The sequence below is a fragment of the Dipodomys spectabilis genome, unplaced genomic scaffold, assembly GCF_019054845.1.
Source record: "Dipodomys spectabilis isolate Male_0828 unplaced genomic scaffold, ASM1905484v1 ptg000162l, whole genome shotgun sequence".
Taxonomy (NCBI): Eukaryota; Metazoa; Chordata; class Mammalia; order Rodentia; family Heteromyidae; genus Dipodomys; species Dipodomys spectabilis.
Window position 1 is genome coordinate 2,175,523 of NW_024870839.1, and position 288,358 is coordinate 2,463,880.

Below are 288,358 nucleotides of genomic sequence, written 5' to 3' on the forward strand. Positions count from 1 at the left end.
TGTAACTGAGGGGGGGGGGCGTGCATGATTCACTCACCAGGCTCAGACAGCAGAGTGATCTGCTTCACTGATGCTATAGCTGACAGGGGACAATATTAAGTAGCAGAGAATAGGAAGAAACAGAAAAACACTTCTTTTCTTTTACTTTATTTATTCTCCTATTAGACTGTAGACTACAGAGATGGAAAGGACGGTCAGAAGCTCCTTAGCTGTGTGATTAACCAATACATATTTGTTGAATAATTGAACCACCTTTTCCTTGCTGTAAACACAGTGCTCATTTACCTTCAAAGTTTGGCCATTGGGCATCAGTGTCTCACATCTGTAATCCCAGATAATCAGGAGCTGAGATTCGAGAATCATAGTTTGAAACCAGCCAAGGAAGGAAAGTCCTATAAGACTCTTATTTCCAATTAACCAGCAAAAAGCCAGAAGTGGGGCACCAGACTTGAATGAAAGACTAAGGGACAGCATCTAGGCCCTGTGTTCAAGCCCCAGAACATGCACACACACACACACACACAGAGAGAGAGAGAGAGAGAGAGAGAGAGAGAGAGAGCTCTCAGTATATTGATTCTAAAACATCTACTCTATTTGAAGGTATGAAGAATGGCTGTCTGTGGCTGATAACTTTTGTAGATATTATCAAGCAAAACCTAGCTTAGTTCAGAAATCAATAATCATGACTTTTTAATTAAATTTGATTATCCTCATCTGAATGATTTCATTTCAGCTAAAAGGGGACTCTTGATGGTAAAACATAAAAACAATCACATTTCTTTGTTTTGATCTTCCTTTTCTTTCATCCTATTCATTTTGCTAGAAGCAAAGACTAAAATGACTGGGCAGCATTGTGGATGGTTTCTGGTAATAATACACCTATAGAAGGAGCTACAGGAAGACTGGAGTCCATACCTGGCGTCCTGGACAGCGTAGGACTTGATGAGTCATATAAGAATCTAAAACTGAGACAGGCACCCATGGCTAATGCCTATAGTCCTAGCTCCTCAGGAGGCTGAGATCTGAAGATCCCTGTTCCCAGTTCCTAGGCAGGAAAGTCCACAAGACTCTGATCTCCAATTAACCACCTAAAAAGCTGGAAGTGGAGCTGAGGTTCAAGTGGTAGAGTGGTAGCCTTGAGGAAAAAACAAACAAGCAAACAAAAACATCAAGGACAGCTCTCAGGCCTTGAGTTCAAGCCCAAGACTGGTACCAAAAAAAAAAAATCTAAGACTATATTACTGAATGTGGAAGATTCACATCCAAATACATTTCTTGCAGCAATAACATAAGATATGCAACCAAGGGACAACAAATCAAAGGCCCAGTTTTACAATCTAAACACATTTTATCTATATAGATAGATGTGCCCTTATCGAGAGGTAGTTATAAGCTGGGAACAGAAGGTGGATGTGGAGACTGGAGAGTGAGAGAAGAGGACTAACTGATGAACACCTCTAATGTAGTTACCAATTTATTCATCTTATCACTGAAATAACCCAAGGAGCACTCACCACTCATAGTCATTTACATAGGAAGAAAGTGACATTCCTACTCAGGAGGCTGAGTTCTGAGGATCACGATTTAAAGCCAAGCCAGGGAAGAAAGTTTGTAGAACTTTTATCTCCAATAAACTACCAAAAGCCAGAGATAGAGCTGTGGCTCAAGTGGTAGAACACTAGCCTGTGAGCAAAAGAAGCTCAGGGACAGCATCCAGGCCAGTTCCAGGACTGGCACACATTTTTAAAAAAGTGAAATTCAAGTAGTAAGTAGCAGAACCAAATGCAACCAAGTTAAGCCTGAACTCAAAGCTAAACGGACAGATCATGTTTCCAGTTAGCCTTAATCCACAGTGAGGACCTCAAACTGAATCCCAAACCTGTAACTGCCCTGACATTTCAAAATCAGAGCTGCTACAACCTGGAGCCTTCCACCTTCCCCAAACCTTAAAGTAATAAAGTTCTTCTTTCCGTTTCCATGCTTGCTTCACCTTTGCTGACCCCAACTGATGGACTGAGCCAGAGAAGCGTTTAACTTCCTCCTCCACTAAGTTGATAGAAAAGGAAAGAGATACCAGTGGCTCACACCTATAATCCTAGCTTCTCAGGAGGTTGAGATCTGAGATTAAGATTTGAAGCCAGCCCAGGCAGAAAAGTCTATGAGACTCTTATCTCCAATGAAGCAGCAAAAAGCTGGAAGAGGAGATGTGGGTCAAGTAGTAGATCACCAGCTTTGAGTGAGAAAAGCTAAGGGTCAGCACTGAGGCCTGATTTCAAGCCCTAGTACTTGCAGGAAGAAGGAAGGCAGGCAGGCAGGCAGGCAGGAAGGAAGGAAGGAAGGCAGGAAGGAAGGAAGGAAGGAAGGAAGAAAAAAAAGTACTAGTCACTCATGGCTCATTCTTAAAATCTTCTAGCTACTCAGAAAGCTGAGATTTGGAGGATCTCAATTCAAAGCCAGCCCTGGCCAAACAAGTCTGGCAGAATACACGTCCAATTAGCCAGCAGATAACTGGGCTGCAAGAATGGCTCAAATGGTAGAGTACTAGCCATGAACAAGGAAGCAAAGTAAGAGCAGAAGACCCTGAGTTCGCTGGTACACACACAAAAAGGTGATACATATTTTCTGTGTGTATGTTTTCAAAGGTCTGAAATCCTTTTTGATATAGCTCCTAGGAAATGGAAATGAAGGTATGGCCATCATCAGAAAAACAATTTGATACCTATGAATGTCCAAATGTTCATCTGTTTTCCTTTGAAGATTGCAACAACCTTAAGCCCAAGTCTTATGAATATTAAGTTATGCATATACATATTGCCTAGTGGTGTGATACAGCACCCCTCTCCACCAAAAGGCGGAAATTCTAGTGACTTCTTTTCATGACAAAGGTGATTTTTAAAAAATCTCATCGACGTCGCTAGTGTTTTTACAATTGTATTTGACTATGAAAAAAAACAAATGCTAAGAAAATCCAGACTTGGAGATTAAAGAATAAAGCTGCAAGGTAGAAGGAGCTAGAAAGCTGCTCAACTCCGCCATGTTGACTCCTCCATAGACACTTCCTTCACCTTGGGTAATGCGGGGAGCCTGCCTAGCACCGAGCTACCTGGACAGGGCCTGAGGGCCACGTATACATGTGGAATTGCTCACAAGTAAACTACTCATTTTAATTAGTAGATATTGTTCCAGTTGCCGCTGGGTAAGAGAGCCATCACATTACGATGAGAAAAAAACAAAAGGCACAGATTGATGACTGACTTGGAAAGAGGAGGGAGGCAGGGGTAGCAAAGGAAAAATGGCTTCATTATGACACACAGATGTAAAGTTCCCTAGTTCAGAAAAATACAGTATTTCTTTATAATACGTAAAGGGATTGTTTGGTATTTTACATTACATTTACAGAGGTTTTGACCTCCCAAAGAAAATTTTCTGACTAAAAGGGGTTTTCCTTCACCGTTCAGTTCTTTCTCTGCAGGATCCTACAGTGACTGAGTTTACCTGTACTTGCTTGGTCCCCCAGACAGTTACCATGGAAACAAGAACACCACTGGGCCCAGTGGCTTCCTTGTGCCATGCAGCAAGAGCATGACTGGGCTGTCCCAGAACCTAGCTAGGAAAAGTTTTACCTGGTAAGTAAGAGTTTCCAGGAAAATGGTGACACATTACAAAAATGAAAATAGATTGTTTAATTTGCTCCAAAAAAAAAACCCCTTGATTCACAGACTGTCTACATGACTGAAACCTGAGAAATCACCTCTCTCTAATACCTTTTTCTTGATTTATATACAAGTACCTCAGGGGGTACTTACAAGGCTGGGCATGCCTTATAAGCTACTCTTGGCTCACGCCTATAATCTTAGCTACTCAGGAGGCTGAGATATGAGAGATCATAGTTCAAAGCCAATCTCAGGCACCAAAAATATGGAAGTGGAGCTGTGGTTTAAGTGGTAGAATGCTAGCCTTGAGCAAAAAAGCTCAGGCACAGAGCTCAGGCCCTGAGTTCAAGCCCCAGGATATGCATGTGCATGTGCACATGCGCGCGCACACACACACACACACACACACACACACACACTTCAACATTAGCAGATTCTGAAGTCCTGAAGAAGTGAGAAAGCAGAATGCTAGCTGGGGAAGATGGGACAGAAGAGTAATGAGGGGCTTTTCATGAACAGAAACAATTAGATAGCAAGGAACTGGGTTGAAGAATAATACCATTTCTTCACGTTTATCCTCAATTGTTCTAATAAGATAGTGTTTGCTTTGATCTTTCCTTAAAACCTTCACTAGTGAAATGTCAAGCAATCAAAATAAGCATAAATCAAACTTTATATCTTCATTTACCCAACTTGAGACGAGCCCACAACGCCCCCTAGTGGGCTAGTATCCCTGCTCCAGCCTTCTGGGCCCAACCCAACTACTAAGCGAGAGGTAAAATGAGGCCTGTGAACTCTCCATGAAGATGAGATTTTAATTCAATACTGTTAGAATTATACTCTACAGTTCATTGAACAAATGACCTATTTTAAAATGAAAATGCATCAAAATAAGCCATCACCAAGAAAGCAGAGAAAAATGATTTCAGTGAAAAATAACATCTATGAAATAGCAAATGACAACTTTATCACTGTGAAGAATTACCCTCTGATTTTCGAAGTATCTATCCATACTACCTTTCCTTGCCCACATCACACTTACATATATCCCTTTATTTTAAAAAAAAAACTAGTTGTACAAAGATGTTTCAACATGCCAGTGTGTGAGTACAATGCATCTCCTTCCTTCCTTCCTTCTTCCCTTCCTTCCTTCCTTCCTTCCTTCCTTCTTCCATCCATCCTGCCCTTCGTTCTTTCGTGTTGGTCCTAGGGCTTTCACTCGAGGCCTGGGTGCTGTCCCTGAGCTTTTTTCCCTCAAGGCTAGTGCTCTACCACTTGAATCACAGCTCTACTTATGGATTTTTTTGCTGGTTACTTAGCGAAAAATCTCACAGACTTTCCTGCTGGAGTGGCTTCAGGAGCTGGTAGTCCTCAGATCTCAGCCTCCTGAGTAGCCAGGATTACAAGTATGAGTCACCAGTGACTGGCTTTAAATATATACTTTAAAAAAAGTTGTACGAGGGGCCAGGAAGGTGGCTCAGTGGTAGAGCGCTTGCCTTACATGCATGAGGCCCTGGGTTCGATTCCTCAGCACCACATAAGCAGAAAAAAAAAGCCGGAAGTGGCGCTGTGGCTCAAGGGGTAGAGTGCTAGCCTTGAGCTGAAGAGCTGAGGGACAGCGCCCAGGCCTAGAGTTCAGGCCCCCACGACCAGAACCCCCCCCCCCAAAAAAAGTTGTTCGAAGATGTTTCAACATAAAGTTAATGAGTATAATTCATCCTGATCAATGTTACTTCTTCCATCATTCTCCACTTCTCCATTATTTCAATTCTCTGGTTCCATTTTCAGATGTACACACTGAATGTAATGATCATATTCATCCACACTTCCTCTCTCCATTTGTCTGCCCCCTTTCTCCTTGAGGTCCCCCTGAAAACACATGTTCCAGCTTCCTGGTATACATTTTGTTAAACTGTGAGTTGTTCAAAGGAGTTATACCATGTTCACATAGGATCCTTCCATACCATAATGGTATATATATAGATAGAGAGAGAGTTTGTGTATTTATGCATATGACCTTGCATATGTTTACATATATAGACATAACTTCCACATAAGAAAGAAAACCTTTGTCTCTCTGAGCCTGACTTACTTCAATTAACATAAATTTTCCAGGTTCATCCATTTCTATGCAAATGTCATAATACAATTTTTCTTTATTAGTAACATTAGTAAAATTCCATTTTACACACACACACACACACACACACACACACACACACACATGCATATCCCATTTTCCTGACAGTTCCACTTCTGGTTTTTTTTTTTTGGGGGGGGGGGGTTCATTGGAGATAAGAGTCTCACAGACTTTCCTGCCTGGGCTGGCTTTGAACTAGGATCCTCAGATCTCAGCCTTTTGGGTAGTTAGGATTACAGGTGTGAGCCACTGGCGCTGGGCACTAGAGGCTCTTTTAAAAGGCATTAACCCTGGTAAGGAAGGAGCAGGCCTCTGGCCTAACCACCTCTTAAAGGCTCCACTGTTACCTTAGCCATGCCTGAATGTTAGAACACAAACAAACCGCATCAGTAACCATTGGAGGAGAAACAGCAAAGATTGTAGCCACCAGTCAGTTTTATTTAATACTTTACATATTAAAGCACTGTTTAAAAAGTAAATAATACTCATTTTCCTTAGGGTGACACAAAAGTAAATTAATGGAGCAAGTAATAGTTTGTTTGGCAAACCCCTTTGGATGTGAGTCAACATCATGTAGAAAATCTTAACTCTTGGGAATCTGTGCACTTAAAAACTACCAGTTGGAATTAATACTATTCTTGCATGCATGTCAAAGAAAGTTCTTTCTTCGTTTTCTGACATGACCTATTGGTAGAAACATAGCTTCTCCCATGGATTCCATACCAATGTGTGTGTGTGTGAAAACTAAAAACTCAAAATAAACACATTTGTATATTACATTATTGAACTGGATAGCAAATATAATTTGTCAAAAAATTTTCCAGAAGGCACCAAATCAGTATTAGTAAAGACTCGTTTTCTTCATCATTTTCAAAAATTCTTCCTCATTTATTTCTCCATCCCCATCACGATCGGCTTCATCAAGCATTTCCTGTAAAAAAAAAAAAAAAAAGTGCTAACATGACTTACAAAATCTATTTTTTTTTGGGGGGGGGGGGGTCTGGTCGTGGGGCCTGAACTGTGGGCCTGGGCACTGTCCCTCAGCTCTTTAGCTCAAGGCTAGCACTCTACCCCTTGAGCCACAGCGCCACTTCAGGCTTTTTCTTTTTGCTTATGTGGTGCTCAGGAATGGAACCCAGGGCCTCAGGCATGCAAGGCAAGCGCTCTACCACTGAGCCACCTTCACAGCCCCACAAAATCTATTTTTAAAATGAATAATGATACAAATAAATATGGAAATATACACTCACTCAAAATCACATTTTTAAACTCAAACTGGTTTGTGGTGGTACTGGAGCTTGAACTCAGGACCTAGGTGCAGTCTCTTGACTATTTTGCTCAAGGCTGGCACTCTAGCACTTAAGCCACAGCTCTACTCTGGCTTTTTTGTGGTTAGAGATAAGAGTTAGAGATAAGTGAACTTTCTTGCCAGGGCTGGCTTCAAACTGGGATTCTCACATCTCACCTCCTGAGTAGTTAGGATTATGGGTGTGAGCCACTGGCATCTGGCTTCAAATCTTATTTTAATATATGATATCTCAAAAATGGGCATCTAACATATAAATTATCATATAAAATGATGCATAAATTATAATTACAATCGCCAAAATTACATAAATTATAATTACAAAAATAAAGAACACTGACCTGAAGTTCGTCATCCGTTAAATTTTCCCCTAGCTCCTTGGCAACCCTCTTGATATTATTTAGAGATATGCTTCCAGTATCATCATCATCAAATAATTTGAAAGCCTTCAATATTTCTTCTTTTTCATCTTTTTCACTCTGAAAAAAACTGCAGTCTTAACACCAAAAGGGAAATGGTCACTTGTCGTTAGTCTATCAAACTGGGCATATTAAATTCTTGAATTCTACGGCTGTGATGTGCTAGGAAGTGAGTTCTGACTTCATTGTGTACTTCTTTCCTTTCGGTTCTTTGAGACAGTTTTGCTGTAGTCTAGAGTGGCCTCAAACTCCAGATCCTCCAGCCTAAGCCTCCTTAAGTGCTGGGAGTACAGGCATGCATCACTGTGCCCAGCTTAGTGCTCTAACTTCAACAGTTAGTCCATCTGCCCTCATGGTACTTAAATGTAGCATTTATAAAAAGGAGCATAGGATTGTAAAGAATGCGTGCCCTTATGTCAGGTCTGTTACCAAACATGTAGGCTCTATGACTCTTTAGAAGAGTGCCTGGCAAAAACTGGGTTTCAGTATGCTTGTCAAATGTAAAGCTTCCAGATTCTGACCTTGTTCTCTCTATCCTTCCATATGGCCTCATTACTTATCTATTCCAGTCTTTTTATTACTGTTGTGACACTAACACCCTCCTTCATCTTAATCTCTATTCCTATCTAAACCCACCCATCCCTAAATACCTACTTCCATTTATTCCATGAAACCTCCCATTGCTCCAGTCCCCAAGAGGAGAGGCTACTGATTGTTATTTCTTTGAGAAATAAAATCACCATACCATTTTTACACTCATAACGGCAAGAAAATCTTCAAAACTAATGGTGCCAGTTCCTTCGGTGTCAATTTCAGCTATCATATGTTTAATTTCTTCTTTCTTTGGCTCAAATCCCAAGGCCCGCATTGCAATCTGAAATCAGAAGGAAATGTATATGGCATGATCTCATCCTGAGCCTTTTACTTACTCATTTGCTTTTATATTTTTATTCTGGTCCTAGGGCTTGAACTCAAAACATGGGTGCTGATCCTGAGCTTCTTTTGCTTAAGGCCAGAGTTCTACCACTTGAGCCATAGCTGTCACTTCTGGGTTTTTTCTATAGTTTATTGGAGATAAGAGTGTCAGGGGACTTTCCAGTCTGGCTTTAAACTGCAATCCTCAGATCTCAGCCTCCTGAGTAATTAGAATTACAGGTGTGAGACACCAATACCTGGCTTACTTTACTTTTTAACAAAGATTGAGCTACAAACCCAGAAAATAAGGTTAGCAGGCCAAGGTTCCAGTCCTGCCATGCCATGGAGTATATCATGTTATACCCAGAGCTTTTGCCTACATATATATACATTCAAATGTTTAACGAGACGTTGTTTTCTTAATGCATGGCAAATGCATGTATTGAAGAGACTTTATATAATCTTTAGGAAGACTATTAGAGACTTTAAAAATCCCACAAACTCAGGTGGAGGGTATAGTTCAGTGGTAGAACTCAGGCCAAAGGCCATGAATTTGATTCCCCAAAACAATCCCACAGAATATAACATAGCTTTTTAGATGCCTTAGAATTAGAAATGATTTCAGAACCTTTAATTCTTTCACATCTATGGTTCCAGAGCCATCAACATCAAATAAATCAAAAGCCTCTTTAATTTCTTGCTTTTGAGTTTCATTCAATTCAACTTTTGCAGCTTTTTTCTTCCATTGGCCTGAACTTGTACAGCATGCCTGTAATGGACACAGGTGGGGGAAAGAGAACCATACAATGAAAATAGTGGACTCATGAAGTCTAATAAACACTGAAGTATCCTATTTCTTATTATAGAATGACCTCAACAGTTTCTCCCTATTCCTTTTGTTAATAGTTGTTCTTTTATTAATACCATGATGGAAAGCATGGTTCTTTTTTCCCCACTTATTCCTGGAAATGTGTGCCTTTTAGGCACAGTGTCTGGGAAGCAGAGTGAAGGAGGGCAGCAATTCAAGGAAAAGCTAAAACAGGCCAAAAAAAAAAAAAAACGACTCCATCTCAGAGAACAAGTTGGGTATGATGGTATGATGGCTCATACCTGTAAACCCAGCCTCAGCAAAGGCAGAGGTAGCAGGATCCAGGTTCAAGGTCACTTAGCAAGTGAATCACTCTTGGAGAAATAACTAAAGCAAAACAGGAACTAGGTGTGGCTAAAGGAGTAACATACAGCAAGTACCAGACTCTGAGTTCAAAAAGTACTGCCTTGTGATAGGGAGAAAAGCAAAGGGTGATGTCTTAGTATATGGATGGTGTTAAGTCAGGATGGAATTAGCCTTACTCAGAATACATTTACAAAGCACTCCTTTAAGGAACATTTGCTTTCATATATGCCTGTGTGTTTGGCAATATTTATTTAGTTGAGGGGGGTGCTTGATTGGAACACCGAAGCCTCTTCTAGCATGCTATTTCACTTTTAGGCGGAACTCCAGGGTAAGAGTATGGATTGAACCAATACTCAAAATCCACCGCATACATAGAGGATGGAAGCCCTTTTGTGGTTATCTATTTTTGGCCAGCAAGCCCATAGGGCTCTTCAGCTTCTTCTGCAGACTGCTCCTGGGTGTCTGGTCTCCAGCTTCATCGGGGACATGGCCTGAATCCTCGCCTCCCCATCGGGGAAGGGGCGTTTGCTTATCCTGTGCCCGGGCTTGAACTCAGAGCCTGGGCGATGGGGTCTGAACTCGGGGGCTGGGCGCTCCACCACTTGAGCCACAGCTCCTCTTCTGGATTTTTGCTAGTTAGAAATAAGAGTCTCGCAGATTTTCCTGCCTGGGCTGGCTCTTAACTGCGATCCTCAGCTCTCAGCCTCCTGAATAGCCAGGATGACGGGCGTGAGCACGGGCTCGGGGCATTTTATTCCAATTCCATTCCCTTCTGGTTGAAGAGCTGAACCACGGCAGTGGGGGAGCGGGGGAAATGGAAACCCACTCTTCTTCACCTGAAATAACGCTCCAGGAATCTTAAGACTGTTTGATAGACTAAATATGCCCCTCCCTGGTCTGGAGAACGCCTGGGGAACACCTGGGCCCCGCGCCCAGCGCCCACTCACCATGTCGCCCGCCGGCGCGCCGGGCCAAGGCTTCCCGCCCACCGTGCCCGCAACCGTGGCGTCCACCGCTCGCCGGCGTTGCTAAGGCCGCTTCGCCGCCGCCAGCGACGCAGCCCCGCCCACTCGAAGCTGCGTAAAGACTGACGGCCATATCGTCCAATAGGAACTAAGAAATGGCAATCTCCCCGCCCTCCCGTGTACTCTACCAATAACGTGGCTCCTCTGCCGTTCTCAGCCCACCGGTAAGTGGAAATTTCTTCCCAAGTTGGGTTTCTTGCTATCCGAGATGCCGGCGACGCGCCCACTTGCGCATGCGTGAAGTGGGTTTCGGGTGCAGAGACCCGCGCGAGCTGGGAGAGCTGCGAGCTCGAGCCCACCCGAGTGGGGGAGAGCGGCAAGGTTAGTAGCGAGGGGACCTGATGCTCTTCGGCCCCCGGCCTCTCCCCTGCTGGGGGCGGGGGTCCCGGCCGGGAGACCCGGGGGCGCGGGCCGAAGGCGGCGGGGCCGTGGTCTATGCGCCCCAGCCTCCAGTCGCGGCCGCCGCGTGTGCGCCAGCAGCCGGGATCGTGGGGCCGCGGCCGTGCAGGACGTGACCGGACGCCGCAGCCCGGGACGTCCCGGACACCCCACCCCCGGGACGCCCCCCGGACACACCAACCCCGGTACACCCCAACCTTAAGATGCTACAACCCCGGATGTCCCCACCCAGGATGCTCCAGACACCCTAACTCAGGATGCCCCAACTCGGTATGCCCAGCTCCAGAAACCCCAACTCTAGGACCCCCTCGGACGTCCCCCTGGCTCTGTCCCAGATTTGACCTTTCTTCAAACCATTTCAAGTGTCTAACCATTGGTACTCTTTAAATATATTTTTTTTCACACGTAGACTTAAGTTCTAACCGAACAATTTAATTTGATTCAACAGTGCTTACCAAATATCATCTTAATTTGGATACAGTAGCCTGATAACACATGACTCAGAAACAGCCAAAATTTTGATGGTTTTAAAACCTACATGGACTGAACAGTCTTCCCAACATCAGTAAGTGTTACATTACATATAATAATGAATTCTGATTCACTTCAGAACTTGCTGGAGGAGGTAACTTTGAAAAGCTAAAAAAAATTGGTTTTCCATTATCAGATGAACCAACATTTTAAATGTACAATCTTTAAAATATGCCAAGGAGAGGTTAGCTCCACTTGTTGAGCTCCTCTCTAAGGACAGCCAAATGCCAGTAAATGTTAGCATCTCTCATTTAGTTTACTTGTTAAAAGTCCTTAGGAAACAAATGTAAAAAGATTCAGAAGGGAGAACCAATGCAAAATAAGAACTGTTTGGCTACATTAGCTACAGATAAACAGGTTTTGTTATTATAAATACTACAACCTAATTAATATATCAACCGTACAGGTCCTGCTTGTTAAGCATTCTAAATGAACTTAAGTTCATAATGAACTTAAGAATATAGGGTTTGGGAAATGGAGGTGTGGCTTACATAGTAGAGTGCCAGCTTTGAGGCAAGCAAGAGATTAAGACCCTGAGTTCAAGCTTGCCAGTACAAGCACAGAAAACAACAAAAGAAGCTGGTGCTGGTGGTTCAGACCTGTAATCCTAATTACCCAGGAGGCTGAGATCTGAGGATCACCGTTGGAAGCCAGCCTGAGCAGGAAAATCCATAAGACACTCATTTCCAATTAACTACCCCCAAAAGCCAGAAGTGTAGCTGGGGCTCAAAAAGCAGAGTGCCAGCCTTGAGCACAAAAAGCTCAGGGAAAGCACCCAGACCCTGAGTTCAAGCCCCAGGACTAACACCCACACACACAAATGACATTTTCCTTGGTTCATGAAAATGTATATGGCATGAGAGGCTGTGAAAAAAAAGGATAGAATATTCAAATCAGAGTATGGACAAAGTACAAATAAAATGATACATTCTCCTGGGGAAGATTATGAAGTTTTAAGGAAAGAAAAGGAAATAGGTTAATCTTATAAATTAGGTGGAGGTTAGATTCTAAAACCACCTATATTAAGATAAATATATTCTAAAATAAATGTTTTTCAGCAGTGAGTATTTGTTTACATTTTTGCTTTTTCTTAGATAAATCTGGCAGCCCTGTGAAGGAGAAATCATCTTTAAGATGCAATGAAAGGACCTCAACTAAGGCAGTACCAAATTGGAACTAGGTCACACTAATGGTAATTGAAACAAATATTCATGTTGGAAGAGTATTGAGTGACATCTGTATTCACATTCATCCTCAAATTTGGAATAGGAAAAGCTGGTGCTAGAGGCTCATACCTGTCTGTAATCCTAGCTACTCAGGGGGCTGAGATCTGAGCATTGCAGTTTGAAGCCATCCCAGGCAGGAAAATTTGTGAGACTTTTATTTCCAATCAAACACTAGAAAGCTGGAAGTGGAGCTGTGGCTCAGATCACTAGCCTTGAGCACAGAAGCTCAGAGATAGTGTCCAGGCCTTGAGTTCAAGCCCCAGGACTGACACAAAAAGAGAAAAAGGGGGAAAATTGGAATAACAAGTGTAGAAAACATTTATTCCTTAACCAAACGTTTGTTTCCTGTGTCAGATAGTATTATAGGCACATGCATTCTCAATCCAGGAAAGTGCATTCGGCAGAAGATCATCCTTACTCTCTTAGTGACCTGTATGCTATTTTATAAGGTTGTAGGCACTATTGAACAAAGGAAAGTAGAGCACAGAGGTATCCGTACTATAGGAGGAAAAGGGGGAGATGGTGGTATTAGCAGGATGCTCAGGGTAGACTTCATCAAGAAAGAAGTCTGAGACAATAAAGGTGTGGAGGGGAGAGAGGAGAGCATTCCAGAAAGAGGGAAGAACTAGAATGGACATACTAAGGTGGTGAACTCATCTACATGTTCCATGAAGAGAAAGGAGACTGGTGGACTTGTGGGGGAAGGAGGAGGACAGAAGTGGGATAAGATGATGTCATTAACTCAGAGTGAAAAGGTGGGGAGCTGGCTTTGTGAGTTTTGAGCTTAGGAAAAGGACCAGTATTCAAAGGAATCCTGCTGAGTGCTGGATGCCTGTAATCCTAGCTACTCAGGAGGCTGAGATCTGAACATTAAAGTTCAAAGCCAGCTGGGGCAGGGAAGTCTGTTAGACTGTCTTCAATTATTTAGCACAAAGCCGGAAATAGCAGTATGGCACAAGTGGTAAAACACCAGCCTTGAGTGGAAAATGCTTAGGAACAGCACTCGGGCCCAGAGTTCAAACTCCAGGACCAGCACAAAACAAAATCAAGAAAAGAAAAGAGGGCTGGGAAGGTGGGTCAGTGGTAAAGTGCTTGCCTTGCATGTATGAGGCCCTGGGTTCCATTCCTTAGCACCACATAAGCCAGAAGTGGGGCTGTGTCTCAAGTGGTAGAGCACTAGCCTTGAGCTGAATTGCTGAGGGACAGTGCCCAGGCCCACAGTTCAGGCCCCACGATGGACCAAAAAATTAAAATTAAAAAAAAAAATTAAAAAGAAGAAAAAGGACTTCTGTGTTAGACAAAGGAGTAGAGATAGAGGTTTTTTTAGCAGTGGAATTATACGACTCGACTGCAGTCTTGTTCCATGCGGGCTAACTATTGGTATTGATGATGAAAATGCTAATCATAGCCATCAGAAAATTACTGATTTTTATTTTGATGCCACTCAGAAGGAACATGTCTTCCTGTTTCTCACCCAGGTCCTTAGACAAGACTAGATATGATCCTAGGAAAAGCAAACTTGGAATGTTGAGATGCCAGTCAAACAGTCTGACTCTGCTCTTCCGGCTGGCAAGAAGTGAAGACCACTGTGAATGCACAGGTGCTGGGGCAGAGCAGGCAGGGCCCCGTGTCAGCCGGGCAAAGAAGCTTCCCAACCTTGGTATCTTCAGAACCAGCCATTTTCCATCCTGTGCTAGACCCAGCCTCCTGGAAGGGAAAGAATTTGGTAATTTGTTGTTGTTTTTATTTCTGTGTATGTGTTAAGTATAGACAGACCATGGCAACTGTTCTTTTTGAATGGCTAAAATTATTTTGTTGTTTATAAATTACTACTGAAACTGGGACTCACTTCTTCAAATCCTCAAGTAGATCTCTTGAACATTTGAATATGCAACTTTTGGCTCATAGAGTAATTCTGTTTAAGTAATTTCATTCCTTCGTTGGAATGCCTTTTTTCCCATATAAACTCAATGTAGTCTATAAGAGATAGTTCTGGATGCTTTTCTTATGCTTTTTATTTTAATCTCACTTAGTGATATCTTGATGTTTAAACAGAGTGTTAGGAAGACCATAAACAGAGACTCTGTCACCTAAAAGAAAGCTGTGAGCATGTGCATGTTAAGACTCTGTTAAGGCTTAGCTTAGTGGTTCACACCTGTGATCCTGGCTACTCAGGAGGCTGAGATCTGAGAATTGAAATAAGTAAATTCACTAGATTCCATTACAAATAACCACCTAAAAGCCAAACTAGGGGCAGGGCTCAGCTTATTTATTAGGCATGGAGGTAGAGCACCACCTAACAAATAAGCTGAAAAACCATGAGGCCCTGAGTTCAAACCCCAGTACCAGCAAGGAGAAAGAGAGGGAGAGAGAGCGAGGGAGAGAGAGCAAGCACAAGAAGAAAAGAAGGCATATGGACATGGTTGGATGATGACAGAGGGTTTCAGAAATGAGAATGCAGTGAAAGGCTAAGCAGACAGGATAAAAATCGATCAGAAGGGGTGGAGGGATAGTAGTTAACAACTGTTTGTGAACCACAATGCTCAGATCTCAGCCTCCTGAGCAGCTAGGATGACAGGCGTGAGCCACCAGCACCCTGCTTATTGTCCTTTTTCAGTGTAACATGAGGAAAATGCAAGTCGGTAAGATTTCACTTCACCTTCACTATGATGTCTGTAATTTTACAAAAACAGAAAAACGTTAAATGAACTAAAGATTGACTGGTGTGGTGCAGACACGTGCACACAGGGATGGGACCTTATTTGAGCATAGTCTTTACAATTAGTTCAGATGAGGTCATAACCAGATCAGGCCGAGCCCCGCCTCAGATAACTGACATCATGATTAGGAAAGGGCCATTTGGACCAGAGATAGAGGTGATGCCAGCAAAGGGCAGGGACTGCTGGGAACAGCTAGAAACTAGAAGAAGAGGGGAAGGGTTGTTCCCTAAAGTCTTGAGGCAGCCCTGCCAACACCTGAATTTCAGGGTCATGACTCCAGAATCTTGAGCGAATAAATAAGTGTGGTTTTACCCCTCCCACCCTTTGTATTAGCCTGGTGTGGCAGCCCTGGGGAGAGAATGCCATGAAGATGAGGATAAATTCCACTCCCGAGGGCTCTGCTGCTTCACAAAAGAGTTTGGCATTTCCTTAAAATGGAATTGCCAGCCAGTGCCAGTGGCTCACATCTGTAATCTCAGTTACTCAGGAAGCTGAAACCTGAGGATCATGGTGCACAACCAGCCCTGGCAGAAAAGTCTGTGAGATTCTTTAACTACCAAAAAGCCAAAAAGGAGCTGTAGCTCAAAGTGGTATAGTGCTAGAGACAAAGTTTAAGCCCCAAGTTCAAGCCCCAGGAATGACACGACAGCCCAGCAGGTTCACCCCTTGGTGTGTCCAAAAGGATATAAACAAGCACTTATACATGTATTTGGACAGTACATGGCCTTTGATGCATTTCATGTAACACAATGTTTTTAAGTTCATCCACACTGTGGTATGAATCAGTAACTTTGTTTTTTAGTGTAACATGAAAAAGCACAGAAATGTTATAACAGCATGGAAATCCAAGCTTTCAAACACTATGTCAACCTGTTTCTTCATTTTTATTTCAAGTACACCAGTGTACCAGTGATTTCCATTCCACGGAAAAATTAAAGCTTGGCATAGCCCATAGAGCCATTCATGAACCAACTTGTTTGCTTGTTCTGGTGCCAGGATTGGGGCTTGAACTCAGGGCTTCTTGCTTGGCTTTGCTTGCTTTGCTTTTGCAGTCAAGGCTGCTGCTCTGCCACTTCAGCCACACCTCCGCCTCTGGCTTTGTGCTGGCTCATTGGAGGTCAGAATCTCTCATCATTCTGCTGAGCTGGATTTGATGCCTCCTGAATATTTGGGATTACAAGTGTGAGCCAGCAGCACCGAGCTCCAGCTCATATGACATACTTTATATTCCCATGTGTTTTCACATCTGTGTGCACTTACCACTATCTGCTCCAATTTCAGACTTTAAAGTTGTCCTTCAAGACACTTGGTGGTGGTGGTTATAGGGCTTGAGCTCAGGGCCTGGGTGCTGCCCCTGAGCTCTTTTTGCTCAAAGCTAGAATTCTACCAGTTGAACCACAACTCTACTTCTAGTTTTGAGGTGGCTAATTGGAGATAAGAGTCTTACAGAGCTTCCTGAGTGGGCCTTGAACCTCAATCCTCAGATCTCAGCCTCTTGAGTAGCTAGGCATGAGCCACTAGTGCCTGGCTCTTCAAGACTCATTCTAAGGATTGCCTTCTTCTGGAATCACAGCCTGTTGAGTGTGTGCTCCATGTCCTCCATTGTGTCCATGGTCCACACACCCACCCTTCTCACTAGCGTGCTGCATCACTGCACGGGCCATATTCAGTGGAAGCCAGATACCCCACAAAAGCAGGGGCTGTCACTTTATTCTCCATCCAAATAGCATTTGCAGCCACAAGGCCTGCCAAGTGAGATTCTAAGGAAGGACTGCTTCATTTGCAGGTACCTGTTGATGGCAGTGGCCTGCTGGGGTGTCAACAGAAGGCACAAAGGACTTCAACAGCTGTCATCATTTGCAGAAACAGGAAGAACTTTCCTAGGCCCCCTAAAAGCATCCAAATTTATCACAGACGCTGAATGTCAGGAGAGCGTGCTGGTCAGCTCTACTCTGCGGCTGCTGGAGAACCTGGATGTGAGCAATGCTGTGGGCCAGCTCCTGAACGAGGCCATCTTCGCCCAACATGGCACCCACGGAACTGGAACCACCACCCTGTTGTTTCTTGCAGGCGCCTGGAGCCGGGCCGCGGAAGAGTTTCTCCACCTGGGTATTCCCATTCCCATCATCGTGTCCGTGATGTCAGAAGGCTTGAACTTGTGCACTGAAGAGGTGGCTTTCCTTCAAGTGCCCGTCCACCTTGTGTTTGACCATCTGGACAGCCCACGGGCCCTGTCTGGACTTGACGCAGCCAGAGTGAGCCCACGTGCTGTTCCACCTCCAGGGTCGGCCCTGAGACAGGAAGATGGCCATCTCAAAGATGGAGCCACCCCTCCCTCGTTCACCACTTCTGGTCTCCCCAAAGGACGTGCGACACCACCGGAGCCCTGCATTGCCCAGGCTAAGGTTGGAGCAGTTGAAAGCACGCGGCCCTGCTGCAGAAGGTCGGTGCTGAGCCGCAGCCGGCACCTTGGTCGGATGGGTAGCAGCGCGGGCTCGAGCGAGCCGGGTGCATCACAGGGCCGGGGCGCAGACCCTCCTGGGGCGCGGGCGTGCACAGATCTGGCGGAGCTGGCGGCCGGCTTGAGTCACGGCAGTGACGGCTGCATGGTGCTCGTGGAAGCTGCCATGCGTCTGCAGCTGCAGGACGCACGCGGGCTGCCATTTGCCTTGGACATCTCCAGACTCTTCACCTGCTGTGTGCCCGGCCTGCCCGACGCATGCTCCAGCGTCTGCCCAGGCTTCGTCACGCTCGTGCCGGCATCCAGCGTCGCGGCGATCCAGGCCCTGGCGCGTCGGCCGGCCCGTGTGGTTGTGATGGACGGGGATGTCACGCACACGTACCGCCATCCCGGGTTTCACGCGCCGGGCCGGATGCAGACCCTGGGAGGCGTGGGCTGCCAGGAGGACGGCTCAGAGGCGGCGTGGGCTGACGGCACTGCGCAGGCGCTGGCGCAGCTGCGCGTGGACCTGGTTCTGGCCCGGGGCGAAGTGGCGGGCGCGCTGGCCGCACGGTGCCGACAGAGCGGGCGGCTGGCGCTGGGCTGCGTGCGCGACAGCGCCCTGCAGGCCGTGGCCGAGGCCTCTGGCGCCGTGCCCGTGCTCTACGTCTCCCAGCTGCACGAGGCCTGCGTGGGCGCCGGGGTCTCGGTGGCCCTGTGGCCAGGCCCCTCGGGCGCTGTGCTCGGCAGGGACCGGGCAGCCGTGGCGCTGACGGCCGAGGGCGCGGCGTTGGTGACCGCCGTGCTCACGGGCCCGGTTCCCGGACGGGTGCAGGCCAAGGAGGACGCGTTCTGGAGCTGCGCGCGCCGCGTGCAGGGCGCGCTGGCCGAGGGCAAGGTCTTCCCGGGCGCGGGCGCTGTGGAGCTGCTGTGTGTCCGCCGCCTGCTCGCGCTGGCCGATGGGGAGCTCGGGGAGCGCGGAGCCCGGCCGCCGGAGCCCTCCGCTCGCACGAGCGCCTCCCTGCAGGCGCACAGGCCGGCCGTGCTCCGGGGCCTGGCGGCTGGCTGGCTCCAGTACCTTTCAGCCCTCCTGCGCAACGCCGCAGGCTCCTCCGCCATGGAGGCCAACACAGTCATCCAGCGGCATGTGCAGCACGCGCCAGCCTCTGGCTCTCCCGTAGAGAGCGTCCTGCGTGAACACAGTCAAGGCTGCGGGTGGATGTTCAGCCCCCGGCTCCCAGACGAACGGGAGCCGGGCTCCAGGGTCTATGATGCGGTCACTCCCAAGGTGGAGGCCTGGCGCCGCGCGCTGGATCTGGTTCTCCTAGTCCTGCAGACCGACAGCGAAATCATCACTGGACACGGACACACTCAGATGCGTGCACAGCACGCAGACGGTGTTTCATTTCTGTAGTACTCCCCGCTAAGTCTTTGGGAAGTAAATGCATTTTCATGTATCATGCTAGTAATGAACTTAACAGTCTGGTCATAATACGTGCAGTGCTAGAAGAAAATAATCAGTCTGCCTCAGGGCATTTGCATGGCAGGACCTGGATTATTCATAACAGAGGCTGTATGGTGGGCTCTGCTTTAGTTTCATCTATTCCCCTTGTGTCCGAAGACCCACAGAAGCAACACAGTGGGCCAGGTATGGGAGTTAAATATAACTTATCTCCTAGAACAGCACAAATCTCAAGATAGTTCCTGCTTTTAAAATAAGCAGCAGCAGCCAGGTGCCAGCGGCTCTGCCTGTAACCCTAGCTGCTCAGGATGCTGAGACTGGAGGATCATGATTTAAGCCAGCTAGGCAGGAACGTCTGGGAGACTCTTCCCTCCAATGAGCCACCAAGAATGGAAGTGGAGCTGTGGCTCAAAGTGGTCGATAATGCCCAGGCTCTGAGTTCAAGCCCCAGGACCAGGACACACACACATACACAAAATCATTTTAATTGAAATTTTTGAACAGCACACAGGGTGGCAGAAATCACATGCAGTCACTAGTTATGAAATGAGAATTTATACAACTCGAGAACTGGGCAAGAAACATTTGGATTAAACTGTAACTAGGAGGAGGGATGGGAAGCCTTTTTTCTGCCAAGGGCCATTGGATATTTATAATTATTAATGGTAGTCCAGGCATCTGGTGAATAACATCCACACCTGGTCTAAATAAGTGAATGAAGCCTCGTGTGCAAGGGTCCCCTCCCACCCCCACCCTCCCCCACCCCCGCTGTGAGGGCAGACACAGTCCACAGAAAACACCACAAGAGACAAGTTTCATTACTGGAACTCAGTGAAGGAATTTTGCATTCAAGGATTCTGCTAAAACTATGGAACAGGTGAGAAGTATAGCTCTTTTTTTTTTTTTTTTGCTGGTCTGGGCCTGGGCGCCCTCCTTCAGTCTAGCTCAAGTTTAGCACTCTTACCACTTGAGCCACAATGCCATTTCTGGTTTTCTGGTGGTTTATTGGAGATAAGTGTCTCCCAGACTTGGCTGGCTTTGAACTGTGATCCTCATATCTCAGCCTCCTGAGTAGCTAGGATTACAGGCATGACACTGGGTCCAACAAACACTTTCCATTTAAAATGACTCAAAAGATGACTTTTCTCATCTTTATTAGTAAATATAAATACAAAAATATAGATATATCTAAAATATATGGAGATATAGAATATATACTGAAAACAAGCTGACTCAATGTATGTGTGCATATATATTTGAGACAGGATTCTTATTGTATAGCCTCGCTGGCCAGGAACTCACTGAATAGAGCCAAGGCTGGCCTCAAATTCGTCATCCTCCTGCCTTGGCCTCCCTAGTACTGGGATTACAGGCATACACACCACACCCAGCTAGGGTAGAAAATATACTAGCTGTCTTAGATTGACTCCTGGGATAGCCACATCCTTTCACAGACAGCAAGTTGCCAGATCACCCACGCTATTGGTGGCTTATCTGACTTCATACTTGACTAATATAATTGCCTGTTCGGGCACCTCCATTTCTTCTTGGCCCTTTTATTTAGGCCCTAGTCTTTTGTTTTGTGTTGTTTTTCCTTAACTATAGACTGTTGTGTTTTTTTTCTTTTTACCTATTCACACTTCCATCCTGGGATTTTGTGTGTGTGTGTGTGTGTGTGTGTGTGCGTGCTTGAACTTGGCCTGGGCACTTCCCTTAGGTTTTCCCTCAAGGCTGATGCCCTACCATTTGAGCCACGACCCCACTTTTGGCTTTTTACTGGTTACTAGGAGACTAAGAGTCTCAAAGACTTTTCTGCCTAGTCTGGCTTTGAACTGCAGTCCTCAGATGTCAGATGTCCTGAGTAGCTAGGATTACAGGCGTGAGCCACCAGTGCCTATTAAACACATCCATTCTTTAATTAGACTTCAAGACATCTCTAGAGGAATCTCTTGGTCTCTTTTTATTTTCCGTACACATTAATGATGTAACCATTATTTAGTGTTTGGGATATGGTTTTCTAAGGTTCCTCTGTGTATACATGTACGTATAAATACGTTTTGTTTTTACAATCTAAAAGGATAACCAAAAACACTCAACTTCTGTCAATAAATATATTAATTAGCTCAGGGTGCCAGGCACTGGTGACTCACCTATAATCCTGGCTACTCAGGAGACAGATCTGAGGGGAGCTGGTTTGAAGCCAGCTCAGGCAGGGAAGTTTGTGAGACTTTCACCTCCAATTAACCAGCAAAAACCTAGAAGTGGAGCTCAGGCTCAAGCAGTAGAGCATCAGTTTTGAGGAGAAAAGCTAAAGGACAGCACGCAGGCCCTGAGTTCAGAGCAGATGGTTAGGTCACTTTCATCCTGGAAGACATAAATAAGTCTATTACAAGTACCTTTGTAACTGAGTTTTCCCTATCATTCATAATTTTGGATACATTCTTAGAAATGGACTCAGAATAAACAGGAAGAGGGACAATTTAAAGCCTTTCTAACACAGTCTTACCAATAATCTACCCCCCTCAAAAAAAAGAGCTTTATTTCTCCAACTGTTTTTAGCACAAGACACTATTATTTAAATTTTGACCAATTTGGGTGAAAATGACATCTCAATTTAAAATGTTGTTGGTGTGGAAGAAAATTTTATTCTGGGCTGGGAAGGTGGCTCAGTGGTAGAGCGCTTGCCTTGCATGCATGAGGCCCTGGGTTCGATTCCTCAGCACCACATAAGCAAAAAGAAAAAAGCCAGAAGTGGCTCTGTGGCTCAAGTGGTAGAGCGCTAGCCTTGAGCTGAAGAGCTGAAGGACAGTGCCCAGGCCCAGAGTTCATGACTGGACCCAAAAAAAACAAAAAAACAACCAAAAACAAAAGCAAAACAAAAAAAGAAAAGTTTATTCTTTGTTTTTAAATACTTGTAAAATGTCTCTATTCCTGTAGTGTTTTAAAAAATCTTCACAGTGTAGGACTTTGACACAATCATCTATACAGATAACTACATTTTCTATGATCTGCGTATCTTTTATATTTAATATGTAACCCATCTGGAATTTATTTTATTAGACCCTATGAGGTAACACTAAACTTTTCCCAAATGGTGTCCAGTGTTCCTACATCATGAGATTCTCATTACTCACTCCGATGATTCCAGCAGTGAGGAGACATTGCCAGCAGAAACCAGGAGACACCAGAATACCAAACAGCAGAGACCATGGTGGTGGTTGCTAGGAAACATTCCTATGTCTAAGTTCTAGTTCATTCTCTTCAGCATTGTGACCCATTTGGCCACAATAGGGCCACATACTAATGAAGAAAAGAACATACTGGAAACTTGTGCTAAATGTGTTGAGAACAGGAGGAAGTATCTGTTACAGAAGTCTTCCTGTATTGGATTGACAGCTAATTCTCCAAAAGAATTTGTAAAAACTGCCTCATCAAACAGCCTTGCCCTGAAAAAGCCAGAGATGTCTTCTTTCCTTTGACCTGTAGGTGGCAGGCTTCTCCTCATGTGGTCTCAAAACGTTATCTGGGAGATTTTGAGTGTGTGTGTGTGTGTGTGTGTGTGTGTGTGTGTGTGTGTGTGTGTGTGTGTGTGTGTGTGTGTGTAAGAGAGAGAGAGGGAGGAAGGGAGGGAGAGAGGGAAGGAGGGGGAGGTGTTCCTTTCGTGGGTCTTGATTCAGGGCCTGAGCACTGTCCCTTACTTTTCCTCTTAAATCTGGTGCTCTACCACTTGAGCCACAGCTTGGCTTCTGGCTTTTTCCTGGTTAAGTGGAAATAGTCTCCTGGACTTCCTTGCCAGGGCTGGTTTTGAACTACAGTCCTCAGATCTCAGCCTCCTGAGTATCTAGGATTACAGGTGTGAACCACAGGCACCTTGGCGTTTTATATTACTAGTTCATTTTAAGTGAACTTGTGAAAGGTTTTCAAATTTAAATTCTTATTTTGTCACCCATCCTACTAATTACCATTGTCATCATGATAAAGTTCACATTTGGGAAAAGTGAAGCCTTTATGAAGGTGTGAGCACTGTGCGTGGGGTTTTCACTCAGGATAGTCACTTGGGGAGATGAATTTGGCTGTGACTCAACGAATCCATGGCTGACCCAATTGTGTACGATACAGTACGCACTTAAATGTGAGCACACCTAAGTTGCATGTAGAGTATAATGAGAGTTACTGAACCTAGGTGTTTACACCCAGGCCCGAAGTTCAGGAGGCCCACATTAGGTCCGGCCACTCTGCCCCATATGCCAAATAAAGAGACATGGTGAAGGGCAAAGAAAGGAGATGGATTCCATAGTGGCCATGGGAAGACAGCACTTGAGTTCATTTCCAGCCATGGTCAGGAGAGCAGACACTGGCTTCAGGCTACATAGGGAGAACTGGGAAAGGGGGTGGGAGGGAAGGGGGATGAGACAGGTTGCAGAGTTAAAACAGCCCCGGATCACTGTTTGACCCTGGAGGAATGCTGAAGCAGTCATCACTTTATTACTGGGCAGAACAAGAACGAGGTAATCTTGGCTGCTTGCTTTAAGAGTAAGGAAGAGACATTTCTTGTTTTGTTTTTCCCGGTCCTGGAGCTTGAACTCAGGGCCTAGGCACTGTCCCTGAGCTGCTTTTGCTCAAGGCTAGCACTCTACCACTTGAGCCACAGTGCCACTTCCAGCCTTTTCTGTTTATGTGGTGCTGAGGAATTGAATCCAGGGCTTCATGCATGCTACGCAAGCACTCTACGACTAAGACACCTTCCCAGCCTCATTTCTTGTTTGAAGGACAGCGTGCCTTCCACACAAGATGGTTCTCATTGAATCTTCTCTTTCTCCTGTGAAAGGATGATTGCAGCAGAGAATAGCTCAACTTCCAGGGCACAGAGGCCAAGCTGGGGCGCTTTTCCTAATTCACAGGCCCCAGCAAGAGCAGCGCAGTTCCCATGGCTGAGACCTCTCTGCAGCCTGTAAGCTCCCCATGGCTGAAGAGTTGGGCAGTGTGATAAGCTTCTCATAGCTTTGATGCTATGAGAAGAGTGAGGGGGACCCACACTTAACCACCATGGAAAAACTAAAGCATGCATCCAGTGAAAATGGAAGTTGCTGAAAGATAAAGATGAGATGTATGATACTGTCTATGCACACACACACACACACACACACACACCAACAGTAACCCTTGTCTGTTGCTACTTAAATGTATGGGAATTCGCAGAAGTCTGGAATGATACACACCAACCAGAAAAATGGTTTCACTTGAAGAGAAGAGAGGAATCACTGGAACTTGACGTGCAGCTGAAATGATATCCTTGCTCCTTCCCTCCCATTTTCTTTTCCTTCCTTCCTCCTTCCTTCTTTCCCACCATGTCACCTCCCTCCTCTACCCTCTTCCTTCAGCCTCCTTCCCACCTTCTCTGCACCCTCCTTCCCTTCTTACATCCTCCATCCTCAATCCTCCACCTCCATCCTTAACTGCCATCCTTTATCCTCTCTCCTTCCATCTTCCATCCTCCCCCTTGACCTTCCATCATCCCTCGAGCCTCAATTATCCACCCTCCAACCTCTAGACTCCATACTCCAGCAAGCTCTACCCTCCATCCTCCAACATCCATCCTCCAACACCCATCCTCCATCTCCCTTCTCCATCCTGTCTCCTACTCCAACCTCCATCTTATCTCTGTTCCTCTATCTTTCCATCCTCCCGTTTCCTCTCTCCTTCCACCCTCCCTCTGTCCTCCATCATCCATCCTCTTTCCATCCTCCACTGTTCATCCTCTATCCTCTTTCCTCATTATCTTCCTTCCTCATCTTTCCCTTTTTTCTCCATTTTTACATCCTTCCTATCCTTCATTCCTCCTTGTACCCTCTCCTTCTTTCCCTTTCTCTTTCCTTTCTTTCCTTCCTACTTCCTCTCTTTCTTACTTCCCTCCCTGTATTTCTTCCTTTTCCCCTTCTCTTGTTTGCCACCTCCCTCCCTCCTTTCATTCCTTCTGTTCAAATATCTTTTTAAGAGATACTATTGTGCCTGGTGCTGGTGGCTCATGCCTTTAATCCTATCTGCTGAGGAGTCTAAGACCCGAGAGTGCTGTTCAAAGCCAGCCTGGGCATGGAAAGTCCATGAGACTCTGATCTCTAGTTAACCACTAGAAAATGCAAAGTGGTGTTGTGGCTCAAAGTGGTAGAGCACTAGCCTTTAACAAAAAAGCTCAGGGACAGGGCCCAGGACCTGAGTTCAAAGCCCACGACCCAAAAAACAAAACAAAAAAACCCCACACTATTGTTTAAATAATAAAATCTAACAAAACAAACAAGTTGTCAACAAAACAGTAAAAGGAAACATAACTGGTATTTGAAAAAAAATCCCTTTGTGAATAAATATTTCATACCATATCCACATTTCGGGGAAGACTTTTGCTGATTATTATGAACAATGCTACAATGAACATTTGTATACATGTTTTTATAGGAACATAACATTTTCATCTCTCTTGGGTGGGCTCCTGGGAAGGGGTGGAATCGCTACCTCGTGCTGATGACTCTATGTTTACTTTTTTGAATTATTTTCTACAGAGGCTACGTCAATGTCTGACCTTCCCGATAACGTTAGAAGGTTTCAATTTTCCCACATTCTGGGAAACACTAGTTTGTTCATTTATTGTAGTTTTCTCAGTGTGTATGAGCTGGTATTATTTGTTTTGAGCTATACCTCTCTCCTGAAAAATGTCTAAGTACGTTTCCTGTATTTAATGATAATTCATGTTTCTTCTTTGTTTCTTCTTCCTCTTCTTCTTCCTCTTCCTCCTTATTTTCCTTCTCTTCCTCCTCCTTCTGATGGTGGTCGTGGGCTTGAACTCTGGGTCTGTCGCTGTCCCTGAGCTCTTTAATTCAAGGCAAGCTCTCTACCACTTGAGCCACAGTGCCACTTCCAGTTTTCTGGTGGTTAATTGGAGATAAGAGTCTCACAGACTTTCCTGCCTGAGCTGGCTCTGAACGGTGATCCTCAGATCTCAGCCTCCTCAGCAGCTAGGATTACAGGTGTGAGCCACCGGCAACTGGCTTCATGTTTCTTCTTTGCAGACTTATCTGTTTGAATCCTTCCTCTATTCCTAAAAAATGTGATCACTGTCTTTTTATTCTTGAATTATGAGTGTTCTGTACAGTGTGTATACTAGATTCTCATTGATAACTGATCCTCAAATAATTCTCTCATTTTGTGCTTGCCTTTTCACTTTTGTCTTATGCTTTGATTTTCATTGTTTGTTTGATTTTTCTTTCATTCTTTTTTCTGCCAGAGTTGGGGCTTGAACTCAGGGCTTTGGCTCTGTCCCTGAGCCTCTCTGTGTTCACAGCTAGCACTCTACCTCTTGAGTACCATTTTTGGCTTTTTCTGAATAGTTTATTGGAGATAAGAGTCTCGGAACTGGGCTGGGAAGGTGGCTCAGTGGTAGAGTGCTTGCCTTGCATGCATGGGGCCCTGGGTTCGATTCCTCAGCACCACATAAACAGAAAAAGCCGGAAGTGGCGCTGTGGCTCAAGCAGTAGAGCACTTGCCTTGAGCTGAAGAGCTGAGGGACAGTGCCTAGGCCCAGAGTTCAGGTCCACGACCAGCAAAAAAAAAAAAAAAAAAGAGTCTCGGAACTTTCCTGCCCCAGCTGGCTATGAACCATGATCCTCAGATCTCAGCTTCCTGAGTAGCTAGGATTATAGGTGTGAGCTGTTGGCATCTGGCTCTATGCATGTTTTTATCTTGACAAAATATGATCCATTACTTTTTCTTTTGTTCAGTGTGTCTTCAATGTCTTATCGAAGGAACAAATGCCTAATCCAAAGTCATAACAAGTTATATTTTCTTCTAAGAGTTATAATTTTAGCTTCTATATTTTGATGATCTACTTCCTATTTTGAATTAGTTTGTAAACGGTAAGGGGTAGGGACCCAGCACATTTTTTTATGTGTATATTTATCCCAACACCATTTGTGAAAATACTATTTTCTTCATTAAACAGGGTTAACACTCTTACTGAAAATCAGTGGACTTTAGTTGTCTAGAGTTACTTTTCGACTTCTAGTTTCATTCCATTAGTCTATGTATTTGTCATTAGGCTAGTAAGCTTTACAGTCATATTGTGAATCTCTAATTTTGTTCTTACTCGAGATTTTTTTTGTTTTTCTAGATTTCTAGTGTTTTCACATTTTAGATCACCTTGTCAGTTTCCTCAAAACAAGTCAGAATTTTGACAGAAATTGCATGAATCTGTAGGTCAACATGAAAGGAACAGGACGGGTACCGAAGGAGGGTTGCTGCTGGGTACCAGCTGTGCAGGAGTTTGTAAGTCAGTTCTAGTTGAAGACTGTGTGCCTTCTATAGTCATTGGCTAGTTTGTTTGCCTCATCAACCCTCAGGGGCCAGTTAGAGGCTCCACTCAAGTGAACACACCTGTGGCCAGCCACGTCAGGGCCACGGCCAGGCATTGTTCTGCCCATTTGGCTGGTCAGCAGGTCCAACGCACACCTCGTACCCATGCCACTGGTGGATCATATGCAGCACTCCTTGGGCAGCATAATGAGCCTGCAAACCAGCACTGTGGAGCTTCCACCAGGACCTCTGCCCTCATGCCTGCTTCTCTGTCATGCTTGCTCACTCCCCTCTGAAGGCCATCAGAGAACCAAGCCACCAAGGCATGCCAGCAAAACTCACACTGCTGTCAGATACTTGGGACTGGCACTAAAAGAGGGAACTAGAGTCATGGGGGAATAAAATCTGTCCTCAGCTGGGGTGCTGGTGGTTCATGCCTGTAATCCTAGCTTCTCAGCTAGATTCAAGCTCCAGGACCAGTACACACACACACACACACACACACACACACACACACACACGCACGCACGCATGCACACACGCACGCACACGCACACACACAATGTCCTTGCCTTTCCAACTCCAAAGACACTTAAACAATGAAAGGGGTTCCTGGGCCTGGGGACATGGTTGCCTTTACACCAGATGACCGAGGGCAGGTGACCAAAGACAGGCTGAAACTCACCTTCTAAGGTGTCAGTCTTCCATCAGCTCAGATCAGCTCCCCCTGCCAGCCTTGGTCCTAAGGACACAAGACCCCGCTAAGCATCTAAGCAAAGGACTGGACTTGTTTTTGAGGGGCAGCCACTGTCCTTGTAGATAGCACTGGCAGTGGCACCTCCAACATCTGAAGCCACTTACGGAGCTCACATATAGGACAAATGCCATGATAGCACTCTCATAGAACACTCACCGTTCAGCTGGGCACTAGTGGCTCACACTTGTTTTTTTTTTTTTTTTTTGTCTTTTCTTTTTTGGTACTGGGGATCGAACCCAGGACGTTGCACTTGCTAGGCAAGTGCTTTGCCACTGAGCTACATCCCAGCCCTAGTGGCTCACACTTGTAATCCCAGCTACTAGATCCTGGTTTGAAGCCAGCCTGAGCAGGAAAGTTCCTGAGACTCTTATCTCCAATTAATCACCAAAAAGATTGGAAATAGAGCAGTGGCTCAAGTGGTAGAGCATTATCCTTGAGCATAAAAGCTCAGGGACAGTTCCCAGGCGTACAAGTCCCAGGACTGATACAAAAAAATGCAGAGCTCATCCCTTACAAAGACACTGCCAACAAGCAAAGGAAGGGCTTCACTTACCTTGTCCTCCAGGCCCATGCAGCCCCTGGGAAAGGCACTTTGGGATTGAGAATAGGATGCCTGGTCATAAGGAGATTAAGCAGCAACTTTTCTAACTGAAGAGACAGTCGTGCACATAAAAGCCATCAGAGAAGAATGCATGAAACTTCAGGGGGCCACACGCTGACCAGTGGCTCAAACAAGAATACTTGAAGCCCCTTGAATCAGGGAAGACTCCACAAGGAAAAAGAGAAGCCAGACACCAATGGCTCACACCTGTAACCCTAGGAGGCTGAGATTCAGGGAACATAGTTTGAAACAGGAAAATCCATGAGATTCTTACCTCCAACTAAGCACCAAAAACAACAAAAGCCAGAAGTGGAGCTATGGCTCAAGTGGTAGAGCACTAGCCGTGACCAAAATAGCTCAGGAAGTGTCTGGGCTGTGAATTCAAGCCCTAGGACTGGGAGACAAACACACATCATCATTAATCCTTCCATCTGAGAAAGGAAAAGACTTCTCAAACAAGTACCTGGCTTTTCATAGTTATCATTTTTTAATTTTTGGAGATTGTCCAGCAGGAGGTAAGGAGCTGTGTCAGGAACCAAAAACAAACAAACAAATCAGTTCTCTCCTCAAGGAGAGAATTGCTCATCTGGGAATTCAGAGAACAAGAAGATGCCCTCGGACTTTACCCACATGGCCACATCAAGAGACAGCCAGTATCTGCTATTCTGGAGAACCTTGTGCCAGTGGGGTGCCCTTCCTTCACAGGATAGAGAAGGCCCCTGAGTGTCCAAACCCTGTTCACTGAGGTCATTACTCTGGATCACCCAGGAGTGTCCAGCCTGACCAGGGCCCTTCCTTGGGGCAGCCATTGCTTGCTCAAGGCACTGAGTTTGTCTGGAGAGCCTGGTCCTCTGCAAAGGCAGGCGGAGGACATCTCATTGTCACATACGTGCAGAACCTGGTGCTCAGGAAGCACTGTCTCTGGTCACAGTGCTCTCCAATTAATCTTCATTGTGATTTGTTTCTGATGACTTTGAATCTCTGGGAAGGTTAGCTTTCTTCAGAGTGCTTGGATTATTTCAAAGCATAAGCTTTTCAAAGGTAAAAATCATGACTTTGCTGAAGCAATAAATGAAGAACATTTATAGAGCAGCAATCTTGAATGAAAAAGCGAAAAGAAACCTCCCTGGCCTTGAGTTCAAGTCCCAGTGCTGGCACAAAAAAAAAACAAAAACCCAAGGTGAGGTGCGGTACATTTCAGCAAGCAAATGCCACCATCCCTGGGTTTCCTTGAGGGCTGGCTCCAGGGCTCCCGTGACACATCCCATGTAAATGCAGAAAATCAGTGTGCTGTGAACTCTAACGGATAAAGACAAAGACATGACATCTGCACACATCGTGTCACAGGGTGGTTTTTCTCCAAATAGTTTCAATCAGCAGATGGCTGACTCCATATATACCACCCCAGGTAAGAAGGAGACAATGCTGTTAGCATAAACTCTGGGCCAGTCTAGATTTCAATATATGGACAGTTTGCCATATACTTATTTCAGTTTTCTAAGCTAGGGTGGTGGTTCACACCTGTAATCCTCTAGCTACTCAGGAGGCTGAGATCTGAGGATCATGGTTCAAAGCCAGTCTGCACAGGAAAACCTGTGAGATTCTTATCTCCAATTAAACAAGAAAACCAGAAGTAGAGATGTGGCTCAACGAGGTAAAGTACTAGCCTTGAGCAGAAAAGCTCTGGGACAGCACCCAGGCACTGAGTTCAAGAGCCACGACCATTGAAAACAAAAATAACTTTGTGTGTATATGTACCAGTTCTGAGGCTTGAACTCAGGATTTGGGCCCTGTACCTGAGCATTACTGCTCAAGACTCAGATTATGTAATACATTAGTTGATTAATATATTATTAATATAATTTTGATTATAAATATATATAAATATGTAACATATAAATATAAATTATATTGATACAATGATATATTAATTTTGATGTATTTATTAAAATTAATGGATAGATTATGCAACTCATTAATGAGGGGACCAGTAAGACATTACACAGCTTGGACAAATTTTTCTTTTTTTTTTTTTTTGGGTCCGGTCGTGGGGCCTGAACTCTGGGCCTGGGCGCTGTCCCTCAGCTCTTCAGCTCAAGGCTAACGCTCTACCTCTTGAGCCACAGCGCCACTTCCAGCTTTTGTTTTTCTTTTTGCTTATGTGGTGCTGAGGAATCGAACCCAGGGCTTCATGCATGCAAGGCAAGTGCTCTACCACTGAGCCACTTTCCCAGCCCCCTGGACAAATTTTTCAAAGAACTATGAATATAAAAGCAGAAAGAAAACTTAAATGAATTTATAAGTCAATACAAAGCTGGCTAACAACATATGTGGGGTGGGAAAGAAATACCTTCGATTTTTTACATGACTCAGTTGCACAATGAATTATGAATTCATAATGAATTATTATGAGCTTACAGGAGTTATACAGTGATTCAAAGACACTAAAAAGCACAGAGAATCTGCACAATGCCATAATTGAAGGGGAGAAAAAAGATTTGCTATTCTCATGTTTTCTTTTGTCAAATATACTTTTCAATATTGTTTGTAGTTTTACAAACTAACTAGTGTTGTCCAACAGTTCTAAGCATACCTGTAGTAATTTTACATAGCTATTTTAGAATATGTTCCCATCTAGGAACATTTGAGGGCTTTAAGGGTTCTTTAAATTATCATATCTTTTAATAATTAGATTGACAATTTCTGTGATTTCTTCGGTAATGTGATAGCTATTTCCTCTTTTCCTTTATAATCTCTAGACCTTACAACCTAGTATCTTAAAAAACAGTGATTTTTTTTTTTTACCGTCTTACAAAATTATCTTGATCCTAATTATTCTTGTTGTTATTGCCAGTATTGGCGTTCACTTGTGCTCTCCCTGAGCTTTTTCACTCAAGGTTAGCCTTCGCACTGTACTACTTGAGCCACATCGCCGCTTCCTGCATGTTGCTAGTTTATTGACTATAAAGAGTCCAGTAATCTAGAATATTTGTGTGCCCCGGTGATTTCGAACCTGAGTCCTCAGCTCTCAGCCACCTCAGTAGCTAGGATTACAGGGCTGATCAGTATCCAGTTGATTTTTTTTTTTTTTTTTTTTGGTCAGTTGTGGGGCTTGAACTCTGGTCCTGGGCGCTGTCCCTGAGCTCTTCAGCTCAAGGCTAGCGCTCTACCACTTGAGCCACAGCACCACTTCCGTTTTTGGTTTTTGTTTTTGTTTAGGTTTTTTTTTTTTTTTTTTTTTTTTTGGTGGTTGGAGATAAGAGTCTCACAGGCTTTCCTGCCTTGGCTGGCTTTGAACCGTGATCTTCAGAAGTCAGCCTTCTGAGAAGCTAGGATTACAGGCGTGACCCACCAGGCTCACCTGTGTTTTAAATTGTCTCTTTATGGTTGCACAAATATTTGAGAATGTAAATAACTCGATGTTTAGTTGGTGCAGCTGAATCCTATGTACTTGTATCTAACCATGGGTACACACAGGAGTGTACAAGAATGTGTTGGGTTGGGGCTGGGAGGAATATGAGATACTATCTTAATGATCTCTTCTAGGGCTTAACGATGTTTTTATCTTGGATACCTAGATTTTTTTTTTTTTTTTTTGGTCAGTTGTGGGGCTTGAACTCAGGGCCTGGACACTTGGTCCCTGAACTTTTTAGCTCAAGGCTAGCTAGCATTCTACCACTTGAGCCCCAGCTCCACTTTGGGCCTTTGGGTGGTAATTGGAGATAACAATCTCAGGGACTTTCCTGCCCATCTGGCTTTGAACTACCATCCTCAGAACTCAGCCTCTCCAGTAGCTAGGATTGCAGGCACGAGCCTCCGGTGCCTGGTTTAACTTTAATTGTATAGTTTGGGCATTTGGGTTAATTTCTCTCTCTCCAAGAACAGCTGGGCTGCCCCGCGTGATGGTCCCCGGGAGGATCGGGGCTCAGCTCCGCTCAGCCCCAGCACGGGCGATCCGTGTAATTGGGCGCGGGCCGCACTCTGCGTGGTCAGAAGTTTTCGGCCCGGGAGTCCTGCTCCCCACGTCGCCCGGTCCTTTGGAGGTGAAGGTTTCTCTGCTCTCCGCGCTGGCGGGAGGGCGCGGGAGGCAGCTTCGGCTAAGCTTGTAGAAGTCGGGTTCCCGCACAGAGCCTCAGCAAGAAGGCGCAGTTTGGGGGGGGGGGGCGGCTCTGGGACGCAGGGGGGGTGGGGGGGTGGGAGGTGCGGGGGAGGGAGGCAGCCGAGGGGGGGGGGAAGGAGAGGGAGGAGAGGGAGGGCACGGGGCGGCGGGGCGCGGGGTGGAGCAGGGGGGCGGAGGCGCAGAGGGAGGGGGCGCAGAGGGAGGGGGCGCAGAGGGAGGGGGCGCAGAGGGAGGGGGCGCAGAGGGAGGGGGCGCAGAGGGAGGGGGCGCAGAGGGAGGGGCCGTGGGGCGCAGGAGGAGCAGACGGAGGGGGCGCAGAGGGAGTGGCCGTGGGCGCAGGGGGCGCAGAGGGAGGGGGTGCAGAGGGAGGGGGTGCAGGGGGAGTGGCCGTGGGCGCAGGGGGCGCAGAGGGAGTGGCCGTGGGGCGCAGGAGGAGCAGACGGAGGGGACGCCGGGGCAGCGGGACGCCGGGCAGCAGGGGGAGGAGGCGCGGGTGGAGCGGGGAACGCGGGGAGCTCCCTGGGCAGACGCCCCCCCTCCCCGCCGGGAGGCGTCTGCGCCTGCGCGCTGTGATCATATTTTCGGGGCAGACGCGGCCCCGAAACCCGGGCAGTGACCGGGGCGGCGCGGGGGACGCGGGGCGGCGATGGCGACGGCGACGTGAGGCGTCGAACCCGCTGCCGGGCACACGGAGCCGCTGCCGACCCCGGTCCTGCGTCGGGAGAGGCGAGGTCCCCGCTCTCCGTCCGGGCGGTGCGGGGTGTGGGGGCGCGGCTGCGCCCCGTGGGACGCGAGGCTGGGGGGCCGAGGCCGGGGCCGGGCCCCGGAGCGGGTGGGCGGCCGGGGCCGAGGCCGGGGCCGGGGAGCGGCGGCTGCGCGGCGGGGGCCCCGGGGACCCATGGCGGCCGGGGCCGTTACCTCGCTCTCCGCGCTGGCGGGGGACGCTGGCGACGCCTTCCCGCCCGGGAACTTCACGGACCCCAAGCAGCTGTATTGCAAGAACGGGGGCTTCTTCCTGCGCATCCACCCCGACGGCCGAGTGGACGGCGTCCGGGAGAAGAGCGACCCTCACGGTAAGTCCGGGCGCCCGGACGGCTTCGGGTCCCCCCACCCCGGCGGCGGACCACCTGGGCGCGCCCACCGTGGGAGGAGGAGGAGGGTGCCCGGGAGCGCAGCGGCCTTTCCGGGAAAAGGCGCGCGCTGAGCCCTGCCCCACCCCCCAGCCCTGCTCCCTGATTTTCCATCTTCTGCTCAATTGACAGCCAGAAGAAGCGCGAACAAAAGGGAGACAATTAGACAACTCCCCCCGGCCCTCGAGAATAAAACACAGACCTCGGGTCCCGCGTGAGCAGCGCGCAGTTCCCCGGAGGCCACCGGCTTTAGGAGGGGGTCACACCCACCTGGCTGCAGGCTAGACGATAAAATGAGAACTTCAGGGTTTACTTTTTGTAAAGAAGAAAGGAAAAAACCTAGAGACACTACCTGTGGTTATAGAAGTAACATTGGCTTAAATCCGTGGTGCTTAACTTTGGGGGGGGGGCATTCCACACCCCTCCCCCGAGTTTGTTGCAATGCAGATTGCAACTCCCCGGGAGTTTCTCAGTGTGTAGTTTTGTGGGGAGCGGTGATGGTTTGCATCGGTACCACGTTTCCGAGCTGGGGTCCGCCCCCGGAGCCTGCAGAAGTGAGGGGCGCGCTCCAGGCCTGCGCCTTTAGCACGCTAGGTGCGAGGTCAATGCCAGCGAGCCCGCTGCAAGGAGTTAAAACTGCTGTATCAAAAACTCTGCACGCTGCCTTTCCTATTTGAGTTCTAGAAGGGGAATCAGCCTGTATTTGTCTAAGAAAGATCCGAGGCAGGTAAACTGCCTGCCTACCTAGCCCCGGGCACAGGAAAAGTTGCTAGCTAAACAGGATTTCACCGAGGAATGCGAAATGCCCTTTCATATTTGTCTAGTTTTTTTTAAAAAAATGCATAACTTAATGTGTGTGTGTGTGTGTGTGTTCATTCAAAGCTGGTGCTCTACCGCTAGAGCCACAGCTCCATTTCTATTTGATGGTTAATTTAACATAAGAGGCTGGCCCTGGACTCTTTACTCAGCCGCCTGACTTAGCTAGGATTATAGGCTTGAGCTGCTGGTGCCCAGCTTTAAATTTGCTTTTAACTGGTTCACTTAGACATAAAATTTGGGCATTGAATGGGGCACATTGTTCCATACATGCATGTATAATAAAGTGTAGTGTTCAAATGAGTTGGAACATGTCTATCTTATTTCTCCTTCATGATAAAATCTTTCAAAATTCCTTTCTCCTAGTTCTTTGAGCCCCGTGCATTGTCTGTCATCCCAACTCTGTCACTCCTTAGGACTTCTTGCTCTTATTGAAACTATAGCTTAGTTTTTATTACTTTCAAGTTAGTCAGCAGCAAAAGAGCCAGGTCTTAATTTTTCTTCAGGCTTGCCATAATTAAAAAAATTACCAATGTGTAAATAGAAAAGATTTTTGTAACCAAATATCGGGGTTAATATGATTTCTCTATTCTGGCAATGAGTAGATTTCACAAACTTTGGCTTTGGAGTTAGCTCTGCAGTTGTCTGCTATGCTACCTCAGCATATTAGGACAAGTTACATAAAGGTCCCAATTAGTTTTATCCTTTTCTGGTATCACAAAAATATGTTTTATGGCTAAAGAACAGAATTATTATCTTCCTGAATAGTTCATGTTTGGAGCTTTACATAGTACTCTTTTTTTAATGCCCTGTTAGTTGCAGGATTTTTTTTAAAGCTACTTGTCTTATAATAAAACTATATGGAACCAAAAGCTGGTTGGTAGCTCATGCCTGTAATCCTAACTACTCAGAAGGCTGAGATCTCAGGATCATGGTTAGAAGCCAGCGGGGGCAGGAAAGTCCCTGAGATTCTCATCTCCAGTTAACCACCAAAAGCCAAAGTGGAGCTGTGATTCAAGTGGTAGAGTGCCAACCTTGAGCAGAAAAGCTAAGAAACAACACCTAGGCCCTGAGTTCAATCCGCAGTATGAGTGAACAAACAACAACAAAAACCATATGGAGGTGAGTGGGAGTGATTTTGAATGATGTCATTGCATACTATATTACCACCCTTGCAAAAGCAGCCATTAACTTTTTCCTTTTAACTCTGGATTGACTTCTCATTTCTGTGACCCTAGTTTGTTTTTGAGACAGAGTTTCGTTATAGCCCAGGCTGGCATCAAGGGGAGAGCATCCTGCCTGTCTCCAGAGGGCTGGATTAGTTGTCATCACCTGGGTGGGGGACAAGGATCCTTCTAATTGTCCTACAATGCACAGCATAGTCTTCCTACTCCAAAATGTTCTCACTTCAAATGCCATTAGTGCTAAAAATTGGCATCCGGGCAACTTTATCACTAACTAAAGGCAAGATATTAAAAATGAAGAGATGAAGCCAGGCACTGGTGACTCACATCTGTAATCCTAGCTACTCAGGAGGCTGAGATCTGAAGGTCGAGGTTCAAAGCCAGCCTGGGCAAGGAAAAGCCCATGAAACTCTTCTCTCCAAGGAACCACCAGAAAACGGGAAGTGGAGCTTTGGCTCAAAGTGGTAGAGCATTAGCCTTCAGAGGTTGCTCAGGTCCGAGTTCAAGCCCCACAACTGATAAAAATGAAGAGATGATTAATTACTCATCCAGAGTAGTTCAGCTAGAATTTTTCTTCTTGTAGTACTGGTGTTTGAACCCAGAGCCTCTCACTTTTGTGGCTTGCTTACTCATCTGGTGCTTTACCACTTGAGCCATGCCTCCAGCCCTGCTTCTTGATGTTTTTTTTTAGAGATGGAAATCTCTTGAATTTGTCTGCCTGGATTATCCCTGAATCTTAGTCCCATGGATCTTAGCCTAGTAACTACAGACTTAACTAAGTTTTTTTAAATTTTTTGGTCAGTCGTGGGGCTTGAACTGTGGGCCGGGGCACGGTCCCCGAGCTCTTCAGCTCAAGGCAAGCGCTTGAGCCATGGCACTATTTCTGGTTTTCTGGTGGTTCATTGGAGATAAGAGTCTGACGGACTTTTTCTGCCCTGGCTGTCTTTGAACTGTGATCCTTAGATCTCAGCCCTAAGCTTAGTTTTTGAAGGACACCTCTTATCACATCATAGACTGACAATAATACAAACCCAGAAGTGCCACAATTGGATCCTCTGTCCCCTGCAGTGAAGCATGAGTGGAGTTTGTCTTTCTCACATGTGGAAGATACACTAGGAGCTGACCAATCAGAGAAAGACTGATGAGAAAGAGATAAGGAGAATGGTGGCTGTGTACACTACGTAATTCTCCTTGACAGAACACATCCTAACACAAAACCAGTCAGCAAAGGGGAGGAATAAAGGCAGAATTAAATCAGCTTCCTCCACTAGTTTGGAAAGTTGTGAGAACCCCTGGCTTCTTCCATCAAACTCTTTTGTCCCATTGACTTGGCAACCTGCCTTTGGAACTGTATCCTTTAGCATAAGACTTTCTGCCCACTGTCTCCTAGGGGATAAAAGAAAATTCTGAAAGGCTGATTTTAGTCTCGATCAGATTGTACTATTCAGTCCGAGTAAAAGTGTCAGTGTGTTTTCTTCCCAAAAAACCAGCCAGAAACAATGGAATTTAGAGGAGTGCTTTGAAGACGTAGTCTAAATGGTGGGATTAAATGGTGGGTTAAATGGGATGTGGCTCAGGTACAGAAGAGGGAACCAGGATGTATACTATAGGTGGGAAGAGAACTTTCTGGAAGGGGATGTCAGAGAAGGGGGCTGAACACCAGCTTCTCAGGTGTTGCTACACACATGGGTATTCCCTTCAGCTATTTCGCTGAAAAGGGCCACACGTGGTGCTTCCTTATAGCCCTGTAAGATCAGTCTAAAAGCCAATACTAGAGGCTCACGCCTGTAATCCTAGCTACTCAGAAGGCTGAGAGCTGAGGATCATAGTTGGAAGCCAGCCAGAGCCGGAAAGTCCATCAGACTCTTTAATCAGCAAAACAAACAAACCAACAACCCAGAAGTAGAACTATGGTTGAAGGGGTAGAGGGCCAGTCATGAGCAGGAAAGCTAAAGGACAGCGTCCAGGTCCTGAGTTCAAGCCCCAGCACTGGCACAAAATACATAGAAGCAAGATGTTACGAGCCGCTGCAGGGTGTGCTGCTCAGCTTGTGGGCTAAGTGTGCACCGGCCAGCCTGCATTGATGTCCATGGGAATGGGAAAGCATCAAGAATGTCCTCCAACGAGTGAGCCATGTAAGACTTTCAAGGGAACGTTTTATCCCAGGCAGCACATTCGGCAGCATGGGATGGGGTAGGGGAAGGCAAATGTGAGCTGCATATGATCAGCCCAGATGTTGGTGTTAAATCTCTTCCAGATGCTCTTATTTAGGGAAAACCAAGGAAGAAGTGCTAAGACAACCCGTAGGTCATTGCTGGGGGGGGGGGGGGGGATGCTTTTCTGCTTGGTGAGGCTGAGCAACCCCTGATCTGGGGTGGGGTCCAGGTGTCTGGGGTCTTGTGCAGTGCTTCTGCCCGGGTTCCACCCCAAATACGGCCTTGTGGCTGAGTGCCATGGCTCACTCCTGTAATCTTAGCTACTCTGGAGGCCGATATCTGAGGATCATGGTTTAAAGACAGCCCGAGAAGACTCTTTATCCCAGCAAAAACTGGAAGTGGAGCTGTGGTTCAAGTGGTGGAGCTCCGGCCTTGAACAAAAATGCTCAGGGACAGTATCGAAGCCCTAAGTTCAAGCCCCAGGACTGGCACACACACACACACACAATTATATTATATATATAGGTATGTAGATAGATATGTATCTCTATAAAATATACAGATTTATATAATAAGTTGTGAAATTTGAAAAGAAGCTTCTCACCCTGTTTACAGGTCTCATGTTCTAGAATCTCAGAGATGTAATCAAGTGGCTGGGTTCATCTGTTGATTTGTTTTCCCGCTGAGCTCCTGGCTACTAGGCATCTTGCCTTCTGGTCTTACCCTCCCCTGGTCTCCCATTTGGTCATTGCACCCCAGGGCCCCTCTCCAGTATGGCCACCAAAGATCCAGCTCCTGGAAGACATTTTGTCAGTTCACCAGTGTCTTCCTGGCATTTGGGGAGAAAGCCATTTATCCCATGATACCAGATTCTCTTCCCTGGCTGCCTTTGGTACTATCTGGCAGGTGGGCTCCACTCCTGTGCCTCCAGCCATGTGATATTTACTGTAATGCTGTTTTCTGCAGTAAACAAATGAAGTCACCTCAGAGCTTATTTAATCCTGGCAATCATGTCCTGGGTCCCAGCAACAGAAGGACAATTCATGAGTCACAGATATTACCACACCTTAGGGCCCCCGGAGATCATTTAGCCGCCAAATGACCTCAGCACCCCCAAATGCCATGCCCCGTGGGCTTTGTTGTGTTGATGAAGTGGCACTTATGTAATTAGACCTGGACAGTGACACAACTGCCACACAGCAGTCGCCCTCTAAGGATGATGAGACACCGGTGGCCCTGATTTTCAAGCTTAATGGGCAAATAAAATATTGCAGATGTAATAAGAAAACAAGAGCCGCTTTTTATGTATTAAAAGTGAAAAAAAGGGCTTTATTCATCTATTTGTTGTTTCTGAGAAACTTCTTTAGGGATGTTGAGAAAGACAATTTGGGCCACGTGCTGGTGGCTCAAACCTGGAATCCTAGCTAGTCAGGAGACTGAGATCTGAGGCTCCCAGTTGGAAAGCAGCCTAGGCAGGGTAGTTCATGAGACTCAATAAACCACCAAAAGTCCCCAGATGTAGAGCTGTTGCTCAAGTAGCAGAGCACTGGCCTTGAGCAAATAAAGCTCAGGGATAGCACTCAAGTCCTGAGTTTAAGCCTCAGGACCTGCATACAGATACACAGACAACGTGGGCACATTATTGGACCACCGTGTTTAAACCACAAGAGGCCCTGAGGACAAGATGGAAAGCATACTGTGTCACAGACTGCATCTTTTTCCAATTTCAGTGTTTTGCTGATTTTCTGAACACCCTGCCTGGGCCCCTTTTCTCTGAAGTACACTTGTGAGAGAAGACTGGCCTGGGGTCAGAGCTTGTGATGGAGACATGGAACAAGGCTAGAGCAAACCCTGACCACCTCAGCATATTCTGTCCAAACAAGTGCAGTGTGTGTGTGACCTAGGCCTGGGCCTTGAACTTTGAGCTTTATTGCTCAGAGCTAGCACTCTACCATTGAAGATCCACTTCAAGCTTTTTGTTTTGTTTTGTTTTTTAGTTGATTGGAAATAAGAGTTTCATGGCCTTGTCTGCCTGGCTGGCTTCGAACTGTAATCCTCAGACCTCAGGCTTGTAAGTAGCTAGGATTACAGTTGTGAGCCACCGGTGCCTGGCTCTTGTTTTATGAGCTTGTCATTTTCTGGGTTCTGAAATCAAGGATCTTTGTATTATTATAATACTTTGTATTATTGTCTCTTCTCAGTAATTAATGAGTGGTGTGATTTGTTCCACAAAATCATTTGGAATGATGCTTATTAATGTTGGATTATTACAAAAATACCACTGTGGCACTATGGTTATTTTGTCATGTAATCTCTTAGGTTGGTTCTTACATTATCTTTTCCTACCAGACTTTATCTTTAATAACAATCCTGTAAGCTTGGTAATTTATAGCCTTTGGAACTTGGAACAGATTAAGAAAATGATCACTGCTAGAGCACCTCACCCATTGAGCCACAGTCTGTGGTTCTTAGAAACTAGTCTGGCCAGGTTCACCCCATCAACTGTGTTTAGTTTGAAGAAATTTGGAGGACATGGAGTCAACAGAGAGCCAACACTCAGTGCTTAGCTTATGTCTCATTCAAGTTCTGTCTCTCTTTCTGAATAAGTTGCCTTGCCCAGTGTTTAACCTTCATGTTCCGCACACTCATTTACAGGAAGGTAAAGCGGTAAAGGTGTGTGGGTATGTGTAAATGAATGTGAGAGAGAAAAAGCACTGTCAAAGGCTTATTGACTTCTACAAATTAACTTTACCTCAACATTGCATTCTATAATACAATTCTGAACTCTTAAGCCAGCCTAGGGCAGAAAAGTCTGAGTGACTTGTATCTCCATTTAACCAGCAAAATGACTGACTGGAAGCAGGCCTCAAGTGGTAAAGCAAAAGTCAAGCACGAGCACAAGGCCCTGAGTTGAAATGCTGATGAGAGGCCCATGGATTAAGTGCTCATTGGCCATGTGCTTAGTTCTCCTTCTCCTCTTCATGCCCTTCCCCCAGTGGTTATTTGGTTTCATGCTTGCTAAGCAGGTGCTCTACTCCTTAAGCCACATCTCCAGCCCTAAAGTTTAGGTCTTTCATAGAGTGGTTTTGTTTATGCTTTTGTCGGTTGTGGTGCTTAAATTCTCTGGGTCTGGGCTCTGTCTCTTAGCTCTTCAACTCAAGGTGACCACTCTAGCACTTGAGCCACAGTGCCACTTCCAGTTTTCTGGTAGTTAATTGGAGAGAAGAGTCTCACGGATTTTTCCTTGCCGGGGCTGGTTTTGAACCGTGATCCTCAGATCTTAGCCTTCTGAGTAGCTAGGATGACAGGCATGAGACACTGGTGCCCGGCACATGGAATGTTTTATACATAACTAAGTTTCATTTTGAAAGCACTGGTAACCTTAGAAGCTAGATTTTGGCTTTTTATAGGGTGATCCATAGAAAAGTGAATTATTTTGAAGGAAAGGTAGTTTCAAACTTTCATTAGCAATTCTGATTTCCTTTAAAACCATTGAAGGCTTATATTGTGTTGTTCTGCTTCTGTGATTGATACCCTTTCTTCTAATGGATCTGTGTTTTTTTTTTTATTTAACTTTTCCTAGCTGTGCTTCTGCCCCCCTGAATTCTATGTAAATTGTTTTGCATGAGAACACTAGCAGCCTTCCAATTCATCATGACAGCTTTTGCTTGGCCAACCTGCACTGACATGTGACATTATTGTTTGAGAATTGCTTGGGTTTCATTGCCCATATTGTTGGGATGCTACTATCATCCATCCATTCTCTTGCTCATCTGGGCTTTCACCTTGCTGTTCTCTAAGGGGGCCCTCTGCCCCTCTTTTCTGTGTACTCATATTTATCTAGGAGACAATGGGCAGTCTTTCTCTGTCCTGATTGTCAATCTCTAGATCTTCCTGTGCTCTTAGGACTGGCACACACCTACAGCCTCAGCTAATTGCAGAAAGCAGTACTTGGCACTAGTAGCTCACACCTGTAATCCTAGCTACTCAGGAGGCTGAGATCTGAGGATCACAGTTTGAACCTATCCCAGGCAGAAAAGTCTGAGACTCTTCTCTCCAATTAATGAGCAAAAAGCCAGTAGTAAAGGTATGGCTTAAGTGGTAGAGTACTAGACTTGAGTGAAAAAGGGACAGTGTCTAAGTCCTGAGTTCATACCCTCCTACAGGTCCTGAAAAAAAAAGTGCAAAATCAGAAAATCATTTTGTAAGTTAGGATTGAGAATTGTCGGGCACTGCTGTCAGTGTCCTCTTTGGCTGTGACAAGACGGCACCGGTTGTTTGATGTTGGAATTCATGAAGATGCATAAGCCAGTATTCACAACCCTGTCACACTCAGAGTCTGTGACACCATGAGTCACCAGCTTTGTGATGTGATGTCTGCAGGGGTGGGTGGGGAAGTGGCCGATGACCTCACTCATTCTATTCCTTCCTACACTGAATCATTTTGCAAATAGAAAACAATTCATAAGGCTTGGTTTTGTTTTTTTTAATTTGATGGTCATTACAAAAATAGGAAATGGAAAGGAGTAAGAGTTGAATAATACTTTTATTGAAAACATTACATTGGAAACATAATGTGATAAGCCTTTTATTTTAAATTAGAAGAAGTAAAATTAGCAGGATGCCAGTGGCTCAGATATCTTATCCTGGCTGCTCAGGAGTCTGAGATCCAAGGATTGCAGTTCAAAGCCAGCCAAGTCAGGAAAGTCCATGAGACCCTTTATCTCAAATTACCTGCAAGACTTCAGAAGTGGAAGTATGGCTCAAATGGTAGATTGCCAGTTGAGCGGACAAAGTTAGTTGAAATCATGTGGCCCTGAGTTCAAGCCTCCATATTGACAGAAGTAAAATTAATTCTCTGCTATCATATAAAAATTACATGTGGCATATTTAACACTTTTTAATGCTTTCTTTCTTAGCATTATTTTTCTATTCATAGCTAGATTTTTCTTATTCCACCAAGTATTATTTGACTTCTTTCTTTCTTTTTTTTTGGGGGGGGGCGGTTCCGGTCATGGGGCCTGAACTCTGGGCCTGGGCGCTGTCCCTCAGCTCTTCAGCTTAAAGCTAGCATGCTACCACTTGAGCCATATAGTACCACTTCTGCTTTATTTTTTTCCTGCTTATATGGTGCTGAGGAATCGAACCCAGGGCCTCATGCATGCAAGGCAAGCACTCTACCACTGAGCCATCTTCTCAGCCCCTTGACTTCTTTCATAGTTATTTCTAGCCTTGGCTACGTGTGTGTGTGTGTGTGTGTGTGTGTGTGTGTGTGTGTGTGTGTGTGTGTGTGTGTGTCTGTCTGTCTGTCTGTCTGTCTGTCTGTCTGTCTGTCTGGGTCTGTGTTATGGGGAGGTGTCATTTATTCACTAGCTGAATGGGAACTTGGGCGAAAAGATCCCTTAGATTTTGGAAGTCTAATTGGGGATGGCGTGTGTTTGCATTTTGTATTTGATTGAATACTTTTCATTTTATAGAAACAAGTGTGGAGAGGTTTGTTTTTTTTTTTTATCTGAGTTGTCTTTAATTTTTCTTTTATTATGTATGGATCCTGAAGCTTACACTCAGGGCCTGGGAGCTGTCCCTTAGCTTTTTGCTTAGTGCTAGTAATCTACCACTTGAGCCACAGTTTGATTTCTAGCTTTTTTTTTTTTTTCCTGATCAATTAGCCAGCCCAGGCTGGCTTTAAACTGTGGTCCTCATATCTCAGCCTCCTGAGTGGCTAGGATTACAGGTGTGAGCACTGACACCTGGCTACCTTAGTTGTTTCTTGTGTAAGATATCAATTTTCTTTCTCAGGCCAGCCTGGACTGTCATTCTCTTACTTTGTACCTTCACAGCTGGGATGGCAGCTGTGTGCCACTAGGCCCAGCTCTTTTCCTTGAGATAGAGATTTTGGTGTTTTTTTTCCCCTTGATTGACCTCTAACCAAGATTCTCCCAGTTTCTACCTCTTAAGAACTGGCATTACAGGAGTGAGCCACCACACCAAACTGTTAACTGTTTTAGATATTTACCAAACATGTTTTTCCTCATTTCACAGATATAAAAAAGTTTCTTCCTTTGCCTTTTAAAATCTGGTCTCTGTCCATGACAGAGTAGCAAATAGTTATGGCATCTAGACATCTTCGTATGTAGAATAGAGGCTCACAGCAAGAATTCCACATGGATCATGTAGCAAAAATCTGAACCCAAAGTGATTTTTAAGAAGTGATTTAAAGTATTCTCAATCAGAGGCTTAGGCCTCTGCTATCTAATTTTAACCTTTTTGCCATTGCATTCTATGTTGTTTATGAAATATCTCTGCTGAGATGTAGTACAAAATAATTATTCTGAAGAGTAGATTGGAGATTTTAACTAGCACATGCAAAGATATAACAACACAATAGAAATGGAATAAACCTGGGTCTCTAGAAGATGAAAATCCAGAATAAGTTAGGCATGAAAAAAATACAAAGAGAATAACTAAAATGAGTTTTTAAAAAAAAGTTTAATGTTTGCCAGTCTCATGGCCTGAACCCAGCGCCTCCTGCTGGCTGGTTGCTTCCTCAGCTGGTGTTCTACCCTTTTAACCATGCCTCCACCCTCCTTTTCACTCGGTTATTTTTGAGTTAGGGGTTTGCTTGATGGCTGGCTTCATTCCCTGACTTATGTAGCTATAACCCCTCTGTACATCACCTTTATAATGGCAATTAAAAATGTATCTTAAAAAATGAAAGTGCTAAGCCACATACACAAATACATCTCCATGTATCTCCACGTAGCCTTTTCTTTATGGACTCATTTGGCCCCTTTTGGACTCTTCTACTTCAGGTTCATCACTCTTCCCTGCTAACTAGCCACATCTCTCCCTTGTGTCCCTTTCCCCAGCCCTCATTTCTGGCCCAGGCCTGGTGGATTGATTTTCCCCGGAGGTCACTCATGCAGGGGGGCTGCTCTTCTTCCTTATTGTGTACTAGTGCCATTTCTTCTATGCAGTCTTATCCGTATTAGCATGCTGTGGCTGCCAAAACCAAATCCCACTGGCTAGATGGCTTTGGGCACCAGAAACTTATTTTCTTAAATCTTGGAGGTTGAAAGATGAGGGTATTACCAGGTTTCATTTCTCCTAAGGTCTCTCTCCTTGATGAGCAGGTGGCTACGTTCTTGTGGCCAGTTCACATGGCCTTTCCTTGGGGCCTATGTTCCTACTGTTCCTTTGTGTGTCTGAATTTCCTCTTAGAAGGACAGAAGTCAGACTGTATTAGGGCCTTCCCTTAAAGGCCTCAACCTTATCACCTTATAGGCACTGTCTCCTGGGTGATTAGCATGTTAACATTTGAGACTTACAGGTATACAGTTTAGCGCATAACATCACCTAAGTAACTGGGCATTATTCCTTGACAGAATAATTATTCAACTGGCCCAGTTGAATAATTCCATAATTAATGCTCCAGTCCCATAATTTGATATTCTTCTTTCTGAAGACCCGCTCTGTTAGTCCTCAGAACATCACACACATGACCAGTCCCAGTCCCTGGGGCATACATCATCCCAGGAGCCGACAGTGTCAAGCCATGAGAGTAAGAAAGCAGTGGGAAGCAGAAGTGCTAGTGGATTCTTGGTTTCTGTGAATATCAACACATGGGATAAAGGTGTTTTCTGGTAGTACATGAGTCTTTGAAAAAAAAAATCCCAGATGGCTGGGAAATACTGAGAATCAGAATAAGTAGTAAGGGGATACTATACAGGATCCATAGTAACCTACATGTGCTTTATATGTTGATTTCGATAGAATATTTGACAGAATTTCTCATGGCAGTCTTCTGTAGAAGAACATTTTCTTCAGAAGTCAGTTGTTCATAATTGAATTTCTTAGGCCGTGGCTGAAGGACTGGATTCTGCCCACAGCCTGCTGTGTGAGTCAGGTTTTATCGGAACACAACCCCCATGTTTCTTTTTCAAATTTATTTTATTGTAAAGATGCTGTACAGAGGGGTTACAGTTACATGGGTAAGGCAATGAGTACATTTCTTGGGAGCATTGTTACCCCTTTCCTTGTTCTCCCACTAACCCCCCACCCTTGTTTAGTTGCCTGTGGCTGATTTTGCATTACAGAGCAGATACCTCTCAAAGCCTAAAACTTAACTGCTTAACTGTCTTACTGACCCCTGGCTCAGACCATTAGTTTTCACAAGGAATGTACACTCTCAGACTTGACATTTATGCTGTACTCCATTTTTAAGTTTAATGCCAATTTTCTGATAACTTTTTCTTTTTCTTTTTTTTGCCAGTCCTGGGGCTTAAACTCAGGGCCAAGGCACTGTCCCTAAGCTTCTTTTGCTTAAGGCTAGCACTCTACCACTTGAGCCACAGCACCATTTCCAGCCTTTTCTGTGTATGTGGTCCTGAGGAATTGAACCCAGAGCTTCATGTATGTTAGGCAAGCACTCTACCACTAAGCCACATTCCCAGCTCTGATCATTTATTTTTAACAATAAAAAAATCCCCATCATAGTCTGCTTGTTACTGATATTCTTCAACCTCCAAGTCTATAGACTGGATGCATCTCTTCAGATCAATTTGTCACGTAGAAATTATTTATTAGTAATCAAACATCAACCAGGCACCTGTGGCTACCTTAGAGTCTGAGATCTGAGGATCCTGATTCAAAGCCAGCCTGGGCGGGAACATCTGTGAGACTCCTTTCTCCAATGAATCACCAAAAAAGCTGGAAATAGAGCTGTGGCTCAAGTGGTAAAGTGCCAGATTTGAGCAAAAACAAGAAAACAACAAAACTGAGGGACAGTGCTGTGACTCTTATGTTCAAGCCCCAGGATTGGCACACACGCACACGCGCACACATACACACACATACACACACACACCCCAGTTAATAAACTAGAAGCTTTCTCTTTGAAAGATTAACAAAAGGGAAGGAGTGGGGAACTGGTGGCCTACACCTGTAACCCTAGTTACTCAGGAGGCTGAGATCTAAGGATCATGGTTCAAAGCCATTCCAGGCAGGAAAGTTCTTGAGACCTATCTCCACTTTACTGGCAAAAAGCTAGAAATGAAGATGTGGATCAAGTGGTACAGTGCCAGCCTGAGTGGAAAATCCAAGCAAGGGTGCAAGGAACTGAGTGCAGACCCCATTGCTAGAGCAAAGAAATGGAGTAAAGATACACTTTATCATGATCTAAAGTAGAAATACGACTTAGTTTTGCAGTGTTGAGGATGAACTTAGGGCCTTTCGTGCTAGGCAAGCACTCTACCACTGAGCTTCATCTCAACCTTAAAAGTATTTTTAGTAAGCTGCTGACCCCTGTCTGTTACCATCAAAATGTCTTCATGCTTTAGGTTAATATGTAAATCAAAGTGATGATTTTTGCTAGACACTTTAAAAGCTAGCTTCTATCTCATATAGCAGAGAATTTAGTTATTTACATGTCTTCAATTCAGCTGGTTTATCTTGGAAGTTATCTTATTCAAGACCACGTACTCTTTCAGTGTTTTAATGAGACTTGGGGAAAAAAAAGCAATTGATATCTGTTTGGTTACACTTACATTAAATAGTTTCCAGAGTGAAATTATTTTTTGGCGATGCTTAATGGAATATAACTGTAGGCCGTTTAAGCTGCAGAATCAGGGAGAATCTTGGCCTAGATCCTGGCTGTTACCTACAAAAGTGGGTGGCGTGTGTGTGTGTGTGTGTTGATTCTGGGGCTTGAAATCAGGGTCTAGGCACTTTTCCTGAGCTTTTGTACTCAGAACTAGTACTTTACCACTTGAGCCACAGCTTCACTTCTGGCTTTTTTTGGTGGTTAATAGGAGATAAGAGTCTCATAGACTTTCCTGTGTGGGCTTGTTTTGAACTCAGACCCTCAGATCTCAGCCTCCTGAATAGCTAGGATTATAGGCATGAGCCACTGGTGCCAGGCAGGTAAGTGTTTTGTTAGAAGCTGAATACTTACATTGGCTGATGGTTGAAGTGGAAGTTCTCAGCTCTCTGGGGAGGGCAGAGAACAGAACTTGTGATAAGTCCTCCTGTGTATGCAAAATAATATCAGGGAAGTATGGGGAGCCATCTTTTCTCCCGATGGGGAGCTGTAACCTGGGAGCCCATGGATGCATTTTGATTTCCATGAGCCCTAAAATTATATGCCAATAGTCAGGTGTCAGGTTGCTTTTTTTTTTTTTTTTTGTCAGTTATGGGCTTGAACTCTAGGCCTGGGCGCTGTCCCTTAGCTCCTCAGCTCAAGGCTAGCACTCTACCGCTTGAGCTGCAGCACCACTTCTGGTTTTCTGGTGGTTTATCAGAGATGAGTCTCATAGGTTTTTCCTGCCTGAGCTGGCTTTGAACCATGATCTCAGCCTCTAGGATTACAGGCATGAGCCACTGGTGCCCTGCTGTCATGTTGCTTTTTGGAGCAAGAGTTATATAGCATTTGATATCACCATATCCAGGGTCCAAAATATGTTGAGGATAGAATCTTAGATATGTTCAAACATGTCTACCAGTTAATCTCAGTAGTGAGAAAACCATTGTAAGCTATATTACAGGGAAATGTGTTTGCCAAATTGTGAACTGATGTGAGCCTTAATTTATGACCATTGATGTTGTGAATAAGATCTCTAGGAAATGTGTCTCTCTATTAATTATAAGAAATGTTAGTTAGGCACTGGTGGCTCAGGCCTGAAATCTTAGAAACTCAGCAGGCTGAGATCCAGAGGATGAAGGTTTGAAGCCAGCCCAGGAAGAAAAATCTCCATTGCCAGTTAACCAGCAAAAAGCTGGACTGTGGGCATGGTTGAAGTGGTAGAGCACCAACTGAGCAAGCTTGAGACCCTAATGCAAATCTTAGTACCTGCACATACACAATACTGTGTGCTTGAGAAGCATGGAAAGGAAAGGGTGGAGAAAAGACAGCCTGGGGTGCAGTTGGATATGAGTGACTTCTGGTGCTCCGTAGCACAGGTAGGTAACTGTTAGCCTGACAGCTGAGGGTATACTTCAAAATAGCCGAGCAGATTTGGGACGTCTTGCATACAAGGAAAGGACAAATGTCTGAGGAGAGAGTTGTGCCACTTATCCTGACTTGATCACTACACATGTGTACCTGTACTTAAATGTCACAGGGGCCCCATAAATATGAACAATTACATATCAATTGAACATGAAAATTATTAGTATGGAAAGAAGGGTGAGACTGTGATTTAAGGTTGGCCAGTGATTAAAGACTGTGATTTAAGTGCCAGTGGTTCATACCTATAATCCTAGAGACTGCAGTTCAGAGGCAGTAAAACAAACAAACAAACAACAAAAAAAAAAACCCCTGAGGTGGAGCTATGTGGCTCAAGTGGTAGAGTTAAAACTTGGAGCAAAAGTGCTCAGAGACAGCATTTAGGCCCCAAGTTCAAGCCATGGGATCGGCAAGCACACACTGTGATTTATCTCATTACATAGTGTCTGTCTACTCTGAGTTTTCTTGAGAGGGTTCTCTTCAGGAAGAGTTCTGCTTTTGCATAAAGCTCGGTGATTTTACCTGATAGTCTCTGAGAAACTTGCCATTATCATCGGCTAATGCTGTACCTGGTGTTTCCCATTTCTAACTGTAATTGCTATTTTCTCTTTTTCTTCTTCTTCTTTTCTTTTTTCTTTTTTTTTTTTTGTGCCAGTCCTGGGGCTTGAACTCAGGACCTAAGTTCTAACCCTGAGCTTATTTGCTCAAAGCTAGTGCTCTACCACTTGAGCCTAGCTACACTTCTGGCTTGTTTGGTGTTTACTTAGAGATAAGACTCTCATAGGCTTTCCTGCCTGGGCTAGCTCCAAACCTTGATGCTCAGATCTCAACATCCTATGTAGCCAGGAATGGAGATGTGATCCAGAGGCACCTAAAGCCTTCATAAATCTTCTGGAAGAAGCAGAAAGAACACTTGAAGTGAGGTGGGCAGAAAGAAGGGAAGAAGAAAGTAGAGGAGGGAAAGGAAGCCTAACAAACAAAGCAAGAACAAGGAAGGGAGGATTTGGGCTGAAGCGGACATTCATGTCAAAACTCCTGGAACAAGAAGGGGGGCGGTCTTTGGGGAGAGAAGACCCCGTGATGATCTTCAGATCACAGCCTTCTGAGTAACTAGGATTATAGGCATGAGCCACTAGCACCATGGCTTCTCAGCATTCTTCTGCTGGGGTTGTTCTCGTGATAGCACATCTGGGCAGGGCTAGGATGCCACAGTTTATGTCTCAGTTCACAATCTTGGTAGACTACTTAATTCCTTTAAATACCAGTTTCAGTGGCCAATTATGTATACTAAAGAATAGCAGCCACTGAATTGATACTGCTATGAATATGAATTAGGCCACATAGGCAGAGTATTTAGTATAGTCCTGCTAGATAATAGTTGTTATTCTATTGTTTATCATCCTCAAACCTCAGTTTTAGTTTTATAGGTCATCTGTCCTCCAGTGCTTGCTTGCTTGATTAATTGATTTAGGCCATTGTGGGGCTTGAACTCAGGGCCTGGGTGCTGTCTCTGAGCTTTTTCACTCAAGGTTAGTACCCTACCACTTTGAGCCACAGTGCCACTCCTGGTGTTCTGGCGGTTAATTGGAGATAAAGAGTCTCATGGACTTGCTTGCCTAGGCTGGCTTTGAACTGTAATCCTCAGATCTCAGCTTCTTGAGTGGCTAGGATTACCACTAGTGCCTGGCCTTCAGTGCTTTATGTATGGTAATGTAACAATGTAAACAACATTTCAGGTGGCCTATGATTTCTCTTGATTCTGTGAGAGGGGCAGGGCTTGGCAGCGCCACTCTGCGGGTGCAGTGAGCTCTCTAACATATAGCAGAGAAATCCAAAATGGCTTTATATTTGTATCTGGTCCCTTGGCAGCAACATGGCTGGCAGGCTGAAGGTTGTCTCCTTGGTGTTTCTCTTTGGCTAGGTCCCGAGAGTGAAGGTTTCAAGAGAAGAAGCTCCAGGGTACACAGCGCTGCCTATGTTGTGCTCTCAGCATTTAAATTCCACCAACAAGACAAAGACTTGCTGGGCACTGGTGGCTTTAACCTGGGATCCTAGCTACTCAGGAGGCTGAGATCTGAGAATTGCAGTTTGAAGCCAGCCTGGGCAGGACAGTCTGAGACTCTTCTCTCCAATAAACTACACCCCTCCCCAAAAAAAGGCCAGAAATGGAGCTGTGGCTCAAGCAGGAGAGTGCTAGCCTTGAGCACAAAAGTTCAGGGACAGCAACCAGGTCCTGAGTTCAAGCTCCACTACTAGAACAATTTTTTAATATTTTTATTATTTAATATTTTTAATATTTAATATATATTTTTATTGTAAAGATACTGTACAAAGAGATTACACTTACATGGGTAAGGTAATGAGTACATTTCCTATCCAGCATTGTTACCCCCTCCTTTGTTTTCCCCCTACCATCCTTTCCTTTCCCATCTCCCCAACTTCTCCCTTCTACCCCACACAAGCTGTAAAGAATGTTTTTTTTAAAAAAAAATCTATATTATGTGTCTAATAACAGAGGGTGTGTGGAGAGCAGTCATCTTCCACACAAGACTCAGAGAAGGATTTATGTGGCAATTTGTACCTTTGATGTTAGGAAGGAGAAAAATGGAAAATCAAGAAGGGTTTTAGGTGGTTAGAAATTTGATTCATTTTAATGGAATTCCTTCACGTTTAAAAATCTTGGAATAACCTTTATCTGCCTCCCCAGGCTTATGGAACCTGCATGTGTGGTTTTCTATAACCCTTGCAGGTGTGGTGCCAGGTTGGCGTGTGGTGCTGTGTCTCAGGACCTAGTGTGTGCTTTATCAAGTGTGTGTTGCCTGGATACTATGTACAACATGGAGTTAAAGTCCTACTTTTTTTTTTTTTTTCCTGTCGGTCATGGGGCCTAAACTCTGGGCTTGGGCACTGTCCCTCAGCTCTTCAGCTTAAGGCTAGTGCTTTACCACTTGAGCCAAGGCGCCACTTCTGGCTTTTTCTGCTTATGTGGTGCTGAGGAATCGAACCCAGGGCCTTGCCCTTGGAAGGCAAGCACTCTACCACTGAGCCACCTTCCCAGCCCCAAGTTCTACTTTTTAATAGACAAAAGCAGACAGCACTGACAGAGTCAAATAAGAATGTTCTTATTAAAGTGAGAGTGATACAGAGTTCAGTTCCAGGAATTGTCCTTCCACTAAAAATAGACACAGCTCAGGGCACATCCAGGATTTGTGAAGACGTGGCCAGTACCCCACATGCTAACAGCACCTCTTTTTTTTTAATGTTAATTTTTTATTGTTATAAAGATGATGTACAGAAGGCTTCCAGTTATATAAGTCAGGTAATCAGTATATTTCTGCTAGTTTTTCCCTCCCGTCCCCACCCACAAGTTGAATAGTTCATTGTCTACATAGCATCCAGTGAGTCCCACTGCTGCATTTGTTCACCTTCTGGCTCTCCATTTTTGTGTCCTGTTTCTTTTTATATGGACCATAAAATGTGTAAGTAATATGGGAAAGTTGGTACATCTTCCATCTTTTTTTTTTTTTGTCTGTCCCTGAGCTCTTTCACTTAAGACTAGCACTCTACCACTTTGAGGCACACTTTGAGCTCTACTGGTTTTCTGGTGGTTTGTTGGAGATAAGAGTCCCATGGACTTTCCTGTCCCCGCTGGCTTTGAACCACAATCCTCAGATCTCAGCCTCCTGAGTAGCTGGGATTAGAGGCATGAGCCATTACATTGTCCCACTTTTATACCTGGATCAGGTAATATTTTTAAATATAAGATATCACAAAAATACCATTCTGTTTATAGATATAATATTTTATAGTGGTGAGCGTGCATATTAATGGAAGGTGTGTGTGTGTGTGTGTGTGTGTGAATGAATGTTGTGTGTATGTTAGTTCTAGGGCTTGAACTCAGGGCTTGGGCACTGTCCCTGAGCCTTTTCACTCAAGGCTGATGTTCTATCACTTGAACTACAGCTTTACTTCCAGTGTTTTGCTGGTTCATTGGAGATGAGAGTCTCATGGTTTTTTTCTGCGCAGGCTGGCTTTGAGCCCTGATCCTCAGATCTCAGCCTCCTGAGTAGCTAGGATTATAGGCATGAGCCATTGACAACCCTGTCTTCAAGTATCCTATTTGCAAGAACTTATTCTGGAGTGGTCCACTGAACTTCATTCCCACTTCCACAGCTGTGTCTTGCTGCTGGTGGCTTCCTTTTTTTAAATTTTTTTTGTGACCCTGTTTATTCCTTTGAATTCTCTGCTCAGCTAAGGAAGGGACCCTGTTTCTTCCCGGAGACTTTGAGGCCAAGGAGCTGTCTCCAGCTTCCTCCTCTGGCCCAGGCAGCTTGTCACCAGGGGACACAGGGAAGAACTTTCCTGGCAGGAGCCTCTCGGCACTTTTGGAGCTGGGCCTCAAGCTCTTGGCTGGACATGTGATTTTCCAAAGTGGAGGCTGCAGTAATGGTCATCACGGATGGAGACGTGCTGCCCCAACTATTTTCAGGAGAGTCAAATAAAACTCTCTTGTCTTGAGCACACTTTGAAAGCTGTTTTCCTAATGATTTTACCAGTCAAACCGAATGACTGTGTGGGAAGGCGTAGTTAAATAACTGGAACATTCTGGAACATTCTGGACAACTTCCTTTCCCTCCCACCCGGGGCCTCTACTTCCCGCGTTACCCCCCAAAGCTCCTCCTTCACTGGGCGCACACATGCTGCTCTGTTTTTTGTGCTGGAACTGCCTGAGCAGTGTAATTTTTGTAGATGAATGCAAAGTCTTCAATTCAGAAGGAAGTGCCAGAAACACAAACAGCTCAGCTAATTGGCACTTTCCCCTTGGGGAGGCGCCTGGCCAGCCAGGCCGCTTGTATTATCTTTGCGGAGTACTTACTTAATGTGGAGACAAACCTCAGGCCCTCTCACACCATCCACGAGCCTTTGGAAAAGAAGCGAAGGTTTGCCAGGAAAAGGCTGGAGTCAGGAGGTTCCCTCTGTCTTAAGTATGTTGGATTGGTTGCAGAAAAGTACTTACTTGCGGCAGCTTCTATTCTTTTGGCTAATTAACCCTTTTCAGAGCCATGTATGTTTCCAGGATAGTCTAGCCAGGTTAATGGCCTCTGACATAGACATTTCAGAGGTGAGCCCATGAGTTGACTGCTAATAAAAGATGTGCATGTGGCACAGGTCAAATACTTCACTGGCACCAAGTAGGAATTATTGCGTTAGTTTGGGGTACATGCTGTATGCTTTGCCACAGCTCCACTGTTCAGGATCAGTCTTTTCTGTTCATACTGTCATATTACTGCAGTCATCCAGTTTGCAGCCTTTTTAGATTGCTTCTTTATGTATGCATTTATGTTTCCATAGCTTGCTAGCTCTGGGTTCTTTTTAGTGCTAAGCTATATTCTTTGGTGTCTGCATGTTCAACAGTTTATTCGGTGACCCCTGCAAAGACACGTGGGGGACAGGCGAGTTTGGCAGTCAGCAATGAAGTTACAAGAAGTTCCCAGACACAATATATTGCTTTTGGTGTGGATACAAGTTTTCTGTTTCTTTGGGGGTGATAACCCTATTTTAAACACAAGTATTTGCACAATGTAGCTGGTTTGTTGAACTTCATTTACTCTGAGACAAATTAAGGCCTTGATATGGCATTTTCAAGTATTGATTTATAGTTGAAGCTAACCTTTAGGAGGAAAATAACTTCTGAGGGTGTAACAATTGCCAACTCTGATTAAAAGCCTGGTTTCCAACTTGAGTTAGGACACAGACTCTTTCAAAGACTGGGAGGTAGTTGGTCTCTCAGAGAGCAGGTTGGATCTGTTGACATCTTCTGCCTCTACCTACAGCTTTGTAAAGTTTCTGGAAGAAGAGGATCTGCCCAGGGCTGTGTCCTTATTCACATACAGTAAATGTTATAGGAAGTCCAAAGAGATGTGAAGCGATTCAGTAATGTTCTGGAACCATCAGTGAAGTTCTCGGGATAGCCCAGGCTGTCTTTGAACTCATGATCCTCCTGTCTGGGTCTCCCAAGTGCTAGATTACAGGCATGAGCCATCATAGTAACTTGAAACATATGTTGCTTTCTGGCTTAGTATGCAAGGTGAGAGGTTTCATTTGCTTGGCTCTCAGGTCACTTAAATGAGAACTTGATTGCTGGTGTCACAGGCACTAGAATGAAAGCTTCATGAGAGGAGAGTTTGTAGATTGAAGTCATGTGTATTTCTGGCTCTAGAATTGTTCCAATCTTAGCCAGGTGCTGGTGGCTAATGCCTGTAATCCTAGTTACTCAAGAGGCTGAGATCTGAGGACTGTGGTTCAAAGCCAGCCTGGGCAGGAAAGTTCATGAGACTCTTTTTTTTGGGGTCCGGTCATGGGGCCTGAACTCTGGGCCTGGGCGTTGTCCCTCAGCTCTTCAGCTCAAGGCTAGTGCTCTACCACTTGAGCCACAGCGCCACTTCCGGCTTTTTTCTTTTTGCTTATGTGGTGCTGAGGAATCGAACCCAGGGCCTCAGGCATGCAAGGCAAGAGCTCTACCACTGAGCCAACTTCCCAGCCCATCATGAGACTCTTATATGCAGTTAACCACCATAAAACTGGAAGTGGAGCTGTGCTTCAAAGTGGAAGAACTCTAGCCTTGAGCGCTTGAGCACACACTCAGAATAGCTCCATTCTTTACTATATGAATGAACAGAATCGACTGAGAAATTATACAAGGTCTGTGTTATTAATATAGTATTTTCCTTGGAAATAACGAGACGAACTTTATTTATAGTAGGCCCTTTTTGCTCACTGATGTCCGGAGGAGACCACTGAGGAAAACCTGTGGTGTGGATTAGTGGCTGCTTATGGTTGGGGTGGTGGTGTTGATGGCATGGAGGGTGACTGCGAAGGGGTGTATGGAGATGCAGATGTTCTGTAGATGCAGATGCGCTGGAATTGGTCGTGAGGATTCACAATTCCCAAGTATACTGAAAGCCACGGGGTTCTCTAAATGGTAAGTGGCATGGTAGGGAAATGGTATTCTAGTGATAATGCTGCAGATCAAACAGGGCCCAGGACCAGGGCTCTGGCTGTTACTTCACAGCATGCGGACATTAGGAAAACAACTTTGTAGATGGGAGTTGATTTGAGCAGTTCAAGTCAGCTCAGGAGACTTACCCATGCTGGCAAAATTCAGCTTTTGTGCATAATTTTTAATGAATTTTGAAAATAATAGGACAATGATAAATTAGGTGACACTATTATAAAAAAAACCCAAAAGTTACCTAGGTTAAGTGGACTGATTATGCTATTCCTATCTTCCATATTTTGACTAGCTCATTCTCTTTTGTCGGCTTTTGTGTGCAATCTTTTTTTTGAACTCAGGGCCTCTCACTTGACTTTTTTGCTCAAGGCTGGTGCTCTACCACTTGAGTCATACCTCCACCTGTGACTTTTTGGTGGTTAATTGGAGATATTAGTCTGTCAGCTTCTTCTGCCCAGGCTGGTTTGGAAATGTGATCCTCAGAGCTCAGCCTGCTGAATAGCTAGGATTACAAGCATGAGCCACCAGGGCCTGGTCCTTTCAGATACGTTAAGAGTTCTGTTAGGTGCTACGCAATTAACATCATTTTATCTTCTCGATTACCTCAAGCTTCTTAACTACGGTGGAAAGACCCTGGACATCTCTGGGTATATTACTTGTTTTGTAGTCTGTTTGTTAGATATCCACACCAAATTTATTTTATTTTTTATTTTTTGGCAGGGGGATGCAGAGACTTTATTCAGTTTTATTGTCAAGGTGTGTACAGAGGGGGTGCAGTTACATACATAAGGTAGTGAGTACGTTTGTTGTCGAACTTGTTACCCCCTCCCTCGGCTTTGTCCCACTTTTCCGCCTCTCACATCACCCGAGTTGTAAAGTTCATTTCCAGTATACTGTCTTGTGAATGTCGCTGTTGCTTTGGCCACCCTTTGTCCTTTGTCTCACCATGTTGTTGTTCCCCTTCCCTCCCCTAATTCAAATAAACATATATACAAGACACAGGGCACCAAAATCAAATACAGTGACAACAGGGGATAAACCATAGGGGGAAAAAGATGAAAGAAAAAAGAAATAACTGCACAGTGTACATTAAAAACAACAACAAAGAAAAATTACCCTTGAATAACTGCCATTCAACAAAGCAGTTTTTATTAATACAGTGCATCTTGATCAACGTTGCCCCTTTCAACCTTCTCACTCATCCCTCCCAACGCATCCCCTTCTGTCACTTCTCTTTTCTTAATTTTGTAGGCTATACATGGAGGTTTTTCCTACCATTTAAAAAATTATTACAGTTTCCTTTTTTGGGGGGTCCAGTCGTGGGGCCTGAACTCTGGGCCTGGGTGCTGTCCCTCAGCTCTTCAGCTCAAGGCTAGCATTCTACCACTGAGCCACCTTTGCAGCCCCTTATTACAGTTTCTTAAGTGAGGTAAAGAGTACATTTCTTTTTGGACACTGTCACCTCTTCCCTTCTGTCCCCACCCACAAGTTGTATTGTTCATTTTCCACTTAGTGCCTAGTGAGCATCACTGCTGCATTTGTTCACCCTTTGTCCCTCCATTTCTGTGACCCACCTTACCCTTCAAAGACAGATAAGTGAACAAACAAGACCAAAAAACTCTCTTGTTTTCATTTCCTGGAATTCATTTCAATAAATATCATTTTATATGGTCAAAGGCACATAGGTATTGCACCTTTGTGTTTCTTTCCTAACAGTATTCTCCTTTGATCTCACCATGTCTTGGATGCCTAGAGACGAGTATAATATACCAATTAGGTGTGCATTTTATATCTTCTCTCTATATCTTTATTGTTTTTTTTTAAATGTGCTGTTACTGAGACTTCAACTCAGGGCCCGAGCCTTTAGCTTTTTCACTTAAGGTTGGCAGTCTACCACTTGAGTCACAGCCCCTCTTCCAGCTTTTTGGTGGTTATTTGGAGATACGAGTTTCACAGTCTTTCCTGCCCAGGCTGGCTTCGAACCAAGTTCCAAATCTCAGCTCCTGAATAGCTAGGATTATAGCATGAGCCATTGGGGCCAAGTTTCAGACTGATTTTTAAAGAAAATCTATGCCTTTTTGATGCTCCCAACTTCTTGTGGGCTCTGGTTATTTTATAGCTTATGTATTTAAAATAAGCTCATGGAGGCAGAGTGACTTAAATAGAATGCCTGCTTACTTAGCAAGCATAAGAGCCTGTGTTCAAACTCCAGTATCATTGAAAAATAAAGTGAAATAATATGCCAAGGAAACCCCCCCCCCTGTTTTTTCCAGTCCTGGGGCTTGAACTCTGGGTCTTGTTGCTGTCCCTGAGCTTCTTCACTCAAGGCTAGTGCTCTACTACGTGAGCCACAGGCCCACTTCTGGCTTTTTGCTAGTTAATTTGAGATAAGAGTCTCACAGACTTTCTTACCTGGGCTAATTTCAAACTATGATCCTCAGATGTCAGCCTCTTGTGTAACTAGGGTAACAGACATGAGCCACTAAATAACTGCTTTTTAATGATCCATTTCTCTAACTACTTGTAAACTCTAAAGAAACATTATATTTCTAATATTATCCAAATCCCATTGTGCTAGTTTCTAAAATCTGAACTTTTCAGTGTTGCTTTTTCTGTTGTTCTGAAAGACACCCTGAATACCTTTGAAAAAGTTTGTTCTAAGACTAAATTTGTTAAATACTATATGTTTGATCCCCTTAAGATGGCACACAGTGGGATGATGCTAAGCATAACTCTGAGCAGCCTGGCAGTGAGTGTTAACCTGGGTTTCACTGGAATTTTCTTTTTATTATTATTATTATTGGTGTTATTATTTTGTCAGTCGTGGAGCCTGAACTCTGAGCTTGGCCACTGTCCCTCAGCTCTTCACCTCAAGGCTAGTGCTCTACCACTTGAGCCACAGCACCACTTCCAGCTTTTTTTGCTTATGTGGTGCTGAGGAATTGGATCCAGGGCCTCACGCATGCAAGGCAAGCGCTCTACCACTGAGCCACCTTCCCAGCCCCTTCACTGGAATTTTCTAAATTTATTTGCCCCCCAGAACCTGCTTTGTAGGCAGTATCTATTAGCCAAAATACATTTTAGGGAATGTTCTAGGCAGGCAGATGCTGCCTCTCAGTAGCAAAGCGGAACTATTTTAACTTCACTTTAAATTTTAGGCAATTATTCATCCACATTTCATTATAAGTAATACAAATTTGTGTTTTCTGCTTAATATGCTGCTTAATATGCAGCATAACACACAGGTGCCTCCAGGATGCTGGAGATGCAACCCTTCCATCTCATTGTATAAGAAAAAGCTGTTTTCCACTAGAGATTTGTTAAAAAACAAAACAAAACAACAATAAAAAATACCTCCACACAGCTCGGCATCAGTGGGTCATGCTTGTAATTCTAACTGCTCAAGAGGCTTAGATCTGAGGATGGTGGTTCAAAACTAGGCCAGGTAGGAAAGTCTCTGAGGCTCTTTCTCCAGCTAACCAACAAAAGTAGCCAAAGTAGAGCTATGACTCAAGTGGTAGAGCACCAGTCTTGATCAAAAAGCCAAAGAACAGCACCCAAGCCCTGAGTTCAGGTCTTGGCTCCTGTACATATACATGCATATGCACACACAATAGCTATACATAAAAATTTCCTATAAGAAAAATACACCCCCATTGTATTGAAAGGGAAGGTAGATATAAAGCATGAGAAAATCAGGAAAATAGAGCCCAAAAGACAATAGTGAACATATAGACCCTCTTTATTATGTGTACCAGGACTGGGCCTTGAACTTGGAACCTTCCCTTCTTGCTTGGTTATTTCTTCTCAGGACTGATACTCTTCCCCTTGAGCCACACCTCTATTTCCTAGATTGTCTTTCATTTGTGAAAAATTGGTCAGGAATGACTTTTAAGGAGCTTAAGCAGTAGCATATATTTATATGTCCCATATATTTATATGTATATATAAATATATTTACATATATTTATATGTATTCATATATATTTACATATATTTATATGTATTTATATATATGTATATTGTTTTTTTGGTGTTGTTGATCGTGGGGCCTGGGCGCTGTCCCTGAGCTCTACCACTTGAGCCACAGCACCACTTCCGGTTTTCTATTGGTTTATTGGAGATAAGAGTCTCACAGACTTTCCTACCTGGGCTAGCTTTGAACTGTGATCCTCAGATCTCAGTCTCCTGAGTAGCTAGGATTACAAGCGTGAGCCACCAGGGCCCCGGCTCCCACAAATTATATTTCTATGTCACATAAATAGCTTCACTTTATATAGTTAATGGGAACAATATAATTACTGAAAAAGGAAACAATTGTCCATTCTGCCCTCCTGCTCACTGTGACACAAGTGTGTCCAGGAGAGGAGCCCCATGTAGCCACAGGCTAGGCTACAGTCTGCACCTCCAGTACTACTCAGGTGTCTTGCCTTCGTATGTGGAACAGGTTCTTTTCTCCATGGTGCTACAAAGGTAATTTCTCCCTGTTACTTACAGTCAAACTACAGCTTCAAGCAGAAGAACGAGGCGTGGTGTCTATCAAGGGCTTGTGTGCGAACCGTTACTTAGCTATGAAGGAAGATGGAAGATTATTGGCTTCTGTGAGTAGCATTGTTTTCTTTCTGTTCTCTTCTTTTGCTATTTTTTTTGCATTGATAATGATGTTTTGTTAGAAGCTTTCTGTGTATTACATAATATCTGCTATAATCACCCTCTAAAATACAGAATACTGTAAGTTCTGAGGAAGGAGGGATGGGGAGACACGGCACATGTGAAGTAAATACTGGGCTGTGTGAGGTGGTCTTGATTTACAGCAGCAGTTCTCAGTTACTGTATTTTACTCTGCAAAAATATGAAAATGTTCCGACATTATGTAGCCTTTTAAAGATCAATAGGGAAAGACACAAATTTTTGATTATTTTAAGAAAATTTAAGACATTAGAAGTGGTCTTATGAAACCTTTGTTTCATAAGGGGCTTGAACTCAGGGTCTGGCTGCTGTCCCTTGCTCTACAACCTGAGCTGCAGCCCCACTTCTGGCTTTTTGGTGGCAGAATCTTACAGACTTTCTTACAGACTTTCCTACCCAGGCTGGCTTTCAACTGCAGTATTCAGATCCCATCCTTGTGGGTAACTAGAATTACAGGTGTGAGCCATCAGCACTTGGCTGTCATATAAATCATCTGTAGAACAGACTGCTAAGAACACGGACTTACTTTTGCTACTTAGTAGCTGTGGGTTCTTGGGCAAATTATTCTTAGTTCCCTCACATGTATAATAAAACATTCATTTCTGTGGATTTTTGCAAAGATTTAATTAGATATATATTATAGATTTATTATGTATCTCTATATATTTTTCTCTTTTTCTATATGTCTCTATATGTGTCTATATGGAGAGATCTATATAATTTATTGATCTATTGTATATCTATGGAGATCTATAGATATTCTGTCTGTGTGTCTGTCAAATAGATAGGTTAGAAAGCCACTGTGAATGTCTCAATTGATGCTAGGAACTTGGCAAAAAAAAAAAAAGCACGACAGAGGACTTAGGACTGACTAGAGTTAGTGGTGACATAGAGAGAAAAATCAAAGATGGCTCTCAGGTTTCTGGTATGGATGAGAAGGGGAAAGAGGAAAAGAAAGTTGTGGGAAAAGGTAATATACTTTAAATTTAGACCTGCATTGGTTTGAGTTTCCTAAGGAAAATCTACTAATTAGTTGGAATTATGCCATTGAAGCTTAGAGGAGAGGCCTGTGTGGTACACAGATGTAGATTTCACTGCTGCTTAGAACAGCGGAGCAGATGAGGTGTGCTAGATAAGAATAGAGCTCTAAGAGATTGGCTTCTTGGACATTCCACTTCTTTCATTCATTTTCCCCCTACCTATCTGTTGTCAGTTCAAGAGGTGTTCTATTAGTTGGGGATCCACCAAAATAGAACTCTTCAAGTTTCAGTACTGGCACATGTATATGTCCATACCTATGTTCCATAGGCTGAGACATTGGTGTATTTACAGGATAGTGCCACCATTGTCCAATCACTGAAATTCCAGGAGCCACTAGCTCACACCTATAATCCTAACTACTCAGGAGGCTGAGATCTCAGAATCGCAGTTCAAAGCTAGCCCAGGCAGGAAAGCCCATGAAACTCTCACCTCCAATGAGCCATCAAAAAGTGGACAAGGGAGCTCTGACTCAAGTGGTAGGGTGGAGTGCTAGCCTTGACCAAAAAAGCTGAGGGACAGTTGGCTAGGCCCTTAGTTCAAGCTCCAGGACCAGCACAAATCAATCAAACAAACGAAAAGAAGTAATAGAATTTCCTACAAGTTAGAATATAAACAATTCTGACTCATTCTCTTGGTAGATTCCTTTTCTTTCTTTCTTTCTTTTCTTTCTTTCTTTTTTTTTTTGGGTCCGGTCGTGGGGTCTGAACTCCAGGCCTGGGCGCTGTCCCTCAGCTCTTCAGCTCAAGGCTAGCACTCTACCACTTGAGCCACAGCGCCACTTCTGCCTTTTTTCTTTTTGCTTATGTGGTGCTGAGGAATCAAACCCAGGGCCTCAGGCATGCAAGGCAAGCGCTCTACCACTGAGCCACCTTCCCAGCCCCTCTTGGTAGATTCCTGAACTATTGAGTATACCCATAGAATCTTGAAGTACTCTAGCTTTTTTCTTAGTGAAGAAGAAACTGCTAGGCTCAAGGTCATAGGCTTTTATTTCGTTTTGCACATGTTTGTTTCTTGTCTCCTCAGATATGTTATATGTTAATTCTTCATGATACAATGGATTCCTATCAGGTTGACTCAATAAGAGTCAGTGTAACAATATTTGGATATTTATTGCAAACTCTTTAAGGACAAAGCCACAGCTGGCACACACGGATGGAAAGTTTCAGATCTGAGGAACTGCACTAATTGCAATCCAGCTGCTGTAACCACTGATCCATGATGTAGACCCCATTGCAAGGCCCATTCCTGCCAAGTGCCTGCCATAACCGTTAGTCTTGCCTGCTACCCAGTGTGGGAGCAGGGCTCCATGCCCTGTCCGCACCAGGGCTACCTCTTTTCCTTTGGTCTGGGTGGGCCGGTCAGTCTTTTTTTTTTTTTTTTTTTTTTTGTCAGGCTGAACTCTGGGCCTGGGCGCTGTCCCTCAGCTCTTCAGCTCAAGGCTAGTGCCCTACCACTTGAGCCACTGCACCATTTCAGCTTTTTTCTGCTTATATGGTACTGAGGAATGGAACCAGGGCCTCATGCATGCGAGGCAAGTACTCTACCACTGAGCCACCTTCCCAGCAAGGCCAGTCAGTCTTGAGTGTACTTCCTCAAGCAGAAGAGGGTATTTAAGTGGAACGTTTTCTGAATCAGCTCTGGAGACATTGAGCTGTCAACAACAGCAACTTACTGTAGGTCCTGATGAGTAACTATCCTTTGGGGATGCAAATAACCTCACTCTGGAGAATCTGGGGTGCCAGAACCTACTCTTGATGAAGGTAGAAGCCCTCCAGGTCCTTGTCTCTCTGGTCTTATTTCAGACTGTGGTAATAGAGCCCATTCCTGGGTTCCTGGGCACTTGACCACAGGTGTGATTGTTGTAGTATCCTCTGAGAAAGGCCTCCAGCACATTAAACCTTTTGCTTTCTGAGTTACATTAGGTTAAGAGTACAAGAAAGACACGGCTGTTTTGCATCTTAGTGGTCTGAATGCATCAAGTAAAGGATGGAGGGCAGTTTGGAAGCATTTCTGGAGAGCATGTCTCTCCTTTCAAGCTAGGAACTATGAATGCTCAAACAGTAACTATATGTATCTGCCAAAGCCCCTATTTGGGGATTCAGCCTTGAGTGGTTCTTTAATATACAACAGGCTCCTGCCTCCATTTCACAGGATAAATTTTGTCGCTATGAGTAACACCAACCAACAAATATTAGGATATAAGATTTCTTAAGTGTTCACAAAATTGTAGGTTACAAAACCGCATATAGTGAGGTTAATTGTAGTTTTAAGTTTTAAATCGCCAAATAAGCCAGGCATCAGTGGTTTATGTGTATAATTCTAGCTACTCAGGAAATCAAGATCTGAGGCTTATGGTTTGAAATCAGCCCAGGTAGAGAGATCCACTAGACTCTTATCTCCAATTAACTGCAGCTGTTGCTCAAGTGGTAGAGTTCCAGACTTGAGCAAAAAAGCCAATCAAGAACATGAGGCCCTGAGTTCAAGCCCTAGGACCAACATACACACACATACACGCATGCACACACACACACACACACACACACACACACACACACACACACACACACACACAATTGCACATAGTGAGGATAACTAAGTTTTTAGCTGTAAGGTTTAAGCTTAAATCACCAAAAACCTCAATGTTTTGTGTAAAGAAAAACCCTGGCTAGTCTTTATCCACTTGAAAGTTGCATTGTTTTCTACATAATGCTATAAAGTATTAGACTATAACTTGTGTTGACCTATAATAGTAAAATAGAAAATATAGTCTTTGATGATGATGATGACTGTATATATGTACTGTAAAATATTTTACCTTTTAAACAACTTTCTTATTTGAAGGGCTTTTTTTTTGTTTTTGCTGGACCTGGGGCTTGAACTCAGGGCCTGGGCACCATCCTTGAACTTTTGTGCCCAAGGCTAGTGCTCTACCACCTTGAGCCACAGCTCCACTTCTGACTTTCTGTGTTTAATTGCAGAGAAGAGTCTCATTGACTTTTCTACCTGGGTTGGCCTCAAACCATGAACCTCAGATATCAGCTTCCTACTGAATAGCTAGAATTATAGGCATAAACCACCATTGCTGATGTGAAGGCCTTTACTGATGATACAAATTCTATAACATAGTAGTGAAAATAGATTTTCAAGGGTTTAGTTATCCAGAAGACGTGTGTGTATGTATTGGTCCTGGGACTTAAAATCAGGGACTGGTTCTGTGCTCAAGGTCAGTGTCCTCCAGGATTTGAACCCCAATTTAACTTCTGGGTTTCTGGTGATTAATTGGAAGTAAGACTCACACAGACTTTCCTGCCTAGGCTGTCTTCAAACCAAGACTCTTAGATTTCAACCTCCTGAATAACTAGAATTACAGGTATGTGTCACTAGAGCCCAGCTGTATATCATTTGTAAGAGACTAAAGTACTGCTAGAGTTGGGCGCTGGTAGCTTATGCCTATAACCCTAACTACTCAGGAGGCTGAGATCTGAGGATTGAGGTTTGAAGCTAGCCTGGGCAGGAAAGTCTGAGAGACTCTAATTTGCAATTAACCACTAGAAAAGTGGAAGTGGTACCATGGCTATAAGTGGTAGAGCACTAGCCTTGGACAAAAGCTCTCCAACTGTGAGTTCAAGCCCCACAACGGATCCACCCCTCCCCCCCCCAAAAAAATACTAGGGGTACTGGTGGCTTGTGCCAGCCTGGGCAATAAAACATGTGAGGCTGTTTGTCTCTAGTTAATTACCAAAAAGCTGGAAGTAGAGTTGTGGCACAAGTGGTAGAGCACCAGCCTTGAACAAAGAGTTAAGGGGCAGTACCCAGACACAGACACTGACTTCAAGCCTCAGGACTGGCACAGGCACACCAACAACAAAAACTAGATCAAATGTCACATAATTATTGTTGCTTTTAGAAACCAATCCTAACCATTTTACATAAACTATGTTACAAGACTAAGACCTAAGACCAAATTTGCTTTTAACTTTTCACCCTTTGTGTTTGCAGTGTTCTGAAATACTCCACGCTGCTGCTTACATCATATCTGCTTATAATTCTCAGAAATGGTGTAAGCAAAACCATTTTCAGATTCCTATTGAGCAAACTCCTTCATAAGCCAAAACTGCAGAAATCAAAGTACTGTAAAAGAATAAACAACCCAGAAAACAGAGCCTGGGGAAATGACCATAAGGTTCAAATCTAAAATTTAGCCCTGCACAGAACTGTGAGGCCAGGGAAGGGGAAGGAGCTGGGGGAGCATGCGAGAGAAAACTTACTTTTGGTGTGCTCTCTCTTTCTCTCTCTCTTTCTCTCTGTATACAAACACTGTTAAAGATTGGGAGGGATTTTAAAGATCATCTAACCCAGGCATGCATGTGTGTGCATGTGTACATGTGTGTATACATGTATGGATATGCATGTGTATATAGATGTGTTCACGCTGGCCAGTATTGGGGCTTAGACTCAAGGTCTTGTAATCTCCCGTGACTTTTTAGTTCAAAGCTGCTTCTGTACCAATGGAGCCATACCTCCATTTCTAGCTTTGTGGTGGGATAAGAGTCTCGTGGACATTTCTGACCAGGCTGGTCTTGAACAGATCTCAGCCTCCCAAATAGCTAGAATTACAGGTGTGAGCCACCATCCTAATCCAGTCTTCTTTCCCAAATGAGGGAAATGAGACCCAGTGAAGTTGAAAGAACTTGAACAAATATACAAGTTAGGAAATTGGACCCTAAGTTTCCTGTCCCACAAACATCTATTGTTAGGACAGTCAAACTCTTGGAAAGGCCTATCTGCTTTGGTTTCTTCAGGGACTTAATGGGTTAATAAAGTTAAACCATACTGTAGTTAAACCTATATTTAAACTCCTAGACTAGGTTTTTCCTGGTCCTATTTCCTTATAGCTTATTTAGATCTCATAGTGCCATTGAATTCTTATTGTAAGCTCTTTTTGTTTACTCATTAATTTAGCAAATATTGATCACTTAATGTGCACCGGACAAGAACACAGCAGTGGACACAATAAAAATTCTCACATAGCATCTGGTTCATATGTATTGAGCAACTAAGGTTAAGTTTGTTACAAATTCTAGTTATAAGGTAGTTTTAACAGAAGAGTTGTAAGGAAAGTTTTTATATTTTATACCCAGTCTTCTTATGAGTATGGTACATTTGTTGTAAATAGGAACTAGACTGATGTATTAATAGTAACATTTCAGTCATGTTTTCTTAGCTTTACCTAATGGTCTCCACAGGATACCAGATTTCACTGAATCTCTCAACATTCTCGCAGGCAGTGACAAATTCTTACTTTGGTTTCTTTTACAGTTTGAGAAATACTGATCACTTGTCCTTTTAGAATGTAACTGTCTTTCCATTTGGATTTACCTGATGTTTTCCCATGGTTGGATAAGCTATGAGAGGAAAGCCACTGAGGTAAAATATCATTTTGCTGATAGGAAAGGGGACATGCTATCTTCATGTTGAATTGCTGATACATCCACCTTGGTCACCTGGTTGATGAAGTTTGTCTTCACTGTAAATTTTTTTTATTATTGTTAGTCATGGAGTTTGAACTCAGGGCCTAGGCCTTGCCCCTGAGCTTGTTGGTCAGTTGTGGGGCTTGAACTTAGGGCCTGAGTGCTGTCTCTGAGCTTTTTCACTCAAGCCTAGTGTTCTGACACTTTGAACCACAGTTCCACTTCTGGTTTTCTGGTGGTTATTTCCTGCCTGGGCTGGCTTCAAACTGTGATCTGCAGGTCTCAGCCTCCTGAGTAGCTGGGATTACGGGTATGAGTGTAAATTTATTCTTTACTCCCCTTCCCAAACTGCATTCTTGGGAAGGAAGTCACTAACAATATATATTTAAAGTATGGGGCCTTGTGATTCAACTCCTTTATTTTGTAGATAATTATTCAAGTAGTCTCTTTTCTCTCTCACTTTTTCCTTCCTTCCTTAAGTCTATTTAAAATGTTGATTTTCCATATGCAATTCGATTCTTCCTTTGTCAGATTCCCCAAAACCATCTTAAAATCATTATCATTACTAGTATCAACAAATGTTTATTGTGACCCTATCACAGGACCTTGAGCCGATCTGGTTTCTTTGGATAGTCCAAAGGTACTACTCATCACCACAGTGTGATGAGTTTATATCATTCTCACCAGTGTTCATCTTCCTACATTTTTATGTTCCATACTTCATAGCTTTAATAATGGATGATTGGAGTTATCATGCCCAACACATTTCTGACATTAGTACTTGCCCATTCTGTGGTTATTAGCAAGAAGAGAGCTGTGTGACATGTATGGTGCCCAGTGGGTGCTAAATAAACTCATTATCACCATGTGTAGGGTTCACCTCCAACTCAACACGTGCCAGACAGAACTCTCCATCTTTCAATATGGAAGTGTTCCCCACAGATAGGTAGACCATCATTCTCATAGAGCCAGTGCCAGCCATGCACATCCTGTCTGCACACCCTTTTGACTCTCTACCTCTAAAATATATTCATAAGCTGACAGGTTCTTAAACCTCCATTGCCACCACGAGGATCTGAGCCTATTTTCTCTTTGCTGTATTACTGAACAAGCCTCTAAAAGGTGACTCCCATTTGCTTTTGGCTCCCTGTGTTGTTGGCAGTCTGGGTGATTCTGCAAATGTCAGCTCACGTGACTTCTCTGCTTGAAAGCGCCAGTGATTATTTTGTGTGCATGTGGTGCTGTCCTGGGACTTGAACTCAGGGTCTGGGCACTATTCACTTTCCTGAGGTTCTCCCCACCTCTTCTCTCTCCTCTCCACTCCACTTTCCCCCCCTTTCCTCTTCCCTCCCCCCCCCCCAGCTTTTGGTAGTTGATTGGAGGTAAGAGTCTTACAGACTTGTCAGTTTAAGCCTCAGAATTCAGCCTCCAGAATAGCTAGGATTGCAGGCATAAGCCATTAACACTCAGCCACAGTGACTCCATCTCAGAGTCAGAGCCTCCAAATCTCTCGGGGATCTGCCCTTTCTCCTAGATTATTGCCTCTCTGACCTTATCCTTCATCTCCAGCCCTCTGTTTCATCCTTGTTAGTCTAATTTACTACCCCTCAAATCCCCCCACAGCCGTCTTTAGTATGGATGACTCCCTTTCCCCGTGCTCTTCTGGGATTAATAGCTTCATTGGTTAATTTCTTCACCTCTTTAAGTATTAGCTCAAAAGTCACTTTCTTAATAGAGTCTGATGTGCTCTTATTATTTAGTATCACAACCTAGACTCTACCCACCCCTGCTACTTCCAATCCCTCTTTCCAAGTTCAGTTATGCTTTTTTCCCCATAACCAAAGTCATTTATTGCTAGAGTGACACTCAGTTTTGTTCACTAATATGTCCCATGTGTCTAGAAGAAAGAAAACAGTCATTATTTAAGTCATTTTTTTAATCAAGGAAATTTTAATTTGGGGGAAAGGTGGCAGGTAGGCAGAAAGTGTCCACAGTTGGAAATGAGTTACTTGAAAGCACCAGCGCTCCACTGGCTGTTGAGGAAGCAAAGTAAAAATTATGTTTGAAGAGTGTAATTTCTATGATGGGCTTTAAAGAAGTCAAGCCCGAGTCCAGGATTTCGCAGCCCTTAGGCCTACACAGTAATAAAGCTTTAACAGCAAACGAAGAAAGATGAAGGGCAGGGATGTAAAACAGGTCCTGTAGGAGGGAGAGGGCGAATGTGTTGGAATTTCTATATGTGGGAAACAGAGTTAGGAAGCTTGGGAGGGAGACACAGGAGAGTGAGGCAGGGTGTGAGTGTGATCAGAGCAGACTTTATACAGAGGTGGACCTCCCTGCTGAGTGCTGGTGGCTCACACTTGTAATACTAGCTCCTCAGGAGGCTGAGCTCTGAAGATTGGGGTTCAAAGCCAGCCTGGGCAAGAATGTCTGTGAGACTCTTACCTCCAGTTAGCCAGCAAACCTCCCCCCGCCCCCCCCCCACAAAAAAAAAACCCAAAGTGGAGCTGTGGCTCAAATGGTAGATTGCTAGCTTGAGCAAAACAGTGGAGTTCAAACTCTAATACCAGCATGAAAAACGAAAACAAAACACAAAAATCTGACCACCCTGTACAACGGGGTTATTAATTGATACTAATAAAAAAATGTAAAAACAAAAGCCAAAACCAAGGTACAAGTTGTTAGAAGCTCTTAAGTCCCCTTTCCAAGTTTAAATAGTGAACACAAACTAGAAACAGGGAAGGTGCTTTGTATATATCTCTATAAAGGTTAATAAGAAAAAAACTACATGGTAGCTTTTGAGTATGAATCCTAAGGTTTGGTGTTGAGATTGTTTAGTAAATTTACAGGGCTCAACATTCAGCCCAGATACACGGCTCCCTTCAGCTTTTTCAAAGGGAAAAGAAAGCTGTTGGTTTCTATGATGCATTCACATAGTCCCTAGTATTGCTATTTTATATGAAACACTAGGAACTGGCTGAACAGGAGAACATCACTAGCATGGTTCTGTACCCTAGTAGGCACTAAGCGTGGTAGGCAGTGTGGGCTAGTGAGGAGGGGCGTCCAGGAGGCTGGCTGGACTCTGAAGAGAAGTGGTTTAAGTACTTCTGGGGAAGTGACCTGTGGATCTGCTCTCACTTCTCAGCTTTTATTCGCACTCTTAAAACTAGAATAAGTAAAGATATTTAGTAACCCAGATGAATTTCATTTATACCAGAGGCCTGTATTCATTTTCCATTTCTTTAACTACCCAAGGCTGTGTACTTTGTTAAGAAAAGAGCTTTATTGTGCTCTAGTTTTGAGGCTGACAGAGTTCAGTGGCCCCATCTGTTTGGCTTGTGGTGAGATCAGAAGACAGAGGTGAGGGAGGGGCCAGATAGGAGCTCTAGCACAACGTTCTCATGTGAGAATCAACTAGGGTCCTAGCTGGAACCTAACTCTGTTCCCAGGGTGAGCTTCCTAATCACTGAAGGACTTGCCCTGCAGGAACCGCCTCTTAAAGATGTCAGCACCTCTTCACTGCACTAGAGAGCACATTTGGAAACACATGCCTATATCCAAACTAAAGCAAAGCTGCAGACATCTCGGTAACAGAAGGTGCTGGATTTGGAATTTCTACATTATGTTAAGTGTCTCACTGTTAAAACACTGGAATCCTTTGTTGGTTAGACATTTCTGTGTATCATACAGCTTGGTTCTTAGGCAATCTACAATTTACTATAAGGAATCTGACTATATTCAAGTTTATTAATAAGTAACTTGCCTTTGTGTCACACAGTAGTAAAATTTTTGGTTTGTATCTCAATTTTTTAAAATCCATTAAGGGCCATCAAAATTTTAAAGCCAAGTTAAATAGTAAAATTCTTTTCCCTAGTTGCTGAGAATAGGATCTAATATCACAAACAGTGGTAACATGTGACTCACTTTCTCAGGTTTGTACTTTGATTTTTTGTTTTTGTACTGGTCCTGAGACTTGAACTCCAGATCTAAGTGTTGTTTCTGAGCTTTTTTTTGCTAGTACTAGGTTAGCGCTCTACCACTTAAGCCATAGCTCCACTTCTGGCTTTTTGATGGAATTGAAGAGTCTCGGGGTCTTTCCTGTCCTAGTTAGCTTCAAATTGCAATCCTCAGATCTTCAGCCTAAGTAGCTAGGACTACAGGTGTGACTGCAATCTAGCACCTAGCACATCTGTGCTGTTCATCTTATTTTTGGTATTATACCAGCTCTTCTTGTATATTAGTTTTTCTTTCTTTCTTTCTTTTTAATTTTTTTGTGAACATACTGTACAGAGGGGTTACAATTACCTGGGCAAGATAATGAGTACATTTCTTATCAAGCATTGCAGCCTCCTCCTTTGTTTCCCCTCCCCGTCCCTTCCCAGCCAACGGGTCCACCTGTATCCTTAAACGGCTTGTTTTTCCCCATCTCCCCCACAAATTATACCGACATCAAATATAGTGAAAGCAGGGGTTATACTGTGAGGGAGGGACATACAAAGCAACAAAGAAATAATCTTATAAATGCGTTAGAAACAAATGCATGAAAGAAAAAAACATTTAAATACATATCTAAGGGTTCATTTTCCTAACCACATTATCTGATTTTTTCTGCTTGACTCATACAGATACTAGATATTGCAAATAAGGGAAACCCTGGAGGGGATGTGGACAGAAGGGAACCTTACTTCATTGTTGGTGGGAGTGTAAACTTGTTCAACCACTTTGGAAAGCAGTATGGAGGTTCCTCAAAAGACTTCACATAGAGCTCCCCTATGACCCAGCAATCCCACTTTTGGGCATTTACCCAGATGTTTATAAACAAGACCACACTAAAGCTACCAGCACAACTATGTTTATTGCAGCATTATTTACCATAGCTAAGATATGGAACCAACCCAGAAGCCCCTCAGTAGATGAATGGATCAAGAAAATGTGGTGTATATATACACAATGGAATTCTATGCCTCCATCAGAAAGAATGACATTGCCCCATTTGTTAGGAAATGGAAAGGCTTGGAAAAAATTATATTAAGTGAAGTAAGCCTGGCCCAAAGAAACATAGGTCCCATGGTTTTTAGTTTTTTTGGGGGGAGGGGGTCTGGTCGTGGGGCCTGAACTCTGGGCCTGGGCGCTATCAGCTCTTCAGCTCAAGGCTAGCGCTCTACCACTTGAGCCACAGTGCCACTTCTGGCTTTCTTTTTGCTTATGTGGTGCTGAGGAATCGAACCCAGGGCCTCAGGCATGCAAGGCAAGCCCTCTACCACTTAGCCACCTTCCCAGCCCGTTTCTTTTTTGTTGTTGTTGTTGTTGGTCGTGGGGCTGGAATTCTGGGCTTGGGCGCTGTCCCTCAGCTCTTCAGCTCAAGGCTAGCTAGCGCTCTACCACTTGAGCCATAGTGCCACTTCCGGCTTTTTCTACTTATGTGGTGCTGCGGAATCGAACCCAGGGCCTTATGCATGCAAGGCAAACACTCTTACCACTGAGCCACTTTCCCAGCCCAGTTTTTGTTTCATTCATGGTTCATACCATTTTTAAAAATCTAATCTTGGAACCAAAAGTCTGGGTTAAGTTTCAGGTCTTTTTAAATAGGGTTTTCTAAATATGAGTATGTTGAAATAGGCCTATATTAATAGGTATAATCATATATTTATACATATCTATATACACATCTTATATATAAATTCAAATGTTTAAAAAATGTATATAGTGCACATATTTTTAACATCAGGATATATGTTATATGACTATACTATGTAATATAAATCAAAATTTAATATGTATATAGTATACAATTATATGTAAAATATACAATATAATGTCATATAATCACATAGTAACAGTATATAGATATGTATATACATATGATACATCTATTACATAAGATTACAAAATACAAGCAGATTTTTTCTCTTTTGATTTTAAAGTGAGTATCTTGGAAGTTGATTTTTGTTTTAATATTTCCATACTAATATGGTACTTACTAAACACCATTACTTGAAATATTATTTGGAAGTCTATTTGAAAGTAGGTATTTTTTTTCCTGATAAGAGTTGAATTGAAAAGGCAGTTCCCCTTACTCCTGCCAGAAATCAATACCTTCTACATTAGTCTTTGTTGTCTATTAGTGTTTGTAGATTATTAATTTTATGCATTATGAATCAGTATATTTTTGGTGTTATGTCACAGCCAATTTTGTTTATTTGTTAATGTGCCAGTACTTGCTTGAACTCAGGGCCTTGTGTTTTCCCTTGGCTTTATTGCTCAAAGCAGGTGCTCTATCACTTGAACATACCTCCAGTTTCAACACTAGCCAATTTCTGTAACAATCCCACCCTGTTGGGTGGGCAGAATTGACACTGTATTATTATAACCATTTAATATGAAAAGTATGACAGCCAATTCTTTTTGTTTTTCAGAAATGTGTTACAGATGAGTGTTTCTTTTTTGAACGGTTGGAATCAAATAACTACAATACTTACCGGTCACGGAAATACTCCAGCTGGTATGTGGCACTGAAACGAACTGGGCAGTATAAACTTGGATCCAAAACAGGACCTGGGCAGAAAGCCATACTTTTTCTTCCAATGTCTGTGAAGAGCTGATTTGTACAGCACCATCTAATCTCATTTCACATGAAGGTATATTTAAGAAATTTGTTAATGAAAAAGAAAATATATACATTCAACTTGGATAACTGTTAGATAACTTTTAATCTAATAATAGTTAACCATTGCCCTTACCATTTCTGTAAAGAAAATTCTGCTGGCAACCAGTGAGGATTAGCTATAGCTATAATGTTTTTCATATTATTTGCTTTATTTTAAAAGAGGATTTTAAAATGTGTGTTTACAAATTCTTATCATAGACATCAACTACATTAAGAAAATTTAGCATCAGGCCTTTAATCCATCCCAAATCTCCTATGTTTGGCATTAATCTGGGTGACTGGGTTAAACATATTGAGAACGTGTAAATGTGAATTTAATCTATTCCTGTCATAGTTTTGTAATTGTCTGGCAGGTGTTTGTGATAGAGTTTATAAAACAGGCCCGTGTACACTGCCGGCAGTTCTTCCATGGTGAAATCAATCTTGTCAAACCCTTCTCTGTATCCATAGAGCAGAAGTCTCGCAACTCTGCGGGTGATGAGAGTGGTATTTTCAGTCTTTGCAAGGGCATTGAGATCCATCCACTCGCACCTCAGGCATTCATGATGGCAAAAGTCTATGGTGAATGAGTTTGGGTTAAGGCGGCAGATGATATACATATCTGATTTCCCAAATGCTCCTGGACTCCTGTGCTGCTGTCGAATACTCAGGAGGGACCTGAATTCTGATTTTATCCCTGTCTCTTCAAACACTTCTCGGATTGCTGTGTCCCCTACACACCAGAGAGATGAACAGATAATAAGGATCACATTTTTAGAGACTTCATCAAAGATCTTCAGTGAAAATCTAAAAATTCAAAACCAATACAAACTTGTTGCATTCTGGACATCCTGAATACAGAGGTTTTGGGTTGTTGTTGTTTTTTTTTAAATGATCTACATTTAAGACACTTTTCAAATACTGACCATTTCTTTGCTCCTTGGAGGTATAGTCACTTGTGCATCTTGGGGGTCACATCTTTTTAATCTCTTCTTGTTCTATTTCCCAAAAAGGTAAAAACAGGTTGCGAGGGCTTAAAATGCACTTGCAAAGCTATAGATAATGTTCAGACATATTTCTTCATTATTACCTTGTCCCTGAATAGCCATAATCCCAAGCACCAAAGAAAAGGGAGTTGGCAAAAATGAAAGCATAAAGGAAGAAATCTAGATTAAGAGAATACTTAGAAAAATAATTGTATTCTGGTCTACATGTTTGTTATTAACTATATTATTGTGACTCTTAAAAGTTATATAGTCTCCCTATGCTTATTCAAATGTGTATTTTTGCTCCTTAAATGCTCTGAAAAGTAACCATTTGGATCCTGATCAGCCCTCTGTACCACTAACCAGAAGTTGGCATTAGCTCATGAACCCTGGCAGGCTGTACATCATGGATGCACAGAATGGGCTAGTGGCCCTGCAGTCACCAAGGAAGGTGACTGGAAATTGGCACTGTCTGGTACTTTTGATCAGCTTAACTTGAATCAGACAGCAGTGACTAGATTTAAAATAGAAAATGCTGACAAGAGTTGTGGTAGAAGCCCTTTCCACTACAAAACAAATCTCTTCAAGGATTTCAACATGAATTTCGATTTTTTTAAATCAATATAAAGTGAGTCACTCTCTTATGCCTTTATTTTAACAGACTGTAACCTAAACTGAAGTAACATTTATTGTAAGTATGAAGAACTTAAAAGAGGTTTTGTTGTTTTTGCTGGGTACCAGTGGCTTAGCTGTGTAATCCTATCTAATCAGAAGACTGTGATCTGAGGATCACAGTTCAAATCTAGCCCAGGTAGCAAAGTCTGTGAGACTGTTATCTCCAATTAAGCACCAAAACAAAAACCAGAAGTGGAGCTGTGGCTCAAGGTTTGAGCTAAAAAGCTCAGGGGCAGGGCTCAAGCCCCTAAATTCAAACCCTAGGATTGGCACCAAAACAAACACCAAGAGACATATGTTTAAATATGTCATTAGTTTAACTATAGGACAATAATGAAATTTATATTTGCTATTTGTAATATTTAATACTAGGATTAGTGTGAAATAGGAAAAACTTTGCAGAATATGGCGTCTGCAGAGATTATTTTCTTCAGTGCAGTGAAACTCATTAGGAAGGCAATTTGTCTATTAAAGCTTACAGAGATACTTTTATACTCAAGTTGTATTGTTTTATACATGACCCTCTTCTAAAAAGCACCTTGGGTAATAGCTATTTCATTTACATAGTATTGTTGAAGATTCTAAGCAACCAATTTTCCTAGTTAACTACTTACTTACTGGGACTTAATAAAAACCCAGTATGAATATTTAACTGTCTACAGATGTAGTATTCCCCAAGTATATTACATGCTTTCCTGAGTACAGGGTTTGAATAACATAAACTACACAAATATTGGATGGTGTGGCTTCAGCATTAATACCTAATGTGTTGTGTGCCGCTGGTTCACACTTGCATTCCTAGCTCCCTGGAAGGCTGATATGGGGAGGATTGAGGTTCCAGACTAACCCCAGCAGAAAAAAAAAGTCTGCAATGGAGTGTGCCTGCAACACATCAGGGCTGGGAAGCCTAAGTCAGGTGGACTGCAGCATACCTGAGTGACAAGCAAGACCTTAGCTCAAAAATCACCAATGAGGAACGGGCTGGCTTAGCCATGGGGCACTGCCTAGCAAGCACAAGTTCAGTTCTACCACAAAATATATTATTTTGTACTGTATTATTAAACAGAAATGCCCTAATTTTTCCATAATTTCTAGCTGCTGTCAGGGTTTTATGAACTCTAAGGCAAGCTTATACTTACACTCCATCTAGGAAGTATGGTGGAGGAGGAAGTAGGGTGATGCCAGTTGCTGCTTGTTTTCTTAAATTTGTCTGGATTGAGGAAAATAGATATGATTTCTGGATAGGTGGGATGTTTTGAGAAGCACAAATATTTCAGAAAAGGAGTGCATTTTAAAATTAGCTGGGCTTAAAGAAAGATGCTGGAGGTTAAACCTCCACTTCCATTGGCTTGGAAATGTTTTATCTTCATTTATATCTAAATGTATAGTAAATTCAGACGATCCAGATAAGTGCAAAAAAACCAATCTGCTCATTCATGAAGATACAGTTTGGATGGAGACGCTACCCAAGCCTCCTAGACCAAGAATACAAGTTAAATGAGTTCACAGGCTCTTACTTGGAGCTCTGGCATCTTTTCTTTTTTATTTGAGACAAAGTCATGATAGCCCAGTCTGGCCTTAAACTCATGATTGTCCAGATTCAGCCTCCTGAGTGCTGTGATTGGGATCACAGTTGTTCATCACCATTCATCAAAAAAAAAAAAAAAGAAAATACTATATAGTTTGCAGAGTATCTACCAGAATGTACACAAAGGGTCAGTACGTACCTGAACCCAACATTTGTGTTATATACATGCGTGTATTTATTTATGTGTAATCAAACATATATGTGTGTTTATGTAATCAATTTATTCAAATTGTTAGGAGTTGGCTATATAATGTGCATATCTATAATATTTTAAAAATAAGAGTTCAAGAACATACACAATTTTCAGTAAAACAGATTTAGGAGACTGCTGTGATATTGTTGGCTGAAGAGAATTCAGGATGTAAACATTAAAGATGCTAAGCTGGGCACTGGTGGTGGCTCACACCTATAATCCTAGCTGCTCAGGAGGCTGATGACTGAGGATCACAGTTTGAAGTCAGTCCAGGCAGAAAAGTTCAGCTACCTAACTGCTATCTCTAACTAACCAGACAGAAAAACCCCCTTCAGACTGGAGGTGTGGCTGGAGAGGTAGTGCCAGCTGGGAGCAAAAAGTATAGCAAGAGCAGGAGGCCCTGAGTTCAAGCCCTGGTACTGGCACAAATCCTGGTAAAAGAAATAATATTGGTATCTACTAACGATTGGATTAGGATGACACTGAATTTGATACAGTGGTTTAAAGAAAATTCTATTTTTTGTTTGTGCAAATCCAGTGACATAAAGAATATTTAGCTTATATCTCATTTCACGGTCTTAAATACAAGTTCAGTAAGTTAGTAGACTATTTCTCAACTATGCATTGGTTTTCTTCATATCCAAAATAAAGTTTTCATAAAGAACTGAATCACTGTGACTATAATTAGCTTTATCATAAATTTCTCTGTAGGGGAATTCCAACAGCTTTAGTCATATTCAAAATAAGCTTAATGATGAATATTCAAAGCTTTTCTGCTTCTTACAGATGAGTCTAGAAGCAGTTGTACCCCTAAGGGTCTACTCCTAAAGGGAGGGATAGGTATTATGTTTCAATGGTATTACTTACAGTAATGAAACAAGTTATAATAGAAATTTTGTTAATTTTATATTGGCCCTTGAAATAATCTGTCTGAAACTTTCTGAGTTGGTTTGAACAAATTAAAAAGTTTAAATTCTTAGCTATAATACAAGAAAATAAGCACATAATTTTCTCAGTATTTTCATGTTTATTTATTAAAAATAGGAGATACATACCAATATCCTCTCCCGGCTCTGAGAGGCCTCCTGGAAACTTCCATGTGTTTTTTAACTGCAGTGTAAAAAGTTAGAAAATAAGGTTTACAGTTTTTTTCATGCATACACACATGCCCACTCCCATATTCTACAAGCCACCCTTATTGGCTGAGGTGATTAAGGGGTTGGAGTCATGGCTCAGCATTGGCAGTGAGCAAAAACATCCGACCAATAGTCTGAAAAAGTCTCTGACAAAAATAATTTGTTTGAAGCTGGGCACTGGTTGCTCATGCCTTAATTACTAATTACTGAGGAGGCTGAGATCTGAGGATCATGGGTTGAAGTCAATTGAGGCAGGAAAGCCTGGGGTTATCTTGAATTAACCATCAAAAAGCCAGAAATGGAGCTGTGGTTCAAGTGGCAGAGAGCACCAGCCTTGAGTGAAAAAGCTGAGTGACAGTGCCCAGACCCTGAGTTCAAGTCTCCATATCTGCACAAAACATAAAAATTATTCTTTGTTAATTATAATTTGTTCCCCAGCTTTCTTCCTTACTTCCATTGAAGAAGCTGGTAACAGATGAAAACTTTCCCACCTTTCTCTTCGGGAAATAGAAGTGTTGTTACTTGGGTAAGGTGATCAAATTTGTATTAATGAAACTTTGGCAGGAAATATCTACTGCATTTGTGTAATTTTTAAAAAAATGCTGCTAGTTAACTATGAACAAATAGAATCTTACAGATGCTGCTATAAATGAGTAAAAAGTATGGAATAAATTTAATCACTAATGTATGCTATTCTTAATTTTCACACATATTTTACTGTATTGTATTTCTAATCAGAGGTATTACTATTAACATTTTTATTGTGTTCATGATTTTATGTAAAATGTAATTGCTTTTCATGAATAGTGTGAATAAAATTATTATACATTTTTTTGTCTACTATTTTTTTCTCATCTTGCGGGGCAAAGCAGGTTAAAAGATCTTTTGATCAGTGATAAACAGAAATCGATTAAATTTGGATTAGTGGTAAACAGAAATAGATAAAAAAATTATAAAAACTGGGCACAGATGGCTCATGCTTGTAATCTTAGCTACTGAGGAGGCTGATTTGAGGATTGTGGTTTGAAATCAGTCATGTCAGGAAAGTCTGAGAGATTTTTTTTTTTAAGTACATTTTATTAATTTGATTTTTTTTTTTTGGTCGGTCATGGGGCTTGAACTCTGGGCCTGGGCGCTGTACCTCAGTTCTTCAGCTCAAAGTGAGCTACCACCTGAGCCACAGCATCACTTCTTGGGAGATTCTTATCTCCAATTAGCTACCAAAAAAAAAAAAAGAAAGCCAGAAGTGGAGCTGTGGCTCAAGTGACAGAGTGTTAGTCTTGAGCAAAAACAAAGAAAAAAGCTCAGGGACTGTGCCCAGGCCTTGAGTTCAAGCTTCAGGAACAGCAGTTGTGTGCGTGCAGGCACATGCGCGCATGCGCTCACACATACACACACAGAAAACAGAATTATAAGATGGCATGGAATGTTCTATGACTAACATGAGCATATTCTTTCAGAATTCTGCTATGTCTAGCCAAAACCATGATTAAAAACTAAAGAATGACAGAAATTATAACAAAGAAGGGCATTTTGTCTTTAGCCAGTACATTTTACATTCTTCATTCATAAAACAAATGTGGACCTTTCACTCTAGCCTTGGCCCACACAGTTCCTGAATGAGTGATTCTTAAAGCATGCATCACTTCCAGCCATACAAGCTTGGAGACTTGGGGTGTGGATCCCAGAGTTTGCACAGACTGATGACAATTGGGTATAGAATTTAGGCTTTCTACTCTCCATGTCTGTTCAGGCTTGACATTAATTTGTATATTATGCTTTGTTAACTAATGTACAAAACTGTCTCATCTTCAATTTTGAGGTTCCAGTTTGAAATAGTTAGAAATACGTTTTATAGAGATTTCGGGGATATTGGATATTACCATCATGAATTCCACTTGTAACCTCTTCACCAAAAAATGTTAGGACAGATACTTTCTGAAAACAGTAAAAGCTTTTAAGACCTTAACGTAGAGCTGATTAAAATTATTGGAAACTGATGGATGAGCATATTTGGAAGCATAGATTTATTACAAAGTGGAAAATAGGTGGAATATTAAAAAAACTCATACAAATTTGATTTTGACTACTTCAAAAATTAACACTTTAATAAGGAAATATTAAATATATTCTTAGGCTAGGAAGTAGTTTGGTAGTTTGTAACATTTACTAGCGCCCATTAGGTTTAGCTAATTTAAAATTTTCTTCTTCCCCCCAAGAGCCTGAACCTCAATTCTAAGTGGGAGAGAGGCAGGAGTTATGTGGCTTGAAAACCTGATTAATATTTTAGATTGATTCCTTCCTTTCCTTTCCTTTCCTTCCTTCCTTCCTTCCTTCCTTCCCCCTCCCTCCCCCCTCCTTTTCTCCCTCTTTTTCCCTTTGTCCCTCCTAGTTATACAAAGAAGTTTCAGTTCAACAAATCAGGTTATAAGTAAAATGCATCTTGACCTTTTTCCTTTATATTAAGAAATATTACCATTATCAAGGCTAACAATTATACCAAAACAGCAACATATTAGATGTTTACCTTGTTCCAGCACAGCTCAATGTTTTTCTAAGACTTGTGTACATTAAACTTCAGTGGTCCAATAAGAGTCAACTGCAGTTCCTGATTTTCAAGGTAATAAAATGGTGTGTGTGTGTGTGTGTGTGTGTGTGTGTGTGTGTGTGTGTGTGTGTGTGTGTGTGTGTGTGTGTGTGTGTGTGTGTGTGTGTGTGTGTGTGTGTATTAACAACTTGTCTGTGCTCACATACCTAGTCTGTGACAAACTTGGTTAAAAATCCAGCAGTTGGGGCTGGGAAGGTGGCTCAGTGGTAGAGTGCTTGCCTTGCATGCATGAGGCCCTGGGTTCAATTCCTCAGCACCACATAAGCAGAAAAGGCTGAAAGTGGCGCTGTGGCTCAAGTGGTAGAGCGCTAGCCTTGAGCTGAAGAGCTGAGGGACAGCGCCCAGGCCCAGAGTTCAGCCCCCACGACCGGAAAAAAAAAAATAAATAAAAAAATCCAGCAGTTGGATTTTAACCATCGTTTAATTTTTTTTAATTATTTTGAAAAGAAAAAAGTTAACAGGGTGCTGGTGGCTCATCCTGTAATTCTAGCTACTCAGAAAGATGAAATCTGAAGATCCTGTTTTGAAGCCAGCCTGGGCAGGAAAGTCCATGTCTCACAGACATAGCTAAACCTAAGTGGCGCTAGTAAATGTTACAAACTACCAAACTACTTCCTAATAAACTACTCAGAAAAAGCCGAAGTGGTGCTGTGAAGTGGTAGAGTGTTAACCTTAAACACAAAGAGGCTTAGTGACAGAACCCAGGCACTGAGTTCAAGCCCCAGGCCCAGTCAAAAAAAAAAAAAAGTTAACTGGCATCTTTTCATTTTTTCACTAATCTGTAACTATTTGCTTTTTTGTCTACCTTTCTTCCTTTTCCTCAGACCTAACTGGAATCCTTTGTTAGTCCAACCAGAATTGTATGTTAAAATTGTGATCCTCCAGGGCTCGTGAATTTTTTTATTTTAATGTTGAACATTTTTGTATCTATTTGTTGCATGTGAATTCATATAGACTCCTCTAAGTAGCAAGGGTTTTATTACTAAACCAGTGATTTGCCATTGTCTATCTAATTTATTAGTTCATAAGGCAAAACATTACTAAGGGTAGATTTTTAAATTTTAGGCTTCTGGTTTATTATGTTTTCCATCTTTTCCTTTCCTACTAAATAAAAAAGACAAAACATCTCTGTTTATGTAAAATTCCATGATCCTTTTCCCCCTAATCTTATGAAAGGAACTTTCCACTCTCAAAAAATCTTGCCAGATAGTCTTGTGGCTCTTGCTTTGTTTATGCTGACACATACAACCTCTCCCTACTTTGACTTGGTGAGGTTATCTTACGTGCATCTATTTTTACGTACTACAAAAGGTTAATATAGCCTAATGACCTATTGAAATGTTATGATTTTTAAAGAAGTGGTTCTATATTTTGGAATGGTGTAATTTTATTATACTTGCCCATTGTAAATGTGATATTCGTGTTTATGCGTACACAGGGGAAAGTAGAAGACTTTGGGGTGATGGATGGTCTCATCTGTAGCTCTGCAAACCTCCTTCTCTAGAAGCAAGCATTCAGAGGTACCTACTAAGGGTACATTTTTTTTTTCAGAGAAAATGCTCTGTTAAAACAATTTTTAATAGTGCTGTTTCTTTTACAACTTGTCCTGAAGATAAACTCAAATTTATTTTAGGGTTTCTAGGGAAGGTGGGGCCTGAACTCTGGGCCTGGGCGCTGTCCCTCAGCTCTTCAGCTCAAGGCTAGCGCTCTACCACTTGAGCCACAGCACCACTTCCGGCTTTTTTCTTTTTGCTTATGTGGTGCTGAGAAATTGAATCCAGGGCTTCATGCATGCAAGGCAAGCGCTCTACCACTGAGCCACCTTCCCAGCCCCTGGACTGATTTTTTAAATCCCTTTTTTTCACTCTCTTCCCAATTCCACAGACCTCTTCTGCCTTATAAGCAGAGGCTTCACTTTAGGACCTTCCCTGGTCATGGTCTGTGCAGCTAACCAGCAGCTTCTGTAAAACACAGTGACTCTCAGCAGCTCCTGTAGATAAGGTGACTCTCAGCAGTGTAGCATGGCCTCTTCCTTTGGGTCTCATCTTACTTGACCTTCTTGTTCTTTACTCCTACTTGTTCAAAAGCCAGAAACATGATTATCTTTTATTTTCATGGTCTAGTCTTTGATGCTAACTGTTCTTTCTAGAAGGTGCTGCTGGATTTGGATTAGCTATAATATCGTTACCAATGACACAGAAGCAGCCATAGAGTGTCTCACAGGTCAGTTAGGCCATGAAATAAAACTTTACTGAGTTCTAGGTCATAGGTACACAGAAATTCATATATATTATGGCAAATTTGCCAGTCCTGGGTTTTGAACTCAGGGTCTGTGCACTGTCCCTTAGTTTTTTCACTGAAGGCTGGTATCTCCACTTTTGGCTTTTTGCTAGTTCACTGGAGATAGAGTCTCATGGGCTTTTCCTGTCCAGGCTAGCTTCGAATCACAATCGTTCCAATCTCAGCCTCCCCAGTTGCTAGGTAGCTCCAAATGCATTAAGATTGCTTTCTTTGCTGATATATACCTAGTTCTTGACACAGGGCATACAGCAGAGCATGACAGGAAACTCAAACTCAGTTATATTTAGTCAGTAAACAGCTAGACTGTTAATGTCCAATTTCTGAAGTCAAGCCACGGTATGTTACTTATTAATCATATGGAAGGGGATGACAATCTGAAATATAACATAGTAAGAGTGAAGGACATTTTCCATAATTTTTTGTTTCTATTAATGTGTTGTACCGGGGGGCTACCATTTCATAAGTCAGGTAATGAGTACATTTCATTTTTTGGACAATGTCATTCCTTTACTTTCTCCCCACTTCCACCTCCCATCCCTGCCCACAAGTTGCATAGTTCATTTTCCACACACTGAATAGCATGAATGCATTTGTTTACCCTTCCTCCCTTCCTTTCTGCACCCCCCATACTCCCCTAGAAGGAAAAAACACAAAGCAAAAACACCACCACCAGTAATAACAAAAACTCCCATAATTTTCCATTTCCTTAAGTTTGATTCAATAAACAGTACTTAACAAATAGTATTTTAAATGTTAAGAGAAGTTATACCTTTGTGTTCCTACTCTGTGAGTATCTTCCTTTAGTCTGTGTGTGTGAGAATGCCTAGTGTCCCGTATAGGTTATCATGTCCATTTGTATTTTAGATCTTCCACATATGAGAAAATATGTGCTATTTTTCTTTGACCTTGGCTTACCTCACTTAGCATGATTTGTTCTAGGTCCACCCATTGAAGGACATTTTAACACAAAAGTTAGGTCTCTGAGTGCATGAGGCTGTGCTAAGTATCCAAATTTTATTCTGCAGAACACTTTGCACTAGTGCCTGGAGAAAATGAGGTACTTAAGAAAAAGGAAGAAGCCGGGCACCGGTGGCTCACGCCTGTAATCCTACCTTCTCAGGAAGCTGAGACCTGAGGATCATGGTTCAAAGCCAGCCCGGGCAAGGAAAGTCTGTGAGACTCTTATCTCCAATAAACCACTAGAAAACCGGAAGTAGCGCTGTGGCTCAAGCGGTTGAGTGCTCGCCTTGAGCTGAAAGAGAGCACCCAAGCCCAGAGTTCAAGCCCCCTTATGGACCAAAAAAGAAAAAAGAAAAAGGAAGAAAGCTGGCTAGAATGTATAAAAACTATCTTCATTAGTTATCTGTAATGAATACTATTTTGAATGTGTATAAATTTATAGTCAATTGTAGTTAATAGCTATCAGTTATGTTTAAATCACACATAACACCAAAATGTAGAAATTATACAATTTGTCCTGACTTTTTAAAAACACTACCTATGCCTGACTAGTTTTCCTCTCCTAAATGGATTGCTGTTTATAACTTAAAAATCCAAGCCCTACTTAAGTGTACCTTTCCTACTTAATCCACAAAGAAACCACTGTTTTATGTACTTGGAATCTGTCTAGCTTCTACCAACTGCCCAGAAGCTAGAACTTGTCCCAACTGCTCAGAAGCCAGAGGGTCACAGAGGGACTCTGCAATCGCACTTTGTTGTCTTAAACCACAAATCACTGGCAGGTTTGGAAACCAGCCGAATCAGGAAGCTCATGAAACTGTTTAGCAGTTCTAAAAGCTGACACCAGAACCACCTGGAGGTTTCAGCGCATAGCTGAGGGCTGTCGGTCAGTCCCTGGTGGAGCTGGAGAGCTTCCTTCCAGTGAGTTAGTGCTGTTACTTTCTATCAGAGGCTAGTTTCTGCTCACCAGTTCCTCCACAGCCAGCAGACTCCGTTGTAGGCTCCACAAACTGCAAGGCTTGGGCAAGGGAGCAGCTTCTCCCGGGGTGCTTGGGCATTGTGCAGGCTTCCGGAGGTTGCAGGCCCCTCACTGCACCCTGCAATGGCAGCCATGCCTAACATTCTGCACCTGAGGCTTCATGTTGCAGCTATCAGCACCAGGATGCAGGTATCAGGTGCCAGCACCAGCAGAGCAACACCTGTTCTCTTAGAGGATAAGTGGTGGCTGTGTGCTTTCCTGACAGGATGGCAGAAGATGACTTCAAAGTGAAGTCCTGTGAGATATAGCTCATGGGAGGGACTCCTGATGTTTCCTTATCTGACTGAGTGCAGAGCTGAGAGTGAAAATGCCATCCTGTGGTGTGGGGGAGGTAGTGTATGTGGGTGTATGTGATAGGGCATGAGTTAGGGGACACTTTGGGGGAGACATGGGAGTTTGAAGCCAAGAAGTAGGCCTGATGAGACATTGCATTAAAAACTGGTCTGTCACTTCATACTAATATCCATTCACAATGGATCCAAGACTTCAAGGTAAGACCAGAAAACTTGAAACTACTACAGGAGGGCATTAGAACTCACTGGCATAGGCAGGAACTTTCTGAGTAGTTGTCCAAGGGCATAGCAAATACAGAAAACGGACAGAAAACTGACAAATGGGACCACATCAAACTAAAAAGCTTCTGCACCGTGAAGGTCACTAAGCTAAAAAGCCTACAGAATAGAAGATCTTTGCCAGCTATGCATCTGACAAGGGCCAATATCTAGAATATACAGGAGCTCAAGAAACTAAGCCCCCAAAGAATCACTGACACAATACATGGGGCAGAGAAGCTAAATAGAGACTTCTCAGAAGTAAAATAAAATAGCCAATACACTTAAAGAAATGCTCCACATCCCTGGCCATAAAGGGAATGCTAATCAAAACAACCCTGCAAACACTTCCTGAACAAAAAAGTAAAAGCCTTAAAACAGGCTTAAGAAAAGGATCAAGTCTGCCTTTCTTCAATCACTACTTTATAAGCCCATTTCCAAAAATAATGAGTTTATTAATATATAACATCAAAAACTGAATGAAATGTGAAATAACTGAACCACTTTAAATTCTAGTATTTATTTATTTATTTTTGTCAGTTGTGGAGCCTGAACTCGGCCTGGGCGCTGTCCCTCAGCTCTTCAGCTCAAGGCCAGTGCTCTACCGCTTGGGCTACAGCACCACTGCCAGCTTTTTTTTTGCCTATGTGGTGCTGAGGAATCAAACCCAGGGCCTCACGCATGCAAGGCAACCATTCTACCACTGAGCCACCTTCCCAGCCCCTCTGTTGTTTGTTTTTTTTTTTAAAAGAATAAAACCATGATTTTAATTATGCCAAAGGGTTAAGCATCTCTAATCTAATCTGTAGGCATTTTTGTAATTATAAATTGATTTTAACTTACATTTTTCTTAAACTGTTTATAAATCTTTTAAAAATATTTCTGTATATATTTTTATTACAAAAACACTGTACAGAAGGGTTACAGTTACATGAGTAAGGTAATGAGTACATTTCCTATCCAGCACTGTTACCTCCTCCTTTGTTTTTCCCCTACTATCCCTTCCCTCTCCACCTCCCCAACTCCTCCTCCCCACCAACACACACACCAAAATTGAAAAGTTCATTTTAAACATAGTGTCTTGTACATCTCATTTACAATGGGTCAACCTGTATCCTTATTTCAGCATTTTGTTATTTCTCTTCCCCTCCCCAAATTAGAAAAACTTACATACACCAGAATCAAATACAGTGAAAATAGGGGTTATACCATGGGGGAAGAATATACGAAAGAAACAAAAACAAAATCACATGGTACATTATAAATACACTAAAAACAACAGCAAGAAAGATAAAACCACTTGTGTTCCTATCTTGGGGTTCATTTTGCTTAGCATCATCTTTTATGGTCCTATGTACATAGCTTTTGACCTTTTCTGCTTGTCCTAGACTTATACTAGTTATTACAAATAAGGAAAACCATGGGACTTAAGTTTCTTTGGGCCTGTCTTTCTTCACTTAATATAATTTTTTCCAAGTCTTTGCATTTCCTAAGAAATGGAGGCATAGAATTCCATTGTATACACACACACACCACACACACACACACACACACACACACACACACACACATGCACGCGTGCACGCGTGTGTATGTGTTTATACCACATTTTCTTGATCCATTCATCTACTGAGGAGCATCTGGGTTGGTTTCATATCTTAGCTATGGTTAATTCTGGTATTTCTTGATTTGGAACTATATCTCTAATTGTTTTGGTAATTATTAGGGTAGTTATACATTTATGAAGAGGCAAATTATTGACACTTCTTTTTTTTTTTGGTTGGTCATGGGGCTTGAATTCTGGGCCTGGGCACTGTGCCTCAGCTCTTCAGCTCAAGGCGAGCACTCTACCACTTGAGCCACAGCTCCACTCCCAGTTTCTGAGTGGTTTATTAGAGAGAAGAGTCTCATAGACTTCCCTGCCCAGGCTGGCTTTGAACCATGATCCTCAGAGCTCAACCTCCTTAGTAGCTAAGGATTTCAGGTGTGAGCCACTGGTGCCTAGCTGACACAATTCTTTATACACATCAAACTTAGCTTTTATGGATTCACCTAGGAAAGAGAAAGCTTTATACTTCTGAATACCAAATGGTTCCTGTGTACAGTCTACTTAGCTAAATGTCAATGACCAATTTAAAAAATGTATTTGACTGTTCTAATGGTAACTTTTAAAAGTACATTTTATTTTACTTAGTTTATGCAAGTCCCTGGGGCTTGAACTCAGTGCTTGGGCACTGCTCCTGAGATAAGAGTCTCGTGGACTTTCCTGCCCGGGCTGGCTTTGAACCTTGATCCTCATCTCTCAGCTTCCTGAGTAGCTAGGATTACAGGCATGAGCCACCAGCACCTAACTTTTTTTTTACATTACATTGTATCATATTAGATTAAAGTTAATTTTTTTTTGTGATGCTGATCTAAATCCCCAAGCTCAAATTTTTGTGTGCTGGAGTTGAGCCATGGCCTCAAGTATGCTAAGCATACCACACCTCCAGCCCCATTAAAACTTGTATAAACTAGATTCAATAAAATTTTCATAATTTACACTCAGTAACATGTCCACAAAGGGAAAACTGTCTTGCATGATTTATCTAAGACTGGAAAAATATATGCATTTATGTATGCAAGTCTACTTCTGAGTTTGATGGGTAGTTTATTAAGACTGCAACGTTTCTAGTCATTAGACATCCTTACTTATTATGTATTTACCAAGAAAATGCACAGACCTTTCTTGGCTTTTTGTTGTACAAATAAAAAACTCTGTATATCATTCTGTCATCTATTGCCATAAGATTAGTGTAAGTCAGAGAACAAATCATTAAAACAGTGCTTAAGGTAATTGTGCTCAGCACTCTTTCCTATTTCAATATAAGTCCTTTCTATTTGCATGTATTTCAAGTACTAGGTATGAATCTAGTAGAAAAAATTCACCAGCAATGTAGGCAGGTCCTATATCCTTTCTCTGAAGAAAGAGGTATTGAGATTTTAAACAGGAACACTCTGAAACTCAAGACTTGCCAAAACCAAAGTGGCATAGAAATTAGAAATCTGGCCAGTCTGACTAGTCAGTTTTATTCCTATCAACTTCCTTTTCATTTTATATATGGTTGATAAATTAATTTTAATATTGTTACATTAATTTGCTTATATGTGATCTTTATCATTTGTCCTCATAATCAAGACATGTCAGCATGTGTAAGATCGCCTTGTCAAGTGTAAGATCACCTTACAGGCTGTCAGGGGGTCTTATAAGTAAGTCCAATTATGATGATCCAGTCATATGTCCTGTTCGCCAGTCCTTCCTACCTAATGTATCTACTCAGGCTCCATTCAAATATAAAACTTACTAACAGTGCCAGGTGGTGGTAGCTCACACCTGTAATCCTAGCTACTCAGGAGGCTGAGATCTGAAGATCACTGTTTGAAGACAGCCCAGGCTGTCTACGATACTCTTATCTCCAACTAACCAGCAAAAAGTCAAAAGTGGAGCAGTGGCTCAAGTGGTAGAACACCAGAGTTTATTGAAAAAGCCAAGTGAAAAAACAAGGCCCTGAGTTTAAGCCCCAGTTCCAGCACAAAAGCAAGCAAGCAACAATAACAAAAGCTCTTCCTGATAGCTAGGCACAATACTACATCAGGTATTCTATACATTTTTGTTAGCAATAAAAAGCTTCATGTCAGAGATCTTGGCTTACCTTAAACTTCAAAAATTACTCGATTTTTAGACCATTTCCAACATACTTGCCTACCATGGACAAGGCCCTAGGTTTGATTTCCAGCACAACAAAAACCATCCAACCTATCAAGTCAACCAGAAATCACCAAAACCAATAGCAACAAATAAACAAACAAACCTGAGCCAAAAGATGTATTCTTTCACTTTTACTTATAACTTCTGAGCAAGAAAATCTTTGGTCTCTAATCATACTTCTTAAAAATCTTTGTTACTGACTGATGTTTATTACTGTGCCAGGTGGGGATGTGAGGTAACTGGGATGGGCTCTTGGATCATGCACAAGGACCCTCCCTATCCTAGTCTGGCGAATCTCGACCCCCAGACTTGCCTCGAACCCCCTGCGTAGCCAATGCTATCCTTATCAATGTAATCCTGTTAAAACAACCTTTACAGAGGAGGGAAAAGGATAACTAACTGGGAGGTCGGTCTGCCATTAAAACAAAAAAAAAGGGGGAATCTGTAGAGCACATGGGCAGCAAAGATGGCGCTGAGAGGGAGTTGAGTGGGCAGAGCCCAATTTGCCTTACGATCAGCCCGTGAAGGCTTAGGTGCATGATAGGGTGTGACCTTGACAGTGATTGGTTCCTCTTCCTCCCTTGCCATGCCACCCGCCCTTTTTGGTTTTAAAAAGGGCTGCTCTCTGTTAATAAATGAGTTTTCTACCTGTTGGAAAAAAAAAAAAATCTTTGTTGCTTAGAACTGCCAAGACTCCTTGCACAGATATAGAAGGCATTTGTCATCTGTCTTAACCTGGCTCTCCCCGCACTCCTCACCACAATGAACCTTTCACCATTGTTTCTACCATAGGCCAGGTTTGTTCTGAACTATCTGCCTTTATGCAGTTCTCATTTTCTCAGTTTTTTTTTTTCTGTCTTTTTTGGTTTTTCCTGAACCTGGAAAGTTTCTACTTAGTTGTATAGACTCAGTTTTAAGTGTGATCTCTTTTGAAAAGTCTTCAGGAGTTCTTTTTTTTTTTTTCCAGTCAGTCATGGGACTTGAACTCAGGGTCTGGGATTGAATTTTTTTGATCTACCACTTGGAGCAAAAGCTCTACTTCTGATTTTTTTGGTGGTTAATTGAAAAGAGTCATGGACTTTCTTGCCTGGGCTGGCTTTGAACTGGGATCCTAGATCTCAGCCTGCTAAGTAGGATTACAGGCGTGAGACACTAGCACCTGGCTTCTTTAGCGTTTTTAAGGCAAAGTTAATGGTTACTATTATTCTATGATTGTTCAAATAACAGTGAGCTTCAGAAAAACAGGGATATTGTTTTATTTATTTTTGCACTCTCAGATCACTCAACAGAGCAGGAACCCCGTGAATGACTGAATGGATAGTGGATGAGACACTTGTTTTCCCAATGAAGTACACACATCTATAATTACCCTACAGCCAGAAATAGTGACCACTACCAACATTACATTTCCTAGACAGCCTCAGGTTTGTAGATTCTTTTTCATTTGTATGTCAGTGATCAATAGCTGATTAAACAGGAACTTAAAATTTTCTGAAATCCCTTAGTCATAGCAAAATATCTATATTTTCTTTTACTCTAGAAAGAACAGACCATTTGAAAAGCAATGTATAAGGCAGAAACAACCTACTTTATTTCGATCCTGTACGACTAGTACTTTCCTAGTATTTTCATCAAATACAGCTCCTGTTGGGAGAAAAATAGAAGACAATTGAAAAACTGTTAATCTCACTTAACTGATGCCTCCTATAAATACCTGTGTTTATCAAAATCCTGTCCATGATTGAAGGCCTTGGTCAAATCAGCTACGAGGACCTATGTCTCCAGCAAGGCAGTGGCTATTTAGACATCCAGTTTGTTTCTTTTCTTAAACAACTCCAAATAACAATAATTACAGCATACCCCAACTTGTAGAGTAATCATGCACTAATTTTATATTGCCTAGCCTTTATGGTGCTCAAATAAATTACTCTATATCCTTTTATAGCACTTTCTTAAGTGTTCAATTTTCAGTGCTTTTTGTGGTTCACGTAGGTTTCTAAACTAAATACTATAAACTATGTGGCCTTAAAACAACACAGTTTTGCTTCTCACAAATGTAAAAGTTGGCAAGTCCAAGAGCAAAGTGCGGGCATATCTGGTGTCTGGGAGTGGCTTGTTTCCGCAGACAGGGCTTTCTATCGGTGTTCTCAGGTGCTGGAAAGGGGCTAACAAAGGCTCCTAGGGCTTTGTTTGGTGTCAGTCTTGGGGCTTGAACGCAGGGCCTGGCTGCGGGCCTTGAGATTTTTGCTTAAGGCTAGAGCCCTATCACTTGAGCCACAACTCTACTTCCAACTTTTTGGTAGAGATAAGGGTCTCAAAGACTTTCCTCCCCTGGTTGGCTTTGAACTGTGATCCCTCAGTCTCCTGAGGGGCTTGGATTACAGACATGAGCTACTGATACCTGGCTTGTCCTAGGGCCTCTTTTATTATTTATTTATTTATTTTGGGGGTCCAGTCGTGGGGCCTGAACTCTGGGCCTGGGCGCTGTCTCTCAGCTCTTCAGCTCAAGGCTAGCGCTCTACCACTTGAGCCACAGTGCCACTTCTGGCTTTTTTCTTTTTGCTTATGTGGTGCTGAGGAATTGAACCCAGGGCCAGGCATGCAAGGCAAGCGCTCTACCACTGAGCCGCCTTCCCAGCCCTAGGGCCTCTTTTAGTAAGGGCTCTAATTCCATTCATGAGGGTTCAGCACTTTTGATCTATTTACTAGCTCTCAATACTGCCATATTGGGGATTATATTTCAAAGTAAGAATTTTTTGGTTGGTGGGGGGGAGCTTGAACATTCAGACCATAGCAACACTTAGAAGCATTAAATAGCTAGGTATCAATACCTCACTCCTTTAAACCTAGCTACTCAAGAGGCAAAGATCTGAAGACAGTGGTTCAAAACCAGTCAAATTCACAAGATTTATCTCCAATTAACCAGCAAAAAGTCAGAACTGGAGGTGGAGCTCAAGTACTAGATTGCCAGCCTTGTGTGCAAATGCCAAATGAGAGTCTGAGGCCCAAGGTTCAAGCTCCAGTACTATCAAAGGAACACAAAAAGTACTGAATAAATGAACTGATGTCTTTGTTCTCCTTGTTCTTTGAGTCACTGCAAAGCACCCAGTATGTGCTCTCCAACAATCCATCATTTCTCAATTTTTACTTCCAAGTCCTCTCAGAAGCTAAGTAAATTTCCTTAACATATATATAGTTTTATAACATTGATTGCTTTGGAAGACTTTATATATATTTTAGATTTTAGTGCACTGTTTTTCATTTATTCATCTACGATATACACAGTGGATTTTACTTTATGTTTGCTAGTTTTCATAACCAAAAAATAAGGTGTTCTCTATCATCTCATTTTTATTATTTTCCTTTGGGAAATACTGGGTCAAAAATACTAAACACTTTAATGATTTGTGTTAAGATTCCTTTACATGAGCTGGTTTAAACATGTATGTACTTACGTGTGAAAAGATAAGTTGTACATATTCATCCATTCTTTCAGTACTGAGTTGTGTGTGTACATATGTATATGTGTCGTTAGTATTTTAAGTGAACTCATTTTATGTCAGGCACATTTCTAGTTTGTAGGGATGTGGTGGTAAACCTAACTTCCTACTATATGAGCTCACATTCTGGTATGTTTGTGGACTGGGGACAAACCAGATGAGTTACTCTCAGAAAGTGATAAATAGTCTTAGGCATTTGAAACCAAAGATAAAGCAACTGGACTAGGTGCTGGTAGCTCACGAGTGTAATCCTAAATACTCAAGAGGTGAGATCTGAGGATCACGGTTCCAAGCTAGTCCAGGTAGGAAAAGTCTGTGAGAGACATCTTCAATAAACTACCAAAACACCAAAGTGGAGATGTAGATCAAGTGGTAAAACACTGGTCTTAAGCAAAAAAGCTCAGAGGCAGTGCCCATGTCCTGAGTCCAAGGCCTAGGACCAGCATAGTTAAGAAAAAAAGCAACTGGAATGATACTGAAATAAAAATCCAGACTTTGAATTTTAAAGCAGGAAAAAAAAAAAACCAGTAAGGTGTAATTAACATTGATGGAAGGATTTTATTACAGTACAGCAACTATAATAAAATTTGGCTTTTTCAAAACATAGAATGTCAAGAAAACCTGAAATCAAGTTTTAATGATTTGCAATCATGTGAACTTTCTCTTAATGAATTCACTAACAATGTGAGGTCAAGTCAGACAAATCATGTCTGGCTCAGGCACAATGATCCGTGGTGGTTACAACATGAAAGTAAATCAATAACAAGATCAGGGACTGAACAGCAGCTCAGTGTGTATTGTGACTAGTAAGTAGTCAGGGACTGAGCTAAGTGCTTAGTGTGCATTAATCAAGTATCTGTCAAAGTCATCACATGATTATCAAAATGAATTCCGGAGTTCACACAGCCGGAAGTGGTAGATCTGGGCCTGTTGGTCAATCTGGAATGTAAGCAGGTCTCCTATGGCACCTGGGCTCTCACAACAGAGTGAGCACTGCCTTGGAGGCTGGCCTTACACTTGAAGATGCAGCCCTTCACTCAGCAAATACTGGTGCCTGCCAGGTGCCAGTGGATCATGCCTGTTAATCCTAGCTACTCAAGAGGCTGAGATCTGAGGATCATGGGTCAAAGCCAGCCTGGAAAGGCCATGCAACTCTGATATTTCCAATAAACCACCAGAAAACCATAAGTGGTGCTGTGGCTCAAGTGGTAGTGCACTTGCCTTGAGTTGAAGAGCTAAGTGACAGCGCTAAGGCCCAGAGTTCAAGCCCCAGACCAAAAAAAAAATACTGGTGTGCTTACTTTATACCACTTTTTCTTTTGTGTCAAGTTCAATATATCCTTTAGAAAGCAAACTCTAACCTTGCTTCTCCTTTGTGTTGCTCCCTGCTGAGGTATTATGCAAACTCTGGACTAGAAGGCCCTTATGAAGTAGATTCAGCTCACTAATGAGTTAATGGTTCTGCTGAGCTGGAAGAATGAACCTAGATGAACTTCCAGCCGTGTTAGTTCTGCTTATCTGGAGTTTGGGACTGACCTGCGACTCCAACTTGATGTGTAGCATAGCCAGGTAATCTGCTGGGCCCTTCTCTCAGCCACAGGGTCAGAGTTGATGAATCTGATTCTGCATGGTGGAAGCGGAAGCCCAGGGTGGCAGCAGGGGCAATAAATCGGCTCTGGAGGATAGGAATGTGCAGCCATACTGCTAGTCTACCTTCTGATTGCCATTGTTGTATGGCAGCTAAAATGGAGAAGATAAAAATATAATCTGTTAAAAATTTTCAATCAAATGAATAGAATTAAACCTCCATTCAAGATGGTATACCTTCCAGAGTGCCATCTTAGATTTGGGAACAGTTTTCTTTCTCTTTTTAAATAATGGTACTGAGGCATGAACCCAGAGCCTGGATGCCTGTCTGACTTTTTTCTGCTGGAGGCTAGTGCTTTATATCACTTGAGCCCTAGCTCCACTTCTGATTTCTTAGTGGTTAATTGCAAATTAAGTGTCTTACAGACTTTCCTGCCTTAGAACAGTTAATACAATGCTGGTCTTTATATCCATACCTCCTAAAAACAGTACGTGGTACACAGTAGGTCCTCAGGCCTGGCTCTGATTTTTTTTTTTAATTTTTCAGTATTAATCAGAATTCTGTACTAATTTGGCAGATAAGATTTTATGTTTTTATTGTAAAAATAGTGTACAGAGGGGTTACAGTTACATGAATAAGGTAATGAGTACATTTCCTATCTGTAAGGTCTGCTCCTGGATGGCTAGCAGACTCCACCCTCCTCGCAGCAAAGTCTCTACCCATTACCTGCGTTACCTAGGCAACTGGGACACCTGGAAGAGGTCACATCTGCATCCACTGAGGTCACATCTGAATTTGATGTGGCCACACCTTTCCCCGCCCATACCCTAGATAAGGGCTAGCCCAGGCCCAGACTCTCTCTTTCTCTCTCTGTTCATTTTTCTAGCTCTTGCTCTTCTTTTCTAGCTCTCTCTGCTCTCTCTCTCTGCTCTAGCTCTTTCCTCTCTCTTTCCCAGCCACGTGGAGTGCCAACCTTGCCTGGTCCCAGCAGGTCTACTGAATAAACCTACCCCTTACCTGAATACCACGTGTGTGCTGGTGCTGTTCTTACTCGATTACCTCTTTTTAAAAACCTAACATAAATGGTGCCATGACTCGGATAAAGGCTTAAAGTCAGGATAGCTAGGATTTCTTTATTTTTTTTTCCTCTTTTTTCTCTTTTTGTTCTTCCCTTTTTGCTCTGAGGAATACCCACAGTTCTGACGGCCTTTTGCGAACTTGTCTGTCTGCGGCGGAATCAGCGCATCGATACCATTGCTGCCTTCACATCCACGTCCACACCACTTCTCTACTCTGGTGAGTGAAACTACTCTACGGCTCTCTGTTGCTCAGTCTCTGTCCAGACGTGGCGCCACGCCAGAGAGCTCCTACGGCCTTTAGCTGAAAGGCCAGTCACCTCTGAAGCCGAGGACGCTTGGCTTTCGGGGCTTGGCCATTTCTCTCTAGAGGGCTCTGGGGGAAGTCGGGACGCCGCTTCTGCCTGGTCAGCTCTCCTTCACTCACCAGACTGACTCTACTCATTTAATGGGGTGCTACGAATCACGCCTGAGCCGTGAAGCCCCTTTGAAATGTCTCCTGCGCTCCCTGGAAAGCCAGAGAGCCTCATTTTTATGCCATTCTCAGAAGTACAGTTTTTGCTACTGCAATCAATGGTAAATGATCAGAAGTCTGTTTACTTTCGGGCTCTCTTTGCTCTCTCTCTGCCATTCATGACCAACTTTCCCTATCTCTCCCTTTCTCTTTTCTACATTTTGGCTTGTGCCCTGAAGAGTGCAACGCAGGCTGGGTCCCAGGGATCGCCCTCTAGGTTCCCTCTCAAAGGCTAGCCAATGTAGGCTTGATCTATTTGTTCAGGCTTTCTTTGCATTTTTTCAGAAATTCGCCATCTTGGCCACGTGGTGGGTTAAGGGTTTGGCCCCATCTGACCCTTACCCTTCCACTAAGTTTACTACTCCATCTATTCTAAGGTGCCTTGCTAACAAGTTGCTCTTTTCACAGGCCCTGGTAACGGAGGCCCAACCATCTGATATGCTTTGTTAGCAAAGATGTCTAAATGTTGTTGAAATTTTAGGTTTTGAGTTTTGCCTTTTTTGTTTTGTGTTGTATATTCTACTACTGACTACATGGTTCTAAAATACTGGGCATATTTGTGCTAAAATTATCATCACATCTAATGAGTTTTGTCATTTCAGAATATTTGTTGGCAATTCTTGTTAAGGACCAGGTAAGCTCTACTTATTCTACTTGATCTCCTTGTTGCTTTAATTGGAAATAATAAAGGGCTTTTGAGGCAAAGACTGCAGTTCAAAGCCAGCCCAGGCTGAAAAATCCCTAAGACTCCATCTCCCAGCTAAACTCTGCAAGTGGTACTATAACTCAAAGTGGTTCAGTGCTAGCCTTGAGCAGAAGTGCTCTGGGACAGTGCCCAGGCCTTGAGTTCAAATCTTGAATACCAACTGGGACAAGCCATCCCAGCAATGAGCACCTAGACTCAGCCAGTCTGGGGAACAAGGGAACATGGAGAAGAGTAAGAGGAGATAATGTCACATCAGCTACTTTGTGCCTGCCCTTTCAAAATTAACCAGAGCCGGGAGGTCAGTGGAAGTAAGAAGCCTGCCCATCTAATGTCTATACCTGTCTACCTATTAACTGAACAGGAATTTATATTCTTGCCTTTGTCACCTGACTTCTCTACCTAGTAGCTAGATGTCAGAAGTAGCTAGGGACATTTCTACCAACATTTTCAGCCCCAAGTCCTTCCTCTTGCCATTTATTTGCTGTTTAGTATTTTTTTTCCAGCCCCTAAATTCTCATGAGACTTCTCCAGACTTCACCTAAGGACTCAATACACCAAGGGACAGCTGCTGCTCACAGCCTTCTCTGGGAGGAGACCAAATTCCAGCCTTTTACCCCTATTGTCGACGCCCCTTGTCAGCAGGAAGTAGCCCGAGAGAATCCCTGCCCTATTTCATGATTATTAAAAGGCTGGAATGTAAGGTCCGCTCCTGGATGGCTAGCACACTCCACCCTCCTCGCAGCAAAGTCTCCACCCATTACCTGCGTTACCTAGGCAACTGGGACACCTGGAAGAGGTCACATCTGCATCCACTGAGGTCACATCTGAATTTGATGTGGCCACACCTTTCCCCGCCCATACCCTAGATAAGGCCTAGCCCAGGCCCAGACGACGCTCTCTTTCTCTCTGTTCATTTCTAGCTCTTGCTCTTCTTTTCTAGCTCTCTTGCTCTTGCTCTTCTTTTCTAGCTCTCTCTGCTCTCTCTCTGCTCTAGCTCTTTCCTCTCTCTTTCCCAGCCACGTGGAGTGCCAACCTTGCCTGGTCCCAGCAGGTCTACTGAATAAACCTACCCCTTACCTGAATACCACGTGTGTGCTGGTGCTGTTCTTACTCGGCTACCTCTTTTTAAAAACCTAACACTATCAATCTTTGTTACCTCCTCCTTTGTTTTTCCCCTACTATCCTTTTCCTCCCCACCTCCCCAATTCTCCCCCTCTCCAAGTTGTAAAGTTCGTTTTCAACATAGTGTCTTGTACATCTCATTGTTACAATGGGTCAACCTGTATCCCTATTTAAACATTGTTTTTTCCCTTCCAAATTAAAAAAATGTATATACAAGATTCAGGGCACCAAAGTCAAATACAGTGAAAACAGGGGTTACACCGAGGGGAAGAATATACAAGAGAAACAAACAAACAAAAAAATCACATAGTACATTTTAGATACGTTAAAAACAATAGCAAAAAAAAAATAAACAAGTTGTGTTTCTATCTTGGGGTTCATTTCACTTAGTATCATCTTATATGGTCATATGTACATAGCTTTTGACTTTTTCTGCTTGTCCTAGACTTACACTAGATATTGCAAATAAGGGAAACCATGGGACCTATGTTTCTTTGGGCCTGGCTTACTTCACTTAATATAATTTTTTCCTAGTTTTTGCATTTCCTAACAAATGGGGCAATGTCATTCTTTCTGATGGAGGCATAGAATTCCATTGTGTATATATACCACATTTTCTTGATCCATTCATCTACTGAGGGGCATCTGGGTTGGTTCCATATCTTAGCTATCATAAATAATGCTGTAGGGGCTGGGAAGTTGGCTCAGTGGTAGAGTACTTGCCTTGCATGCCTGAGGCCCTGGGTTCCATTCCTCAGTACCATATAAGCAAAAAGAAAAAAAGCCCGAAGTGGCGCTGTGGCTCAAGTGGTAGAGCGCTAGCCTTGAGCTGAAGAGCTGAGGGACAGCGCTCAGGCCCAGAGTTCAGGCCCCACGACTGGACCCAAAAAATAAAAATAAAAAAATAAATAATGCTGCAATAAACATACTTGTACTGATTGCTTTACTATAGCCTTCTTTGTGATTGTTTGGGTAAATGCCCAAAAGTGGGATTGCTGGGTCATAGGGGAGCTCTATGTGGAAGTCTTTTGAAGAACCTCCATACTGCTTTCCAAATTGGTTGAACAAGTTTACACTCCCACCAACAATAAAGTTCCCTTTTGGCCATATCCCCTCCAGCATCTGTTGTTACTAGATTTCCTGACTGGGTTGAGTTAGAATCTCAATGTTGTCTTGATTTGCATTTCTTTTATGGCTAGAGAAGTTGAGCAATTCTTCATGTGTCTATTGGCCATTCTTATTTCCTCTTCAGAGAAATTTAAGTTTTTAGCTCACTTACTTATCGGGCAGTTGTTTGAGAATTTGATGTTGGGGAATTTAGTTTTTTGAGTTCTAAGTATATTTTAGATATAAGACCCTTGTCTGTTGTATGACTTGTGAAGATCTTCTCCCAATCCGTGGGTTTTCTATTATCTTGCTAGCTTTGCCATGCAGAAGCTCTGCAATTTCATGCAATCCCATTTGTCCAACCTTTCTTTGATTTGTTGTGTTTCTGGGTCTTTATTAAGAAAATTTCGGCCTGTGCCAAGGAGCCCTAGAGTTTCTCCTATTCCTTCCTGTAATGTTTTCAGGGTGTCTGCTTTGACATTGAGGTCTTTGATCCCTTTGGAGTTGATTCTGGTGCAGGGTGATAGATGGGGATCTAGCTTTAGTTTTCTACAGGTGTTTAACCAATTTTTTGGCTCTGATTCTTTCCTGTGTCTTGGGGATGACACTGAGCCCACCCATTGTGCTTCTCTTGTAGCTAGGTAAACAGAGGAGTGTGTCACAACACTGATCCATTGCCCAGGCAGGCCTCACACTGCCACCCACCCATCTCTACCTCACAAATAGCTAGGATTTCAGGACTTAGCAATAGCCTGGCTTACACTCACTTTTAGTTCCTTTCCTCTAAGAAACAAATAGTTCTTCTTCCCTACCTCCATCTCCACAGCTTATACTCATCCTTTTAAGTTTATCTAACACAGCAGACCTTTAACAAAAATCTTTCTCACACCATTGCTAATGTGTTTTCTATTAATTACTCAAAGACTACTTATCTATATGATTATAAGGAATGCACTACTTCTTAGTTTTTCTACATGTAGGGCCAGTTTAATTTGACCTTACCACAACAGAACTAGATAAATTAGCTCTTGGAGCTATATATCTATCTCACCTGGTTTCTGAATATTAACTGAATTAGTATTTGCTGGGTTTCAAAGAGAATGCTTGGCATTTACTAAGTGCCACAGAATGTTCTATTTAAAAGTACAAATTATAGCAAAATGTACAAATTAACTTCATGTAAGTTATCTTTGATCACATGGATCCAAGAAAGTATCACGCACAGAAGCAACCTAAGCAGTGGATATTTCCAGTGACCGTTTATGCAGAGTATGTGGCAAAACTTGGGACTTGACCACTAAGGGTGTCTCCAAACCCAAAGTGTTTTATGGGATAGTACTTGACCCATCTGGTTTCTTGCAAGTACCATGTGCAAGTGATATTAAGTCTAAGTGGGCTTTCTTAGCACCTACTCTACAAATGGAGTAGTTTGGTTTAAGGGTGATGGTTAAACATTGAACTGAGTAGGTCTTTGATACTGAGAGATGCTGACTTGCCATACTGCTCAGTAAGATAAAGATATTTTGAAGTTGCCAGTTATGTGTGATTATCTCCCATGGCTGGGTTTGTGCACTATGCCTTCCGATTCTAAGATTCTCAGAGGCAGTTTGAAAAGCAGATTCTGCCTCCACCAAATGGTGCACTTTTCCCAGGGAAGAAGGGTCTTCCAGTCGTACCGGGCTCAAAGTGCAAAGTTACAGGAGCGGTTTCCAACCAAAAGAAAGCTGGAACATTTTATAACCAGCAGCAATCTCCACTTCACGAGCTTACAGTTCCTATTCGTGTGATCACTCGGACCCCTTCTGGTTCAGTGAATACAAGATCCTTTTACCGTCAGCAAAGTACTAGGAAGAACTAGGGCTCAGTAAATGCCAGTAAAGAATAACGTGCTTAACAAACATCTAAACTGGAAGCAGGTGGCTCACACCTAGCAAGCCCAAGAGGCTGAGACTGGAGGATCCAGGTTCGAAGCCAGCTTAGGCAGGAAAGTCCAAGAGACTATCACAACCACCAAAAAGTTGGAAGCGGAACTGTGGCTCAAGTGGTAGATGACACAGCACCTAGATACCGAGTTCAAACCCCAGGGCCGGCACACAAGCAAGCAAGCAAACACCACCTAAGACGCCCTGGTAGACTCGGATCTCGCAGGCATCACCCGGGCTGAGCCTCGGGGATCCGGGACTCAGGTGCACTCAGAGTTTACACAACCTCGAAGTCACCCACGGCCTCCCAGACCGCAACGCCTAGGTCTCGGGGGAGACGGAGGTGCTGAGTGTGCAAGCACTCTCCTCCCCCCGCCTCCCGGACACGCAGCCGGGCCACGGTCTCGGTGGAGGCTCGGCGCAGGCGCACTTGCCCTGTAAGGCCTTCTGGAAGGCGGCGGCGTCCAGGTGGCCCAGAGCGTGGAGCTGCGTCAGGTGCACCGTGACGCCCCCGAATCTGTCCGGTTCGCCCCGCAGCTCGCCGGCGCTACCGGGATAGCACGAGTCCGCGCGGCGCCCGGCCTGGAGAGGGGCGCGACCGGCGCGGGCCAGCGCGGAGCGCCACGACAACCCTCGCAACAGCGGCCACATCGCCGCTGACCGCGCGCCCCGACTCCGCCGTGTGCGCCGCCCCCTCCGCCCAAGCCCCGCCCCCTCCGCCCAAGCCCCGCCCCCTCCGCCCAAGCCCCGCCCCGTCCCCGCCCTCCGCCGCCAAAGCCCCACCCCCGCGGCGGGAGCCCCGCCTCCTCCTCCCCGCCGCGCCCCCCTCCCCGCCCCGCCTCCGCGAGCCCCGGCCGCCGGCGCGGCTCCCCGCACGCTCGCGGAGGGGCGTACTACCGTAAACCTACGAGGAGTGCGGCCGGCGGTTAACCACCGTGCAAAGCTGCCACGGTTCACTGTCCTCCCCCCATCCCTTCACTTAGCTAACTCGTTTACATCCGCCGACGTCTTAGACACCAGGCAGGGCGACACGAAAGGACCTCTTTCGGGGATTACAGGCTCAGGCGGCCCATGCATTGCCCCTGTAAAACAAGTGTTCGAAGCAGGCTTCAAGAGGGAAATCCGGCGAGGGTCCCAGTGACAGAGACTGACACTGGGTCCGGCCGTGACGACAAAGGTCCCCAAAAGGTCTAGGGTGGTGAGGCCTGACGGAAAACGCTCCCAGCAGAGCCGGCCCGGCTTTACGGAACACCGTTAACACAGCGCCGGCGAAAGCGGGCTTCGCGCCCTCCCTCCACTGCGCTCTGCGGATTACGGTAGGGGCGGAGCCTCCGTGACCTCTGCCCCGGAAGTTTTCTTTCACTCTCCGCGCGCACGTTGAACCGGCATCCCGGTCGCTTCTCGCCGGCGGTGGTGCCATCATGTCTTCCAAGAGACACAGGAAGCGGCTGAGCCACGGCGCGGAAGGGAGTTCGCCCTTGGCTGCCGCCACTGCTGCTCAGGCCGGGGACCCCGCTTCCGCCTCGGACCCCGAGAAGCCGACCGGGACTCTGGTGATCACAAACTTCCTGGGAAAAGGTAAACAGTGGTGCGGGGCTTGGAGGGCAGGGGAGGCCGGGGCGCGGAGGCTGAGGGGAGGAGGGGAGGCCTGGGGAGGAGGGGAGGTCCGGGGCGCGGAGGCTGAGGGGAGGAGGGGAGGCCTGGGGAGGAGGGGAGGCTCCGGGGGCGGGGAGGCCGGGGCGAGGAGGCTGAGGGGAGGCCTGGGGAGGAGGGGAGGCTCCGGGGGCGGGGAGGCCGGGGCGAGGAGGCTGAGGGGAGGCCTGGGGAGGAGGGGAGGCTCCGGGGGCGGGGAGGCCGGGGCGCGGAGGCTGAGGGGAGGGGAGGCCTGGGGAGGAGGGGAGGTCCGGGGCGAGGAGGCTGAGGGGAGGGGAGGCCTGGGGAGGAGGGGAGGCTCCGGGGACGGGGAGGCCGGGGGCGAGGAGGCTGAGGGGAGGGGAGGCCTGGGGAGGAGGGGAGGCTCTGTGGGCGGGGAGGCCGGGGGCGCGGAGGCTGAGGGGAGGAGGGGAGGCCTGGGGAGGAGGGGAGGCTACGGGGGCGGGAAGGTCCGGGGCGCGGAGGCTGAGGAGAGGGGAGGCTACGGGGGCGGGGAGGCCGGGGGCGAGGAGGCTGAGGGGAGGAGGGGAGGCCGGGGGCGAGGAGGCTGAGGGGAGGGGAGGCCGGGGGCGAGGAGGCTGAGGGGAGGGGAGGCCGGGGCGAGGAGGCTGAGGGGAGGGGAGGCCTGGGGAGGAGGGGAGGCTCCGGGGGCGAGGAGGCTGAGGGGAGGGGAGGCCTGGGGAGGAGGGGAGGCCCCGGGGGCGAGGAGGCTGAGGGGAGGGGAGGCCTGGGGAGGAGGGGAGGTCCGGGGCGAGGAGGCTGAGGGGAGGGGAGGCCTGGGGAGGAGGGGAGGCCCCGGGGGCGAGGAGGCTGAGGGGAGGGGAGGCCTGGGGAGGAGGGGAGGTCCGGGACGAGGAGGCTGAGGGGAGGGGAGGCCTGGGGAGGAGGGGAGGCTCCGGGGGCGGGGAGGGTCGAGGGCCGGGAAGGCGGGGCGGCCACCTGCGCTCAGCTCAGTGCTTGTTTACTACTGGAGGACCTGGGTGGTGCGGACAGAAAATGGTTGGTGCTCCACTGGAGTGGAAGAGAGGTGAGTGGATGGGAAACGGAACGTAGTCCCACGGATAGGGAGGTGTGGAAGTGTTTAGGGGTAGCCCCTGGGCCTGTGGTGACCAAACTGAATCCTCTAGTGCCAGAGACATGTGACTACTCCTGGTCCAAGCCTGTGAACTCTTGTAGCTGACTCAGAATCTGAATATATAAAGCTCTGAGACTTGCCACAAGTATGTTTAATTCTTAATGAAATTAAGGACTTTCTTCTTTTTACTTAACAGTTTGTAGTTAATACTTTTTTTTTAAATAAACACTTTGTGGTTAATATGTTGTCATGAAACACTTGGAAGGATTTGGTTGTAAATTGCATAAAGGAAGTGTTGGATAACTGTATAACAATAAGCTTTTTTTTTTAAAAAAAAGAAAATCTCTCAGTGGTTTCCTAATATGCTTGAAATAAAATGTTATGTTTGTAAGTCCTTAAAAAAGTGTTGGAGCTGTAGTTTTTCCAAGATATAAGTTCATTTATCATTTTCACGTACATCTTCATTTATAAAGTTTCCAAGTGATTTGTTCTTCCTTCATAGCTGATGTCAGAGTCCCTAAAGCGTTCCAAAATTTTGTTGTTCACCTGGGAGTCAACACTATGAAGTCTGCAAATATATGTATAGGTCGACCAGTGTTGCTTACTAGTTTGAATGGAAAGCAAGAGGTAAGATGCCTTTGTTGATTTTTTTTTCCACCCCTAGTGCTATGCATTGAACCCTCAGCCTCATACACGCTAAGCAGCTGCTTCTTACCATTTGAGCCCCATCCCCAAGCCATTTTTTTGTTTTCATTTTTTTTTGAGGGGGGCGTCCGGTCATGGGGCCTGAACTCTAGGCCTGGGTGCTGTCCCTCAGCTCTTCAGCTCAAGGCTATTGCTCTACCACTTGAGCCACAGCGCCACTTCCGGCTTTTTTCTTTTTGCTTATGTGGTGCTGAGGAATCGAACCCAGGGCCTCATGCATGCAAGGCAAGCGCTCTACCACTGAGCCACCTTCCCAGCCCCTTTATATTTTTTTTCTGAGTGACTCACTAACTTTGCCCAGCTGGCCTTGGACTTTTCTTCATTATTTCAAACCTGATAGCTAGGATTACAGGCATGTGCCCTTTTTCATTTTTTTCTTCCTTCTTTCCTTCTCCTCTTCTCCCTTTCCTCTCCCTCCTTCCTTTCCTCCTTCCCTTCCTTCCTTTGTTTACAGGCATGGCTCCTTTTTCCTTTCTTTTTTCTTTTGTTGCTGGTACGATGGCTTGAACTCAGGGCCTGGGCACTGTCTCTTACTTTTTTTTTTTTTTTCTGAAGGCTAATATTCTACTGCTTGATCTATGCTCCACTTCTGGCTTCTTTTGTGTATGTGTGTATGTGGTTAATTGAGGTTAAGTATTTCAAAGCCAGCCCAGACTTTTCCTTGGAACCACTATCCTCAGATCTCAGCTTCCAGAGTCGATAGGATCATAGATGTGCACCACCAGAACCTGGCTCTTTATTTTCTTGGTTTATAAATATTTGGGATGGTTGAGATTTTGACTTGACAGCAAGAAAAATGAAAAATAAAGTGTTTGAAAAACATGTGTATGTAGGCCCTGTCTTTCTCTGTTGTCTATGGTTATACTGGGAATAGCATCCCTAAAATGTCATGTTAAATGAGACCTTTTCTCCAGGAGTTGGTAGTACATAGTTTTTTGTTGTTGTTGTTTTAATTTAATTTTATTTTTTTACATTGTGGGCACCGGTGGCTCATGCCATAATTCTAGCTACTCAGGAGGCTGAGATCTGAAGATCGCAGTTCAAAGTCTGCCCAGGCTGAAAAGTCTATGACACTGTTCTCCAGTTAACAACCAAGATGTTGGAGGTGGAGCTGTGGTTTTGGTGATAGAGTGCCAGCCTTGAGTGAAAAAGCTAAACTGGGGCTGGGAAGGTGGCTCAGTGGTAGAGCGCTTGCCTTGCATGCATGAGGCCCTGGGTTCAATTCCTTAGCACCACATAAGCAAAAAGAAAAAAGCCGGAAGTGGCGCTGTGGCTCAAGTGGTAGAGCGCTAGCCTTGCGCTGAAGAGCTGAGGGACAGCACCCAGGCCCAGAGTTCAGGCCCTACAACCGGCCCCCCCACCCCCCCCCAAAAAAAGAAAGAAAAAGAAAAAGTTAAACTCAGTTCAGATTTAAAATAAGTTCAAGCCCCAGTACTAGCACAAAAATTCAAAACCAAACCATTTAAAAAAAAAAAAAAGGAATGTTTATTCTCTTGGTTTTTAAATGTTTCTCTTTCCTGCCATGTATTATGCTCAGATATTCCAAGCCTAGAATTGTTCCTTCATGGAGGAAAGCTTGGTTTCTCATCTGTTACCTCTCATCCCCAGCAGATCTTCTGGGAATGTTTTGCTATCACTTGCCTGCTGACAACACCTTTGTCATTCCTATTGTTTTGGGATTATGCTGTATTTAAAAAAAGCATCTTTTGCTTTATCTTCTGGAAAGTAGGACTATAAATGTGTGAACTTGAGCCAGAAATCTTTGCTCCTTTTCTTAAATATTTAAATCTGGTGAGATCCAGGTTCTCATGAAGCTTTAGTTTTGTCTTTCAGTATTTCCTGCATATAACTTAAGTTTGAGGCTAGGTTACCTTGCTTTGAATAGTTTTCTCCTTTTCATATCACCTGCAATATCTTTGTCTTTTTTCTTAAATCTGCCTTCACTAGGAGCTCATTCCTCACCTTTAAAAAGATACAATAGTAAGATAATTAATTTGTAAGTGTAGGTATTATAAAAGCGCAATTCATCTTTCTGTAGTTTGTGTCAGATTATTACTGTTTTGAGATAAGGACTATGTTTTTATGGATTTATGTGCCAGCTGTGCTTATTAGAATCTTCCTTAGCAATTCATGGTGTATATGAATATTTACTTGCTAATCTTATCATTTCCTTTGTCTTGGCAGGTTTGTACAGCCTGGCCAGTGGCAGGATTTCCTGGAGGCAAGGTTGGCCTGAGTGACATGGCACAGAGGAATCTAGGGGTGACGGCTGGTGATAGCACCTGGGTGCAGCCACTCGTGGGTGCTCTTGTTCAGGCCGAGGAAGTGGACCTGGCTCTGAGGTTGGACTCTTGTCTTTGGTGACCCGTCTGTCTGGATTAATGTTGCCTAGTAGAGGGATAATGAGAGTTACCACTGTAAACCACACACATACTTTTGCATTTGCTAGTAGCCACACTTAAATAGTAAATAAGAAAAAAATAATAAGTAAATGAATTACAAACAAATGAAATGGGTTTTACTAGTCTATTTAGTCAAAGTATGTAAAGCTATTTTAATATATATAAAAAGTTATTTGTAAGATACTTTACAGCCTTTCATTTTCAAAGTAAGTCTTCAGAATCCAGTGTGTACATTAAGTTTGTAGCAGATAGCAGTTTGGATTAGCACTGTTTTCAGTAGTTGATAGACACATGTGATGAGAGATAGCACAAACTACATGGGTGTGATGTAATTTATGTACTAGGGGTTCTCATGTCTGTGAATAGTGTCCTGACATTTAGCTGAAAGGAATTATCACTGATAAATACTTAGAATTTTTCATCTGGGCTCATAGTAAAATCAGGACTTCTTAAAATTGTAATTCTGAGTAGACAATAACTAACTTTTATTTATTTATTTTGGGTCTGGTCGTGGAGCCTGAACTCTGGGCCTGGGCGCTGTCCCTCAGCTCTTCAGCTCAAGATTAGAGCTGTACTACATGAGCCACAGCGCCATTTCCGACTTTTTTCTTTTGGTTATGTGGTGCTGAGGAATCAAACCCAGGGCCTCAGACATGCAAGGCAAGCGCTCTACCACTGAGCCACCTTCCCAGCCCCAATAAATAACTTTTAAATTAAGATAGCTCAAGGTCAGCTGTTGTGGCTCACACCTGTAATCTAGCTTCTCAAGAGGCTCTGATTTGAGGATTGAAATTCAGAGCCAGCCTGGGCAGGAAAGTCCTAGGGGCTCTTATCTCTAGCCATCAAAAAGCTGGAAGTGGAGCTATGGGTCAAGTAGTAGAACACCAGCCTTGAGTGAAAAAAACTAGGCAAGAAGGAAAGGCCCTTAGTTTAAGCTGAGTATTTAACCTAGTGCAACAAAAGGTCATTATTAGAATTTTAAATAATTCCTTATGCCTCCATTTCCAGCTTCTTTCTGGCTAATTGGAATGAGAAGGTCTCAATTATATCTGCCTGGGCTAACTCTGATCTTAGATCTCAGCATCCTGAGCTAGGATTATAGACATGAGCTAGGATTATAGGCATACACCGAGTTTGAATAAAGTATCTTATCCAGGTTTTTGGATATTCTATGTGTAATGGGTTTGTGATTTATTTTGTATATGTAAGTCTGATCAAAATTTCTTTAAAAAACAGCCCTTCTGATAGTTTATTATCACCTTAGTAACAGTTTTGGGAATGTGTTTATATGCAAGATTATATGCAAGATTCACACAACATTTTGTCAGCATCTTGAATTGAATTTTATTTATTTATTTTTTCTGCTACCATATATTCCAGTTTTCAATTTTAACACATATTTTCCTTTAAAATCAGGAGAATGTGATCAGGGCATGAAAACCAGGAAATGAAAGTGAAAAAGCAGAAAAGGAAAGAGAAAGAATGCTTTACATGTATTACACACATACATAGGAATGCATATCTCTGTGTTGAGAATAAGAATACATACATTTCCCCTTTTTCCTCAAGACTCTTCAAGGTATCTATATTAACTCTCTTGCTGCCTCCTCTTGCTATGTGGCCCAGCCTGGCATCAAACTCAAATTCCTTCCAGCTCCTGAGTTTTGGAATTACATGTGTGCACTACCATACTTGATCCTTTACTTCTTTTCACCCCTTTCCTTCCCCCTTCCTCCTTTCTCCTTTTCCTTTCTTTTTTTTTTAACAAATGAGGAAATAGGCTCAATGTGCTTTATATTTCTGAAAGTAGTAAGTACTACTTAGAACAAAGAAGATTAGTCATCAAACTATGTCTTAAACCAGGGCTGCGAGACAACAGTGCCCAGTTGGCTGAATTAGCTCGGTTGCGATCTTGAACCATTCTGACCTCCTCAGTAGTTAGGCCTTTGTGATGCTTGTGATAGAGGACTATGTATTTAGATGGAATCTTGGCTTTCAAAATTTTATTTTAGAAAGTTATACTTTTAGTGTAGACAAATAAGTTGCTGATTAGGAGTACTAATAATCGTAGTCTCCTAAAATTCTTAGTTGAAATAAAAAAGTTTTATTAGTAATGTTGGAGCTTCTTTTAGTTGTAATAATTTAATATATTACCACTTTTTAAAAGCAAAACTGAATACTTTTACTATTACTTGAACATCTTCTAGTCATTTAATAAAATGATTAACTATAACTTGCTTCAGCCTTATAAACAAGTAAATTTAAACGTTGAAAAATGTATAGTTTACACATATTTGATTCATAGACTTTACTGCTGCTTACACATAAAAGAGGAGGAAAATGCTTTGAAAAACTCTTTAAGATTAGATTTTTTTCTTTTTCTTCCTGTCAGTTGTGGGGCCTGAACTCTGAGCCTGGGTGCTGTCCCTCAGCTCTTCATCTCAAGGCTAGCACTCTACCACTTGAGCCACAATGCCACTTTGGCTTTTTCTGCTTATCTCTTGCTGAGGAATCGAACTCAGGGCCTCATGCGTGCAAGGCAAGCATTCCACCACTGAGCCACCTTCCTAGACCCTTTTTCTTTTTACTAGTTTAGTGTTCTATATTTAGGTAAACCTACCTCCTAGTTAAATGAGCCACTTTCATGAAAAGACATAATTACTTATAGGAAGATGAGTGTCTTGAATTTTCTTCAGGCATGCCCATTCTCCAGAATCAGTTTCCATAGTGAGTATTACCGTTTTTACATCTTGAATTTCTTTTTTTTTTTTTTTTTTTTTGTGGGTCCAGTCATGGGGCCTGAACTCTGGGCCTGGGCATGTCCCTCAGCTCTTCAGCTCAAGGCTAGCGCTGTACCACTTGAGCCACAGCGCCACTTCCCGGCTTTTTTTCTTTTTGCTTATGTGGTGCTGAGGAATTGAACCCAGGGCCTCATGCATGCAAGGCAAGCGCTCTACCACTGAGCCACCTTCCCTGCCCATCTTGAATTTCTGTAGGTCACATATTATGTAAGATTAAATTTTCTTGAGGAAATCATTATCAGATAAGAGGTAGGCAACTTGAGGAAGGGCATAATTAGTTTAGGGGAATGTGTTTCAAATTCATTTGACTATGATATCACACAGAAATAATACCATCATTATGATTTATTGTGTGCATTTCATGTGTACCTATAATATAATGGATCTAAATACACGAGTGGGTGTATGCATGTGTGCATGTATGTAAAAAGTACCAAATGAGATTGACTGTTAAGATTTTTATACCCTATTGGATGCTACATTTATTTGCTCATTTATTTACATATAATTATTTGTTTATATTTTGTTCCAGTGTCAGGCCTCATGCTCTTGCTGAGTTTTCTTGCTTATGGCTGGCACTCTACCACTTGACCTATGCTTCTTCTTTACCAGTTCAGCATTTTGCTGGTTAATTGGAGATGGAGTCTCACACACTTTCTCCCTGGGCTAGCTTTGAACTGTGATCATCTGAGACTCAGCCTCCTGAGTTGGTAGGATTACAGGTGTGAACGACTTGGCTATTACCCTTTATTTTTAGAGAAAACTGATTTAAGCCTCTAAGGCACCAGATTACAGATGATATTTTTCTGTAAGTAAGAAGTATTTAAAAAATGTAGTCACCCAGAATGGTATGAGTCATTTATTTTCAAATCGAAAACAGTTATTCTTTGGATTAGGTTCTTAATTATATGCATGTCATTTCATACCACAGTTTAAAATATACTTACCTGTAATTTCTTTCCTCCTTTTATAGTGATGAAGATCAGGGTATTAGTGGAGAAGACCTGGCTAGTTGTATTCTGAGGAAACTTGGTAAGACTAATATTTTAAGTTGTTTTCTAAAATTTTAAGCAATAAGACAGCAAATAAAATGCCCCTGGGATCTTGTAAATAGAGACTTTTTTTTCAAAATAGTTTAAAAATATTTCCCTCAATGAATCCAAATCCTTTTGAAACAATGTTTTACCATTAAGTTGACTGTCAGTGAAGAATTGACAAGATTATGTGACTTGCCTGTGGATTAAAAAGACATTTTTTGTGATTGCAGAAATCAAGCTCAGGGCCCAGCAGGTACTCTACCACTTGAACTATGTCTTGCCCCTTTTTGCTTGGGATATTTTCCAAGTAGGGTTTTTATTTATGCCTGGGCTGACCTGGGCTCTGCACCTCCTTTTTATGCTACCTTGTGTTAATAGGAATGACATGCACATACTTGCTATGACTAGACGTTGGTTGAGATGGAGTACCATGAACTTCTATGCCAGGGCTAACCTTGACCTGATATTGGCCTCCCAAATAGTTAAGGCCTAAGCCACTGTGCCCAGCCAAATTGAGAACCCTGTGCTTTTACTATTTCTGTTGAGAAACATTTAGGAGTGTTAGGTAGGTGTGTTGTTACCGTTTTAGCTTAACTCATTGGTGAATGTAATTTCCTTGCTATTTGTTGATAATGGTTGATAGAATTTTAGGTTCATTGAGGATAGAAGATTAGAAAAAAAAATCATCTTTTTTTTTTTTTTTTTTTTTTTTTAGTCGGTTGTGGGGCTTGAACTCTGGGCCTGAGCGCTGTCACTAAGCTCTTCAGCTTAAGGCTAGTGCTCTACCACTTGAGCTACAGTGCCACTTCCGAAAGAATCATCTTTTCTACCTCTTATTGGTGCTGTATCATAAGGAAAATTAGGTATTAGTACTCCAGCTTTGATTTAATCTTTCCAGTCAGTTTTGTTAATTGTAAGCAGTTGCTATTAAAACATTAAGCTGGAGAAAAGTGCTAACATGAATATCTGCTAAATTGTTTTATAGATGGCAAAGTTGTTTTACCAGGCAACTTTCTGTATTGTTCCTTCTATTTACGACTATGCAAGATGCAAGTATTACAAGTGAAAGGGACAGATGGCACAATATTGGAAAGGCCTCAGAGCAATGCTGCCACTGATTCCCAAGAAGTGGTCTCTGAATGCCCCAGCATGGAATCCAGTAGCCTGGATATATCCCTCCAGCTAGGCCAATTAGATCTGGAAGAGCCCCGGAGTCCAGCCTCAAGAAGTACTCCTTGTAAACCAGCGGTGGACCCAGTTGTGAACGCAACTAGTGACATTTTGTTGGATGTTGCTCAGAGCTCTGGGGATGGCAGTGGCCTTGTACTGGAAGACATCACAGGTCTTAAATGTTGTGTTAAGTCAGCCAGAGAAGGAAATAAGCAGCTCACCAATGAAGAAAGTTTGCTGAAATCTGCCAGCGTGGGACGGAAATGCAATACTGATACTTTTTATTTTATTTCCTCAACAACAAGGATCAATTTTACAAAGACTTGCACAAATTTAAAAGAGCAAGATAACCAATTCAGAGTAACATATGACATGATTGGAGGCTTAAGTAGTCAACTGGAAGCAATTAGAAAAATAATTGAATTGCCTCTCAAACAGCCTGAACTTTTCAAGCGTTATGGTATAGTATTTTTATTATGTTACCCAGACTTGTATTCAAACTCAAAATAATCTGTCTTTATTTCTGGAGTGATAGGTATGGTTGAATGGATTCATTGCTTTGGGATATGGCAATGGAATAATTTATTCCTTTTGCTTTGTTCTCTTGGTTGTAATGTATTTTAGTGACTGCTAATGTTCTCTTGGTATAATGTATTTTAGTGACAGCTTTAGCCTTTGAAATAGCATATATTCACAGTTGCTTATATTGAATCTTGCATAATTATTTTCTTATGTTAAATGAGCTGGAATGACTAAAAAATATTCATGTTAATTGGTTGTTAGGAAATGTAGCTGTATGAACATCTTGTTAGATTGAAGTAGATGAGGGTTTGGTAGTTGATTCCTAGATTTTTTTGCTAATACTTGGTACATGGCAATCTGTTTTTTCTTCTCCTAAATCTTCATTCACATAAAATGAACCCTTAGGTTTATATTTTGTTAGTCATGTTTATATTCTCCAAGATGGCCACTTGGAAGAAAATTGGAGTTTCTGGCTTTTACTATCTGGATTTTGTGGGGTTTTTTGTTTTTTTTTTTGTCTTTTGTCAGTTGTGTGGCTTGAATTCTGGGCCTGGGCACTGTCCCTGAGCTCTTCAGTTTAAGGCAAGCACTCTATCACTTGAGCCACCACTTCTTGGATTTTGTGTTCTGATTGTTGAACTGTGCTGTGTAGAATGAGGCACAGTATGGATACCTATTTTTTTTCCATCATGCTTTCTCTGGTTTGTGGTCTCCAGAAAAATAAAACATCATCGATGGGGAACAATGTTTGTGATAGTATATCTTTCTTGGAGGATCTCATTCATTTTAATTTTGTGATTTGTTGTTGTTGTTTTGATGCTGATTGGTCCTGGTGATTAACTCAAGGGCTTAGGTGCTGTCCCTGAGCCTTTGAGCTCAAGGCTTAGTGCATTGCCACTTGAGTCACAGCTCCATTTCTGGCTTTTTAGTGGTTAATTGAGGTAAGAGTTTCATGGACATTTTTCAAAGCTGGGGCTGGCTTCAAACCACAATCCTTAGACCTCAGCCTCCTGAGAAGCTAGGACGGTAGGTATGAGCCACTGGCACCTGGCTATATTTGTGATATTTGAAGTTGTATAACAACATTTCTAAGTAGCCTAGTAATTCATTGTCCTCTTCTTTTACCTCTAGGAATTCCTGCTCCTAGAGGAGTATTACTCTATGGTCCTCCAGGTACTGGAAAAACTATGATTGCCCGAGCTATTGCTAATGAAGTTGGGGCTTTTATTTCTGTAATTAATGGTCCTGAAATTATAAGCAAGTAAGTGTATGTCAACTCACTTTTCATTTTTAAATTGGCTGAATAGTATTCTGTCCGGATATTTCATACATCGGAATCCTCCCCCCATGCACATATGTATACACATATTTGTTTTAAAATATATTAAAAATAAATATTATACATTAAAATGCTCTAGTCAGGATTGAATTCAGGGCCTTGTGATTGATTGCTGAGCAAGTATTCTGCCTCTTAAGTAATGCCTTCAACCCTTTTTGCCTTAGTTATTTTTGAGAGTCTTGCAGTTTTTGCCTGAATCCAACCTTAGACCATGACCCTCCTACCCGTAACTCCATGAAGCTGGGATTACATGCATGCTCTTGCTTATTAATATTTATAAATGCTAAGTTTGGAGCCAGGTGTTGGTGGCTCACACCTGTAGTCCTACTTATTCAGGAGCTGAGATACAGAGGATGGCAGTTTGAAGCCAGCCTGGCAGAAATATTTGTGAGATTGCATATCCAAAGTAACCAACAAAATCAGGGCCAGAGGCAAGGCTCATCTGGTAGAGTGCCAGCTGAATGCAAAGAATTTGAGGGAGCATGAGGATTTGAGTTCAAATCCTCAGTAGCTCCAGAAAAAAAAGAAGTTTGGGAAATAATTTTTGAAAGTAATTTTCAGATTTCTAGAAATAGTTCATTATTCAGTTTTTGCTTATAGATAATACCTAAAAACAGTAGCAGTCCTCATTAAAAAAAAATTTTATGCCCATGTAATTGTAACCCCTCTGTACAGAATTTTCACAATAAAAAATAAATAAAAATTAAAAAAAAATTCTATTTACAGATTTTATGGTGAGACTGAAGCAAGATTACGTCAGATATTTGTTGAAGCCACTCTACGGTATTGTGTATTGTTTTTTTTGTTTGTTTTTCTTTTTTTTTTTTTTTTTTTAATTTTATTGTAAAGCTACTATACAGAGGGTTACAGTTACATGAGTGAGGTAATGAGTACACTTCCTCTTGAACATTGTTACCCCCTCCATTGTTTTCCCCCTACCATCCCCCCCTCCCTCGGTATTGTGTATTAAAAAATATTTTTTGGAATTAATGGTCAAGATTGTAGTACTAAAAGTAAGAAACTAGCACTTTATGCAAAGAAAGAGTAGTACAAAAGATAGTAATGGATTAGAGGGGTGGCCCATGTGGTAGAGGCCAGCCATTGAGCAAAAAATACCGAATTTGAGTCCCAGTCTTGGGCAAAAAGAAAAAGATAGTAACAGCTATAAGAACTGATTATAGATTTAATGACATTTTTTTGGGGGGGGGAGGGGGCCCGGTCGTGGGGCCTGAACTCTGGGCCTGGGCGCTGTCCCTCAGCTCTTCAGCTCAAGGCTAGCGCTCTACCACTTGAGCCATAGCGCCACTTCTGGCTTTTTTCTTTTTGCTTATGTGGTGCTGGGGAATCAAACCCAGGGCCTCAGGCGACATTTTTTTTTAACCTGTTTTTATCTAAGATTGTGTTCAAGTAAAGTACAGTATATGAGTTAGTGAATTACATAAAATAGAAGAATTATAACTGTGTTGTTTGATGTCATATAAATCCTTGACTCTTTCTTTAGAGTACTGTGAAACCTCTAATATATTTAATTCCCTTAGTAGATTGAATTTTTCAAAGCTTTTATGCTTAAAAGTTACAGTTTACTCAAAAGTACAAATCTTTTGCTCTTTAAAACATTAGTACTATTATTTGCTAATGCTATAGTGTTATATTTAATGAGTATGAGAATATAGTTTCTGGGCTGGGAAGGTGGCTCAGTGGTAGAGCGCTTGCCTTGCATGCATGAGGCCCTGGGTTCGATTCCTTAGCACCACATAAGCAGGAAAAAAAAAAGCCAGAAGTGGTGCTGTGCCTCAAGTGGTAGAGCGCTAGCCTTGAGCTGAAGAGCTGAGGGACAGTGCCCAGGCCCAGAGTTCAGGCCCCACGACTGGACCCCCGAAAAAAAAAAGAAAAAGGAAAAAATATAGTTTCTAACTTGGTTTATACAATATTAATTTATGATATGGCCATGTCTCTACTATTGTTTCAATATTTATTATTGTACAGTATGTTACTACTCTTTAATTATTGACTCTATGTTTAAAGGTTTTGTCCTCAACAGTAGTACATGAATAAAGTGGTTTGACATGCTAGTTCTAGAAATTTGAGAACCAGTGGTGGATCTTATTGTTCTTCTTATGATTATATTGATCATAATTGAAATTTGCTCTTGTGAGAGAATTCACTGTGATAGAATTAGTCACCATGAAAGTGTTTTTTAGTTTTGTTTTCTAGAGGCTATTTTTAGTTTATATCATTTGGGCACTAAACCTATTCTAAGGCACAATAAATACTCTTGCCTTAACTTCTAAATTGGCCTAATTACAACATTTTTTGTATGTGCATGTATGTGCTGGTACTGGGGCTCGAACTCAGGGCCTGGGTACTGTCCCTGAGCTTTTCACTCAAGCTTAATGCTCTACCTCTTGAGCCACAGTTCTACTTCTGGCTTTTTGGTGGTTGGAGATAAGTGTTTATGGACTTTCTTGCTCTGGCTGACTTCAAATCTCCATCCTCAGATCTAAGCCTTCTGAATAGCTAGAGATGATAGGCATGAACCACCAGTGCCCAGTTAAACAATTTGGTTTTATCTAAACATGAGCTTTTAATGTCATAACTTTCTCAACACTGCCTTTTAATGATGTAGACAGTCTGGAAAGTAAAATTGATGAGTTAAATAATTTGAGTTAGAATTAATATAGAGGTTTTTGGCTTAACAAGCCAATTTTAGTTTTTAATATTAAATTTTAAATTTGATATGTTACATTTCAGTTAAAGAACTGAAATTAAAATTTAAAATTAGGGCTGGAAAGGTGGCTCAGTGGTAGAGCGCTTGCCTTGCATGCCTGAGGCCCTGGGTTCAATTCCTCAGCACCACATAAGCAAAAAGCCGGAAGTGGCGCTGTGACTCAAGTGTAGAGCGCTAGCCTTGAGCTGAGGAACAGCGCCCAGGCCCAGAGTTCAGGCCTCACGACCGGACCCCCCCAAAAAAAATTTAAAATTAAATATGAGTTAGATTTCCTTTGCTTGTTTCTAGGCACCCATCGATTATTTTTATTGATGAGCTGGATGCGCTTTGTCCCAAAAGAGAAGGAGCTCAGAATGAAGTGGAAAAGAGAGTGGTAGCTTCACTTTTAACACTAATGGATGGCATTGGTTCTGTAAGTGCAGAACTAGTATTGATTCTGTGTAGAAAGGGGCCTCTTTGTAACTTGACTGCTTTTGTGATAGGTAATATTAACTTAAATACTGAGGCTTGCTATAGCACAGTGGCTCTCACTTGTAATCCTCAGAAGGCTGAGAACTTAGGATCATGGTTCAGAAAAATCCATAAGACTCTTTAATTTCAGTTAACCAGAAAGAATCTGGAAGTGGAGGTGTGGCTCAAAAGGTAGAGCACCAGGTTAGCATGAAAAAGCCAAGGTAAATCATGAGAGCCCTGAGATCATATACCATGACTGGTATAAAAATAAGCAAAAAATCCTGAGGCAAAAACAAAGAAGGTTCATATTAAATTTTGGGCAATTTTATTAAGAAATTTCATGTTTGTTTTTCAGTTTGATGTTTTTTTTTTGGTTGGTCATGGGGCCTGAACTCTGGGCCTGGGTGTTGTCCCTCAGCTCTTCAGCTCAAGGCTAGAGCTCTACTACTTGAGCCATAGTGCCACTTCTGGCTTTTTCTGCCTATGTGGTACTGAGGAGTTGAACCCAGTGCCTCATGCATGCAAGGCAAGCACTCTTCCACAGAGCCACCTTCCCCAGCCCCTCAGTTTGATTTTTGAGGCAAGGTTTTGCTGCCCTCTGCCTTCAGTCTTCCAAGTATTGTGATTACAAGCATGTGCCCACACCTGAGTCAGGTGTGTATTAAAGTAATAAACTATGTTCTGATAATGAAAGGATGGTCTAGTAGGAGCAGTAATAAGGAAAAAGCATGTACTTTCCTGCCTTCCTTTGTACTTCAAATGTCTGCACAATTAGATTATTTTGGTGTTTACTGCTTACTAGTAAAATGTGAACATTTGAAAACAATCTGAATATTTGGTATTCAGTGAGACAGGTGTAATCATTAAACCTGCCAGATCTCTGTTTCTGAATGACTGTAATTTAGCTTTAAAGGTGAACATTGAGAGCTGTATTAGAATTAGAAGGTCCTTGGTGAGGAGGAAATTGCTAGAAGGCTCATTATTGGAGGGTCTCACTCACTATGTCAGTCAGCACTGGAATAAATCTGTTAACTAAGTAAATTTGCTTTTGAAGAGGACTAAAAACACCTGATAATGACACTTTAGTTATGGTGGCTGATACTTAGATATACATTATATTTTCGGGAATTTAAAATTTATCCCAATAAATGAGGGAATGAGGGAACAGAAGAAACTATACAAAAAGAAATGTACTTATTACCTGACTCATGTAGTAATAATCCCTCTGTACATCACCTCTATAATAACAATAAAGCAAATTAATTTTTTAAAAAAAACAAAAACTTAAAAGTTTTCTTAAATTAACTGGAAAAAATTATCACAGTAAAACAGAAAGCAAGTTTTATATATAAAGAAGACTTGTGAGTCATGTTCCTAATGGATCCATGTTCTGTTTGAATACTGTGCAGATCATACTTTTTGCTTCCCGATAGGGAAAATATATATAAAACAATTAAAACAGCTATTTGGTAAATTTTTATATATTATTTGTAATAATGGTATAGTTCAGATGTTAGAACATTGTTAAGTTTTAGACTTCCCATGGGAGAGTGCCTAAATGTGTCTAAATGAGAGTATCTAAATGAGAGTGTCTAAATGACAGCTATGAAAATGTGTAACAGAAATATTAAATAAAAATGTTATAAGTAAAGTTAACAAATAATTAAGTGTAAGTGGTTAATGGCCTGGACAGTACTATTCCTTTGTGTCTATAAAGCCAGTGTCCATCTCATGATGATGATGATGGTGATGATAATAATAATGATGATTATTAGCAACTTTTAGAAAAACATATTGTTAAAACTTTTTATTAGGAAGGAAGTGAAGGACAGGTGTTAGTTCTTGGAGCCACAAATCGCCCTGAAGCATTAGATGCTGCACTGCGTAGACCTGGACGATTTGATAAGGAGATTGAGATCGGAGTTCCTAATGCTCAGGACCGGCTAGATATTCTGCAGAAGCTTCTTCAAAGGGTTCCTCATTTGCTCACTGAAGCTGAACTGGTACAGCTGGCAAATGATGCTCATGGATACGTTGGAGCAGACTTGAAAGCCTTGTGTATTGAAGCAGGTAAGTATGACTTGATACCACGTTTCTGTATTGGTGGATATTACCTTTGGTTTATTTGCACACTGAGAACTTTTTAAATGGTCTTACATTTGCTTTATTTAAAATATAAAATGCCAAATAAAATATAACAAGTTTAGGTAGAGATTTCCTGCATTGTGAACTAGTAGACCCACATTTTGAATTAATGTGGGCATCCTTGCTTCTTCCTTAAACATCTTTACTATAGAAACAAACTTGATTTTCCAGCTTCTCGGTCATCTAGCAGTAGCCTTGACCAGTGCCACTTCTGGCCAATGTATTATCAGGAATCCTTGGGGAAATTGGAAATGCCCTGTAAGGAAGAATCTTTGGTTGTATACCCTGATAATTTATATCTCACTTACTTCATGGAAGTTGCTTTACTCTTTTCTAGTCATAAAATGTATTTATGGAAAAAGTTTAGATGATTAGAAAAAGAAAATATTCTTACTCATACTTTCCAGAAATGGTAACACTGTTTATTGATACTGTGCTGTGGGAATTAGGGGGAAGTATCTGGCATCAAGATTAAGGTTTTAAGCCCTGAGTTGGTGGCTCACATCTATAATCTTAGCTACTTAGGAGGCTGAGATCTGAAGATAAAATATTCAGAGCCACCCCATGTACTTCTATCTTTGATTAACTAGCAAGGCCAAAATTGACAGTGTAGTTCAAGATTATGGTTTTGGTTAATTTAGCCTAGTAATTGTTGAGCTGCTAAATTTTTTAAAAGTCCAAGAATTCTAGCTATAGAGTATGACAGCAATGCTTTAACTCTGAAAATGTTTTAAGGACTGTTACTAATCTGTTGCCTACTTTAGACTTAAGTTCTTCACCATTGATTAACTGTAGTTACTTTGGAAACTTTTAAGACCATTGAATCTTTGCAAAGTATTTCAGAATAGTTTCAATCATGGAAAATGTATTTAAAAATGACGATAGTTTTTATAAGCTGTTCAAGTGTTTGATCTTATAAGCGTGACCTTACTGGGGTTTTTTTTTTCCGTTTTTGGTGTGGGATTGAGACTTAAACTTTGGGCCCATGCTCTGTTTGGCTTTTTTTTTTTTTTAAGGCTGGTACTCTACTACTTGAGACATACCTCCAGTTTTAAAATTTTTGCCTCCTGAGTGTTAGGTTTTTAAAAAGAGGTAGCTGAGTAAGAACTGCAGCACTCACGTGGTATTCAGGTAAGGGGTAGGTTTATTCAGTAGACCTGCTGGGACTAGGCAAGGTTGGCACTCCACGTGGCTGGGAAAGAGAGAGGAAAGAGCTAGAGCAGAGAGAGAGCAGAGAGAGCTAGAAAAGAAGAGCAAGAGCAAGAGAGCTAGAAAAGAAGAGCAAGAGCTAGAAAAATGAACAGAGAGAGTCTGGGCCTGAGCTAGGCCATATCTAGGGTATGGGCGGGGAAAGGTGTGGCCACATTAAATTCAGATGTGACCTCAGCGGATGCAGATGTGACCTCTTCCAGGTGTCCCAGTTGCCTAGGTAACGCAGGTACTGGGTGGAGACTTTGCTGCGAGGAGGGTGGAGTCTGCTAGCCATCCAGGAGCGGACCTTACACTGAGTAGCTAGGATCACAGGCATGAGCCATTTATGCCTGATTGGGCTTTTATTTTGTTCTAAAAGGTTGTGTTTATTTTCTAATAACCCTAACATATATCTCAAAACATCTTTGGTTTACTAAGAGTTTAGTTATGTTAGATTTTTTCCCCCCACTCCTCTGGCTGAGCATAGTTATCTAAATCCTATATTTTGGAAAGACTTTCCCCCAGCGGCAGTATTGTGTTCATCCAATTTTTTTTTAATAAAGTGCTTTGAACAAAGTTTAACCCTAAAATAAGTGAAAAATTAAATTCTTAAATTAGAAATTATTATATAACTTGAGTTGAGAAAGATAACTTTTATCTCCAAATTCTTAGTGGTTCTAATTTAATGGACTTATTGAGGCTCTTTTTAGTCCTTTCAAGCTTGATGTGTATATAGAAAGAGGTAGAGAAGGAAAAACAAATAGGAAAAGAAAGCTGAGAAAGATAATTAGGAGTTTTTAAATATCTTACTTTTGTTAAAGTATCTTGCTCTTTTTTAAATTGTTATCATGGTTTCCAGGCTAGAGGACTAGTAAGTGGGGGAGTCTGGATTGTTTAGTCTACATAGACAAAAATAAATATTTAGTATATATGGTCTAGAAATGGGGCCTGTCAAGTTTCTGTGCTATACTAACTTCATATGAAGTGATGGGCCTGGGTCCCTAGGAATACATTTCCTAGGGACCAAGAAACTCAGGCTTGTGAACTTAGGCCACTCTCTTGTCTTAACTGAGTCTTAGTTTTCTCATTTGTAAGTCATAAATTGAAGGGTGAAGGAAGATGATATTTCAGTGGCTTTATAGCTATGATATTCACTAGTTACAAGGGAAAACAAGAAATAAAAACAACAAAAAAGAATTAGAAAAAAAGAGGAGACAAAGGAATGTCCAAATTACTTCCAAAGTCTGTCTTTTCCTCTACTTTCACATTCTCTGTAGCCTTTTTGCTATTCATCATTTTTGTCTAAGAAGCTTAGATAGTTAGTGAGGGCTTTCCTCTATTGCCGCGGACCGGGTTCTGTCGGGACGACGGAGGACACCTAGGGGAGGAACCTGGAATAGGATGGGGAGATGGCAAACAGACAACTCACACACATTAGGAGTGGATGCTGAGTGCTGAGTGCGATTTAATGCAGAGGATAACATACTTTTATAGCAAAAATCTCCATAAGAAAGGGCAAAAAGTTACATAATCTTGCTGCAAGGCTTCATTCTTGGATGGTCACCAGCTGGTCGCCTGAAAGGGCAAAAGTTTACACAATCTTGCTGCAGGGCTTCATTCTTGGTTGGTCACCAGCTGGTCGCCTGAAAGGCACTTGTTTCTGGCTTATCTCTAAGAAATATAATGGGTTTCGACGTTTTTCACCATCTAACCATTACCTTATTTCTATAGAGGCCTTAATTGTCCCATAAGATCTTTCCAGTCCTCTTCAAACTAGTCTTCCGCTCCATCTCCTCTATACGAGAAGAAATTTCTCTGGCACATCTAAAAAATAAAAAAGGGGCAAATGCCACGCCGACTCCAGTGGCGTCTGCTTAGCATGGGAAACCATCTATCAGACCAAGATAGGGGCTTCAGAAACCTATCTCCAAGTTTTGGGACTTCACCGAAGTCTACTTCGGAGAATAGGGCTTCTAAGAGGCCTACTCCTGGAAAAAGACTGGCAAACCCCTGGGAAAGATGTGTTTCTGCCTTTCTTTTCTTCACTATATAAGAGTGCCTATTAATCTTTTACTGTTTCTGCTGTTCATTGTACTTACTCATTGTCAACGTTCCCTTATTCAAAGTTCTTTCTTAAGAGTGTTGACGACTCCAATATCTGATGAGTGTCTTAAAAATATGACTAATTCACCAGAGTTAAGTGCTAACCTAAAACCCCTCTTATGGAGGCTAGTAGACAAATATAAGTAAATATAAAAGTAGTGGGGGTTTCATGAAGTCACTTCAGCAGAAGGAATTGTTTGTAAGAGATTTGCAAGAAGCTGTAGGCTCGGCTAGAACAGAAAGAACGTATGGCAATTGCTGAGATAACTACTTAGGAGAAAACTTCCTGTTACTCTCTTTCATTTACTAAGAGACTTGCTAGATCTAGGCCTCCGTGACCTTGCTATTAAAGAAGGAACAGGAAAGATCTTATGGGACAATTAAGGCCTCTATAGAAATAAGGTAATGGTTAGATGGTGACAAAGTCGAAACCCATTATATTTCTTAGAGATAAGCCGGAAACAAGTGCCTTTCAGGCGACCAGCTGGTGACCAACCAAGAATGAAGCCCTGCAGCAAGATTGTGTAAACTTTTGCCCTTTCAGGCGACCAGCTGGTGACCATCCAAGAATGAAGCCTTGCAGCAAGATTATGTAACTTTTTGCCCTTTCTTATGGAGATTTTTGCTATAAAAGTATGTTATCCTCTGCATTAAATCGCACTCAGCACTCAGCATCCACTCCTAATGTGTGTGAGTTGTCTGTTTGCCATCTCCCCATCCTATTCCAGGTTCCTCCCCTAGGTGTCCTCCGTCGTCCCGACAGAACCCGGTCCGCGGCACTCTATAGTCTTTTTTCTTTTTTTTGTTAAATATGATTATAAAATGAATTTATTCAGTCAATATCTCTCTAGCATTTCTCACATGTTAGGCAGCATTCCTAATACTGAGCAACAGTGCAGTTAAAATGAGCAGAGGTCTCCAGGTCAGCGATCTGCTGAGCTTGACAGTCTGAGGAACAATACTATAAAGCAGACTAATGTTGATTGGGAAATAAAGTCTGTTTTTTCATTTAGATGGTTTTATGGGTTTTTACCAAAGAATTGATCTTGAGCAAATTTTGAATTTCATTAATCATGTGACTCTAAAGAAAACTAAAACAACTCTGAAATGGTGAACTTTTTTTTGTGTAGTGATAGAAAAGTTTATTAGGGAAGAAATATGGGAAAGAAAGATGTGGCACATGGCATAAACATGGTGCCAGAAGGCAACCTTTTAACCCATCTGTAGCCATCTGTTTGCAGTGTTCAGGGGTATGGACTATGGTTAAAATGGGGTTGGGAGCCAGATGCCAGTAGCTTACATCTGTTATCCTAGCTACTCAAGAGGCTGAGATCTGTAGATTGCAGTTTGAAGCCAGCCAGGGCAGTAAAGTCCATGAACTATATCTTTAATTAATCACCCAAAGGCCAGAAGTGGAACTATGGCTTAAGTGGTAGAATGCTAGCCTTGAGCAAAACACTGGAGGGACAGCACCCAGGCTCTGAGTTCAAGCTCCAACACTGGCACAAGAAAATGGGGGGAGGAGACAGGGAGTTAACAAATAGGTATGCATATATAAAAGTCATAAATCATAGGTAGGTTTGAAGGTAAACCTTTAAACCCCAGGATTGGTCAGGTAGGATCCTGTTTAGTAAGAAGCTGTAACACTCTTTCTAGAATCCAAGATGGCTGCAAAGTGACAACTACAGAAGAGAATGCCTTCAGAGCATTAAATCCTTCCCAGATTTTATATGATGTATCGAACATGAATTATTATTTTTACACTGGCTTCTCCTCATAACAAATTATTTTTGTAATCTCTCTATAGTATGCATGATGTGGTGTTTCTTCCTTTTTTTTTTTTTTTTGCTAATCCTGGGGCTTGAACTCAGGGCCTGAGTGCTGTCCCTGAGATGATGATGACGATGATGATGATGATGATGATGCTTCCTTCTTTCTTTTTCCTTCTTTCTTCTTCTTGAACTCACAGTTTGTGCGCTGACCTTGAGCCTCTTTGTGCTCAAGGCTAGCACGCTACAGCTTCAGCCACAGTTCTACTTCCAGTATTTGAGTGATTAATTGGAAATAAGAGTCTCACAGGGCCTTTTTTGCCTGGGCTTGCTTCAAACTGCAATCCTCAGATCTCAGCCTCCTGAGTAGCTAGGATTACAGGCATGAGCCACTGGTGTCCAGTCCTGAGCTTCTTTTGCTCAAGTTTAGCACTCTGCCACTTGAGCCACAGTGTTACTTCCAGCCTTTGTCTCTGTAGTTTATTAGAGATAAGAGTCTCACAGACTTTCCTGCTGGGACTGGCTTCAAACGAGGATCCTCACATCTCAGCCTCCTGAGAAGCTAGGATTACAGGCATGAACCACTGGTGCCCTGCTTGCCTGTGTAGTTTTTTCAGAGGATGTAGTTTACATCTTACTTTTGCCATTACTGGAGTTTGAACTCAGAGCTTTGGTGCTGTCCTTTATCATTTCTTTTAAGACTTGAACTACAACTTTGCTTCTGACCTTTTGCTGGTTAATTGGCTAGCTTTGAACTGTGCTCTCGCTTCCTGAGTGGCTAGGATTGCAGGTGTAAGCCACCAGTACATGGCTAGTTTACATCTTTTACTCTCAACTTTTCTAATCTTATTTCAGTGTTTGTATGTTTTCCTTATCTTTTAACTTTGTTGCCATACTGGATATGAAATGTGGAACTATAATGCTTGTTGTGCTTTCAACAGTTGGGTCTTATTGCTGTCTGAGCAAACAGGCTATTTAATGTTGATAGTGGAGTGTGAAACTTGCTTTTAAATGTTACATTTTCTTTACAATTAAGTTTTTAACCTAGAGTATGGTTTGATATGCTTTGTCTTTTCCAAAGACCTAATACTTTGCAGCTCACCTTTTTAAGCAGAGAGCAGCTGTATTCTGAAATGTTTTATCTCAAAGTGGACAAGATGTTTACAAGCTAGACTCTTAACATACCCTGACATTTAACTATATTTGTATTCCTCCTGGGATTAGGCTGCCTTACTAATTAATTAGTTGCATAGCCTTTTATTAATTCCCTCAAAATTTATGTTTTAAATTAACAACATAGATAAGGATAGTACAGTTTTTGGAAAACATGAAATGTTAATTATGTAGCAGAGACATGAATTATATAAACTTTGCTGAATGTTAGAAAGTGCTTAGCAACAGTTTTCCAAATATAGGGATTTATTATATAAACTTACCCTTCTAAGGCTGCCTGTGCCATTTCAGGAGAGTGAATATAAATAGAGTTTGATTTCTTCAAGAAGTGGACTCAAGTCATTTTGTTTATAGGGAAAGGAAGTCTTTGCTTTGCATCTCTTAGAGTTTATCTTTAGCATCCTTGTGGATTTCATTTCATCATTTTCATGCCAAATATTTGGGCCTTGGTAAGGTAGTGTCTCAGAACAGGAAGAATTAAAACACTTATTTGCACAATGATATTTGGCATTATAGGACTGAAATGGGTTTAATAACAGTATGGCATCTAATTACTATAACTTTTTTTGAAAGTCTTTCTAAAGACAAGATATTTATGATTTGATAGTCTTCCTCCCATCCATGATAAGCTTATTTTAACAGGAATTTTTAGACCATCTATTACATACCTAACAGTCCAACTCTGATGCTTTCTGGACATTTTTCACTATCTTGAATTCTTCCAGTATTGTTTTCTAAGGTACAATAAAAATGTTGACCTTTTTTTTTTTTTTTTTTTTGCAGGGAAGGCTGGTAATACAGATTGCACTCAGACCTTGATTGCTTGTCTGGGACTCTATGATTTGAATAGCCATACTTCCAGACCAACTTTTTGCTGTGAGAGTCTTGAGGGCTTTTCTGCCAGGGCTGGTTTTGAATCATGATCCTCTGGATCTCAGCCTCTTGGGTAGCAGGATTTTTGAAACCACTAAGGTATAGGGCAAAATTCTCTATACATTCAGGGAAATAATGGGTTTTAGAAAGCTTGGTGAGCTGTAGATTCAAGTGCTGACTTTCATGCTTTGTCAGCTGAGAGTACTTGACAAGGTATACAGCCTCGTTTTCTGTTTTCTCACTAGCTGAATAAGAATGACATATCTTTTTAAAAGATATTTTAGGAGATTCAGAAATCTAGCTGACAGCAATTATCATGGTTTATATAGGCCTTAATAAGTGTCCTTCATTTCTCGTTCTCCTTTGCCTCTCAAAACCTACTTCAAAACCTACTTCAGTGTCCTGTTGATATTATTTTGTGAATATTTATGCAATTATTGTGTAGAAGTTTTTTTGTGTAGAGTTTTAGCCGTACTCCTGATATTGTATGATATATTCTTGGTTATTCTAATAGAATAAGTATTAGCAAAATCTGGCAGAATCCCTTGCTAGATAGTGATTTTTACTAAATCTGCATCAGTTAAATGTCTTGTGCATTAATAGACAGGGCTTATTTTGGTTTACTCCTTGATAGATGATCTTGCTGAACCCTCATTAAGGTAAAGTCATAGTGTTTTCTTTTCCTCAACCACCTCATCACACATGTGGATTCTCTAGAAGCCTCCAATAGAACAACAAAAAGAAGATTACAGATTAAATTGATGTACTTACCAGAATTTTAACACAATGTATATTTTATTATTGTAGCTTGAAAACTAAACAATTCTGCAGAATATGTATTAGACAACGGGGTTTTTTCCTCTATTTGGTAATTCTGAAATGTAATAATAGAATGCTATACTTATGATACTGAGATTTTTCTTATGCATGAGCATTATAGATTTTTATTTTCTTCGTCATTGAAGTGAGCATGTCAGTAATACTTTTGCTACTTATTTGAAATGACTGGAGCTGAATGGTTTATTTCAGAAAATAGGTGATAGTTCTGATCCTGGTTAAGCTCTCATTGACATATACCATTTACTTTCCTAGTGGAAAATTTTCTGGGTTGTTTTGCCAAGACTGTAAAAGCATAACACTTCAGAAAGGTTTTCTTTCAAATTAAAACATATACAAATATGAAGCTATTTGCTCAAAATAGAGTTATTTTCTGAGATATTCTTAATTCCTTTTTTTTTTTTAAAGTCCTGTCAGCTTTGTTGTTAATTGTTCAAAATGTAACCTTTGCTGGATGCCAGAGCTGCCTATAGTCCTGAAGCTATTCAAGAGGTTGAGATCTGAGGATCATGGTTCAAAGCCATTCCAGGCAAGAAAAATCCATAAGACTCTTACCTACAATTAGCCACTAAAAAATTGATACTGGAACTGTGGCTCAAGTGGTAGAGCAACAGCCTTGAGCAGAAAAGGCTTATGGACAGCTCCCAGACCTCTTTGCTTATGTCTTCTGCAAAGCTGGGATTTCAGGTCTGTGCAACTGTACCCAGCTTTTCTTCCCTCCCCCCCCTCCGATCGCTAAGCCAGATAAGCAAATAAGTTATTTTTATTTTTTTTTATTTTTATGTTGGGTGGAGTTTTTAACTCAGGGTCTCATGCTCTCTTGGTTTTTTGGGTTGGGTGGGTGGGGAGATGCTTTTTGAAGCCATTTTCTGGTCAAATGAATGAACTGAATTTTGATGTTTTGGAGCTAGAATCTTCTCTCAAAGATGATTTAGTACACTCCCTTATTTCATGATTGAGTAGAGATTACATAAACTAGATTAGTGAGGTATAAGCTTTGGCCCAAGATTCATGTCTGAAGACTCTGGTGCCTTCCATAGTGCTGTTATTTATTATTTAGTTAATTAATTTTTGTGCAGGTTCTGAGGCTTGAACTTGGGGCCTGAGCTTTTTCACTTAAAGTTAGCACTCTGCCATTTGATCCACATATTCACTTTCAACTTTTTGGTGGTTAGTTAAAGATAAAAGTCTCATGGACATTCTGCCAGGCTGTCTTTGAACCTTAATCTTCAGATCAGAGCCTCCTGAGTAGCTAGAATTACAGATGTAAGACCCTGGCACCCAGCTCTGTGCTGTTTTTTGGTTTTGGGATTTTTTTTTTTTTTTTTTGCCAGTCCTGGGGCTTGAACTCAGTACCTGGGTACTGTCCCTGAGCTTCTTTTGCACATGGCTAGCACTCTACCATTTAGCCATAACACCACGTCTAGCTTTTTCTGTTTATGTGGTACTGAGGAACTGAACCTAGGGCTTCATGCATGCTAGGCAAGCACTTTACCACTAAGCCCCATTCCCAGCCCTGTTCTGTTATTTTTAAAAGCAACTTTTGAACTTGATAGGATTTAGAATGGTCAGGGCTCCCGAGTCAGTTTTAAGATACAGCAGTAACCTCGTTGATTTCTTCTAAAGAGCAGTGAGAAATAGAACTCTACCAGCCTTGTATCTGTAGTGCTTAACACTTTGTCTGTATTTTAATTTGCAGTTGAGGGAATATAAAAGTTGAAATACAATAAATTTTCTTGAGTAAAGTATGTTATTTGAATGGGAGACTTGGATTTTTGCTGTACTTATTTCATTCCTCATATGCATGAGCACATTTCTAGAGAACTTTACTGTCAATATTTGTAATGCAGATGAGAGTGACAGATAGCCCTGTTATCTGTTGCTTTCTCTTATTTACTCCTATGATCAATTTGCGTTGTTCATTGCTTTCTAGTGAAAAAAATTGTGATCTCACCAAGCATCGTACATAAAAATTTAAGATTCTATTTGAATATAGCAAATTGTTTGCAAGCTTTATCTGACTCATCTAGCAACACCTAGTTCTTTTTTTTTTCTTTGTTTGTTTTTTTTGTTTTTTTTTGTGTGTTTTTTTAACAACTGCTTCCCCCTACCTCCTGAGTGCTGGGGTTACCAGTGTGTACCACCATGCCTGGATATTAATTTGTTGGACTTAAGACAAGAACTCCTACTCTGGAATGAATGTGTTGACATCAGGCTTGCGCCTTAAACATTTTCTTTTTTCTAGCCTCATTGTGTCTTATTTTCTATTACCAAAATTTTATAGAAAGATTAGAAACTGAAATAATAAAAATAGACTGTCACATCTTTTGTTTAGTTTTGGTTTTAAAGTACAATTCTTAAGAACATAGAAGTATTACAGGCTGGGAATGTGGCTTAGTGGTAGAGCGCTTGCTTAGCATGCATGAAGCCCGAAGTTCGAGTCCTCAGTACTACATTAACTGATCGCTAAGCCAGATAAAAAGCTGGAAGTGAAACTGTGACTAGGGTAGTACAGTGCTAGCCTTGAGCAGAAGAAGCTCAAAGACAGTGCCCAGGCCCTGGGTTCAAGTTCCAGAAATGGCAAAAAAAAAAAAAAATAGAGAACATAGAAGTATTGGTTCCAAAATCGTATTTTTTTTTTAAATCTTCAAATTCAGTAAGGAAAAGAAATACTGTAAGTTTCTTGCTCTAAGCTATTTTTGTTGCTGATGTACAATGTATTCATTTGTTCCTTTAGTCAATTGTCATTCAGTTCTAAAAGTATGCATATTTTAAAAACTAATCTATTCGCATAAATCTCAGTTTAGCCCTGTTAATAATGACAATTTTAAATTTAGTGCCATAGAAATTTGAATTGCTTAAGTAACTAGATAAAATATCTGTTGATAACTTGATTGCCAGAAGGGCTGATGGTTTTGTTTTGGGTTTTGGTTTTGGTTTCTGGTAAGGAATGGGTACATGGCTTCTGTTAGTGGAACAATACTCCCATGAAGATCTGGGACTTTGAGGCTATGTTCCCTAGCACCTTAGCTTTGCCCCATTTATTGTCTAGTAAGGATAGACCATTTAAGACTACCATTTGTTGTGTAAAATATGTTAAGTGTATTCGAATGAGGAGTCATAGTACTTACAAGTTGAAAAGAATCTAATGGCCTGTGGCAGGAGTATCTAGGATCTTTGTTACATTTTTATGGCTTTTGCAAATAGCTTTTTTTTCTTTTCTGATAACCTGCCATATTTTATCATCTCATATTTCAATGAACAAGTTAACAGAGTTGGAATTAGGCTGATATGTGGGACTGAGCTTTCATTGTTCTTTAGGGCTTCATACACTAGTAGCTCACACTTGTAATCCTTGGTACACTGGAAGATCATGTTTTGGGGCCAGTCCACGCAAAAAGTTCTCAAGATTCCATCTCAGCTAGGTGAGGTGGCATGAGCCTGTCATCCCAGCTGCAATGAGAAGAATAAATAGGAGAATGGCAGTCCAAGCCAGCCTATTTAAAAAAATTATAGCTCACAGTACACTGGAGATGGGGCTCAAGCAATAGAATACTTGCCTGGTAGTATAACCCCTCCCCCAGATATTTTCAAATTATTTTGATAAACCTTTTTGGTCTTCTTTATGAGTGATATTCTGTAAGTTTTATTTTTTTGCTTATAAAATATCTGTCTTCTTGTATTTTCAGTTTCTCCTGGTTTCATGTTCAAAACTTAAACTCTTGGGATTTGGCATTTGCCTTCCGCATTCTTCTGTCTTTTGTCCTCAAACTTTCACACCATATATACATGCAAGCAACAATACTTTAAGGACTAATGTGTTTACAGAGTTTTGGATTCTTTTCATTATTATTGTTCAGTCTATGTTTACGGAATAAAAGGTAATTCCTGCCCGGTACCATGGCTGAAATATAAGGATCACAGTTTAAAGACAGCACAGATAAGAAAGTCCATGACACTCTTATCTCCACTTAAACATCCCCCAAAAATCTGGAAGTAGAGTTGTGGTTCAAGTGGTAGAGCACTAACTTTGAGCAAAAAGCTCAAGGACAGCACCCAGGCCCTGAGTTCAAGCCCCGAGACTGCATACACAGATGCGCACACACAAGGTAAATCTTGTGTCCCTTTCCTCATGACAGGTTTCTGTGCTTTGCGTAGTTTCCTGAAGAAGCAGCCTAACCTTCCTGACAGCAAGGTGTCCAGCTTGGTGAAGATCACTTTGAATGATTTCTTGCAGGGAATGAAGGACATCAGGCCCAGTGCTATGAGGGAAGTAGCAATTGATGTCCCAAATGTAAGTTATCTTTACTGCATGCTAACTTTTCTGTTCATTTAAGCTCTGAAAGAATGAGATTCTACAGAAACTGTCTTGCTATGTTAAACTTCAAAAACATTTTAGTCAAAGCATTGTTTATTTGAAATTTTTGTAATTGTGAGATAATTGTGGATCCAATGCAGTTGTAAAATAGACACTGTGCATTCTTGTAGTGATACAAAACTGTAGTGATGCAAAACTGTAGCACAAAATCACAAACAGGCAGTTTGTATTGTCTCTTGATCTTACACTTATTTTTTCACTTATACTCTTGTTTGTGGGTGAGTATTTATTCCTGTACATATGTTTCATATGCTAAAGGTTGTGGCATTGATTACCACAATCAATAAACTGACTGCCAGGTGCCACTGACTCATTTCTGTAATCCTAACTACTTAAAAAGGCTGAGAACAGAAGACTGCAGTTTGAAGCCAGCACAGGTAGCCAAGTCTATGAGACTCTTATCTCCAGTTAACTACCAAAAAGCTACAAATGAAACTGTAGCTCAAGTGGTAAACCATTAGCCCTGAGTGTTCTGGCCCTGAGTTCAAGCTGTAGTTCTGGCACAGATACAAAAAAGATACTAATTTTACACCACAGATATCTCACACATTGGCCTTTTCTAACCATATCCACCTAATGCCATTTTTAAACTTTTATTATTTCTAAAGGACCATATAGATAGAATTAGCCTTTTGAAATTAGGTTTTTCACTTAACATAATTCCCTAGAGATTTATCCAAACGGTTGGATGTGTCATACATGATTTCTTTTTGTGTGTGTGCTGGTCCTGGGGCTTGAGTTAAGTGCCTGGACTCTCTCTCTGACTTTAATTGCTCAATGCTAGTGCTTTACCACTTGAGCCACTCCTCCACTTCTGCGGATGTTTAATTGGAGATGGGAGTCTAGGGACCTTACCTACCTGGGCTGGCTTCAAACCACCATCCTCAGATCCCAGCCTCCAGAGTAGTGAGGATTACAGGCGTGAGCCGCCAGTACCTGGCTGGGTTTCTTTTTTTTTTTGGTCGATTGTGGAGCTTGAACTCTGGGCCTGGGCTCTGTCCCTCAGCTCTGCAGTTTAAGGCAAATGCTCTACCACTTCTGGTTTTCTGGTGGTTTATTTGAGATAAAAGTCTTATAGACACTCCTGCCCGGGCTGGCTTTGAACCACGGTCCTCAGATCTCAGCCTCCCGAGTAGCTAGGATTTACAGTGGGTTTCTTTTAATTTTGCATAATGTTAGCCTCCTTGCTGTTAGTACATTTGAGAAGAGGAAAGCTTTATTTAGTCTCAGTTTTGGAGGTTTCAGATCATTGTTGGTGACTGCATTGCTTTTGTGCATGGCAGTCCTTCATGGTGGAGAACGTGGAGGGGAAGTTGCTCACCTCCTGGCAGCTGTGAGGTGGAAGAAGAAGGGACTATGGCCTAGAGACTCCCATTGTGTCCTATCACTTAGCAGGGAAAATAAGCTTTTCACACAGTGACCTTTGGCAGACATAGCCACAGTGGTAGTTTCCCTAATATGTATATGCTTTAGTTGTTTATTCAACACTAGACTTGTTTCTAGTCTTTTACTACTATGAGAGAAGTTATGAACGGTTATTGTATGTATGGAATGCATGACAAGTATGGTTGCTGGGTGATACATTTTTTTGCAGTTAGGAAATGTCAACGAGGCTGACTTTAGAACAAGCTGATGACATTGTTTCATCAGTTTGTTTTACAGGCATATTATTACAGCACAGCAGGCCACCTTTAGTTTGTGGGCCATGTGATATCCCTCATGACCCAAGTGTGATACAAAGAATAACAAAGAATGAAAGGTGGCCTCATAGTTTTCTTGGGACATGTTAACATTACTAACAAATGGACATTAAGACAGAAGCACTGGCAATATGTTGTGTATGGTATTGAGAAAGAGGTGGACCTTTAAAAAGGCTTACATGGAAGGATGTTGGTTAGCCTTGAAGTGAGATTCCCTTTATTTCTATGAGCTACCATGTTTAGTACTTGTTAACTTTTTATGACAACTAGTTATTTAAATTTAGGCTGGGAAACTATATCCTACAGATAGGAAGTTCTCCTAAGGACTTGCCTCTGGGTTGAGGCAATCATTGTGGTTTTGATTTCTTTTTGAGACATTTTCAAATTTGATTGGCTCAATTTGAGGGTTTTTCAAAATCCATGTAGCAGAACATACTCATTTAGCATTAATTATTCTATAAATACTATGGAATAATGATTAATGTTGGTTTAATGGAAACTTTTAATATCTCTGGGATTTATAGTCCAATTTTGGGTCACACTGATATGAATACTTTTTTGTAATGTTCATCTTTTTAAAAATTTATTGTGTGATTATAATGGGTCAGATAGATGCTTAAATCATCAGAATCACACATGAACATTTCAGGTGCTGGTTAAAAACTATTCCAATCTGCTATAGAGTTTAAATGTTTAGGTCCTAAACGTACTGTGTGGTTTTAAACTTAAAATTCCTGCCAGTGGAGAATGTGTTTAATCAGTGTCTGTCTAACTCTTGGAATTGCTAAACTGATTCATCATAGGAACTGGTACTACAACTGTGCTTTTAATTGCTCTAATAAAAGACCTTTTTTCCTTTATTTTCTTTTGATAGAATATTTACAATGCATGGATGTGAGCCATTTTCCATTTGGCACTTTATTTGGGTTAAGGCCATGGTGTACTGTGATGTTACTCATGAACTGGGGAATGATTAGCACTGGTGAAAGTACTTTCTACAGTGCTTTTTATGTCTGCTGTAAGTTATAAAAATTTTCCTAAGAAGTCAACATTTTTATAATTAAATTCCTAAGTTTTACTTTCCTTGGTTCTGGCTACTATATCTATTGAAATACCGACAAATTATTTTTGCAGAGGGTTTAATAACTTATTTTGCTGTATTAAATGTGTCACATTAAACCTGGGCACCACTGGGTCATGCTTATAATTCTTGCTACCCTAGAGGGTTGTGGTTCAAAGTCAGCATGAGCAGCAAGTCCATGAGAGTTTTATCTCCAATTAATCACCAAAAAAAAAAAAAAATGCAGGAAGTAGAGCTATGGGTCAAATGATAGATTGCTAGATTTGAGGAAAAATCTGAATGACAGTATCCAGACCCTTGAGTTCAAGTCCCAGAACCAGTGTGCATGCATGCGCACACATACACACACAGACAACCATATGCTCCATATTTGTATTTTCAGTAGGTAAATCCAAATACGCTATAACCATTACTAATGATAAATGGTTTTCTGAACTAAATATATGAAATTTATATCCATTAAGTTTAATACATTTGTACTTATAAAGTCTTATCCAAGCTTTCCTTTTTCAGTTTACATGAAGGGTCAGTTTATCCTTTTTTTTAACTTGGAAATAATTCACCTGTATACTTATTTTCTTACATTTGGATTCCAGTTTTTAGTATTTGGATATTTGATTCACAGTAATAGTAATAATAAAAAATTATAAAGATAGGTTCTACTTTCATGTAAACCCAGTTTTATAATGTGAATGGTCACTAAAGCATTAGGACCAGCTATAAAACCCCAGACTCCAAAATTAAGTTTGGATCCAGGTTAAACTTATGAGTTGAATGCATAACAAATGCCATGAACTGAGTAAACATTCCTGTTATCCTCACTCCCCATCTCTCCCCTCCCTCTTTCTCTTCTCTTTCTCCTCTTTTTCCCCTTTCTCTTTCTCCCTCCCTCCTCTCTCTCCCTCCCTCCTCTCTCTCCCTCCTCTCTCTGTCTCTCTTGTGTTCTCTCTCCTCTCCCTTTCTTCCCCCTCTCTCTGCCAGTCCTGGGACTTGAACTCAGAGCCTGAGTGCTGTTCCAGAGCTCTTTTGCACTGGGCTAGCATTCTACCATGTTGAGCCATAGCTCCACTTCCACTTTTCTGGTGGTTAGTTGGAGATGAGTCTCACTTGGACTTTCATGCCTGTACTGGTTTGAATTTCGATCCTCAGATCTCAGCCTGCTGAGTAGCTAGGATTATAGGTGTGAACCACCAGTGCCTGGCTTGTTATTCTCACTTTTAAAAGCAACAAACTTAATTATTTGAATAATAAGCTGTCTTTCATTAATTTATATATCCAAAATTTCCTGCTACATTTTTAGATTAACCTACAACTTGAGAATGTGACTGTCCATTGCATTTCCTAGGATTAGTATATTAGCAGTATGCTGAATGAACTTATTAGCTTTAATTATATTTAATTCTTCATATACTCTTAGAATAATTACTTGAGTTCCTTTTTTTTTTTTCTTTGGTCAGTCCTGGGGCTTGAACTCTGGGCTTGGGCGCTGTCCTTCAGCTCTTCAGCTAAAGGCGAGCGCTCTGCTGCTTGAGCCACAGCACCATTTCCGATTTTCTAGTGGTTTATTGGAGATAAGAGTCTTACGGACTTTCCTTGACTGGGTGGACTTTGAATCGTGATTCTCAGATCTGAGCCTCCTGAGTAGCTAGGATTCCAGGTGTGAGCTTCTGGTGCCCCGCTAAGTTCCTATTCTTTAGCAATAGTATACATTATATACGTCCTCTGTAAATTTTTTTTACACACAAATAATGGAGGATTTCTGTGATGTCTTATTAAATAAAATGTTGCTGTTTTAGGAATGGATACTACAACCTGTGGAAATTCTATTAGTTCTGTGCTGATGCTCGGCAAACCTTTGAGGTTGTTTTCTTTTGGTTTTGCTTCTGTTGTCTAGACAGAAAGTGTATTCTTCTGTCAAATCTCAAGATCAGTCTTCTTTTTCTTTTTTGCTGAGCCTGGAGCTTGAACTCAGGCCTAACTGCTGTCCCTGAGCCTGTCTGTGTTCAAGGCTAATGACCACTTGAGCCACAGTGCCACTTCTGGCTTTTTCTGAGTAGTTTATTGGAGATAAAAGTTCACAGACTTTCCTGCCTAGGCCACCTTTGAATGCAACTACGATCCTTAGATCTCAGCCTACAGAGTAGCTAGGATTACAGGAGTGAGCCACTGGCGCCTGCCTCAAGATCAATCGATCTTGCTAACTTCTTATACCTTTTAAAGTTTTATGTAGTAGCAATAGTACAGAAAAGCATATTGAGAAGTAGGTTACTCTGTGTGTGTGTGTGTATGTGTGTATGTGTGTGTGTTCCGGGGGCTTGAACGGGGCTTGAACTTAGGGCCCTGAGTTTTCTTATTCACAGCTACCACTTGAGCCACATCTTCACTTCTAGCTTTTTTGGTGCTTATAAGATTCTCATGGACTTTCTTACCCCAACTGGCTTTAGACTGTGATCCTCAGATCTTTGCCTCCTGAGTAGCTAGGATTACAGGTGTGATACTTTTTTTTTTTTTTTTAAAGAAAGGTGAGATACAGAGGGGTAACAGTTATAAGTCAGGTAATGAGTATATTAGTACTTTTAGCCAGGAAATATTTTGTGCCAGAATCAAGATGGTAGCATTAACCTTATTAAAAAATTTAGAAACACAGGTCGCATGGTTTCCCTTATTTGCAATAACTAGTGTATGTCTGAGTCAAGCAGAGAAGGTCAGATAAGTTGATGTTAGGTGAAATGAACCCCAAGATAAGTATTCAAATGTTTTTTCTTTCATATTATAAGATGATTTCTAATATATTTATAAGATGATTTCTTTGTTGCTTTGTATGTCCCTGCCCCACAGTATAACCCCTGCTTTCACTGTATTTGATGTTAGTATAATTTGTGGAGAGGAAGGAAAAAAAACAAATCATTTAAATAGGGATACAGGTGGACCCATTGTAACAATGAGATGTACAAATCATTATGTTGAAAAAGGAACTTTACAACTTTGGAGGGGAGGGCAGAGATGGGAAAGGGGGAAACAAAGGAGGAGGCAACAATGCTTGATAAGAAATGTACTAATTATCTTGCCCATGTAATTGTAACCCCTCTATACAGTATTTTCACAATTAAAATTAGAGATTAATGCTTTCTTTCTATCCTCCACCCCTTACCCCCAGGTTTAAGGCTTGAACCTCAGGGCCTGAGTGCCTGCCTCCTGAGTTCTTTTGCTTATTAAGACTAGTACTTACCACTTGAGCCAGTTTCACTTCTGGCTTTTTTGGTGCTTAATTGAAGATCAAAGTCTCTTGAACTTTCCTGTTGAGGCTGGCTTTGAACCTCCATCCTCACATCTCAGCCTCCAGAAAATCTAGGATTTGCTTTGTTTTGTTGATCATAGGGCTTGAACATTGGACCTGAACACTGTCCCTCAGTTCTCCAGCTCAAGGCTAGTGCTCTACCACTTGAGCCATAGCACCACCTTGGGTTTTCTGGTAGTTTATTGAGATTAGAGTTTCATGGTCTTTCCTGCCCAGATCTCAGCCTCCTGACAAGTAGCTAGTATTTCAGCCATGAGCCACCAGTGCCTGGCTCAAGTTGTTTTTTTTTTTCTTTTTTAATATTTTTATTATCTTTCAGTAGTCGTAAAAAGGAATTACCATATATTAACCAAAACAGTTAAAAATACAGTGCATCTCGATCAATGTCACCCCTTTCAATATTCTCACCCATCCCTCCCGAACCACCCCTTCCTTTATTTATCTTAAGTTTAGGCTATACATTGAATATTTTGCCATTCATCAAAGCTGTTTTCGTGTACATGTATTTTGTTCTGGGTCATCACTGCAGCATCTTCACACCCCTTTTGTTTTAAAATCAACTCTCTGAAGATAATCACCCAAACAGAATTATGTATTAATTATCTGTATCATAAGCCACCATTATTTCTTTAATAAGCCACCATTATTTCTTCTTTTTTTTAATGTTTTTTATTGTGAAAATACTGTACAGAGGGGTACAGTTACATGAGCAAGGTAATGAGTACATTTCTTTTCTTTTCTTTTTTTTTGGTCTGTTGTGGAACCTGAACTCTGGGCCTGGGCGCTGTCCCTCAGCTCTTCAGCTCAAGACTAGCGCCCTACCACACAAGCCACAGCGCCACTTCCGGCCTTTTCTGCTTATGTGCTGCTGAGGAATTGAACCCAGGGCCTCATGCATGCAAGGCACTCTACCACTGAGCCACCTTCCCAGCCCATCCATGAGTACATTTCTTATCAAGCATTGTTGCCTCCTCCTTTGTTTTTCCTCTACCACCCTTTCCCTACCACCTCCTCCATTACCTTGCCCCCACTCCTCCACCCCCCACCCCACCTAAATTGTAAAGTTCATTTTTCAACATAGTGTTTTGTACATCTCATTTTACAGTGGGTCAGCCTGTATCACTATTTAAACATTTTGTTTTTTCCCTTCCCCTCCCCAAATTATACTGACATCAAATACAGTGAAAACAGGGGTTATACTGTGGGGGAGGAACATACAAAGCAACAAAAAAATCAGATGGTACCTTATAAATAAGTTAGAAACAATACCAAGAAAAGAATGGAAGAAAGCATCAAGTTGTTTTTTTAAAGCAGGTATTTGTGATAGATCCTTAATGGTTCTCCCTGTACTCTGTCTCCCCTCAAGTGAATTCTGTCCCAAAAGTCCTACTGAAGCACAAATTGGATTATACACACCATTTTCTATACCTAAAATTCCACTGTATGACTCTGGCTTGCTTCAGTTTTCTCCTTTAAATGTTTGTTCCTCACGCTCTTTATGCTTCCCTCTTAGAATTTTGCCAGTTTTTTTGGCCTCTGCATGACCATTTCCCTGTTTTTACATCTTATGCATCCTTCTGAGAGTTTGCTTTCAAATTGTCTTCCAGCTGGAATATTTCCTTCCTAGGAGCTGCCAAAGGCCCTTTCTGTTTCTTTTGTTATTGTACTTAGTGTCCTTTCCATTGTACTGTGGTTATTTGAATGTTTGTATATGTTTTAAAATTTTCAAAATTAAAAATAAAAGATGAGAGACACCAGGAACTATCATTCAGGATAACAGGTCCTTTAGTAGCTTTTGAGTTACTTAAGTCTGGATTCATGTTTTCTTCTATTTTCTAGGTATATTTTCTGATAAGCACATCATTCATATGATATGTTATAAAAAATAGCTACTTTATTTTGGAGATTTTTTTTTTTTTTTTTTTTTTTGCTTGTGTGGTGCTGGGGAATCGAACCCAGGGCCTCATGCATGCAAGGTAAGCGCTCTACCATTGAGCCACCTTCCCAGCCCCTTGGAGATATTTCTTATGTCAACAAAGAAGTTTGAATATACTTCATTTGTATGCCAAAGACAAAACAATCAGAAGGACTTGCAGAATTGTTCTTGAAATTAAGCTTTGTTAAAGAAGAAGCTTAAGAAATTAAATATGGGCTGGGAAGGTGGCTCAGTGGTAGACTCCTTGCCTTGCATGCATGAGGCCCTAATTTCAATTCCTCAGCACCACATAAGCAGAAAAAGCCGGAAGTGGCACTGTGGTTCAAGTGTAGAGCGCTAGCCTTGAGCTGAAGAGCTCAGAGACAGCGCCCAGGCCCAGAGTTCAAGCCCCACGACCGACCAAAAAAAAGAAAAAAAAGAAATTCAATATATAAGCTGGGTACCACTGAGTCATGCCTGTAATCCTAGTCTGGGGGGATCAGGTTAGGAGCCAGCTCTGACAGAAAAGTCTATGAGACTCGTTCTCCAATTAATTAACAAAAAAGCTAGGCTGGAGGAATGGCTTAGTTGGTAGAATGCCAAACAAAAGACCAATGAAGCAAGTCTTTAATTCAAGCCCCAGCGTGCTCTCACACACACATGAAAAAGTAATAATAGGAGTTAAGTATATAAATTTAAATGTATAGATGAGTGAGGGAGAATGATGGGAGTGGTGACTGATGTGACTTAAATGTTAAATTCTAATCTTGCACAGCCTTTTGAAATTGAAAAATTATACATAGATGGATGAGGGACCCATCTGGGATCACTGACTCAGAAAATTTTCATATAGATTAGACTTTTTTTTTTTTTTTTTTTGTCGGTCATGGGGCTTGAACTCTGGGTCTGGGCGCTGTCCCTCAGCTCTTCAGCTCAAGGCTAGCGCTCTTTACCACTTGAGCCACAGCGCCACTTCTGGTTTTCTGGTGGTTTATTGGAGATAAGAGTTTCACGGACTTTCCTGCCTTTGAACCGCGATCCTCAGATCTCAGCCTCCTGGAGTAGCTAGGATTACAGGCGTGAGCTACCGGGCACCTGGCTAGATGAGACTTTTAAAGCAGAAGATAAACTTAATAATATGTCTAATCATGTAAGAAGTGTTTATACAGTACTAAGCAGAAATGATTTTTTTAGTATTTTTACAATACACTGATCCTAATTTACTACTCCTAATTTAATGTACTCCTAATTTACTACTTTATATTCTTAAAAAGACCTTCTTAAATTTTAAATGGGTTGTTAGCCCTTGTACTTTCTTTGCTGATGACATGTTTTGTTTTTTGGTTTTTTTTGTTGGTCATGGGGCTTTAACTCTGGGCTTGGACGCTGTCCCTCAGCTCTTCAGCTCAAGGCTAGCACTCTACCACTTGAGCTATAGCACCACTTCCAGTTTTCTTGTGGTTTTTGGAGATAGGAGTCTCAAGGTCTTTCCTGCCTGGGCTGGCTTTGAACCACAATCCTCAGATCTCAGCCTCCTGAATAGCTAGGATTACAGGCGCGAGCCACCAGCGCTTGGCTGACATGCTTTGTTTTTGTTCTCTGTTTGGCCTGCCAAAACTCGCATTTAGAAACTGTTGTGTTTTGCAGGTATCCTGGTCAGATATAGGAGGAATGGAGAGTGTCAAGCTGAAATTGAAACAAGCTGTGGAATGGCCTTTGAAACACCCAGAGTCATTCATTCGAATGGGTATTCAGCCACCTAAGGGAGTTCTCCTGTATGGGCCTCCAGGGTGCTCTAAAACAATGATAGCCAAGGCTTTGGCCAATGAGAGTGGACTGAATTTTCTAGCTATAAAGGTAGGCTGTTAATTTTTTTTTAATGGTTAATCTATCTCTGACTTCTTTCTACATTCATCTCTACTTTGGAAAAAGCAGCAGCTAATTTTTTTTTTTTTTCTTAAGTTGGTCGTGGGCCTGAACTCTGGGCCTGGGCGCTGTCCCTCAGCTCTTCAGCTCAAGACAAGTGCTCTACCACTTGAGCCACAGAGCCACTTCCAGTTTGCTGGTGGTTTATTGGAGATAAGAGTCTCACGGAGTTTCCTGCCCAAGCTGGCTTTGAACCGTGATCCTCAGATCTCAGCCTCCTGAGTAGCTAGGATTACAGGCGTGAGCCACTTGTTCCCAGCCTAATGTTTATTTTTATTTGAGGTAGATGACAAGACAATATAGAGAGATGACTGAGAGGAATAACTTAACTAACCTATATAATCATGATACCATGGTGGACCCAGATTCACTTTTCTTGCTTCCTGATATTTCTTATACACATGTGTAATAGAAACTAATGCTTTTTTTCTGCATTATTTTAATTGTACTTAAAGACTTGACTAAACAAGACTTAGTTGTAAATACGATAATGAGTTGAATATTTATAAACTGATTTTTTTGGTAAATTTACGCTCTAAATTTAAAAATACATTTCAGTCAGAAAATAATATATGCACCATATTTTTACTTAAGTACATAGACACAGATGCATGTATACATTTTATTGGCTCATTGCTTATCTTCCATTGCTTGAGATGTATCTTTCTTGATAGTTTCATATTTACTTTAGGACTAGATATTAATTACTTTTATGCAACAAAATTACAATATCACAATATTATATATCTAGTTAGCAAATGCATACATGTGTCTGTACTGTAAAATCCATTTCTGAGGATGATTTAACAGAAGTATATCGTAAACATGTTAAGTGTCAGTTTATTTCAGAAACTTTTAATATCACTAGGCACCTTTTCTGTGTGTAACGATTTGTTTTTCTATCTTAGAAAATTGAAATCATTGGCCATTTGAAATCATAAAGTTGGTCAGTTCTTTGCATTACTTCAAATACATATGTAAAGATATATGCATTTGTTCTTTAAGAGTCAGTATCTTCAACATATTTTTGGTTATTTTTCTTCTAGAGATTTTAGAAACTATTGGATAGGAGATCATTTAGACTGATTTTTGGTGAACCATGATTGTGGTTTTAAAGGTTGCAATTTTGATTGTTGGAGTAATAAGTGATTTTGAAATTTTCAAGAACATCTTGATTTTTGTTTGGTCTCTGTCTTTTACCATATGGACATTGTTGTACCGGAATTCTCTCTGCTTTTTATTGTCATCTTTATTTCACTGTTTCTATCTTGTATATCTCACAGTTGCATATTTATAGTAGAATATTTTTTTTTTTTTTGGTCCGGTTGTGGGGCCTGAACTCTGGGCCTGGGCACTGTCCCTCAGCTCTTCAGCTCAAGGCTAGCACTCTACCACTTGAGCCACAGCGCCACTTCCGGCTTTTTCCTTTTTTGCTTATGTGGTGCTGAGGAATCTATGCAAGGCAAGCGCTCTACCACTGAGCCACCTTCCCAGCCCCTATAGTGGAATGTTTTCTGTCTACTTGAAAATAAAAAATGTATTTGATGAGGACTTAGCTCACAGCTTTTTAGATTTGAATCTGAAAGGACACACATACTTTCTTAGAAACTAGTATCTTACTTTGTTTGTAATCTAATAGTTATAGATGCTACTTAGTATAGCTCTCTGGGCAGTTTTAGGATTATTTTAGAAATATGTCATCTATTGTTAATATAAAAACTTTCATAACTTTGAATACAATTTTACTTTTAGTCTTCTTACTGTAAGAAAATGGTAAGTGGTTCTTGGGAAGGTTTATCTTACACTTTGTTCATGGAAAATCTAAACATTAACTTGATTTTTTTTTTTTTTTTTTTTTTTTACTGATCATGGGGCCTGAACTCCGGGCCTAGGCACTGTCCCTGAGCTCTTCAGCTCAAGGGTAGCGCTCTACCACTTGAGCCACCTTTCTAGGCCCTAACTTGAGTTTTTTTACTTAAAATTTTAAGTGTTCTAGTTACATACAGAAAAGGTAAATGATGTTGAGAAATTATCTTGAGTTCATAACCTATTTAGAAATTGTTACTAGTCCTAATTATCAGTTTTAATATGTATTTTTATTCTGTATAAAGCCTAGTATAGTTTACAGAATTAGTTTTGATTCTATAAGGAGGATATTTTTAACGAATAATGGATGTTTATTCTTTGAACTTTATGTTTAAAATTTTTCAAAATAACAAGTTAGGAACTTTAAAAAAAAGGTCTGATTAATACTTGTGATGAGATTTAAATAGTTATACCATTCAGATTATGATGTGGAAATGAAGTCAAAATAGTTATTGGTTCATATTACTCATTCTAGATTTAACTTTCTATGTTAAAAACAAATTGCTTTTTGCTTTGAACATATATACCTGCTTTCTACAAGGACATAAGTGTTATAATTTAATTTGACTACTTGGAAATAACCAATCAGATAAATTTTGAAGATGATCTGAAAAACATCTATCTTAGAATTTTCTCATAAGAAATATGTATGTAGAATACATTTTAAAGATAGTGAAACTCCTTAATATTTTTTTACTGTGGTCATTACCTTTACTTCCTAAGATGAGCTGTTTAATTTTTTAACTTCTTTTTGGTGTGGGTTTTTTTTTGTTGTTGTTTTTGGTTGGTCCTGAGACTTGAACTCTGGGCCTGGGCGCTGTCCATGAGCTCTTCAGCTCAAGGCTAGCATTCTACCACTTGAGCCACAGCACCACTTCTGGTTTTCTGGTGGTTTATTGGAGATCAGTGTTTCACAGACTTTCTTGCTGGCTTTGAACTGTGATCTTCAGATCTCAGCCTCCTGAGTAGCTAGGAATATAGGCATGAGCCACCAGTGCACTGCTGATAAACTGTTTTGAGACAAGATTTTTAACATTTCTTTCTTTAAAATTGTGGAAAAAAAACCTTTAATTTTCCCTGTGTATCTTTTCTAACTAGAGATTAAAAGACACATTTACTCTATTCAGAGTTGAGACTTTACCGTGGCTTCGTGGGCTCTTAAGTATCCTCTGGAATATTTATGTATTTTTGTGCATATGATTAAGTTTAGTTTGTCATAAAGGTCAATTTCATCAAAAAAAAATTCCAGTTTGAACTTCTTTCTACTCCTTTCTTGGTTTTGTGTAAACACTCATTAATAAGATAATTAAAATAGGATAACTTTTCTTTCATTTGATGAAAAACTGTCTCTGAATCTGGAAGAAGGATGGTAAGAGCTCTGATAAGGATTTTTAATGAGTCCTTTATTAGCAGTATTGGTGAGTATAGGAGTTTTATGAAGTTAGTATGTTTTTTATTTTTTGAGAATTTTTTTTCTGTATAATTGTCTCAAAGGAATTCTACAAAACACAATCCATTTTCAAGGAAAATTGTATTACTTAGAACAATACAGTTTAAAGTAATTACTAAAACTCATTTAACTAGATCTTCTGCCATTCTGTTACAAAGGTATAAGATAATGTGGATTTGGAATTTTCCAAATTCATCAGGTGTAAGTGGCTCACATCTATAATCCTAGCTATATAGGAGGCTGAGATCCTTTATGACAGAATGATTCCATTTAGATTTGTGTTGCATTTGTTTTTTTGTTTTTGTTTGTTTTTGTTTTTGTGCTGGTTCTGGGGTTGGAACTGGGCCCTGGGTATAATACCTCAGTTTTTTGGTTCAAGGCTAGTACTCTACCACTTGAGCCATAGCTCCACTTCCAACTTTTAGTAGTTAATTAGAAATAAGAGACTTATGACTTGGGCTGGCTTCGAACCATGATCCTTAGATCTCAGCTTTTTTAGTAGCTAGGATTGTCAGCATGAACCACCAGCACTCAGCTTGTCATGTCTTTTAAATGTTCATTTAGGAACAGCACCCTCAATGTTTCCTTTAACAATATTGACATTTTTTGAAGTTGTTGTGTAAGTACCCTTGAATATCCTTGGCTTTTTTTCTAACTCCTTATGATTAGGTTTATGTAATTCATAAAAATGATGCTATTCTACCAGGATCCTGAGGGGACAGATAAATAATGTCATGTTATAGTATACTGAACAGGAAACAAGAATACAAGTATATAAGTTGTATACTTCAGTAGTAACATATCATTCTTAGTTCAATGACTGTCACAAATGTACAGTGCTAATAAGAGATGTTAAAAATTAGGGGAGGTACAGTGGCTCAAACCTGTAATCTCTAGCTACTTGGGAAACCAAGATGGGGACTTGATGGTTCAAGGTTATTCCCGACCTAAAAGTTCTCAAGATTCCATCTCAATGTGCAGTGACACATGTCTGTTATCCCTAGGTACAGAAGAAGCAAAATGACAGGAGCCAGTGCTGTGCTGTGCTTCTGTCATCCCCAGTGACACAGCTAGTGATTGCAGCCAACATAGTAAAGAATTGGAGGCATGGCTGATGCAATAGAGTGACTTCCTAACAAGTGTAAGACCTTGAGTTCAATTCTCATTACCTTCCAAAGGAAGGAGAAAAGGGAGGAAGACATAGGTGAGAAGGAAGAGAGGGAAGGAAGGAAGGAAGACGGTTTCTGTAGTATCTTCTGTGAATCTTTGACTTTGCTAAAATTTAAATGTCTATTGAGTATCACAAATCCAGGCATGTAGACATTCAGCAAAGTAATTGAGGGCCAAAGACCAGGTAGAGCACTTGCCTCAAGCACAAAAGCTAAACAAGAACAAAACACCCCGAGTTCAAGCCCTAATACCAGCAGGCAGGCAGACAGGTACCACGCAAGTTCACCTGTGGATGCATACACACATATGCACACAGACATACACATGATTAAGTGGAAAAATCTGACTCCTCAGGAGACTGAAGCAAGGAGGCTCAAGAGTTGTAAGGGATCTTGGACTACATACTGATATAGTCCTAATAAACCAAACCAAAATAAATCAAAAGGCTGGCCAGCTCTGAGGCCTATATGATTATAAGTAGCATGAGAAAAGGAGAATCATAGGGATGAGAGTGAATCTGTGACTTAAAGGAGATAGGTCCATCCCTCTGTCCATGATGATAGTGGAAAGTTACTGAGAAGAGTCCCACAAAGAATTTGGCTAGGCAAGTTCAGTTTGGAGCTTTCAGTTATAATCTGCAAATGTATGTGTGTATTCTGGGCTCAAACCAAATCACAACTCTAAAAACTTTTCTTTTTTCTTTCTTGGCTACTTTTCCTTTCACCTTGGGTGCATCTTCTAATTTGTACTCTCACAAGGATCTATGTCCAGTTTCAAGCCTTTTATGAATCCTTTTTCTTTCCTTAAGCACTTGACTATTTTCTTTATTGAAAGATGGGGAATTTAGACTAGGTCTTCTCAAACTATTAGGGATTGAATCACTGGCTTCATGCATGCTAAGCAAGGGCTCTTACTAGTTTAGCAACAACCCCAGCTACTATGAGCAGAGCTAAAAGACCCCTTTTGTGAATCTTAAGACTTTTAGAGGGTTCTTGTCATTTAGACTCATCTAGAGTCTGAATCATTTTTTAAAATGTTATTAGCATACATTAGTTTCATAAGAGGAGGTTTCATTGTGCCATTTCCATATATGCATACAAGTAAGTATTCCAATCAGCCTCACCCCTATTTCATACTCCCTTATCTGTTCTTCCTTGAAACAGTTTAATTGGTTTTATTGTGCAATTTTCACAACAAACAGCTTTAACCATATTCATCCTCATTGACTCATCTCCTTGTTAATAGAACCTGAAACCTTTTGAATTTTTAGGGTCTTTGTTTTGTTTTGCTTTAATTTCAAAACTCTTCACTTGTCAAATAGTGTGTTGTCTCATTTGCAATAATTGACTTCAATGTTAAGTAAAGACATATTTAATTTCATCACTGTTTGAATGACCATTAGGAAATAACTGGTGATTCTTGGGACAAGTAGGGATAGTTAATATGCCATTGGTAGATTCACAAACTTATTTAAGACCTGGATTCACTTTAAATTGATGGCGAACATATAGAAGCTGGCTTCTATTAAAAAAATTAATACTGTAGGGGCTGGGAAGTTGGCTCAGTGGTAGAGCGCTTGTCTTGCATGCCTGAGGCCCTTGATTCGATTCCTCAGCACCAAATAAGAAAAAAGAAAAAAGCCGGAAGTGGTACTGTGGCTCAAGTGGTAGAGTGCTAGCCTTGAGCTGAAGAGCTGAGGGACAGTGCCCAGGCCCAGAGTTCAGGCCCCACGACCGGACTCAAAAAAAAAAAAATTAACACTGTATACACTGTTAATATTTTTGAGATGAGCATCAGCTGATAAGCTAATGTATAAACAGATGTCTTGCATATTAAATATTTCATAATCCAGTTGTGGGTGAAGCACAAAACTTTATAGTAAGTATAGAAACAAAGCCTTTGAAATTTAGAACAAAAGAATACTTTTAGACTTGGAAGAAATATAATTGAAAAGAAACAATATTTTGTTGCTTAGTTTTTATTTATGATAATGAAATACTAGTTTTTGTTAGTAAGAATTACAGGTGCAGGAATTTGTAAGTTAGTGTTACACTTGAAAAATAGTTATTAATGTTTTACATCAGAAATAACTGAAAAGTTTATGTTTAAAAACTTTATATCAACTTCTGTACATGTTAAACAGAACTTTGTTTCCTTTTTGTTGGTTGTGGGGCTTGAACTTGGAGCCTGGGTGATGTCCCTGAGGTTTATGTGTTTGTTTTGTTTTGTTTTATTTTGTTTCTACTCAAGGCTAGTGCTCTACCACTTTGAGCCACAGTGCCACTTACAATTTTCTGATGTTTAATTGGACATAGGCTCATGGACTTTCCTCTCTGGGCTGGCTTTGAACTGGGATCCTCAGATATCGGCCTCTTGAGTAGGTAGGATTACAGGCATGAGCCACCAGTGCTTAGCAAACAGAACTTTTTTTAGATGAGTTCCTTACTTTCTGTCCAGTTGTAATTTAGGGAGAGAGACATTTAACTAAGTAATTAATATAATAAAATGGGTCACATTCACAATGAGAAATCCTTGCTTTTTTAATTGTATTACAAAGAAGAAAAAAAGAGTGGAGGTGATTAAAATTTTTACTTCAGATGATTGGCAGATGGAAGTAGGATCAGCAAGAAACAAGTTGGAGGTGAAAGATAGATGCCAAATTGGTAATTAAACTAGTCAGTTTGAAATGGGACAGAAAGGTAGATATGGCCAACAGCAGTGGTAGCTCAAGAGAATGATAATTTGTAGAGGTGAAAAAAACATGAAAATTGAGAAACAGCTCTAGAGATGATTTATACAAATCAGATTAAAAGATTGGTCACCAGTAACAGTTATGTTTATGGCTTATGTATATGTGTATTTGCACATTGCAAGTTGCTTGTTTAATTCTATCCACCATGTTACCTGCAATGAAATTTCTTAAGAAGCCAGTCATTTCATCTTCCCTGAATGAATGAATTATGGGGATGACTTGTTTATACATTTTGAGAGGAACAGCTTGAATTCTGTTCTTTTCTCTGCCAGCTCCTCTTACCTTTCAGGGTTTTTGTTTGCCTATTTTCCCAGCATGGTCTGCTATATGTGCTGATGCTGTACTTTTTTAAAAAAATTAATTTTAAAGATCCTTTACTCACAGAAATGTAATTTGATCTCATGTGAGTTTAGGATTTATGAGTATATTCCATTCATAACATTTAACTATAGTTAACATTTGGGCTAACTTGCCTTCTCTGGACATTTTAAAACACCGAAAGTTGATTTGAATTCTAATAGCCTAAAGTAGTAAGCCAGTGTCAGACACATTTACGAAGCCCTGGGGAAGACTGGAGCAAAGCCAATAGTGATAAAAAAGGTGAACTATCAAGAGTATGGATATGAATCTTATACTTGAATCTGTGACTGATACGTTGTAAAATAATGAGACACAGCAAAAGAAAAGTGAGGTAAAGTACTTTTGATATTTTTGTTGTTTTGTAAACTCTTAATAATGGAAATCTTTGTAGGAGTGCTATAAACACTATGCTCAAATATACTAATTTTTGGTACTTAATTTTTGGCAGTTTAAATCAGTGAAGCACACAGGAGCAGGGTATTGTAGTTGCTTACTGGATAAAGTTGAAGTACAAATATATAGTCTAAGGATTTGGGGAATCCTTTTTTTTTTTTTTTTTGGTGCGGTACTAGGGCTTGAACTCAGGGCATGGACACTGTCCCTGAGCATTTTTGCTCAAGGCTAGCATTCTGCCACTAGAGCCACAGCTGCACGTCTAGTATTTTGATGGTTGATAGAGTCTCACAAGCTTTCTTGCCTAGGCTGGCTTCAAATGGTCTCACAAGCTTTCTTGCCTAGGCTGGCTTCAAATGGTGATACTCAGATCTTAGCCTCCTACCTACGTAGCTAGGATTACAGGCATGAGCCACCAGCACCCAGCTTCTAAACAAGTCCTTTGTTTATGATGGATGTTAATAAAATTACTATTTTTAAATAAACCCATGAAACACATGCATTTAAAAAGAATTAGACTCATCCTTGTCATGTGAGCTCACTGCCAGTACCTTTGAATTTGAATCGCTGATATTTACACAATTTCTTGTTGTTATTGTTTTTTGTTTGTTTTTTGGTCGGTTGTGGGGCTTGAACTCTGGGCATGGGCGCTGTCCCTCAGCTCTTCAGCTCAAGACTAGTGCTCTACCACTTGAGCCACAGTGCCACTTCTGGTTTTATGAGTGGTTTATTAGAGCTAAGAGTCACATGGACTTTCCTTGCTGGGCTAGCTTTGAATTGTGATCCTCAGATCTCAGCCTCCTGAGTAGCTAGGATTACAGGCATGAGCCACTGGTACCCGGCTCTTACACAGTCTTAATGGGTTCTATCCTTTCTCTTAAGATCTTAGAAGAAAACAGAACAATGTAATTTATAGAAAAAATATTGGTCTGGAAAACAAAAGCCTTCATTTTTATTATTATTTCTGCAGCTTAATTTATTCTAGGACTTTTGTATAAGATTTTTCTTATTGTTTCTGTGAATGGCTTACTTGCCTTACATTATTTTATCTTCTTTGCCTGGAAAGTAGTTAAACATTTTAGGATAAATAGCTCCTTTTTCAGCTTTCAACAGTGAAGAAACTGTGAAGCTCAGTACTGTCCTTTCTCAATTATGTGGTTTCATACAAATCACTTTGCTTCTTTGCCATTAATATTTTTAAAATAAAAATAAAATATTCATCTCAGCCATTACAAGCAATAAAGAGGATTGATCATTGCATTTATTGCTAGTTTAACAAAATATTTGAGACAGTAACAAAGAAAATAAACCTATTTAGCTCACACTTGTTTTTTCAACTTGTGAGCTTTTTATTCTTATACATCTCTATCTGTATAGAGATGCAGGTTTTGGAAATCTGTTTTAGGCTTGTTGGAGTAAGGGCTTTGCTTCCTTATAGGGCCTTATGTGGGGCAGGACTCCAGAGTTCAAGCTTATTGCTGATGTCTATACATTTGTCTCAGCTGTCTCAAGGCTGCTTTGCTGCTTGGTCTGGCCAGCAAGGACCTCTGTGTCTAATTGCAGACTGTGCTGAGACTTTTGAGGGTTTGTAGGGTATCACAGCACTTCCTGCAGTGGGATCCAGAGCTGAAGCCCAAGTGCCTTTGTTCTCTGGCTCGGAGGGTGTTCCCAGTCCTGAACTCCTGCAGCCCTTTAAACGTGTGTGTGTGTGTGTGTGTGTGTGTGTGTGTGTGTGTGTGTGTGTGTGTGTGTGTGTGTGTTGTCTTGTGGGGGCTGAACGTGTGTGTGTGTGTGTGTGTGTGTGTGTGTGGTGTCTTGTGGGGGCTGAACTCTGGGCCTTGGCACTGTCCCTCAGCTCAAGGCTAGAGCTCTACCACTTGATCCACAGCACCACTTCTAGCTTTTTCTGCTTCTGTGGTGCTGAGGAATGAACCTAGGGCCTCATGCATGCGAGGCAAGCACTCTACCACTGAGCCACCTTCCCAGCCCCCCCTCCCTTTGAATTTTATTCTGAGTATCCATTATGTATTTAGTATGTTGGTGGCCTTTTTCTTCAGCATCTGTTGTTGGAGCCCATGCACACTAGCTCACAGCTTTGAAGGCTACAAGTTAAGATTGGGTGACTTCATTGGTTTGCTCTCTGGAAAAGGGTTGCAAAAGTTTATATTCAGTTTCAAAGACACATACCACATTTTATTCTACCAGTAGGAAAACATGGATCATAATCTGTGTTGCCATATCTTTCCCTCTGGGGTTAACTATCCATTTCTTTAAAACAAAAGGAACAGCTGTTCTGAGCAATTTTGTGAAATCTTGCCACACACAAAAAAAGCTTAATATTCTATCCTTGTCATTGGTTGTGTCCCTCCAAAGGTGCTTGTGTCAAATCTCAGCCCCTAATGTAGGGGTGCTGAGAGAATGTGGGGTCTACTGGGAGCCCGTAGGTAATTGAGAGGATTGCCTTCTGAAGGAATTAGGGTAGCTATGTTGGGTCCCTGAGAGCAGAAGTCATAAGAGCAAGCCTTGGTTTTGAATTAGCCTCTAGCTTCCTGTTTTACCAGGCAATCTCTTGCTCTTAAAAGCTAAGTTTTTCTTTTTTTCCACATTGCCTACTACAGTCTCATGTTAAATTTTTATATCTTTGATTTTCCTCCCTCCAGGTATCTGTAGTGATTCTACCTCTCCTTCCTATATTTTCATATTTATTTCTAACAAAGCGTTGTCTATTTATCTTAATACAGGATCTTCAAGCCAGATTAAGATTTCTCTTTACAGTTGAAAGATACTGACATTGTGCTTAACAGGAAAGACATCATGAAATCATAATCTTACACTTTTCATTATTGTTTAAATTATCCTTAGTACCATAACTACAATGAATGATGAATATAGAGAAATCCCTATATTCTCTAACCTCTTTCTTTGAGTCAAGGCAAATGATTTAAAAGCTGTATATTGTCTTGAGTTTTATTGGATGCTTAAAGAAATGTATTCACTGGATTACTATTTTATATCATACCCTTAACTTTAATGGAAAGTTATTAGAAGAACAGCACTGGGGACTGGGAAGGTGGCTCAGTGGGAGAGCGCTTGCCTTGCATGCATGAGGCCCTGGGTTCAATTCCTCAGCACCACATAAGCAAAAATCAAGTGGTAGAGTGCTAGCCTTGAGCTGAAGAGCTGAGGGTCAGCACCCAGGCCCAGAGTTCAGGCCCCACAACCAGACCCCCCCCCCAAAAAAAAAAAAAAAAGAACAGCACTGGTAATACAGAGTAGCATATAAATATAATAAAAACAATGACACCACCGAGTTCCTTTCTGATCTTTGTCAGGACACAACTTTCCTAATTAGTTTGCCTTAAACTGAATAAAGGCTGCATAAAAATTCCTTACCATATCCCACTTCCAACAAAAACTCACTCTTTTAATTAAGGATTACTGTATTGGGTGGGGCCTGGTTCTTGTTCTATTCACTTTCTTAATGCCTTTTTCATGCTCCCATTTAGGTAAAAGTGTAATTTACCACATGTAAGTGAAGAGTATCAGTTTGCTTATTCAATTTTAGGTACAGGTTGGTGTTGCTTGATGTGGATGGTAGTGCAGAACTATAAAAGTAATATGCAACTATGCGGAATGATTTTAATCAGTGTGAAGAATTACAATTTTATATGAATCTTTTTAAATTTTCCTTCTTGGCTATAAACACATAGCAGTGTCTTTGGTAGTATATTTAATAGCTTTCTTGTTGATCTTTCTGCTTGCAGACTCTTTCCTCTGTCTTGCCATCAGTCATATGTTGACACTCTGGTGATTTTATAAGCAGTTTATAATTTATGCTTTTTGTATTAATTCTCTTTTAGATATTTACCACTTAATTTTTTTGTAAGCAGTGTTTCAGCATTGTTTTTCTCTAAGTTTCCTTCTGTATCTCTCTGCAAGAGTTATCCTAGCATATCTGTTCCCAGAATAAGTTCTTAATTGATAAGAAAGAACATCCTATATTACCAGGTATTTTGAAATTACTTTTGTCATTTAAGTTTATACTCATTCTTCAGTAATGCCATTGATATTTCTTTTTTAAGTTTATTAGTGTACATTGATATTAGAAACATTTAAGGACTATAAGATAGTAATAGGGATGACATTGTTCCTTTGCCTTATTTTGGTGGCTTATCATGGAAACATAAGAATAATAATTTTTTTTTCTTGGCAGTTACGGGGCTTGAAATCAGGAACTCAGGACCTGGGCACTGTCCCTGAGCTGCTTTTGCTCAAGGCTAGCACTCTACCACTTGAGCAAAAGTGCCACTTCGGTCTTTTCTGTTTAGGTGGTACTGAGGAATCTAACCCAGAGCTTCATGCATGCTAGGCAAGCATTGTACCACTAAGTCACATTCCCAGCCAAGAAGAATATTTTTGGATTGCTTCATGTACCTAAGGGAGAGGTATCAATCTAGTGGGTTTAGATATGATGTGTTAGTAGATTTCTCAGAACCAGCCAGTAGTTAGGCCTGTGACTCTTTAGATGTTATATCTTCATTGGTGTTCTAAATTACACTGTCAGAAATACATCATAACAATATAAGTAGTTCATGAATAAAGCGTTAAAGCATGTTTTATGTTTGTCTCCAGCCTTTTCTTTGTATTAGCTAAAGCACCTTTTTGGTTCCCTTTTGTCCTTTTATGTTTATTTTCTTCATCAAAAGAAATATGCATGGTTATGTTTACAAAGACACTCAAGAATTGTTTTCTTTTTGTGCAGGGGCCTGAATTAATGAATAAATATGTTGGTGAATCTGAAAGAGCAGTTCGAGAGGTAAGAAGATTGTGCCTTCCCAGCACCGTGTGTAGGAGGCCACATGCCCTCCTGCAGGGCTTCCATTGTGCTTGGGGTAACAGACTAGGAGATACCCAATTCCAGGTTTTAGTGGCATGTTTTTGTTCAGGCAAATATTATTTTATTCAAAATACAATTTTTGACTAGCCATAATATTGTTTGTTTTTAATGATCATAATAACTGACATTTATTTTACCCAGTAAAGGTATTTTGTAGGTACTGCTATCATTTCTCTATATAAAATGAAAATGTCAGCATTTATAAAGGAGTAAAAATGATCTCAAAATGACATTTCAGTGCTTTAAAGTAGATAGTTTACAAAAAGTTCACTCTGTTGGCTACTTATTTTACATCTGCCTAATGGTTTAGGCAATATGTCATCCTTCTAGCTCCTACATTCTAAAGCCAAGTCATTCATTCATTCATGTATTTATTTTCTTTTAAGTGGTTGTACAGAGCAGTTTATAAATACAGTATATCGTGATCATTGTCATTCTTTTCAACATTCTCACCCATCCTTCCCCTGCCCTCCCCTTTCCTCACTCTTCTTAATTTTGTAGAATATACATTGGATTCTTGTCTGCATTTTCCCTCTCTTTTCAGCTTAATTCATCTACCCCTTTCTTCTTGACCCATCACATCCATTTCAAGAACTTGCTTCCTGGTGTTTTATTTTGCTGAACTTTGACTTTGCGTTTCTAAGGAATTACACAATTTGAGATCTTCTGACTCAACCATATTTCAGTAATACTTTTGTATATACTTGCGTGCCACCCAGTAGGTTTACATGGGTTTGTAAGCTCAATGTCACTTCCACATATAAGGGAAAATATGGAGCCTTTGTCTCTCTGGGCCTGACTTACTTCACTTAACGTGATCTTTTTTAAGTCTCCATTTCTGTACAGACGGTACAGTATCATTGTTTCTGTACAGATGGTACAGTGTCATTGTTTGTTTTTCTTTTTCTTTTCCTTTTCCTTTTTTTTTTTTGCCAGTTTTGGGGCTTGAACTCAGTGCCTACGTACTGTCCTGTGCTGCTTTTCCTCAAGGCTAGGACTCTACTACTTGAGCCACAATGCAACTTGTGGCCTTTTTTGTTTATGTGAGGAATTTTACTGAGGAACTGAACCCAGGGCTTCATGAGTGCTAGGCAAGCACTCTACCACCAAGCCACATTCCCAGCCCAATATCATTCTTTCTAATGGATGAAGAAAATTCTATTGTGTAAATACACCACATTTAAGGCTAGTTCAAATTGAAATCAAATCTAAGGTTTCTGGATTTTGCTGATCTTTTTGTAATGTGTTGTTCTTTCATTTGATGAACCTTCTTCATTTGGAGGAAGCTATATTAACTGGCAATGTTGTGCAAAGTCAAGGCACATGGAGTTAGTATATGGATGACAAGTCTTGAGTTTTCTAAGCAGAGATTGATCTGCCTCACATGAGTCCCTATATGCTTACAAAAGATAAGGACAAGAACATGCGAATAATAATAGAATAGATAGCCCTCATTGGTGAAATGCTTGAGTACCAATCAGAAATATTAGAGACTTGAATATGAGGAAAATTCTAAGGTTTTTTGTTGTTGTTGTTGTTGTTGTTGTTCTCCCTCCTTAACAGGGTGGCTAAGGGTGGTGGTGTACTCTTACTTCTTAATTGGAGAGGCTGGAGGAAGAGGAAAAAGACCATTCTTGGCAAAGTCAGTGAGACACTATCTCAGGAACAAAATACAATAGCAGACAGCTAGAGAGTGGTGCAAGTGGAGCAGATCTTGTCTACAATGGCAGAGATCTTGAATCAATCCCTAGTACTGAAACAAAATAGTAGATGATGGTTACTTCATAAAATATTCATCAATAATAACAACATGAAAATGGCAGTACTTCCTTGTACTAATGGCTTGATATTTTTTTTGGTCTTTTCCTGTACTGGAGGTTGAGCTCAGCCTTGCACTTTCACGTGGCTTTATTCACCCAGTGCTGGTGCTTTACCACTTGAGCCACACCTGTACTGTGGGCTTTTTTTGTGTGTGGTATATTGTCTCACAGAATTTTCTGCCCTGGCTGGCTTTCAATGGTGGTCTTCAGATCTCAGCCTTCTGAGTAGCTACAACCTAAGCCATTAGTGCCCGGCTTATTTTTAGTTTTTTGTAATCATACTGCCCCTGTCTCCCAAAAATGGGTGTGGATTCCTTTAGTCTGATGCTGCCTGCTTTGTAGCTTATTTCCCTACAGCATTCCAGACATATTTGTCAATCTCTGATTTTGATAACTTGATTGGCTTCTGCTTGAGTCAATCTGTATTTCTCTAAGGTGTGACCATTTTTCTTGTCCTAGCATTTCATCATCAGTTATTTCCCCAGATGATCAGCAAAGAAATGAGTAAGGTGTTAATGTTGACTTTTCAGTAGGAGTGTTTTATATACTAATCTGTGGGGGATTTTATAGTCTTCTTTTTTTAAACATATTGGTAATATTTCTTATTTATTGAGCTTTTACTGTGTTCCAGGCCTTGGGCTAAGTATTTTATGTTCTTTTCTTTCAGTTATTCATTTCTTAAAATAATATTTTGAGTTAGGCTTTTTTTTTTTTTTTTTTTTTTTTTACTATCTCCATTTGCTAGTTGTAGAAATTGCTGTTGAGGGAAATCAGATTCCTGCTAAAGTTTACTTGCCATGGAGTGATGAAGCTGAGATTTTCATTGAGATGGTCTAATTGCTTACTTCATTGCTTCCTGTATGTCTATGTGAATAGCTATTGGGAGTCTTATTTCTGTCATCATAACTGAAGAAGTTACTGTCACATCTACTGTCAAGGGCTGGATACCTTTTATGTGAAACACACAGAGTAGTTGATTTGTATAGAATAGAGTGGTTCTAAACAGTTTTCCTACTTAAACCAACTACAGAGTTTGCTAACCTATGCATAATGTGGTACTCTTTCTGCCAGATCTTCCGGAAAGCAAGACAAGTGGCCCCTTCCATTATTTTCTTTGATGAACTTGATGCTTTGGCTGTTGAAAGGGGCAGGTAAGAAATACTTAATAACATATTAAATATTAGTGATTGCATTATAAAGTAAATAAATAACATTTCGTAGACAAATAAGATAGGTGCCAGTGGTTCACACATGTGATTGTAGCTACTCAGGGGCTGAGATCTGGTGATTGCTTTTTGAAGCCAATTTATGCAGAATAGTCTGAGAGACTCTATTTCCAATTAATGAGCAAGATACTGAACTGAAGGTGTTTCTCAAGTGATAGAGCACCAATAATGAGTGGGAAAAAAAGCCAAATGAGAGTAAAAGACTTGAGTTCAAGTCACAGCACTCTCTCCCTCCCTCTTTCTCTCTCCCTCTCTCTTTTCTCTCTTTATCTCTCTCTCATACACACACACATACACACGCACACGCACACACACACACACACACACACAAAAGTACAAACATAATTGGATTAATAGTCATTAGTTGCTGTAGTTTAACCCAGTTTTAAGAAAAAGTGTTACTATATAGTTTTTAGACTTCTCTGGAATAACCTGTATTTCTTAAAATTAATGTACTAGAATATGAATTAGTATATTCCTAAATATTCTTTATCCAAAATATTTGTGATCATAGTGTTTTAGATTTCGGACTTTCTTTGCAAGCTGCTTAATAATCTAAGGCAGCACTGGCAGGTGCCAGTGGCTCACTCCTGTAATCCTAGCTACTCAGGAGGCTGAGATCTGAGGATCGTGGTCCAAAGCCAGCTCAAGCAGGAAAGACTGTAAGACTCTTACCTCCAATAAACCACCAGAAAACCAGAAGTGGCACTGTGGCTTAAGTGGTAGAGCTCTAGCCTTGAGCTGAAAAACTGAGGGACAGTACCCAGGCCCAGAGTTCAAGCCCCATGACTGACCAAAAAAAAAAAAATCTAAGGCAATAAAAACTGTATTGTCATTTCAAATAATGTTGAGTATTTTTCCCTACTATATATGTTATATATGTTTAGAAGTCCTTAAAGTGAATAAGTACTGACTTCATGTTGGGTTATGTTGGATAATGTTAATTCATGACCTTTATATTCTAGATATACATATTTATTGGTTAAAAAATTTTTCTGATAGTAATTATAGTGAAGTCCCTGTATTATATATAAGAAGCTGTTATCTTCATTCTTAGCTAGAACTACCTCATCAGGTAAGAATATAAAGAATATAATTTTTTTTCCTTTTTTAACTTTTGTGCCTGTCCTGGGGCTTGAGCTCAGGACCTGGGCATTGTCCCTGATCTTTGTTTTTTCTTTTTCTTTTTTTTTTTTGCTCAAGGATAGTGCTATACCACTTGAGCCAAGTTTCACTTCTTTTTTTTTTTGGTGGTTTGTTGGAGATAAGAGTCTGTTAATATTCCTGCCCAGGCTGGCTTCAGATTTCAGCCTTTTGAGTAGCTAGGCTTACAGGCATAAGTCACTGGTATCCAACAAGAATATAAATTTTCACTAAGAAACTTAGGAGCTTTGATTACTCTGTACCACACTACACCCATTTGCTGACTCATGTATCACTATTGTGTTTGAGATGGTACAAAAGGCACAAATAACTCGTTTGCCTTACCTATCAATGAAGAAAAAGAAGCCAGAGAAGTTTGCAGAAGTGGGATGACCTGCCATATTTCTGTGACATGATAGCCATCTGATTTTTTTAAAAATAAACCTATTTAACATGTACATCAGGAAATATGAGAAGCAGAGAATACAAATAGTCTTAGCAGTAAGATACATGGGTTAAATATGAGCTACATGGAAGGTAGAATGGGTAGCAGAGTTAATGTACTATGTGATTTTTTTTTTTTGTTGTTTCTTTGTATGTTCCTCCTCTACAATATAACCCCTGTTTTCACTGTATTTTATTCCAATGCCCTGCATCTTGTATATATATATTTCTAATTTGTGGATGGGAAGGGAAAAGAATGCTTAAATAGGGATACAGGTTGATCCATTGTAACAATGAGATGTACAAGACATTATGTTGAAAATGAACTTTACAACTTCAGCGGGGGACAGTGAGGGCGGGGAATAATTGGGGAGGTGGGGAAAGAAGGGATAGTAGGGGAGAAACAAAGGAGGAGGCAATAATGCTCGATAGGAAATGTACTCATCACCTTACTCATGTAACTGTAACCCCTCTGTACAGTATTTTACAATAACAAATGTATAAAAAATAAAATTCTTTTGAAATAAAAGTAATATTCAATGAGGCACTTTGTAGACATAGTCTTATCATAATGAAAGTGTTATCTGCCTGTCGTCCCAGCTAATTGGGAGGCTGAGGTAGGAGAATCACTTGTGTCCAGGACTTTGGGGCCAGTGTAGGTAACGTAATCAGACCCTTGTGTCTTTAAAAAAAAAAAAAAGTGGGGGAAAATAATAAAGAAAAGTGAAGATATGGTAGTAAAATAACATAAACTAAGTAAAATATCCTAAGAAACACCAAGGCTCAGTCCCTACATGCCTTTTTATATTTATATAAAATTATACACATACAAATGAATTCCAAGATAAAAAACAGGAGATCTTGTTTTAATTTTTATTTTTTGACGAGCCTGTCTTCTTTATGTATGATGTATTTACATGAGAGAGGAAAAAGGGTGAAAAAGTGCAGCAGTGATGCTCACTGAATATCGATGAAAGTGAACTACACAACTTGTGTGTGGAGATGCGAGGGTGGGACTGGGAGAGAGGGAGGGACCGAAAGCCACTGTATGAAAAGAATTGTACTCATTATCTGACTCATGTAATTGTAATCCCTCTGTATATTACCTAAGTCATTTTTGCATTTGCAGAGTATATATTGTATTATAGGCTCACGAAAAAGCCTGTATCTACAGGAGTAAAAAATATAATGTCCCTTTTAAAAGGAACTTAGAATCATTCTGAGTTATCTTCACAAGTTATAAACCTCCTATGGACTGATATGTAAATAATGCTTAACACATACTTGTTCCAAAGATTGAATAAATAATGTTGAATTACAAGAAAATCGTAAGATCTAAGAGACATCCAGGATTTTACAAATTTAAATTTTTTTTGTTTTGTTTTGTTTTTTTTGGGTCTGGTCGTGGGGCCTGGGCGCTGTCCCTCAGCTCTTCAGCTCAAGGCTAGCGCTCTACCACTTGAGCCACAGCACCACTTCCAGCTTTTTTCTTTTTTTTTTTTGCTTATGTGGTGCTGAAGAATCGAACCCAAGGCCTCAGGCATGCAAGGCAAGCGCTCTACCACTGAGCCATCTTCCCAGCCCCAAATTTAAATTTTTGTTGTTTGGGAAAAGAAGAAATTGATCTGTTTCTATTAAGAGTATATTGAAATGTTTTGACATTTTGTTGTATGACTATAATGTTAAAAAGATGATTGAAATGTTTTGACATTTTGTTGTATGATTAGAATGTTAAAAAGATGATTAAATTGATAGGGAAATGGAAAGCAATTCAGTCAATCCTCAGTTAAAAGTTCATGGGCTGGTTTATCTTCTATGAGATATAAATATCTCCCCACGTAGCCTGTGATAATAATTGCACAGCTGTTTCTCCACTTAATAGTTCAGTTAATTTCTTTTTTTAGAGATGAGGGGAAAAGAACTGAGCCAGCTTTCATTGCAAATGAAGATTCCAGGATTTGCATTCACAAAAAAAATCTCTGAGGTAAAAATGATCAAGAAATAAGGCAGCCTCTTTTCCAGCATTTTCAGACTTCAAGGATATTTGGTGAATTCATAGCATTAAGCACTCACCTAGGGATTTTTTTTTTAGGTATCATTATTCTCAATGACACTTCTTGAGCTGGGCTATAAAATTTTTTAATGTGAGTTTTATGGTGATTTTAAAAAATTTCATAATACCATAAATTTTAAGGTTCTGGAATGTGATTAGAAGTGATTTCAGAAAGAATAGAAAGAAGCCCCTAGAATTTAAAGGAATTGTGGGCTGTGGAAGTGTGTGGTTCAGTGTGGTTCAGTGTTAGAATTCCAGCTGGGCAAGCAAGTAGAGCAGGTGTAGAGGACTGAGTTCAAACCCCAGCATTACCAAAAGAAAGATGTATAAGACACTGATCTATAAATTAAAAGTCTCATACAGAGGTAGGGTGGAATTATTTTATTAGAATTCAAAAGCAATTATGTGAATGATTTCTTTGCAATTAGTTTTGAAATTTTTAGTATTGTCACAGTAAGGTTTGTTTCGTTTTGGTAAAGCCACTCCTTATTCTATTCCCATATAATAAAATTATTTTAAAATTAGCAGTGTGTGTGTGTGTCTGTGTGTGTAGAGGAGGAAGTGATTAATTTATTGTGACATTTCCATCCATATAATCCATATATATAATCCATATACATATATAATATTGCAACCAATATTATCTCCTTTATCATTCTTCCTTACCTCTTCCCCTCTTTCTTAAAACAATTTCAGCAATTGTTATTGTTCTAGTTTCACACATGCAAACAATCGTACTTCAATCATATTCATCCTCAGTCATCCCCCTTATCAGCCCAACCCTGACCAACTAGTAAACTGTCTTCCAACAGAACCTATTTCTCCACACTGACCCCTTTGAGTCACAAAGAAATTTTCAGTATGGTTCTTGTGCTGTTTTCACCTATAGTTGAATTGTATTTCAAACTTATATGATAGGTGTTAGCACATCTTTTCTGTAACTAGCAGTTACTAGGTATTCTCACCTCTGGGAGCCATATTCTCTGCTATACTTGTTCTTTTTTTTTTTTTTTTGTCAGTTGTGGGTCTTGAACTCTGGACCTGAGTGCTATTCCTCAGCTAGCACTCTACCACCTGAACTACAGTGCCATCGCTGGTTTTCTGGTGGTTTATTGGAGATAAGAGTTTCATAGCCTTTCCTGCCCTAGCTGGCTTTGAATCTCGATCCTCAGATCTCAGCCTCCTGACTAGCTAGGATTACAGGTGTGAGTCACGGCGCCAGGCTGCTATACTTGTTCTTATCTGCTATGTGGTACAGAGAATCCATGGAAAATACATAACCAAATGAACAAATGATTGGCTAACTAGATTTGGTCCTTTACATATCATACTGTCCTTTTGGTCCATGGCATTTTGAATAGGAATAATTCAGAAAAGTGATTTGACTTCTGAAAGGAAAGAATTATTTTATGAAAGTCTCGCTTTAAAGCTGGGTTCTAGTGGCTCACACCTGTAATACTAGCTACTCTGGACGCTGAAATCTGAGGCTCACAATTCAGAACCAGCCCAGGCAGGGAAGTCTGTAAGGCTTATTTCCAATTAGTCACCAAAAAGCCAGGAATGGAACTGTGGCTCAAATGATAGAGTGCTCTTCTTAAGCAAAAAATCCTCAAGACAGTGGCCAGGCCTTGAATTCAAGCCACAGAATTGGTCCCATAAAAAGAAAAATACTGGCTTTAATATTTCTATAGTTGAATGCTTTCATTTTTCAAATATCATATTGCCTATTTCAAGCAGATTATAAAGTTTTGAGAAATCATTTTGTCACATTATGATTAAACATTTGTACATGAATTTTTTCCTAGAGTTGGGTTTGATTTCCTAGCTGTCAGTTTTATGGTTTATGGTAAATCTTTGAAAGTCAGCCAAAATTATTTCTCCGCCCATAAAACATTTTTTCTATGCCAGTCTCCAGCTAGTTGTCAGTCATCTGGGGAGATAAGAGAGAAATAAAGGCAGTATGGACATTAAGAATCTAAACAATGCCCTTTACTCCAATCTTCAGCAGTAATTGCAACCACCTTTCCTTCCTATACAAAACAGTAATTGAATACATTGATTGTCCTCTCTCTGGTTACAAATGGCTAGAGATATTAGCAGCATGTTTTTGAATATGAAGAATTTAAAACAGTGAAGTAACTTCACTTACGTGCTACGTAAGCACAGAATTTAGAAACTGTAAGGACTTATGTATATGACTTACGTATATATTAAGTATTAGATTACTATGAATAAGAGAATGGAGGATCAGAGGAACTAGAAGTTATAATCAATGTGGTTATCAGTGGAGTTGGACATTCACCTTATAAACAGTTGGGTTGTTTTGTTTTTTTTTTTTTGTCAGTGGTGGGTCTTGAACTCTGTGCCTGGGTGCTGTCCCTCATCTCTTCAGCTCAAGGCTAGCTTTACCACTTGAGCTACAGGGCCACTTCCCAGATTTTCCTTTAGAATTAAACAATTAATACCATCTTGAAGTTTGGGAGTCTCCCCCGTTTTACTGGGGTGTATTCACTATTTGGTGAATGTCTGTTAACTAACTTTCTCTTGGTGGATTTTTTTGTTTGTTTGTTTGCCAGTCCTAGGCTTGAACTCAGGGCCTGGTTACTGTCCCTACGGTTCTTTTGCTCAAGGCTGGCACTCTACCACTTGAGCCACAGCTTTTCTGTTTATGTGGTACTGAGGAATTGAGCTCAGGGCTTTATGCATGCTAGGCAAGCACTCCACCACTAAGCTACATTCCCAGCCCTGGATTTTCTTTTTATTAATGTGAAGTACCTTTCCTTGACTCCATTTACAGATTTTAATTGAAAGTCTGTTTTATTAGAGGTCCATTTGCTCAAATCTTTTTCCATCCTTTCATCTTAAGTCTTTGTCTTTCTCTGTGAGATGTGTTTCTTCAATATAAAAATTGGTTGAGCCAGGCACTGGTGGCTCAGGATTGTAATCTTACCTTTTTTCTTTTTTCTCCTGTTGTATCAAAATTCAGGGAGAAATGAAGTATATTTAGATCAAAGAAATGCCTTAAAGATAAATAAAAACAATAACTCATGGTAAATAGAAGAGTATAATAATAAAAGGTGACACATCTTTACCTCCTGTTCCATTCACGTCTTAACAACACTGATCCTCTTACTTTCTGTGTAGACTCTTTGTTGTCATCATGTCTTAGTGTTCCTATACAAAATTTCTATAGCCAGAAGTCTTCAGGGTATAGTTCTTTTTGTGTTGCCTTTTTCTCATGTAGTAGGGTGCATTTAACGTTTTTCCCATGTGTCTTTATGCTTGAAAGTTAATTTCCTTTCAGTGTTTTCCGTTTAGTATTCCATTATCTGAATGAACCTGTTTACTCATTCACCTTTCAAATGGCATTTGGCTCCTTCCAAGCTTTAGCAATTATGAATAAAGGTTCTAGAAATATTTGCATATGAATTTTTGTGCAAACAAATGTTTCGTCCTTTCTGTTCAATACTAAGTAATATAGTAGTTGGCTTGCTCCCCTCCCCTCACTAGGAACACCAAGCTGGGCTGAATTTGAATCCAGCCTAGAGCTGGCCACACCTGAAGCCCCACCTGCAGCCCTGTTTGTACTGATTACTGTCTTGCTTTTTTTTTTTTTTTTTTTTTTTTAAAGGTCATGGGGCTTGAACTCTGGGCTTGGGCACTGTCCCTGAACTCTTCAGCTCAAGACTAGTGCTCTACCACTTGAGCCACAGTGCCTCTTCCGGTTTTCTGGTGGTTCATTGGAGATGAGAGTCTCATGAACTTTCCTGCCTGGGCCGGCTTTGAACCACAACCCTCAGATCTCAGCCTTCTGAGTATCTAGGATTGCAGGCGTGAGCCACCGGTGCCCAGCAAACATTTTAGTGGTGGTGGTCATTGGGCTTGAACTTTGGGCCTGGGTGCTGTCCCTGAGCTCTTCAGCTCAAGAAAAGTGCTCTACCACTTGAGCCAAAGTACTACTCTGTCTTGCTTTTTAATACCTGGGTATATGCCTAGATGACCGTGAGCACTAGTCCATACTATTAAGCCCAGCTTCTTCTGTGGAAATGGAAGCTCGGGAAATGGTGTTTCTTTTATCCAGAGTAGGCCTGGAACTCCAGCCTTCCTAATCTCAGCTTCCTACAGGTTGGATGACATAGTGCCACCATGTCCCAGTACTATGAGGATCTTTTGTTTTGAAAAAAAAAAAGCCTGCCAAACTATCTTTCAAAGTTATTGTTTATTCATACCTGCTGAAAATGGACATTTTCTTGTTAGTTTACTTGGCATGCAGAATGTACATTTTGCTTTAAACAACCATGTTTTGGTGAATAAACCATTTGAAATACTTGATATGTCTTGCTTCTCAGTGCTGATAGTCATTTATCATTTTGATATTGGAGAGCAAAAGCATGTTTGATGGGGAAAGTTAATCATTTGACTATTATTTTTGTTTGGTCATGTAGTAATTTAATGATTTGTCACACATGTACTTTATTTTTTGAATTGTACATTATTCTTACAGACTAACAATTCTTTTAAAAATAGTAGGTGCTACCAGGTGCTGGTAGCTCATGCTTATAATCCTAGCTACTCACAAGGCTGAGATTAAAGGATTACAATTTAAAGCCAACATGGGCAGGAAAAGTTTAGACTCTTGTCTTTAGTTAACCACCAAAAACCAGAAGTAGAGCTGTAGTTCTAGTGGTAGAGCACCAGCCTTGAAGGGAAAAAGCTAAAGGACTGCAAGCACCAGGCCCTGAGGTCAAGCCTCAGTACCAGCATAAAATAAAACACATAAAGTAAAATAACTATAGTAGATGAAGTATTGGAGGATGAGTAAACAGATGTTTAAAACAGTATTTTTAACCTCAGTTCTTCAGGTTCTGGGAATGTGGCTGACCGTGTTTTGGCACAACTCTTAACAGAAATGGATGGAATTGAACAGTTAAAAGATGTAACCATTTTGGCAGCTACTAATCGCCCAGATAGGATTGATAAGGTAAGAAAGAAGATGCACATGTAAGTTCGGTTTAGTAACTAGGTTGTTTAATCTTACCAGGGTGTTTTTGCTGTTAATGCTTGTATGTATCAAATCACTTTCTATTTCACTATTAGTTTTCTAATCATTAGACAGTGTTGGAAAATTAAAATGGGCCACTGTGTACAAGTTATATCTTGTTTTTAGTTTTTAGTATAGGCAGCAAGGGACAACAGAAACGTAGACTAATACTATGTAAGTTCCACTTATATTTTAGTTGTTTTATAAGACATTAATTCCTGTGTTTAAAAACTCCTCATTGTATCCAAAATGTTGAAGTATCACCATTGTTGCATACTGTAGACACTTCCTGACTAATGATCTTTGCTTCAAGAAGCTTTAGAGAATGGAAAAACATACATATTATATATGTGTTGGTTTGTAAGTACATGAATATGTACATTTGTGTCTATATACAAATATACATGTTTTGATTACTTTTTAAATATTAGAAATCCAACTATATTTAGCCCCAGGTACTCTTTTCTGAACTGTATACTTTGGTGACAACTCAGTTGACACACTATATCAAAACTCTCATTTCCTTTTAAAGTTCTTTAAAGTTTAAGCAAAACTATATGGCAAAATCAAGTCCATTTTCTTTCTGTATTGCATTACTTTGAAAAAAAATTTTTTTGGGGGGGGTTCGGTCGTGGGCTTGAACTCTGGGCCTGGGCGCTGTCCCTCAGCTCTTCAGCTCAAGGCTAGCGCTCTACCACTTGAGCCACAGTGCCACTTCCGGCTTTTTTCCTTTTTGCTTATGTGGTGCTGGGGAATCGAACCCAGGGTCTCATGCATGCAAGGCAAGCGGTCTACCACTGAGCCACCTTCCCAGCCCCATACTTTGAAAATGTTATAGAGTATTATTTGTATATTATTTAGTTGTGCTATGAAAAAATTCTCAGTAGTTAGAATATGATGTTCAAAATGTACAGTAAATGTATTGGTTTAAAAAACAGTCTTAGCAGTTAAAACTTCTGTGGTAGTTTATCTTATCAATGTGATTAGATTTAGAAATGCCTAGGAGATTGGTAAACTCACTTGGTTGTGTCTGTGAGGGCTTTTCCTGGGACAGATGGATCTCCAGGGATTTCAGTTAAAAGTTAAGAAATATTTTGCAACACATGAAAATTATATTAATATACAATAAATAGGTCATAAAAAAGGTCTGTTTTGAAGTTTGGAAACTGCCATACTGATTTTACAGAGTCAGTTATAATAATTTACATCCCCACCAATAGAATAGAAAAAGACTGTCCTGCCTATATTTGTTTTTATTTGTTTTCCTGGTGAATGCTGGAATCTTAGTGTAGTTTTGATTTGCATTTCCTTTATGGCTAAGGATGTTGAGCATTTCTTCATTTATCAGCCATTTTCTGTTCAATTCATTTGCTCATTCATTAGTTGGATTATTTGTTCTTTGTTCTTTTATATATTTTTGTTGTGAAAATACTGTACAGAGGGGTTGCAATTACATGGGCAAGATAAGGAGTACATTTCTTAGTTCTTTTATATTTTTGAGCTCTTTGCATATTCTGAATATTAACTCTTTGTTGAATTGCTGATGAGATTTTCATCCATACTATTTATTTGTGGGTCATGGGGCTTGAACTCTGGGCCTGGGCGCTGTCCCTGTGCCCTTCAGCTCAAGGCAAGTGCTCTACCACTTGAGCCACAGTGCCACTTCTGGCTTTTTTCTTTTTGCTTATGTGGTGCTGAGAAATGAAACCAGGGCCTCAGGCATGCAAGGCAAGCACTCTACCACTGAGCCACCTTCCCAGTCCCTGTATTAAATTCTTTGAAGTACATTCTTGGAATGTACTTGAAACAACATTTCTCGGAAGTTCAATCTTTTAGAATGTAGTTCATTAGACTTTTTCCAACTGAATGATTCTCAGATCTATAAATTATGAATTTTTATATGATAATGTAAATACTCTCATCCTCTGAATGTCAAAGCTCCATTGATTTTTACCTTTTTGTCATAGTATAATGCCATTTTTAGTATTTGTCATTGGGATTTTCAGGCTATGTTAACATAAAATTAGAAATATATTTAGTTTTCTATTAGAGAAAAAAATCACAATAAAATATATGCATTTGACACACAAACTTTAAAAGAATGTTTTTAGAGTTAGGGATTATTTAGGGCAGTCCTTTCTAGAGTTATTTTAAGTCTTTCTTTGCCTTGGGCAATTAGTTCTTTTCATAAAACCAGCAGCTGTTTATCTCCCTGTTCTACATGTAAGCGTGGTTTTATTCTAATATTTGTAACAGTTTTTCCCTCTCCTAGTAACTTTATCCTGACCCTCTTCTTCCACTCCTTTCCATCCCTCCTCATTCTAGCACTCCACTAATGAGCTTTTTTTTATTATTATTTTTGAGAACATTTATATGTCTGTACACAGTCCCACTAACCAGTCTTTTCCAGGTTTGACATATTGGATTATTTAACTTGGCTTTATATTTTCAGCATTTTCTAATTTTTTTCTGATATTTTATTCATTTTTCCTTTTTAATATGAAATTGTAAACATCATAAATGAATGCTGTGATAGCTTAAATTTAGTCTAATGTATACAAAGCTTACTGAATGCTATACTTCTGCTATGCAGTCCAAGATGTCAGTTTCACTTTGTGAACTGCTATGGAACTTAAACTCATTAACAACAAAATAAAAACCAAAGTTAAAAGCCAGAATGTTTATTCGGATCTGCTAAGTAATAGCTTCTTGCCTTTAGTTTGTGTAGTTAGAATCAGAAGTTGAACTACTCTGAAATTAGTTCCTCAATTTCTCCTGCTTTCCAAATGAATCCCAGATATTTTTTTTCCTTAATTGCAGATGATTTCCCAGTAATTCTCATGGTAGTTGCCATAAGAGTTTTAGGAATAGAAGAATCAACTCTGTTTAAGTTCATATATTAGATTCTTTCTAACTATTAGATCTTTCTAACTATGGGATACTGTTTCTGTCTTTCACTGTATGTGTTATGCATTAATAGAAGAGACACTCGATATAATAAATATCAATAATACTTAATGGCTAGCCATTACTGGATCATACCTGTAATCCTTGCTACTCAGAAGAGGCTGAAATCTGAAGGAATTTGTTCAAGGTCAGCCCAGGCAGAAAAGGCTAGGAAATTCCATCTCTTAATTAAAGAGCTGAAAGCATGGCTGGAGGCATGGCTGAAGGCATGGCTGAAGTAGAGCACCAGCCATGAACAAGGAAGCCAAGTGAGTGTGAGACCCTGTGTGTATGTTTTTGTACCACCTAAATAAAAGGAATGATTTATATAGCTTTCTGTTTCAAAAATATTTTAATGTATTTAGTCAGGATCCTCAATGTAGGTCAGCATCATTGAACATTTAATTGGCATTGAGATAATTGGAATATTCTAAAGAGTTACCGAAGTAGAAGAAAAACAAGAATAATTCTGGTTATTTATGGAGGAAGGACAATTGAAAGTAAAATTCTCATGATTCATCTAAAAATACAGTTTCTTTCTCTGATAAAAACCAGCAAAAGAACATGTACACTTAAATTTATCTGAACTACTCTTACTGTTCAGATAGGGAGTTTGATAGACTCTTGTTTGAACCTTGTATTTGAAACCTGTAATTTTGTTTTAGCTTCAAAGTGACACTAAAATCTATATTTTCCTCTAACTTTAAAATTACACTACATTGTGTAATTTAATTTCCTCTAACTTTCTAGCTGCAGTTTGATGAATCTATGATATTAGAGGTGGTGGTGGTGTTGTTTTTGCCAGTCATAGGGCTTGAACTCAGAGACTGGGCACTTTTTGCTGAACTGCTTTTGCTCAAGGCTAGCATTCTGCCACTTGAGCCACCAGCACCACTTTTGGCCTTTTCTTTTTCTGTGGTACTGAGGAATCGAACCCAGGGCTTCATGTATGCTAGGCAAGCACTCTACCACTAAGCCACATTCCCAGGAGGTGTATAATATTTTACTGTGTTGATGCAATAGTATGAAGAGCTGTGTAATATGCTTTATCATACTATTTGTACGATTCTAGGCACAACTCTTCCCAACCCTTAGTAAAAATTTTTGCAAAGTACCCAGCATTTGAGAAGGGGGTTCTGCATAAAAATGGAAGCAGCAAATTGGAAATAATGACTCTGGAGGAAATAAGTTCAACATGTGTCACAAAACAGACTGAAGTGATGGGGATCAGAATAACATATGCAGTAAGTAGTAGAAAAGCCTGAAATTGACAGTGAGATAAATAGTGGAAGAATTAAGCTGTAGGGCTCTTTTTCATTCTTCTTCAACTGCCAACAAACTTTAGGTTTTGAAATTATTTAGCCCCTTAGGAGTCTGTGTCTGACCAAAATGTAGTAGATAATCTGATATATCATTCATGTTGTACAATTTTGTTGTAATGACAGAGGAGATAATAATAGAGAATGCAAACTACCCAAAAGGATTCTGTTTACCCAAGAGGTTTTTGCTTGCTGTGTTTTGGGGTTTGTTGTCATTCTTTCTTGTAAAGTTCCTTTTGTCAAAGAGGTCATAAAGCAAGCAAGTATCATCCAGGTGTGCAAAAGTAACTTTTTAACCATGTGATTTTCAGAAAAGGTCCATAAATCAACCTTAAGGTTATTGTTGGGTAACAAGAGACCTGGATTGACAGTTGCAGTGCCTTGACTTTTTCATTTAAAATTTATTACTCCTTTAAAGAAAACCTTGTTTAACCACATACTTTTCTCTCCATAGCTGTCTTAGCCTGGCATAATTTGGTTCTATTTAATATATTTTTAACTATTAAAATACTGCACCAAATGTAAAAGTGATTTTAGTTAAAGCAGAAGTGTCTAACCTAGGATTATTTCATTTTGAGTCACATAAATTTTAAAAAAATACCCTTTCTTTGTATTACAAATGTTATTTGAATCCCATTATTTGGGACCTAATATTCATTCCCATGTAGGCAGGAACCAAATCCAAAGCCATCTATTAAGTATTGTAATTCATTACTACTAGAAGGGGTAATTTAGTGATTTTTATTTTAAAGTTCAGAGTATTAACAATAATGAAGTACCATTTTTATTTTTACTGTATATATGACATGTATTATATGTGGTATGTGTTTGAAAGGAGCATATTAAAAAGTATTGGGAATATATGATAAAACTCAGTTCTTACTGCATAAACAGTTGAATTTGAAAATATAAACCTTTAATACATTATAATCAGAAAATGTAAACAATCTAAACTTCATTTGCAAAATTCTTGTGATTTATGCAATAGAATAGATTTAGAAAGATGTATATTTCATTTCCTACTTTGCTTCTCTTTATTTTGCAATAAATTATTGCAGTTACTCTTTCTTGACACAAGGTGGTGATGCTCACCTCAGATGATTTGTAGGTATTGTAGATACAGGTTTTATTGTGATTTCAAGTGTTTTTCTCCTTTTTCATCCAAAGGAAAAATTACTTAGGGAAATAAATAGAACTTGATTTGCTTTCTAAAATAATAGCTGAACTTTGTGTTTGGCCTTCCTATTGTATACTTTAGTAAATAATGACTTAGGTGTAAAGTGTAGATTAATGTCAGTTGTGGATGGGGGAGCTAGTAGCATTTGGAAAAGGAAAAATTGATAGTGAACTAGCAGTTATTAGATGTACCCCAATGCCAACACTGCACTGTCATTACATATGATACCTAGCCAAGTGTAAGTATTTAAACTAGACAAGTGTAAGTATTATGCAGTATTCCTTAATGCTGCATAATTATATATATTATAATTATATATTAACATATTCCTTAATACATTATTCCTTAATATATTCCTTAATTTAATGAATTGTGGAAGATTAGTGGTGTTGTGTATAGATGTACTTACTATCAAAAATTTATGATGGATTATCTGTAAACCAATGTAATTTAAGTGAAGTCATTTTGATTTTTAAAAATAGGTTTAAATATTCATGTCATATTAAATATATATATTTAAATACATATTATACAATATGTTTAGGAGAGTACCCAGCAGTTCTTCTCCTGGGTATTTACCCAAAAAAACGGGGTCATTTGTCCACGAAAAAACCTGTACACTCTTATAACAGCACTATTCATAATCACCTAAACAAGGTAAATTATCTACCATGTGATAAATGGATAAACTGATATTTCCATACAGTTATATACTACCCAGCTAATAAATGCAGAAGATATCTGAATGTCAGAATTGCTAGGCTAAGTGAAAGAAGCCTGACACAAAGGAGACAGGATGTACTTACTGATTGAAGTTTTGAGAAACCAGGACTGAAGTCAGGGTTGGAGCCTGAGAGAATTCATCCACAGTAGCATAATGATCATTTAGGCATAATGGAAATAGTCTATATCTTGTGATTGTTCCAGGACTATATATATTTTTCAGATCCTAAATCTTTTTTCTAACTATACAAAGAAAAGTACATTTACAGTGTATAAAGTATATTTAAATAAATTTGACCAGTAAAACTTATACTTGCCTGGTACTGGTGGCTCACTCCTGTAATCCTAGTGACTCTGGAGGCTGAGATCTGACAATCACAGCCAGCCTTGACAGCAAAGTCCTCAAGACTCTTATCTCCAATTAACAACCAGAAAACAAGAAGTGGAGCTGTGGCTCAAAGTACTAGAGTGCTAGCCTTGAGGGAAATCGCTCAGGAATAGTGCTCAGGCCCCGAGTTTAGGCCCCATGACTGACTAAAAAAAAAAAAAAAACAACACTTAAAAAAAAGTACTATGGATTGAAAACAAAAGGAAGCTGGGTGCCAGTGGCTCACACCCATAATTCTAACTACACAAGCTGAGATCTGAGGATTGTGATGTGATTCAACGCCAGCCGGGGCAGGAAAGTCTGTGAGACTCATCTCCAACCAACTACCAAAAAGTGGAGCTCAGAGTGGTGGAGCTCAGGACAGGCCCAGACAGTGAGTTCAAGCTTCAGTGCTAGCAAAAAAGAAAAAAAACACCCATTTTCCACTCTTTACTTACTACCACATTTAGAAGCATCAGATTTTTTCACAGTGCTGTTAGCTATAATTTTACTGAGTTGGATTTTACTGAGCTAAATTACATGTCTTTGTAATTTCTTTTATATATTTTTAGAAAATTATGTTTTTATTTTCTTACTGTACTTGTAGTTTTTTCTTGGGAGTTGTGTATAGTACAAAATGCTTTGGCTTACTCAGAAATATTTATTAAATTGAAAAGTGCACCTCAAGATTACTTAACTTGCTCTGATAGTCCCCCAGGAAGTGATGTGGATGAGTGTGTATATAATCACCATTAAATAAAACAATTTCTCATCAAAGTTCTTTCAGTTATATTCTTAACTATATTTTGGTGCTAGTTGACTGCCCTGCCTAAATAGTTGTGACATTTGGAAGGAGAGCAGAGTTCTGTAGCCAAGTTTCCATGAGTTGATATTTCACGTTCACATTGGTAGCCTAAACCTGTGTTTCTACAGACAGAGAGAAAAGCCAAACCTTCTCATGTGCAGCAAGAATTTTCTTCGTGGAAAACAAGAAGAAATGTAAACATTACCAAATGTACATATTGAATATTAAAGGGAGACCTACAGAGAATTTATATTATATGCAGTTCCTTACAGTTTCTTTCTTTTGGTGTTCCATTTTAGGCAAAAAGTATGATATAAAACTGAGTGCATGATGAGAGTCAGAACAGTTCAGAAATAGTGCTCTAAGACAGGAAGGACTGCTACCACTTCTGAGCACATGCAGTGTGCCAGGCACTGCACACTGTACCTATTATCTATAATTCTAACAACTCCTAAATTTTATTTCTATTTTGAAAATTATAAAATGGGGGTTCTGCAGTTAAACGGCTTGCCAAGTTTGAAGAAGTAATAGTATAGGCAGCACTCTTAAGGAGGAAGGGTTTCTTACTGCTAAATAACTTACTGGTCATATGTTTGCCAAATTTACCTTCACTACCATGATATCACACAAGTTATAATTTGTTTCCATATATTATTTAGAAAAGCTTACATTTTATAGACTTTACACTGTACTTTTAAATTTTTAAATTTCTATAGTGTATGTATGCTTCTGAATAATCACAGAAGTATACAGAAGAAATGATTTGCTAATTCCAGGAAATGAAAAATGTTTATTTCTCATTCCAAAAGAAAGCTTCCAAGCTGGGCACAGTGGCTCAAGCTCATAAGTCTAGCTAATGGAGAAGCAGAGATCTGCAGTTTGAAGTTCAAGGCCAGTTCAGGCCAAAAAAGTTCATGAGACTACATCTCAGGCTGAGTGAAGTGGCATATGCCTGCCATCCCAAACTACAGAGGAAGCAAAATGTCTGGATGGCACAAGGTCTGTTATCATAGTATCCTGTGACGCAAAAATAGGATCACAATGTAGTCCAGCATGCGCATAAAGAACAACTGTCTTGAAAATCAATACACGAAGGGGCTGGATGAGTGGTTCAGGTGGCAGAGCACCTGTTTAGCAAGTGTAAGACCCAGAGTTCAAAATCCCAGTACTGCCAGAAAAAAAATGATTAAAGCTTTCAATGTGAATCTGATTGTTCTTTCATTTTAGTCTTCTCTTTATAGGCCTTATTTAGCCATATAAAAACACAAATAATCATTAAATAATCATTATTTATTTATTTTTGGCAGTTCTGAGGTTTGAATTTAGAGCCTTGCACTTGATACCAGTGAGTCATACCTCCAGCTGTTTTTCATTTATTTTCCACCTGTGTGCATACTCACTTGGCCTACTGTGGGCTTCCCAATCAGTGCTGGGATCACTGGTGTGTACCACAGTGTCCACTCCATATCCTTTCTGATATGAACTGTGATCCTGCTGTTCTCAACCTTCCATGAAGTTCAGAATGACAGGCATGTGCTGATGCTCCCAGCTATGAATAGAGGAGTCTTGCAAACTTTTCTGCCTATCCTGACTTCAAAATAATCCTCTTCTTACCTTCCAAAGTAGCTCAGATTGCATGCATGAGCCACTGGTGTCGAGCTTTTTTTTTTTTTTTTTTGGTTTAAGACAAGTGAATGTTAAATAAAAGTATTGTGCATAAGTAGATTATCCAGAGACTATTTGTAATATATGAATTAACTGATAAAGGCACTGAGATTATATATGGTATTAAGATTCACTTCATTTTTATGTTTTCAAGTATATAGTTAGGAAGAGTTGTATTGTTTGCCTCAATTAAGTTTTCTTCTTTTGAAACTATTAATGTGTGTTTTTTATTGTGATTTAAGTATACATAACCCATGAACACTTGTGTTCTGATTTTGCATAGAATTGGACATTCTGTGGTAGCATAGACGCTTAAAATTTTGGATTCCCTCTGGATTTTGTGTTTAACAGGATAGTAAGAACTCATTTGACTTTTATTTAGTGAAAACCTGAGAAACTGCAGAGCAATGAAGGAATTAGCATTTGTGGGAAAAAAGGATTATATATTAAGTCTGGTGCTTCCTTCCTTCCTTTTATTTTTGTGCCAATATTGGGGTTCAAAGTCAGGGCTTCTCACCCTTGCTTGACTTTTTCATTCAAGACTGTTACTCTACCACTTGAGACATACTTCCTCCCCTTTTTTTTTCTATTTTATCTTTCTGCTTTTGTTGCTATTCTGAGTCACTTCTTTGCCTCTTAACTGGTTTCTCAGCCATCATTCTCTCCCTTCTACATTCTATATTCACTCTTCATAGTACTCTTTCTAAAAGAATGTCGGCCAAGTCAGGATGATATGCTAAATGACCACAAGAACTTGTTACCTCAAGCCAATGTTTCCACCACCTCCCTCATTTGCTCATCCTAACAACTGGGTCTTTTCAACTAAGACATAATAATCTAATTAATAAATAGGCTAATGAGCTAAAGAGAGTCTTCTCAGAAGAAGTAGCAAAAATGGCCATAGACATGTGAAGAAATGCTCAGCATCCCTGGTCATGGCCATTATGAAGAAAACAATAACATGCTGGTGGGAATGTAGCTAAAAGGGAGCCCTGTAACACAGCTGATTGGAATATAAACTTGTTCAACCACACTGGAAAGCAGCATGGAGGTTCCTCCAAAAATTAAACATAGGCACTGGGAAGTTGGCTCAATGGTAGAGTGCTTGCCTTGCATGCATGAGGCTCTGGGTTCGATTCCTCAGCACCACATAAGCAGAAAAAAGCCAGAAGTGGCGCTGTGGCTCAAGTGGTAGAGCGCTAGCCTTGGGCTGAAGAGCTGAGGGACAGTGCCCAGACCCAGAGTTAAGTCCCCACAACTAACAACAACAAAAAAAATTAAACATAGAACTACCCTATGATCCAGCAGTTCCAAAAGATTACAAACCAGGATACAATAAAACCACCAGCACAGCCATATTTATTGTAGCACTCTTTACAATAGCCAAGATAGGCAATCAGCCTAGATGTCCCTTAGTGGACACATAGATGAAGGAAATACATACATATGTATGTATGTAGATAGATAGATAGATAGATAGATAGATAGATAGATAGATAAGTATATCTATTTATACACACACAGTGGAATTATATCCATCCATTAGAAAGAATAATATTGTGTCATTTGTAAAGAAATGGAAAAAGTTATGCTAAGTGAAGTCAGGCCCAGAGAGACAGATCCATGTTTTCCCTTATATGTGGAAGTTACATTTAGCTTACAAACTTGTAAGTACTTTCAGTGGTGCGCAAGTATATACAAATGTATTAACTGAAATAAGGTAAATTCAAGGGAGAAATCTGATAGTGTAATTCCTTAGAAAGCCAAAATCAAAGTTCAGCAAAATACCACGAAGGTGGGTACCTGAAAGGGTGGGATGAGGTCAGGGGGAAATGGATGTACAAATAAAGGGGAGTCAAGAATCGATTGTATATCCTACAAAATTAAGATGAAGGAATGTGTGGGGAGGGGAGGGATGGGTGAGAATGTTGGAAAGGAGTGACATTCATAAACTGCTTTGTTAAATAGCACCTCCTTTGTACAACTTACAGATAATAAAAATAAAGAATAAAACAAAAGATTGAAGGTTTTACCCCAAGGGGATGTATGTGATAAGACCATTTTCCTTACTTGCTCTTAGTTTTAACCTTTTCCATAAAAGGGTTTACTTATTTATTTTTGGTACCTGTCCTAGGATTTGAACTCAAGGCCTGCCTTGGTGTTTTCCCTGAGCCTTTTTTAGATCAAGGACTTAACTTCCCAGCCTGGCTTTGAACCTTGAGCCTCAAATCTCAGCCTCCTGAGTAGCTATGATTATAGGCATGAGCAATCAGGGCTCAGCTTAACTTTTTGTTTTTACAAGGTTTTTGTTTTTTGTTTTTTACTTTTTACTAATTTGGTTCTACCAGTATCTTTTCTGTAGTTTCTGTACTGTTTAGTTTACTTAATGATTTTTTCCTTTGTATGTGTCTGGTGCTTAGAGACATCACATAATTTTTGATAAATCTCAGTAACAGATGTCTAACCAATGTTTGCCCATTGGGTCAAAGACTTAACTCTTTAAATGTTCATACTATGGTTACTATTTAATGTTGATAGTGTGGTCATAAAAATTTTGCAACACCAGAGGGCAGTCAAACCAAAGTTCATTCTGCTGGCTTGAGAAAAATTAAAGTTTCATTTCTGTAATATTATACTTAAGAAACTGTCTGTATTTTATAATCCATTTGCAAGTGAACATCAAAATCTTCAATTGGTAGGGTTATGGAACTGTATTAAAATATAGCTGTGGTAAGATTTGTTTTCTTGTTAAGTGAAAAAAAAATATTGCCTGTTAGAATATAAGGTGTATTATTTGTTTTGTGGGGTTCTTTTTGGATGGATAGTCACTTTACCCAGACATTTGTTTTTTTGTGTCTCAGAAGCTTTCTTTCTATTAACTTATTGATTGGGTGTTTATTTCTTATAGGGTGTCTTGTGAAATTGGCAAACAGTAGTTATTACTAGAGATTTATAGCATAACCCTAACTAAAATATAGTTTGGCAAATTCTTACCATATTTCTCCCAGAGCCTTTCCTTGATCTGATATAAACCACTAGGGTATGTTTGTCAATATTCTCATTTTTACCTTAACCTGCAGGCTTAGTGCTTACTGAGGGAGAAACAGTTTATACTAAATAGTGTCAAACATGTACTGATAGTCTTACTGTATTTCCTGTTTTGTGTTTGCAATAAGAACATTTTGAAAAACTGCCTTTGTATAAATACTTCAGTGACATTCCAGACAAGTATAATCTTGTCTGCTTGCAGGCAGGAAGAAGTGATGTCCTGGAATGCCGTTGAAAAGGAAATCTCTTTGTGTTCCACAAATGATACCTCTAAACCTTTTAAGAATATAATTTTAAAATGACAGCTCTGTATTTGCTTTTCCTTCCATTTCTTGACTTTGTATGCATTCAGTTCAGAAGTACATTTAGTCTGAAAGGAAAAAAAATCCATTTTGTCTGAAATGGAAGCATCTTCCTGGCAGTTTGTTTGGAAATTATTGGTAGAAATGACACACAATAAACATAAAAAGAGATTTAGCATGTTGTTATTACTTTTTGTTCCCTGAAACTTTTATTGATAGCTTGAGTCAGATTTCTGATCATTCTGTGAAGGCTTAAAAGATGGCACTATGTGTACTCCCTTTTCAGACTTTTAACTGAAGAAATAACTTGGAAATATTGTTTTGAAAATTCAGATTATATTTTGTAAAAATTAGATTTGAAAGTTTTATTTTATTAGTCAATTGTGCAACTTTACTATTGAATATTCTAATTGTATTGTCTTATGCTTAATTTTAATAATTTACTTAAAATTATACATCACCTTTACAATAAAATTTTAGAAAAGAAAAAATTATCTTCCAGGGGGTGGGGGGATCCTCTGGGAGATCTGCCTTCCACTGACCACAGTGACCTTTTGCAGTTCTCAGAATGCTTTATAAATTATACCTTTCCTTCTTTGAACATAAGGTCCTTCTGCCTTTTCAAATTGGTAAATTCTGCTTCCTTGTCACTTGAGGTCCAGCTCATTTTGATCATGGACCTGTGTGTCTGCATGCGCATGTAAAAATTGGTCATGGGGCTTGAACTCAGGATCTTTTGCTCTTGATTGGCTTTTTCTCTCTAGGCTGGTGTTCTACCACTTGAGCCATGCATTGACTTCTGGCCTTTTGCTGTTTTGTTGGAGATGAGTCCTCCTAGATATGTCTGTTTGGTCAGGCTTTCAATCTTAATCCTCAGATCTCAGCTTCCTGAATAGCTAGAATTATAGGTGTGAACCACCAGTGCCAGGCTGTAGATTTTTTTTTTAAGTAAAGTTTTTTGTTTCTAGTCAGTCTTACGTCAATAACACTAATCTTGAATCAGAAATTACTATTTTGCATTTTCTGAAACATTTGTAATAATGTAATTTTAATTATAGACAGTTACCTACTCCAATAATAATTTGTTTAAAAATATGTAAATAAAATTTCCAAGTTCTTGCTCTTGTGGAAATAAGAAACCAAGTTTCTTTCCCTCTTAGATGATATTATCTGTGGCTTCAACAATACCATCTCGAAAGGATAATTGTGTGACAGAGATGCATATCATTTCTAATCACTCAATTATACTCTTAAATTGAAGATCTCCGACTATTTTTTATGTGAAAAGGTTTACCAAAGTATATAAGTTAACCAATTACAAAGATACCGAGATTATTTTTTTTCAAACACAGTTTTAAGTGTTCAGACTTTCCAAGAGGGTGTACTCCCTGCACTCACACACCCTACATCATTTTCAGTGGGTGGGAGCCAAGAGGACCTGATTTGTGCAAGAGTGTGTTTTTAATTTTAATACTTTTGTATTGTAAAAATGCTGTACAGAGGGGTTACAGTTACATGAGTAAGGTAATGAGTACATTTCCTATCAAGCATTGTTGCCTCCTTTGTTTTTCCCCTACCATCCTTTCCTCCCACCTCCCCAACTACACTCACCTCAACCCGCCACCCCCGCCTAAATTGTAAAGTTCATTTTCCACATAGCGTCTTGTACATCTCATTGTTGCAATGGGTCAAACTGTATCCCTATTTAAACATTTTGTTTTTTTCCCTTCCCGTCCCCAAGTTAGAGAAGTGTATATAGAAGATGCAGGGCACCCACATCAAATACAGTGAAAACAGGGTAAACAAAATGCCTGGAGGACGAGGGCCTGCACTGCCTGGACCGTGGCTCCCGGAAGCGTCTCCAGCCTCACCTCCTCCACCGACACGGCCACGTCCTCAGAGGCCTTCGGGTCTACACAACCAGGCCTCGACCACAACAGACTCCCCTTGGCTCGCCGCAACCCGTCCCTGCTGCGCATGGTGCTGGAGGCGCTGCAGGCGGGGGAGCGGCGGCGGGGCCCGTCGGTGGTGGCCGTCAAGGTCTGTATCCTGCCCAAGTACCCCACGGTGGACGCCACCCACTTCAAGTACCTGCTGAAGCAGGCCCTGGACACGGGCATGCGCCGTGGGCTCCTCACCAGGCCTGCCAACTCCAAGGCCAAGGGAGCCACGGGCAGCTTTAAACTGGTCCCCAAGAGCAAGAAGAAGAGCTGGCCCAGGAAGACCCCGGCCCCGACAGCCCCCCAGAAAGCCCAGGAGCCGCAGCGGGGCCCCGACAATGCGGGCCTCCGTCAAGGCAGTGGAGAAGCGGGGAGCAACCAGGACGGCTCCTCCTAAGCCAGGGGTCGTGGCCAAGGAGAAGGCCCCCAAGAAAGTGAGATGGCGGTCAGTGGAGCAAAGCTGGGGGAGGCCACCAAGGCCCCCCCGAAATCGGACAAGGCTGTTCGGGCCCCTCCCAGTGCCAACGGGCTCAGTGGAGAGATGAAGGTCGCAGGCGGTGGGCGCGGTCAAGGAGCTGCTGAGGCCCACAGGAAGATCAAGGCCGAGGGGGGACTGGCCAGCAAGGTCCAGAACGGCACCGCTTCTCCCACCAATAGGAAGATGACGGCCTGGGCACCTACTGGGGCGGGGCCTCCCGCGGGGAGCAAGCCCAAGGCCCAGTCCCCGCACAGGGCCAGGAAGCCCGGGCTATCCACCAAAGCCGCCGCCTCCAAGGCATCCAGCAAGAAGGCGGAGGCCAGGAACTAGGGCTAGGCTGGCAAGAGATGGTGTTTCGTGTGATCTTTTATTCCCCAGCAAGCCATGGGTCTATTTAATTGTAACTTATTTATCAATAAAGAGTACTTTTTATTTTTAAAAAATTCTAAGTTTGACTTGAGCAATTGATAGAATGTATGACCCCATATGTGTTGGATTTTACTATTTATGAAGCAAAAAATGCAGCCCTATTGCTCTATTGTAAAGGTTTGGATGAATAACATTCATGTGAAGTACTGAAATCTTTTGAGTTATGTACAGGTCAGAAGAAGAAAACCATTGCTTTTGTAATGACTTGTTCTTAGTAATGCTTCTGCAGTGTATCCTAGGGGTGTTTCACTAATGTGAAAAGCCATCTAGAGAGCAAGGAAATGGAGCTTAGTAATGGAGATTTTTTTTTTTTCTTTTCCCCCTTTTTTTTTGGTCAGTAGTGGGGCCTGAACTCTGGGCCTGGACACTGTCCCTCAGCTCTTCAGCTCAAGGCTAGCACTCTACCACTTGAGCCACAGCATCACTTCTGGCTTTTTCTGCTTCTGTGGTGCTGAGGAATCGAACCCAGGCCCTCATGCATGCAAGGCAAGCACTCTACCACTGAGCCGCCTTCCCAGGCCAGTAGCAGAAATTTATGAACATGAATGAGGCCCTATTTTTCATCTCCAGCCCATAAATTTAAAGTTCAGTTAAATAAATTAAAAATAAAAAATAAAATAAGATAAATTGCCTACATTGTGTAGCTCAGTGGTAGATTCAGATCCTGAGTCCCAGATAGATAGATAGATAGATAGATAGATAGATAGATAGATAGATAGATAGATAGATAGATAGAATAGATACTTGTCATCTGAGACGCCGAAGATTCCAGGTGAAATCCTTTGAATTGTTTACTGAATCGTGTGAGAATTTTTTTATGTGTAATGATAACATGTCTTTCTGATTGCCTTTATCTTCACACATGAAGATATTGAGGTATAGAAACTTGCCCAAGATCTGGAGTGCATTCTCAAAGAGAGAGAAAGAACAAGAAGAAAAGGCAATTCAGACTGATTTTTTTAATTATTCTAATGAAGAAGCTACAGTACAACCTTAGAGCTAGAAGGGTTCAAAGAATTCAGAAGCCTTGGCTTGAGTTGTCATATCAGGACTTTAACATCACAGAGCATTCCATCATTCAAAATACAGCCATCTACCCTAATATACCAGAGAAGTATTTTTAAAGACATTTGAGATAGGGAGTGAACTTATTCAGGATTCTTCAGGAAGGAAGGCTGTGTCCTACTATTTTTTAAGTATAACTTTCACTGACAAGATCAAGCCAGAGAAAGCCTCTCTGGCTCCTGGCCCAGCCAGGCAAGGTTAGAATTACTGAAGAGTGCTTACCATGCACTGCCCCAGGACAGCACCATGGAGAGACAAGCACAAGTGTGTGCCGGGTGCTGCAGTCACTAGCCTTTGCTGTTCTTTCAACTGTTACAAAGGAAATTTCAAAATAGCCTTGAATTTGAGTCTTTCTGAAAGGTGAAAGGATGACTTCAAGTTAAAAAAATAATAATGAAGTTATTCACAGCTGCCTCCTCAGCAGCTAACATGGGGCCTGGCTCTTAGATGCTTAGGGGTTTTTTTGTTGGTTGGCTGTTTTTTTTTGAAAGAAGACTCAGTGTAGCCTTGTCTTTTTACCTTTGTCATATTTCAGAAGAGTAGTTTTTGTTTCTCCATTGATGAGTATCATTTGGTATTAGAATAAATAAAAAAAGATTCATTGAACATTCAGAAACCCAGATTTTTGGAAGTAAAACACAAATAAGCATTTTAGAGGTGAGGAAGGAACTTACTGAAATCCAGGGATCATTGTGAAATTTTGAAATTTTTTGCTCCAATAAGTTGGAAAATCTGTTGTTATACTTCTAGTAATAAAGCCTATGGTAGCTATTTATAGAATAAATTCCATATTATTTTGTTTTCTTTTACCTAGAAGTAAGTTTATTTTTCCCTCACTATTGAAGGTTATTTCCAGTGGGAAAAGAATTCTTGGGTGACATTTTTCTACTCTTAAACCCCTTAAAAATGATTTTCTAATGGCTCTGTTCTATATTGTTTTGACTTAAGAGTCATTGGTCACTCAGATCCTTGTTCTCTGTAGGGAGTCTGGCTGTTTTCAATTTTTTGGCAGTACTTGGGTTTGAACTCAGGATCTCACATTTTCTAGGCAGGTGCTCAACCATTTTGAGTAATACCAGCCAGCCCTTTTATACTGTATTTATTTTACAAATTTGATCTTGTTTACCCTGGTTTTGCCTGGGTGTGACCTTGGATCTTGATCCTCCCAATTGCTGCCTTCTGGGTAGGTGGGATTATCAGAATGAGCCACTCCACCTGCTTGAGATTTCCTGTACTTGGGTTTCAGCACTTTGACCATGAATCTAAGCATGGTTTTTATCCACCTGAAAATTCACTGAGATTTTTTTTTTTTTTTGTCTGTCGTGGGGCCTGAACTCTGGGCCTGGGCGCTGTCCCTCAGCTCTTCAGCTCAAGGCTAGCACTCTACCACTTGAGCCACAGCACCACTTCTGGCTTTTTTCTTTTTGTTTATGTGGTGCTGAGGAATTGAACCCAGGGCCTCAGGCATGCAAGGCAAGCGCTCTACCACTGAGCCACCTTCCCAGCCCTTCACTGAGATTCTTAATTGTGTATATTTGTTTACCAATTCAGAAGGCTTTGGGGCCCTCGTTTGTACTCCATTTTCTTTTCCTTCATTTTAATTATACAAATCATAGTCCTTTCAATGTTATTCCACCAGAATGATCTTTTGGATTTTGTTATTTTTTGTATGTTTTGTTTTATTTTCCAGTCCTGGGGCTTGAACTCAGGGCCTGGGCACTGTCCCTAAGCTTCTTTTGCTCAAGGCTAGTGCTCTACCACTTGAGCCACAGTGCCACTTCTGGCATCCTCAGATCTCAGCCTCCTGAATAGCTAGGATTACAGTCATGAGCCACCAGTGCCTGGCTACACATATCTGTCTTACTTAGGCTTTTTTCCTAGTTCTGATTTTCCCAAATAAGTAAGCTGAAATATTAGCTGCAATAAATCATTAGGAAAGTTCAGCTGACTAAATTCAGCTCTGGACATACTTCTTTGCTAATAGCTCACCTCATATTTTAAAGGTTACTACAGAAAGTAACAAAAAAATATTTTTTGATAAATGTGAATTGTGTGTACATTTCCCTAAAACAGATAGTCACTTTCTACTCACCTTACATTGCTGAGTAACAGAAATTCATCATGGAATGTTCATTTCTATTTGCAGGAATATTCTAGACAGTGTTTTTGTCCTTGAACTAGATTCTAGACTCCAGCAGTTTGGGTGTTTTTTTTTGTTTTGTTTTGTTTTTGCTTGTCCTGGGGCATGAACTGTGGGCCTGGGTGCTGTCCCTTAGTTTCTTTCTTTGTTTTTTTTTTGTTCCCTTACTTTCTTTTTGTCAAGGCTAGCTCTCTACCACTTGAGTTACAGTGCTACTTCCCGCGTTTTTTAAATAGATGATTTGAGATAAAAATCTATGGAGTTTCTGCCTGGGCTGGCTTCCAACTGTATCCATAGATCTCAGCCTTCTGAGTAGCTAGGATGATGAGGTGAGCCACTGGTACCTGTTTCATCTAGAAATTACTTGATTTATTAACTGTACACAATAGTGGGTTAGGTTCTATCTATGATACTGAATGTCCCCCTCCTTGATGCCTTTGATATGGAATGTCAGTTCTCAGCTTTGTTACTCTTATCTGTCTAGGCTTTGATGCGGCCTGGAAGAATTGACACAATCATCTATGTGCCTCTACCAGATGGAGCAACAAGAAAGGAAATATTCACCTTGCAGTTTCGCTCAATGCCTATCAGTAATGAAGTGGACCTGGATGAACTTGTCCTCCAAACGGATAAATACTCAGGAGCAGAGGTAAGAGCACCGCCCTCACAGTACTAAAAACATGCTTAGCATCCCCAAGGCTTGGGGCCCAGTCCTTAGTAGCAGAAAAGCAAAACATAACCAAAAGCTAGCCCTACCAGGATAGTTCATAAGACTCTTATGTCTAAATAACCACCAAAAAAGCCAGAAGTGGAACTGTATCTCAAGTGGCAGAGCACTAGCCTTGAGCCAAAAGCTCAGGGACAGCACCCAGGCCCAAGGACCAGCATCAAAACAAACAACAACAACAACAACAAAGCTAGTAAAAGATCCATCTTCCTTAACTGTAAAGATGTATTCACAGCAAGAACTGCAAGGCTTCTGGGAATATACCATGCTTTATCTTATGGCAGATACACATTTTTTTTTTCTCTATCTAGCAAATCTTTACTTCAAGTTTTTTTTTTTTTTTGCCTACAAAGTAAAATTCCATTAAATGTACAGCTTTTTGGAATGCATTTTTTTTTTTTTGTCGGTTGTGGGGCTTGAACTCTGGGCTTGGGTGCTGTCCCTGCGCTCTTCAGTTCTACCACTTGAGCCACAGTACCACTTCCGGTTTTCTAGTGGTTAATTGGAGATAAGAGTCTCACGGACTTTTCTGACCAGGCTTGCTTTGAATCGTGATCCTCAGATCTCAGTCTCCTCAGTAGCTAGGATTACAGGCGTGAGCCACTAGCGCCCGGCTCGGAATGTATTTCTTTGGCCGGACTTCCTACCTGCCTTCTCTCCCTCCTTCCCTTCCCCCTTTTCTCAGTGCTAGCACTCTAGCCACAGTGCCACTTCTGACTTTTTCTAAGTAGCTTATTGGAGATAAGAACTTCATGGAATTTCCTTCCCAGGATGGCTTTGAACCATTATCCCCAGATCTTAACCTCTTTCTCCACCACCATTTTTAATTTCTTTGTTTTGTTTAAATAGTTAATGCAAGCATTAGAAGAACTGCTGTTTCTTTTTTTCTTTTTTTAATTTTGAAAATTGAAGCCATGGCATCGTGGCTCACTTCTGTAATCCTAGCTACTCAGTAGGCTGAACCTGCTGATCATAGTTTGAAGCCATCCTAGGCTGGAAAGTCTATGAGACTCTTATCTCCAATTAAGCACCCAAAAAAGCCAGAAGTAGAGCTATGGCTCAAATGCTGTGGTAGAGTGCTAGCCTTTAGCAGAAAAAGCTCAGGCGTAGCACACAGACCCTGAGTTCAACCCCAAAAAAAGCCACACACACACACACACACACACACACATACACACACACAGAAAAAAAGAAGTTGAAAATTGATAAATAGTTAAGTTGATAAAACTTAGCTTTAGGTAAACTGTAAGATCTGTTTTTCCTCTTTTTTTCCATCAGAATGAAAATGCTACTACAGTAAAAGCCAGGATTCATTTTCATATTTCTTAATAGTAAAATAAATCCCAAAGTCCAGTTACCTTGTACAACTCACTACTTTATAAACTTTATAAGCGTATATAAACACACTACTTTATAAACTCTAATTTGTTTCCGTCCTAGACTTCAGGCTGTGTCCTTTAGTCAGAATATAAAAGCACTTAATAAACAGGGAGAAAAAGGAAAATACAATTTCAATTACACTTGAGAAAAATAGATTTCCAAATGTTTTGTCATAGGAGGACCTCCCCAATTAATTTTCAGTTAATTGCCTTCACAGGAAGTAGTATATTCTTCAAAAATAGATACAAATAATGTAAGAATAAGAATTTGGCCAGGTTTGCTGAGATGAGCACATTCCTGGCACTCAAATGGTTTTTTAGAAGCAAAATGTTGAAGTGTAATGAACATTTGTTTTTATTTTTAATTAAAAAGTTGCAAAAGATGATTAAGGTGGCAGTGATGTTACTTTTAATGACTGGGATTACAGGAAAGATACTTAGGAAAATATTTTCATTTCATCTAGTGATTCATTTGTTCAGTGAACATTGTTCTATAAAAGAGCCCACAAACACTCAGCATACTTGATACCCGAAGTCTCCATTTGCCTTCCCCAAGGAGGATATCCAAAGAAGAGAAGCAGTCTTGAAGCCCCAGATGTGTGGGAAAGGAAGTTCCTTGGCAGCCCAAAGGGGAAGAAGCCAAACGGGTCAGGCAGCATCTTTCAGCCTTTCTCTGCCTCCTGCCACTCATTCCCCTGTGGCCACCACCATCATTGTCTTTGGCTTCCAGTCATAAATGGAAAACCCCATTGCCAGTTAAAAAGTAGATGGGAATTCGACTCAAGAGGAAATAAGTCTTTTTTTGGTTATGGCTATTGTTTTCTTTTGCTTTGATTTTTATTTTTAAGCTATTTCTAGCAGATTCCACTTTATTCATTTGTCTTTTATCAACTTACGCTAGTTACTTTTAGAAAACTTTTCTCTGACAGGAAGCATAACCATGACAAATGTGCATACATGAAAGCCATAACTGGGCTCATTCCTCTGTCTGCCCTATGCTTGGGAAGGGAGGTGATGATTAAAATACATAATTTCCTCTGCATAGGAATGTACTGACAGTTGAGTTTTTATTTGCATTTGGGTATTGTCTTCCTTTTAGTGATTATCTCATTAAGTGGAATTGGTAACGCACATGGTCCTCAGTTTAGGATGGTTTGACTTACAGTCTTTAACTTTCTGTCTGGTCAAGTTACAGATATTTAGTAGAAAACATAGTTTGGATTTTGATCTTTTCCCAGCCTGCAAGTAGCAACAAACTTCAGGTGGTCTCCCTTGAGGGGTTGAGCACTTGTGGAGCCACACACACCAATGGGAAACAACTGATATTCTCTGGTGTGCTGTGTTCTAAGCTTCTATCCTCAGTAGGCAAGAAATGTTAAGTACATCTCCAACTTCAGATATTCTCAATTTGGGATGAGTTTACCCAGTAGTAACCCCATCAGAACTCAGGGGCATCTGTATCTCCCCAGGAGCCTGGGAATTCACTATATGTAAATAGATGGTTGATCAAAGTGTTTATATCAAAACTTGAACATTCACCTTCCAACCAAGACAATCAAATGGATGAAGTGATTTGGTGTTATAGTTGAATAGCCTTTTTGTTTTTGTTTTTTTGGCCAGTCCTGGGACTTGAACCCCTCAGGGCCTGAGCACTGTCCCTAAGCTGCTTAACTTTTTTTTTTCTTTTTTTTTGCCAGTCCTAGTGCTTGAACTTAGGGCCTGGACACTGTCCCTGAGCTTCTTTTAACTCAAGGCTAACACTCTACCACTTGAGCCATAGATAGCACCACTTTCAGTTTTTTCTGTTTATGCGGTACTGAAGAATTGAACCCAGGGCTTCATGAATGCTAGGCAAAGTACTCTATCACTGAGCCACATTCCAAGCCATCCCTGAGCTTTTTTTGTTCAAGGCTAGCACTCTACCACTTGAGCAACAGCGCCACTCTGGCCTTTTCTGTGTATGTAGTACTGAGGAATCAAACCCAGGACTTCATGCATGCTAGGCAAGCACTCTACCACTAAGCCACCTTCCCAGCCATTGAGTAGACTTTTAATAGCATCTTGGCTCCTTTTTTATTTTTCTTCCAAGATAGCCTACAAGTTATTTAACTTTTTTGAAACCTATTTTCTTTATTTCTAAAACCTTTTATGTGATAGAAATTGCTTTGAGGTTTAAAGGGGATAATAAATTTAAAAGCACCAAGAAACAAATTCTGACACATAAATAGCATTTCACATAGGTGATTGCCTTTTACCCTTTCTGCTTAGCAGTTCAATATTTATTATGTCCACCACTAAAATGTGTATTTTGTGTTCTAAGCCTTTTTGGGGTCTAATATTAAATAGCTACGGTCTTCATGCCAGTTTGATGTTTTTTAAAAAATCACCTTTTGGTGTGCCTCATTAATTCAAGAAGTGTTCTGTTCATCATGCTTGAGCTGTTATAGCTAATAAAAGGAAAGCCTTAAATTACTTTTCTGTCTTGCTAATTAACGTTCCTTTTGACATCTTTTTTCTCTCCCACACAGTGAAAACAGGAAGAGCAATTATAGCCACTTAGAATGTCTGTGCTCTTCCTGCTTCTGAAGTCTCTTCTGACAGTATTCCCCAACTAAGAAATCAGAGCTATTGAGTTAGAGTATGGGGTGGATCCACTATTCTGACCAGGTTACCTAGCGATACATCTTACTTGCTTACCAGTAGGACAGTATGCTCTGGTGTTGTCTCAAGCGCCCCATTCACTGCCTTTAGAGAGATTGGCAGCCCTGTATCTGTCTTCTGCAGTGTGAAGCAGGGCACTATGGCCCTGCACAGCCAGCCGCCTGCAGACTGCCTGGAGCACTCTGTGCCCACCTGAGGAGAAACTGTCCTGTGAAAACATGCCTCTAAAGCCAATTAGCCTTCTATTTCTGTTGGAGATCATCTTTCTTTTTTGAGCCTTTATCCTAAAATTCTGCTTCTAACCCTGGAATTTCAAAATACTCTTTTCTTATACAACCTACTGAAATTACTACTTAATGTCATCCAACCACCTTGACCACCACACCCAGAAGCAACTGTTCCTTTTGAGCCCCTTTATACATGCTTCCAAGGTAGTTGTTTAGCTCCTAAGGTAGTGTTCTTTTCAACTACTTTAATAGGAGTCAGCCTCATCTCCTGAGAGATTCCCTAGGGCACTAGGATTTTGTACTTCTTGGAACCCAGCAGCATAGTTGATGTCTCTCAGACTTATATCCATGTGGGATAAGTAACAGTCTTTGTTGTAATAAGTAATGTTTCATGTCATTTTACTAGCCAAAATACTGGCTTTAATAATACTTTCAGCTAAGTGTCACTGGCTCAGACCTGTAATAATGTCTACTCAGAAGGCTGAGATCTAGGATCATAGTTTGAAGCCATCCCAGGCAGAAAAAGTCCATCTCCAAGAATACTCAGCAAAAAGCTGGGCTGGAGGCATGGCTCTAGTGGTAGAGTGAAAGCAAGCTAAGTTAGCACAAGGCCCTGAATTTTTTCCTTCCTCCTAAAAGACTTGATTATGAGCAGTCGATGCTTCGGAGTCAATAGAAGAATCTCTGAAATAATTTTGTACAGGTCAAATTTCCCTTTAATGTATCTAAACCTTTATTAAAGATATCTTTTTATAGATAGGGACAGCAAACTAAACAGTTCTGGTTTTAATGTTTGTATGTGTATATGTATTTCTTTTAACAGTAATAGTGTTTACCTACCTCTTTGTATTTCCAAAAGGTATATAAGCTGTGAAGCTAGGAACTTTGGGTTACTTACTTACCCCCTTATCCATCTCTTTCATTTCCCCATATCTAAAACTCGCAGTTTATAGAGAGGATGTATGGGCAGCTAAGTTCTGTAATAATGTGTTTAAGTGGTACGATCTAGTGATCAGAAAGCAAGCAAGCTGATACTACAAGATGGTATTTAGGGGATAGATGATATCCAGAGGAAATACGTGAACTGAGTTCTAATAGATATTGAGGAGTTCCCCAAAGCGTTTTTCTGGTGGATAGGAAAGAAGAAATAGAGGAAAGAGAGTGGTGTGGTCTGGAATGTAGGTTAAGTATGACCAGAAGAAAGAATCAGGGAAGTGGAGCTATGGCTCAAGTGGTAGAGCACTCGCCTTGAGCTGAAGAGCTGAGGGACAGCCCTCAAGCCCAGAGTTCAAGCCCCACAACCGACCAAAAAAAAAAGAAAAAGGAAAAAAAAAAGAATCAGGTAGAAAAAGTAGGGAATATGAAGCATGAAAAGGGTGAGATTTAAATATGAAGTTAATGTGGATGTCATCTCAACTACCTTTTTTCCTTTAGGCAAGGGAGAACCTTGAAAATAGTATTGAATGTTGTCAGATTTGTATTAAAAGATTGGTTGGCCTCTGTGTCTAAAGGTACAAGCATCTAGCTAACTAAGTATCTTTCAGCACATAAGAAAATGGTGCTCCTGCCTTGAACCTGGAAACAACTTCCCATTAGTACAAGGAGCTCATCAGCTAGAGCACAAGCCACATTCCTGCTCTTAACCCCCTCTTGGCTGGCAGCATTGTGTAGATACAGCCTTCACATTCCCACAGGCTTTCTCATTTGGGTCTCAATTATGACTATTAAAGATGTCTTTTATGTGATATTAGCACCTTAAACTTGCCATGAGGCAAGTGTATCGTCAGGGGAATTATATTCTTTTTTTGGTGGGGGGGGGGTCCGGTTGTGGGGCCTGAACTCTGGGCCTGAGTGCTGTCCCTCAGCTCTTCAGCTCAAGGCTAGCGCTCTACCACTTGAGCCACAGCGCCACTCCCGGAGTTTTTTCTTTTTGCTTATGTGGTGCTGAGGAATCGAACCCAGGGCCTCTGGCATGCGAGGCAAGCGCTCTACCACTGAGCCACCTTCCCAGCCCTAGGGGGATTATATTCTGCAAGCAATATTATATAACATTTCTTTCAGTGGACACTCTTTGAGCAGAGACCTTATCACTGCAGCTCTATCTAGTGGCCAATAAATGTGAATAAAAGGGTCCCTCAGAGCCAAAATCAATACTATTAAGAAAATAGAAGTATTCTGATCTTTATGATCCTCTCGTGTTAAAAACAACCTGTGTATTCTACCTGTCATAAATTAATTGTACTAAGAATCCATTAGGATTAGACCTGCAAGGACAGTGAACCTGGTCATGCTTATCTTACAGTGCTTCTAGAACCCTGGAATCTTGAGGACTTAGGGCTCTGAAGGCTTGCTTCTAAACCCCACAAGTCGGGGCTGGGAAGGTGGCTCAGTGGTAGAGTGCTTGCCTTGCATACCTGAGGCCCTGGGTTCGATTCTTCAGCACCACATAAGCTAAACTCCGGAAGTGGCGCTGTGGTTCAAGTGGTAGAGCGCTAGCCTTGAGCTAAAGAGCTAAGGGACAGCGCCCAGGCCCAGAGTTCAGGCCCCACGACCGGACCCAAAAAAACAAAAAAAACCCCACAAGTCCTAAGAACTCTTTGACAGTGCATAGAACTTGGATTTTGCTACAATTGTCCTTAAGAATTTGTTAGGGGGGGGGGGGTGGGGGGTTGGGGGGGTGTTGGTCATGGGGTATGAACTCTGGGCCTGGGCATTGTCCCTCAGCTCTTCAGCTCAAGGCTCGCGCTCTATCTTAAGCCACAGTGCCACTTACAGTTTTCTGGTGATTAATTGGAGATAAGAGTCTCAGACTTTCCTGCCCTGGCTGGCTTTGAATTGAGTCCTCAGATCTTGGCTTCCTGAGTAGCTAGGATTACAGGCATGAGCCACCAACGCCCAGCCTCCTTAAGATATTTTGACAATTTTTTCATTGAATGAAATGGATAATTTACCTGCTTAGAGATTCCAGCACCTGGTGATTTGTTTGTTTTCTGTCCTGAGATCTTTGGTGGTTCTCTTTTTGAGCTTCCTTAACAATAGTTGCCTGTCAAGTTCAGTATCTGTCATTTGGGAGATATTTTGATAGAACTTTCTATAAAATGAAATAATGTAGTAGTGAGCTTTAAATTTCCTTAAACTTTGTTTGGAAAGTAAATGTATGTTACAGTTCATTATAACTTCTACTTAAATTGGCCAAGTGTATTAATTCAACTTACCTAAGGGCTATTTTAGATAGGATGTTTACACCAAAGCAGTCATTCACCAGAACACCTTGTGCTGGCATACCTGTTTTACTGACTCCTTGGCAGATATTTAAAACTTCTGTCAGCTTACAGGATGCATTAGTCAGAAAGGAAGTAGATGTTGAATGAAAAGCTGGTTAGCAACATATTTAATACAATATTTTAGGACCAAATATGGAAGCCCCTTTATAGGAAAGGTATGTTAGTTGGGACCTGTCCAATAATCTAGCCCCCAAGGCTGGTATCCAAGGTAAATCTCTATCTGTGGAGAATTACTTAAGCCCATGGTAATGATGATAGAACTTCTTGATATTCTGTTTGTTTACTTTCTTCCAAATTCTTTGTCTCTATTTTATTTGGCTTTTTAAAAAAATTATTTTTTTTAATTTTCTTTTCTTTTTTTGTGTGTGAAAATACCATACAGAGGGGTTACAATTACATGAGCAAGGTAATGAGCATTGTTGTTGCCTCCTCCTATGTTTTCCCTTCCCATCTCCCCCTACCCCTAGCCCCCCCCACACGCCAAAGTTGTAAAGTTCATTTTTCGACATAATGTCTTGTACATCTCATTGTTACAATGGGTCCACCTGTATTCCTATTTAAACAATTTATTTTTTCCCTCCCCCTCCCCAAATTATACCAGCATCAAATACAGTGAAAGCAGGGGTTATACCATGGAGGAAGGACATACAAAGCAACAAAAAAAATCACCTTATAAATATGTTAGAAACAATCGCATGAAAAAAAACATTTGAGTCCTTATCTTCAGGTTCATTTCGCCTAACATCAACTTATCAGACTGTTTCTGCTTGTCTCAGACATATACTAGTTATTGCAAATAAGGGAAACCATGGAACCTATGTTTCTTTGGGCCTGGCTTACTTCACTTAATATAATTTTTCCAAGTCTTTCCGTTTCCTAACAAATGGAGCAATGTCATTCTTTCTGATGGAGGCATAGTATTCCATTGTGTATATATACCACATTTTCTTGATCCATTCATCTACTGAGGGATATCTGGGTTGGTTCCATATCTTAGCTATGGTAAATAATGCTGCAATAAACATAGTTGTGCTGGTAGCTTTAGTGTGGTCTTTTTTGTAAAGATTTGGGTAAATGCCCAAAAGTGGGATTGCTGGGTCATAGGGGAGCTCTATTTGGAGTCTTTTGAGGAACCTCCATACTACTTTCCAAAATGGTTGAACAAGTTTACACTTCCACCAACAATGCAGTAAGGTTCCCTTCTGTCCACATCCCCTTCAGCATCTGTTGTTATGAGAGTTCTTGATTATAACCATTCTAACTGGGGTGAGGTGGTATCTCAGTATTGTTTTGATTTGCATTTCTTTTCTGGCTAGGGAAGTTGAGCATTTCTTCATGTGTCTATTGGCCATCCTTCTTTCCTCTTCAGAGAAGTTTCTCTTTAAGTCTTTAGCCCACTTATTTATTGGGCAATTGTTTCTTTGAGGATTTGTTGTTGGGGGATTTAATTTTTTGAATTCCAGGTATATTTTAGATATGAGATCCTTGTCTGTTGTGTGGCTAGTGAAGATTTTCTCCCAATCAGTGGGCTTTCTATTGATCTTGCTAGCTATATCCTTTGGCATGCAGAAGCTTTGCAATTTCATGCAATCCCATTTGTCCAACCTTTTCTTTGATTTGTTGTGTTTCTGGGTCTCTATTAAGAACATTTCGGCCTGCGCCAAGGAGACCTAGGGTTTCTCCTATTCCATCCTGTAATGTTTTCAGAGTGTCTGCTTTGACTCCGAGGTCTTTGATCCATTTGGAGTTGATTCTGGTGCAGGATGATATATAAGGATCTAACTTTAGTTTTCTACAAGTGATTAGCCAATTTTTCCAGGACTATTTACTGAAGAGGCGGTCTTTGTTCTATTTTAGCTCCCTTATTGGAGATTAGATGGCTTTGTCTCTATTTTTTCAAGCTAATTTCTCCAAAATTCTTGTATAAGCCATTTAATTTATGCTTATCCACCTTCAGAATTATAACAAAAATTGGCAGGCAAAGTTATCAACTCAAGGAGAACATATTATTTTTAGTGATATGCAAAATATGTTATTAATGCTAACATAGATTTTAGTAGAGTCACATATTTTTGTTTCATTGTCTGAGGTGATGGGAAGCTGATTTCTAATCCAGATAAAAAAGCTCGCCACCAATATTTGTGACAACTGTCTCTTAACATTTTTTACTACATGAAATAAATTCTGGACCTAGAACAATTTCCTACCTGTGTCCATTTTCCTCATCATAAATAAATATGAATTTTCTCTACTTCAGAGTCTTGCTCGGGTTAGATAAGATTAGATGACAAGCACACTGTTGTGCTTGTCTTACTAAACACTCAAAAAGTGTTCAAGATGATCAGCAAATCCATAACTTACCTAATTTTTTCCCGTTTTGCCTTAGTTAATGATGAATAGATACATACTGAACATCTCATGTGGATACCTAGTTTTCAGTTTTAATTCTTTAAATTAAAATTATATTTTATAGCTACATGTAGCATTTATTTCAACTGGCTTATCTGTATAAGCACCTGTAATGACTATTCTTAGTTTTTCATTATTAAAAATATATATTTTCCTTCTTAAATATGTAAACATTTGTTTAAAAACTTGTCTGTATCCTTATTTTAGCGTAGTTTTTAGCTAAAGCATTCCATATAGCCTAATTGTATTTTCTCTTTATATAATTCTCATTAATGTAAAAATACTAAATCTAGCAACTTTGGAAACTTAAGGGTCTCTGATTCTACTAGAAAAAAATTGTTTAGAAAATTAATATTACTGATTACAGTAATATTTGTTTCAGGTCAGGATTGAGTTCCCATGTTAAAATAAGGCACAGAATTGTAATGCTGAGGACAATAGTACTACATGTGTATCATCCCATGTGTAATGCTCACAGTAGACATATTCTTATTTTCATCCCCAAACGACAATAATTCTGAGTTCTAAAAGATACTGTTCTATTAAAATGTTACAAATAGCCGGGCGCCAGTGGCTCACATCTGTAATCCTAGCTACTGAGGAGGCTGAGATCTTAGGATCGCGGTTCAAAGCCAGCCTGGGAAGAAATATCCGTGAGACTCTTATCTCCAATAAACCACTAGAAAACTGGAAGTGGTGCTGTGGCTCAAGCGGTAGAGTGCTCGCCTTGAGCTGAAGAACGCAGGCACAGCACCCAAGCCCAGAGTTCAAGCCCCGTGACCAACAAAATAAAATAAAATGTTACTAAAACTATTAAATGATTGTTGAGGGTTGTGATGCAATGGTTAAATTGTCCTAAATACGTTCTCTACTAAATATTAGGAATTTAAACACAGATTTTAATCTTACCTTAAACTAGAAGAAAAATAGATGTGAGCAATTTATATTTGAAAATGTATTTACATTCTTTGTAAAAATTCCCTCTGTCCCTCAACTCTGTTCCTTTCCTCCCTCCCTTTGACACTGGAGTTTGAGCTGTGTCTTAAGTTTGCTGTAATGCTGGAGTCTGCCTCTATCCCTTTTATTTGCTGGTTATTTTTTCAAATAAAAATTTGCTTCAAACCTTGGCATGTGCCATGATCCAACTGCTCTAGGCTTTCTGTTGTCATTGGAGTGACAGATGTGTGCCACTGGACTCAGCTTTCCTCCAACATCTCTGCCTCAGCTAGCCTGGTACTGCCATCCTCCTAATTTCAGCCTCCCACATAATTTGAGGTGATAAATGCACACCACTAGCTATGGGTTGAGCAGGAGTCTTATGAAGCTTTCTTTCCAGAATGGCTTTGAACCACAGTCATTCTTACCTGAGCTCCTCAAGTAGCTAGGATTATAGATTTGAGCCACCAATGCTTGGTTTCAAATTCCTTCCTTCCTTGGTTCCTTCATTACTTCCTTCCTTCGTTCCTTCCTTCGTTCCTTCCTTCCTTCCTTCCTTCCTTCCTTCCTTCCTTCCTTCCTTCCTTCCTTCCTTCCTTCCTTCCTTCCGTCTTTTTAATAGGTTTAATGTGACCACAAAATCTTAACTGCTGGTATTTTTAACATAGGCTACGTATTTCATATCTGAAAACGCTAGAGTGCAAAAGCATTATAGATTGGGGAGTTTTTCAGTCTGCAGGATTTTGCTGATTATTTTCACAGACCTTTTTTCTAGTTGAGTATCCCTAATCTCCTCATGCGCCACAGTCCAGAAGATTTTGAACTCAGGTTTCAGATTTCATAGCTTCAGATGAGGAATACTAGTAGCTTCCTAGGTCAGCCTATACTATCGGTTGACTATACTATGTAGTTAATATATTCACTAGCTTCCTTTTTAACAAATTCTGGCAATGAGTTTTGTTTTTATATTTGTGGGACAATCCCTGTTCATTTAGAAACAAAAACATTAGCTATAATGCAGACACTATTTTTTACCATTGTGCTAAGTCTAAATCATGAATATTTTTTCTTTGTTTTACAATGCAAAAATAAGTACTTAAGCTTTTTTTCACATTTGGAAAAGATATTATTTTAGTAGTAGCAAAAGTAGTCCCTTTGCATCTTTTAATTCACTTTAAAGGATTCCCCAAGAGTTGTGTTTAGAGTCTGGGGATTTAGCTCAGTGATAAAGCACTAACACACAAGTCCTAACACTAGTTTCCATGCCCAGCACTGATGAGAGACAGAGACAGACAGAGACAGAAGGATGGATGGACCAACCAAAAAAAAAAAAATTACATTTAGTTTGGTTAGGTTTACGTCCTACCAGAATCTATAAAAACATAATAGCTTGAATTAGTACAAAAGTACTTTAGTAATAATTTTTGTGTTGTTCGTTTTTTTATTCTGAACTTTTTGTCACTCCAGGAGTAATCTGCATGAGGTCTACACATAAGTTTGTTGGTATTTGAAGAATCAATTTACTTATTATGTGTATACATTGATCATGCCTTGTAAACAAACTTACTACACATAAAGATTTTGTTTTCTTCTTTACAGGCAATATTTCAGCCAATCATTATATTATTCATGTTTTTTAGTTAAAATTGACATTCAAAAATAAAATAATTTAAGAGTATTGTAGTTTTTTTCCTATTTTATATTTCTCACAGAGAAATATAAATACAGGCTGAGTAAAGAGAGAAAGAGATGCATGTAGAATTTCCCTTTTTATTTCCTCGTGGTAATTGCTTCTAACAGTTTCTCATGGACTGAATTGTATTCTCTTTGAATTTATAGTTTGAAGCCCCAACTCTTATGTGACTGTGTTTGAACATAAGGTCAATAAAAAGGTAAATAAACAAGGTTTACTAAGGACATAAGAACGGGGCCCTATTCCATTAGGGTTGGTAGCTTTCAAGGGGAAAGAGAGATCAAGGCTTACCCTTCACAACAGCTTACATAGCACTTGTTCAGTAAACAAATCAGCAAAAATGATTATAGCCACTAAAGAAAGATGTTACTGTAGCTATCACTGTTGAATTTTAAGTGAAAGGGGAAAAAAAGAGGGAGGGGGAAAAATTAGTAAGTAATGAGATGATGAGGAAGGGGATAGAATAGAAAAGACCTGAACAGGGGAACTCAGTAGGAAATGTTAGTAAAAATATCTGAGAGAAAAATCTGGAAAAATGGGTAAAGCTCACAGAGGATTGGGGTCACTGGCACAAAGAATGATTTTTGCTTTTAACCAGAAGAAAGGGGCCAATTCTTGTAAAGTAAGAAGTAAGAATGACTATAAATGCAAGATGATTTTTGTGGGTAGAACCAGTTGAGAGAAGCTGGGCCAGAGTTAGCTATCCCCAAGCCTCAGCCAAGTCTGTCCCATGAGTCTCATATGATGCACCACAGTAGATTCTGTACAGAATGGCCACCTTAAGGGGGTTTTGTTGATGTTGTTGTTTTTTACTATGTGCCGTATATACTCTAATGCATGGAGTCTGATCCTTCTTGTTAAATAGGAAACAGAAATTCAAACTTTAAAGTTACAAAATACTGGATTTTGAGGTACCTGTAATTTTGTCCAAACATGTTTAATTTCTCCCCATTTCTTTGAATTTTTATAGAAAATTATATGTAATACATCTGTATTGCTTAAGGAGATAGGAAAGGCTTTGTATATGTGGATGGTCACATGCTGATGAAAGTTTTTGCCATAAATTAATGCTATTTATCTCTACAATAACATAGGAATGAGTAAACTGAGGTGACAGGTGATTCCCTAATACTTTGGTTTTAGATAATGACTGCTCAGGGCCTGTCTGCATTAAAAGTCTTGTCCATTCAACAATTTTTACTCAAGTTCTACTATTACTTTTTATTGGTTTCTTGCCCACTTGGCAATCTAAGCTTATATTTACTTTCAGAAAGAATTAATCTGATTGAGTTGGGTGCTTATGGCTCATGCCTATAATCCTAGCAGGGGCTGAGATCTGAGACTCAAAGGATTTAGAAGTTTCCTGTTCCTAATTAATTGACCTTGTTGCTTTTTAGCCTATGGCAAGGCACCATATCCTGACAGGAGCATATGGCAGAACAAAACCACTCACCTTACAGCCTAGAAGCCAAAAGAGGCCAAAGCAAAAGGGGTTGGAGTTGTCTTATACTCTTTAAGGGCACACTTTCAATGACTTAAAAGTTCTCTCAGTAGGCTCCATCTCCTAAACATTCTTCTGCCTTTCAGTAGTGTATTCCTGGGGAACCAAGCTTCTAACACTTAGGTCTTTAAGAGTTGTTTGAGACCCACCTATTGCACCTTGGAGTCATAACTGTAATGACATATTTTATGGGTGCCAGGTGCTTCAAAGTTGGGAGATAAAGTGACCTTTTATCATGGGTATGATTTCTGATACTTGATAACAACTTTGGATCATCCAAACATGGGCATGATCCAGATTATATAAAAGAGTTTATAATTTTTTAAACCCTATCACATCCTGTTACCCAGTTCTCTAGTACAAGTGCTGAAGGCACTGATTTAATCTGGAAGTGATCATTCTCCCCACACTAAATAGCCCATGTGTTTGGAGAGGCCATCTGGTAACAAGAGGATGTAATTCTTTTATGGGTGAATGTGAAACAAGTGTCCAGAATGCAAAACCAACTGTCTGTCTTAGCAGAGTTGTGGCAGCACTGCCATCTGAAATATTTTACTCAAAGTCAGATTTACTAGTGGTTATAAATTTTTGTAAGTAGAATCCCAAAGGAAGTGACTTGATGATTTGGAATACAACTATGACTCAATCACTGCGTGATGAAACAGGTTTGTTATTTGAGTTGTACAAATATATTCACCCTCTCATCCAAGTGTTCTGGAAACAGTTTGTATTTTGATTTGAATTGTGTGATTTTATTTTCTCTGCAGTCTTTTTTTTTTTTTTTTTCTTTTTGGTCAGTCGCAGTGCTTGAACTCTGGGCCTGGGCACTGTCCCTCAGCTCTTCAGCTCTCAACGCCAGCGCTCTACCGCTTGAGCCACAGCGCCACTTCCGGTTTTCTAGTGGTTTATTGGAGATAAGTGTCTCACAGACTTTCCTGCCCAGGCTGGCTCTGAACTGCGATCCTAAGATCTCAGCCTCCTGAGTAGCTAGGATTATAGGCATGAGCCACGGGCACCCAGCTTGCAGTCCTTTTTTTCTTACAGATACCTGTTTACCCTTTTCTCTTTTGTTTTTCCATCCTTACTTCATATGTTCCAATTAAATATAAACAGAACAAATGTCTATCTTCTTTAAGATAATCTGTTTCTTTCCTTGAGTCTACATTTCCTTTGATTTGAGGGACCTACAGTGAGAAATATAAGAGGTTATAAAAGGAGTTTCTGGTAGTCTCCTCTACTCCTTTTTATTGTTAGTGGTGGCCATGGGCCTTGAACTTGGGGTCTGGGCACTGTCCCTGAGCTTTTCTGCTCAAGTGCCTGGCTTGCTCCTTGTTTTTTTTTGTTTTTTTTTTTTTTTTATTTTATTTTTTTATTGTAAAGCTACTATACAGAGGGTTACAGTTACATGAGTGAGGTTATGAGTACACTTCCTCTTGAACATTGTTACCCCCTCCATTGTTTTCCCCCTACCATCCCCTCCCTCCCTCCCTTCCCCGAGGTTCTTTTTTTTTTTTTTGATTGTGATTAAATGATTACATAATTTCAAAGTCACAAGTTCATTCTAACTTCCCTGGAGCAAATTGTCTACCACAGTCTGTAATATATAACAGTGTTCACATGTTATATACCATATTTGTGATCAGCAGCATGAGGATATTTAGTAGTGGTTCAACCAGATGAGCGGGAGTTCTTTGTTTCTTAAGTCCTGTTAGTTTTGTCGTATCACTAACCTTTTGGATTTAGCATCCACTTATGAGGGAGACCATGTACCGTTTGTCTCTTCGTTCTTGGCTTACCTCGCTCAACATGATTCCTTCTAGCTCCATCCATTTCCCTGCAAATGCCATTATTTTGTCATTTCTAATGGCTGCATAATATTCCATTGTGTATAGATACCACAATTTTTGGATCCATTCATCTGTGGTGGGGCACCTAGGTTGTTTCCATATCCTAGCTATTGCGAACAGTGCTGCAATAAACATGGAGGTGCACGTGTCCTTGTATATTGGTTCCTGTTGTTCAGGGTAGATGCCTAGAAGTGGTATGACTGGGTCGTAAGGGAGGTCAATCTTTAGCTTTCTAAGGACCCTCCAGACTGCTTTCCAAAGTGGTTGTATAAGTGTACATTCCCACCAGCAGTGTAATAGGGTTCCTCTTTCTCCACATCCCCTCCAGCATTTGTCGTTGGCTGATTTGTGGATGTGGGACATTCTGACTGGGGTAAGGTGGTGTCTCAGGGTTGTCTTTATTTGCATTTCCTTCACCACCAGGGATGATGAACATTTCCTCATGTGTTTCTTTGCCATTTTTATTTCTTCATTTGAGAAGTCCCTCTTTAGTTCCCTTGCCCATTTAGTAATTGGTTTGTTAGGTTTGGGAGGGATTAGTTTCTTGAGTTCCCTGTATATACAGGATGTTAACCCCTTGTCTGATATATTGCTGGTAAATATTTTTTCCCAATTAGTTGGTTGTCTTTCTAGCTTAGTTGCGATAGATTTAGCTGTGCAGAAGCTTTTTATTTTAAGGTAGTCCCATTTGTCGAGTCTCTCTCCAACTTGTTGTGACCCTGGGACTCTGTTCAGGAAGTTCCTTCCTGTGCCTATTAGTTCAAGTGTCTCTCCTACTCTGTCCTGCAGTAGTTTCAGAGATTCAGGTTTAATGTTAAGGTCTTTAATCCATTTTGAGTTGATGTTGGTGCATGGTGATAGGCTGGGGTCCACTTTTAGTTTTCTGCATGTGGCTGCCCAGTTTTCCCAGCACCAGCGGTTGAAGAGGCTGTGTTTCTTCCATTGTATGTCTTTGGCTCCTTTGTCGAATATCAGCTGGCTGTAGGCCTGTGGATTTATATCTGGATCTTCTATTCTGTTCCATTGGTCTTCGGGTCTGTTTTTGTGCCAGTACCATGCTGTCTTTGTGATTATAGCTCTGTAGTAGAGTTTGAAGTTCGGCATGGATAGCCCTCCCATATTGTCTTTATCCCCTAGAATTGTTTTGGCTATTCTAGGTCTTTTGTTGTTCCATATAAATTTTTGGACTGTTTTCTGTATTTCAGTGATGTACGTCATTGGGATTTTAATAGGAATTGCATTGAATTTGTATATTAATTTTGGAAGTATCACCATCTTTACTATATTAAGTCGGCCTATCCAGGAGCATGGGAGGTCTTTCCATTTCCTAGTGTCTTCTGCAATTTCTTTCTTTAATTTTTTATAGTTCTCATTAAATAGTTCTTTTACATCTTTGGTTAGGTTAATTCCTAAATATTTTATTTTTTGGGAGGTTATTGTGAATGGGGTTGCTCCCTTTATTTCCCTCTCTTCCTGTGCGTTATCAGTGTATAGGAAGGCAACTGATTTTTGTGGGTTTATTTTGTATCCTGCTATTTTGCCGAAGTGACTTATGATTTCTAAAAGTTTGGGGATGGAGTTTTTGGGATCGTGGAGGTATAGTATCATGTCGTCTGCAAAAAGGGATAGTTTCACTTCTTCTTTCCCTATGCGGATCCCTTTAATGTCTTTTTCTTGCCTTATTGCCCTGGCTAAGGGTTCTAGGACTATGTTGAAGAGGAGTGGAGACAGTGGACATCCTTGCCTTGTTCCTGTTTTTAGGAGGATTGGTTGTAGCTTTTCCCCATTAAGTATAATATTGGCTATTGGTCTGTCATAAATGGCTTTTATTGTTTTTAGAAATGTTCCTTCTATTCCTATTTTCTCCAGAGCTTTTAGCATGAATGAATGTTGAATTTTATCAAAGGCCTTTTCTGCATCTGTGGCGATAATCATGTGATTCTTGACCTTGGCTCTGTTGATATGCTGGATTACATTTATTGACTTACGTATGTTAAACCATCCCTGTGTCTCTGGGATGAAGCCTACCTGATCATAGTGTATTATTTTTTTTATGTGTTTCTGGATTCTGTTAGCTAGAATCTTGTTAAGGATCTTTGCATCTGTGTTCATCAAGGAGATTGGCCTGTAATTCTCCTTTTTGGTTGGGTCTTTGCCTGGTTTGGGGATGAGTGTGATATTGGCTTCGTAGAATGAGTTTGGGATAGCTCCCTCCTTCTCTGTTTCTCTGAAGAGCTTGAGGAGTATGGGTATTAGTTCTTCTTTAAAGGTCTTATAGAATTCTGCTGTGAATCCATCTGGTCCTGGGCTTTTTTTTGTTGGAAGACTTTTGATAGCTTCCTGTATCTCATTATAGGATATTGGCTTATTTAATTGGTTAACTTCTTCTTTGCTCAGTTTGGGTAACTTGTATTTCTCTAAAAATGCATCCATTTCCGCCAGATTTTCTTCCTTTAGAGAGTATAGCTTTTGAAAGTAGTCTGTTAGAATTGTTTGGATATCTTGGGTACGTGTTGTGATGTTTCCCGTGGCATCCCTAATCCTATTAATATGGGTTTCCTCTCTTCTTTTTTTAATTAATCTTGCCAACGGGCCATCAATTTTGTTTATTTTTTCAAAGAACCAGCTTTTTGTTTGGTTTATTTTGGTTATGGTTTTCTGATTTTCTAATTGGTTAATCTCTGCTCTCAATTTGGTTATCTGGCTTCGTCTAGTAGCTTTAGGTCCCATTTTTTCTTGTTTTTCTAGCTGTTTTAGTTGCAACATGAGATTATTTACTTGGTCTGTCTCCATTCTCTTGATGTGGGCACTGAGGGCAATAAATTTGCCCCTCAGGACTGCTTTTGCTGTGTCCCACAAGTTTCTTTGTGAGGTGTTTTCATTTTCATTGAGTTCTAGGAAATGCTTTATTTCTTCTCTGATCTCTTCTGTTACCCAGGCCTTGTTAAGGAGTGTGCTGTTCAATTTCCATGTATTAGAGAAATTTCTGCGGTATGCTTTGTTATTGAGAGCTAGCTTGATTCCACTGTGGTCAGATAGGATACAGGGGATTATGTCGATCCCTTTGTATTTGCTTAAGTTCCTTGCATGAACTATGATGATATGGTCTATTTTGGAGAAAGTTCCATGAGCTGCTGAGAAGAATGTGTACTGTGTTGTTTTAGGGTGAAATACTCGGTAGATGTCAGTTAATTCCGCTTGAAGTATGGCCTCACTTAATTCGGTAGCTTCTTTGCCAATCCTCTGGTTGGTAGACCTGTCCTTTGGTGAGAGTGGCGTGTTAAAGTCTCCTAGTATTATCGTATTGGGATCTATTTTATTCTGTAAGTTTGAGAGCATTTGTTTAACATATCTGGGTGCACCGATATTTGGGGCATATAAGTTGATGATGGTTATATCCTCCTCTTGGATTGTTCCCTTTATTAATATGTAGTGTCCGTCCTTGTCTTTCTGTACTGATTTTAATGAAAAGTTTATTTTGTCAGATATCAGGATAGCTACACCTGCTTTCTTATTGGGGGAATTTGATTGGTAGATCCTTTTCCACCCCTTCACTCTGAGTTTGTTTGTATGTTTGGCTGAGAGGTGGGTCTCCTGAAGGCAACAGATGGATGGGTCTTGTTTTCTGATCCAGTCCTCAGTTCGTTTTCTTTTAATTGGCGAATTCAGCCCATTTATATTAAGAGAAAGTATAGAGAGATGCATTGTTGTCCCTGCCATTCCGTTTTCCTAAGTTTTTCTTCTTTCCTTTCCTCCTGTGCTTGCTCAGTTAGACTTTGAGTAATGCCTGTTTGGGGCAGGTCCCAGTTCCTGGTTGCTTTCTTCAGGTTGTGTCCCCCCTCTTAGAATTCTTTGTAATGCTGGCTTAATGTTTATGTATTCATTTAGTTTTTCTTTGCTATTAAAAGTTTTCAGTTCTCCATCGAATGTGAATGCTAGCTTTGCCGGGTATATCAGTCTGGGTTGGCAGTTATTGGCTCTCAGGGCTCGTATGGTGCTTTCCCAGGCTTTTCTTGCATTCATTGTTTGTGTGGAGAGATCTGCAGTGATTCTAATTTTTTTCCCGTTGTAGTATAGCTCCTTCTTCATTTTTGCTGCATGCAGGATTGTTTCCTTATTATTCAGATCCATCATTGTTACTATTATGTGCCTAGAAGTGTTTCTCCTGGGATCTTGCTTGTTGGGTGTTCGATAAGCTTTTGTGATGTAGTTAAGATGGTCGTTTTTGAGGTGGGGAAAATTTTCATTGACTATCTTGTTAAATAGGTGTTGCATTCCCTTGCTCTGGAATTCCTCACCTTCGTCCACTCCGATTATGCGAAGGTTAAATTTTTTAGCATTATCTGCTTGCTCTTGAATTTCCCTTTGGTTTAATTTGAGTGATTTTTCCATATCTGTCACTTTTTGGTCCAGTTGGTGTATTCTGTCTTCTGTATCTGACACTCTACCTTCCATTTCATTCACTCTGTTGACCGTGGCTTCTATTGTGGTTTGCATGGTGGAAATGGATCCCTTTATGGATTCAATGTTGGTTCTCAGAGTACTGATCTCACCTCTCAATGAGGTGATATCAGTATGCATTACCTCTAATTTGGCGTTTATCTCACTTCTTACTGAGGTTTGTGCAGCTTCTATTTTTGCATCCAATTTTTGTTTGATATCCTGTATATCTTTTGATAGTTCATCCTTGTGCTCTTTCAATTTCTGATCCATTTCTCGCTTTATTTCTTGAGTCATTGCCTCCAGCAACCCTTGGATGTAGTTTTTGTCTTCCATTCCTGCTTTGCTCCCACTGGGGCTCTCCCCTGCGTGGCTGCTGGCTTTTGAGGTGAGCTTGCTGTCCTGGGTAGTGGTAAACCTTGTGATTTTTCTCTGTGATTTTCGCATGGGGGTTCAGGAGACTGCTCTTCAATCTTGTTTTGGTGTGTCTGTCTTTGCTTGGTTGCTGATTCTCTATTGGTAGAGAGAGTCTGTGTCTGATCTGGATTCTGTTGGGAGCCTATTTCCAGCTGCTATTCACTTAGGATTCTCAGCTCTCTGCTGTAGCAATTCCCGCCTTTGGAAGGGTTGAGCAGCCTAGACTGCTTGTGTTTGCTCCTGCGGGTGCTCTTGGGAAGATCAGATGCTCTGGATGCACTCTCCCAAATACTGGAGTCTGCTATGGGCTCCTGATGTGTTTTTGTTTGTTTGTTTTGGGCTGGTTGTGGGCTTGAACTCTAGGTTTGGGTGCTGTCCCTCAGCTCTTCAGCTCAGGGCTGGCACCCTACCATTTGGGCCACAGCCCCACTTCTGACCCTTTTTGCTTTGTTCAGGCGCCGGTCCCCTGGCCTGGTTCCGGCCCCAGCCTGGAGCGCGCTCGTTAGGCCTGTGCTAATGTGTATACCACCTTGGTTATGCAGCCTGGAGGACACAGTTCAAATTTCTTCTACTGTTGGTAGTCTTGACCCAGGGGCACTGTTCCTGGCTTGAGCATTTAAGCTCCCTTCCCGGGGCGCTCTTGCTCTGGCCTGGCCAGCAGAGTGTGCTCCACCGGCTGGTGGGGCTCTCGAACAGTTCCCAGTTTTAGTGGGTCCTGTGGTCCGGGTGTTGGGGTAGGGAGTCTAGGTCAGGGTCTGGGGATTCCCTCCAGCTCTGGTCTCCCTTGATGGATTCCCTGTCCCCTGATGGGTACTCACCCTGTAGGTCGTCAGTTGTTGTTGCAGTCCGTCAGTTGTTGTTGCAGTCCGAGTTCAGTTGGGGTGGTTGCGGGCTGGGTTGGGCGGCCCCCCGCCGGGTCGTTGCGATCGCGATTGGGCGGGTGGTCTGCGGACAGGTCCCTTTGTGGCGCTGCTGGTGCCGGGCGGCTTTGGCGGGATGGAGCCTCTCCGCTCCGGTGGAGAGTGATGGGTGGGGTGGGATCCTCCTGGAGACTCCCGGCTGGTAGGTTTCTCTGTTCCTGGCGATCCGCTGTTCTGCAATCCGGTACCTGGTGATCTGCAAGCAGCCCCCTGTGTCTCTGTGGCTCCGGCAGCCCCCGCCGGGCCGGCTGGCCGGCGGCTTGGTGCACTGCAGCGCGGCCAGTAAAGGTTGGGGGAGGGGTCTTCGCTCTTCTCTGTTCTGAAATTCTTCTTTTCCTCTCTTTCTTTTTTTGTTATTTTCCACCTCTGGTTTTTCTCTGAGTGTTCGTCTTTTTGTTGTTGTCGGTCTCTTGGGGAGATTAAAGGTTGGAACTCGAACTCTCTTTTTGGTTGGAGAGAGCTGTGGCGTTTCCCTACTGCCCCGTCGCCATCTTGAGAACTCCTCTTGCTCCTTGTTTTTTAAGATCACCTTACCAGGGTATTATTTTAATGACTTTGATCTCTTGGGGGACAGGAAAATGAGTGGAAAGTCCTGTGAAGTATGTGCTGCAGAGGATGCTGCCATACACACTGGCAATGCAGTCTTGTGAGGTTGGAGAGGCATATAGGGGTGTCGTGAGGGGACAAGATTACCTGGTGGAGAATTGCTGGCAGTGATATTTCCTGGACTTGGGTTACGATCCTAGCTCTGCAGTTTATCAGCTGCAATACATTAAGCAATGTTGTGGTCCTCTCTGAGACTGAAAAGATAGCAAAAGTAAGACTTTCACAGGTATTGTGAAGAGTAGAGTTTATACACATGTAATATGCTTAATTAATGGTAGCTGTTCTACTGACTTTTGTTGTTGTTGTTGTTGTTGCCAGTACTTGAATTTAGGGCCTGGATGTGGTCCCCTAACTTTTTCAGGGCTGGTGCTCTACCACTTGAGCCACAGCTCCACTTAAGGCTTTTTGCTAGTTAATGAGTCTTACAGACTTTTATGCCTGAACGGCTTCAAACCATGATCGTCAAATCTCCACTTCCTGAGTAGGTAGGATTATAGATGTGAGCCACCAGTGCTCAGCTTCCAATTATTACTTTTAATTGACTTTGTACTGCTATTTTGAGGTGATAAGTTTACAGTTTCTTTTTTTAATAGAAATAACATGTACTTGATTCTTATCTCTCCTGTTGCAATCAACTTTCTAGTTTTATTTTCAGTTAATATAGATAGTTATATTCTTTTATATATAAAATTATTTTCCTAGTATCTTAAACAACATACATTTGTCATCTTGAAGTTCAGGAAGTTGAAAATAGGCAACCAGGCTGTCACTAAACTAAATTTAAAGTCAGCAAGACTGTGCTCATTTTGGGGAGCTCATTTCTTTGCTTTTTTCTAGCTTCATGAGGCTTCCTACATTCCGTGGCTGCTGGCTCTTTCCTCTGTTGAAACCAACAGCTTCAAATCTTAGGCTGGCCTGGATGCTTTCCCTTAGCTTTTTTTTCCTAGTGGCACTTTACCACTTGCCACAGCTCTACTTTTCAGCTCCCTTCCCTCTCTCTCCCCCTCCCCAAACACACTTTGGTGGTTAATTGAAGTTAAGAATCTCATAGATTTATCTACCCAGTCTGGCTCCAGACTGTAGTCCTCAGATCTCAACCTCCTGAGAAGCTAGACTTAACAGGCATGAGCCACCAGTGCACAGCTTCCTAGTGTACATTTAAAGAACCCTCTGATTATACTGGACCTATCCAAATGACTCAGGATAATTCCCCTGTGGTAAGATACCAAGTACTTAGTGATCTTAACTCCATCTGTAATGCTAGTGTCCCCTCACCACGGAACATAGCATGTGCTCAGTTTCCAGGGATTAGGAGACAGACAACAACTTAGAGGGCAGCACTACTATTTACCAGTGATCAACAGCAATCACTTGCTGTGGTGTCATGAGACACTAACAGTGACTAATCAACCAATAGAATCAATTTTCAGATCTTAGTATTTCTATTTTTCACTTTTCTTTATTTTTTTTAATGTTATTCAGATATATTGGCTAAAATGCTGTTGTTTTAGAAATTTACATTCTTGGTCACAATAACTTGTGCTTTTCATTTATTGCAAAGTATCCTTAGCGATCTAAAGATTCTATTGCATCAATACATGTGGGTAAAATTTTGAACTTTTTTGGATAAAGGAAAAAAGTTAAGGATCTGTTTTCATCATGACTTTTAGCAGTAATTGCAAAGTTAATAGAAAAATGTTTTCCTTCTAAGACAAATGGTACTTGAATATTCTCTCTTATATTAGCAAGCAGATTATGTGTTTAGAAGTACAATGGTTTGATCTCAGGGCCTTGCACTTACCCAGGCCAGCAACCTACTACTGAAGTCACGCCTGCATCCCTTTTGCATTGCAATATTTTTCAAGTAGGGTCTCATTTTTGCCCAGCCAGCCTAGCTTACAATTCTCCATTTATACTTTCTGTATAGCAGAGATGACAGGCTTGCACCCAGATTTTTGTTGGTTAAGATGGGCTCTCTCAAACTTTATGACCATACTGGCATTGAACTGTGAATCCTCCTTATCTCTACCTCTCAAATAATTAGGATTATAGGTATGAGCCAACTCACAGCTCACATCTGTTCTTTCATAAGAGTGGATACAGGAAACAAAATCTCATGACATTTGGTATGATATCCCCAAATTAAGCAATCTAATTCAGCCACTAGAAGATTTTTGTGCTACAGGTTGCTAATGTGTACATACCTTTAGGTACAGTTAGATGCTGGAGTAAAAGCTCAGACAAATGCACTGGAAAGAGCCTGGTTCCATGTGTCACTTAACTTCTGGCCCATAGTTTCTTCACACTTGTAGTAGAGAATATATTGCTCTTAATACTGTATCTACTATTTGCCTTTTGACTTTAAAGCCAGAGAAAGAAATTAGGAGACCAAAGATCAACAGTAAAACCAGTGGAATCCAAAGCTACATAGGTGTCTTTTTCTTTTTGTCAGTGGTGGGGCCTGAACTCTGGGCCTGCGCGCTGTCCCTCAGCTCTTCAGCTCAAGGCTAGCACTCCACCATTTGAGCCACAGCACCACTTGTGGTTTTTTCTGCTTATGTGGTGCTGAGGAATTGAACCCAGGGCCTCATGCATGCAAGGCAAGCGCTCTACCACCAAGCCACTTCCCAGCCCCCCACCTAGGTATTTTTTAATAGGTGAACAGATAAATCTGGTATGGTACATCCAAACAGTGCAGCACTACAAATAAGTGAACTGCCAGTAAATACATGAAAGAACCATATTGCTAAATGGAAAAAGCCATTCTGAAAATACTGAATAGTATATGGGTCTTTTTTGACAGTTTTACAGTTTGAATATTGGAGTGACACCCAAAAGGCTTCTATGTACCCAGCTGGTGGTGTGAGGTGACTGAACCATGATGGCTGACTGTTGAGGACTCAATTTGATGGCATTATTGGGTGGTGGTAGAAGGTAGGAAGCAGATTGTGGTTGGCGGAAGTCACTGCAAGTGTGACTTTGAAAGATATGTCTTGTCCCTGGCCCCTTCCTGGCTGCCTTTATACTACCTTGTCACCGTGAGGTGAGCAACCTCTTCTGTCACATGTTCCTGCTGTCATGTTGCTTTTCCATTCCATTTCCATAGCTCAGGGCTATAAAGCCAGCTGACCCATAGACTGAGCCTTTTGAACCATGATCCAAGATAGATTGTTCCTCTATTTCTCTAAGTTATTTGTTCCAGTATTAAAAGCCTTAAGGGAGAGTGAAACTTATAATGTATACAGAATATACAACATCAAGAGTGAAACCTAATAGCCACTATGGACTTTGGATGAGCACGTGTCCACATAGGGTCACCAGATTATAATAAATGTACTATTTGGTACAGGATATGGACAGTGAGAAAATTCGTCAAATTATAAAATATATATGCCCACTCCTAATCTAAAGTTTGTGTTTTTGTTGTTGTTTTTTTTTTTTTTTACCATCCTACATCTTCATTCACATGCTTAAATTTTCCCTTTCTATTTTCCGCCTTGTCACCTTCCTCTCTTCTCCTCCATTTTGAGTCTAGAGATTACAATTACAAAGAAATCAAATTGTGAGCCAGTGGTAAATGGTCATGAGGCCATACATTTTCATTTCCCTTTTTCTTTTGACTCTCCTCACGCTTTCCCTTCTAAGTAAAATTTTGAAGGCTATGTCCTGTTCTTGACATACTTTGTTTTTAAGGTGGGGGTTAGATTTTGATACTTTTTTTTTTTCACTTGCACGGAAAGTTCGGGTTAGTATGTGGTCTCATTTTTAACCCATCTGCAGACACCCCAATTATCTGAAATCACTTTCACATGCAACGGAGGTTAAGCTTTATTTCTCTTGGCATGTCCCTACCACAGCAGACACTTCCTCTTTGCCTTGAAAGGACAAAACGATGTTCAGTTGTCTGGGCTTGGGCCCAGTATTTGATTTATACATTATTTAATTTCCTCCTGAAAATTGGAAGCAGGGCTTTCAGGAATGTTTAACAACACTTTAGCTTTCATATAATCAGCAGTAGTAGATGTCAGCCTCATTAGAGGGCGACTTAAGGTAAAGCAAATAAAATGTGAATATGAAAGGAAATTATTTAGCAATAGAGACAGTCTAAAGCTTCCTTCATAATTGTTGTACTATAATCAGGTTGTTTCTGGGTATTGAGGAGCACTGTCCATTGGGGCACGGACCTGTGGCCATGAGCATTGGATGTTTGAGGAGAACTTAATGTTACCATTCCAGTTATTCACTCAACTCTTAACCGCTACTGCATTGATCTCTATAAGTACACATGCCAGGATATGAATGCCAGAATGACTTGAAATTATTATACCAGTGAACTCAGGATATTAAAAATTAGCTCTGAAAATAGCATTTTGTGCGTACCACCACTTTTAGCTAGTGTATTCGTTTTCAGATTGTCCTTAGATTATTGTTACTCTCAGGTTACAGCCCGTCTCCTTACCACCCGGCAGAGCCATACCTCATGCCTCCACTACCCCAGTCCTATTTCCCTCTTCAAGCACAGGTAGTCTGCCTCTCCCTTTCTCTGCACGCTGCTCAGCTGATCTCATTGACTCATTTCTTCTCTCCCAATAACAGTCCAAAGTTCTCCTGTCAGTCCTGACTGTCAGCTTTCTTCCAGTTCTCATGTGAGAATGTTCTTTATTCTACTTTCTTCTTAATACTCTGTGTGTGTGTGTGTGTGTGTGTGTGTGTGTGTGTGTGTGTGTGTGTGCATGCACACTCACTTGCATCGGTGCCAGTACTGGGGCTTGAACTCAGGACTTTGCTCTCTTACTTAGCTTTAGCCCTCAAGGCTGGTGCTTTACCACTTGATAGATACCTCCACTTCTAGAGTTTTGCTAATCAGAGAAAACACTCACGGACTTTTCTGTCTAACTTGGCTTTGAATCATGATTCTCAGATCTCCATCTCCCAAATAGCTGGGCTGACAGGTGTGAACCACTGGCACCATCTCTCCAAACCTTTACTCATTATCTCCTTGTGGGTAAGACTGCCATTGCTAAGTTTTCACAGGTAAATCAATCTCTGGTCCAGAAGAGACCTGGTCACATTTAAGTGGTAGGAGGCAGCAGAAAACAAATGTATAAGCTGGGCGCTGGTGGCTCACGCCTGTAATCCTAGCTACTCAGGAGTCTGAGATCTGGGGATCATGGTTAAAAGCCAGCCCGGGCCGGAAACTCCATGAGACTCTTTTTTATTGGGGGGGAGGGGTCTGGTCATGAGGCCTGAACTCTGCTGGGCGCTGTCCCTCAGCTCTTCAACTCAAGGCTAGCGCTCTACCACTTGAGCCACAACGCCACTTCCAGCTTTTTTCTTTTTGCTTATGTGGTGCTGAGGAATCAAACTCAGGGCCTCTGGCATGCAAGGCAAGCGCTCTACCACTGAGCCACCTTCCCAGCCCCATCCGTGAGACTCTTTATCTCCAATAAACCTCTGGAAAACCCAGAAGAGGCACTGTGGCTCAAGGGGCAGAGCACTCACCTTGAGCTGAGGAGCTCTTGGGACAATGCCCAAGCCCAGAGTTCAAGCCCCTTGACTGCCCAAAAAAAAAAAAAAAAAGCCAGTAGATTCAAATGTAGGTGATTCTCAAAATGAATTAGTGAGGAAGACAGTCTTCGTATTTATTGTTTGACATTTTGAATTACAGAGTGCTCAAAGAGATGCCTGAGCTAAAGATGCATTATTCATAGGCATCTGTAGAAAAATGATACTGAAGACATGAGAGTAGATCCATAATTTGAAAGAGTATAGCTGAATTGATCAGAGTTGTCCAGAGAGATAGAATTAGTAGGATCCAGAGAGAGAAGAGAGAGAGAATGGAGAAGAGATTTACTAGGGTATCACGTGATTGTGGAGACTGAGCATTCCCGTGACCCACCGGCCTTTTACAAGCCAGAGACCCTGAGATGGCAGAGCTTCAGTTTAATGGCCTCAGATTCAGGAAATATGATAGTATGTGATGTAACTCTTAGAAGCCTGAGACCTGAGAATTCAGCTGACAGCTGAGCCCAAGAGTCCAAAGCCCAGGAGAAGAACATACCCTGACTCCAAGAGAGAAAGAAACTGACTGACTTCTTTGGATTATGTGTGGGCCTCCACCAGTTGGCTCATGCCCACACACTTCAAGGCAGATTATCCTTTACTAAGTTTACTCAGACTCACACCTGCCTACTCTTGAAAACAGCCTCACAAACAGGTCCAAAACTAATCCTTTACCAGTTTAGTCAAGTTGACCCCTAAAATGAGCCATCACAATAGGTAGACTCAAGCAGGGACAAAGAATAAAATATCTACATCATTTATGTCTGTGGCGTATTTAGAATTAGAAGCTAGTACTGGCACATTACCATGGACATCAAAAGCTAAATAGGAGAGTAGCTGGGTGCCCATGGCTCACACCTGTAATCCTAGCTACTCAGGAGACTGAGATTTGAGGATTGAGGTTCAAAGCTATCCCAGGCAGAAAAGTCTGTGAGACTCATTTCCAGCTAACAACCAATAGGCCAGAAGTAGAGCTCAAGTGGTGAAATGTTAACTTTTTTTTTTTTTTTTTTTGTCGTGGGGCTTGAATTCTGGGCTTTGGCACTGTTCCTGCATTCTTCAGCTCAAGGCGAGCATTCTACCGCTTGAGCCACAGCGTCACTTCCGATTTTCTAGTGGTTTATTGGAGATAAGAGTCTCACGGACTTTCCTGCCTAGGCTGGCTTTGAACCGTGATCCTCAGATCTCAGCCTCCTGAGTAGCTAGGATTGCAAGTGTGAGTCACCGGTGCCTGGTTTGAAGCACTAACTTTGAGGAAGAAAAAACTCCGGGACAGCACCCAGGCCCTGAGTTCAAGCCCCCAAACCATCACAAAAAAATAAGTGAAAACAAAGTAGGAGAATGACACCAGATTGAGTCATCTAGATGAACATGATCATCCTGAGTTGCCAGGATTATTTTTCTTTTCCTATGATTGCTGCTTCTAGAATTTCAGAGCTGTATCTGAGCTGACCTACTCTGAGCCTCATTAGGTACCACAAGTATCAGCAGCCAGAGTATCACCAAAAAGTGACTGAGTTAGCTCCAACAGACAGGTTTAGGAGAAAAGCCAGGTGCTTCCTATAGCATAAAGCCACGTACAGATGTTCGGAGAAGGAGGGCTGACAAAGGGTTGTAGAAGCCTTGAAAAATGGAGTGGAGAGCCACGTGCGATGGGAAATGGAGACAAAAGAGGCAGAGCATGTGATTTCCAAGACCTTCCTTTTCCTAATGTTTTGAATAAGTGATGGTTGAAAAGGCCAAGATTTGATAATCCTATCCACGTTGAGTGAACAGGAACATTTTACCAGCTGCTGCTTTCCTGGAATTTGGCTTTTTGTCCTACTTGACTGTCTTGAGGCTTTGCCAGATTATAAATCTTAAAATGAAAAGAGAACAAAAGATTGGAAACAACTCAAATGTCCATCACTTGGGACAGGGTTGGATAAACTATGCAGCTGCAAAAAGATGAGAAATAGCTCCACACAGAGCAGGAAGTGATCACTAGAACAGATTGAGAAGGGGAGTGAATATGATGCTAACATTTATCTAAGAAGTGGCAGGAGGAGGAGGTAAAGCTCTTTTAAAATATATCACATGTAGTAAGGAATAAATATAATGAACAGCTTTGTAATCCTTAATGAAATAAGAACTGACAGTCATAAATGACTGCTAAACTGGAAAAAGAGAAGCAGCCAAACATTGTATGTGTCACAGCATCACCTAGGAAGTGTTTGTTCAATCAAACATCACCAGATGTTGGTGTCACACATCTTTAATACCAGCTCTCAGGAAGCCGAGGCAGAGGATGGCAAGTTAAAGCCAGGCAGGACTATGCAGCAAGACTTTTGTTTCCAAGGAAGAAAATCTAGCTTGAGCCTTCCCAAGCCTCTAGACTATTTCAAGTTTACAGGCGATACGAGAAGCAGAGGAACATGTTAAGTAACGCTGTGGAGATGTTGTTAGCAAAACAATGAATCTGGGAAAATATAATAGGACATGATCCATTTTCTTAAACATAAATGGCAAATACAGAAACATCTTTGGATATGAGCTGTATTACTAAATACAATGTACTGTTTCTATTTGAATTCCCATTCAAACATTCACTGGTAATTGTCAAATTTTTAACATTGACTTAGTATCGATAGTATAAAGGAATTAGTGCATTTCTACTATGGACTAATGGATTTTTTTAAGTAATTTTTTTAATTCCACACAGTATTGATAATGAGGAATTCATTGTTGTTAAACTGGGTAGCAGATAAGCAGGACCTGACTGTGTGCTGTTCTCATGTTTGTTTACTTGAAATCAGGGCCTGAACACTGTCCCTGACCTTTTTAGGTCAAGGCTAACACTCTACCACTTGAGGCACAGACCCATTTCCAGCTTTTCACTGGTTAATTGGAGATAAAAGTCTCAAGGACTTTTCTGCCTGGGCTGACTTCAAACCACAATCCTCAGATCTCAGGCTCCTGAGTAGCAAAGATAACAGGAATGAGCCACAAGCACCCAGCTTGAATTCTTTTATAGTTAAAAAAATACATAGAAAAGCATTTTCTCTCTAATAATGTTCACTAGTAATTTCATTTTCCTCTAATTTCCCTTTCTTCTGTTTTTGAAAAAGAAAATTGGGCAAATGGGATGGGTCTGTTGTGAAAGACTCCAAAGCATCTTTCATCCACTCAAGAGAATTACAGAATGAAGTGAAAGGTCTCTAAACTTGGGATCATGTCCAAAATATTTCTTTAATTTTTTAACATTTATTTTGGTGCCAGTTGTGGGACTTGAACTCAAGGCCTAGGTGTTTTCCTTTAGCTTTTTTCATTCGACTGACGCTCTGCCACTTGAGCCACAGCTCTCCTTTCAGCTTTTTGCTGGTTAATTGGAGATGAGAATCTCATGGACTTTCTTTCCTGAGCTGGCTTTGAATTGTGCTCCTCAGATCTCAGCCTCCTCAGTTGCTGGGATTATAGGTGCAATCCACTGGCACCCAGCTATTCCTCCTCTCTTTAAGCCCTGTCAACATGCACTTCCAATTACATGCATACTTCTAATTGAATTTAGGGACTGTCTCCGTGTATAACTTGTCTAAAGTTTCAAACTAAAGCTTCCCCATTTGAACTTTATAATCCATTGGCTACTCATAACTCCAGACACTCCTCAAAAAAGAAAAATATGTTGAGTTTCTGATTGCTTTCTCTTCTGTCTGAAGTTGATGGATGGCCCTTGATGTTTCTCAACCCTTCTTCTGGCTTGTTTGCTCTCTGTGGCCTGGAAATCAGTTGTACAATGCAAAACGTGATCTTGACTTCAAATGAGAAGGAGTGAGAAACTCTTAAGAAAATGACAGCTGGTTGGAGGAGCCAGCCTTAGGGCTGCATGCCAAACACTGACTTGTGGAAGTGGGCACTGCTGAGCATGAATTCCAAAGTAGTGCCTTTTCAGCACTACCCTTTGAAGCAATATGTCACCTACACTGAGTGTGAGAGGAAGCCCTTTGTAAGCAATGAAAGTTGATATACACAGAGAAGCATAGAAAACAAGTTTTATATCTTCCCTTAAGCCACACATCATCAGCCAGGCTCAAATCACCATCTCCCTACCCCCCTGGTCAGGATCTTTATTTTTTTTAAAAAACCACACTTGACTTATCTTCATGTGCTCACTACATACATGTACACAGAGAAAATAACCTAATTTGACTTTATATGTACCCTTCTCCCAGGGCACATGGTCCCTGTATGGACCAGGCCATGCAGAGATGTTCTGTAGGATTTGTGGTCACAGAAACTGATGAAATCAGGACTTTGTGATGGCTTAAGCTGTGCACTGTAAAACATGGTTGTGTTTCTTCTCATCTAGGAAGATAGCCTATAGTAAGAGAGGGCCAGTTGAGGTTGGGTGCACACAAAGTCCCAGTTATTCTCTGAAAGTCAGAAGAATCACTTGGATGTTGGAGTGAATGAGGAATTCTGATGGTTTCAGGTGGTAGTGCTCTGAGGCTCAGATACAGTTCTAGTCCTTAGGTTTCCAGTCAGCACCATCATATCATTATCATAAACTTCCTCCATTTTTTAAAAAAATTCAAAGTGAATTTCTTTCTCTAGTAGTTTAGTCCCAATACACAACAAATGTCACAGGAGAAGACCCCAGTCTACTTTGTGCGTAGGTATTCACAGAGGTAGCAGGAGATTGCTCCTGAGTCTCTTTTGTTTTAAAATTTGCCTCATCATTCTTGGTACAGCAATTAAAGGATTCATAGCCTTAAAGTCTTTTCAGGACTTGGATCTTTTCTTAAAGGAAACAAATCAAAAGTATTCATTAAAAGATTGATTTAAAAATTTAATCTTTCTGAGGTTAACCCCAAACTTAACACATAACACTACATGGGGGAGAAGGGTGCTAAATTCTACAAATGATTACAAAAATCAGCAGTCATCAGAAAGATGTTCTAAAATACTTTGTTTCAGCATGTAAAATCTCGTTTGATTACAGAATTCTTTTGGTAAAGGCACAGCTATGCTGGGTCACTGCCAGAATTATGAGATCTTACCAGCCTACTTAAATTTTTAAAGATTCACAATTTCCAGGCCTTCCAACTATTGGTGTTAAAGTGTATTCTCACTCTACTATAGTGCTTAAAATTTGACAACTTATGTATATAAAGTATACATATTAATATAGAAATGTTCATTTCAGAGAGAGTGGAGTTGGTAGTGAAGGGCAGAACAGATCTGTGAAATAAGTCAAAGTTTTGCTGGCTGCCACATTCTTTGACATAAATATAAAGTGTGTACAGAAAATATTTTGAATATCCTCTATTAAGATACACTGGGTTTATTTCCAATCAACTGGAGCATTCTAAAATACATTGTGTTACCAAAATGTACTATGTCTGAAGTTGAGTAATTAGATCTCCAAATTAAAAGGTATTTCCTTTCTCTTTGTACTTATTTCCATTTTTCTCCTTTTTAAAGGCTTACAGGATGCTCTTTATGTGTGTATTTTATCATTTGTGATAGTGAATACATGTTTTTAAGGTTGCAAAGTCATTTGTGTTGAAGACCCAGGTGCCCCACCTAACTTAAATCTCAAAGAAATGTCCCCTGTTCTCTTTCCCATATAGTTCAGTTTGGGATGGTTAGAAATCAGAAATGTTCACCAGTTGAAAATGATGTCAAGTATATGAATACAGTCCTACGGTTTATTGAATGCATGCACTCAAATTCACTCAATTTTATGTCTTTAGATTTTAAAAACGAGATGAATAATTCCTTTTTTCTTTTTTTTTTTTTCTTTGTCAGTTGTGGGACTGAACTCTAGGCCTGGGCGCTGTCCCTCAGCTCTTCAGCTCAAGGCTAGCACCCTACCACTTGAGCCACAGTGCCACTTCCAGCTTTTTTCTGCTTATGTGGTGCTGAGGAATCAAACCCAGGGCCTCATGCATGCAAGACAAGCACTCTACCACTGAGCCAACTTCCCAGCCCACTTTCAACATGATGAGGGCTGGAGGAGCAGTGTTTGCATGGCATACACAGTGCCCTGGACCCCCCAGTGCAGCAGGGGTGGGAGGGAGAGGGTGGGAAGGGAGCTATTGTAAACTTGGTATGGTAGTGCACAGCTGTAATCCCAGCTACTTGGAAGGATGAAGAGGCAGGATTATCAGTTTGAGGCTAGTTCTGGTGAAGGTAGCAAGAACCTGTCTCAAAAACAAAATTTAAACTAAAAGGCTGGATGTGGATATACACCCTGAGATCAATCACTAGTACCTTTTAAAAAATAAAAATACAGCAGGACCCATCAGTTGCACTGGACATTGACCAAAATGAACTAAACAACTCAATGGCAGTGATGGGAGGGAGGGAACAAGTGGGAAAGAGGGAACAGCTGATGCTATGCAAAACAAAAGAAATGTACATATCACCCAGTGTGGAAGAAATAACTATTGCAAAGCTCATAAATGTTATAGACCATGATAGACAATTTGCCCATGAAAGTTAGAATGTGTTTGTGACTTTAACTAAGCATCACTATCCCACAATACTGTGAAATTTGGGAAATTATGTAACCACTTAATCACAATAAAAGTTTTGAAAAAAATAAAAAATAGCCAGGTACTGGTTATACCGCCTATAATCCTAGCTACACAGGAGGCTAAGATCTAAGGCAGTTCAAACTAGCCCTGGCAAAAAAGTCTCCAAGAGACTTATCTGACCACTCAAACACTGGAAGTGGCACTGACATAAGTGGTAGAGCGCTAGCCTTGTGCACAAAGAGGCTTGGTGACAACACCCAGGCCCTGAGTTCAAGCCCCACAACCCACAAAAATTGGGGAAAAAAAATCTGTGAGACTTTTTATTTCCAGTTACTACCAAAAAGCAAGTAGCAGAGCTCTAGACTTGAACTAAAAAGCTAAATGAAAAGAGTTCAGGTTCTGAGTTCCAGTCCTAGTACCAGCATACACGCACACACGCACACAAGGTATGGATATATTGGTTAAATGCTTCCTAACCTAAATCACCTATATTCTCCACAAAGAATAACAATGTAAGTGCCCTATATAATAGTTTACAAGTACTTAGCATTGTTTAAAGTTGCATCATACATAGGTAGTTTTTTTTTTATTAAAAGCAGAAGCTGAATCTCACTACAGTATTGGCTTTCTAGTCAGTGAAACCAGAGAGTTCTGGTGAGGTTTTTTTTTCCTGTTTATTTGACATTCAGAAATCAGAATATAAAGCCCATATAAAGTCCATATAATTTTACTGATAGGGAAATGACTTCCTCAGTTGCTAAATACCCAAGGGCAATAGTAGTGTGATTACCAAATTCCAAAATCTGTTTGCCTTTAATTCACTCATGGGTTAACGAAAATTACACAGTTAATATGTGCCACTTGTAAATTCTTATCTTGGGAACATGAGTTTCACATTCCATTACTTGTGTACTTAATTTTCAATCTTAGAGTTGTATTTCTCTCTTCTTTCCCCTCCCCCCTACCAGTGTGTAAGTGTGCTGGGGCCTGAACTCAGGTCCTAGTCAGGTCCCTTAGCTTATTGCTCAAATTTGTGCCACAGTTCAACTTTCAGCTTTTTGTTGTTGTTGGTGGTGGTGGTCATTGGGCTTGAGCTCTAGGCCTGGGCGCTGTCCCTACGCTCTTCAGCTCAAGGTGAGCACTCTACCACTTGAGCCACAGCACCACTTCCAGTTTTCTGGTAGTTTATTGGAGATAAGTCTTACAGATGTTCCTTTCGTGGCTGGCTTTGAACTGCCATCCTCAGGTCTCAGCCTTCTAAGTAGCTAGGATTACAGGCATGAGCTGCCGGCACCTGGCTTAGCTTTTTTTTTAAGGTGTTTAATTGGAGAAGAGTCTCCCAGACTTTTCTAACCCGGCTGGTTTCAAATGGATCCTCCTATTGCAGCCCCCTGAGAGTAGCTACAATTACTTCCATGAGCCACCAATAGCTGGCTACTTCTATAACTTTTAAAATAAAAATAAATAAATGAAAGTAAAGTGTAAGTCTTTAGATTCCGCTGTGTATTTAGTTCTACTTAAGGGAGCTGTTGAAATTTTCCTAGGGTACAAAAAGAGATTCTAAGAAAGTAAAAAACAAACTCACTAGCCGGGCACCGGTGGCTCACACCTGTAATCTTAGCTACTCAGGAGGCTAAGATCTGAGGATCACGGTTCAAAGCCAGCTGGGGCAGGAAAGTCCATTGAAACTCTTATCTCCAATAAACCACCAGAAAACAGGAAGTGGTGCTGTAGCTCAAGTGGTAGAGCACTAGCCTTGAGCTGAAGAGCTGAGGGACAGTGCTTAGGCTAAGAGTTCAAGCCCCACGACTAACCAAAAACAAAAAACTCACTAGTATGATCAGTCTTATTTTGTATTTTTCTGTACTGCCCACCTGTTGTATTCTGGTCTCAGTTATCTACAAAGGAAAGATTGGTATACCCTATTGCTGTGAAGGATTTGTAGGATTCAGGAAGGTTTGAAACATCATTAACTGTAGAGCAATGGTTCTTAACCCCTTTGGGGTTATGAGTCCTTTTAGAGTATGATGAAGGCTTTGAACACACTCTAGAAAATAGATACCTAGATTATGTATCTATAGGTATACATTTTTCATAGGTTTCCGTTATATTCTTAGATCAGTCTTGACATCATAGATACACAAAACGAGTGCTGTTTTATTATCTAAATTTTTTAAAAATAGTATAGTGTATATTTCTGAACAAATGACTTACAAGCAGTATACTTTCTATCAGAGTAAAACGATCTAAAAATACAAAAGTAAAGAAGATATGTGAATATAGCCTGGTTGTCTCTCAACAATCTTAGTTGATGGTATAGTGTCTTTTCATTTAATTTAAACCCATTTTCATTTACATATTCAAGAGGAGGGAAGAAGAGATTGCCTTTCTTTCAGAAGGCACACTGTCAGAATCACATCCATAGAAGAAATGTAAGGCAAATAGTTACAAAATAGAGTGTATTGAAGCTAGCATGTCAATGGAGGCACAGTGTTTTTTTTTGTTTTTTGTTTGTTTTTTATTGGAACTTATATTTAACAAAACAAAGCACTAACATGGCTGTGAATGAAGGCAATTTTATGGGCCTATCACTTGGGCAAGATGTGAGGACTGGCAGTCAAGATTACTGACAGATGAGGAAATGGCATGTAAAAACTACTCTCTTTTTTTTTTTTTGTCAGTCATGGGGCTTGAACTCTGGGCCTGGCCACTCTCCCTCAGCTCTTCAGCTCAAGGGGAGTGCTCTACCACTAGAGCCACAGCACCACTTCCAGTTTTCTAGTGGTTTATTGGAGATAAGAGTCTCATGGACTTTTCTGCCCAGGCTGGCTTCGAACCGTGATCCTCAGATCTCAGCCTCCTGAATAGCTAGGATTACAGGCGTGAGCCACCAGCAGCCAGCTGTAAAAACTACTCTTAATACATACTTGCCCACACCCTCCCTCCAACACAACCCCAGCCTCTGCCTCATGATCTCTGGCACCGGGCAGGGAGGACCAGATCCTCCATGGTTAGGGAAGAACACTGGAGCTCTTTTGAATACCTGGACTACGCTTGCTTTTCTTTCCCAAGGATATTACTCCCTGTCTAAACTCTCACCTTTGTGTGGGGCCATCCTTGATTCTCCCATACCTTTTGTGCTTTTCCAAGGCCTACTGATGTGCTGGCCATAAGTTGATGTCATTAGCCACTGAGTTGCTACAGCAAGCATAGCGATATAGGGTAACTCCTTGTTCCCAACATAGGTAGGTGTACAGGTGTCTTGGCTATATGTGTTCCAGGGGGAAGAGAGAGAGAGAGTGGGTGTGTGTGTTGTGTGTATGTACTTAAAAAGGCAAAAACTAGATTGTATCTCTATTCAGAGATGAGCTCAACAGGAAAGCTAAATGGTAACCTGCAAGACCAAGGTGTCAGGGCCTTCTTTGGGGCTTCTAGTCTAATGAGGGAGTGTGGTATGACAGAATAGTGGAAGCACTATCAGGTGGAAGACACGTATGCGGAGATAGTGAGGGTGCCTGTAGGGATGCCTCCCAGAAGACATTTCCACTGAACCCTGGAAGTGGCGTAGTGGAGCCGGGGCTATGTACCACCTGGTCAGTGCACATGGGATTTGATTCTTCACTGCTGTATTCCCTTGGGCCTTCTATCTTGTTCACTCAAGTCCTGAGTAAAAAGGGGCCCATCACACCTATTTTCTGTCCCTGCCTTGCCCTACCCACAGTGGCTCCTGTTTTCTCCACTTCCACACCAGCTGCTGGATTCTTTTTAAAATTGAAAACTTTGTTTTGGTCCAGTGGTCCTTGAAATCCTGCAAGTGAACATAAGTCATAATGATAGACTGGAACATGTACATGCTCCAGACCTGTCCAGCCCAAAAGCTCTACAAAATAATGGATTCGTAAGCACATTTTTAAAAAACAAAAACAACTAGAAGCTCCTTTGTGACAGTAACCAGGCGTGTGTCTGCAGGCCAATACTAAGGCTTGAACTCAGAATCTTAGCTTTTATTTGCTCAAAGTGTTAGCTCTGCCACTTGAGCCGCAGCTCACTTCTGGCTTTTAGTGAGTGGTTTGCTGGACTTTCCTGCCTGAGCTGGCTTCTGATTGTGAGCCTCAGATCTCATCAAAATAATCAACAGAATTAAGCAACCCATTCTGTTTTCCTCCCTTCTCTTTCAGTAGGTTTGAATGTGCCTTTACAGACATTTTTCATTTGGCTCAACCCTGTGTAGGCCATTCTAGATCATATGACTTAATTAACAGTATGGTTAATTATGGTGAAGTTTTTTTAGAGAAGGAGGAAACTGAGCCCAAGAGCCACAATTAGGCAGTTCCTTATATCTGAAATCTGTGCTGCAAAATCCTCACCTCATCCCCTTGTAAGTCTTTCAGTGAAGTGATCTTTTAATGGCTGTTCTCTGCCCCCACCCCCACATCCCTTCCCAGCCACCCCGCATTGCTCTGTGAGCTGCTTCCTTGAAAGTTCACTGCACCCACCCTGTGTTGTGTGTGCCTGTGACAGTTGTCTGATTCCGTCTGCTGCTCGTCAGCTGGGAGCCCGCTGCGCTCCTTCAGCCCCATCTTGCAGTGCCTCTCAGTGGGCCAGGAGAATGCACCCTCCCTCAGCACCCCAACGGGCGCTCCACGTCCCAGGTAGCCTTCTCCTTGAAGCACCTCCAGTGTATACTGTTTGAGAACAGCAGGAGGCCACTCTCTACTGGATCCCTAATCCCTCAGACACACTGGGGGAGAAGGTCACAGGCCTGTGAAAGCTGAAAAGAAAAGCGAGGGGGCGGGTGAGCCAGGCCGACACAATGTCCGCGCCTGGGCCCTCCAGCGGCTCGCCCACAATCAGCGCCAGCTGCAGCCCAATTAAGCTCAACAGGTCACAGGTGTTCCAGACAGAAAGATGCTTTTCACAAAACCACTTTCTTGAAAATACCTAAGATTTTATTTTAAAAAGCACTGCAGCCCATTTCTTTTGGTGGATTCTTTAAAGCTATTTAGTACCCTTGAAATACAAAGAAGCTGAGATTAGGCCTGGCTGGAAAGGCGAGCTTTCTTCCTCCCAGGCAGCAGGGGCAGCCCACAGACAGTCTCTGCCAAAGTGTGGATTCCGCTTGCGTGCAGCTGGCCTCAAAGAGACAAGAGGCTGCTCTGCAAGCTCCAGGGTGCCTGCTCCGCCAGCCAGCCTGAGCCAGGCCGCTCTCCACTCGTGCTAGAGATTGTTGGCATTCAGAAATTAATATGCAGTCGACGTTTTCTTAAGAACACAGCCCTGTATCCTGCTAGTTAGGCCAGTTATGTGACTCCAGCTGTCAGGAGCTACTTCTCCAACTCTCTAGCACATTTTAAATTGCTGAATTCATTTATTTTACTTCCGCAGATTGGAGTGTTGGTCCCTGTCCCTGATAGGAAGGCAGGAGGGTGGCAGAGAATCAAGCAGTTGAGTTTGTTGGGTAATTGTGTTGCCTTCCCATGCCAATCCCACGCCTTGAACTCAAGGACCACTGTCCCTGGGCTGTTTTTACTCAACGTTAGTGCTCTATTACTTGAACCACAGCTTTACTTTTGGCTTTGGTGGTTCATTGGAGACAAGGAACGTGGACTTTACTGCTCACACTGGCTTTGAACTGCATTCTTCAGCTCTCAACTGCATGAGCCACCAACACCTGGCTCATTATTCTTATCATGGATGTTCCAGTACCAAGCAAGTGTGGCTGCCACCCAGCCATTGTCTAGAAACATCTGTGCTTAAAGGTAAACGAAGAAATCGCCCAGGTTCTCAGTCTCCTTGCATCAGAAAAGAAACAAGCGCTGTTGTGAGACGGAAGAGAACAAGAGAAGAACTACACATGTCTACATCTGATGACCAGCACCCAGAGTCCTGCTGGACATTTTCAGCTTTTGCTCCCGTTGATTAGTTTTTTGGTCAGCAGTCTTTGCTTTGACTATCATTCTTTAATCCTGTCTTCTTTTTTTTTCCCCCAGAACTTTTGTTGCCTCAAAATTAAAACCATGTTGGTTTTAATTTTCTCAGTCTGCCTTTTGCTATGTGTGAGCCACCTGTTGAAACTCTTCTTGTCTGGTAGATGGGGGGTGGGGGTGGGGGGGATAATAGGCTATATATAAGAGTTTTCTTTTATTGTTTTTCCCCCACAGTGAAGTAAGACATTGTTCTTATTCTTCATGGCATTCAAATTCTGCACAATTGCCTCTTTTGCCCTTTTGCATTTAAAAGTGAAGTAATTAGATTTCCCAAGGTCCAGTGGTCAAGGGCTTTCTCATCCCAGGGAGTTGTGTCTCCCCACAGCTCACAAGTGCAGTTGTCTCCCGTAATCCAGTTATTGCTATATTGTAATGAGGGCACTGCTTTAACAGAGGGCAAGCATAGCATGAAAGTGCACCCTCCTCTCCCCCTTTGTCTCACTGCTCACTCTTCCCCCCAACCCGCTTGAACTTAATTTATATTCATTAACATAATGTTTTCATAACAACTTCATAAAATACTTTGATTAGCAGTTTTTAGCCCCTGAGGAATCATCTCAATTTCATATATATGATATATATGTATATGTATTTATGCACACTTTTCTTTGTCAGATGTCTGATACACAAGATCCATTATGACTACTGAAGGAATAGAGTTTGGGACATGTTGGGACCAAGTAAATTAGTTCCCTGGCCACTGAAACAGAACCCCAGTCCTAATCTAGCTCTCTCTGGAGCTTCTATGCCTTTCTGCTAGTCTTTTGTCTCAGTTTCTCTTTGCCACAAACAGGTCATAATTTCACCTTTGCAACAAGGCATATGTATCTTCTTAAAGCCTAGATATCCAATTTTTAATCAAAACTAGGTAAGAATATGCATTCAACTTTACAGGACCAGCCAAAACATTTTCGTCAGCCTAATGACAAAAGCAATCATGCTGCTAGTTGGCTAATAACTCATTTAAATGATCTAGTCTGTAGCGTATGAGGGTGGGGGGAGGAAAAAATGGTGAAGGGATTAATGGAAGGTTTCCAAAATCCTTTTTGCTAAAAAATTTAAAGAGCTCAAGTTTTCAAGGGTTTTCTTTCTAAACAGGTTAATTTAACATTCCAGACAGTCTGTGATTCAAATTCTGCTTTTGATATATGCTGTGATATTCTACTCTGGCCTCATGGGAAAAAATTCAGCTGAATTCTCTCAGTAGTAAGATATTCTCACGCTTCTGCTTTGGGATGTGATTCCTCTAGGGTGATTCCCCCTGTACTGTCTGTGTCCTCCAGGTGATGCACCCTGTGCTCCCTGTGTAGCCAGAGTGGGGGGCTCTGTGCTCCACATGTACTTAGTAGAAAATGTACAGGTCAATCTATATGTCCTAAAAGCGTCAGGTAAATCACTTGGACAAACCCATACACATAAACCCAAACTCATTTCATGGGGGCCCTTCACAGTCTGTAGAGATAGTAATGTGAAAAGTCCAAGATTAAATTGAAGGCCTTTCTTTTACTTTCTGTAGTATTGTTCCCAAATGGAAAGATATGCTGGCCATTTTATCTGAAAAGACTATCTTTCCAAAGGTTACTAGAGAAAGGAAAAATTCCTTGGCGATTAGTGATCTCAGGTTTCTTTTATCAAGTGAAGCATTTGCATGCTTTTTTTAAAAATAAAGCTTCCATTTCAGTCCTCTAATACATATTAGTACATATTACTGCCCCCCCCCCCTTTTTTTGGTGGCTGTACTGGAGTTTCAGTTTAGGGTTTACTGCTTGTCTAGCAAGCTGAAGGCTCTACCAGTTGAACTGCTTTTTACTTTAGCTATTTTTCTAATAGAGCCTCAGTTAAGCTTAGGCTGATCCCTATTTACATAGCTGAGATGACAGGCATACAGCACTACACTCAGCTTTCTATTGACTGAGATGGGATCTTTCAAAGGTTTTTGCCCTGGCTAACCTTGAACTGACATCTTCCCATTCTCCCAAATGACAAGGATTGCAGCATAAGCCATCGCCACCTGGCTGTTACTGGTTTGGTGGTTGTTGCTGTTGTCATTTGGACCAGGCGTGCTGCTGAGCAGGCCCTGGGTCTCCTCCGTCCCCTTCCCCCTCCTCCCCCCCACCCCCCACACACACACATGCACGCATACGCAGCACTCCCACCTTTACCATCCTGTGTCACAGTGTATGGGGCATATACTGTTCCACCTTCAGCTAGAGCAAATACTACCTCTTCTATACCTTTATTCCTGCACTGAGTCCTTGGGATGTTGGGTTGGAATGAAGGAAAGAACAAAGCCCTTTATATGGCTACTTCTCCTTCTGAAAACTTGAGTGAGGGCTGGGAATATTCCTCAGTGGGAAATGTGCTTGCCTACCATGCATTAGGCATCAGTTCAAAACAAACCTTGAGTGCAATAACTCCCACAGAGAAATGTGTTATGGCATAGAAGTTAGGCTGCGCATGAGGATTTGGAATGTATCAGCTCTTCAAAGTCCTTCTCCCTCTTCTAATTTACTTTTTTTTTTTTTTTTTCAGATTATTGCTGTCTGCAGAGAGGCAGCTCTTCTGGCTCTGGAAGAAGACTTCAAAGTCAAGTGCATCATGAAGAAACATTTCACTCAGGCCTTGAGGACTGTGACGCCAAGAATCTCTGAATCCTTGAGACAGTTCTATGAACATTATCAAAAGAAGAGTGGGCTGCACTCTGGGAAACATGCATATGCATCCTACCAAACCCCTTTCTAGATTTCATTCTCTATAGGGCTTTTGACTTGAGAGTATTTTAGAAATTCCTTAATAGGTACAATGCTTGAAATACTTCCGTTGGAGTTGAAGAGCTGCGGTTCTAGAAACCTTTAATCATGTGAGTACAATTTGTCCAGCATGGGTAGAAAACCAGTTTCGGCTGGAAATGTGTGCTGCATTTTGAAAAGTAAACATTTACCTTTTTTCATGTTTGTCCCTTCGTCTCCCTTGTGACAATCTCCCCACTGTGGAGTTGATGTCAAGTGCCTTCCTATGTGCATCAGTTGGATACAACAACATGAACAATATATATGGATAATTTCATCATGCAGAATGTAAGTCTTTTATTTTTGAAGGCTGGCCACTGAAGTCAGAAGTGCAGTGGTCAGATTTGTGGTAATATAAACATGTATTCTTCTCAGTTTAATTCATACCTCCATCTGTGGCCAAAAGGAAAATAAAGTACTACGAGTTATTTTATATGATACATGGGAAGGCTTAATTAATTTGTAAATGTAAGGCAAATTTAAGCCTAGAGCAATATATTTGGTTTTTTCCTCTAAAATGTTAAATATATTCATGTTTTTACTTGTTTCTAAATTCAGGTTTCCAGCAAACTTTTCAGTTCAAAAATAAACCTAGTTAAAAATGAAAGCCCAGGTGCCAGTGGTTCACACCTGTAATCCTAGCTCCTCAGGAGGCAGATATCTGAGAATCATGGTTCAGAGCCAGCCTGGACAGGAAAGCCCATGAGACTCTTACCTATTCTTACTCTACCTACTGTGGCTCAAAGTAGTAGAGTGCTATCCCTGAGCAAAAGAACTTAAGGACAATGCCCAGGCCCTTGGAAAAAAAAAAAGATTGAACTCATTGGGTTGGGTTGGGTTCTATACCTGTGTGTAAAGTTGCTTACTACAGATACTTGAAAATTCCCAGAAAGACGGGCAATAAATAACTCCTAATTAAGACTATAACAGGCCTTACGGTGTTTCCACACTCACACCTCAGCAGTCTGATCCTGTGACTACCAGAAATAATTTACTAGTACCTAATAGAACCTAAGTCCTAGAAATGAATGTGAAAATATGGATCCAAGCAAGACAGGGCCTTGACTTGACCGGCAATTAGAGAAACATATCCTGACTCAGTAGAGCTTGTGGTCCCACAGTAGTGAAGCAGGGGACCAGGAACATGGACTGGTACAAACACTTTGAAAACCAGCAAGCCTATCTCATACTGTTGAAGAGCCTGGAAAGAAAAAAAAATACGCTAATATCCCTCAAGAAGAAATGGGCTTATTAGGTGTATGAGAATAGTCATACAACAGAATACTAAGGCAATTAGAAACATGAACAAAGATTGAACTGAAAGCAAGGAGGCACAAACATTTAGAATACTTAAAATATTGATGCCGTCTAGGGGTCGGGGTTGTTTAATTCAAAGGCAGGAAAGTGGGCTGGGGAGGTCGCTCAGTGGGAGAGTGCTTGCCTTGCATGCATGAGGCCCTGGGTTTGATTCCTCAGCACCACATAAGCAGAAAGACCCAGAAGTGGCTCTGTGGCTCAAGTGGTAGAGCACTAGCTAGCCTGGAGCTGAAGAGCTGAGGGACAGCATGCAGGCCCAGAACTCACACCCCATGACCAACAAAAATAAAAATTAAAAAGTCAGGAAAGTTTTTAAACCAGAGCAAACGAAACAATGAAATGGTCTCCTTGTGCCAAGAGTAGATGGAGCCCATTATATATAGGGCCCCTTGGCCCTGCCAAGGTCAAGCTTCTGATCCAGTTGGTCCATAGTGGCTATGCACTGCTGAGTCTCGAGATTGCATGAGTAGGAAAATGGTTCCTGTTTGGTTGAAGGCTAAGGGGGCAGGCACCAGGCTGCAGCCATCAAGGGCATTTGTGCTCCCAAGTCATTGCTGCTGCCATGCTGCAGTTGGTCCAGGCTTCTGTTTTCTACCTAGGTTGAGAGGCCTACCTAACTTCCCTAAAGTTTAAAGCATGGAAAATAGCCTACGTTGTTTGTGGAGAATGGAATGGAAATGAGAAATACCAAATACTGCCAAATTTCCTCAGGAGAAAAGTTGTGGAACTTGAAACGGATCAGTGTTTCATATCTGAAGCTGGGTGATGGGAACACAGGTGTTGAGTAGAATGTGATCCATGCTTTTTGTATGGCTATGTGTATTAAGCATAAGCCTTAAATCAACATCATAATCATTTGGCTCAATTTATGAATGCAATGTACAGTATCTACACAGTGTCTGGAAAATAGGGAATCTGCAATTCAGTGGAATAAATCAAGAAGGCAAACAAGAAATCAGACTTTAGAATCTGTTGATGAAAGTTGGTATATCAGCAACAGCTGTCTCTTCACAGGGGAGACTTTAAATCCAGGTTTGTAGTGTATTTCTGCACTATAGAAAAAAATTCTTAACTGGGAAGTTAAGATTTGACATAACTGTGTACTACATCTTTAGTCTTAACAGCAGAGAAGGAGCCGGATATGGGAGTCAGAGCAAAACCCCCTCCCATACAGTTTCTGCATCCTTCACCATGAACAGGCCTGTGCCCAGACCCCTGGACATCTCACACCATGGCCCTGAGCAGTCCTGAGTGCAGACCCCTGGACATCTCACACCGTGGCCCTGAGCAGTCCTGTGTGCAGGCCCCATCACCATGGCCCTGAGTCACACATGCAGGACACTAGGCATCACCTCATGGCCTATAGTCCCTGGAAGACTTGCAGGTGAGCAATGTACTAATTGAACCCCGGAGATGAGCACCAGGTCAAGCACCCAGTCAGAGGGGCTAAAGAACACATGGAGAACTCGTAGAGTCTCGTTGGGACTGATGGCTGCTCTGGTCGCAGGCTGCAAATGATCTTGAGGTCACGTGGCTTTCTCCTGCACACCACACCCCAGGTGGTGCCCTTGCTTGGGCCCTCCAATCTAGCAGGCGTTCTTTTTCTTCAATAAACCTTTGCACTTTTACATCTCTCTGTGTCAACAGACTCATTCTTGGAGACCATAAAGGCAAATCTAGGTCAACTCTCATGTCTCTAGATACTCTGCTGTTCCTTTATTAAAAATGTGTAGCCTTAAACAGCCATACTGATGCAAATACCTGGTACAAACAAGCAGGTCACTGGGGTCACAAGTAACAGTTCATCCAGTGTCATTTCCATGAAGGTTTTACTTCTAAAGCCAGAGTCTCATGTTTATGGATTTAAAATAGTGTGTGATTCTATTACTGGGTTTGTTGATGATGGACTACTTGGTATACATCATGGAAAAATGAAGTTTAGTAAGGAAAAAAAAATAACCAGTTCCTGTCTTGGGAAGACAAATTTTTTCACATATGTTTGGTCAAAAGTTTGCCCTTGGTTCAGATTCTGCAAGATTCAGGGACATGGATAGTGATGAATCTTTTCAGTTTACATAGGGTTTGGTTTTGTTTTGGTTGTTTTATTGCTAATAGGGAAACTTGGAAGAACAGCTTCTAATCTTTATTTAATAGTCCAGAAATTGCTCTTAGTTTGAGAATGACTTCTCTGTTATTTCCAATACAGAAAACAGATTTTTAAAAAGTACAGCCAAGCGCTGGTGGCTCACACCTATAATTCTAGCTATTCAGGAGGCTGAGATCTGAGGATCACAGTTCAAAGCCAACCAGGCAGTCTTCCATCTCCAATTAACCACCAAAAAGCCAGAAGCTAGTCTAGAGCAAAAAAAGTTCAGTGATAGATCCTAGGCACTGAGTTCAAGGCCCAGGACTAGTACCAAAAAAAAAAAAAAAAAGTAATGTGTACAGGTTTTGCAGTTTTTAAATTTATTACGTTAGTAAGGAGCTCTACAACTTTGAGCAACAGCTTCATTTCTAGTTTTTTGGTGGTTAGTTGGAGATAAGAATCTCATGAACTTTTCTGCCTGTGCTGGCTTTGAACTGCCATCCTCAGATCTCAGCCTTCTAAGTAGCTAGGATGACAGGCATGAGCCACCAGTGCCCAGCTGCAATTATTTTTAAAAAGAATATAAAAGAACCCAACCTGAGTATCTAATAAATGTATCTGACTCAGGAGAAGCCTACAGAGGAGTGGCTATAAAGATGAAAATTATTTTTTCTGATCTCTGCTACTTCAATTCCTAAAGATGAAGTTATTAGAGCCTTGACTTATTTTGGCATATTTCTTTGAGTCCTTCCTTTAAATATGAGAGCACACCAGAGGCTGCTTTGAAATTACATATGGATTAAATTAACACAAGTTTCCAAATATTACAATTGTACTGAGAAATTCCAAATCGATGTGCCTTCCTCCTTGGGCTTTCTTTATATTAATGCTATGCATGGGAAGGATTTGTGCCTGATGTCTTTATTAAGTGTACTCCAGTAGCTTCCAGAACACAATTCACTGTAGCAAATTTTAGCCAAAGGGAGAACATTATGTTGAAAATGAACTATACAACTTGGAAGTAGAGGTGGGGGGGAGAGGGAAAGGACTTGGAGAGAGCAAGAGAAGAGGTGAATTATCCAAAAAGAAATGTAGTCTTATGTAACTTAACCCCTCCATATATATATACCTTCATAATAACAATTTAAAAATTAAGCCAAAGGCAATATGCTACAAGATTTTAAATGTTTTAGAAAATCATTTGAAAGTTTGTAAGTTCTGCTTTTAAGAATTAGTGATGGCCATTTCTGGTCACATCCACATAGAACAGAACCCAAAGGTGGAAAAGAAAGAAATAGAGTAAAGTAGCTTTCATATCTGTTGAAATTATAGAACAGATATAACATGTTACACATTTTCAAAAGTTCTTAGTCAAGTGTGACATTTTAGGCCAACTTAAAAAGGATCCAAGAAGTTCATGTGTAGTCTGCTTATGAACATAAGAAGGATAATATAGAAGGATAAATACCTCATGAACTTGATTTCAGTTGCAAAACTCGCTATTTGGAAATCATTTTTTTGGGGGGGCGGGGGATTGTAAAAATATAATGTTGCTATTCCTTTCAACATTAACATTATTACATCCTGATTCCAGAAACATTAAAATGTGCACAATACATAAAGCAATTGAATCCTTTAATTATCATATATTCAAACATTTATCGTAATGCCACAGCAATTGAAGTAGTGTTTATACCAACGTAACCATAAGCAATCATGAAATTTGTGACGTAAATAAGAGAGCTAAGGATATGAAATACAGATTATTTTGGGGCAAGGAATAATCACAAATTGAGATTCCCCATGAAGAAATAGCATCAGGGGAATTCTGCCCATTGTTGGGTGGGTGAGAATGTTTTATAATTACATATATTTATGTATAGAAATAAATATATATTTTAGGGACATTGGGGAAAATATATAGATTTTATTTATATATATATATATATATATATATATATATACACATACATACATACATACACACACATATTTCAGGGACACTGGAGGAAATACAAATCTACCAAAAATTTCAACATTTTACAGAAGTTTGGGCCTTACATTTACAAAATGTTTGTGGAAATGTGCTAATAGGTCAAATCTGCTTGAATATTTTTCTTTGTTGCTAGGTCTTACTAGGCATCTTGTTGCTTACATGGGTGACATGGAGATAAATGGTGAATTGTCCAAGGTGAACCTGGGAGCTGTGGGATCTGATTCTTCCCAATCAACTCAGAAGCCTCAGAGGAGGTCAGGCAGCAGCTATCTTCGTTTGACTCTCAGCTGATGCCTGCTTTCCACTGGCTCTTCAACTTTCCTGCAAAATTTCCGAGAAGACAGGTGCTCGGCTTATGCCTATAATCCTAGCTACTGAGAAGGCTGAGATCTGAGGATCGTGGTACAAAGCCAGCCCAGTCAGAAGTTCATGAGAGCCCAATTAATTAGCAAAGAGCTGGAAGTGGAGCTGTGGCTCAAATGGTAGAGCATTAGCCTTGAGTGAAAATGCCAAGTGATAGTGTGAGGTCCTGCGTTCAAGCCCCAGTGCTAGCACATTTTTTTTTTTTTAATTCTTACTGAGAATTTAAGTGGAAGTAGGAAAGGTCTGGTGGCTACAAAAACCTTCTATGGAAATATGCAAAGATGCAGGGCTGGGGGCATGGCTCAGTTAGATGGTAGAGTGCTAGCCAATGAGCAAAAGCGGCAGGTACCAAGCTTGTATCCTGGTCTCAGACTTAAAAGAAAAAGAGAAAAGGAAATGTGCAAAGAGCAAAGGTAATTATATTTTTTAAGTTGACAAGGACACCAAAACATTTTTCCTTCCCTTACAATGGAAGTTGCAGTTTAGGTATTCATATATTCACTTAAAATTAAATTCAGGCCAGGTGCCAGTGTCTCATACCTATAATCCTAGCTGCTCAGAAGGTTGAGATCTGAGGATCGTAGTTCAAACTCAGACTGGGCAGGTCCGTGAGACTCTTATCTCCAATAAACCACCAGAAAACAGGAAGTGTCGCTGTGGCTCAAGTGATAGAGTGCTTGCCTTGAGCTGAAGAGCTGAGGGACAGCGCCCAGGCCCAGAGTTCAAGCCCCTCACTGACAAGAAAAAAAAAAAACAACAAAATTCAGGAAAACCATGCACAGATCTGAATTTGATATAAAAGATAAGATTTTGATCTACAAGCAATGACATGTGCTCCAGTGTCCTGACCACTGGCCTCAGTCTGGCCATTTATGAGGCATTCATTCTTCCTCCTTCCAAAGCTACCTTGTTCATCCTTACTCTTACCTGAGAGCTGAGTTCTTTCTCCCACTAGGATTAAACTTAGGGGTCATACTCTTCCTCAGCTTTATTTGAGGCTGGTGCTCTACCACTTGAGCCATGCCTCCAGTCCAGCATTTTGCTGAATAATTGGAAGTGGAATCCCAAAGACTTTTTTCTGATCCAGTTGGCTTCCCTGAACTATGATTCTCCAGATCTCAGCCTCCTGAGCAGGTGGAGGATTAGAGATGTGAGCCACTGCCACCTGGCTTTGGACTTCCTATTTCTTGACAGAGAAGTTCTGTGGAAGCCAGAGCTTTAGACCCCAGGTCCAAACTCTAAATATTAGAGTCCCACATGTCAGGCCAGGCCAGAGTACTCACACACCAAAGGGACCAAATCTTCAGTGGTGTGTGTGTGTGTGTGTGTGTGTGTGTGTGTGTGTGTGTGTGTGTGTGTGGTGTGTGTGTGTGTGTGTGTACACGTGTGTGTGTGTGTGTGCAAGCACGGTGGTTCTGGGGCTTAAATTCAGAGCCTGGATGCTGTTCCAGAGCTTTTTGCTCAAAGCTGGCACTCTGCCACCGAACCACAGGTCTATTTTAGGCTTTTTGGAGGTTCACTGTAGATAAGAGTCCCATGGACTTTTCTACCTGGGCTTTGAACTCTGATCCTCAGATCTCAGCCTCCCAAGTTGCTGGGATTACAAACATGACAGGCACCGGCTGGTACAGCTGCCTTACAGCACTAAATGTAGTGATTGTTACTAAATTTTTACACCTTCAGTGCTAGACTTTGCCATCATTTCTTCTTGAAAATTCCCTCCTTGTCAACATACAAATCATCTTTTTATGTGCCCGCATTCTCTTCCTTTCATTTTCGCCATGACGGGGACCTCGCTGCGGATTGTCTAGAACTTGCAGTGGTCTCACAGACTGCTTGAAGATGGAACAATACTCCTGAGAACATGAAAAAAGAATGAAATGTTACTAAAGTATTTCACTGTTTTTCTTAAGACTGAAAGACTCAATTTTCGGGCAAAGGTAATTGGTTAAATCAAAACAAAAAAGAAAAAGCTCAACCTTAATGTAAATTTTAGTTACTAAAAAATAAAAGCGAGCTGGATGCCAGGGGCTCATACCTGTAATCTTAGCAATTCAGGAGCAAGGTTCGAAGCCAGCCCAGGGAGGAAAGTCCATGAGACTCTTATTTCCAATAAACTATCAAAGTGGAGATGTGGCACAAAAGGTAGTGTGCTAGTCAGCCTTGAAGAAAAAAAAATAAACAAACAAAAACCCTTCAAGGACAGTGGCCAGGCTCTGAGTTTAAACCTGAGGACTGACACTAATAAACAGACAGACAGCAAAAATCTCCTCCAATGAAGATGCTTAGGATATTTGAATGGGGTGAGTGGCAAAACTGTGAGACCTACTGTGCACTCTGTGAGGGACATCAGAACTAGCAGGTGACAGGCTGTTACATAGTGGTGGGAAGAGGAACATGGAGATGCAAGAGAAATTACTTTTTCATTTTTGTAGTTGTTTCCTATTACTAAGTTTTATTAAAAAAATGAAAAAACAAACACCGAAGATGGCGACGGGGCAGTAGGGAAACGCCACAGCTCTCTCCAACCAAAAAGAGAGTTCGAGTTCCAACCTTTAATCTCCCCAAGAGACCATCAACAACAAAAAGACGAACACTCAGAGAAAAACCAGAGGTGGAAAATAACAAAAAAAGAAAGAGAGGAAAAGAAGAATTTCAGAACAGAGAAGAGCGAAGACCCCTCCCCCAACCTTTACTGGCCGCGCGGCAGTGCGCCAAGCCGCCGGCCAGCCGGCCCAGCGGGGGCTGCCGGAGCCACAGAGACACAGGGGGCTGCTTGCAGATCACCAGGTACCGGATTGCAGAACAGCGGATCGCCAGGAACAGAGAAACCTACCAGCCGGGAGTCTCCAGGAGGATCCCACCCCACCCATCACTCTCCACCGGAGCGGAGAGGCTCCATCCCGCCAAAGCCGCCCGGCACCAGCAGCGCCACAAAGGGACCTGTCGGCAGAACACCCGCCCAATCGCGATCGCAACGACCCGGCGGGGGGCCACCCAACCCAGCCCGAAACCACCCCAACTGAACTCGGACTGCAACAACAACTGACGGACTGCAACAACAACTGACGACCTACAGGGTGAGTACCCATCAGGGGACAGTGAATCCATCAAGGGAGACCAGAGCTGGAGGGAATCCCCAGACCCTGACCTAGACTCCCTACCCCAACACCCGGACCACAGGACCCACTAAAACTGGGAACTGTTCGAGAGCTCCACCAGCCGGTGGAGCACACTCTGCTGGCCAGGCCAGAGCAAGAGCGCCCCTGGAAGGGAGCTTAAATGCTCAAGCCAGGAACAGTGCCCCTGGGTCAAGACTACCAACAGTAGAAGAAATTTGAACTGTGTCCTCCAGGCTGCATAACCAAGGAGGTATACACATTAGCACAGGCCTAACGAGCGCGCTCCAGGCTGGGGCTGGAACCAGGCCCGGGGACCAGCGCCTGAACAAAGCAAAAAGGGTCAGAAGTGGGGCTGTGGCTCAAATGGTAGGGTGCCAGCCCTGAGCTGAAGAGCTGAGGGACAGCACCCAAACCTAGAGTTCAAGCCCACAACCAGCCCAAAACAAACAAACAAAAACACATCAGGAGCCCATAGCAGACTCCAGTATTTGGGAGAGTGCATCCAGAGCATCTGATCTTCCCAAGAGCACCCGCAGGAGCAAACACAAGCAGTCCAGGCTGCTCAACCCTTCCAAAGGCGGGAATTGCTACAGCAGAGAGCTGAGAATCCTAAGTGAATAGCAGCTGGAAATAGGCTCCCAACAGAATCCAGATCAGGCACAGACTCTCTCTACCAATACAGAATCAGCAACCAAGCAAAGACAGACACACCAAAACAAGATTGAAGAGCAGTCTCCTGAACCCCCATGCGAAAATCACAGAGAAAAATCACAAGGTTTACCACTACCCAGGACAGCAAGCTCACCTCAAAAGCCAGCAGCCACGCAGGGGAGAGCCCCAGTGGGAGCAAAGCAGGAATGGAAGACAAAAACTACATCCAAGGGTTGCTGGAGGCAATGACTCAAGAAATAAAGCGAGAAATGGATCAGAAATTGAAAGAGCACAAGGATGAACTATCAAAAGATATACAGGATATCAAACAAAAATTGGATGCAAAAATAGAAGCTGCACAAACCTCAGTAAGAAGTGAGATAAACGCCAAATTAGAGGTAATGCATACTGATCTCACCTCATTGAGAGGTGAGATCAGTACTCTGAGAACCAACATTGAATCCATAAAGGGATCCATTTCCACCATGCAAACCACAATAGAAGCCACGGTCAACAGAGTGAATGAAATGGAAGGTAGAGTGTCAGATACAGAAGACAGAATACACCAACTGGACCAAAAAGTGACAGATATGGAAAAATCACTCAAATTAAACCAAAGGGAAATTCAAGAGCAAGCAGATAATGCTAAAAAATTTAACCTTCGCATAATCGGAGTGGACGAAGGTGAGGAATTCCAGAGCAAGGGAATGCAACACCTATTTAACAAGATAGTCAATGAAAATTTTCCCCACCTCAAAAACGACCATCTTAACTACATCACAAAAGCTTATCGAACACCCAACAAGCAAGATCCCAGGAGAAACACTTCTAGGCACATAATAGTAACAATGATGGATCTGAATAATAAGGAAACAATCCTGCATGCAGCAAAAATGAAGAAGGAGCTACACTACAACGGGAAAAAAATTAGAATCACTGCAGATCTCTCCACACAAACAATGAATGCAAGAAAAGCCTGGGAAAGCACCATACGAGCCCTGAGAGCCAATAACTGCCAACCCAGACTGATATACCCGGCAAAGCTAGCATTCACATTCGATGGAGAACTGAAAACTTTTAATAGCAAAGAAAAACTAAATGAATACATAAACATTAAGCCAGCATTACAAAGAATTCTAAGAGGGGGGACACAACCTGAAGAAAGCAACCAGGAACTGGGACCTGCCCCAAACAGGCATTACTCAAAGTCTAACTGAGCAAGCACAGGAGGAAAGGAAAGAAGAAAAACTTAGGAAAACGGAATGGCAGGGACAACAATGCATCTCTCTATACTTTCTCTTAATATAAATGGGCTGAATTCGCCAATTAAAAGAAAACGAACTGAGGACTGGATCAGAAAACAAGACCCATCCATCTGTTGCCTTCAGGAGACCCACCTCTCAGCCAAACATACAAACAAACTCAGAGTGAAGGGGTGGAAAAGGATCTACCAATCAAATTCCCCCAATAAGAAAGCAGGTGTAGCTATCCTGATATCTGACAAAATAAACTTTTCATTAAAATCAGTACAGAAAGACAAGGACGGACACTACATATTAATAAAGGGAACAATCCAAGAGGAGGATATAACCATCATCAACTTATATGCCCCAAATATCGGTGCACCCAGATATGTTAAACAAATGCTCTCAAACTTACAGAATAAAATAGATCCCAATACGATAATACTAGGAGACTTTAACACGCCACTCTCACCAAAGGACAGGTCTACCAACCAGAGGATTGGCAAAGAAGCTACCGAATTAAGTGAGGCCATACTTCAAGCGGAATTAACTGACATCTACCGAGTATTTCACCCTAAAACAACACAGTACACATTCTTCTCAGCAGCTCATGGAACTTTCTCCAAAATAGACCATATCATAGTTCATGCAAGGAACTTAAGCAAATACAAAGGGATCGACATAATCCCCTGTATCCTATCTGACCACAGTGGAATCAAGCTAGCTCTCAATAACAAAGCATACCGCAGAAATTTCTCTAATACATGGAAATTGAACAGCACACTCCTTAACAAGGCCTGGGTAACAGAAGAGATCAGAGAAGAAATAAAGCATTTCCTAGAACTCAATGAAAATGAAAACACCTCACAAAGAAACTTGTGGGACACAGCAAAAGCAGTCCTGAGGGGCAAATTTATTGCCCTCAGTGCCCACATCAAGAGAATGGAGACAGACCAAGTAAATAATCTCATGTTGCAACTAAAACAGCTAGAAAAACAAGAAAAAATGGGACCTAAAGCTACTAGACGAAGCCAGATAACCAAATTGAGAGCAGAGATTAACCAATTAGAAAATCAGAAAACCATAACCAAAATAAACCAAACAAAAAGCTGGTTCTTTGAAAAAATAAACAAAATTGATGGCCCGTTGGCAAGATTAATTAAAAGAAGAGAGGAAACCCATATTAATAGGATTAGGGATGCCACGGGAAACATCACAACACGTACCCAAGATATCCAAATAATTCTAACAGACTACTTTCAAAAGCTATACTCTCTAAAGGAAGAAAATCTGGCGGAAATGGATGCATTTTTAGAGAAATACAAGTTACCCAAACTGAGCAAAGAAGAAGTTAACCAATTAAATAAGCCAATATCCTATAATGAGATACAGGAAGCTATCAAAAGTCTTCCAACAAAAAAAAGCCCAGGACCAGATGGATTCACAGCAGAATTCTATAAGACCTTTAAAGAAGAACTAATACCCATACTCCTCAAGCTCTTCAGAGAAACAGAGAAGGAGGGAGCTATCCCAAACTCATTCTACGAAGCCAATATCACACTCATCCCCAAACCAGGCAAAGACCCAACCAAAAAGGAGAATTACAGGCCAATCTCCTTGATGAACACAGATGCAAAGATCCTTAACAAGATTCTAGCTAACAGAATCCAGAAACACATAAAAAAAATAATACACTATGATCAGGTAGGCTTCATCCCAGAGACACAGGGATGGTTTAACATACGTAAGTCAATAAATGTAATCCAGCATATCAACAGAGCCAAGGTCAAGAATCACATGATTATCGCCACAGATGCAGAAAAGGCCTTTGATAAAATTCAACATTCATTCATGCTAAAAGCTCTGGAGAAAATAGGAATAGAAGGAACATTTCTAAAAACAATAAAAGCCATTTATGACAGACCAATAGCCAATATTATACTTAATGGGGAAAAGCTACAACCAATCCTCCTAAAAACAGGAACAAGGCAAGGATGTCCACTGTCTCCACTCCTCTTCAACATAGTCCTAGAACCCTTAGCCAGGGCAATAAGGCAAGAAAAAGACATTAAAGGGATCCGCATAGGGAAAGAAGAAGTGAAACTATCCCTTTTTGCAGACGACATGATACTATACCTCCACGATCCCAAAAACTCCATCCCCAAACTTTTAGAAATCATAAGTCACTTCGGCAAAATAGCAGGATACAAAATAAACCCACAAAAATCAGTTGCCTTCCTATACACTGATAACGCACAGGAAGAGAGGGAAATAAAGGGAGCAACCCCATTCACAATAACCTCCCAAAAAATAAAATATTTAGGAATTAACCTAACCAAAGATGTAAAAGAACTATTTAATGAGAACTATAAAAAGTTAAAGAAAGAAATTGCAGAAGACACTAGGAAATGGAAAGACCTCCCATGCTCCTGGATAGGCCGACTTAATATAGTAAAGATGGTGATACTTCCAAAATTAATATACAAATTCAATGCAATTCCTATTAAAATCCCAATGACGTACATCACTGAAATACAGAAAACAGTCCAAAAATTTATATGGAACAACAAAAGACCTAGAATAGCCAAAACAATTCTAGGGGATAAAGACAATATGGGAGGGCTATCCATGCCGAACTTCAAACTCTACTACAGAGCTATAATCACAAAGACAGCATGGTACTGGCACAAAAACAGACCCGAAGACCAATGGAACAGAATAGAAGATCCAGATATAAATCCACAGGCCTACAGCCAGCTGATATTCGACAAAGGAGCCAAAGACATACAATGGAAGAAACACAGCCTCTTCAACCGCTGGTGCTGGGAAAACTGGGCAGCCACATGCAGAAAACTAAAAGTGGACCCCAGCCTATCACCATGCACCAACATCAACTCAAAATGGATTAAAGACCTTAACATTAAACCTGAATCTCTGAAACTACTGCAGGACAGAGTAGGAGAGACACTTGAACTAATAGGCACAGGAAGGAACTTCCTGAACAGAGTCCCAGGGTCACAACAAGTTGGAGAGAGACTCGACAAATGGGACTACCTTAAAATAAAAAGCTTCTGCACAGCTAAATCTATCGCAACTAAGCTAGAAAGACAACCAACTAATTGGGAAAAAATATTTACCAGCAATATATCAGAGAAGGGGTTAACATCCTGTATATACAGGGAACTCAAGAAACTAATCCCTACCAAACCTAACAAACCAATTACTAAATGGGCAAGGGAACTAAAGAGGGACTTCTCAAATGAAGAAATAAAAATGGCAAAGAAACACATGAGGAAATGTTCATCATCCCTGGTGGTGAAGGAAATGCAAATAAAGACAACCCTGAGATACCACCTTACCCCAGTCAGAATGTCCCACATCCACAAATCAGCCAACGACAAATGCTGGAGGGGATGTGGAGAAAGAGGAACCCTATTACACTGCTGGTGGGAATGTACACTTATACAACCACTTTGGAAAGCAGTCTGGAGGGTCCTTAGAAAGCTAAAGATTGACCTCCCTTACGACCCAGTCATACCACTTCTAGGCATCTACCCTGAACAACAGGAACCAATATACAAGGACACGTGCACCTCCATGTTTATTGCAGCACTGTTCGCAATAGCTAGGATATGGAAACAACCTAGGTGCCCCACCACAGATGAATGGATCCAAAAATTGTGGTATCTATACACAATGGAATATTATGCAGCCATTAGAAATGACAAAATAATGGCATTTGCAGGGAAATGGATGGAGCTAGAAGGAATCATGTTGAGCGAGGTAAGCCAAGAACGAAGAGACAAACGGTACATGGTCTCCCTCATAAGTGGATGCTAAATCCAAAAGGTTAGGTGATACGACAAAACTAACAGGACTTAAGAAACAAAGAACTCCCACTCATCTGGTTGAACCACTACTAAATATCCTCATGCTGCTGATCACAAATATGGTATATAACATGTGAACACTGTTATATATTACAGACTGTGGTAGACAATTTGCTCCAGGGAAGTTAGAATGAACTTGTGACTTTGAAATTATGTAATCATTTAATCACAATCAAAAAAAAAAAAAAAAAAAAAGAACCTCGGGGAAGGGAGGGAGGGAGGGGATGGTAGGGGGAAAACAATGGAGGGGGTAACAATGTTCAAGAGGAAGTGTACTCATAACCTCACTCATGTAACTGTAACCCTCTGTATAGTAGCTTTACAATAAAAAAAAAAAAAAAAGAAAAAAAAATGAAAAAACAAAAAACTATAGTCTGGCTTTTGATGGTGCGATTGTGCAATTGTAGTAAAGGCTCTTTCTAGCCTCGGGTGTTCTTAGAAGTTTGGACTTCTAAGCAATTGTGCTTTTGTCATTCAATATTATTTTTCAATACTGCACATTCATTCTGAGTTTTATTGCAGTGTGTTATAAAGCACATTCTGCACCATCCCAGCTTTTGGAAATATATCCTGGTTGTATTTATGTGAATTCTATCAGGAGACCATGGAATGGGGCGTACTGTTTGCAGACTTTACACTTACTTATTTCTCATTAGCTAACATCCATCTTTGTCATGGAGATATGCTATACCTTGAGATAATTTATCAGGTTGGGAAGAGCTTATTTTCTAGAACAGTATAATATTCCACTGTATGGATGTGCCATACTTTTATAAGCCTGCTATTAGTGAACTGCTTTGGCTATTTTGATGTCATAGTAAGGCTGCAAAAAAACTCCAAAAAACAAAAACCCATAAACCCACCAAAAACCTTTACATATGCTGCTTTGTACCTGTGTGAATATATCTAGTGAAATTTTGGGATCAAAGGGTAGGTACATGGATTTTTTTCTTCTGTCAATTGTGGGGTTTGAACTCAGGGCCTGGGTGCTGTTCCTGAGCCTTTTTGTTCAAAGCTAGCGCTCTGCCTTTTGAGCTCCACTGTCCCTTCTGGTTTTCTGGTGGTTCATTGGAGATGAGTCTCATAGATTTTCCTGCTGGGACTGGCTTTGAACAGCAATCTTCAGATCTCAGCCTCCTGAGTAGCTAGAGTTATAGGTGTGAGCCACTGGTGCCTGGTGGTTTTTCCTTCATTTCTTTCCTTAGCTGTTCTTTTTATTTATTTTTTGTCAGTCGTGGGGCTTGAACTCTGCACTTGCGTGCTGCTGTCCTTGTGCTCTTCAGCACAAGGCAAGCACTCTACCCCTTGAGCCACAGCGCCACTTCCTGTTTTCTGGTGGTATATTGGAGATAAGAGTCTCATGGACTTTCGTGAACTGTGATCCTCAGATCTCAGCCATCTGATTGGCTAGGATTACAGGTGTGAGCCACCGGCGCCCGGCTTTTAGCTGTTCTTTTTGCATTTCACTCATTTTATATTCTTAACCACATTGCCCACTTTTTAACCATCTTAAAAACATTTCTTAGCAGCTGTCTCTAGTTTGATATGTATGGATTGAAAATGTTCCTCCAGCCCTGCATCTTTGCATATTTACATAAGAAGGTTTTTGTAGCCACCAGACCTTTCCTACTTCCACTTAAATTCTCAGTAAGAATTAAAAAAAAAAATGTGCTAGCACTGGGGCTTGAACGCAGGACCTCACACTATCACTTGGCATTTTCACTCAAGGCTAATGCTCTACCATCTGAGCCACAGTTCTACTTCCAGCTCTTTGCTAATTAATTGGGCTCTCATGAACTTCTGACTGGGCTGGCTTTGTACCACGATCCTCAGATCTCAGCCTTCTCAGTAGCTAGGATTATAGGCATAAGCCGAGCACCTGTCTTCTCGGAAATTTTGCAGGAAAGTTGAAGAGCCAGTGGAAAGCAGGATCAGCTAGAGTCAAACGAAGATGGCTGCTGCCTGACCTCCTCTGAGGCTTCTGAGTTGATTGGGAAGAATCAGATCCCAAGCTCCCAGGTTTACCTTGGACAATTCACCATTTATCTCCATGTCACCCATGTAAGCAACAAGATGCCTAGTAAGACCTAGCAACAAAGAAAAATATTCAAGCAGATTTGACCTATTAGCACATTTCCACAAACATTTTGTAAATGTAAGGCCCAAACTTCTGTAAAATGTTGAAATTTTTGGTAGATTTATATTTCCTCTAGTGTCCCTGAAATATGTGTGTGTATGTATGTATGTATGTGTGTGTATATATGTATATAATCTATATATTTTCCCAATGTCCCTAAAATATATATTTATTTCTATACATAAATATATGTAATTATAAAACATATTTAAATATATATAATACAGGTTTTTCCCCAGTGTCCCTGAAAAAAAAAATATATATATATGTATATATGACATTTTAACACAAAGCTGGCCTGTGAACTAACCCAATGTATTTTGGGGGTACTTTGCACCCTGTGGGGATGAAGCAAATTCATCTTCTCAGAGCCTATGAGCCCAGCATGTGTTTCTGGGCTGGGCTGAGGATATCACTGTGTACCCCAGGGTTAAGTTGATTCTCTCTCCCTCAGTGGATGAAAAGGTTCCTGAGCCTCTTCTCTCCCCAACAGGGGTGCATAGTGGAGGTGCAGAATGAGGAGGAGGTTTGTGTCCTCCCTGCCTGTAGGGGCATCCAGCCCCCTGGCTATTCCAGTGCACATTCTTTCCTTTCGGTTCCTTTTATACAACTCACATTCTACCTTTTTGTTTCTTTGATTTCTGGTTCACTCCTTTAGACTTAATAAGCCAGCCATAGTGTTCTAAAGATGAATTCCATCAGAAAGCACACTAAGGAAGAAGATGAAGGAATTTTGGCTCAAATCACAAGATGAGAATCCTCTTATAATACTTAACCCATCTCTCTCAGGTACTGGGGAATGAACTGATGTTTGTGTTTTTTCGTTTTTGTTTGTTTTTGTTTTTTAAGAAAAAAGGCCCTTTCCTTGAGGGAACAGGGGGCAAGGGGAAGCAAAGCCACCAGAGAGCTAGTATTATTGTGAAGGGATTAAGTATACAAACACAATACCAGGAGCCGGGATATTACTAAAAATAAAGCAGAACTTTCTGTGAGGAAGGTAAGGAAGGAAATGTCTCACTGAAAAAAAAAGAAAAAAGAAAAAGCTTAACTGTCTTTTCATACAAATGCTTAGGCTACCGAGTAATGGAAAGCTGAGATTCCATTGTAAGCAAAGGATTATGTTTTCTGGGCATTGTCAAGGTGCTGGGGAACAAAGCAAAATGGGTGCTTTGCCAAAAGAAGGTTCTAGTCTTTGAAAAAAGAGATGAAGAGATTGTGTTGGCTATTGCTCCCTGCGATTCATCCAGGAGGAAAAAAAGAAAAAAGAAAGAAAAAGCAACAGTAAAGCAAAGGTTTGTTTGCCTTTGCGAGAAGAAGGTTTGCAAAGTGCAGAGGAGTACTGCTCCATCCTAAAATAAGTTAGTGGTAGTTGACTGCATCCCATGATTCTATCCTGGCGTGTTACAAGGCTAAATAAATTCACCAGTTGTCTCTCCCTCACACAAATACTTCAAACCCTAATTCTGACAGAAGAAAAATTCTTGTTCATGTGTGGCTAGAGAAAGATAACAATAACAAAAGATAATAAACAGGGTACTGGTGGCATACACCTGTAATCCTAGCTGAGCTCTGCGGGTCACAGTTCATAGCCAGCGAGAGTAAGAAAGTCTGTGAGATTCAGAAAACTTGAAGTGGAACTGTGTGGCTCAAGGTGGTAGAGCACTAGCCTTGAGCGAATAAGCTCAGGGACAGTGCCCAGGCCCTGAGTTCAAGTCCCAGGATCGACAAAAAAGGAAAAACAATGATAAACAAACTCTAATTCAGCTATATTACACTGCTGAGTGGATGCTACAGCCTTTGACTGGTCCTCACTTCATATTCAGATAATAAAACCGCCAGCCCAGCCAACAATGAAATAATGCCTGCCCTTGCTTCCTAGCCCTCTTTTTTAAACCACTCCTTCACTGCCCCCTATTTTTTTCTGTGTGTGACAAGGACTGAGGAGTTTGAAGCAGATTAGCTAACAAATAAATCCTTTAATCTCAAGAAATACTTTTCCCCTCTGCATGAATGGGATTACTCTACCAACCCAGCAAATTCTACATTTCAAATTCTTCAGCTGTGGAATCAGCCAGCTCTTCCCCGCACTGCCCTCTTAATTGCTAGCATTTGATTTTGATGTTGATGGTTGCACTGCTTTGTATTGATTTGGATATTTGTTACTGCCTTCTTTCCTATCCCATCTGCAGCTCTCTGGATTTCCTCACTTTGAAAAAGGCCCTTTCATAGTTTTTAGGCAAGCATCTCTGGACACAAATGGTAGCCAGTGGCTCCCAGAGAAGCAAGAAGAGGTTCATGAGCCACTTTCTTAGACTGCAAAATCTCCTTTCCCAGAGTTCCTGGAGACCAGATTTTTTTTGGGGGGGGAGGGGGCAAGGGGCAGGGTGTGTGCACAGGCTTGCTTTAATGTTGGAATGAGGGCCCAACAACATGACCAAACAGGGACCATGCCAGACATCAGCTTCTGTTTATCACCAAATGTTATTGCCCGTTAACAAAGGGGTGTATCAGACTGGTTGAATAGAGCCTAACTTATTCATTTAAGACCTAGAAATGACATCAGGCACCTGTAGCTCATGCCTATAGTCCTTGCTACTCAGGAGACAGATCTGTGGATCAAGGTTCAAAGCCAGCCTAAGCAGGAAAATCCATGAGACTCTTAGCTCCAATGAACCACAAAAAAGCTGGAAGTAGAGATGAGTCTCAAATGGTAAAGCACCAGCCTTGAGGAAGAAAGGTAAGGGACAGTACTCAGACCCTGAGTTCAAGACCCAGGACCAGCACACACACACACACACACGGACACACACACACACACACACACACACACACACACGGACACACACACACACACACACAATAAATAAATTGTGTCTTGCCTAAAGAAAGAAAGCAGGAAATGGAGCTCTGCTCTCACAACTTGAGCATCTCTAAGTACCGGTTCATTCTGTGAGCTGACCATGGGCATACACTAGAGGTACCTTATGGCTACTAGGTCCCAGGTCTGCCAGAGTTGTGCTGCTGCTAGCAAACCACACCAAATCCTTATGGAGCAGGTGGCCACACTGCTTTCATTTAGGAACTAGAGGGGGAAAACTGTTTATTTATTTTAAGATTATTGGGTAAACTCTGACTCACATATACATGTTCCTTGATTCATCTTTAAAATCGGATAGACATGAGTTGCTACACTGAAGTCCTCCTAGTGGGTACCCAATGGGAAATGCTGTTTTGTTTTGTTTTGTTTTGCATGTACGTATTGGGGCCTGAACTTAGGGCTTCACCCTGTCAAGTTGGCTTGCTTTTTGTTTTGGTTTGTTTTGGTTTGTTTTTGGTTGATCATAGGGCTTGAACTTAGAGTCAGAGCCTGGCTGCTATCCCTGAGCTTTTCTTTTGCTCAAGGCTAGTGCTCCACCACTTTGAGCCACAGTACCACTTCTAAGAAATACTTTGTGGGGTGTGTCTGTCTGTCTGTCCTGGGGTTTGAACTCAGGGCCTGGACACTGTCCCTGACCTTTATTTTGTCAGGGCTAGTGCTCTACCACTTGATCCACAGCTCTACTTTCAACTTTTTTGGAGATGAGTCTCATCAAGATGCCTGCTTGGGCTGACTGAAATTCCATCCTCAGATCTCAGCCTCCTGAGTAGCTACGATAACAGACATAAGTCATTGGTGCCCAGCTATGGAGATCTCAATCCCTGTCCTTCTTGGCCTGGCATAGGCCTACCAGCCCGCCCTGGACACTCAAGGTCAAGGTCGTTCCCCTGAGGAGAAGCAAGCTGTGCTGGGACATCACAGAACTTCCAGCCCTCTGAGGACCAGCTCTGCTGTCCCCAGTTAGAATCCCCAGGAAATCACCCAGGCTCTTAATGCAAAATTTTTCCCTCTGAAACACAAAACTTCCAGAGTCTGTTTCTTAAGTTGTGAGATGCCCAGTGTTGGTGGCTCACACGTCTGGCTAGTCCTCCTTGGGAACTCCTTCAATGGCTTTTCCCTTCCCATAAGCCAAGGCCAGGGTCCCAGACCTGCCTTTCTCCTTCTTCACGAGTTCTTCCAATGCTCTGAGTACTGTCCACTGACTGTCCTTCAGCTTCTACCTCCTTCCACGTGGGCTCGATGTTCATTGAGAACCGCTGGGGAGAAACCAATCACCTAGTACAAACATGGACTTTCCCTATACAATCCAAGTTCCGTGAAAACAAGACATAAAGGGGATGACTGCTCATGCCTGTAATGCTAGCTACTTAGGAGGCTAAGAACTGAGGATGGAGGTCTGAAACCAGCCTGGTCAGAAAGCCTGTGAGACTCTCATCTTTAATTCACCAGCAAAAAGCTGGAAGTGGAGGTGTGGCTCAGCTGGTTGAGTACCAGACTTGAGCAGAAAAGCCAGACAAGAGTACAGACACTGAGTGCCCCAGTACTGCACCCGTGTGTGTGTGCGTGACACAAAAGGAAATAGAAGGAAAGGAAGGAATGCATAAGGTTTTTCATGCCTCTTGATTGCTTTTCTTTTTTAAAAATTTTTCTTGTTATTCTAAGGGCGATATACTGTAAGGAGTTACAGTTACATAAGCCAGGTGACAGGTAAAGAGTACATTTCTGGGGCTGGGAATGTAGCTTAGTGGTGAGTTCTTGCCTAGCATGCATGAAGCTCTGAGTTTGACTTCTCAGTACCACATAAACAGAAAAAGCCAGAGGTAACGGTGTGGTTCAAGAGGTAGAGTGCTAGCCTTGAGCAAAAGAAGCTCAAGGACATTGCCCAGGCCCTGAGTTCAAGCCCCAGGACTGGCACACACACACACACAAAGAAAAGAGTACATTTCTTTTTGGACAATGTCACCCTTCCCTAGCTCTCAATTTTCCCTCCCATCTCCCTCCCACAAGTTCTATCCTTCATTTTCAACATTGTGTCCAGTGAACACTATTGGTGCATTTGTTCACCCTTTGTCTCTTCATTCCAGTGCCTCCCCTTACACTCTCAAAGACAGAAATGAACAAACAGAACAAAAGGAAAAGAAAACAAAAAATATTTTAAAAAGCTCTTGTTTACATTTCCTGGAGTTCATTTTGATAATATCATTTTGTATGATCAGACACACATAGGCATTGCGCCTTTGTGTTCCTGAGTCTCCTCCTTTGTCTCATTGTGTGTGAATGCCTAGAGACCTTTTATAATTTATTATGTCCTGGTGTATTTCAGATCTACCTTCCACGTACATGGAAGGTACGTGCCATTTGTTTCTCTAAACTTGGCTTACTTCACTAAACATGGTTTGTTCTAGGTCCATCCATTTCCCTGCATAATATTATTCTAATGACTGTGTAAAGTTCCATTGTATATAGGTACCATATTCTTTTGATCCACTCATCTATTGTAGGGCATCTGAGCTATATCTATAACTTGGCTAACTTTTGAATAGTGCAGCAATGAACAAAATGCATGTGCAAGTATCTTTATGGTATCCTGGTTTGTGATATTCTGGGTAGATGCCAGGAGTGGGATGGCTGGGTCATAGGGAAGGTCTATGTTTAGTTTTTTGGGTAACCCCCAGACTTCTGTCCAGAGTTGTACTAGTTTACAATCCTATCCACAGTGCAGTAGGGTTCCTTTTTCCCCATATTCCCACCATTAGTTGTTGTTGGAATTCACGGTGTTGGCCCATCTAACTGATGTGAGATGGAATCTTAGAGTTGTTTTGGATTTGCATTTCCTTTATGGCCAGGGATGATAAGCATTTCCTCATGTGTTTCTTTGCCAGCTTATCTCTTCTTCTGAGAAGTCTCTCCTTAGTAACTTTGCCCATTGCCCACCTCACTGATTTTCTAATAGTAGGCCTTTGGATATGTGGATATGTGGCGGGATTCATGGATAGTCTAAAACACAACAGCTTTTTAAAATGACTTCGTTATTCTCATGGTCAAAGTCAGTGGGTCAAGCTAGGGGCTGCGGGCTCACTCCTGTCATCCTAGCTATCAGGAAGCTGAGATCTGAGGATCCCAGCTCCAAACCAGCCTGGGCAAGAGAGTCCATGAGACTGTTATCTCTAACAACAATAACGGGGGCTGGAAATGTGGCTTAATGGTAGAGTGCTTGCCTAGCATGCATGAAGCCCTGAGTTCAATTCCTCAGTATCACATAAACAGAAAAAGCCAGAAGTGATAGTATGGCTCAAGTGGTAGAGTGCTAGACTTGGCAAAAGAAGCTCAGCGACAGTACCCAGGCTCTGAGTTCAAGCCTCAGGACTGGCTAAAAAATAACAATAACAACAACAACAACAACAAACCCAGAAATGACTCAAGTGGTAGATCACTAGCCTTGAGTAAAGGAAGTTCAGGGACAGTGTCTAGGCCCTGAGTTTAAGCCCAGAGACCAGCACACATACACAACTAAAGTCAGTGGGCCAAAGGGAACGGTTCTTTTCCTGGTGATTTACTTTCTTGCACTTCTCCACTTTCATTTCTGCTCTCCACTGCCCTCAGCCACAGCCCTCAAGTGGATGGCAGACATTTATCACACGTGTGTCACGCAAAGGCTCTGCTATCCTTGGAGAGCTAGGTTTGTTGGTTTTCTTGTTTGTTTGCTTGTTTGACAAATATATTCTCAATCTGTTATTATTTACCACATTTTCTTTGGGTCAGTGAGAAAGAGTTGGTAATTAATTATTCTGGCAAAGGTTCAGCTATGCCTGGAAAAAGAACAGGGACTTAACAAGTTATATAATCACTGCTAAAGCACCTCCGGGAAGTGCCTGTTTAGACACGACCTCTACAAGAATTGCTATTTCATGAAGCAGGAGGGGAAATGCCCAGAGACAGTTAGAGCTAAGGTTAATTGCAAGGTTGACTTGTTATGGGGGTGCTAAAAGGAAGAACTTATCCTCAAATCTACCACATTTACCCTTAGGCAGAACCGGGGAGAGGGCCCAGACAGGCTTCCAGACCACTGGACTCTATGTGGTAAAATAATTTTGTTTCAGAATATAATTACGTCTATGAGTGATTTTTTTTTTTAGTTTTAGGTTGGTGAACTATTTATTTATTTATTTAGCCAGACCTAGGGTTTGAATTCAGGGCCTGAGCACTGTCCCTGAGCTTCTTTTGCTCAAGGCTAACATTCTGCCACTTGAGCCACAGTGCCACTTCCAGCATTTTCTATTTATGTGGTACTGAGGAATCGAACCCAGGGCTTCATGCATGCTAGGCAATCACTCTACCACTAAGCCACACTCCCAGCCCATGTTGAACTATTTATTAAAGGATAACCTGTACACAGAAAATGGCCACCACATCACTGTCCAAGGGAAATATATCCATGTAACCACTCCAGGTCAGTACATGACCTTTGGAGAAAAGAGGTCAAGCCAAAACTTGACCTCACCACTCTACCCCACGTTGATCATTACTAAATCCAGAAATAGTTTGCATTCTACTTGTCTCGTTTGAAACCAAAGTTCTGGACTCTGGTTTGTTTGCTTACTCTTTCTCATAATTATCTAGAAGAACATCTAAATTTTTCAGATGGTGCTTAGCACAGTAGCATTGTGAAATGGAGTGAAACAATACAAGGGAAATTATATTTGCATCATAGGATGCAAACCCTCTGCATATAAAGTAGTGGAAGATTAGCCATCTTCTTGAGTGATGTGCATGTTGTGGACCACATATGGGCCCAAATTTCCCTTTCTGAACACCACTAATGGTGTCAAAGATTTTTGTACCTGTGCTTAATTCTCTACCGCATTTACAACGTTCTAGTCTTGATAATGCTCTGAGACTTTCCTGACTTCTTTTTTGCTATCAAAACTTTACAATCTACTTTCTTATCTCTGCCAGAATGGACTTCAAGAAGGTGTAGAAGTGGCTTCCTATCTATGACTCCTAAAACATCAGCTGTTTATTAGGTGGGGACAGGAGGGAAAAATGGGGAGAGAGAGTGGGGGGTGACATGTCCAAAAAGAAATGTACTAATTACCCCTGACTTACATAACTACAACCCTTCTGTATATCACTTTTATATTAACAATTTTTAAAAAAAGAAAAAAAAGTCAAGAGTTTAGCTGGAAGCTTAAGAGTTATGCCTTCAGCAGAACAAGCTAACTAAGCAAATGTGGGGTCCTGAGTCCAAGCCCTGGTACTATTTAAGAAAAAAACAAAACAAAAACTAGAGCCAGGCACTAGTTGGTGGCTCTGACCTCTAACTGAGCTGCTCACAAAACTGAGATCTGAAGATCATGGTTCAAAGCCAGCTCGGGCAGAAAAGTCCATGAGACTCTTTCTCCAATTAACTACCAAAAAGCCAGAAGTAGATGTGTGACTTAAGTGGTACAGTGCCAGCCTTGAGTGAAAAGCTAAGCAAGAGCATTAAGTCTTGAGTTCAAGCGCGCGCGCGCGCACACACACACACACACACACACACACACACACACACACACACAAATCTAGAGTTTGTGGAATTTGTAAGACACCCAGACATTTAATTTCCCAAAGATACTCTACACAAGACTTCTGAAATATGGCCCCTGGCCAAGTGGTATGAGTAACCAACCTTTTCCCTAACATGGATCATTTATCATGGTACTAAAAACTACCTCCATGTGATTATGTCTTTGGACAACCAGGACTTAAAATTTGCAGCTAATTTTTCCCCCTACTTTTGATTGGACCTCAGAGGTGTGTGACGGAAGGGCCACCCAATCAGAGGAGCTGAAGCACGCAGGGCGGGCTCTCGCAGGCTGCCTGAAGCCTCTGATTGGATCTGAGGTCCGTCATTGACCTTGACCATGCAGCTCTACCCTGGAGGCATCTTATTAACCCTGCACACGGAGCCCCAGGCGGGCCTCGCTGGGGGACCCTGCCTGTCTAGCTGGAGCTCTGCTTACGTTTTTCTTCAATCAATCTTGGCCATTTTACTTCTCCGTTCTTGGAGAGCAAGAGACCAAAGCATCCCATCTAAGTGTGCAGAACCACCAGTGGCATATTCTCTTTTGTAAATGGAGGCCCCGGTTGGCTGGGAGGCCTGGGCTGGTGGCCGGGGGATCTCGGGTCAGGTCGTGGCCTGCAGAACCAGGGCGCCCCGGCTGTTCTGACAGCTTCTCCTTTGCACCGCAGGCCTTACACGGCTTTCCCCCTTCCAAGCCGGCAGTGGATCAGCTCCAGGGTCCTTGAGTCTTGCTTCCGCCTCTCGCACGCAGCATAATTCTTTTCTCAAGTGGTTGTGCATTCCTTTTTTATTGCCACTTAGTCTTCCTTGCGAAGTATTTTACCAGTTCGTGTGGAGTGAGCGGTTGCTGGAATTTTTCCAATACTTTTTCTGTCAATTGATACAGTGATGTGTGGTTTTATTGCTTTTGTTTTTCTTCAACTTAGATGATCCGGTTCAGCATCTTTCTGTCACTGTGGCAAAATACTGAGATAATCAGATTGATTATCTGTCTGTCTGTCTATCTATCTATCTATTTATTTATTTATTTGAGCCAGTTCTGGGGCTGGCACTCAGGGCCTGGGTGCTGTCCCTGAGCTCTTTTGCTCAAGGTGAGTGCTCAACCGCTTGAGACACAGCACCACTTCCGGTTTTCTGGTGGTTAATTGAAGACAAGAGTCTCACAGATTTTCCTGCCCAGATTGGCTTTGAACCTTGTTCCTCAGATCTCAGTCTCTTGGGAAGCTCGGATTGCAGGCATGAGCCCCTGGACCTGGCAGATTTATTGTGGTCCTAAGTTTTCAGTCGTGGTTGCTTGGCCTGGTTATTTTTAGTTGTATACCAAGCCAGTTCATCCAGTGGAAGTGATGGGGGGAGGGTACTCATCTGCTGCTAGGGGGCAAAAGAGAGTGAAAGGGGCATGCCTGAACCCTTCCTGGCACAGCCACAATGACTTGCCTCGTCATAAGGTTCCACCACCCCACAGGAGCCTTTGGGGGAACATTCTAGATTGAAACTCTCACAAGCATATGGACTGATTTTCTTAATGACTCCATCTCACAAACCTGAAACCCATCCTACTTTATTATGGTGTGTACAGTTCTTTTTAGTCATAGGGAGATTGAGTTTGCTGATCTTGGATTTGTGCACCCGAGTTTGTGAGAGACACTGGTCTGTGGCTTTCTGTATTGTCTTTGCCAGGTTTTGCCATGAGAGTAATACCAGTCTCCTGAAACAGGTTATGTTTAGTATGAAGTTATTATTTTTTTTTCCAGTTGTAGGGCTTGAACTTGGGACCTAGATGCTGTCCCTGAGCTCTTTTGCTCAAGGTTAGCACTCTACCACTTTGAGCTAACAGCTCCACTTCTGGTTTTCTGGTGGTTCATTGGAGATGATAGTTGCACAGACTTTCTTTTTTTTTGGGGGGGGGGGGTCTGGTCATGGGGCCTGAACTCTGAGCCTGGGTGCTATCCCTCAGCTCTTTAGCTCAAGGCTAGCGCTCTACCACTTGAGCCACAGCGCCACTTCCGGCTTTTTTCTTTCTACTTATGTGGTGCTGAGGAATCGAACCCAGGGCCTCAGGCATGCAAGGCAAGCGCTCTACCACTGAGCCACCTTCCCAGCCTCCTGCACAGACTTTCTTACACCAGCTGGATTTGAGTGGAAATCCTCGGATCTCAGCCTCCTGAATAGCTGGGATTACAAGTGTGAGCCACAGGTGCCCTGCCATAGCCTATGTATTCTGCTGTAGCCTGTGTATTCTTGGCACTAAACCTCATCCTTCCTTTCATAAGCAGAATTTCACTCAGAGTCCTACAAATCCATTAGGCTTTTCAATTCCATATGTTTTAGGTTTCTTAGATTGTCACTCACTGGCTCTTCTGCTTAACCTGGAAAGCCTGCCTCTCCTCCCTCCTCCCTCTTCTTTCCTACCCCCTACCCTTCCTCCCTCCTCCCCCGCCTCCTCCCCTCCCTCTTCTTTCCCCCTTCCTCCCCTCTCCTCTCTTCACTTTACTTCCTCTTCCCCTTCCTCCTCCCTCCTCCCCCCTCCTTCCTCCCTCTTTTCTTCTTCTTCCTTCTCTTTACTTCTTCCTCCCCCTCTCCTCCTCCCTCCTCCCTTCCTTTTTACTTCCTCCTTCCTCTGCCTGGAGGTTCTGATTGTGCATGCCTTCACCCTTTGCTCACCCCTGGCTTCTGTTTCTACACTGTGCTGTGCTCTCTCCTTTATGGAGAGTGTGGTGCATAAAAGCAGGGTTGGGATTTTATTGCCCTTCAAATGTTCAGGGTCTGGCACAATTCCTGGAGAGAAAGTGGCATCCAGTCGTTCTGGTTGAATCTGTGCAAAGAGCTCCCCACTCCCATTCTGAAGTTTTATGGTAACTTTTTCTGTTCTATTCTTCATTCTCTCTCCTGTAGGCTGCTCACACAACTCCTACACTACACATGGGGCTCTTTGTTACTGTTCTCTCAAGTTTTCAGGGTCTGCTGGATGGTTTCCATTCTCATAGATTTCACCATTTAAACAAATGCATAAAATGTAATCTTTTCTTCCTAATAGGCTCACCTAAATTTTACATTTTATTTAATTTATTTTTGTGCAGTATTGGGGCTTAAACTCAGGGCCTAGGTGCTGTCCCTGAGCTTTCTTTTGCTCCAGGCTAGCATTCTATCACTTAAGCCAAAACTCCACTTCCAGCTTTGTAGTGGTTCATTGGAGAGAAAAGTCTCAGGGACTTTCCTGCCTAGGCTGGCTTCAAACAGTAATCATCAGTCTCACTCCTGAGTAACTAGGATGAAAGGCATGAGCCAGCAATTTACAATATTTTAAATTTTAAAAATTAAATTTTAAGCTGAAATTTAAATCACCACCCCTATCCTCTATCAGCTCAAAACCCTCATATTCAGCCCAGATATCAGAAAATCAGGCCCACCAAAAGAAGGACACTTGGGGAGGAAGTTTCACCACAGATTTTGGGGGCCTCCTCAGGTAGAGTCTCCACTGGTGCTCTCAATAAACTTGCTACATTATTGTACATCAATAGCAAATCCCTAGTTGGAGCCTCACGCCTAAAATCTTAGCTACTCAGGAGGCTGAGATTTGAGAATCAAGGTTCAAAGCTAGTCCAGGTGAGAAAGTCCATGAGATTCCTATCTCCAATTAACAACTAAAAATCAGGAAATAGAGCTGTGGCTCTAGTGGTACAAGGGCTAATCTTTCTTAAGCAATAGAAGCCCAGGTCCTGAGTTCAAGCCCTGGAACTGGCGCACACGCACGCGCGCGCGCACACACACACACACACACACACACACACACACACTAAAACAACCTTCATATTTTCGTTGACTTAAAGAAGTCAACTGCTCAAACTATTGATCCCTCCTCTCTCCAATGCTTGTTTCTTCTGTGTAAGACTATTTCAATGGCTCTGAGTCACTCTTCCTTTTAATCTAATTAGTGTAAAACACAAGAATCCAGAATTAGCCCATGCCATCCCAGCCTGCCTCATGCCTAAGCTAAGGATTTGAGCTTGTTTCCCGGGAGTCAGGCAGACAGTTCAGATCTTCTCTCGCTGACTACCAAGCCTGCCCAGACGCTGCACACCAGCCACAGTTCTGAGGGGACACCAAAGAGACACCTCTCTTAAGCCATGCCGGCTGCAGACTCTGGGGGTTTCAAGGCATCCCTAAGGTTAATCATATACTAGTAAAAAAAACCAAACCAACCACTCATAGAACCCAGGAAAACTCTCTATTTTGTATTACAGTTTCATTGTATAAAAGGAGAGAAATTAGAACTGGCCCAAGGAAGAGATGCGCAGGGTAGACTACCTGCCTGGGACAATGCTAGACATGAAGACTGTCACCTTCTGACATGCATGTGACCACCTGAGCACGCACACATGAAGCACTGCCAACCTATGAATGCCCGTGCTTCCGCGTGCAGGGTTCTTCCCGGGGCTGCCCTAAGCAGACACGATGGACTGAATCTCCTGTTGTGGAGTTTCCTCTCCCCTCCTTCCTTCTTGGCCTAAGGGCACCTGATTCAAAGCTCCAACCTTTTAATCCTATGATTGGTCTTTCTGGACTGGTCAGCCCTCTACCTATGACTGGGTATGCTGGGCTGCTTTGAGCTCTGTAGGGAGCCCCAAATCAGCTGACTACCTGGTCCCAGAAGCTCACCCCAAACAGCCAAGGCATTCTGTGACTCAGGAAATGTCAAGGGTTTAAAGGTTACTTCCTGGGAACCATCAACAATAGGACAACCAAATTCTTTTTTTTTTTTTTTTTTGGTTAAGATGCCTGAACTCTGGGCCTGGGTGCTGTCCCTCAGCTTTTCAGCTCTACCACTTGAGCCACAGCGCCACTTCCAGCTTTTTTTCTTTCTTTCTTTTTTTTGGGGGTTGGGGGGGGGTTCCAGTCGTGGGGCCTGAACTCTGGGCCTGGGCCCTGTCCCTCAGCTCTTCAGCTCAAGGCTAGCTCTCTACCACTTGAGCCACAGTGCCACTTCCAGCTTTTTTCTTTCTGCTTATGTGGTGCTGAGGAATCGAACGCAGGGCCTCAGGCATGCAAGGCAAGCGATCTACCACTGAGCCACCTTCCCAGCCCCACTTCCAGCTTTTTCTGCTTATGTGGTGCTGAGGAATTGAACCCAGGCCCTCATATATGCAAGTCAAGCACTCTACCACTGAGCCACCTTCCCAACCCAAATTCTTTATAAACACCTTTGATTATTTTTGTTGTTGTTGTTGTTGTTGGTCGTGGGGCTTGAGCTCTGGACCTGGGCGCCCTCCCTCAGCTCTTTAGCTCAAGGCTAGTGCTGTACCTTGAGCCAAGGTGCCACTTCCAGTTTTCTGGTGATTTATTGAAGATAAGAGTCTCACAGATTTTCCTGCCTGAGCTGGCTTTGAACCATGATCCTCAGATCTCAGCCTCCTGAGTAGCTAAGATTACAGGCATGAGCCACTGGCAACCGGCTTACATTTTTTTTTTTTTTAATCAGTCCTGAGGCTTAAACTGAAGGCCTGGGCTCAGTCCCCAAGCTCTTTTACTCAAGGCTAGCCCTCTACCACTTTGAGCCGCAGCTTCACTCCTGGTTTTCTGGTTTATTGGAGATAAGAGCTCATGGATTTTCACGGCTGGCTTTGAACTGCCATCTTCAGATCTTAGCCTTCTGAGTACTTAGGATTACAGGTGTGGGCCACTAGGACCTGGCTGATAAAAATTCTTTATTGGCTCTCTTACTATAGAAATAAGGGGAAAACTACTACTTACCAGAGCATTTCAGGTTACTTCTCAAGAAAGGATTATAAAACTGTTTTTTTGTTTTTGTTTTTAATTAAAAAAGATGTGTGTGTGTGTGTGTGTGTGTGTGTGTGTGTGTGTGTGTGTGTGTGTGTGTGTGTTGGTCCTGGGGCTTGAACTTAGGGGCTGGGTACTGTCCCTGAACATTTTTGCTCAAGGCTAGCACTCTATCACTTCAGCCTCAGCTCTACTTCCAGCTTTTTTTGGAGTTTAATTGGAGATAAGAATCTCATAGAATTTCCTGTCTGGTCTCTGGCTTAGAACCAAGATCTTCAGATCTTGATACTTCTTGTGTAACTAGAATTACAGGAGTGAGCCATCAGTACCCAACCTGAAACAGCTTTCTAAGTAATAAGAGGATATATGCTCATTACCCAGAACAGAATAAACACTAAATAAATATTTATATGATTAATTATTGCTAATTATTGCTTGCTTGATGGGAGAAAGGAAAGTAGGAAAGATATAAAACAAAAGAAATTAAAAACATAAGCTAAAAAAATAAAGAAAAAAATCTAATTCAGGACTCTACATATTTCTTGGTAATACTGGTTTCTGGATTTAATTTGGAATTAATTGTGTATGTGCTGGTACTGGGGCTTGAACTCAGGCCTGGGAACTATCTCCTAGGTTTTTGTTTTTGTTTTTTGTCTTTTGTTCAAAACTGGTGTTTTACAGCTTGAGCCACAGCTTCACTTCCAGCTTTTTGGTGGTTTATTGGAGCTAAGCGTATCACGGACTTTCCTGCCCACACTGGCTTAGAACCACAATTCTCAGATCTCTGCAGCTAGGACTGCATATGTGAGCCCAAGGTACCTGGCCTGGAACTGAAATACTTTTGTTCCCTCATTTCTAGATCATTACATGGCAACAACTTCATCTGCCTTTTAATGAAGTTGTTATAGCCAGTAGTTCTAAGTGACATCACTACAAGGTACTAAAAGGATATCTATTTAATTCTTAGTGTTCAGCAGATGAGGAGGTAGGAGCATGTACTCATGCAGACAGTGATAATTTTCTAGATCTCCCAGCAAGACATGAGACTACTCTAGGCACTCACCCGCAGTGAGAGCAAAGGACGGCATTCTTAGGAGCAATACCTATCAACATTGACCATATAAAGTAATATTGATCAAAATGAGCTCCAGGAAATGGAAACCAGAGAGTTTTTCTTTGTTGCTGTTTTTTGTTTTCTTTTTGTCTTATTAGTTTGTTTATCTGACTTTGAGAAGGTAAGGGGGAGGACAGAAATGAAAGGACAAAGGTGAACAAGTACAGCAGTGGTTCTCCTAGACACTATGTGGAAAATGAACTCTACAACTTGGGGTGGGGGGGAATGGGAGAGAGTGAGGGAAGGGGTGACACTGTCCAAAAAGAAATGTTCTCATGACCTGGCTTATATAACTGTAACCTCTTTGTGTATCACCTTTATAATAACAATTTAAAAATTAGAAAGAGTCAGGCGCCCATGGCTCATGCCTGTAATCCTAGTTACTCAGGAGGCTGAGATCTGAGGATAATAGTTCAAAGCCAGCCTGGGCAAGAAAGTCCATGAGATTCTTACCTCAATAAACCACTCAGAAAACTGGAAGTGGCATTGTGGCTCAAGTGGTAGAGCGCTAGCCTTGAGCTAAAGAGCTGAGGGACAGCACCCAGGCCCAGAATTCAAGCCCCATGACCAACAACAACAAAATTAGAAAGAAAAACACAATGTATAATGAGACTTTCAGGCAATATTATTTTTAGCAAAAGAATTTCTTGATTATTACCATTTCTTCTTTCTATTACTTCAAACAGAAGCAGGTATATACTAGCTTATTAGTTATTTTTGAATCAAGGCTATATTGCTTGAGTCTATACCTCAGTAAAGAATAAAAAGCTATTGCTGTGAAATACATGCACAGTAAGAGAGGAGTCATACTACCTGATGTAACTTTGATGTTGAGGAAAAAAAAAAAAACAGGAAGAACTGTCTCAGATTTCTCCACTTTGAAATAACCCAAAATAATTGACAATAATTCACAAGAGGAAATTATACCAAATAGGTGTCATAACGAGAGGATATGTTCTATTGTTTTCTTCTGCCTTAGAGTTAAGGAAATCTTAATTTTACCTTAATTTCTTTTTTGGACAATGCACTTTAAAAATGTATTAAATTTTTTAAATTCAATTTAGATTGGTACTGGAGCTTGAACTCATAGCTTGGCACTTTACATAGCTTTTTTTTTTTCCCTCAAGGCTGGCATGCTACCACTGAAGCCACACATGTCTGCCATTTCCAACTTTTTGCTGGTCCATTGGAGATATAGTCTCATGCACTTTCCTGCCTGAGCTGGTTCTGAACTGCGAGCTTCATAACTCACTCTTCTGAGAAGCTAGGATTATAGGTATGAACCATCAGCATTGGTCAGTCTTTAAAAACAATTATATCCATATAATTAATAGTTTAAGGAAAAAAGTCTTATACTTTCACAAAGAATTTAAGGAGCATCTTTGTCCCTCAGTCCCATGTAGAGTGGCCACAAGTATAATTTGCATAGATGTGGCAGCCACATCCTGGCTCACTACCAGAAGAAGCATCTAGAGCAGGAGCTGGCCCTGCTGGCAGATGGAAATGACGGGTCCAGGGTGAACTCCTGCTGGGTATTCACTAGCATGGCCCTCCTGGGCCCCATGCATGTCCGTCCAACACACATTAACCTCATGTCAAAATAACATAAGGCAAAATGATTTGTGCAAATGATTGCAACTACTTTATAATTAAACATCGAGGGAATTATATATGGGAAACTGATATCTCTGTACATGCCAGGGATTTAATTACATCCTGGATTAAAAGAAATTTTGACCCAAGATGGAAAACAGATGCTCAATCACATCCTGCCCCAATGGTGGCTTTGTGAGCAGGTGGAGCTGGATTCTGTGTCGTCAGGAGCATTTCCCCACCTCATTGTGCTCGCCAAAGACTCATTAAAGAAGAAACACAAAGAACCGCACTGTTCCATGTCTCCTGGGCTTCTTGAATGTTACAAGAATCAACGGGATTAGCCATGTAGGATTGGAAAATGCTTGTGAGACATTTACTTTCACAATTTGCCTCTAATCTGCCAGGGAACAGCTGATGTCAATGGGACTCTAGTTCTTTTTACTCGTGAAACACCCCCAAACATGGAATTTAGATTATGATTTGTCTAATTTCTACTTTTATGATTTTGCTTGATAGGAATAAGGTGAGACGCCCGTGGGTTCCACATTCCTCCCACGATTTGGTCGATGTGACACGAACCCATTGACCCCTCCTTCAATGCAACAGAAAAATGTATTTGAACAGAAAAACACTTTGGGTTTATTGGCTTGTAAGTAATCTGAATTCCTTCACTTTAGCCAGTGTGTTAGGTTTTTCTCCTAAAGAGAGAAAACTTCAGCCTCAGAGACAAAGTATATTTTATTTTATTTTTATTGTTTATTTCTGTCTTGGGACTGGGGCGTGAACTCAGAGCCTCGAGCTCTAACTTGGCTTTTTTGTTCAAGGCTGATGCTCTACCACTTAAGCCACAACTCCATTTCTGCTTTTGCTAGTTAACTGTAAGAATCTCACAGACTTTCCTGCCTGGGCTAGCTTTGAACCAGAGTCCTCAGATCTCAGCTTCCTAAGTAGCTGGGAATTATAAGCCTGAACCACCAATGCCCATTAAATTAGGTGTATTTTTATTTATTTATTTATTTATTTTAGCATTTCTTTAGGTTTTACCAAAGCCCAGGGCAAAGTTCAATGCTTAGGCCAAGGGCATTCAGCACATGCTCAGGTTAGGTCTGGCTATGGGCCTTCTCCCTGGGCATCCACAGCCTGATCCAAATTCTCCTGCCCCATCCCTGCCCCAGTCTCCCCACAAGAACTCTGTGACCACAGCCTCTTCTGCTGCAACCGTGGGGTCAGAGGAATATTCTGGAAAGATAATTCAGGTGATAACTCAACACTAAGTTTTTATCTTCCTTGGGATTGAGCCCAAATCTTTATTGTACCATTGAAGTTTGTATGCAATTTGTCCTCAGCTTACTTCCCCCAGTGTGTGTGTGTGTGTGTGTGTGTGTGTGTGTGTGTGTGTGTGTGTACATGCCTGGGCCTTAAACTCAGGGCCAGGGCTCTGTCTCTTAGTGTTTTCACTCAAGTCTGGCATTCTACCAACTGAACCATACCTCCACTCCCAGCTTTTAGCAGTTAATTGAAGATAAGGGTCTCACAGACTATTCTGTTTAGGGTGTCTATGAGCTATGATCTTCAGATCTCAACCTCCTGAGCTATTGATACCAGGCTTACTTCCCCAGATTTGAAAGGAGGATTTTCAGAAGACTTGCTTTTTGCCATGCTCAATTGTAAACCAACCATGATCATGATGAGATTCTTGGCTTTTTCCACTGGAGATGTTTCCTGTGCCATGCTGTAAGGAAAGCAGAGTGGTTTTGTTTCCTCTTATACTATAAAACTTAGTTATTCTAGAATAAAGCTCAAGTTCTTCTTTCTCTAATAGTTAATACCTGATATTTGACAACACATGTGTAATATGTATACATATCATATTATACATAATATATCTTTTTTCCCTGAGACTAGGACTTTTAAAACATTATAGTACATTCAATTTGGATATATTCTTTTTTTTAAATTTAATTTAATTATAAAGGAGATATACAGAGGGATTATGGCTACGTAAGGTAATGAGCACATTTCTTATTGAACATTGTTACCCCCTCCCTCACTTTTCTCCCACTTTTCCTCCCTCTCCCCCACCCCCAAGTTGTAAAGTTCATTTCCAACATAGTGACTAGGACTTGAACTTGGTATCTGACACTTCTGCTCATGGGCTGGCGCTTTACCACCTGAGCCACACCTCCAAGCCCTTGACAACAATACTATGCTAACATCAATGTTTCCTCCCCCTAATCAAGTCTTCTTATAGCAGACTTTAAACACTTAACCTTGCAGAATTTTTTACAGCAAATCTTCCTAAATGTTGAGCTAGTATTCATCTACCAAACTTCCTATGATTTTAGAACAAAAGGCAGAGTCTTATTCTGGGCAGCAAAGCTCTCTGTGAAACAGCTCTAGCCTTCCTTTCCTGTCTTCTCTACCATTTTCCCCACGATATTTCTCAGGACCTTTGCACTTGCCATATCTTCTGCTCAGTTCTTTCCCCGGACATTATTTGTACAGCTTACATTCTCCCTCATCACGGCTCTGTCTAAATATCTCTTCCATAGAGACACTTTTTGACCACACACTCTGGGCTAAAGGGGCAGCCATCTCTCAATCTCTATCGTTCTAACCAAGCTTGATTCCCCTCTCCCCATGGAATATATTGAGCATTACTTGATACTGTTATATTCATCTTTTGTGGCCTTTCTTCCCTTCCTGTGTGCCAGCTCTAGGAAGGGGCAACGGCAGGGCTTGTCTGTCCTGTTCATGATGATACCTCACTTTTGGGCACAGTGTAGGTATGTTGGTGAAATATTTGTTAACCAAAAGGTTGGCACATAGCTCACTGGTAGAGTTTACATTTGGCATCTGAAAGACCCCTAGGTTCAGCAATATCAGCAATAGGAAGACAAAAGAAATCCCCTAAGCTGGGTGCCAGTAATCACACCTATAATCCTATCTATTCAGGAAGCTGAGATAGGAGGATCTCAGTTTGAAGCCAGCCCAGGCAGGAAAATCTGTGAGACTCCAGTTAACCATCAAAAAGCTGGAAGTGGGGCTGTGAGCCAAGTGGTAGAATGCTAGCCTTGAACAAACAAATTCATCAACAGCATCCAGGCACAGAGGTCAATCCCCAGTGCCAAGCACATACACAGACTCAAAAGTCAATTTGTTTTATTATCTTCTGCATCAAAACTGTAGCTTTCCATAGATACAGAATCTTCAGACTCCTCAAATAATTTTCTAATTTCTTTGAAAACCAGCACCTCAAATCAAATGGAAGTATTGTAAAATACAAAGAAAATAAGGTAAAACCTTGCTAAAAGTGAGTACTCAATTTTTAGACACACAAGTGTTTTTACATTTTGCTTGGAACTTGAAACTACTAGTTTTCAACGATAGGTGGCGCTTTGCAGTGTTTTTTGTGGGTTTTTTTGGTTGCTTTTTTGTTGTTAGTTTTGTTTTCTGGTTTTTTTTGTTTGTTTGTTTTGGTTAGTTGAACAAAAAATGGTGTATGAGACACATCTCTCCGTTAACAGTTTTAAAAATTAATACAAAGAGTTGAATATTTTGGTAATTGTTAGAAAGTGCTATTAATAAATACCTGCTGTATTATGGAGGATCAAAATTACCACTCCAAGAGCTATACAGGAGGCTGAGATCTGAGAATTGCAGTTCAAGGACAGCTCAGGCAGGAATTTTCGTGAGGTTCTCTTTTCTCCTAATTATCACCATAAAGCTTGAAGTAGAGCTGTGGCTTAAGTAAGTGGTAGAGTGTTAGCCTTGAGCATAAAAGCTCAGGGACAACCACCCAGGCCCTGAGTTCAAGCCCCAGGATAGCACAAAAAATACCCAAACCAAACCAACCAACAAACAAAACCTTCAGGTTAATGGGAAGTAATCCGAGTTCCAAGTGTGTCTTAATAGATTGGGCTTCCCAAATCTCAGTTCACACACATGTGAACACACTCATGTGCACAAAGTAATAGAACTTTAAATCTCAGAGTAGTTAGTCTTAGCAAAACAAACGAAACCAAATTAAATTGAAAAAGTGATAAGGCGAATGATGGATTCATTACTTCGGATGAAGCTCTAGGAAAGAGAAGATCTTAAATATTTCTTGATCACACAGTATGCTCTAGCAGAAGTATACAGGTGTGTGTGTGTGTGTGTGTGTGTGTGTCTGCTGATACAGGCTTGAATAGGGCCTGGGTGCTGTCTCTGAGCTTTTTCACTCAAGGCTAACTAGCACTCTATCACTTGAGCTACAGCTTGACTTCTGGAAGAGTCTTATGCATTTTTTCTGTCCGGACTGGCTTTGAACCATGATCCTTAGATCTCAGCCTCCCGGGTAGTGATGATTACAGGCCACCAGAACCCAGCACTATATAGCTCTTTAAAGCATACACACACACACACACACACACACACACACACACACACACACACACACACACACACACACGTCCTTCAGTAGCACTAGGCTTTGGGAAAGAAACTTTAGCTTATTGATGACAGCACAGGCCCAGAGAGATGGAAATTCATCTGACTGGAAAAGGGCAAAAGGGGACCTCATATCATTAAGTCCTAGCACTGGCGTCACTCACAATGCCTTCTTCTTCGATATTGTCTTGGATACGGTGTGTATGACACAGTAGCTAAAGGTATACACCATGATTAAAGACTCACAGTAATTGGTTAAAACCCAATTACTCGCTGGGCGCTTGTGGCTCATGCCTATAGTCCTAGCTACTCAGGAGACTGAGATCTGAGGATCATGGTTCAAAGCCAGCCTGGGCTAGAAAGTCTGTGAGACTCTTAGCTCCAATAAATCACTAGAAAACCAGATGTGGCACTGTGGCTCAAGCTGCAGAGCGCTCACCTTGAGCTGAAGAGCTCAAGGGACAGCACCCAGGCCCAGAATTCAGGCCCCATGACCGATAAAACAAACAAAAAACAATTACTCAATGTATGTGCACTATCATTTGAAATTTCATTTTTGCACATGCATTTAAAATCTCCAAGAAAGTGACCAATTAAGGCACTGTAGATTAAAAGAACCTTAAAAAAACACACACAACCTCTTTCAGTACATTTTCGAGGCCTTCTTCTCTCAGTGTTAGGTCTTCTTACAGAAGGGCATGTCCATAGTTGTCACAATTCCGCAGGCTTTGGCATAGCTGATTTCAATAGGAAGTGAAGATTCCAGTAGGAAAGCCTCAGGGGGATGTTTTCAGTTTTGTTTTCTGTGGCAATGAGAACATGGTTTTATATTCTTACTCCCCTGGCTACAGGAGGGACAGTCAGAGATTTACTCAAACACATTTGTATGCACTTAGCTCTGACATGAAGATAGCAGCAGGTGATTAGGATAGGAGAGTTTGAGCAGAGCCAATAAGAGAAGGCGACTGTTGTTAAAGACCTGTTTCGCTCCCATTCCCAAAGCCAAATCAGCAGGAGAGATGGCCAATCCTGCTTTCTTGTGTAAATGAAGAACCAGTCCAAGCTTCGGAGGAAACTTGTAACCTCACTGAGAAGAGGACCAGGGTAGGATCTATCAGGCAATTGGCTAGATAAGAAATGAGCACTGTTTTATACATAGGCAAAGATGTTTCCTGATATGAACTTATCCTGAGGCTAAAATTAATTAAATACGTGACATTTCTCTCATCACTGATTCACTGTGAGGCACTATGGAATGGAGGGCTGCAGTTCAGAACCTTCTGGATGCACTTGCTTCTTGACCTCACAACTCCTAGCCAAGTAAAATGACTTGTGACAAAGTGCACAAATGAGGAATTGCAGAATTATAGAGTGAACAGCAAATCCACTAATTTTGTGCCATTTCCTCCTCGGTTTGCCCACTTCCAGAATCGGAGACCAATACAAAATATTAGTGTTGCAAATAGGCCAGAAAATGAGAATTAGGTTTCAGAGAACGAAGGAGTGTTTATGGAAAACTGACAGAATAACTTGCTCTATTCCTGTCAATGGCAAAAACTGTTTGCAAAGGGAAACTAAAAAATCACAAGGCTGAAGCTTGCCAGTTTTTCGTGGGAAGAAGAGAAATATAGTAACTCGTTCTAACAGAAAAGCAAAGGAAATTTAGTTTCTGTTACTGATTCTTCCTTAATCTTTAGATCCCTGCATGTGACTTACCAACTTCAAAATGATTTTGTTTGTGTATGTGCTTTTCAATAAAAGATTATAAATGAATGATAATTAATAATATCAGGATTAATATAACTTCACAGAAATACTGAGTCAATCAGGTATTACTTTTTAACAACTTAAAACATGGTTAATTTATAAACTTGGAACACATTTATTACTAATTAATAAAGTATCACTTCTTAAAAATGGGAAGCACATTCACAAAATGCTGTTTTGAATTTCACAAATAAATGAATCAAGTCTTGTAGTACTTTATACCTTGCTTTTAAAAACAAATCTTGAGTGGTTGTGAGGGGTTATTAGGTTTTTAGTTTTTTAATTTATTATTTTACTTTATTCTTTTTCAAAAATTATCTCATCAGAAGAGATGGCTAATCTTGTTTTCCTATGAAAATAAAGGAAAAGTCCAGTGTCAGTGGCTCATGCCTGTAATTCTAATTATTCAGGAGGCTGAGATCTGAGGATCACAGTTCAAAGCTACTCAGGAAGAAAAGTCCTTGAGACTCTTATCTCCAAATTACTACCAAAAAGTTGGATGCAGAGCTGTGGCTCAAGTGGAAGAGCACCAGTCTTGAGTGAAAAAGCTCAAGGACAGCATTCAGGCTTTGAGTTCAAGCCCAAGGGCAGGTGCGTGCAAGCGTGCATACGTATGCACACAGACACACACACACACAGAGGAAGGGGTGTGGCTTTTTCCACTTCACTCTATCTCAGAATAGTAAATAAAAAAAGACTTTAGGATTTTCCCATTGATAGTTACCTTATTCTTCTTTTTCAGAAATAGTTTTATACTCCACTTATCTATTTCTAGCCAGGGACTGCTGTAACCAAATCTACTAAACAACAATAACAACAACAATAACAAAAGGAAGATGATTATTTGAAGCTAAACATTTAGAATCTCTAAACGTCTTTTATAGTTGTAGGCAATGAAAAAGAGAAACAGGTGGAGAATGCAGTTATACTATCCAGAATACATCATGACAATGGAAGCAGGGAACACGAGGGCTGGAGGAGGCTGGGGAGATGGAGGACAGTGGAAGGGATTCATTGATCAAAATGCATACTCCTAGCCTGACAGGTTGAACTGAGAGCCCTTGGCACATCTACTTAGAATACAAAAACACATTTAAGAAAAAGAAACAGTTTTCATGAGCTGTCTTCCAGCTCTAAGCTTAAGTAGTTATTCCTTTTGTGATGTAACAGTTAGAAAAAAGCACATGATGCTTTTTAGTGGTAAATAATTCTGTACAATATAGTTAATGTTGAAATAGAACATGACCCATGAAGGTAGTGTTTTAGATAAAACTGATTTTAATTGTGAAAATACCATACAGAGGAGTTACAATTACATGGGCAAGATAATGAGTACATTTCTTATCAAGCATTGTTGCCTCCTCCTTTGTTTCCCCTTCCCATCCCTTCCCATCTCCCCCCCCCCATACCCCCCCAAGCGGATCTTTATCATTTAAAAATAGTCAGGGAAAACTATATGATTACATCTCTAGTTGGAATACTGTGGTTTTGTTTTTTTTAACTGTATTTATGTATTTTTTTTTTGGTCTTTTCTTTTTTGGTACTGGTCATTGAACCCAGGACACTGCACTTTCTAGGCAAGTGCTTAACCACTGAGCTACATCCCAGCCCTATTTGGAATACTTTGAATAGAAATAGAAATATTTGCAAATTCATTTTTGTACAGTTTATGGGGTCTGGATCTTCAGTGCTCTCTCTCCTGGTCCTGTCTGTCTTCTTGGTGAGCTGATAACTTAGTCCCGAAAATACATTGTTGGCTGACAAGGCAATTTGAAGACCCAAATAAGATTCTCTTTGACATGCCATTTCTAATTGTGACTTGCAGTTACAAGGAACCTTCCCATCAATGAAAACTATATCCTCAAACCTAATGAGAGATCACTGAAGAAAATTAAAACACATACAACAATATCAATTTTATGTTTGAAAAGAGGCTGTTTCAATACAAATTCATATTGTAGGTGAATATGAGATCTTGTTATTTTCATTCTGTGAGTGTGTGTGTGTACTGGGGCTTGAACTCAGGGCCTAGGCACTGTCCCTGAATTTTTGTGCTCAACAATAGCACTCTACTACTTGAGCCACAGCTCCACTTCCAGCTTTTTTGGTGCTTAATTAAAGACCAGAGTTTTATGGACTTTCCTGCCCAGAAAGTCCTTTGAATTGTGATCCTCAGATCTCAGCCTCCTGACTAGCTAGGATTATAGCTGTGAACCACTTGTGTCTGGCTTATTATATTTTTTAGAGGCTTTCTTTATCCAGCCCTGATGTAATTCCAAATGCAACTTCGGTTTGTTTTTTTTTTAAATCAATGTTCAGACATTTCAAAATCCAATATGGGAAAACAAAAACTAAACGATTTCAACAAAATTGCTTGCTAATGTAAAGAAGATTTTTTTATCCTACTTTGAATTGAAAAATCCATACTACAATTCACCAATGATTTAAAAGTCTAGGGTTTTGTTAAAGGCAGAAGTCTTGATATGTGCTATCTAGAAAAAGAAAGATTTTCTCCTCACAGTATATATATCTATATCTATCTATCTATCTATCTATCTATCTATCTATCTATCTATCTATCTATATATATATATATATAATTTACCCAGTTATCCTCATTGCATCATGAGCTACTGCTTGGTTCATGTCTAAATAGACACAAATTCTACAGCTTGTAGAGAAGCAAAAAAGCATGCTTCTTCCTTATTTTTGTGTGTGTGTATGCAAAATATCACGTTATTCAGGATTGTAAAAACTTTGGTAAGTATTTCTATCTTAATCGCCTGTTAGCTTTTACAAAACAGGTAATGGTTGGGCTTTTGAGTTGCAAAATCTCCACAAATAATATCACAAATTAGAAAGAATTTGGGGTTTTATTTCCAGTGTTATTTTTTGGGGGAGATTATGTCACAAGGGAAGATAAAGAGATTATTTACAAAAACCACATCAGTAAATCTCATTTTTACAACATATTATTGTTTGTCATATATGATATGGTATTAGCAAGAAAAGTGCCATTTTTGATAAACTTTCTGAATTTTGTTTTAAATAGGAACTGTAACGTTATCATCTCTTCATATCAAGAGACGTTTTTTCCCTGCAGTTAATCAGAAGTGACGGATTGGCCTGAGATTTTTTTTCTTTTTGGACATAAGGGTTGGATTCACCAGTCTTTTGAAACTTGTGATTATCTAACAACGGTTCACTAAGTTCGAATGTGCCCTTTTTACGAAAAAATTGCACTTGTAGAACTTTTAGAGGCAACCCCACAATTTTAGAGGTTGCTTATTTACACTAGTCCAAAGGGTAACGTTTTCCAAGCGGCAAGGACATAAAGGGAAGGGTGAAGCACGGTGGGGGAAATCCTGCTCCGGGTTTTGGGGCCGCCCGCGTGATTGACGTGTGATATCACAGGGGGCGTGTCCTGGAGGTGGAGACCGGGAGCTGAAATTGCGCCCGGGCGCGCTGGCTCGGCGAGGCGCACGCACGGCCCCTGCAGCGGGCGACTGCGGCCGGTGTAAATGTGCCCGAAAAGCCAGTTCCAGTCTTTGCATCAGGTAAGAGCTGCTTCCTCCCTTCCTCTCCGCAGGAAAGACCGGAGGTGAGGACCGGTGGTGTTTGCACCTTTCTTTTAAGATTATGGTTGCATTTGCAAACACCGCCACATTCCCGCGGCCAGCGGCCCCTGAAGCCGATCCTACGGGAAGCCAAGAGAGAGAGAGTGAACGAGTCGGTGCCACTTCTTTTTCCTTAACCGAACCAACCACGAGTTTACCGTGTGGAGCGCTGGGGCGAGTGAGGCGCGGGGCGGCTGGCACCGCGTCGGGGCTGGCGCGGCGGTGGGGACGGAACGCGGGTCGTTCCGGCGTGGCTAGGACCCGATCCCCCGCGGAGCAGTGGTTTAAAACCGGATTTTCTTGTCTCGGTGGTGGATCGATTTCCAGTGCGCACGGGGCGTTGCTGGAACGTGGTTCGAACTCTAAGAAGATAAAGCTGCAAACGCGGCTTGGGTTAAAAAAAAAAAAATCAAAACAAAAAACCCCTAAACGTGCCAGACGGCATGTTGTCGGGTTCGCGGCGGACACGCGGGCCGCGCGCCGGCCTGTCAATCACGGCCTGTCAATCACGGGGAGCGCACGGCTGCGGGCCGGGGCGGGGGCCGCGGGCCTGGCGGGGTGGGCCCATGAGAGCGGGGAAACTGAACGGCTTTCCACCTCCGATCTCCCGCAGCTGGCGCTCGGCGGAGGCCCCGCAGCGGCGGACGACCGGGTCGCCGCGGTGCCCGGGAGAGGCTGATTGCGCGGATCGGAGTTCCGAGGGACACTTCGCCGCCCCAACTTGCGGGGTCTGGAGAGCGCCTCAGCCTGCGCGGGGGCCCGGGACGACGCCCGCCCACCTCCCGGAGATGGACCCCAGGACGGCGCCCGCACCCTAGCCAACCCCTCCCTGTCGCCGTACCCCGCGCCCCGGGCAGGCCTGCGCGCACCGGCACCCCGACGCCGGTTCGAGCCTCGGCCCCGGCCCTACGAAAGCTCAACACCCGTGACGTGGATTTTCCACCGGCCGGGAGATCACCACCCTTTCCGCGAGGAACGGTCGGGAGTGGAGCCGCGCTCGGTCCTCGAGGGCAGCGTGCCCGTCGGGTGGCCGGTCACGCGCCCCTCGCCGTGCTCCGCACCGCGTTCCCGGGAACGTAGCGAATTGTGCAAAGCTGGGCCGGCGGGGGAGCAGCCTCCCGGCCAGTGCAATCGCGCGGGCCGGCCTGAAAGAGGCAGCCCAGCGGAGGCCGGGGCCGGAGAGGCGCGGGCCGACTCGCCGCCGCTCGGGCGATGCCTCGTCGTTGAAGCGGGCGCGCTCGCCTTGGCGCCCCGCCACCGCCCGGGCCTAGAGGTGAGTGTGCGCAGGCGGGGCGGGGCTGAGCAGGGCGTGCCCGCGCGGCAGGTGCGGGGCCCGCGGCGGAGGGGAGGGAGGGAGGCGGGGCGCGGGCGCCTCTGGGAGGCTGTCCGACCCCCGCGCGCAGCTCACCCGCTCCCCCTCCGTGCACGATCCGGGGGTGCAGGACGACGAGGCAGGGTCTCCTGGGGGAAGGGGAGCCCGCTCCTACCCAAACACGGGTCGTGGAGGCGCTGGGGGAGCCCCCAGGCCCCTCCAAGGAACTTCTTGGCATGTGCCACCGAAGACTTTCGGTACGGATTTGTGCCCGCAGACCTGTACGTGTGCCCGCGCGCGCGCGCACGTGTCCTCGAGTGCGCGCGGAGGGAGGCGGACCCCGGGGCGCGCTCGGCGACCCCCGACCCCGCGCCCGCGCGCGCCCCGACTGGCGTCCACTTTCTTGTGGTTTCGGAGCCCGGCGAGGGCGCGCGGGCGGCAGCGAGGGCGCTGCCGCTTTAACCGTGGGGCGTCCGCCCCCTGAGGTAATGGTAACCTCAGCCTGGCCCGCCTCCCGCCCCAGAGAACTTGTTTTCATTCATAACTTTTTCCTTCTGCTTCCTCTCCAGCCAGCTATTTATTCCCGGTGCCTCGCGCGCCTCGCACCGGGCTCCGCGCCACCGCCGTAACTCGCGGAGCGGCGGCCTGGGGAGGAGTTCGGACCGACGGACAGAGGCCCGCAGTCGGACCCCAGGATCGGCCTTCCCAAGTTCGCCCAGCCGTGCGCACGGGGTGCAGGACCCCCACCGCGGTCCTGGGCATGTGATGGGGTCGTCCGGAAAGGTAGCTCTGGCCCAGGGCGGAGTTGGGGGGACTCCTGGGGCTGGGCGCGCTCCGGGCACGGATGGGGCGCCTGCATGGCTGGGGAATGGCGCTTCCTTCCCCTGGGAGCCGGCTGATTCTGTTATTTATTTATTTACTCCTGGCAGCGTGAACTTCGTTACTACTCTCATTTAAAGTAGAATGAAGGTTACTGTGTTGTCCGCAGCCCTTCCCACACTTTCATTTCCTGTGGACTAGGATTCAGAGCTTTTAAATACACCCTTTGCTTTCAAAGCACAGGGGTAAAACGTGGAGGATAACTACGTTTTGCGCAGGAGTCTTTTCTGTCTCTTCTTTCTCTCCTTCCTTCCTTCCTTCCTTCCTTCCCCTTTTCTTTTTCTTTGTTCATAAAAACTCAGGACTAAATCCATCAGATTTAGAGTGTATTGATTGAAAAAAAAAGTGTATTGATTGCCCTTAAGCTGGGCATCAGTGGCTCATGGCCGTAATTCAAGCATTTCAGGTGGCTGAGATCTGACATCAGGCTGAAGCCAGATGGGCAGGAAAGCCCTTGAGAATCGAGTCTCCAATTAATCATACATACATACACACAAAAGTGGAGTGGCTCAAGTGGCAGAGTGCCTTGACCAAAAAAGCTCAGGGACAGCTCCCAGCTCCTGAGTTTTAAGTCACCCCTCCCCCCCCCCCCCCCACACGAGTATTTTCCTTTTTTTGTGTGGGAAGCACTGCAGTGGAGGGAGATCTAAGAGGTTAACATAAAGGACAGGAGCCAGGCACATTCCTTAACAGGACTTACCTGCTTTGTGCTTTAAGAGGAACTTTCAGTTATGTGTGTTTTTGATTGGTTTTGGGTTTTTATTTGTCTCTTCCTCCCCACCCCCTCCCAGAGTAAGAGTGGGGAATGGGCTCCCCCCACCTTCTTTCCAATCCTAAAATGAGTTGTTGTGTGGGCCTTTTTAAGGAATGTTGACCAGAAATGGAAATTGTCTTGTTTTCGGAAGACTATAGATTAGAAATAATTTGCTGTTCACATGAAAACACAAATGCTTGTTTTGATCAAAATATTATTGTGACAAGCAGCACATTGATTTGGCAGTGTTTTGGTCTTTCATATAAATACAGATTTTTAAAGGGAAGGATACATAGATAGTTAAAATGGCTGGGATTTCCCAACTGTCTTATAAGGCCCAATATTTGTGCACAAAAGTTAATCTTGTGATGTGAATGAGTCCTCAAACTTCTAAGGTAAATGTATGGTTTTAGGCATGAATCTTCTTGTAATAGTCACGAAAAAGTCCAGTAGATTCTGTAGTATGTGTTTTGGTTGCCAGTAAAACACCAAAAACTATTGTATTCCTCATTTTTTTTTCATGTTATAGATGAGTAACAAGCTAGTTTCAGAATTGTGATTTCAGCTGAAAAACGACCTCTTGCATTGTGATCCCATTTTGGCTTGGAATGCCTTAACTATTTCTTGAAAAAATGCCTTGATTTTTTTCTTTTCTTAAAGCTGAAGTTTGTCATAGCATGCAAATAACAAAAGAGGCAAAACCACCCAGAGTCATTCCTGATTTTTCAAAAGTGGTAGACCATTTTTGTAGATGAAAACTACCAAGGAGTTGACACTGAACCTCATGTGGATGAAAGTTGCCCACAAAGGCATAGTTCATTTTAATTATTTGTTAGATTCACAAACAGGAAGACATAACTTCCTCTCGATTCTGCAGACTCTACACGCTGGAGTCACTTCTCGTTTTTATGACAGGGGGTCTTTTGCTTACATTCTTCTATGAGAGAGTCCACAGCTCCTCTTGCACTTGGACTCTGGCCAGGAGCCCAGCAGCGCTGTAATCTGCTGATGGAGAGCTCCCCGGCAGGTAGTTTCGGCAGTTCGTGATTTCATAAGATGAATCCCCGCCTTTTTCCTTTTCTCTCTCTGCAGGGGGAAAAAAAATCCTTCCTGTCCTTTATTTTCTGTGGATTTTCTTTTCATATTTGGTGTCTTTGTCTTACTTTCTTTTTTTTTTTTTTTTAGGATTTCAGATGCACACCAGGTTTCCACTGAGTGCCAGAATTCCAGATCCCTACACATGGATCCTTTAAATCTGCATGGCAGGTCGTTTGTGGCGATCCAGCAGCCTGCCGTGGAGGGCCGGCTGAGACTAGACTATGGTAGAGAGAACCAGCCTGCTGCCATTCTTTCCTTGGACCAGATCAAGGCTATCCGGGGCAGTAACGAGTACACGGAAGGGCCTTCTGTGGTCAAGAGACCTGCTTCCCGCCCACTGCCACGACAAGAAAAGCAGGAGAGGACGCATGAAATTGTACCAGTTAATGTGAACAGTGGCTCCGAGCAGAGACCTGCAAGCCACCTGGGGCCTGGTGGACCCCCAAGTAATGCCAGGGGTCTCATTTTGAGCAGATCTACCAGCACCGGAAGTGCAGCGAGCTCTGGGAGCAGCAGTAGTGCCTCTTCTGAGCAAGGACTCCTGGGAAGGTCACCACCCACTAGGCCCATCCCTGGCTATCGGGCTGACAGGGCTATCCAGATCCAGCCTAAGCAACTGCTTGCGGATGACTTGAAAGGTTCCTTGAAGGAAGACTTGACTCAGCACAAGTTCATCTGTGAACAGTGTGGGAAGTGCAAATGCAGAGATTGCACGGCTCCCAGGACCCTTCCTTCCTGTCTGGCCTGTAACCGACAGTGCCTGTGCTCGGCTGAGAGCATGGTGGAATATGGCACCTGTATGTGTTTGGTCAAAGGCATCTTCTACCACTGCTCCAGTGACGATGAAGGTGATTCGTACTCGGACCATCCTTGCTCGTGTTCCCAGTCGCACTGCCGCTCTCGATTCCTGTGTATAGGAGCCATGTCTCTCTTCTTGCCCTGCCTGCTCTGTTACCCTCCAGCCATGGGATGTCTGAAGCTCTTCAGAGGCTGTTACGATTGGCTCCACCGTCCAGGGTGCAGGTGTAAGAACTCCAATACAGTGTATTGTAAGCTGGCAAGTTGCCCTTCTCGGGGTCAGGGGAAGCCATCATGAATTTTGGAGGTGGGTGGGACCTCCTGAACTTCCAGCTTTTGAATGGTGGCTGTTGGGGGAAAAAAAGAAAAAAAAATCCTATTAGATGCTCATCTCCCTCACACAAACACACGTCTCTCTTTAGAGTTGCTCCTTTGTCTCCTGCTTGCTCTCCCTGTAATTTCCAAGGTTTGGCTCATGGATCTTACTGTTCAGGAAGAGTTTACGGTGAAATGACTTCTGGAGAGGGGATGGAGAGCTAGTGGGGTTCGGGTAGTTTCTTGGTTCTGCAAGCAGCTTTTTCCAGTTGTACACATCAGCACACACGCACACAGCCAGACTGCAGTGATTGAAAGATGTCTTTGGTTGGATGTTGGGGAGCAGGGAGATTGGTTTTGAAAGAAGCAACCATTTAATTGCTTAACTGAGCTATGTATTGAATCTTCCTCCAATTCCAGTGATCTTCAGCGTATTGGATGGATATCTTGTTATAATACAAACTTTGGTTCTTTAACTGCAGCCCTCTCCTTTTCATCTCTTCTCTGTTGTCTTGGCAATGTTTTAGTCTTGAATGCTGTATGCCCCCCCACCCCCATTTCCTTTCTGTGTAATTTTAGATTCTCTTTACAATGTAAGTCTTCATATTGGAGACAAATTGGTTATAATTTGCTTCTTCTTCTGGCTTTCAACTTTGAGAAGGATTTGACTCCCTTCCTTCCACACCCACAAGCTCTTTGCCAAATTTCTGTTGTCATGGAAGGCACTTGGATCACTGAGGTTGAAATTTAGAGCTGGTGGATTATTGTCAGTGTCACAGAACATTGCTGCCTAAAGTAATCGTAGCTTGTGAATGGCCCTTTTGGTCCCATGGTTGGTTAACAACTGAGTTATCTCAATCTTCCCTGTGTTCCCCTCGCCTTAACCACAAATTGTGGTGCTTTTTTTTTTCTTTTGTATATGTTATGTATAAATCACAAAGTTGAATTCTGACTATTTTTAAGACAAGAGTCTGTTAAACTTTTTTATTGTAAAGAATATTTATTATGCGAATCTATTATTTTATGATATTTATTGCAAAAGACTGTTGAAATGTACTCATGTCTGACTATAATAAAATATCAATACTTAACGGAAAGTAAGGTGACAGGAAGAAAGTACATATGTTAACTATAATGCGAAAATATATTAATTAATGAAACTGCCTTCTGATTTCTTCATTTATTAGCCTTAACTAAAACACTGTTGTTTCTCTTTGCTTTGACTCTTTTTCCCCCATAGACTACTTTCCCTCAAGATATGGAGTCTAATATACTTTCCAGGAAACATAGTCTCTCATTTGAGGTTATATGTTCCTAGAAAGTATATTTGTTGATATTTTTAAATTTAGGTTCTGTTTCATCTAATGCCTAAATGAATTACTTTATAAAAATGAATTTTTTATTAGAATGCTAACAGTCACTCCCTTCTTTTGAACTATTTTCTAAGCATGTTTTGTTTGTATCTTAGTTTCTTGCAACGGGCAAAGCTACACGTTTTCTTAAAACATGCTTATCTTACCTTTCTTGTAGTAGTCAGAAATAAGTCTTCATTAACATGATCTAAAGAATTCAGTTCTGCAGATGTGGTGAAAGTCTGGTATTTTCATGTGAATCAAGCACTTTGAATGGACCAGAGGAATTGTTCCTATTGTCAGATGTTTAAAAACCATTCCCATACTCCTTTTTGTTTAATAAGTCTTCAGTGTGATCCGATCAAATTCTAATTCTTCACATACAGCGGAATAAGACATGATACGAAAGTAAATATTTGGATTCCTTATTTTTTAGTCTGCTAAAGCCACTGCACAGTTTGAGTCTTTGGGCCTGATACCAAGTTTGTTCCATGGAGTCCACAAATGAGTGTCACAGCTTTTAGAACCATCTTATCCTTAATTATTTGCATGTGGGAAACAAGATGCTGATATAATTTGAACCTCAGTTATCAAGACTTTTAACTTTTTGTTTGGGTCATTACTCGTTGGTGATTTGGCTGTTAATTTAGGAACATTTATTCTTTATAAGTAGGCTATGACTTTTACACAGCTGAGGTATAATTAAGAGAAACTTGTTTTAATGCTTTCTCTTCTAGCCAATAAACTTGTTAGTTGGCATTGTGACATTAGATGAGCCAACTCTACTCCAAAAGCCAAAGAACTTTTAAAAATGAATACTAGATTATTTCATAACTTAACGCCGCTTAAAATGTGAGCTTCAGTATTTATCTGAATTTTTATTGTTGATCTCTTGGTATTATGGAATTCCCTCTTCTTATGCCATAGTGGGGCTTGAATTCAGGGCCTCATGCTCTTGGCATAGCTCTTTCTGCTCAATCTATCACTTGAGTCACAACTTCTGTTCAGTAAAATGGAGATGAGTCTCACAGGCTTTTCTGCCTAGGCTGGCTTTGAACCTTTATCCTCAGATCTCAGTCTCCTGAGTAGCTAGGATTACATGAGTGAGTCACCAGATTATGGGTATGAGCCACTAGCACCCGGATTATAGTATTTTCTTAAGATTTGATTCTCAATGAAATATATAAACACAGGCATCTGCTCTCAAAATACTGTGTGGCTGCTTCTCTTTATTTAGATCCTTGGTTATAATTAGCAGTTGGTGGAAGAACTGTCTGTAGCTATAATAATCAAGTGAGGCAGGAGCTTTTATTGAAAGTAATTTATAACTCCCAAGGGTGAGAGATGCTGTGTGTGTGTGTGTGTGTGTGTGTGTGTGTGTGTGTGTGTACGTGCATGCGAGTATATGCCAGTACTGGAACTTGAACTCAGCCATGTGGGCACTCTCCCTGAGCTTTTTTGCTCAAGGCTGGGTTACTGCCACTTGAGACACCTCCACTTCTGGCATTTTGGTGGTTATCTGAAGAGATAAGTGTCAAGGACTTTTCCTGCCTGGGTGGCTTTGAACTTTGATCCTCAGATCTGAGTCTCCTAAATAGCTGGGATTACAGATAGGAGGCATTGGCGCCTAATTTTTGTCTCTGCCCAGAATTCATTAGGATTATGATAGCACAAAGGTGTCTGCTGTTTCCCAGGAGCTGTCTGTCCTTGGGGTGAGGTCGGGTCTGTACTTGGCTGGGAGCACTTGGCTAGGAGCATATGGAGAGAGGTTCAGATTTTTTATTGGAAATGTGATGTACAGAGGTGTTTCATAAATAAGGTAATGAGTACATTTCTTTAGAACAGTGTTATCCCCTTTCTCATTTTCTCCCACTCTCCCCTCATCCCCTCCCCCTAGTAAAGTTCCTTTCCAGCATAGTGTCTAGTGAGTATCACTGTTGCATTGGTTCACCCTCTGTCCCACCATTTCTGTGATCCTCTTCCCTTCTCAAATCAGAAAACTTGATGTACAAGACAGTGGGTACAGAAATAAAAAACGGTGTCAACAGGGAATAAACCAAAGGGAGGCGGGGAGGATAGTACATTTAGGGATAGGGGATAGACTGGCAAAGGTGGAAACTTCCTAAATAAAGATCCAGAAACACAACAACTCAAAGAAAGGCTGGATACATGGGATCACATTAAACTGCAGAGCTTCTGCATGGCCAAGGACATAGTCAGCAGGATAAATAGCCCACAGATTGGGAGAAGATCTTCACTAGCCATACATCAGACAAGGGCCTCATATCTAATATATTCTTAGAGGTTCAGATTTCTAAGGGCTCCTCAAGTGGCAGGATGTAAACTCATTAATTCAAAACTTTCTCCTCTGTGATGGTTTAAAGTAAGGGGATGGTGGGGAGAGATTAGGGTGTGTCCTTGAAAGTGTTTGAAGACCCTGGCTTTTAAACCTAATACTGACCATTTTAAAGTGAGAAGTTTTGGGAAGATCTGGAATCATTAAAGTGATAACTGCCATTTACCAAATCCTGTTCAAGGATTATGGGCAGGCTAAGGAATGCTTTGTTTAAAAGGCTCCTTTCCAGTCTCTCTCTCTCTCTCTCTCTCTTTTTCTCTTTCTCCTGTCTCTGTCTCTCTTTTTGCCAGTCCTGGGACTTGAATTCTTGGCCTGGGTGCTCAAGGCTAGTGCTGTGCCACTCAAGCCACAGCTCCCTTCTGGCTTTTTGTTAATTGTAGATAAAAATACCAAGAATTTTTTTCCTGCCTGGGCTGGCTTTGAACCTCCATCTTTATAGAGCTTAGCCTCCTAAGTAGCTAGGATTATAGGTGTGAGCCACCGACATCCAGTCCAGTTTGACTTTTTTACTGCCAGTTGCTGTTTGAGATCACTTAGTGATGAGTAAAATAGGAAAGCTATAATTGAATAGTTTCCTAGGAATAATTTATAAAATTTGCCATTGACTGACTAGTTCAGATGGTAAAACACCTGCGAGGAAGCTTGAGGTCTGAAGTTCAAGCCCAATACCACCAATAAAATAATACAATTTATGAGATGTAATTTAGCAAATGAGATGTGGCAATGAGGGTATGATTCTTTTTGTGAAGGTCTGAGGTGAATCTTTAAATATAGACATAATTCTGTGTGTGTGTGTGTGTGTGTGTGTGTGTGTGTGTGTGTGTGTGTGTGTGTACACACATGCTGGTCATGGGGCTAGAATTTAGGGCTTGGGTGCTGTGTCTGAGCTTATTTCACTCAAGGCTGGCACTCTACCACTTGAGCCCCACCTTTCCTTCTGGACTTTTGTTAATTGGGGAAGAGGCTGTCACTGACTTTCCTGCCTGGGCTAGCTTTGAACCAGGATTCTCAGATCTTGGCCTCCTAATTAGCTAGGATTATGAGCCACCAAAGCCTGGCTGCATAGGTGCTTTTATGTGGCAGTGTTTTTTGTTTTTTGTTTTTGGTGGGTCGTGGGCATGGGCTCTATGTGGCAGTGTTTGGAACAGATTCCTTTAGCCTGATCTTTTCATTATTTGATACAGAAGCAAGGACAGGACTTGCAAGGTTTCTGGATTGCTAGGGTCAAGCCAGACTCTCCCATCTGGTACAAGATTTTCTACTTTATTTAGAAGCCAGCCCATTGCTGTCCTGCGCCTGGTCACCATTATCATTCCATTCTTTTCATCAAAATGTCTTTGCCTCAGATCATAGGTATTTGACCATAAATGTTCCTGAGTATATTGTTTGCCCTTAGGTAACAGAAACAAATAGCAAATAACTTCATTGCCATGAGGAGATTTCATCTTTTAAAGCTGACAACTTAGTGTAAATGCTAAATATAGTTTGCCTGGACCAGCTTTATGTGGTAGCAATGGGAGAAGTGGCTTTAATCTATTTGTAAAAAAATAAAATGAGCTAGGTGTTGGTAGCCCATGTCTGTCATCCCAGCTACTAAGGAGGCTGAGATATGAGGATTACAGTTCAAAGTCAGCCTAGGCAAAGAAGTCCATGAGGCGCATCTTGAGTTAACCAGCAAAAAGCTGCGTGTGAAGCTGTGGCTCAAGAGATAGAGCACCAGTCTTGAGTGAAAAAGCTAAGGGATAGTGTTGTCTTAAATTCATGCCCCATTACCAGCACAAAAGGAAAAAAAGAAAAGGTAGTAAGGTACTCGTGGCTCACACCTGAAATCCTAGCTACTCAGGAGGCTGCGATTCAAAGCCATACTGGCCAGAAAAGTCCGTGAGACTCTTATCTCCAATAAACTACCAAAAAAGCTGGAAGTGGCACTGTGGCTCAAGTGGTAGAGTGTTAGCCTTGAACAAAAGAAGCTCAGGGAGTTCAAGTCCAGGCCCAATCTCTCCACCAACCCCACCACACACACACACACACAAAAGATAATGAGAAGTTGATATCTAGAGTTTAGAATTCACATGATGATAGTTCTTACCATTTGTTTTTGCTGGCTGTAGTAGGATTATGATGATTCAAAAGATGCATTAAATGTCCTATTTTGCATTTTTAAAAAGATTGATGTTATTTGCCAGATCATACTAGATATGGCTATAATTCTATTTGCAAAAATCACCAGAGAATTTACAACTGTTTTGAACTAGGTGTTTAGGTAAAGTATACTGAAAACATCATTCACTAATATCTGAGAAATTACTTTGATAAATTATCATTGTGTGTGTGTGTGTGTGTGTGTGTGCATGTACATGTGCGTGCGCATGCGCACATGCACACACCAGTACAGGGGCTTGAACTCATGGACTGGGTGCTGTCCCTGAACTTTTTCATTCAAGGCTGATGCTCTACTACTTGAGCCTCTACCACTTGTAGATGAAAAGTCTCACTGACTTTCCTGCCCAGGCTGTCTTCAAATGGTAGTCCTCAGCTGTCTGAGTAGCAAGGATTACAGGTGTGAGCCACCAGTGCCTGGCTAGAATCTTAAGTTTTGAGTACAAAGAAACTTAGAGGTGCCGGGTGCCGTTGGCTCACGCCTGTAATCCTAGCTACTCAGGAGGCTGAGATCTGAGGATTGTGGTTCAAAACCATCCTGGGCAGGAAAGTCCGTGAGACTCTTATCGCCAATAAACCACTAGAAAACTGGAAGTGGCACTGTGGCTCAAGCGGTAGAGCGCTCGCCTTAAGCTGAACAGTGCAGGGACAGTGCCCAAACCCAGAGTTCAAGTCCCACGACCGACCAAAAAAAAAAAAAAAGAAACTTAGTGGTATGCCAGGTGCTGGTGGCCTATGCCTGTAATCTTAGCTACTCAGGAGGCAATTCAAAACCAGCCAGGGCAAAAAAGTCTGTGAGACTGTTATCTCCAATTAACCAGAAATTAACCAGAAAACATGAAGTGGCGCTGTGGCTCAAAGTGGTAGAGCACTAGCCTTGTGCAGAAGAACCCAGGGACAGCACCCAGGCCCTGAGATCAAGCTGTATAACCAACAAAACAAACCAGAACAAACAAAAAACTTAGAGGTAGAAATCCAGGTTCAGAGCAGCTACTTGCCTAAAATCATAAGCTAGTTGCCAAAATAAGCTTTATGAAAAATAAAATGAAATTAACCTTCCCCACAAGTCCATGGGAAACAGCTGGAAGAAGAGGTAGATTAGGGGGACGATTGGAAGCTGAACGGAAATTCAGTTTATAGTCAACTGTAAAGAAGCAGAATAAAAAAAGAAACCCAAACCCAATACAATAATGGTCATCCATATCAAAGAAGGACCGTAAGCAGGGAGTCAGACAGAAACTAGATGAGCAAATGTGATGCGCAAAAACGGTGTGTATCTGCAAAAAGCCCAGTTCTCCTTTATGTATCAGTGGTTCTCAGCCTAAGCTGGACTATACATTAAAATCACCTGAAGGAAGAGACCCTACCATCAACAAAGAGCAAGTATATCAAGCTGAGCGCTGGTGGCTCATGCCTATAATCCTAGCTACTCGGGACTCAGATCTGGGGGATCAAGGTTCAAAGCCAGCATGGGCAGGAAAGTCTGTAAGATTCTTATCTCCAATTAACCACCAAAAAGTTAAAAGTGGGGCTCTGGCTCAAGTGATAGTGTGCTAGCCTTGAGCAAAAATGCTCAGGGACAGCACCAGGTCCTGAGTTCAAGCCCCAGGACTAGGACAAAAAAGAAAAAGAAAAAAAAAGAACAACTATCCCCCAGTGCCCAGGAACTTCTGGGAGTGAGGATTCAAACCCACCCCAAGATGACCAAAGCCAAGCCAGGCAAGAAGCGCTGAGCTAAAGAAAGGCCTGTGTAGAGAAATGGTGGAAGAGAAAAGAATAGAGATTAGCTGGTGATGGTGGCTCATGCCTATAATCCCAGCTGCTCAGGAGGCTGAGATGTTTGGATTTCAGTTCAAAGCCCAAACAAGAAATTCCAAAAGACTGATCTCAAATAAACCAGCAAAGGAGCAGAAGGGGAGTTATGACTCAAATGATAGAGGGCCAGCCTTGGCTAAAAAACTTGAGGGATAGTGCCCAGGCCCTGAGTTCAAACCTCAGGACCAATACCAAACAACAACAACAAACAACCCACCAAGCTGTGCTCCAGTCACCCAGAGGCTCCTGGTACTGAGGAGAATGGCACAACCTGGGTAGAGTTCCAGAAAGGTTTTTGCAGGCACTGGGTAGGTAGTAGGTACTTGCTGGGGAGTTGATAGAATACCAGCAAGGACTATGAAGGCCAAGGGCATGGAGATGGAAAGATGAGGTGGGCACAGGTGTCTGGGGTGAAAGGTCAGGGGGGAAGAGCCTGGGTGATTTGGCACTTGGCCACCTTATTATAAGCAGAAATGATGTTTAAAGCAATGAAATATATGAGACCAATTTCCACATCAGATTTTCTGCTAAATGTGCAGATTTAAGTATATCTTCATTGCCCTTCCCCACCCCCAGCCTTCATCTCTCCTGGAAAAGTTAATGGGCAATGAAGACAGAGGCAGGAAGTAACAAGACAGAATCCAAACTCAAGCCAGGCCTGTAACCCCAGCTGCTTGGAAGGCAGAGATCCACAGATCATGGTTGAAGCCCAGTCAAGACATAAAAGTTTGAGAGATTCCATCTCAACCAATGAATGGGAGTGGTGGAATGTGCTTGCTGTCCCATCAATAACAGGATGCACAAACAGGAGCCTTGCAATCTATGTCAGCCTAGGCATGAGGTATCTTGAAAATAATCAGCACAAAAGAACCATACTGGAGCAGGTGAAATGTTAAATTGCCTGCTTAGCAAGCACACAGGTTCAAGGTTCAATCACTACCAATAAACAACCAACCCACCAGCCAAACCAAAGGGTTGGGTATGGTCATGGACTTCTTCTCTAATCCCAGCTACTCCGGAAGCCAAAGTATGAGGATGGCGATCCAGGGCAAAAGCACAAGACTATCTGAAAAACAAATGAAAAGAAAAACGGTCTCAGAATGTGGCTCAAGTGGTAGGACACTTGTGTTACTAATCATGAGTATCTTGAGTTCAATCTCAGTACTGCCAAAAAAAAAATCTTTTTCTTTTCCTCCTTCTTTCTCTCTCCTTTCCTTCCTTTTTTTTTTTTTTTTTTTTTTTTTTTGCTGTTATTGGGACTTGAACTTAGGGTCTGAGCACTGTCCCTCAGCTTTGTCACTCAAGACTGGTGTTCTACTTCTAAAGCCACAGCTCCATTTTGGCTTTTTGCTGGTTAATTAGAAATAATAGTCTCACAGACTTTCTTGGCTGGCCTGGTTTTGCACTGTGATCCTCAGATCCTAGCCTCCTGAGTAGCTGGGATTACAGGCATGAGCCACCAGTGATTCATACATCTTAAATATACCTCAGAAAGATGAAATGATTTGCTCAAGAACAAACAGCAAGCATGAAAAATATTTTAAAACATCATTAAAAATTGGCCTGTGCTATTCCCATTGCATAGTTTGTCTATATCTGGAGTCTTGAGTTTCATTCACAATTTCAGTACACCAAATGAACATTTGATATAATTAGTAAAGTTTTGCACAAATATGCAAAAAAATGGGGCAGTAGTTCTGAGTTTGGAATTGGTCTTTTTTCCCCCTTTTCAGTGTGAAATGCTTGTAGCTGATGATATTTGAGTTAGATTTTTCCTCATTTACTAGGTTTTAGGAAATACATGTGGAGACTTGAACATGCTGTTTTAGAAAAATAATCATTACTGTATAAACAAATATGACAAATTTATGGGATGCTGGCATGGCATGATTTCAAAAGGTTCAGTGAACAAAAAAATGTCAAGTATAACCAGGCATCTGTGGCTCATGCCTGTAATCTTAGCTATTCAGGAGATGGAGATCTGAGGATCCAGGTTGAAAGCCAGACCAGTCAAGAAAGTCATTGAGAGTCTCATCTCCAATTAACCAGGAAAAAGCTAGAAGTGGAGCAACAGCTCAAGTGGTAGAGTGCTAGTCTTAAGCACAAAAGCTCCAAGACAGTGCCCAAGCCCTGAGTTCAAGCCTCAGAATGATCACCAAAAGGAAAAGAAAAGGAAAGAAAAGAAAGAAAAGAAACATCAAATGTGAAAGTCCATCTTTCTTCCTCTCCACAGGTAAGGGATTGTTTCTCTGTTTGACATAGAAATGGCTACCATGTGGTTAGCTCCCTCCCTTATTTCCCAAATAAGTATTATAATTGGAGGTAGGGTGGAGAGGGGCTGTCTCGATCTTTAAAGAAAATATGTGTTGTGTGGATTTGGAAAAGAAGAAAAGGAGGTAGTGCTCTTGAGGGATGGGGGAAAAAAGAGTCTGCTTCGACTTGCCTTTCTTGGGAAAAAAAAAAAACCAACATTCTTTCATAAAGCATTTTTTTTCTAAAGTATTTGCCCTTGAGCATTTTTTTTTCTACTTACCCCTGCTTATCTCCCAAAACAAACATTTATTCCTTTCTAGTAGAGTGTGAGGAAGTTCCTTTGAGGTTATGTCCTACAAACCTATTCAAGCAGGGCCTGTCACCTCCTTCCTTCAGTACAACAAAAGACTAACTCAACCACAGACAGCCAGGCAGGAGAAGCCCAGGGCAGAGATTTCCCTCACCATCCTGGCTGTTCAGATGTTACCTATGGGACCATCTCTAAAAGGTAAACACACACACACACACACACACACACACACATACCTGTATTTTTGTGTGTAAATAAAATATTAAGTCCTTTTGATCCAATGGAAAATGTATGTCTGTTTGTGTCTGCCTAGTTGAAACAAGATGATCTATCCTTGGAAACTTTTGTGTCATTTTAGCATACAATGTCACTGGCCTACAACATGACTATGTAGCACATAACCATAGTAAAAAGTTAATCTTTTCCACTTCATCAGAGTGTCTTTTTGTGTATGTGTGTGCCAGCACTGGGGCTTAAACTCAGGGCCTACCAGTAGAACAACACTTTCACATTTT

At 41.4% G+C, this 288,358-nt stretch overlaps 6 protein-coding genes and 1 pseudogene across 9 annotated transcripts; 5 read left to right on the top strand and 2 right to left on the bottom strand.

Annotated features, from left to right (window-relative positions):
• Positions 1-6,213: 6,213 nt before the first annotated feature.
• LOC122119062 (centrin-4) lies at positions 6,214-10,653 on the bottom strand. Its single transcript, XM_042692981.1, has 5 exons — positions 10,555-10,653; positions 9,062-9,202; positions 8,264-8,392; positions 7,441-7,578; positions 6,214-6,724 (listed from the first exon to the last, which is right to left on the bottom strand). The coding sequence occupies exons 1-5, from the start codon at positions 10,555-10,557 to the stop codon at positions 6,635-6,637; spliced, it is 501 nt and encodes a 166-aa protein (XP_042548915.1). The 5' UTR covers positions 10,558-10,653; the 3' UTR covers positions 6,214-6,634.
• A 200-nt stretch (positions 10,654-10,853) lies between these two features.
• Positions 10,854-19,411, top strand: Bbs12 (Bardet-Biedl syndrome 12). Its single transcript, XM_042692993.1, has 5 exons — positions 10,854-10,953; positions 11,480-11,596; positions 12,657-12,754; positions 14,267-14,514; positions 17,295-19,411. Exon 5 carries the CDS (start codon positions 17,305-17,307, stop codon positions 19,360-19,362), a length of 2,058 nt encoding a protein of 685 aa, XP_042548927.1. The 5' UTR covers positions 10,854-10,953; positions 11,480-11,596; positions 12,657-12,754; positions 14,267-14,514; positions 17,295-17,304; the 3' UTR covers positions 19,363-19,411.
• Positions 19,412-34,111: 14,700 nt separating this feature from the next.
• Positions 34,112-74,411, top strand: Fgf2 (fibroblast growth factor 2). Its single transcript, XM_042693012.1, has 3 exons — positions 34,112-34,301; positions 61,026-61,129; positions 74,146-74,411. The coding sequence occupies exons 1-3, from the start codon at positions 34,127-34,129 to the stop codon at positions 74,329-74,331; spliced, it is 465 nt and encodes a 154-aa protein (XP_042548946.1). The 5' UTR covers positions 34,112-34,126; the 3' UTR covers positions 74,332-74,411.
• Positions 74,412-74,552: 141 nt separating this feature from the next.
• Nudt6 (nudix hydrolase 6) lies at positions 74,553-102,359 on the bottom strand. Of its 3 annotated transcripts, XM_042693008.1 has the most exons (5): positions 102,130-102,359; positions 95,197-95,400; positions 91,749-91,804; positions 78,873-78,927; positions 74,553-75,108 (listed from the first exon to the last, which is right to left on the bottom strand). In XM_042693008.1, exons 1-5 carry the CDS (start codon positions 102,344-102,346, stop codon positions 74,711-74,713), a joined length of 930 nt encoding a protein of 309 aa, XP_042548942.1. In that variant the 5' UTR covers positions 102,347-102,359; the 3' UTR covers positions 74,553-74,710. The 3 variants fall into 3 exon arrangements, with proteins under 3 accessions (XP_042548942.1, XP_042548943.1, XP_042548945.1); XM_042693009.1 differs by lacking the exon at positions 95,197-95,400; XM_042693011.1 differs by lacking the exons at positions 91,749-91,804; positions 102,130-102,359 and having other exon boundaries at positions 95,197-95,317.
• Positions 102,360-103,077: 718 nt separating this feature from the next.
• On the top strand, positions 103,078-229,168 carry Spata5 (spermatogenesis associated 5). Of its 2 annotated transcripts, XM_042693006.1 has the most exons (17): positions 103,078-103,273; positions 104,322-104,375; positions 104,926-105,050; positions 107,313-107,470; positions 111,305-111,363; positions 112,354-112,998; positions 114,192-114,321; positions 115,126-115,182; positions 117,416-117,539; positions 119,395-119,650; positions 131,811-131,965; positions 141,691-141,900; positions 154,723-154,776; positions 157,749-157,828; positions 166,398-166,524; positions 185,473-185,637; positions 228,635-229,168. In XM_042693006.1, exons 1-17 carry the CDS (start codon positions 103,117-103,119, stop codon positions 228,842-228,844), a joined length of 2,766 nt encoding a protein of 921 aa, XP_042548940.1. In that variant the 5' UTR covers positions 103,078-103,116; the 3' UTR covers positions 228,845-229,168. The 2 variants fall into 2 exon arrangements, with proteins under 2 accessions (XP_042548940.1, XP_042548941.1); XM_042693007.1 differs by lacking the exon at positions 104,322-104,375.
• LOC122119057 lies at positions 174,975-181,684 on the top strand (annotated as a pseudogene).
• Positions 229,169-274,425: 45,257 nt separating the features above from the next.
• Spry1 (sprouty RTK signaling antagonist 1) lies at positions 274,426-278,761 on the top strand. The gene is made up of 2 exons (XM_042693019.1): positions 274,426-274,536; positions 276,572-278,761. Exon 2 carries the CDS (start codon positions 276,627-276,629, stop codon positions 277,578-277,580), a length of 954 nt encoding a protein of 317 aa, XP_042548953.1. The 5' UTR covers positions 274,426-274,536; positions 276,572-276,626; the 3' UTR covers positions 277,581-278,761.
• Positions 278,762-288,358: the final 9,597 nt, after the last annotated feature.

Bases quoted from the DNA above. Each gene is read 5' to 3' on its own strand.
- LOC122119062 (XM_042692981.1), bottom strand. The intron at 7,579-8,263 runs GTATGGTGATTT...AGTTTTTTTCAG, and splicing joins CCGTTATGAGTGTAAAAATG to AGTGAAAAAGATGAAAAAGA. The intron at 6,725-7,440 runs GTCAGTGTTCTT...TTTTTTTTACAG, and splicing joins TAACGGATGACGAACTTCAG to GAAATGCTTGATGAAGCCGA.
- Spry1 (XM_042693019.1), top strand. From the start codon at position 276,627: ATGGATCCTTTAAATCTGCATGGCAGGTCGTTTGTGGCGATCCAGCAG.
- Nudt6 (XM_042693008.1), bottom strand. From the start codon at position 102,346: ATGTGGCCGCTGTTGCGAGGGTTGTCGTGGCGCTCCGCGCTGGCCCGC. The intron at 91,805-95,196 runs GTCAGTCCCAAA...TTCTCCCAACAG, and splicing joins ACATCAAGTTGGAGTCGCAG to GAGCTGTATTTGATGAAAAT. The intron at 78,928-91,748 runs GTAGGTTGTTTC...TTTACACTGCAG, and splicing joins TCGTACAGGATCGAAATAAA to TTAAAAAACACATGGAAGTT.
- Fgf2 (XM_042693012.1), top strand. From the start codon at position 34,127: ATGGCGGCCGGGGCCGTTACCTCGCTCTCCGCGCTGGCGGGGGACGCT. The intron at 34,302-61,025 runs GTAAGTCCGGGC...TGTTACTTACAG, and splicing joins GGAGAAGAGCGACCCTCACG to TCAAACTACAGCTTCAAGCA. The intron at 61,130-74,145 runs GTGAGTAGCATT...TTTGTTTTTCAG, and splicing joins ATGGAAGATTATTGGCTTCT to AAATGTGTTACAGATGAGTG.
- Bbs12 (XM_042692993.1), top strand. From the start codon at position 17,305: ATGGCAGTGGCCTGCTGGGGTGTCAACAGAAGGCACAAAGGACTTCAA.
- Spata5 (XM_042693006.1), top strand. From the start codon at position 103,117: ATGTCTTCCAAGAGACACAGGAAGCGGCTGAGCCACGGCGCGGAAGGG. The intron at 115,183-117,415 runs GTATTGTGTATT...GCTTGTTTCTAG, and splicing joins TTTGTTGAAGCCACTCTACG to GCACCCATCGATTATTTTTA. The intron at 141,901-154,722 runs GTAGGCTGTTAA...CTTTTTGTGCAG, and splicing joins TGAATTTTCTAGCTATAAAG to GGGCCTGAATTAATGAATAA.